Source organism: Magallana gigas, chromosome 3 (assembly GCF_963853765.1).
Source record: "Magallana gigas chromosome 3, xbMagGiga1.1, whole genome shotgun sequence".
NCBI classification, from domain to species: Eukaryota; Metazoa; Mollusca; class Bivalvia; order Ostreida; family Ostreidae; genus Magallana; species Magallana gigas.
Genome location: NC_088855.1, coordinates 48,909,405 through 49,197,762, shown reverse-complemented (window position 1 = coordinate 49,197,762; position 288,358 = coordinate 48,909,405). Strand labels below are relative to the sequence as shown.

The window sequence follows — 288,358 nt, the reverse complement described above, 5'->3', positions numbered from 1 at the left end:
AATATAACCCTTTGACCCTTACCATGTAACAATTATAGAGTTATTGCCCCTATTGTACAAAATGCTTGTTATCGCTACTCCTAATTAACCGTTGGAGATAGAGACTTTAAACTTTTACTAATGTATTCAGTATATTGAGACGCTTCTTCAATCTATTCTTACCGACAGGGTCCAAAGTCCCTTTCTAGCAGTTATTGCCCTTGAAAGTTTCGAACATTCAATAAAAACACAAAAAACTTTTGAATCGATAATCATAGATACATAGGACCACTTGGTATTGAAGCGACTACCTTGTCCGATAAAAAATGACATAAAGGTCAAAGGTCAAGGTTAAGCAATAAAAAATTGCAAACTTAATCATTTGACACCTTTTTTATGAAGTAACACAGAAAAAATAATTTATTCTATTGAGGCAATCTTATTTCAAACATAAAAAACAATGAGGTGGAAAGACCTCTAATTGTTCGAGAACAATTAGTCTACTAGTTATAATGTAGTTTACTTCATAGGCTAGATGATTGTACCTATTTTTAGAATATATTGATCCTTCAGGCTCTGTATAACGATAAATGTATAGGAATGTACAAATTTCTTCTTAAGGTAGCTCACTACACCTTGAAATATTTTCTCAAATCGGCAGAAAATTACGCGATTATGATAGATATCATATTGGATAAGAAGTATTTGTGTCAAATAGGCAAAAAATGTGCAATTTTGGATGAAAAATTACATTTTCGAAAATTTAAATCGGTAAACATGAACAAAAGCTCCAAGTGGATTCAAACTCATGATCTGCAGTTCAAAAGCCTTAGCCACTGAGCTTACGATGCTATACAACCGAATCAAAGGATATAAACAGTTGAACAAAATATTTAAATTGCCATCATGTGACGTAGCGTCTTAAAAAGTACAAGTCTGGGTGTAGTGAGGTACCTTAAGACGACTGACCCAATTCACTTCTACAATAGTGCTTTTCATGAAAATTTTAGGAGTTATACCGATAGTTACTAAAGATATGATTTTCATGAAAATTTTATGAGTTATAGTATAAAAGATATATAAAAATCAATCAAAAAAATAACATAAAATCAAATTAGATTTTTAGTAGTGACCATTTCAAAAAAAGATTGTTACATCTCTTTTTCAATTGAACACGATGGGAAAAAGCGTTCTTGTGAGAGAATAATTATTAAAAAATTCTGCAATAGATTTTCGATCCAAATTAAAATGACACTTGTATGATGATTTTGAATTAATATTTAAAAAACGACAGTCATCAACTTCATTTTGATGGGGGCACATGCCCATGTGCGGTTTGTCGTTATTTCATTCAATTTTTCATGACAAGTACTGGGCAAACTCTAAGCATTTGTGTATGATAAAATACTTCCAAAACTTATGCAGACATTTAGAGGTTTTACTCTATTTTCAATACAAGGGTTCACAACTTTAGTAAGAGCATAGATCTTTCTTATTTAAATGCTTTTGCCAAACTACTGGTCCTCTTATGCATACTAAAAAACTTAAACTTGTGTGAAATTTATTTGTAAATAATCACAAAATAACTGGCAGCTATATGAATCTTGAAAGAACTACCCCAATATTCTAGTAACAGGAAAGAATTTATTGCAAAAACAGTTTTACTTATGTGTATGGTTCAAGAAGAAAATTGATACTTAAGCACATTACATGGGTTTTCTGAAAATCATTCTTAAATTGATAGAAATTTAATACCATCACAAAAAAGCTATTCTGCCTATGAATTAAAAATAATACAGGTATAAGACTATTCATTGTTGAATAACAAATTGTAGTATGCAATACTGTCCCCAATGATACATTTTAAATAGCAGTAAATTACAAAATAATAAAGAATAACAAAACTAAATAGCACTTGGATGTATTCATGGCTAGATACTCACACATGTACACAAATAAAGAAATGTTTATCAACATTAGTCAAAATTACAACCCCAATATATACACTTCAAATGTATCTTTAAAATCTTAATTAGGGTCAAATAAATGATTAAAACCTAAATACATTTATTTTCTATACAATTTTTATCTTGCTTGAAGTCATGTCTCTGAAACACAGAAGCTCTTGAATCCTTGATCAACTTCTCAAATTCAGCAGAGGAAACACCAATATATTTTCAGAAGTTTCTCCAAGAACAGAAGCATAGATGTTAATAAGGGCAACTCCTCCTCTCCCCCTGTAATCTCCACCAGTTCTCTAATCATTATGGGGTTTGATGGTACCTAGCCATTACTGATGACAAATTTTAAATAAATTTCTTTTGTTTTAAAGTTCTTGTGTTAGCTATTTCTTTGAATATCTGAAATGGAAAAAAAAATATTTGTTAACTCAACAGAGATGAAAGAAAAAATCTGATATTACTTTCTTTTAGCTACAACTTCTAATTTTCTCTACTCCCTAACCACATTTATGTACAAAATTTACCTGGGAGTAGATTTTCAGTTTTAAGAGTTTCCTTTGTAGAAAGGCTACCATGATGACTATTACATTTAGACAAGGCAATTTATCTAATTACAAAATGGTTTTCTGGCATAATAACATTACATGAACAAGTATTAAAATAGAGCATCAAATCATGGCAATTCGGCTAAGATTGAGATAGGTCTGCAACCAATTAACTTAAGTATTTGTTGTTCAAGTTTTAAATCAGTTTCTAAAAGAAGGAAAATGTGATAAGTCAATAAACAAGAGGGGCAAAACTCTAAAGACTCTATTTTGACAAGTAAGGACTACAAATTGCAGCACTTACCCTTCTTAGGACAGGTTTTTAACACCAGTGATTTGTTCCTCACCCATGGAATTTAAAACAGTCACCTGTAACAAGAACGTTAGGTAACAAACACATAATAACATTGATCTCAACTTAATTTTCAACAATGACGATGATTTCTTAAATAAAAAGTTTCAGCTTACAGCGATGGTTTCTCCTTTTTCAAATCGGTCCTTGATATCCTTGCCCAAATCTCCAGGGGGGAGGTTCAAATCCTCTCTGGTATCACCGTTGTCATCCATGACAGAGATGGTACCATCATCCAGAACATCAATAAGCTGAAGAAGAAACGGTAATTTTCCTAGTACTTAAAAAAAAAGTTTCAGCAATACAAAAGGACTAAACAAACTATCATTTAGATAAGATATAGCGGGTGAAAAAACTTAAATAACCATTGCCTTATAAATCAAAAGTACCAAGAAGACATGAAAATAGTTATCTGGAATGCAATAGCAATTGTTAATATATGTAAATACTATACCTGGAAATCTCTACGGTCAACAAGAGGAACATTCATGTTATGGGTGGAGGGGCATATATCTTCATACTTCTTACCAGTGAAAATATCAATTCCAACCAAGTGGACCTGAAAAATTGAAACATCATGCAAATACATTATATCCTATTGTTTCATTTAGTCTACCATTAACATTACAATGATTATAAAGTCATACAATAATATATCCTATTGTCATGTTTTGGTGTTTTTTTTAAATGATTATGTAATTTTATATTGAAATATTATGTATAATGCTCAAATTAAAAAAAACAACAGAAAACGCTTCTTTAAAATTCTACATTTCTTTAATCATTCACATAAACCAATCGTGCTGATTCATGCAACAATAACTCCGTTTTTAAAATAACAACCAAATGTATTGGAAAGGACACATAAAATTTGCAAAAAATATGGGGCAGGTGGATTTTAATTATGATTTTTTTTTTAATTTTTTACCGTTTATGTTTGAAAAATAACAACTGCTGAATTCTATTAAATTGTAAATGCTTATATGAGTACACAAGCCCCCATTAAATCTTTAAATTCCATTTTGTTTCAACTGTTGAAAATGTATGAAGACATTTGTTTCATTATGATAACAAACATTAAAATGTTTTGAATTTTTTGAATACTGAGACTAGTTTTTTTCCACACAATTTTCTTTTAAAAAGAAAATAAAATGCATCGTTGAGGGCCACTTTCAGAGGACGGGGGATGAGAATCTAAAAATTAATTTTATGGGGCCTAACAATGACTTTCTCTTTTATTTTTACCTCTTCTTACACAATGTTCTATGACAAGTCAAAGACAACAAAAAGAATATATACCTTGGCATGACCGTGCTTTCCAGTCTTGGATGTTGACATTTCAACAATTTTGCATGGGCGGCTTTTAATGCAGACATATCCATTTTTGCGAAGACTTGAGCACTGACAAGGTATAGTTTTGGATGCACCAGCATCAACACTCGCAAAATCATCATCTAAATGGTCCGTATCTGCCATCTTTAAATTCCTATAAGACAATATGTTATACATAAATTGAATAAATATATTACTTAGTTCTTACTTATTATCTTGGACATAATTCAATAAAGTTTAATGGGTAAAACATATCAGCTGCTTATCACAAGTGGTTGTTCATATTGCATGACTCAAATAAGAAATTATAGGCCATATGTTTATATTTGTATATCATTAATTCTATAAAACATGTGGTAGGGTATACGTATATTAAACTCCACAGGTAAGACAATTGCTAATTCCGCTTGAAATATTGGTGCATCTAATCTTAAAATGTATTGTAATCTAATCAAACCACAGTTGTAATTTCCGTATTCATTGATCTGACATGTACATGCTGATTTGTGAGTCAAGTTACTTGGGGGGAAACATTACATATGTACAAAAGTTTTCATGGTTAATATTAGTGGACTTTTAATAAAAACGAGTTTCTAATTTCTAATGATAATTAAATAATTTCAAAAGCAGTTTTAAAGAAATCTTTATGTTTTACAGGTTCAAAATAAAGACAAGAGATAAACAGTTCTTTGGTATTTCTTGTGTCCACGGTTTACCGGCCGTTCGCACATGAGATCATACAAGATGGCGGTGCTATTTCTCGACAAGCAATGCGTGCCAACCACGTCCGTTCATTTCTGTATCTAGTTTCACAGAATAATTGTACGCGTTTATAATAACAAATCCCATGTTTTCTGTTCAACTTATCATTTCTTGAATTAAGTTATGTTCTCTAACACATATATGTAATGAGTGAATTCTTTTTACCTACTTGTCACGTGTTGACTGTTCGTCGGTAACCCCAAAAAGAGAGATTATCTTACGCATGCGCTCCACGTCGAAATTAAGAAATACGGTAACATGTTGTTTTGTCATACTAAGAGATTTCGCCCCAAATGGTTATAATGTGTGTCATGAATAAAAGGAACTCGTTCTTTATTATAAAGAAATTGAAATTATTATTCAAAGTATCCGAAATCGCATGGTCAAAAAAATGAAATCGGAGTAAACATGGTAAAATGTGAAACATGCAATATGACAACTATGCGCTTCTTTTTCCCAGGTCAATTTTCAGTTTCTGTATAAATCACAAGCAAAAAATATTTTTAAAAATGCGTTTCAAGCTAATCCCCGATGATAAATTAATTTGTTATAAAATGTTTGAAATTGTAATTACGTTTTTGTAATTGTGATATTGTGTCCATCTATTCGGGACAAGATACATATAAAAAAATGCTATTTGGGACACATGCATGTTTTAGTCAGAATGTTGATGACAAGAGGTTATTGGAACAATTTCTTTAATCAAGTTAAAACGTTATACCAGTAGAAACGCAATTGTAAATAAATCTACTCTCTATGAAAAAAAGATACCATGCCACGCATAACTTTTTTTCAGCTGTACTAATAATCACTATATAGTTTTCAGTTTACGTTTAAAAATTTAATTAACTTAGTTCGAGTGGAGTATTTAGCACAATTGAAAATAAAATGAAAAAAAAAACAGTTGTCTTCCATTTTCCCACTTGGGTAGGGGTGTTTGAGTTTTTTTGTCTTTCAAGTTTTTTAGTTTTTTTTTTTTGGTTTTTTTTTGGGGGGGGGGTTGTTTTTTGGGGGTTTTTTTTTGGTTTCTTTTTTTGAGTTGATGAAGTAAGAAATGAAACAAACAGTATTTTTAAAAAAATTGCACCAAGCAGTTCATGCAGAATTTTGCGATTACGATGTGAGATTGATGTATTGAGAAAATTTGCGTGAACTGGTGGTGTGAATAAAAAAAAGCACCGATAATTATCACGCATTGGGCAATTTATGGGGAGAAAAATTGAAAGACAGTCAGATTTACACGTACTTACATAACTTGTGGATTCTCTCTGCGCAAGAATTTAGACCTCGTCATTCTGAGATCCCTGGTGAACGTATTAAAAACCTAGAGAGTTGTCCGGGTGTATTGCATCACCACCTGGCAAGCACGAACTTTAAACCCGGGGATTCAAACCCGAGAGGTATTTCACCACAACAGTGAAAAAGTCGTAGCTTGACAAATACGGTCTTTGTTTATCATATTAGATTTTTTGGCATTTTTTCAGAAAATGGAAAAGTTGGCTCAAAGTCAAGACATGCATGATAAAAATTATCATAGATATATGATTTAATCAAGGCAGTCAAATTTATTGACTTTCCGATTCCTTAAGTTATTAATGATAAATTAACGCTTTCAGTTTGTTTTTTGTTTAGGTATTGTTTTTGTTTTTTAGTCTTTGTTTTTTGTTTTGTTACGGGTTTTTTTTGGGGGGGGGGGCGGGGGCGGTGTTTAATGGGTTTAATTTTTTTTTTGTTTGGTTGTTTTTATCTCTTTGGATTTTTTTCTCGGGGGAAGGGATTTTATAGGGGGGTGTTTGGAGATTTTTTTAAAAAGAAAAAAACTCAGGGACTCGTTTCCCAAAGCATAATTAGAACTAAGTTTAATCGTAGGAAAGAACTTTTTCCTAAGTTCATTGCTTATCCGTTCCACAAATCTCCTCTTACTTGTATTGTAGGAAATTTCTTAGGTTATGTCTAAACTATAAGACAAGTGAACCAATGTCTTAGGAACAAACTTATCATGCTGACTTTTTTGTTACATGTACATTTAAAATGTACATTTCAATTTAGATCTCGTCATTCTGAGATCCCTGTTGAAACTTGGCTATGGTCATATTTCTTCACAATCTTTGAATTTTATGAAAAATATTTACGAAAAAAATAAGTTTGAGTCACCATGTCTCTTTAAGAGCTAGAGAGTTGTCGTGGTGTATTTCATCACCACCTCGCAAGCACGGACTGAACACGGGGGGGGGGGGGGGGGGGGCAGCCAGCCCAAGAGGTATTGCACCACAACAATTAAATAGTCGTAGCTTGGTCTTTGTTTATCATATTCATATAAATATTTAGGCATTTTTTTTTAAAATAGTAAAGTTGGCTTTTAATCAAAGCATGATAACAGTTTCTGATGTATATCTAATTATGGATTGATTATATGTAAAGGAGAGGTAGGTGTAAAGACATTCTGATTAAGCTGTTCGTTTTGTTTTGTTTGTATATTCTTATCTAAATATTATCATTACTTTGCTTTGTTTTATTTTTTATATTTCATTTTTTTTTGGGGGGGGGGGGGCATTGCATATTTCTATTGGTGGCTGAATAGAGACTTATTATTTTTAAAAAGCAGCTATGATCATTTTTCCTATAATATATATAACACAAATTTCTTGTTTAAAATGAGAATGGCCATTTTAATCTATGATATGATATGGTAGTATTCAATAAACTATTTCTGAGGAATGCTTTGGAGTCTATTGCGATGTCAATATGAAATATAAGGGTATTGGTGAAATTAGTATCAAAAACATACATATAAACGATTCGTATATATGTGAGCATGAAGTGAAATCGGTTTAAATCCGCTTGATCTACAGATGAAATATTTTAAAATTAGAAACAAGAGGCCCATGGGCCACATCGCTCACCTAAGGAACAATAGGTATGATAAAATCAGCTTAATGGGTCATAATACAAACTATTTGGACAATGTACAATAACACATGTAGATCCTGTATAAATAAAATCCATTTCCCCCTGGATATTCTTATGTTTATAATCATTAGTCCCTTTTCAGGCTAACAGGATGATTTTATAGTCATATCACATGTTGAGTATTGTAGTTCTCAAAAAGATCCTTAACAATTGTCTATATATGGGATATAAACCTACAACAAACTCTGAACCTTCTTGTGAGGCCGAAGAATTGTCCTGGGGCCAAAGTCTTAACAATTATAAAGAATCATCTGGCTGATAAGTTTCTGAGAAGAAGATTTTTAAAGATTTACTCTACATATTCCTATGTAAAACTTTGACCCCCCCCCCCATGGTGGCCCAGCCCTAATCCCAGGGATGTCATTATTTTCACAACTTTGAATCTACACTACCTGAGGATGCTTCCAAACAAGTTTCAGCTTTCCTGGCTGATTAGTTTCTGAGAAGAAGATTTTGAAAGATTTACTCTAGATATATTCCAATGTAAAACTTCGACCCTCCACTGTGCCCCTCCCTACCCCCAAGGATCATGATTTTCACAACTTTGAATCTACACTACCTGAGGATGCTTCCACACAAGTTTCAGCTTTCTTGGCTAAATGGTTCTTGAGAAGAAGATTTTTGAAAATTTCTCAAAATTTTTCATTAATTTCTAATTATTTCCCTTGAAAAAGGGTGTGGCCCTTAATTTTTACAACTTTGAATCCCCTTTTCCTAAGATTGATTTGTGTAAAGTCTTGTCCTTAAACAAAGCGTGCTTACACTAAGGTAGAGTTCCGGTTGATTGCTTTCACAAGTAAAGTATATACTTTTTCCAACCTTAATTCATACAGCAATGTGCATTTTAAGAATAATATAGAAAACAAACACTAGTGTTCCAAATGCACAATCCTGCATTAAAAAATGAAATAAAACGGGGTTTATGAATGCAGATTATTTTAAAATAGAAAAGGTATGCCAAAAAATGGAATCGAACCAGGGAACAAAAAACACCATGTGTGACATAGCCAGCGGTTTTACCTACTTATCTATCCAGAATTTACACTTTATGATGTAAATAATGTAAATATAGACAACTATGATAAAAATCACTTTCCGAACTTTTTGTCGTTTTTTTTGGCAAAATTCGACCCCAGGGCCGGGGTGCCCTTAAAAAATTCAATCTTGCATTGTTTCTTTGAACAAAACCTATCAAAATATGTAAGATTTTTTAAGGAGCAGGCCGGTCCTGAAGGATATGTAGGCCAAACAAAAACCATGCAGAAATGCACCTTTTTACTGAGAAAATGCTGTTTTAGCCAACTTCGGAGATTGATACTATAACTGCAAGAGCGATATGATGGGTTAACAATGCAAATTCAAAACTTTAGAAATATGTACAATAGAAAAAAAATTGATTTTCAGAGGTGATTTTTTTTCTCGGAAAATTCATCTCCCCTTTAGGTCAATTCTTTTGTTATTTACAATAGATCCATTACTAATAGATAAATTTAACTAAAAAATGATAACAAAATAGACGCTCGTTGCGAGCAACGAAAGGTCTTTCGTTTGAGTGAACCATAAAATTGACTTTAGGGATAGTTGTTCTTTTCTATCATTTCTAAAGACGTCATCAAATTCCATTTAACCCGCTATAATAGTTTCAATAGACATATTACTATACTTAAATTATACTTTAAAAAGTTGCTATTAAAGTTGCTATCATTGTGAAAATTTAAATCTATCATTTAAAAGATAAAATCATTAATCTTAACACAATTAACATTGAGAAAAATTATTCGGCTCACGGGGACTGAACCCAGGTCGCCTGAGCACAAGTCAACCACTCTAACGACTGAACTACGTTAAAGAACAAATCAAAGTACTTAAGTACTGACTGGAGTTGATTTTATCGATTATTATTTATCTTAAAGTAAACGATATGTTATTTTGCTTGGCAAGTAGTTTATAATCTCTATTTGAATTACGCACATTTTTATAATATGGATTCTCGGACTTTTCCGAATTTCGAGAAAACCTCTTATGAGTCATGTTGTGTAATATTTAAAAATAGAATTGATTTCATCAAACTATGTATCGTTATTCGAAATATTTCAAAAAGTGTATGGATCCAACCAATAATGAACTCGAGTCTCGTTCAACCAGATTCTCGGCTGTTTCCGTTAATCTCCGACAAGTAAGAGTTACCAGGTCACGTGATAGCTTGATGATGCGACCTCTAAATACCAGGTATAGACTGACTCTCTGCTTGTCGGAGATGTACGGAGACAGCCGATGGTTGAACGAGAGTATATTGAGCTCTCACTGGCGTAGGAATACATTCGACTGCAAAAAACGTCTAAATTGTTCGTACTATTTAATATCTGACTATTTCTTAGGTATTTATAAATAAGTTTCCTTTAAAAAAAATGCTTCAGCGTACATTACATCGAATTTATCGATTATTTTCAAGAATTAACTCTTGTTAGCGGTGATGATTTGTGCTTAGGTCCAAACACTGTTTCAGTTTCGGTTTGCCAGCGTAACTGCATAGGAGAGTTGATTAAAATCAACTCCAAAAATTAATAATAATAGGGGAAAAGAAACAAAGCAATAACAATAAGGTCAAAGGTCTTCCGTTGGAAACGGAAAACCTTAACAATTGCAAGCACATAAAAAAATCTGCAAGAAGGTCGCCTCGTATCTATGGTTTTCAAAAAAAAAAGTAAAGGGGGCGGGGGGCTCACCCCTTTTGCTACTAAGCTTCTTTACGTGTGGTATGCAATTTTTCTGCAGAGGCTGGTGTGTTTTTAGACGACGAGATTCAAAAATAAGCATTCAATGCATTGCATCTAAAAATTTATTTAAAGTAATTTAAGGAATGCATATGATAGTTGTTTCACTTGATCGCAAGGTTTCAGCTTTGTCAGTTCCTGTATGAATTACAATAAAGAAATAGAGGGGAAATACTTAGTGGGTGTAAATATTTAAGCAATAAAAATCGTTATTTGGTGATTTCTGTGATCAGGTATGAAGGTAGTGACATTGAAGAAAAAATACCTTACCCGCATAAACATTTTACTGCCGCCCAATAAATTTACAATATGATAGTGCTTAAGATAAAAGAAAAAGGTCGTCTAGTATTAAAATATGATAGGTCCGTGATTTTTCTTAGATTGCTGAAGGTTTTGACCGACCGATAAACTGATTAGAAGTCGATCGTGTACATTTCAGCCATGTCGGTTTCAACATAACCATGAATCATAATTGGTTTTCTTTTAAGAAATAAAGGAGAATGCAAATATACATGTATAACATATATTAAAGGCAATATACTTAACAGTATCAACAACGTCCACTATACACCTGTCCAATCGCAAAGTTTGAATTAATTGGGTGTGTATTTTATTGTAAATTTTGTATTTACACCCTCCACGTAAATTCAAAATTTACAGAATGACAGAACAATAAGACTAGTGTATTAGAATAAAAATGAACAAACATATTATCCATAAACTTTAAACAAATACAAGAGTATAAGTGTTTTTAACTAGATTTTATCAGGTTAAAATAAATCATAATGAAAATCAGTAAACGACAGAAGTTAATTTTGAACCGATGACGTTTGTACATAAAAGTGTGATAAGAAATTTGTTGTTCGCCTACAGTTACTTACCTCAGGTAAAACGATTATGCGGAAGAGAACGATAAAAAAGCGTTTATTCCAGCAGTTTTTGGTCTGGTCGGGGTGATAAGTAATATGATATCAGTATTCCAAGCGTTTTTAAATCAGATTTGTTTTCACTGTTGTCACATTGAAATGAAAATTTGCGTATATAATCATATTTTTATTTAGATAATTAAAAAATCAAAGGTGTCTGTAATTGTTTCTGATTTCTGATAAAATTCATTTTATATACCCTCGTAAGAATCAGATTTCATTTTTAATTGAAAAATAATATATGATCTATTTATTTTTAACATTAATTGACGTAACAAAAACGTTCACAAGCGGTTGCCACTCAAACAATAACATAAATTCCTTAAAGGTACGAAGGCTGAACATTTAATAAATGACATGCAAACGCAAAAAAGGTAGGGTAACTCCTTTCCAAAACACAATGAAATCCGAATATAATTTTCAATACCGGGTTTTTTTTACTCCGCCCAGTTCGAAGTCAATGAGTATTTCATGATATAAATACTATTACACATCGGTTCTTTTTATAACATGTATTTGATACTTTGAGAAAGAAAATGGTAAGTTTCCATTGATATATATAAATATATTTGATCTGTGCTCTCTTTACACATACAAAAGACACACTATGGTTAACCCTTTTTTATATTTGCAGATTTTATTGTTCATTTTTATTTTGCCACTTTGTGCTTACGGTTTTGACTCGACTTCAAGTACTAAATGGCCGACTGTCACAGATTTTGATGAAGCATTTCGTTTGACCTCATGGATCAGCAACGAAACTGTAAACTTTATCCTTACAGAGTACCTTATCTTATGTCCAGAACAGGACATGTGTCTGGGGCCGATGTTTAAACGAAACTACACTTTCACGCAACAGCCTGCCTGTACACCTTGTGAGTGCGACGATTCCTGCGTTAGACGATCCACCTGCTGTCCCTCCAAGTTCTACAGACAGACGGACACTCCAGACTTCATTGAATATCAACAGAATGTATTTGATTCAGAAGAAGAAACACCGTTGTCTTGCAAGGAGCCTTTGTGGAATCCGACAGGAGTTAGGTCTGGAAATTACGGCTACTGGATGGTGGATACGTGTCCCGATAAGCTTAATTGCATTGCACCACCCTCGAAAAACATATCACGGAATACTCCTGTGACGTCATTGGTTACCAGTCAAACCTATTTTAACATATACTGCGCTCTCTGTAATCAAGAAGAAATGCATCATCTATTGACTTGGGAAGAGAAAAAGATTTGCATTCAACGGTCGGCTCTTCTCTTCATCGAAGATATGGAGGCTCTTTATCAGTCTGTCTTTTCCGCGTTTCCGATTTGCAACATTGGTTTCCATCCACCCACATTAATTCAGAACGTAGTCCAGTCATGTATTGCATATACGCACGATGTTAACTGCAACGTACCCGTAATGCGGAATAATGCAATGACTTCTTACCTAACTAAAGCTTGTAAAGAGTACCATTTGCCATTCTACTCCTATGAGAAACTTTACAAAAACATATATTGTGCCCTGTGTGAACTTGGGATTAATGATCTTACCATACAGAATGGAGGGGGAGGAGTTTTTGGTGATTCCGTCATTACTCCTTTTACAGCGCTCATGAATTTTCAACAGGTTGAAGACTCACCAATCACGAAAAACAGACGATGTACTAAGGAAAACCAGATTTTCGATAAAAGAATGGTAAGTATGATAAGTATAATGCTTAATGACCAAAGGTTAGACATTTTGAATACAGGTATAACTTGAGTTCCACTAACTTTCAAAACACTCGTGAATATTTTCGCCGATTAGATTAAGTAATAAATGTTAAAAATCGTCAATGATGTTCGATTCGCAGCAATGTTCGATAACTTATAATTATATTAGAATTATTTTATAATATTGAAGATGTAAAATTTGAAGTACTAATTTAATGGTGTTTAGTCGTAAGTATTTTAAATGTATTTTGCTCTGTCGAATTAATGAAGACGTCAAAACTTCATGTCTGAATATAATGTAGATTCGACTCTCAAAATTGCGTATCAAAATTGTTAAACAAAACAGTTATCTCAGTATTTTTGGGAATTGTACATTATATTTCATCTGGATAAATGTGATCTAACTTTACAAAAGATATAAACATAATACAAGTATATCTTTTAAATCGATATGTACTAGTACATAATGTATACAGAACAGACAAATCATTGCGATAAAAGCAATATTTTCAAATGCAATTCAATGTTGCTATGCTCCTGCCACTTATAAATGTCTTACGCAATTTTTTTAAATAATTAAATCCTACAAATAATACTTTACATGTGACCTATCTGTTTCAGTGGCTGAAATTTAGCCGACTTAGGATCGAAGAACCTTAAAATTATAAGTTAAAAGTTTAATATCATCTTCGCTAGCCAAGGGTTTTCGGTCCACTCTTCTCTTGGGGGGGGGGGGGCAGGGTGGACCGAAAACCCTTGGCTTTCAAAGATGGTTAAATATTAGCCTTTTAACGTTCAGTTTAATTATTACATTTTTTACTTGGATTTGAATTCAGGTGCAATGAATTTAGTTAACTGTTTCGTTCGAAAGAAAATTTACTAAATATTAAAAAAAAACCCCGTAATTGTTGATATTGAACAATGACGATTCTTGTTTTCAGAATAAATGCCTTGATATTCAATGTGAAGCGGAATACATTTATCAAAACTCTTCCTGCAGCCTCATCCATAAAATGTTAGAAGAAATGAACTATGAGGTAAATCTCGTTGTTACTTCTGCTGATGACATCTCGATGGAAATCTATTCACCAAGTGTCATGGAGTCTTTGCAGAGCGTATTACAGCTGTACAATTTCACCGACCATTTATGTAGAATGTCAGCATTGCTTCCATCTAATTCAGATGATAATTTTCTAGCTGTAGTGATAGAACTTTCCATAAAACATCTTCACGATATAGATCAGACGATCCAGTATATCTTAGATATTTTCAACAGCCACCGGAAGTTGGCAGTTCTTGCTGATCCACATAGAGGCGAAAATTATGTTTCTTTGGCATTAGTTGGACAGAGCTTTCATGGCCATGGTGGTACCTTGTTTGAGAAAAACTTATGGGATCGATTCTATGTAAATCCGATGAGTGGGATAGAGATGAGATTATATCAAAGTCTCAATGTGGTGGATTACGCAAATGTTCAACAGAGGTCGAATTGTTTTAGGGGTGATATGATGTCTGTAGTCGCTGACTGGTATCGTTGTCCAAAGGTGAAGATAACAACGGCCGATGCAAGGCTTAATGTATCAAACTTCTCAGTATGTTTAGTGGATTACGATGTATGCTTTGCCTCGACGTATTTCAAGGAGTCCTTAGACAAACGCAGTGTTGCGATATGCTTAGACCAGTACCTTCAAACTATCGAGGCTAGCAATAGTAATTTCAGGTCATCTGACAACTTAATGGCAACTCTTTCTCTGGTCTTTCCTTCCCTCTCATCACTAGGTTCACTAGCAACGTTATTTACTTTTCTTGTCAGTGGATCATATAGTCGGATTGCGGATGTTAATATCATAATTCTAGCGCTGTTCATATGTTTGGCTAATACAGCACACACCATATCTTCTCTTTTTGTCTGGAGTCACGCCTTATGCATTGGGATTGGTATGTTGGTGCATTTTTGCTGGCTTTCTGTCGTCAGCTGGATGAGTTTATCTTCTTTTCAAACCTTTCAGACATTTACATCTTTCAGCATTGCTAATGTAAAAGTAACGCCCAGGGTTCTATACTGTTTGGGGGTGAATCTGATTATATGTTCATCATTAGTAGCTATCAACGTAACCTTAAGTTATGTAACAAGTAATGGAGACAACTTGGGCTATTCTATTCACACCTGTTATATCGCTAAATCTGATATGATTCTGTTCACCTTTACTCTACCTGTGGGATTGCTAATTAGCATTAATATTTTCATGTTTGCAGTCACAGTGTTAAGAATTTCCAGCAGAACAGAAATTCGAAAGTCAAAGGACAAAACAAAGATTGTAGCATACTTCCGGCTTTCTACCATTACTGGAGCGACATGGTTGTTTGGATTGTTGGCTCAACTCACTGGACTTCAAATCTTTGATATCCTGCACATTGTTATAAATGGCGGACAAGGCGTTTTTCTGTACCTGGCATTTGGAATTTCCATTTCAAAAATAAAGTTCACAGATGTCAGAATCTACAAAAGTCGTAGAACTTAAATAGAAAAAGTACAAGTAGCTGAGAGTCCTGAAGACACCATACTCAATTAACGATCCCGTTATATTACACGATGATTTTGTGTGTGTTAGAGAGAGAGAGAGAGAGAGAGAGAGAGAGAGAGAGAGAGAGAGAGAGGCGAAAGTGCTTTGAATTAAATTTGAGAGAAATGTATGGCACGCCAAATTCACAAAAATGAGCTAATCATAGTTTCACAGTCGATAAAGTAGGTTTAACGGTTGTGAACTGTAGTTAAGGGCAAAAAACTATAGTTTACGCCGTTAATCTATATTTCACATCTGTAAACCATAGCTAACGCGATCATCTATGTTTCAGAAGTGTAAAACAATAATTTACACTGAAAACAACCATTTCCGACTGTAAAACATAGTTTATCTGATAAACATAGATTAACAACTCTTAACCGTAATTAACGAATGTAAACTATAGTTTACAGACATGAATCTATATTTATCAGCAAAATATATCGTTAACGTTAATTGCAGACAGATAAACTGTCATTCGTTAACTATAGTTTACATCCTTTAAATCTATTGTTTACAGATGAAAAATCGTTAGAGTTATTTGCAGACAGATAAACCTAGACTGTCATTCGTTAACTATAGTTTACAACCGTTAAATATAGTTTTACAGATGAAAACTATAGCTCATGAATCGTTAACAATAGTTACCACTCGATAAACCTTTTCATCAAATGTGAAACTATGTTTAGCACATTTTTGTGAATTTGGAATATTGTGTTATCGTCTGCTAAAACCTACTTAAAGCTATATGTAGTTAGTATGTCTGTTAGTCTGTCGATCGTAAACTTGTTATCATTTTTAGTTTCTTTTCCTAAACAATTAGGGATATTTCGATCATGTCTGTTTGACATTTGTAGAGGAAGAGGAACTTTGGGAGCCATTAAAGATCTTTGGGCCAATTGTGTAAAAATGATGTAAACTTTGAAATAATCTTCTCAATACCCAGGCATTTAGCAAACATGGTTATAAAGAAGTACAACGAAGACTCTACAAAAGTTGTAAAATTCCTTGTTCCATGCCCTGGTGTTCTTGTTTTAGCATGGCAGTCATTTGAGCATTAAATCAATGTTGTTATTTATCTCTGTTGATCAGCGTCTAGTAGACCAAAATCTAACCTTAGGCACGAATATGTGCATTTCTTGAAAATTGTAAAATTTTCTTCAAACCCATTATTAAGCATTTGATTTGTTTGTTACATTAACCATTTTTATTCAAATACCTGTAATGAATATCAAGCAAATTGTCTTATCTTTTACTTAATATGAAGTTTAATACGCGGAGATTATTTTCTGATTGATTCAAAACTTGGATATCGTAAAAGCCCGGTCTTCAAGTAGCGTTGATTGCAGAAAATATTATACATTACCAGTGGAATTTTGGATACCTTTATAATCTCATGAACCATCAAGGATTTTTACAAGCGTTGAGATATACCCTGCGTTTTGCGTCATAATAGGCCTTGGAAAGAAAAGAATCAATCCTATCGCACGACGTTAGTCTCGCGCCTTTCATATGTCTATGCTTATGAAGCAGTGAAAAATATCACTTCAGCTGTCACTGCATTTTTGCATTCTACAAACCTGGCATACTGCCGATCAAGCTAAGGGCCAATTTCAGGCGGCAAATAAATGTAAGCCAGGGCTTGTAGAAAAAGTGAAGTGCAGATATCTGACTCTACTACTCATATCCTTAGTAATATATTAACGATGCTGATAGATTTTTTTTTCTTTACAATTGGGGACATGGACTTTGACTTTAATAATGTTTATATCGCATTTAAGATTTTCGCAAATATCCTCAACAACATCAATGTTTTTCAGTACTTTCAGTACTTTGATTATTTTTATCCAGTTGAAAAAGAACTATAAAATATTGAAGTATTAAGAGCAAAAAGATAAATATAAGACAAGCATCGAATTATAAACTAATATATAAACAGTGCCTGTTTGGGAAAGCAAAGCATCGGTAGACAATCATGGTTTTCTCGGAAGTGTCAATTTCAACTGCTACCCTTCCAAACAGGCACTATTTATTTAATTATACTGAATGTTTCAATTTTAAAGAAAACTTTACTGCTGACGTGAGTTCTACGGCGAATCGTACGCGCATAATATTTACGCGCATTCAACGATAACTATAGTTAAGAGTTGTTTTCATAGTTTAACTGGTCTTGCGTGAATAAAGAATTGAATTGAGCTATCGTGAAACTATATTTATTAGATACACTATGTTTGGCAATTGCGAATAGTTGTTTTTAGAGTTAATTATAGTGTACTTCTGAATAATGGATTATGCTTTACAGATCTGAAATATAATAACTATTGTTTACAGTTCGTAAACTATAGCTAACAATTATAGATAACTTATGGTTCGTAAACAATTGTTAACAGTCGATAAACCTAGCTAGTTTATCAACTGTTAAACTATAGATTGTTTACGCAATTAACTTTATTTCTCTTATGTTCTTATTCGATAACGCTCAAACGAGCATAAATGATTTATAGAATAAATAACAACACGTATATAGATGCAGAAGCGCTCTCAGAAGTGCAGTTTAATAATTACATGTATACAAATCACATAAATCAATTTTCTTGTGTTCTTTTTATCTACAAAAACAAAACAACACATATTAGCAAAATATATATATTTTTCCTAAAACTAAACATTTATGACTATTTTTGAGGGCGGGTGGGTGGGGAAACGTCTGATTGCACTGAGAGAGAGCCTTCGAATGACTTAAAACTCAAGTCTTTACCAAATCGTGCGTACCTTACGAGAATACCTGTAGAACTGTAGCCCTTTTCACAAAAAATCTTACGAGTTGCGTAAGATTTATAGTTAAGAATCTCGTAAGATTTTTCGTGAAAATGAACAAAAACTTAAGTTTTCACTTACGATAAAAATTAATCGTAAGATTTTTTGTGAAAAGGGCTACAGGTTTTCTATAAATATAATAACCAATCAAATTGGTTAGTCTTCATAACAAACTCCAGGTAAATACGTGTTCGATCGAAACACGTGTTGTAATACCTTCAATAAATACATTTATGTTCTTATTCGTTAACACTCAAACGAACATAAATAATTTATAAAATAAATAACAACACGTATATAGATGCAGAAGCGCTCTCAGATGTGCAGTTCGACGATAAAGAAAGAAAAGACATTTGAATTATAACCCCAGTTGTTTGGTAACAGACAGTTTAACTTGTGCACATAACCATCTTTGGCATTTTCAGATTTCCAACGCCCGTGTTTTTTAAAAAGACGATCGCTGACACCTGCTGCGGCTGCAGCAGTTGCCCCACCCGACCTCAAACTATGAACACCATATTTCTTTGAATCTAAGCCTAGACTGTCCAATGTAGACAACACTAATTCTCGTACTCTTGTATATGACAAATGTTGTTTATTATTTCTAAGCTTGTATGACTTATTTTTCTTGCAAAATGTAACTTGCCTAAAAATAAAGTCTTCCGACTTTTCATCAATGTCTGATAAAAGTAAATATCGGAGAAGCATAGATACAGGACAAGAAGAAGAATTCGTTCTGGATATACATAGAGAAGAACCTTGTTTGTAAACATCTGTTTTGCTTTTTGCAATAAACAATGTTAGAGGAGAGTCGCTAAAAACTGTGACCTTCTCATGTTTACAATTTCGGAAAAACGCAAAAAAACTGCATAACTTAAAAAAAAAATACAACAGGTTCGAAGGTAATATAATGTTGCATCACTCTTCCCAAACTTTTCAACAACAGCAGACAATATATCTGATGAAATCGGTTCTTTCTTAACGACAGGGTGACTATGTACGAAAGCCCATTGAGCTCATTTTCGTAGGTAAAAAAAATATTTTTTTCGCAAATAAACGCGAAACTTTCGCGAATAAACGCGAAACTTTCGCGATATAACGCGTTAGTTTCGCGAATAAACGCGAAACTTTCGCGATTTAACGCGTTAGTCATTTCATACAGAACCTTTATGAAGAAAAACGATTGAAAACAAACACATTTTAAGTTTTATATCATAAAATACTTATTATTCATTATTATTATGATATCCGTGTTAGGTTGATTTATGAAGACAAAATTATCTTTTTTGCATATAGATATTGATAAATCTGATTAAACTTTATAACATTTTTATATGTTATATGTCCAAAGTAGATAATAAGTTTGGGCATCGTATTACGATTTTCAGTTGTTCGCCGACCCTGTGTTCGAACAGGCATTCATTGATGATCTTTTTCTTATAAAACTGATATAAATTCAACTGTCGGAAACCTTTAAAATCTTAGTATTAATTTTCAAATGACATATGTGATAAATTTGGAGGACGAATTTACGTCATCTAGATTTGAACAAAAGCTTGAAAATTTCAATTCACAGCTTGACTTATCTTTCTGATATTAAACTAGACGTTAAGTTATGTCGCAGCGATATAACATATATTATAACGTTTTAAACAATGATATCCTTTAAATTCTAAAATGATACTTAATAAAACGTTTAATTCGAATTGAAATTGTTATAATTAAATATGTTGCTGCCTCATTTTCAATAATACAGCGCCCATAAGAATGTGAGAAGCGCGATGCATTATGTCCTCTGAAAATCAGTACTAAGATTTTAAAGATTTCCTACGTTTGAATTTATGTTAATTTGTATAAGGTTAAATCTAATTCATTTACATCTTTATATAATATTATTTTGTTTTATTTAAGTTGATATATTTGTTTTCAGTAATTATTCTTCATAGGGGGTTCTTCTATGAAATAACAATATTTATATTTAAGTTTTGCGTTAAATCGCGAAAGTTTCGCGTTTATTCGCGAAAGTTTCGCGTTTATTCGCGAAAGTTTCGCGTTCATTCGCGAAAGTAACGCGTTATATCGCGAAAGTTTCGCGTTTAATCGCGAAAGTTACGCGTTTATTCGCGAAAGTTTCGCCGAAAAAAATATTTTTTTTACCTACGAAAATGAGCTCAATGGGCTTTCGTAACTATGTTCTCTGATACAACCTTCTATCATAAACTTAACAAAGGTGGATTCACAAGGATTAGGGAATCCAGCCATGTCATGAGCCCATGCGATTGCATGAGTAGCTTCTTCTATATTCGAAGAGGAATCAAAAGTGTTTGCGAGATAAGCTAAATATAATGCGACATGTACATCGGAGGCTGGTAAATGATCGATAGTTGGTTTAAATGTTTTACACCACTTAGAAAAGTTTATGAATGCGTACCTATATTTCTTTACTGTATTTTCGGCTTTTGATTTTAGGCAGTAATTCGGTAAGGTCTCTGCAAGCTTCAAAAGAGATGGATCCTGAGCGCTGTCAAATAAAGACGTCCACCTGCCGACCGAAAATAATTCTGCAAAATGTACAAGACAGATATCCGATGAAAAGAAATTGTTCAATCAAAATATCTTGAATATCAAGGTAATTCTAATTAATGCACATTAACTAAACAACTGCAATACAATTATGTACCTGAATCTTAAATAAAATAAAACAAACATCTGCAGTACAATTATGTACCAGGACCTTAAATTATAATATATCAAATATCTGCAGTACAAATATGTACCAGGGCCTTAAATTAGAATATATCAAACATCTGCAATACAAATATGTACCAGGGCCTAAAATTAGAATATATCAAACATCTGCAGTACAAATATGTACCAGGGCCTCAAACTATATATTTACATCAACGTCTGCAGTACATTCTCAGAGTACTAGGTCCTGCTGTATATATACACATGTCCTATGATATATGTATCATTATATCACAAAAACCTTGCATCAAGTCTTAAAGCCAATACTGGAGATACAAATCGGTTAGAACCAAAAACCGTGGATTTGTTCTGACCTTGCTCGTAAATTCCTGATGCGTCACTGAACTCTAAGATATCTGTGATAATATTTATCTTTATAAATGTAATGCCGAAAAGAAGCAGATCTCCATTTTGGTACTATCAAGGTTCCCACCGCTTTGCTATTAATGAGATATTTAATGGTTTTTGTCACTAAAGAAATCGGCGGAACTAACCAATTGTTTTCTGTTCTCCAGTCTTGAGTAAATGAATTTACAGCTTCCGTAGCCGGATTCCAAAACAACGAATTAAATCTAGGCAACTTTTTGTTTTTTGAATTAGCAAATCTGTCAACGGAATGTGGACCATATAAAGAATCACTGAAACTGAAAAAATCTTGAGACACCCCCCAGTCTTCATAATCAACAAGTTTGCTTAAATAATCAGCTTTCTGATTTTTGTCTCTGGGGATCCACTGAATGTCGACTGAAATGTTGTGCTCCCTGCAAAATAAGAATATATTAAATGCTATTTCTTGTAAATCTGCTTTCATGCTGCCCGACTGCAAAATATTCACCCAGCTCTGGTTATCTGTAAACCATTTGACGCATTTGTTAAATAACAATTCGTTAAATGATATCAAAGCCAATTCTATGGCTTTCATTTCTCGCCTTGTCGAACTTTTGCTCATTTCATTTTCATTCCACATTTGATGAGAACACTTTTCATCCACACCCACAGTAAATGCCCCAGCGCCTACAGCGCTAGCATCTGAATAAACTATTGCATTTTCTCTTTCCGTTATTGTTAGTTTTTTTGTTATTGTATTTTTGAACATGTATTAATCAGAACTTTAATTCGTTTATTGATTTGATAGCAAATTTGAAATTCAGTGTATTATCCCATGACACTCTGAAAACTATTTCTATATGGCAGTATCTTGTCATTAGTCTACAAATATTACCAAAGACAGGTTGCAATGAAATTATTTTCCCAGCAACTCTGGCCAGCGCCCTAGCTGAAACTTTTGGTAAATCTGAAAGAAACTTAACATTAGTAGACTCAACGTCTTGAATTCTTCTTTCTGGAATGGAAATGCTAAATCTTACTAAATTCCATCTGATCCCTAACCATTCAATATCTTGAACTGGACTGAAAATAGATTTTTCTTGATTAATTAATAATCCAGCATCCTCTAGTGATGATTTGATAAAACTGGAAATTCTCTGACATTCCTCAAATGATTCTGCCATAGCTAGCCCGTCATCTAAATGCAGAACAATTTTTATATTGTTAAATCTCCAATACTTGACCATAGCTCTTAAACACTTAGTAAATATATAAGTGGCTGTAGACAAACCAAATGGAAGTACTGTAAAGCAATAGTATTCCCCTTTCCACTCAAAACCAAGGAATGTTTGACATTCCTTACAAATATCTATATGGTGATAACCAGATTTAAGATCAAATTTAATATACAGAAAATTTTTTTCTCAAAATATTGTAAAGCCAGTTTGTGATCCTCAAACTTTATCTTTTCTTTTTTCAGAAAACCATTTAACATACTCAAATCTAAAATCAAACGCTTCTTTTCTCTGTTTTCTGTGACGCTCAATGGACTTACAACAAATGGTCTGAAAGGAACTTGTATGACGCAACCCGATTTTACTAAGTCTCCAATGCTTTCTATAACAAAAGAAAAGTTCTGTAAAGCTGACTTATTATTTTTCAAATAAATCCTCGGTGGGTTAACTGCAAAAGGAATGTTATAGCCAGTTTTGATCAATTTCAAGATATCTTCAAATGCGCCTATCTTTCTCCAAAATTCATAATGATTTTGTAAACTATTTTTTACACCTGTGCATAATTGATTTGATTCTATGATAGATAATAACTTGCAATGCTCATTCATTATCTCATTATCTGTTATTCGTTCGAACATATCTACAGATAATAAATACTTATCATCAAGATCACTTGGAATTTGAACTTGCGGAGATGTTGAGTGGACATCTGGTCTTCCAATGCCCAGTCTGGAAGCACCTGTAGCAGACATCGCTGGGTGTGGGGTACGTCTACTACCTGATCGAAAGGGCTGGTTGAACGAGTTCGAGGCACCAGCATTGGTCTGCAGAGTGTTGGTCTGTTGTAGAGCAAGGGCAGACAACTGAGCAGCAGAACCGGCAGCAGCAGAGGGTATGGGTTTTAAGTACGGTTGGAAGCGTGACTTTTTCTGTTTACTGTTCCTGAGAGCTCTGTTCTCGGCGCTCCTGATCTTTTTCTCGTCGTCCGAGTTGTCAGCGATATCATTGCTTTGGTATTCCTGTACTGTTTTCCACCCTGCAGGGCATCCGTCTGCCATCCTTATTCCCTTCGTACTTCAGTTTTCCAGCTATATTTTCTTTGAGTTTCTTAAAAAGTTGCTGTGCTGAGAATTTGTTATCTTCTTGTAACTTCTCCGTTAATTGTTGAAACTGTGTAGAAATAGTCGTAGAAAGCAGCTTAACTGCGTCGGTCAAAGCGAATGCGTTAGCCGTATTCTGTTCTGGAGGCCTCTGTGCAGTATCTTAATTCTTCCATTAATATATCGTCCTCGTGGTCTGAATTAGCCATAGGTAAATGCTAAGAAACGTCTGATTGCACTGAGAGAAGGCCTTCGAATGACTTAAAACTCAATTCTTTACCAAATCGTGCGTACCTTACGAGAATACCTGTAGAACAGGTTTTCTATGAATATAATAATTAATCAAATTGGTTAGTCTTCATAACAAACACCAGGTAAACACGTGTTTGATCGAAACACGTGTTGTAATACCTTCAATGAATACATATCTTTTATCCATAGTTAATTAACGCCATCATCTACAGTATGTTTCAAAAGTGTTAACTAATTTACGAATCGTTAACTGTATTTTGAGGTTCGTAAATCGTATATATAGTTATCAGTCGATAAACCTAGTTTGATATCCGAACTGTGAAACTACGTCAATTAAGTTCATTTTTTGTGAATATGGCGTGCCATAGCTAAAAAAAAAAAAAGAAGTTTTAAGATAACTTGGGAATCATAGTTTCATAAATCGTGAAACCGTACATTTATCAAGTTGTTAACCGTCGTTAAAAAATCTTGAAACAGCATAGTATAGTTATCAGAAAAAAATTATACTGTATAGGTTGTAAATTTAATTTTGTGTTCAACTGATAGGATCGATTGTTTTCCTTAGTGTGTGCGTGCCTGCATTGATATTTTATATATATTTCTTACTAAAGTATTTTTTTACTTTTTAATAGAAATAAACTCTGTTATGTCACGGCGGAGGCTGGGAAGGGGGGTGTCGGTATGGAGGTCAACGTTGAGGTAAACTCGATCTAGAGCGATCCTTGACTTATATGTAATGACCAATGAAATTACGAGAAAATGAAATTCAGCCAATCAAAAAGCTCGAATGCGGCATTATGGTTCGCCTTGGGGGCGGCCATCTTTGCAGAGAGCGAACAAAGGGATAGAGTGGAAGTCCATATACCACCGGACGATAAATAACATCTTTTTACCATCAGAGGCCATGTCCGACTCCGAAAACCAACCGGAGAAAGAGGCCGAGGTTGAAAAGAAGGTCATAGGTAGTGCTCTTTTTCAATATTAAGGCTGAAATATATTTTTTAAATATTTTTTTCGGAAACGACGCTTTCGTCCTATTTTTCAGGTCACCTCGTGTACCACTAATAAGCGAACTTTGCTTATAATGATATTATTCTAAGATATTCCAGTACTTTATATTATTTGCATAAATATATCGTTAAATGTATTTATTAGTACCCGAGTAGCTGGGATTTTTTAAAATGATAAACGCCTCTTTTTTCCTGGAACAACGAACGCACTACACGTGGTGCGCCCGACTTCCTTTTCATATAGCGAAATTGTTAATTGAATTTAAATTGATTTTTAGCAAACAAAATAACGGGGACGGTGAAGTGGTTTAACGTTAAAAGCGGATATGGCTTCATAAACAGGTATGCTCTTCTCATTTTGATCAAATCAAAAGATCAGTTTGCAACACGTGCGTCCGGTGCAAGCAAAGACTTGCAGGCATGCCTCAGTGACAAAGGTTGTGCATGCCCCGATAGTTGTCCAAGTTTTTTCCACTACACAATAATAATGTTCACAATGATGAATCCTGTACACCTTTCACACATAACAACCTTTCAATATTTGGGAACAAAGAATTTATTTTTTGAAAATAATTATTTAACTTTAGCTAAAATTTACACGGGCTAAGGCACACTTGTTTCTCATAAGTTACAATAGCCAGGAGTGTGGCTTCAAAATAATATCAGGAGAATTTTTTGTGCTGCTTCTGTGCAGCATTTACACATCACTTAATCAAGTTTTTCATACCTCTCTGATGAAATTGCACCAGCAATGTGTACAAAAATATAAACTATGTTTTGAGCGATCTTTCTCAGATTTTTCAACCTTTGAGTTTTGAACCTCCTTTTACCAAACTTTTGCAGAGAATTAATTATCTATACCACATGCACATTGCAGTTCTACATATCAGACTTGCCATTGAATACAAATGCCCTCACATGTAGACATATACATCAGAGAACTTTCTGTTTAAAAGTAGTACTGTAGTTCAGCTTTTAAATTGTTCTGATATACAGTTCTTCAGTGTCATAGTCTTTTAAACAGGAAAATGTTTTTGATAATTGCTTTAACATGTTCATACACAAAATTTTGAATGCAGATTTCTACCCTCTCAATTGTAGAGATGACACAAAGGAAGATGTCTTTGTCCATCAGGTATGATTCATGGATATTCTTGTATTAAAAATTTAAAAAGTGATTAGATCTGAAATGCAAAAACCAAATTTAAAAATGGTTATGGGAGTGAAATTAGCTTTTATGTGGAAGTCAGATGCTTTGTGTGCAATCAGTAAACCAAAAGGTCATGAAAGGTCATTAAAGAGCTTACCTCGCTGCTTATTACTGTCTTTAATTATGTTGATTGTTTTTTTTTTTCCAGACTGCCATCATCAAGAACAATCCTAAGAAGTACTTGAGAAGTGTTGGGGATGGAGAAGCCGTAGAATTTGATGTAGTTGAGGGGGAAAAGGTCGGTTAATACTAAAAGTAAATTTCAAAAAGAAGCTGTGTTTTAAAATGAGTTTGAGCTGCTAGTAACTTCTCAATTTGAAATATTAGGGAAATGAAGCAGCCAATGTCACCGGACCTGAAGGGGCCCATGTCCAAGGCAGTAAGTACGCCGCTGACCGCAGGCGCTACCGTCGGTACTTCCCCAGGAGGCGTGGGGGTGGACCAGGCCGTCCAAGAAGCGAGGTGAGACTTGTTTGAACAAGTATTTCAGTTGCAATCAACAGCTTTATAAGGTTTATACAGCATATATTTTTCACTGCCAGAAACTACTACCAAGCATTCAAAATATTTTATACAACATTAGGAAGATTGAAGTGAATGATGATCTTCGGAAGGTTCTTGAATGCAAAATAAACTATAATCCATCTCGCAACATTGATTGAATATTGGATCTCATAATATAATGATTATTGAAAAAAAATGTTGAAATGGCTATGAATAAACAACTATGATGTTTATTTAACTTCAAAACTTCAAATTGACTATGTTTTGTTAAAACAAGATTTTAACAAACCATTTTTTTTTTTTCAAAGGGAGAAGAAATCGATGAAGAAGAGGAAACAGATGAAGGAAAGAGACCCCCTCCTCGTCGCCCATACTACAGGGGAGGCGGAGGAAGAGGCTTCTACAGGGGCTTCTACCAGGGTGGGCCTCGAAGACCTCCTCGCTACCAGAATGCCATCATGGACGGACCAGGACGTCAACCTCAGTTCCGTAGGCCATACTGGAGGAGAGGCTACCGAAGATATTATGCCCAGGTAGGGAATAACTTATTTGTTATCACCCTGTGCAATTCATTGCAGAGTATGAATTATTGTGTGGAAACATATTGTTTTAGAGCTTGTCTAACTTTTATGGCCCCGGTGCCTGTTTACGGTGAAGAGATGAAAAACTTTGCATATTTTTCCACAATTACTCTGCAATATGATTAACTGATGTTATAAATGGTCACAACTCTTTTAATTTTCATCATAACATTGTAAAACTTTTAAATATGTGCCAAGGCAAACTTTTAAAGTAAGTACTGTAGTTAAGGCGACAAAGTTCAAAGCTCTCATTTCATACCCAAGGAGGGTTCTCAGGTGGCCTTTAATCACTTGGATAATGATAAAAAGATATGGTATCATGAAAATCAACATGTGGGTACCATTCAGTAAACCAACCCATATTTTAAGAGTCAAAAAAGACTTATGAAAAAGATTCAAATATAAAAATAATATTTTTTCTATGGGCTTTCATTCATTTATTAATTTATTATATATGCTTTAAAACTAATCAATCACCCAGCTTTAAAAAGTGCTTGTATGCCCCTGATTCAAGTTTCAAACATATTAAGATTTTTGGACCACAATGGCTCCTAAAATGACTATCTATCACAAAAACAAACATGTTTAAAAAGAAAAGAGATAGAATTTCTGTAGACTTCCACGCAAAGCGGTAGGGTTAATATGCAAGAGTCAAATAAATAGTGACATGTATGATGCCAATATAGAGTGTTGTTGTGTTTCAGGGTGAAGGCTATGAAGGTCCCCCACAATATGGATACCGTGGGGGGCGTGGGCGAGGCCGAGGGAGGGGCAGAGGTCGCGGACGTGGCAGAGGATACTTCAGAAGGAGGGTAAGCTGCTCTAGTCACACATGCCTGGATTAGTTTTCAGTTCAGCGACCAAACCTTGCTTTCTCTTAAGTAATTGTGTTGGTGAAAATGTGAGATATTATAGGAATTGAGATATTGAGGTTAAAGTTGGTGAAGGAAAAGGACTATGTGCGGTATAGTCAAATATCTGCCCCCGATTTCAACCAATTTTTAAATAGTATCGTATAAAAATCAAATCTTCATAATTCATTGTACAGAATATGCCTATCATTTTAATCTTGATTTTAGTCATCATTCCTCGTTTGCTGTTTATCTATGACGTCACCTAAATGACTTATTTCCCGCAAATTCGCAAACAACTGAAAAATACTCTCATTTTTGCTTTATATTTTGCATTCGGAAGTATAGAGCACAGGTCTGCTCAAGTACGATTTTAACATGTTTTTCTTCAGATAGTTTTTACACATTATATTTAAAAAATGGTACTTGAGCAAGCCTGCGCTTGATGTTTCCCAGTCAAAAAATCATTGTTTGAAAAGACCCATATTTTGCTACCAAACATCAATTTATCAAAATAAGGCAATCTTCATGATATCATTTCTACATAATGACGTCACTGTGGTGATAACCTTTTACACCCTTATTTTCAATATGATTTTAACTATCTTTGTCCTTATTTTTAAAGCTCTTTATAAAACTTTGATTTTGGGGGCAAAAAATGCATAATACCGCACATAATCCTTTGTTGAAACTTCCAGCATGGTTACATTTACCCATGGAAGTATAAATATTGGAGAAGTCAAAGGTCAAGTTTTATTTTTGTTTTCTGTTTTAGGAGGATGGAGAGAGAGGCAGAGAAAATGAGAGTGGTGAATCTCCTGAACCAACACAGGAAGGCAATGAGGACAGAAACGAGCAACAGGAATAGTCGTAACGCGTGTCAACACCTGGTTTGTTTTAACAACAGCCAACTTTTGTGTATTACCAACCAGTTATTAATGCATTTATGTAGTCCTTTTCTTTCTTGATAAGAGCTTTAGATTGTACCAGCACATGCTATTGAAAAAGTTGTGGTCCTACTACCAGTTGAAGTGAAGATTTTTCCTGACAAATGACGGACAATAGACAAACACTTGAAAAAAAAAAATGAAAAAGAGAAAAAAAAGAAAACCTCGGTAAAAGTAAATTGTTTGTATGAAAGCTTACAATTTTTTATACAAGATCTATGCAAAACCTTACTTGTTACAATTTTTTGTGAGACAAAGGTTTTAGTGCTACTATTAAAGTCTGAACAAATTTTTTTCACATTTTGTACTTTATATTGAGATGTTTAGGCGGTGAAAGCTCTCTTTCTCTCCAAGAGTGGACTGAGGGTGTTTCCCTTTTTAATAAATTAAATGAATTATTTAAACATCTTGATTACAACTTTTTTGCTATGTAATTTTTAATTGTACCTTTTTTGTATATTTGAACTAGCATGAAATGAAACAAATGACATGTGACATCAATATTTGCATAAATAAAACAGCAAGTGCATTCAACAAGTGTTTATATGGGTTGTTTGTTGTGCCAATGTCACCACTTTATTGCTGTCTACATGATTTAAAGTATTCAGCTACAACAGGGCATGCTCAGTTTCAGTTTTCTGTTTTGGTTACCATTTGCTTGCAATGTAGTTTCAAATTGTTCAGGGAAAGGGAAATATTGCACATTTGTGCAAGTTGCACATTAAGGGGGCTGGGGGGTGGCTGCCATTTTGGACAATATTGATCTCCTTTAGATATAAAGATAATGGAAAACGATCAAATTTTGTATTAAAATATATGAAATTTTTCTTTACCAGATAGTAGTTGATAGCTTCAGAAATCGCATATAAAATTTTCAATGGTTTTATATTATATTTTGACCCCCCCAGCCTCCTTAACAGAACATTACAATTTTCAATATTTTACGCTATCAATTGATTATTGAGAAATATAGTAATTCAGGCAATAAGCCAACACCTGTATACATGTTCTTTACTTGTTTTGTTTAAAGCTGAAAACAAAGGCATTGTCTGGGATGTTTTTACTTCTTTGCCACTGTTCCTTCCACCCCTCTACAAGCCGTAGACCTATTATAAACTGTTTATTTATTTCACTGTACAGGTCTCGCCCATGGGGACATAAAAGTACATTGCCATGTTGCTTGCAGTAAAATCAATTTTACAGATTAATTCCAAGCAAGGAGAAATTAACATCAAATATATACAAGTCAATGCATTATATACAAAAAGATGTTTAGCACAAAGTGCTAAATCTAAGAAAACTTATGGAATATAACGCATCTGACATGAGTTTCAGATGTGAAATTTTGGAAAAAAGGATTTTTTCTTACCTGTGTGTGTGCCAATTATAAGTCGTACTTTACGGTATATTGAAAATGGATGACTGGTATTTTTAAACACTTTACCTATCTGTTAAAATACAGTGAGAAATATGTGCCTGTTCAACTTATAACTTAGATGTGCATTTGCATTCACGAATCCAGGAGGGGTGGGGAGTCTGAGGGATAATTTTCTTTTCTGGGGGAGGGGATGGGGGGGGGGGGTTATTAGGGCCCCACTCTGCGACACTCATCCTAATCAGTCTGTCTGCCAGAGTTCATTGTCCGGATCATCTCTTCTCTGCCCTTGGCCCAATCTCGCTCATACTTCGGCCCCAGAGTGCCTTTGGGGAAAAGGTGTGCAGTGACCTTGAACCATGTTTCTAGGTCTAAGGTTAAGGTTATAGCAGAATTGTATATAAATTCCTTGTCGGGGGCATACATGTGTCTCCCTTCCCCATGGTCCAATTGGCTCATACTTCACTCACAGTCACAGGGTGTCTATGGTCAAAGGGTGTGCAGTGAGCCAGTGATCTTGAATATAGTTTGCAGATCAATGGTCAATGTTATGTCGGACCACACAAAAATCATTTTCTCAGATCATATATACTTTCCACTTTACCCTATTTGGTTCATACTTCACATAAACAGAGCTATTGAGTAAAAAGTGTGCAGTGACCTTGAACCAATTTTCAAAGTCAAATATGAAGGTCATAGCAGATTTCTATAGAAAATCCTTGTCCGGAGCTTATCTTTTCGCCCTTTACTCCAATCTGGCTCATACTTCCATCAACATGGTGCCTCAATGGGTATGCAGTGACTTTGAATAATGTTTGTAGGTCAAGTGTCAAGGTAATATCAGATCACACAAAAAATCTTATATAGCTACTCTCCTCTTAGCCCTATTTGGCTAATACTTTACTTAAACAGAAATTTTTGGTTAATAGCGTGAAGTGGCCTTAATCCAGGTCCATGTGAAGGCTATAGTGCATCTCTGTAATCAATTTTAGACCACAGATTTATTCCCATTTGCTTAATCTTACTCAGATTGAACAAAAGTGCCCACATGTAAGGAGTAATGAGATTGAATTACCAGGTAGAAGTTCAATGCCAGCTGGAAAATTTCGAAGTTATTGGTCAAAGTCAAAGCAAAATTTTCAGAAATTCTTTTCATATTATTGTCCATTATTTTAGCGGGGCCTTTTGAGATTGTCACTATCTCAATGTTGTCTAGTTTTAGTTTGATTTGAAATATATCATTTTCAATTCAATATCAAGCTTTCAAAAATTCTGCAGCAGGTATACCTACCAGTATTTTTTCAGCTCGGTAATTGATTATTATGGGGGAATGTGCGCTTACTAAGCGCACATTCCCCCTTAATAATCATTAAACCTCTTTGAAAATGATATGGATGATTAGAATCTAAATAATAAACTTAATTTGATTACATTTTTGTTTAAATCTGTTAAAAATTTGGATGTGAAACACCTTGTTTTAGTTCACTTTTCAATCAGCATCAAAATTTATTTGGTTAAAGAATATTTCTTTTTGAAGAATTAGAACACATTTTCATTTTTTCAGTTATTTAAAACTATTTATTATAGTATAAAACATGACAGCTTATGTAAGGAGAATTAATCATGTTTTAATTAATGTACATAAAATATTTGTGATTATATCTACTATGTATCAATATTTGAAATTATATAAAATAATATTATTCTCTATAAAATTGTAAATTTTTATGCAAGATTTACTTCAATGCCAGACCGGCTGGATCAAGGAAAGGAGAATATAAATTGGACAGGATTTATCACAGTGAAAACAAAACTGGACGGAATTAACATACATGTAGCATAAATAAAAACTCTGTGAATACAAAAATGGGCAGATATACCAGTTAATCACAGCTTTATATGCATCTTTAATTTAAAGTTGAATATTCCAATGTACTGAGTATGTGTCATTTAATTACGCATATATATACTACTAGATGCACAGAAGGGAATAATTGAGAAATTCGTAATAAATGTTCAGTTTAGTATAAAATAGATGAGTTTACAAGATAGGACTGGTATTTTCTTGTTCACTTCCCAGACGTCTAAATGTGCCACATACAGGAGCAGCACTTGACTGGTTCATAACACACCCCCTCTCTGGTCCGCATGTCCAGTACACTACCCCGCTTCATGGCATTGATCACCCAGAAAGGGACCATCAGGAAAATGAAAACTGAAACAAACAAATCAGATGTGTGGTAAATAACATTATAACAGAGTTTATATCAAACATCAAGAAATGTCAAAGTAATACTGTAGATTCCTAATCAAACCAAAGGAAATAATGTCCATCATGAGAAGCAACCTTCACAGATTTTAATTTCTGAGAGTTGAGAACTTCAACAAATAAGGATAAAAGTTCCACGTTTGTGATTTTATATTTTCACTATTTGATACAAAAAAGCAGGTTTGGAATTAAGCATTTGCATAATACAAGAAGTTTACAATAGAATGAAAGTTTGAAACTTGTGATGTCCATCCCATCAAGGTTTATATGTGCTCTATTTTTTATGAATGCACTAAAATTCTTATCCCATGTAGAACCAAAATCTTGGGAAAAAAATCTAAAAAGTTATGCAGGAAGTAATCCAGATAAACTACATGCAATCTATTATGGAATGAAAACCTAACTTACCGAGACTAGCAGCTCCAATCCATGTGAATGCGTAGGAAATGTAATAAAGTGCAACAGTGGACGATTTCTAGATAAATGAGAATCAATAAGGTTACAATATTTATTTTTTTAAAAAGCATAAGAGGGAAACTTATGACTTGGACAGGTACTCATAAAAGACTGAAATTGTGACATTTCTAAGCATTTTGCACAATTATTTTAAGTATTAATTGAGTAATGCAATGTAATAACAAAGTACTGTAGCAAAGCATTTATCCAAAACTATGTACATTGTTTAGTTAAGTTTATATATCAAATATGATTTTGTAAATATTAACTGAAATTAAGGATGGAGAAAAAAATATACATTTTAACCCTAGCTCATCTGGAGACATTGGATAATTTTATCATAAATCACTTACACAGTCTTCTTTTGCAGCATTGCTGGTGGCATATCCAATGTGAACTAGTGTCTCCACAAAGCAAACGATACCAAAAATGTGAAATGCTACCTTGACAGGTCTTGGAACAGGATTCATAATCATGAACAGGAAACAAAATCCTAACAAAAAAACAAAATAAATGTCTGTTGTATATATCGCATTTAAACAATCAAAACTTACAAGTATTTTATTGCATAAAAGCAGATTCTGATTCTTCTATGCTTGAAGTTTGAGAGTTTACACAATTACATGGATCTGTAATTATAAGTAAAAGATTGTACCTAGACAGATGAAAGTGAATACGATCGAAACAATGAGCAGTTCAAACAGATGTGCAGGACACCATCTAGTGGAGTGTTTGTGAGCCAAGACGATAAACTGGGGCACCAGAAGTCCAATGGTGAAAATGGCCAGCACTATGTTTCTGAAAAAGAGCCGCAAATTCAAAATGCTATTACCCGATTCCCCCGTTTTAAATAAAATAAGACTTGTAACCGCTCTTCTATGCTACACTATACTTGTATAGCATATTGTTGAAGAACTGTTTTACATGGTAAAAATAGATTGCTGATTCGCCACCCCTATATAATTTATAAACATGAATTAAGAAATACATTTTAATATGTAAATTTCATGCTATAAGGATAGTCAAAAAAGTTTCTCAGAGTTCTGAATGCTATTTTCGTAAATGAACGAGCATGTATCTTTTTTATTTCTAAATTTTCTTCCATATTTTTGCATCAGATTATATAACACTGTATCATGTAACTCTTGAGCAACGCTAACCACATTTCATCAAAACAATCATCCAACAGCTTATAGCAGATTAGTGTAATATTTACATCTTCTTCCTGTTGTCCCTTGGAAACCATCTCACAAGGTGATAACTGAAATGTGCCCACCAGTAATGCCACATTATCAAATCGGGATTCTCTCAGAGTTTTGGGCTGTATTAATCCATTTTGTTCAATTGTATTGTTGACAAGTTGTTTGTTGATATGGTAGGACTAATGACAGTACAGTACACAGATTGGTCTGAGTTTATCGAATCCCAATCCCGATGTGATATTAATTTTACTACCTAGAACCAGGGGGTAAGCGGTAGAGAGGATCCGCTAGACCGCCTTACGTCATTCTATTAAATATTCATGAACAATAAGTAACAACAAAAATAATAATTGTTTTATAGATATGTCAAAGAATGGTAAAATATTGGTTAAGTTCATTTAAAAAATGAACATGAAATAGATATGGCACGCCAAATTCACAAAAATGATCTAAACATGGTTTCACATTTAATAAATTAGGTTTATCCACTGGTAACTATAGTTTACTAACCGCAAACTATAGTTAACGATTCGTTAACTATAGTTTACATCTAATGGTTGTAAACTATAGTTAACGAATGATAATCAATGTTTATCTGTCTGCAAATACCGTTAACGATTTTGCTGATTAATATAGATTCACACCTGTAAACTATAATTTTTATTCGTTAACTATAATTTAGAGTTGTTAATCATAGTTTCACAATCGTGAAACTATATCTATCAGATAAATTATGTTTTGCAATCGCAAATGGTTGTTTTCAGTGTTGATTATAGTTTTACACTTCTGAAACACAGATGATCGCGTTAACTATGGTTTACAGATGTGAAATATAGATTTACGGCGTTAACTATAGTTTTCTGTCCGTAAACTATAAATTACAACCGTTAAACCTAGTTTATCGGCTGTGAAACTATGAATATCTCATTTCTGTGAATTTGGCTTGCCATAAATAGATGGATATACATATTTCAAAGAATTTCATAGTATTTGACTATTATATTGATTTATCAAATCTTTGATATTTTAGAGATAAATATGATTAATTATAAAAAGTACAAGCAACTTCATTCACGTATGTGCTATCATGGATATGTAACAGAGACAAATATGCATCAAATTATTGTATCGCCTGTCAGTGCTGGGGTTTGAACCATCTGGCACATCCAGCTTTACCGATCGAGCTAAAGGGTTACTAGCCAGGGCTATTAGAAATGCCATTGACCTGACTACCATCACATTATCCCCTCCGACGAGGAAAGTCTCGTCCTCGACCCTTCCAGAGTGTCATATACTCGTACATGTACATACGTACAACCATTTTAATGTCATTTCAACGTTGAGGAGCAACACCGTATCATTGGTGAAAGAAAGTTGTAATGCCTACTGGACATGTATATAATAAAGTGTTGTCAAATACATGCATGAATGTATGCATGAATAATTATATATAGCAGTCTTAAACCCGTGTTGACAATAAGCATAAGAATAAGAATAAATCCATTCACTAGACCAAACAACATGTAACAATCGTTTTTAACTGAGTCAGTCTTTGTTTTAGATTTTGCCAAAGATACACACAAAAAAACCCACAGAAACAAACAAACAAAAACAAAGAAAGAAAAACAAATTTATGTTTGTAGATATTTTCCGGGTACCAAGATTTAATATCGAGATAATAAGCCCTTTTTCTTTTTTTTCTTTTTAAATCAAAATATGACCTTTATAGCTATCTTAATATTCAAGTTTGTTTTGCCTCGGCCTAGAATGTCGCGACGTCATTGGATGAAACGCGTCACGTGGCTTCCTTACAAATTTCTTTAAAAGGCAAGCGTCAAAATTTATAGCGCAACATGGCGGTCGTAACGTTATTTGAACTGATTTTCTACACAAACGTTTGTTTACATTACAAACTTTAGGTCCTCGACAAAACACTGATGCAAAAATCAATGCATGGTCAAAATTCCGAAAGAATTTCTCAGATTACAACTGACTGTAGGATCACCCTATTTTCTAATGATATTAAAATACTTACCTCTTTGATTTTTTAATTCTTTTTTTTGGGGGGGGGGGTGAAGTGGGTTGTTTCTATAAATACTTGTAACACACTTATCCTCCCCGTGTCCCAGGAGACGCATGAGGCCGTGCAACAAAAAGCGGCACTTACGATGGTCGCTGGCAACATCCTGCACCTCCCTCCAACTGTGCCACCCAAACTCTCTCTCTCTCTCTCTCTCTCTCTCTCTCTCTCTCTCTCTCTGTATGCCTTCAGGTTCTCTTTCGTTTTCCTCCAAGAGTCAGAGGAGTCTGTTGTCCCCTCAGAGAATATGGCCTATCCATTTCCAATACCTCCCTTGAATTTTTTTATTAATAGTGGCGTCGTTGTTGTACTTTTATATAACTTCTGTATTCGTGTGCTTGTAACATGTACAACAGCTAGCAGTGATAAAGTTTCTGTTTCTCAACAACACCAAATCGTCATTAGATTTGAATTCTACGAAAGGTCATTTGTCCACATGTCCCAAAGGCAAATGGAAGTGAGTAGTGTTCAAAATCAGACATTGCCCATTTGAATACCATTTTCAAGATGTGATCCTTTTCAAGTAGATTTGTCTATTGATTCAATGGGTAAGAAAATTTACGTTAAACAGAAACTGTTCAAATATTTGCCTTCGAATTATTTATGTACAAATAAAAGATTGTAACAAGCGTTTATATATATCTGTTACCGGTATACAATTGTTAAACATTTAGACAATAAACTTTCTGTTGCCGGTATGCAATTGTTAAAATTCAGATATTAAACAAATTTCTGTTACCGGTTTGCAATTGTTAAGTTTCAGATATTAAACGAGTTACAGATTTGCCTGGCTAGTATGACTACGTTCTTCTTTTAGTGAGGCTTGGATTTTTTTCAAATTGGTTATTGGGACTGTTATCGAGACGAGCAAAATTCCTTGTGTGTAAATCATGTAAACAGCCATTTTAAGTGCGGTTTACATGTATGTACTATTTTCTGTCTCAATTAAGTTTTCAGTCCTGGCTGTAGTCTATACAGCTAAGTCGAGTACACGTTCATCATTTCTTTTCTTAGCTTTGCATGTAACATTCAAATAGTGTGTGTGTGTGTGGGGGGGGGGGGTCATTAATTTTGAAATTAAACGTTTCTCTTTTCACATATTTTGGTCTGCATGCATATAGATGCATGCAACTTTAATCTCGTAAAATTTGAAACTCAATTTAAAGGGACTTATACACGATTTTAGCTCAAATTTTAAAATGTATTTTCCATTTTAATTTCATGTATAGAATAGTTAATATGTATATTTTTAATGCTTTGTCAAAATTTGAAATTAAGTCAAATACTAAATCATAGCCAAGATAAAGAGTTTAAAATTCTTTGTTTTGTAAACAAAGCTCGATCCTTGTTATTGTTTATATAAGTGTTTTATTGTATAAGTTTCAATCAAATGTTGCTTTTTTCCGATGATAAGATCATTTATGAACATATTGAATTAGTTTACCCTGTTTGCCATGTCTTGCATTTTGTAAAAAAAATAGTAATTCAAGACAATTTACATTATTTGTAAACAAACTAAGACTCGAGCTTTGTTTACATAAAAATGAATTCTTATTTCTGTATCTTTCTTATTACTTGACTTCTAACATTCAAATTTTGGTCAGTTTTTTAAAATGAGCAAGTGAACTACTTTATACATAACTAATACAAAATAAACTAATTTTGATTTAAAATCGTGTCTAAGTCTCTTTAACAAAAGCAAAACTATTCATAGTAAGTCATATGTCAATAAAAGGAAAGAAATAAAAATGACCACCATCTTCTCCAACCATCATCATACATCTTTCAATAAAGAAATGTCGTAGGTTAACATTCAATATTCAATTCATGATCAAGTTCACTAAAATCTGCCGTGACCACCAGAATATTTCTTTAACCCAAGTCAAACGGTTCACGACAAGAGTCGACAAGGAACCACTGCGAGACATTCAAGGGCGGGCGGTTAGGATTACCGCGATGCAACAGTTGACACAGATTGCATAGGGCGTCCTCATAGGTTCGTGAGTATGGTTCGGAAGTATATGCATCTTTCGCTCTCAGCATCTTAGCATATTTTGATTTATTATTTCCGATTTCCTTGAGGATTTTGGCCAAGTCTTTTGGTGTCTTGAAATCAAGAGTATCGATGTAAGTCCCGTTAGGAATATAAGTTTTACCCGTGAGGGCCCCTCTAACAACAGGTAAGATAGGAAAATCCAACTCATAAATGTAATACAATTTCTCTGAAGTGTAGTCAACACACAACGAGTTTTCAAACGAAAGATAGAACTTATAGTCACGTGATATCCTCTTATGACAGGAGTCGTTTCCAGGAAATCTGTATGGCTCACAAGCTTCACCGCATTTCCCAAATATATCCACCTTGATATGTTTCTTTAACTCTTCCACATACTTTTCTCTCTTACTTTGTGTTCTACAGTTACTTACGATCCAAGCCACTTCTCCCTTTTTCTCAGAAAACACTAAATCATAATCTCGTACCAGGGGAGTTTTCCGGGGAATAATTAGACCATATCCAAGGAACACGTCTGAATCTCTCCTGTAAGACATGGACCAATCGAACACGTGTCTCCATTTAGGCATTAGCACCGGCCGCCTTGTGTAATATGGACTTTCCGATGACGTAAATATCCAGACCTGTTTAGGGTTTTTTATCGGCGGTGCTACAGGCAGAGATTTATGCTGGAAGATGACAGCTTCGCAATCCATCATCCGGGACCTCTCGGTCGTCACTGAACAATCCGTGTAAGGACACTTCTTGAAATTCACGACGTCGTTCCCACTCTTCCATTCCGCGGGTTGGTTATAGTAAAGAATGGTATAAGTAACGCTCCTGTTAAGATATTCCAAATCTCTTTTTTCCTTTTGGTTTTCTTTCATGTTTTGCCCACTTGGTTCACTCGCGCTTATAACTTGTTCCTGAAGCACACGGAAGTGAGAATAAAATATCTTGTATGCCAAAAAAATTGAAAGGAATAAACACGTGAAAAACAGACAACTTTTGATGCGACGAGTGGAAGATATAAACATGGCGAAATAGCGATGTTACTGATTTCGTTTCTAAATTAAGCATAACCTGCTTAAATTAAGCATTACCTGCTTAAGATCGAGGTGTTTTAAACACATATCGGTATTCATTTAAATGTGTATCATTTGCCTTCCTTTCATGAAACAGTACAGTGTTCAATCAAGCTCTGGTTCAAACAATGTGAAATTGACAGACATTCATTAAAAACTCAAATCAGTTGGTTCTTTGCACTGATCTGTAAAGTACCATTCTTTCATGTCATACGCCTCTGACGTACTATTATCAAAATGAAGTCTCTCACATAAATTACAAAGTGCTGATTGAAAAATTTCAGACATACTCCTGGATACATATTCATCCTTTTTCTTCAGTAATTTAATGTACTCTTCACTACTGTCTCCCACTTCTTTGAGATACTTTGCAAGAAGCTGTGGCGACTTAAAGTCGTTGGTGTCAATAAATGTTCCTCGGGGAAGTTTTATCTTACCATTTAGAGCTCCGCGTACCACCGGAATAACGGGCATATCGTAGAGGAAAATAAAATAGAATTTTTCAGACGTGTAGTCTTCACACAAGGAATTTTCAAACGCCAGATAGAACTTGAAATTATGCGAGACAACATGGAGACAAGGGTCATTCTCATCGTCCGTCTTTGGACCACAATACCTGTTTCCACATTTGCCAAAAACAGTGACTGGAATGTACTTCATCAATTCTCTCACATACACTTCTCGCTGACTGTGAGATTTGCAATTGCTTACTGCCCAAGACACGTCTAATTTTTTATGAGAAAATATGTCGGAATAATTTTTATTGATGGAATGTTCCCGCTGCACGAGATCTCCATATCCGTCATAGAAGTCCCCATCCTTCCGGTAGGACATTATCCAATCAAATTTTTTGTTCCATTCATGTAACAAACTGGTGTTGTGCGTGTAAACTGGACTCTCTTTGGATGTGAAGATCCACTTCTGGTCTTTTGGTTTGGGAGGAGGGTAATCCGGCATCCGGGTATGGTGGAATATAACTGCTTTGCTTGTGTTCAGCTCTCTTCTTTTGGTTGTAAATCGGCAATGAGGAATACGACATGTTGAAAATCTCCATTGTTGGGGATCAACATGAGAAGGGGGGTTAAAGTACAGGACTGAGTGAACAATAGGGTTTTCTGGTTTACTTCGTGGTGTCCCAACAATTACAATCTTAAGAAGGAAACACTGAAACAAAATAACAACTAATCCAATACATACAAGACTTGCGAAGTATGTCCTTTGGTTTTTCACAGACACTGTGTGTATCTGAAGCATATTAATAGCTTGTCTTCGCGTGTTATTAGATTTGAGTTGGTGATCAAGTCATCATGTTGCAATATACGTGGGTCTTTAAGGAGAATAATTACCGACTGACGAAAATATCGGACAATATACCGGTACAACATTTTAGAACACAGACAACCAAGTCCCCTCACAATCTGGGTATTTAAAAAAGTATCATTTAATCAACAAAGAACTATGCTTGCATGTTGTATTGATCATTAGAATGTATGCATTGAAGTGCAGTGAAGACCATTCCATAAGTTATTGGTAGCCTTGTAAATAATCATAAACAAATGAAACAAAAAATAAAACAAACACAAAAAGACTTGAAGAAATCACTCTGCAATGATTAACACGTCAAAGCAGAAGATTAAAAAATGAACAAAAGTTTGACAGAAGGAACTTCAAGATGAATATATCTTTGCAATAAATAAAAAACTATTCATCATAAGTTGATCAATGCTTAGTTAATGTATCAGAAACGCTCCATTATGCAAGTAAAGTTAGGTTACATGGTTAACAGATTTAGTTAGGTTTCCATCGCTTTATTTTATCAACTATACATGTATGTTAAAATTATTTTTTTAAATTTAACCAATATCCAAATAAGACTGAGTATGCTGTTTCGGTACCACACATGCAATCATCACAGTTGCTACATGTATTTACAGTTGTCACACTTTGTTTAAGTACTTCTGGGCTTCTTTCATGTTGATGCTGTTTCTGGTAACCGGTTTATGTATTTGTTTAGGAGAACGACAATGATCCTGGCCATAGAACCAGTCTGCTATATCCAGATCTGATCGTCCTGGTTTGTCGAGACTCAAATACTCGCACATCTTGCACATGGCAGTCTGAAAGGTCTGCGGCGATGTCAGTGCACTAAATCTATCCTTCTTTCGCAGAAGATCTATATAAGCCTCTTTATCGTTTCCCAATGAAAGCAAACGCCTAGTAAGGTGAAGAGGTGTGCGATACTTGTTGACGTCTATATAAACGGCTCCATGTGAGTAGTTTTCCAAAGTAAAGGATCCCAAAACTACGGGGATTATAGGATGATCGAAGGCGTACACGTTATAAAACTTTTCGCTGGTGTAGTCTCTGCAAAGCGAGTTTTCAAACGCTAAATAGAATTTGTAATGTTTTCCAACAAAATCATGACAGGAGTCATTTTCGGACCCTGTGTATTTTTCACACTTCAGATTTCCACAAATTCCAAACACATCCACTTTCTCTATCTTCGACATCTCATGGACGTATTGCTCTCGCTTACTCTGCGTGTCACAATGACTCGCTATCCAAGCTACGAGTTTCTTTTTCTGTTCAAAGATTTTCTCATAATTTTTCTCTATGAAACGAGTTTTCGGAACAATATCTCCATATCCAAAGAAGAATTCCGAGTCACGCCTGAACGACATGACCCAGTCAAACTTGTGGCGCCATTGAGGTTCAGAACTTGTTTTCTTTCCGTAATAGGGACTCTCCGAACACGTGAATATCCATTTCTGGTTCGGGGTCTTAATTGGTGGGACCGATGGAAGTTGGTTATGATTAAATATAACAGCATCACTTTCCGGGAGATAACTCATGTTCGTGGATATAACACAGCTCGAATATCTACAATGGCCGAAATCGAAATCGCTGAACCAGGACGGTGGGTTATAGTAAAGTATTCGTTTTGTCCGCATGTTGTCAACAGATAACTGCGCTTCCTCGTTAGCTTTCAAGAAATTGTCGAAAAACTTCAAAACAACGTACACAACTCCAATACCTCCGATGATGAAAACCACATTCTTGTTGAGTTTCCTTGTAAGGAGGAACATTCTGAAGTTTGGAGATCTGGAGAGAGAAAAATTATTTGTAAGTAGCCCGGTTTTTAAAGTATAGATCATTAGTTCAGTTTTTTCACATACCAGATAATTTGGTACAAGAGGAACATATATACACAGAACAAACATAGATACAAATTGTCAGAAGTATATATACATAGTCATGCAGGGAAAGAATGGTAAAAATTGATGTATGACAGAAATACAAATTTACATATCACACTTTGATAGAAAGGATTACAACACGAAAACAACTAAGGGGAACAGACAGCACTGAAAATAATTAAAATAAATACACACAGTGTTCATGCATTTTTGAGAACGATTGTCGCTTAAAGGGTGACTGCACTTAAGGGCTTTGAAAAATGCGACAAAATTGACTTAATATTTAACATATTTCTTTTAATTGTAGGAATTCCCAAAGTCTTAACTGCAGTGGTATGTAATTACATTAATATAATCCAAAATCCCAAAGAAGGGGGGTCTGAGGGATGATTTTTTCTGGAGGGGTAGAGGTGGGTTACTCTGGCTTGGGTAATTTTACAATGTAAATTTATAAAGTTTGAACCCCCTCCCCTTAGATCCGCGCATGTGTCAAAGTTGTACAAATGCATACGAAATCATCAATCAAACCATGCATGTCCAGGTGATATGAAGATTTATTTCCCATTTCCTAAATCATATTTTAAAATATTTTTATTTGCTTTGGCAATAAATGTTCACATTTCCATTACCATCATGCAGTTATGTATTGCATTTAATGCTATCCAAGAGTGAGCAATCGCCCCAGTGAACTTAGATATGTAAGTTTCATACATGTATTTTCACGCCGATTGCTATTTGATTTAAAGAGAGAAATGAAACTTATTTAAAATGGCACTAGAGTGCGAACAGCTTCACACGTTTGCCGTTAACACATCACTTTTATCAACTAGTTGAATGATATGAAAAAAAAGTTACCTCATAGTCCGGCGTTATTTTGAAGCAAAGCTGATGAGAAAAGCGGTCAGTGAACAGCTGTAGAGATCAATCGATATAGCCGTTCATGAATTTCAGTGTCAACAAAGGCGCACTGCTGACTCCACCTCAGGTTCAATATACCCCATGCTCAATAAGTGTATACATGTGGAACAAGTTCACAAAACGAAAGTTAACTTTCTGGAACGGACCAGTGCCTCTTAAACGATACGCTATATAATTTTAATAAAATTGCCCCTTCTCTCGTCTATTTAAACATGTTAAAAATGTTAAAAACATTGTCTGTGGGCATCTGTGATGTTTCTGTGTATACATTTATGGAAGCGATATCAATGTGACGGATATATTTTATATACCAGCACAATATCTTTAAAGACAAATTTTAATGCATGTAGTAATAGTTAATTTTTTTTTCAAACACAGTTTATATGAAACCTAATTTTCGTCTATTCCATCTGATCAAATTTGATATCCGTGGGTTCCTATTGCATATACATGTGATCTAATTTTTTAAAATCTGATAATTTTTCAAAATATTTTTGAAAACAGTGTAAATTTAACATCGATTTGTAACACTTAAATACGTTTGATGCTTAGAGTACATGGAGTAGGTTAAATTAAACCTTCAATAGTGTCATTTTTTTATATACCTGCAAAGCCTCTTTTTTGTAGAGTGGGTCTGTGCTCCATATTTTTGTCATAGTCTAAATATAAGGTCTAATGAAAAACAAAACGATTTTAATCAAGAAAATCGTGGAGAGATGACCCACTACATATTAAAAACATTATTTTGTATCCCAACAATTAAACGTTTTAGAAAAATAATACAAGTCAGTAAATTCGTAGCAAAAGTCGCATATAGCATTTAATTACCGTTGTTGTGACCGAAATGGCTCAGTGATTAGAGCACCAGGAACTAAGTACCGTTATATATTTAGGCTTTGAAGTTGTGGGTCATCTTCGCTAGCCAAGTGTCCGATTCTTTTTTTCTCAATAACGAATCAGACACTTGGCTAGCTGAGGTGGTTGTGGGTTCGATACTACCAAAAACTTTATGCATTATTTTCTTATCGTTTGTTAAAATATATATCTGAATTTATTTAGAAAGACTCCACTAGCAAACTTATATTGTAACATTACCAAATAGATTTGATAGGATGAAAAATTAAATTTGCCCTTGTTACAACCAAACCAAATGGGCTTCTGCGCCATCTTTAAATAATTACCTCAAATTCTTTTCAGGAATATAAATTCTGCTTTCCAAAATATGCATGTATATGGAACACTGACAGCTTATTTGTATATAATATCTAAATATATTTGTAATTTTATTTACATATAAGATAATATCGAAGAAAAAAATAAACCTCTTGGTTTATTGTCAATTTAACAAGAGGCCCAGAGGCCGTATTGCTCACCAGAGCAATGTATCAAATTCAAAATATCTAAACAATAAAGTAGGTCTAACACAAAAAGTTCAAAATTCTGTCGATTTTTATCCACTTACCAAACACCTTTTGTTATTATAAATTTTTCTTATCCTTTTTTTAAAACCCCTTCCTCCTTTGTGGTGCCACTTTTCTCCAGAGAATCATGATCAAACTTCAATCTGCACAAGCTGTGCTTTCACACAAGATTCATTTTTTTTTTGCTTTTTTTTCTTTTCTTTTTTTTTTTTTGCTAAATGCTTTTCCAGAGGGTTTTTAAATTTTTTTTTAGATTTAAACAGACTTGAATCTAAACTACATTATGATGCTTCCAAACAAATTTGAGCTTTTCTGGCCTGATGGTTTTTGAGAAGTTTTTAAAAGATTTTCCATACATATTCCAATGTAAAAATTCATTTCCCACTGTGGCCAAACCCTCCCTCTTTTGACCATAATTTGAAAAAAACTTTAATCTAAATTATCTGAGGATGCTTCTACACAAAGGTTTTTAGAAGATGTTAAAGTTTTTTTATATATATTCCTATGTAAAACTTGATCCCCAACCGTGGTCCAAACCTACCGCTGGGGATCATGATTTGAATAAACTTGAATCTACACTAATTTGGGCATTTCTGGACAAATTATTCTTGAGTATTTTTTAAAAATACCAAAAAATTTAATAATTCTATATTATAACCCTTTTAAGAGGGCACTGGCCCTTCATTTGAAGAAACTTGAATCCCATCCATCCTGTGATGCTTTGTGCCAAGTTTGGTTGATATCGGCCAAGTCGTGCTGGAAAAGAAAATGAAAAAGTAAAAAATTTACAACGACAACAACGTCAGACAACGGGCAAATCTTGTTCAGAAATTTTTTTAGATGTTTCTATCGATGATAATTATTACGAGAGTCAAGTCCCCATGTATGATTTGACATGATTTAAGTGTTTCAGATATATTACAGTCTGTCCCAAGATATTTATACGGAACATTTGAACGATTTTTAATAAAAATACACATACATGTGAAAGAAATGCAATTGAAATCGATAAAAGGGAAAATCATTCACGCATTATTATTTTTCTCTAGGAAAATTTTCACGGGAACGAAAACTGATATCTTACGGAGATTTATAATGGGGAATATTTACATCTTTTCGCCATTCGGAAGTCACTCGGAATACCTTGCTAAGTTTTTCAACGTTATCACCCGGGTCTGTTGTGTTACAAATTCCCATAGACATCATCAATTTTTTTAGCCTTGTATTGAAAGCTAATAAGCTGGAGGGGTGTTTCAAAGGAGAAATCTTGGAAAGGATGACTGCACTGAAGGACATTTTAAAATTGCTACAAAATGAATGTTTAAAATGGGCATATTACTTTTAATTATAGGAATAAGTAATGTCTTAACTGCAACTTTATGTAATTACATAAATATAAAGATCATATTTACAAAGAACAAACAAATATATAAATGAAATATATATATATGCTTATGTTAAAAAGAGATCATTAAACAAACATGCGCTCATGGTTAAACAGAAAAAACTCCGTTTAGTTTTTAGTTTAAACAATATTTATTTAGTGAATTTCATCATTCATATTATAATAACAGTACACAGAAGATTGAGAAACAAGCCAAAAGGCTTATGTTAATCTCGCTCCGTTTCTTCTTGTGTTCGTTCTCTATGTTATAAACGGTATACTTTGACATGTTTACTATCATAAGTCACCTCGTGATTTCTAACCCCAAGTAACGTTGTGAATGCCCTTTATGTGACGTGTGTAAGGTATCTCGCGTTCTGTTAAGTGGTATTTTTTGTCCATACTTATTTCAATTCATTCCAATCGAGTGATATGTGTGTAACTGGTTAATCTACTCGTTAATTCTTTTCGAACACGTAAATAATTGAAATCAGTTACAACAGTTTACGGTCATCAATGGCTACTTGTGCTGGCCAAATTTATTAATATCTTTTTTTTTTCAAAAATGGTAAGAGAGAGAGAGAGAGAGAGAGAGAGAGAGAGAGTATGTTAAACTATAGTGCCGCTATTCTAATTTTAGACTTCTCATTACAAATTGCAATTTACAATATTAGATCAACCCTCCATCAAAGAAAGTCAACAGGCAATCTTCCTGATTGTAAACAGTATGGCATCGATCGTTCTATTTGGCAACGTATAGTTTTAATGATATTTTATTTTCATCTTTCTTTCACAACCATGTCAACACCATTTATTTGTTCTAATCGCATTTCTAAAGATTACAACACTATTTACTTAATTATAATTTAATAAGAAAAGAAAATTTGAGACAAAATTCTTATGAACATACCGTAGTGGAGACAAATTAATTCATAAAGGGCGAAAGAAGTACCACAATTTGATATTTTCTGCTTAAGAATAGCGATCACATTTCTTTGCTCGTGACGATACAGGTACTTGCAAATACCGAGGACATATCTTCGTGTTGTATCCGTGCGAGTTTTATCAATAATCTTATGTATGGCGGCGTCTTAGGAGTTTCGTCAGGTGATTCATTATAGCAAATAAATGAATTTTCTCTCTATCAATAAATATTACGCAATATTTTATCACATTAAACACTATTAAAATGGTCATAGACATCAGAGAAAGCTTATGGCAAAAACGCACGGAAGCATCGCAGAGTAAGAGGGGCGTACGTCTCCGTTAGAGAAATGGTGAGTAGGTTGGTATTGCTTGTATATCTCAGCTCTTGTGCATTGTTTGCGGTATTTTTTTTTCTAATTAATAAAATCAAATCTTAGTTAGTAGAAACGTGACACAAATAACAAAATTCAAGTTACAGTAACTGTCGCCGAAGCCCCAAAAAATCATAACGCTCCTAGAGTTGTGTCCCTTTTGATTTCTTTGCGTATCAGTCCGATATTGATGAAAAAAATAATACATTTAAATATAAAGTTATACGAAGATATAGAACTGTTATTATTAAATAAGTTAATAATATATTTATATATAATTAATTACACGTTTAACCAATTGCCTAATTTGGAACAAATTCGTACATTAACGGATCATTGGCCTCCAAGAATATTAAAATTTTCATATGGAAAACGTTTTGTCCATAGGGAAAACTGATTTATCATGCCAACCATTAACTTCTGTAACCATAACATGTCTGTAACTAAACCACCATTTGGTGAAGAAAAATGACGCAATGAAAACTTTCAATAATCTAAATATACCTTTTCAGCATAAAGATATATTCCGTAAGAAAATGAAATGACAACATGATATTCAAATTAGGGTTACAAAGTTAAATTACAGTTGTTCTACACAAAATGATAATTCATGGCCTAAAAATATTATGCACATCAAAAAATTTAAGATGTTATGGTCATCATCTAATTTGTTCGAACAACATCAGATTATTGTGTTGGTAAGAAAAATATCAGTATATATTTACATCTATCAAGCATAATTTCCTCTATTTCTTACGGAAAGTTATAGTTAATTAATAGCTGAATAGAAACAGCCAGACTGAAATCTACACGCCCCATTTATCGATTGGTCGAAATCTACAGCGGCTGAAAGTGACAGGACTGAAATTGACACGCCCTGTTTATCGATTGGTCTGAAGCTATATACAGCGACCTAAGTAAAATCACGGACTGCACGAAATAATGTTGATGATGCCAGACTCAAAGTCTCAGAGGTATGGTGGCATAGATCTGCCACCACTTGTCAGATAATTATGTTGACTTGTCAGATCTTGATGTCAACTTGTCAGATAAATATGTGGACTTGTCAGTTCTTTAAGTCGACTTGTCACTTATCCACGTGTTTAAAAATTTAACACTACAATCTTTCTACGCCCAATTTGTGCCATCAAGTTGAAATAATATTTTCTGACAAGTCGACATAACGATCTGACAAGTCGACATAAGCATCTTTTAAGTCGACATAATTATTTGACAATTCGACATAATTATCTGACAAGTCGACATAATTATTTGACAATACGACATAACATCTGATAAGTCAACATCATTATCTGACAAGTCGACTTATAATATGAGAGATAATTTTCTTTAAACTAGTGGCCATAATATTTTTTCTGTCAGATAATTATGTTAACTTGTTAGATCTTTATGTCGACTTGTCAAATAATTATGTTAACTTGTCAGATCTTTATGTCGACCTGTCAGATATAATGATGCCAAGTAAATGGCAGTTAGTGGCACTAACAAGCTTTAACATCAAAATATTGAGTTTCTAGTCAATATGGTTATTTTCTGACATGTCAACATAAAGATCTGAGAAGTTGACATAAATATCTGACAAGTCGACATAATTATCTGACATGTCGACATAATCATCTGACAAGTCGACATAATTATCTGACAAGTGGTGGCAGATCTATGCCACCATACAGAGGAGACAATTTGGCTGTTTCTATTAGCTAACGTACTTATGTACATTAACAGTAATTTAGTGAATTTTACTAACTTTTCATAATCAATTTATTAATTAGTTAAAGAAAGATGTAAATATAAACAATAAAATGCTTTCTTTTATGATTCATATGGGTTATGAAGGACTTAGGTAGCTATCATTGCAGAAAAAATTTACATAACACGCTGACGCTGGTTATGTATTTTTCCTGCAATGTCGCTACCTTCATATCCCGAATGAATCACAAAAGAAAGCATTTTATTGTTTAAATAACCATAGCTGTACAACGTTACCATATATGAAATTGTACAACAGTAATATACAGCAACACCGGTAAATTTCATGAAAGCTTACGATCACATTGAATTAAAACTTCAAAATGAATGGGTTAATTTCACTGTGATGAAATAAATGGTAAGAAGACTTACACGTCTGATTGATGAAAAGTTACACATAGTCCTGAAACTAAAACGATTTTTAAAAATATACTACCGAGAATTTTTAATTGCGTTGTTGTATAAATGAACTGTGTGATCTTTTTTCAGATTTCTAACGGCTGGATTTCGGCATTGCTGATATATCTCCAACTGATAAATGCGTGCTTTAGCACAAAGCCATCTGAAGCCGAGCGTGCTTTTGTGAACAATATGACGCGCTGGATTCAGAACGACAACATCAAAGTTCAAGTCTCCGCGTACATGCTCTTCTGTCCCGTCCAGGATCTGTGTTTTGGAGACCAATTCCGACGGAACTACAGCTATACACAGGAAGAGTCGGGCCACAGTTGTTCTTACTGTAGCTGCAGCGAAGGTTGTCAACGGAAGAAAAATTGTTGTCCGTGGAGATCGTATATGCAAAGTCAAAACAGCACTCCCGAATTTGTGAGCTACACCAATCAAGGAGTCTCGAAGCCTTCACGTTTCCATAACGTAACGCTTGATTGTAGAAAGCCGATTATTCACCCTTTCGAAGGCGCCATACAGCGATACTTCATGGTGACTTCATGTCCAGAATATTTCAACGATGTGGACATTATTGAAAAGTGTGAAAGGTCTGAATATGTCAATGACTACGAGGGATACCGGCCCGTGACCTCTTTAAGCACCAATGAAACCTACAAAAATGCAGACTGTGCTCTCTGTAACGCTGAACCAATGAATTCGCTAAAACCATGGGACATCAACTTTCATTGTAAGACATTAGAGGAAATTAACCAAATAGATTCCCCAGATAAACTGCAACAGCGGCTATTTGGTCCATCGCGCACCTGTAACATTCTGTTTGTACCCCCCTCGGACATATTTCAGAAGAGCATGAAGTGTTTCCTGGAAAAAGACACGAAACGACAATGCAACGTCACCGGCATGTGGAAAAACTACGACGCAGACATAGAAAACGGATGCAATTCGGACTTCCTTGACAAGTACATGTTTTGTGAATCGAGATTAAGAATCTTGCTCTTCAAAAATATATTTTGTGCCATGTGTAACGTAGGGAACTGGACTACAGATCTGATGATAGAATGTGAAAAACAGATTTACTTAGGAGGTGGTGACCTGGTATCATTCTCCGCTTTGCTAGATGTAAGAGGCATACACTCGAAAGAAAAAAAACAACTAAAGAAATGTCCAGGACAACAAGTTTATGACGTATTATTGGTAAGTAGATACGTGTGTTGTAGATAACATACGTTGTCGACGTCTTTAGATATCGAGCAATATTTCTTGTAACAATAGTGCTTAATAGTTTCTGGCATTCAAACAATCAACTGCCTCCCTTTTCTTGAAATACAGCATAGCAACTGTTAGGTTTTAATTTGAATGCATTTATAAGAAGTAACAGTTTACTAAAACAATATCCCTCGATCATGAATTGTTATATGTTTCTACGAAATGGTATTCCACATTTCATTGATGCCAGGTGTGGTATTTTAAGAATATTCAGGTGTATAATCTATAAAATACTGAATGTGTGCATTTTATTTTTAACAGAATAAGTGCCATCCGATAGTTTGTGAGTCGGGCATGAGATATGAAAATTCAGAATGCGTTCCAATCCACAAAGTAGTCGGACAATATATCTACGAAGTCAACATTTTAATCAAACCCTTGACTGAAATTTTTGAGGCGGTGGATAGAATACATGAAATTATATATGCATTAAAGACAAATCCAGTAATTTCGAAGAACCTGTGCTTTTTTGCAGCAATGACGAGTGATGAACTCCATTTCACTTCAGAACATTCATCAGGAGGTGACATTGCTCTCTACGCTTTACTGTCCATCAGCGAGCTACATAGTCGGGTGGAAGTTACTGATCAACTAATTGATCTATTCAAACTTAAATTTTTCAATTTATCCATGAGGTACGAAGTAGTGTTCAGCGGTAATTCGTTTAGATCGTTGTACTATCCGGGTTTAAATCAAGAACCGGAAATTATGTATCAGAACTCAGGGTATGATGAAGACTGGTTCCTAATTCTGCGTCATACCTCTCTGGCCAATATTGGCAAGTGCATGCATACACCACTGGGAACTTATCCTTGGTCAATTGTTGCCCCCGTGACGATATGTACTAAAGTCGTCATTCATAAAAATGAGACCCGAATCGTTGTTTCTAACTATACTCTATGTTTTGTCGAGTTCGACTTTTGTGTCGAGTCTGAATATTTCAGAGAATCTCGAGATAAAAAACGAGTGGAAGTTTGTTTGGATCAGTATATGGGCGGGGTGAGGGCTGCTTACTCTGGTCTACTCGTGTCTTTTACTGATGAGAAAATTCTTTCGGCAGTCTCTTTGTCCCTATCATCCCTTGGCTGTATCGGTTCTGTTGTTATATTTCTAATTTTTGACGAGGGTAGGTATCTCCGTGGACTAAATATCATAGCTACGACGATAACATTGCTCATAGCCAATATCTTGCACTTCCTCTCTGGAGTACTTTCTTTTATGCCATGGTTCTGTCGCACAGTTGGGGTTCTGTCTCACTTTTTCTGGTTGGCAGTGGTCATGTGGTTAACTGTTTCCTGTTTTTCCATCTTTCGCACTTTCACTTCCATGCGATTCACCAAAGAAGACAGTCTTAATAGTAAAAAGCGGTTCCTGTGGAACTCGTTTTACAGCTTCCTGGTCCCATGTCTACTGGTGCTCACGAATGCCTTGATCAGCACTTTTGTGCTCCAAGACGATCAGTACGGTTATTCGGCCCTCACATGCTACATCTCCGAGTCAAAGATGGTTCTTTACACCTTTGTCATTCCTCTAGCGGTGATGGTGGTCCTCAACGTTTTCATGGTGATCATCACAGCCCGGGAAATCAACATGAAAAATTCATATCGCAAGAACTCGGACAACGACGCCCACATGGTTCCCGTGGTCTGTAAGCTAGCAACACTGACCGGAGCAGGCTGGTTCCTCGGATTCTTCCATCAGATTTTCCAGATTCAGCTGTTTTCCTATCTGCAGATACTTATCACGGGTTCTCAGGGTTTATTCATTTTCTTTGCCTTTGCACTCCAGTTGATCACCAAGAGGCTGGGAAAGAGAGAATCTGAGAGGGACAAGGGAACTAAGTCTATAACATTCTAAGGTCTGTATTGGAGTACGGTTTAGGAAATTGTTATAAGGAGTTCCTATCACATATGTATCTAGTGAGTTGGTCCATTGGTTTTGCTAGTCTGCACGTGTATGTTCTCACATTATTTTGCACACTACAGTACATGTATCAGGATATAAAATTGTGAAACGGAACATCTTTTTACATGTAATACATTTGAATATTCTCTCTCTCTCTCTCTCTCTCTCTCTCTCTCTCTCTCTCTCTCTCTCTGAAGAACTACTTTGTCATTAGTTTCGACTGATCGTTGTGCTTGCATGTTGCTGTTGTTGTTTAGAATTGTTTTTAATGATTTCAATCATGTACAGTTGTTCAAGTCATGTAAGTTTAATATTAAATCGTACCATTCCTGAAGATAATGTAGATAAAACGAATACTAGTAAGAGGAATCGTTCTTTGAATATTATGAGGTGATAATAACGGTTATTAGCGTCATCAAATCTATCATAAAGCCGTTTTGGCTATATTGGGTTTGGTCACGCCCTGATCAAAAATATCAAATCATAATATTAAAAGAATGATTCCTTATACCTAAAAGCATTTGCATTTATAAGTAGCAAAACATTCCAACAACATGAAAGTAGTTGTTGATATCTTAAATACGTCAGCATATGCATGATAATCTACTTTTTGATAGGAAGTTAAAGACAATGATTGCGACATATAAGGAAAAAGGAATCATTCTTTGAGTATTATGAGGTGATAATTTTGGTTGGGGCGTGATCAAATCCAATAAAGCCCGAAGGGCTTTATGATAGATTTGATCACGCCCCGACCGAAATTATCACCTCATAATATTCAAAGAATGATTCCTTATTATTTACATTTATATAATTTTTTGCCATCGCACGATTAAACATTTAGATATAAATGAGCAAACCCCGCTGGCGCCTCAATTTGGCGTCATTTGTAGTATGGGTTATATAGTTCAAAATCGATACGTAGTGTTATCACAGGCAAAGACAATGGAAAATGTAAATATATCGTGAAAACAATTATTTAAAATACAACCTCCCAAACAATGTGTCAAACTTATATTTAAAGGGACATGGTGACGCACAAACACATGATTCAGCAAATAAATTTTTACACGACTTCCACATATTTTATGTGACCGAGTAAATAATAAAGACACGGTTCTGTGTTCAGGATGTTTTATATGTACAAAAAGGTGATTCTGTAAATAAATATAAACACATATAAATATATATATACAATTTATACACAATAATTCGTTACGGTTTAAATAAACCTTTAAACTTTATCATAATCTTAGTTTACTTTATGTAGATACTAAGAAAAGTTATGTCATATAAATTAATACAATAAATACCTTGTGCGAGGTGTTGGTGTACAAAATCGCCGGACCCACAGTGAAACAAAATCAAAAGTAACCGGGATTTATAATAGAAATGATCTGATTCGATAATACTAGCCAATGGGAACAACGGCCAATAGAGAAGTAAAGAAAGTGTTCACCAACTCAATCCACCTGCGCACAAGAACAAGCGTAACTTGGTAAATGATTAGATATTGTAAATTTTAAATCTGCCCACATACTCCCCTGCTTTGAATTTTATCGTCTCGATAAAAATCAAAATTCAAACACACACTAATCAACATAATATCATATATAAATCAAATGTTCAATATACGTATCACATTCACAGTCTATGATTCTTAATCCCACATACTCTTCTGTTTATCGCGTAATCGCTTACTCCGACAACGAGATAAGGATGGCTTAACGTCACGTGCAGGGCAATTGTCACTGCTTATATATTTCGGCGGTACGCGTTTGATATCACGTCTATTAAGGGTACGTTGCTGTCCAGTGTCTGAAACAACTGTATACACACTGTCTTTGGCTGTTTGAACACGGTATCTTGTTGTACTCCAAAGGTCTTGAAGTTTGTGTCTTCCTGTAAAACCTCTGTTTCTTATGAAAACTTCGTCACCCACACCAATCGGATGATCCACCATTTTTGCGTCGAAGCGATCTTTCCTCTGTGATGCATTTTTTTCCAGGTTTCTTTTAGCATGCTGGAATAATTCACTAGCATTATTTCTGTGCTCTTGAATGAATTCATCGTAATTCACATCATTATCCGAGACAGAATCCGACACTGTTGACGACACAATAAAATCGACTGGAATTTTAGGTTTACGACCGAAAAATAAATAGAAAGGACTGTAACCAGTACTGGAATTTGGAGACACATTGTACGCAAAAGTTACATCAGATAAATGATCTGGCCAGAGTTTCTTCTTCTGTGGTGGTAGAGTTCTGAGTAAATCGTGAAGTGTACGGTTAAAACGTTCTGTCTGTCCATTGCCTTCGGGATGGTAAGCTGTTGTTCTTGACTTTTGTATGTCGTAGATTTTGCAGAGTTGTTTAATAATATCCGACTCGAAGTTTCTTCCCTGATCGCTATGAATTCTATCCGGTACACCATAGTGATGAAACCACTGTTGAATCAAACACAACGCAACGGTAGAAGCTTTCTGATCACGGGTGGCCACTGCTTGTGTGAATTTGGTAAAAACATCTGTCATCACAATCACGATTCTTATACCATATGAAAAGATAAACTTTCGAAAAATTACGGTGTTCATAAGTAAATAAATCTTGTAGGTATATTATGTATATAAACTGACTGTCATCATTTTGACCCAGTAACCGGTTAGTAATTGGCATCAATGATTTATAGTAATATAATCTGTATTTATGTATCAGATGCACATGTCATTTTAATAAATGATTGACTTAATGCCTGTTACTGCATCCAATGCCTATTCTTTGATATTTCAATTTTTAAAGGTCAGACATGACTTATCTTCCATTATTTTCTATTATTTGGATATAAAGTTTCAATTCAAAATATATATTATGACTTTATAAATAAGCAATCAATTGATTGCATTTTGTATGCAATTTAAAAAAGAAAAATTCAAAATATTGTAACTCCGAAATAGCCTGGTAATGCACCCTGATTTTTGGGCATTTACAGGTTTAGATGTTTAAATGCAAATAAAGAAAACCTAATCAATCGAGGAAAATTATCTTAAATACTGAGGAATTTCATGTGTGTTCTTAGATAGCATCACAAGTTTGTTTGAAGAAAAAAATAGTTAAGTGAATAAAATTACAAAATGAAATGTTTATTTCAAACACAGGGATTAATGCGTTTGACACAATAAAATTGATTATAATGAATAAACATCAACTTATAAACTCTGAACCAGAAGTTAAATGACCTTGTACACATTGCATGAGTATTTAAACAGAACCACAATCGTTCAATAAAATCATTTGTTCAACTCTTTTGCACATGAAGACATGTAAAGCATACACATGTACCCAAATCAAAGAAAATTGATTTCTTGTTTACTGTATATTCCTTCTTTTTAACCGAGTACTTAATACCGCGATTCAACAGTTTTCCATCAAATCGCGATTGCCGAAATTTTATCATAGTTTCATGTAGTTAACATATGTCTGTAAATTAAAAGCGAGATTTTAAAATTCGCGAGACAAACTTCTCGCGATTCTACGCGGATATTAATTCCGCGCGTTTAACTAGGAATTTACAGTACTGTAGATTCCTTCTTTTTACCCGAGTACTTAATACCGCGATTCAACAGTTTTCCATCAAATCGCGATTGCCGAAATTTTATCATAGTTTCATGTTGTTAACATATGTCTGTAAATTAAAAGCGAGATTTTAAAATTCGCTAGACAAACTTCTCGCGATTTTACGCGGATATGAATTCCGCGCGTTTAATTAGGAATTTACAGTACTCTGAGCATTAAGTTTGCTTTGATGGCCACATAGCTGGTACTTTAGACGCACTTAGACGCACTTATAACCTCTGCCATATATCAAGATAAAAAAACAAAAGAAACCGCACAAATAATGCTAAATAAAATATTAGGATTTCAAAATGCATGTTTTAACAAACAAAATGCTTTCAGGATGTAGCAAAAAACTTAATATACCTGATTAGATTGTGTTCTAAACTATTAACTAGATGGACAAACACACTGTTACCATGGATATATGGTGACCCAACCAAAGAATCAGTCAATAAAATACTTCTTTGATGTCTTCTTTAAGTTGTTTTATAACATTGCAGATAAACCTAATATCTGCACAAAACCATCAAAACATCATCCACAAACTAGCTATCATACATGTACATGTACCAGGTGCACCTTTCACAAAATCTCATTTACATACAATACATCTTCTCAGCTTTAGCGCTTAGGTTGCTTGCAGCTACAATAACAAAAGCTTAAATCTTAACACAAACAGATAATATTAATTCCTTTTCTGACAATGGTAATCTTATTAGGTTGTCACAGGTTCCAGAATTTACAGTCAATGTTATGGATTTGTTTGAGCAAAAACCACGTACTGTATACAATATCATGCAAGAGCTAGATTTAGTTCATGAAAAATGGCTCAAACAAAATAATTCTGCTCTAGTGTGTGTGTGTGAGCTTCTCTAAAGAAAAATTGGTATCAATTTATTGCTAAAAGAAAAATATTATTTGAAAATGTTCAATTGTGTTTTAGAAAATATAAACTTGAAAAAGTCTAGATTTTAAAATTACCCTCAAAAGGGAAAAACTAATTGGGGGGGATTGTGAAAAAGGGTTCAAAGCCTTGACAACCATTTTTAAACATAAGTTATAGTATTTGAGTAAAGTCAATGAGTTCTGTTAAAGAAATGCAAAAAGTAAAGCTCAATCTTGGAAAACTTGAACTCAAATTTAGTACAAAATTGGTGTATCCCATTCTCCCTAATATAAAGAAGTTCAGGAAGGAAAAACCACTTTGGAATGCATTGAACATTTGGAAAGAGAAAGGAGTTATCCATCTTTGCGATTGGTCAAAGAGGAGAAATCACATAGGTAGAAGATGGTCATCCTTGTCCTCCTCTCCCTCTAGCTGATCATCTCCGATACCTTTGTATGATCGGGATCCAGAGGATGTCTTGGATCGACACACCAAGTCACAGCCATCCTGTTGAGAGAAATCAGAGTGCTTATAGGGTTAAACTGTTGTGTAGAATGGATAACTAATTACCAGTCAGAGGTTCAGACTTGATAAACAGGTTAACAAGATGAATGTCAACTTACAGCTTGAAGATTTCCAAAGTCTTGCCAGAATGAATAGTTTGGACATTGTTCTTTTCCTTTAGCATGAAGAACAAATCGCATGTAGGCACACCCCAGAATAAGATATAAGGACAGCACACACACAAACCTGTCAGAACACCAGAGTCAAAGAGTTCAAATAAGAAAGTTATCTATTTATGCTTTCCTCAATTTAATGGTGGACATTAAAAAGTACTGATATACTGTATGTATATTGTTCTTGCATAATCCTACTGTTAAATACATTTGTACGTTAAGAAATCATGTATTTTTGGATATACGTATTTACATCAACCAAGTATTATTATCGCTATTTCTTACGGAAATTTATAGTCAATTCATAGTTCTATAGAAACAGCCAGACTGAAATCTACATGGCCTGTTTATATTAGTCGAAATCTACAACGGCTGCCACTGAAAAAATATTGACAGGACTGAAACTGACACGCTCTGTTTTTCAATTGGTCGAAACCTACAGCGACTTTAGAAAAATCAAGAACTGAACAAAATAATCATGACAATGTCAGACTCAAAAGTCTCACACGAGACGATTTGGTTGTTACTTTTAGCTAACATAATTATGTACATTAGCAGTAATTTTGTGAATTTTTTTTTATTTTGAATTTTTCTGCAATGTCGCTACCTTTATATCCCAAATGAATCACTAAAGAAAGCATTTTATTTTTTAAGGATCCTCAACACCCTGTGACTTCTACTTTTTATGACAGTACATCACAACATGGCGATTTTAGCACATTGTGAAACAGTTTATACCACCTTCCATTGTTGTCTATCTCTGGCACAGTGGGTGTTCCTTCAGTCTAGAAACTTGCAGGCCCGAGTTCGAATACTGCAGGGGTTTTTATTTTCATGAACAGCAGTAAAATTTAAAGAGTTGATTTTTTTCCCAAAAATAGAGATTTTTTTTTTTTTATCATTTCAAGTCGAACACATGCTAAAAATCCATATCTTTAAGTAATTGAGAAGAATGGGCTTGTAGGCAAAACTTTTCCCAGGTGTGTGGAGGACCCTGAAATGGATGCTTACACAATGACAAGAATGGACCCAATACTGAGGCCTGGTGTTGATGATGATGTGGGACATACTACACTGGTCTTCATTTCAAACAGGTAAAAACATTCTTGAGTTTTGTTGTTTTCTTCTTCATATATCACTAGCTGTTCATCCTGAAAAATAATGTGGACATATACAGACTGGGATATCACATCCACATTGTACAAACTTACATACCTCAATCTTGTACTAATTAACATACCTCCACATTGAACATACTGTTATACTCCCAGTGACATACCTCTACATTGTACATACTGACATACCTCCACATTGTCCATACTGACATACCTCCACATTGTCCATACTGACATACCTCCACATTGTACATTCTGACATACCTCCACATGGTACATACTGACATACCTCCACATTCTACATTCTGACATACCTCCACATTGTACATTCTGACAAACCTCTACAATGTTCATACTGACATACATCCACATTGTACATTCTGACATACCTCCACAATGTTCATACTGACATACATCCACATTGTACATTCTGACATACCTCCACAATGTTCATACTGACATACCTCCACATTCTCCATACTGACATATCTCCACAATGTTCATACTGACATGCCTCCACATTGTTCATACTGACATACCTCCACATTGTCCATACTGATATACCTCCACATTGTCCATACTGACATACCTCCACAATGTTCATACTGACATACCTCCACAATGTTCATACTGACATACCTCCATATTGTCCATACTGACATACCTCCACATTGTCCATACTGACATACCTCCACATTGTCCATACTGACATACCTCCACATTCTACATTCTGACATACCTCCACATTGAACATTCTGACAAACCTCTACAATGTTCATACTGACATGCCTCCACATTGTTTATTCTGACATACCTCCACAATGTTCATACTGACATACCTCCACATTGTGTATACTGATATACCTCCACAATGTTCATACTAAAATACTTCCACATTGTGTACACTGAAATACCTCCATATTGTACATAATGTCCTCCTCCACACATATATATTCTTAGATTGTACACACTGACATAGCTACACATTAAACATAGTGACATTCATTGTACATACTGATATACCTCCACATTGTGTATACTTATATACCTCCACATTGTACATACTGATATACCTTCACATTGTACATACTGATAAACCACCACATTGTACATACTGATATACCACCCATTGTACATACTGACATACCTCCATATCGTACATATTGATATACCTCCACATTGTACTTACTGATATACCACCACATTGTACATACTGATATACCACCAAATTGTTCATACTGACATACCTCCATATCATACATATTGATATACCTCCACATTGTACATACTGATATACCACCACATTGTACATACTGATATACCACCACATTGTGTATACTGACATACCTCCATATTGTACATACTGATATACCACCACATTGTACATACTGATATACCACCACATTGTACATACTGATATACCACCACATTGTACATACTGATATACCTCCATATTGAACATACTGATATACCACCACATTGTGTGTATACTGACATACCTCCATATTGTACATACTGATATACCACCACATTGTACATACTGACGTACCTAAATACTATACTATTAATTATTAGGTTTGTTACTGACTCACTACAGAAATATATGGGGTTGATCAATCTCATAGATGGCGAGGCGAAGCCGAGCCGTCTATGAGATTGATCAACCCCATATATTTCTGTAGTGAGTCAGTAACAAACCTAATAAGTGTTTTGTTTTCCCGAGGACTATCAAGTGACACATTTATTCTTAAAAGCTATGATCTACGCAAACCCATGTATACAAGTTCCCCAACATCTCGTCCAATTTAACTCTTTTAAACTCTTTAAAATATTAACCTCACCTTTTAAATACTCTTTGAAAATCTCCGCTTCACTAATGTTTTCTTACAATGTTTTGTTGCTATTCAATTTTAAAGGTTTTTTCCCTTTCCTCTGCAGAGATTTGAGCAAATCTCGATGCTGCCATATTGTTCTGCTCCATACACAACAATGTGACGTCAATATTCAAAGGGCAACTACTCATATTTTAAAGAATTTCAAAGGGCAACTACTCTAAATATTTTAAGAACTTACGGAACACGGTTTCTGTGTTAAATAATATGAAATGTCGAAATGAGTTGGCAAAGCAGCGGCCAATGACAGCCATATTGCCTAATATTAATCCTCATCGAACCTACATAGAGATATATGAGGCAATCACGTGCTATGTTTAAACCAATGAAAGTGTGGCATTTCAGTCCAAGGGAAAACAAAGACCGATATATCTCCACAATGTACATACATGTATTGCCATACTTAAACATTGTGCATACTGACATACTCCCACATTATACAGACTGACATACCTCCACATTGTACATACTGACTTACCTCCACATTATCCATACTGACATACCTCCACATTGTCCATACTGACATACCTCCACATTGTACATACTGACATACCTCCACATTGTCCAAACTGACATACCTCCACATTGTACATTCTGACATACCTCCACATTGTCCAAACTGACAAACCTCCACAATGTTCATACTGACATACCTCCACATTGTACATTCTGACATACCTCTACAATGTTCATACTGACATACCTCCACATTGTCCATACTGACATACCTCCACAATGTTCATACTGACATGCCTCCACATTGTTCATACTGACAACCTCCACATTATACAGACTGACATACCTCCACATTGTACATACTGACTTACCTATATACTATACAGACTGATATACCTCCACACTGTACATATTGCCATACCTCTACATTGTGCATACTGACATACTCCCACATTATAGAGACTGACATACCTCCACATGGTAATGCATTCTTAACAAGGCCTTGGACTTTCAGTTAGACGTAACTATTTATTTATTGCGTCAAAACAAGTTAAAAATGACGCTGACTTTAGGTGAAATATACACCGATTGAGTAGTATTAGCTCAAAAACCAGACAAATCGTGTTGATTTCAAAGAGCAATGGCTGAGTGGCCTACAATGAAATAGACAGGCCTACATCACATTGCAGTTTGACATTAACTACCCAAAGTCCAAGCTCTTGTTAAAATGGTTTTATATGAAAAAGTTCCTTCACTTGCATGAAGCTTCTGCATCTATTGTAATATTCAAGCTCATTCTTTAACTGTACTTACTCCTATTGCAACACTACTATCACAATTAAACATCACTCTTGCTCTCCTTGGCTCTGAACCACAATGACTGCCATATGGTTGCCCATCTAGGTATTCCAGTATTACCCAATCTCCTGGTAAAACAAAATATTTATCACTTAGCAACAATATTAATGGCATTATTCACTTGTTTTCATGCATAACAAAATTTGCAAGACAATGGTAAAATATTATGTATTATCCCATTTAATTTGTGTCAGTTATTTTTGTTATATAGAAGCTTTTCATAGCAAACAATACCATATATAATATTTGCATGACTATTGTATTTTTGGGAATTTACAAGCGATCATTAAAAAAATTGATTTATGGATAAAATATTCAATACATGTATTAATAACACTTTTTGGGTTTTAACATACATTTTACAATATTTTGACTTTTTCGTTATTCTGAATTAATATCAATAATGATGTAAATATTGATATTCAAAGCCAAAATCCCATTTCTTTAAATATTTATCTTCTCTCTGCCATTATATCACCAGATAGGTTGAGTCTTTAAAAAATAAATGCAAAAACATAATTGCCATTTGGTATTACGGTAAAGGGGTTTACTCCCTTTGAGATTTTTCAACATTTATAGTATTTCTCTGAGGAAATACCTACTTCCTTGAATTATTGTAGAGTTTGTGTATTGTCCTATTCCATAAAACTTTTTGGTTTCATCATTCTGTGTTTCTTGCACCATTCCATAAGGCATATTTAGCGCTTTAATCCTGTCCAAGTTTGAAGCTAATGTACACACACCAAAGAAGTATTTGTAGGAATTAGTTCGATCTGTACCAAAATATCTGAAATATAAATTAATAGATGATAAATTATTGTACATGAATTACTATGCAATGTATGTATTTAATATTTTCAAGGACTATCAGGTTCATCCATGTTTCGATTTATATTACTTCACAGCATAAAGGAAATCTCACGTTTTTCCCACAAGAGGTTGAATCCTCCTCTGAAGATCTTTATCGCTAACTTTAGGACCATGTCTGGGGAATTTACAGTCAGACTGAGATACATCCACCAGATACATCAAAAGAACAAGAAATGCCCAAAAAATATCAACATAATTCATTTTCTTGTGTCTCTTTCCTTGTTTCCTACAGAGAAAGAAAATAGTGATATGACGGGTTAATATGTGCAAAGAATTCATAAAATCATAAGCATTTCTACAGCTAATTTCAACTCAAGCTACAGTAATCTGATGCCCAATTTACATGGAGAGTTAAATTTAAAATAAAAAATAAAATCACAAGCATTCAAAACAATGTAAATAAATTTGGAAAACGAAATTAATTTAACAGACATCATTGCATTTTCTTTGCATTTGATATCTGCATTGCAAGGTGAATCATATCCCAACATAGCTGCAGGTCTGTAGCTCCAGGTCTGAAAAATTCGGATGTACGACCTGGGAGCTACAGGGCCACCCATTGAAAAACTGTATATTTATTGCGCAGAAAAACATGCACTAGTTTTCGACTAATTTACCTTATTTATACGCAAATTCTGTGAAAACAATTAGTACCATTAAATTCTTCATGCAATTTACTACTGATATCGTCTCTTCACTTGCCTCGGATAGTCTTTTAAACACCATCACCAGTCCCGTAAATTCATGTGGTGCACTTTGTTTACATGTAAAAATGGCGACTCTCGATCTCGCTGTAAATTCAACATTCTTGATTTTCCGAGGTCGGTAGCGTGATTCGGAGAAAGTCTGAGGCAAATAAAGAGGTGATATCAGAAGTAAATTGCATGAAGAATTCAATGGGTGGCCCTGTAGCTCCCAGGTCCTCCATCCGAATTTTTTCAGACCGGGAGCTACAGACCTGCAGCTAATCCCAAAAAAATTGGACTTCAATGTAGACCACCTAAATCAATTGGTAAACTTGATATAATTCAATTCTGGTTGTAACGCGCTGTCTGATTGGCTTAAAAATTATTTTATATTGTATAAAGAATGTTGCCTACGTCATAGTAAGACTAACGTCAAAAACATATCAATACGCCTGACATTACGTTTGAATTTTGTATAATTTTACGTAATTTTAAAGGTCAAATGACCATTTTTATCTACAATGAAGAGTAAAAAAATTAAATTATAAGCAATGAATTCAATATTTATTAGTTGTATACGATATAAAATGGTTTGAAACCGCTTATAAAGCGTAAACTGCCCCAACCAATTATATATCATATAAAACAAATAAATACTGAATTCATTCCTTAAATCTAATATCAATAAGTTTACATCAAAGTGTAGCATGAACACAATTCAATTTTCATTTCCGTAAGCATAAATAAATTCACTTCATATATCAATTCATGATAAATTATCTGCTCATTTATGGAAACAATTTCTATACATTAAAAGAGGTAAAAAATTTAATTGCATCTAGATCTGCTTTGCAATTTTTAACATGCCTATAAAAAGAATGAATAATATATATGCGTTATATCACTGTTCACAGAAGTTTTTCAGATATAACAAAAATCAAATGCGTCATTTCGAAAATAATAAATTAATGGCAACAGTTCCGAATCATATTAAGTTGCATCTCTAACCTTCAAAGCTGCTTGGTCTGATTTTTTTGTTATTACAGTATCAAATTTTTTTCCATACAAATCATTTATCTCAAAAAGTTATTGACTTTCTCCTTTTTACACCAGCAGAATCAGTCTCCTTTCAAAGTTAGAAATATTCAAAGTAAATAGAAATAATTTCTTTTGGGCAAACGAAAAAACAAACCAAAATGCATCACGGGAATGTTTAGAAAAGGAAACCACTTGGTTTGGCCCCCCAAATGATTGGGGTTATTCAACCTGCATGCTATGCATCGATTGTAAAGAAAGCAGACTTCAGAAATACTAACAAACAAAACGTACACATGTTTATTTGTAATTTGTCTGATCATTTCGACCCTTATTTAAAGCGATGTCAAAGTCGTATATACAATCATACCCGCCTCGTCATCAGAGGTGTAATTTAACCTGAGGCGAAATAACGCGGTACCTTTTAATGTCGTTTGTTTTGTTAGCAAATTTTGTACGTATTTTTTCTTCATTGAAATTTGGCATAATTGACTGGAAAAACTACTGCAGTGTCTATTATTATACATATACTAAGCATAGCCATTGTTTAAAAGCATGCATAAAATTTGATATAAAATCGGACCAAGCAGCTTTAAGATTATAAACCTAGTATACACAGGGAAGTTATTATTCATATCAACAGCACGCACAAAAACGATTTCTAGGCATGTTCTTTACAAGACGAATGTCTTGATTTGAATTTTAAACACTTTCTCATTCCACAATGCAAATTTACATTGTCAAAAATTATAATACATTCATAATGTTGGAAAGAACACTGTCTGCAATCAGTTTCTTACATCAAATAATGAATCAATCTTTTCAAGTGTGTAAAAATCTTGTGACACGCCGAACAGGAAGTGTATACAACACGTCCAGAAACAACGATCCCGATAAAAATACATACATTTGGTTGATTTTTGACATTTCATTTTCAATTTTACCTTAATTATCACAAATATTGGTCTTTAAATTAGATATATACTTAATATGCCGAAGACATGTAATATATGAATAAGGAAAGTTGGACTGAAATTTAAGTTATATACTACGCCACCCCCCCCCCTCCACGGAATGTTTTAATTTCCTGTTTTTTTGCTTGTCAAGATTTTTTGGATGAGTCTGCCCCCCTCCCCCCCTCCAACTTTCAAAAACAATGCTACGTGCCTGGCTGCGTTTTACAAACCCTGGACATTAATCGATCAACTATTACTTCGATGTGTATTCCTCTGAACACCAAACGAGACTTTTTCTTGATTAATAATTAAAGACACACGTGTATAAATTTCACCCTTCATTGCTGAATTTGATTCAGTTTATATAAGGAATAACCAAAAAGGGGAGGGGTACTAAATTAGGAAACTATAAAAGGGTGTTCCTCCACAGATATACTGGTACAGGTATTGAAATTTAAATATTGACTTCAAGAGGGAAATCTTTTCGAAAAGATTGGAAAATTCTAATGTATCAAATATAATTTTCTACAATACACTACAATTTTGCACCACAGTATCACGATGATAATGCTAGCATCTCCAGAGAAGACTGGCTCAAGTTATAATAATAAGTACTCGTTTAATATGAGGACTTTCATATACTTTATAGAGTTAAAAATGATATTTTAAAAAATAATAATATTTGTTCTAGCAGAAACATAAATAATTTATGTCTCTGGTTCTAGATGCTATAAGCAAATGGTACTATCATTCACTAGCAACGGATGCAACGAAATCAAAATCCATTTATTAATTTCAAAGAAGCATTAATTAGGTGCCTATATGTTCTACTACTGCCAGTGCTAAAAAGTTCCAAAATATTTCCTTCACAGCGTATTTCGTTCCCTAGGCGACGCTTCCCTAACCCTATTTTTAGAACTACTGCATAGTGAAGTACCATCATATAATGAAGTATCAGCATGTAATGTTAAAGTATCAGCATGTAATGTTGAAGTATCAGCATGTAATGTTAAAGTACCATCATGTAATGTTAAAGTATCAGCATGTAATGTTGAAGTATCAGCACGTAATGTTAAAGTACCATCATGTAATGTTAAAGTATCAGCATGTAATGTTGAAGTATCAGGATGTAATGTTAAAGTACCATCATGTAATGTTAAAGTATCAGGATGTAATGTTGAAGTATCAGCACGTAATGTTACAGTATCATCATGTAATGTTAAAGTATCAGCATGTAATGTTGAAGTATCATCATATTATGAAGATTATCTACATAAGGCAGTTGAGGCGTTCCATACTTCAGGGTTTACTTCCAAAGTGAGGTGTGAAACCCTCATTGTATTACTAGAGGATCTCTTCATTATCTTCTCCTAATAAGCACCTATCTAGAGAGGGAGCAGGATACGGTGGGGGTGTTGTTTTAACAATTTAATTCATGTCATACACAAAGTAAATGAAAGTCTTTACCATTTCTTTGATCTGCATTTAGAAAATTAAATATAGAAAATAATATGATGTGACAAAATAATATGATATTTAAAAAATAACAAATTATGCATAAGATGCAGATTATACTTCTTTATAATTTTTAAAGTAAATGAAGTTTTAAATAATAAAATGTAAATTATAATTAACTTAGACAAATGTATGCTGGTGCCTAAACCATTATTCATTTAAAAAATAAAATTAAAATTCTAATCAACTTAGAAAAATGTAGGCTGGTGCCTAAACATCTTGGGGCCTAAACATGTTGGGGCCTAAGCGTCTTATCAATGAAGGGCCTAAACATCTTGGGGCCTAAAAGTCTTGCTACCATACTAACATAGTTAGATTATAAAACTGACGCTAAAATTTTCTCTGTTATGCAAATATATATATATATTGGCTCAATAAAGAAGATGGGGCTATATAAGATAGCGCAAATGCCCATTCGGTTTATATTAGTCGTGAAAAACAATTTTGAATTTTTTTTTCAATGACTGTGAATTTATTCAAATATTATATTATTATACAAGTTTGCAAAAGCACAATTTCCATATATATTCAAATTTTAATATCTTAAAGCTGCTTGGTCCGATTTTATATCAAATTTCATGCACGCTTTTAAATGATGGCTATGCTTAGTATATGTATAATAATAGACATTGCAGTAGTTTTACCCATCAATTATGCCAAATTTCAATGAAGAAAATACGTACAAAATTTGCTAACAAAACAAACGACATTAAAAGGTACCGCGTTATTTCGCCTCATGTTAAATTTCACCCCTGACGACGAGACGGGTATAGTTGTATTACGACTTTTGATACTGTAAATAATTACAAAAAAATCGGACCAAGCAGCTTTAACAAAAGCGGATATGATAGAAAAAAATATTTGGCCTAATGTTTTGGTGGTATCGAACCCACAACATAAAAAGCCTTGAGGTATAAGGAGCCCTCATGTCTGGAGCTTTTTTTTTTATCTTTTATTTCATGGCTGGAGCTTTAACCACGGAGCCATTTCGGTCACAACAAATTGAGCTATTTAAATGCTACATATACGACTTTAGCCACGAATTTACGGACTTGTATTATTTTTCTAAAACTTTCAATTTTTGGAATACAAAATGATGTGTTTAATGTATAGTGGATCATCTCTCCACTCTTTTATTGATTGCAATTGGTTTGATTTCCATAATACCTTATTTTGACTATGGGAAAACTATGCAGCACAGACTCACTCTATAAAAGAAAAGGCATCGAAGTTCTCAATTTGGAGGTTTTAATACATATATACGCCAGTTTTACATATCTTGAGTACTGAACATATTAAAGGGTTGCAAATTGATGAAAGGTTAAATATATATTGTTTTTAAAGATATTTTGAAAATTTATCAGATTAGTTGATATTTTTATTTTTCAGTATCTTGTCCGTTCTTCAAGGTGCAGTGAGCATTTTACACGCCTTATCCACCCATCTAATATCTTTTTTATATCATTTTTAATCATTGCTCAGTGAGGATGAGAAAAATAAATAGTTCTCAAATCTTCATTATTTCACAGAATCTGTGAAACAATGAAGATAATATTTAACATGGGTTTTTTTTCACACGCAGAGAGAGAGAGAGAGAGAGAGAGAGAGAGAGAGAGAGAGAGAGAGAGAGAGAGAGAGAGAGAGAGAGAGAGAGAGAGAGGAGAGAGAGAGAGAGAATATCGAACCCGATATTTAATATGAAATATTTTTTATTTTTCTTTAAATGCCAATTTATTATTCATGTAAAAATTGTACAGTTATACATATGAGAAATACGAGCAAAACAATACTGAAAGAATTGAACAGAATTCCCTCTAATATATTTTTTTACTTTATTATTAAATTCGATATCTGAATAGGATTCGTTCTTGTTTTTAGGGTAACCATTTTAGCAATTTTCTGTTGGTTATTAAAAACTGTCTGATGACCACAAAAATCTGGACCATTGAAGTTGTTTTAGTCGATGTCGTAAGTGCATTGTTATTTTTTGTAAATAAGGATTTTTATTTTGATTTAAAAATCTTATAAACCTATTTTCATCAAGTCGGATCCAGACCTGCCATTGTGGGGTACTGCCTACAGAATGGCACTGGTGGTTCGCCGACTGGTGGCCTCTATATTATAAACGTACCGACTTTTGATGTGTATACCCATATCATTTACAGAGGGGAAGATGAATTGATATCATTAAACATGTTAAACAAACTCTAATACGAATTGAACGTTGAATAATATGATAGACGTGGCCAAGTGTGTTTATATTGAAGTCCTGGCAGGTTTTAGGCTAGCCTGTAAACTTTACACGGTTTAGCGCTATATAAAGCATACGTATTTTGAAGATACACAGAACAGTTTAATTAAGTCATTCACAACCAATTTTACAATAAACATTTATAAAAAAAAAAGTTGCATGTAGATGACAGATTTAACCAGGCTGGGACCAATCTCCGAAATGGGATATAATAGCCCATTTGGGATATAATAGCCCAAATGGGATATAAATTTAAAATGCAAAAAATAGAAATTTTTGATTTTGAAATTTTTTATATAAATCCTTATTAGAGTAGATGAAATATAACAACTTTTGGTAAACAACTTTTTCTGTAGCTGTACTATTACTGAGATTGATCCCTCAGTATATCCAAAACTTCTTGGGGATCAATCTTACAAACTATAGACATATAGAAAAACTTCTTTACCAAAAGTTGATGCATTTGATTCACATTAATGCAGATTTATATCAAAATTTTTTATTTTTTGCACTTTAAATTTATATCCCATTTGGGCTATTATATCCCAAACGGGCTATTATATCCCATATGGGAGATTGGTCCCAACCTGTTAACAGGTAGGTCCAGCACAATCTCTTGATAGAGCTATATAGCTTGAAAAGGCTATACTGGCTTGCGACCAGTTCTCGCCAAGTACCATTTCTCGCTAGTACATTGTGAAGTCATTTTATCAACACATAAAATTTTATATACGAAAAATGACATCACAATGTACTGGCGAGAAATGGTACTTGGCAAGAACTGGTCGCACGCCAGTATAGTATAAAATAGCTCGTAAAAATAGCTTGTTTTAGCTATTCTGTCATACATTTTTCTTAAATGTGCATTTTTTTCAGCATGTTACCAATATCGCACGTTTATGAGTGAAGTGATAGTTTTCAACTTAATTACTTTGAACTGTTCTGTAAACAATGCATATACATTGTAATATATTAAAGATTATACTCATCAATTTGTGTCTCTTTCAGAGACTTTGCACTTACTAAAGTTCTAAAAGTTTTGGGAAAATTGATTCGTGACCACACAGGTACTTCTTGAAATGAAATATAAAGGAGGCCCTTTATGGTAAACAAGATAATTGATCGACAATAATTTAGCACAAAGTAAAGAAATCATACTTATACATGCCACAGTGCACACAAGGCGGTGGACCCAAACCATGGAAATATTTTTTTTTGCTTAAAAATGTACAAAAGCAACAGTTTTAAAACTGATTTTAATTAGGGTTGCTTTTTGAATGGTCCATGGCACAGGGGCCAAGCCCGCTTTAACATTAATTTCAATGTAACCATAAATGGTTACATTGAAATTAATGTTAAAACAGGCTTGGCCCCTGTGGTCCATGGTATGAATATGAGTTGTTATTACATGTAACTTGCAATTTTTTTTGTATTTCTGAAAATTAACATTTTTGTGAAAAACTACATTTTGATAGTTTTATCAAGCTATTTTGAATAGCTTTATTAAGTTATATTAATATAGCTTTTTCATAGGTAAATCAAGATATTGCTTGGACCTGATTGATATATTTTATTATTTACTATAAATGTCGAAATGTTACTGTACTAAATGTACTGTAGAAGGTAATCAAGGCGAAGATCATTTAGGGGGAGATATGTCTGGGTCTATATGTTCTGGACAAGTTCTCTTTCTCCCTCAACAACCCCCCCCCCCCCCCCCCCCCCCCACCTCCTGATCCATCATTGTCTTACATTGAAAACTACTGTGATAAGTAATCAAGGTATCCCGACCATTTAAAAAGAGAGATAAATCTCAACATCACATGTTGCTAAATTTTGTGCTCTTCAAGAATGCCTTCTTTCAGAAAATCATTATAATGATCACCAAAGCAATATTATATTGGAGTACAAAGGGATAATGAGTCTTAATAACTGTTGTTTCTGTTTAGAAAGCTGTGAGATTGTTGACTTAGATGCGTGAGCGGATGACATCATGTCCTCCACAGAGGTACACAGTAGTCAGATGCACACACAGACCAATATTACATCGATGCTCTCCAAAGAAGGCAAGTTGTTTACAATAACCATGAATAGACCACCAACATTAATAATGTCATGGAATGAACAGTTAAACAGAGAAAAAAACAAGGGGTAAAAATATATATTGCTTGCTTGCAAGGGTAACAATGAAGTTGTACCCCTCTAAAACCATTGTTCATCTCGGCTTAACCACTTTTACCAATTATTTTTCCGGGTGACAACTTCTAATGCTATCAATGCTAGAATGATGTATTTATGTGATACCTGATACTTTTATTTAATTCTGGTTGCAAGATGCTAAATATCATCGAAATTGCAATGTTATCAATTCATTACACATTGATTCTAATTTTTGTTGCTGACTCAGTCTTAATTTGGTCACCCTAGGTACTATTGTGTGGTTATTAAACTTATTCCTTAATGATACATATTAATGTTCATTTTGATCTTTGGTTTAGTGAGTGTGGAAGAAGCCTCACCCAGCAAACAAAGGCGCCTTTCTACAGAAAAATATGGGCTTCCTGTGTGTAAAGATTGTGACAAGATGTTTAAGGTACATGTATTAACAATTCTCTTTAAAGTAGATATTGTTTTTTCTCGTAAGAATAAGTTAAATAAATGTTTAATAGTGGAAAATTAGGATAAAATTTTGCAATTCTGTGAACATTTCAAATGAACAATAATTTCCACTAAAAATGTGAAGAAAAAAGACATGATTTGTTGATTGCTTGGTTTGACAGAACAGTTCCCAGCTGGGTCAGCATATGCTGGTACACAGTAACGTCCGTAAACACAAGTGTAGTTACTGTGACAAGACCTTCAAACAGCTGAGTCATCTACAGCAGCATGTCAGGATGCACACTGGTACGTCCGTCCGCTGAGTTTGTGTCCAACTAAAGATGAAATTTATGTCTCAAGATCATCTTCACAATATGTCCATTTATTTCTGTTATTAATTTTTTTTCAATGACGGGAGCATATTGTAATGGATTAATAATGATAATATAACTATAAAAATATATAAAATTAATATATATTAGGGATGTCAATTTTACTCGGTTTGCTTAGTCGATTAATTGGAGCCTTTGGTCGAGCGTAGTCGAGTACTTGTTGATTAATCTGAAACAGTATCTCCTTTTCAAATCAAATATTTAAGTCACATACCCTTTAACTTACCGGTAAATTTATTAGTTTTAAAGAATTATGATAATATGCACTAGATACATTAGATTTGAAATTAAATTATTAAGTATGTTATCTAAATATCCATTTGCCAGCGTATTAGCTTTTCTTTTTTCTTGTGATGCTTACACATAATTGAGCTCCATATCATCTTGGGCAAATTAAATGTTACCTGTTTCATTTTAGTTATTGTCCTGTGGAAATCAACAATTAAATTTAATTATTATTGAAACAAATGCCTCGTGAGGATTACTGATATGATTAAATTTTTGATGAATACAAACATCTAATTCAATAAATAACTGATTAGAAGAACCACAAATTGATCTCATGACAAGTACAAATTTGCTTAAGTTCTTCTATTCAAAACCAAAAAATTGATCTACAAAATCAAAAGAGATCAATTTTAGCTGCTTAAAAATATACATGTACCAGGAAATGAGTGGAACATGATAAAAAAATATTGACAAAAGAATACTGTTTTTTTCATTTGAAAATTTTCTGAGTTTAGAAAAAAAATTGTTTTTAACCGGGTTTTCCAACGGAAAAATCCGGTTATTAAAATGGTGAAAATGGCGGGCGGGCGGGCGGCTGCCAAAAGGGTACCCTCATTGTACGGATAACTCCTCCTACAGTTTTCAAGATAGGAAGTTGTTCTTTTGCAGATCAATTGTACATATATCAGAGGTGTGCATATTGCAAGGATTTTGATTTCCGATAATTTATCGAAAAAATACCAGGTTTTGAACTTAGTCATTTTTTGGCAAAATTTTGCATATAGGGTACCCTCATTGTACGGATAACTCCTCCTACAGTTTTTAAGATAGGAAGTTGTTCTTTTGCAGATCAATTGAACATATATCAGAGGTGTGCATATTGCTAGGATTTTGATTTCTGATAATTTATGAAAAAAATACGAGCTTTTGAACTTAGTCATTTTTTGGCAAAATATTGCATAGAGGGTACCCTCATTGTACGGATAACTCCTCCTACAGTTCTCAAGATAGGAAGTTGTTCTTTTGCAGATCAATTGTTCATATATCAGAGGTGTGCATATTGCTAGGATTTTGATTTCTGATAATTTATGAAAAAAATACCAGCTTTTGAACTTAGTCATTATTTGGCAAAATGTTGCATATAGGGTACCCTCATTGTACGGATAACTCCTCCTACAGTTTTTAAGATAGGAAGTTGTTCTTTTGCAGATCAATTGTTCATATATAAGAGGTGTGCATATTGCTAGGATTTAGATTTCTGATAATTTTTGAAAAAAATACCAGCTTTTGAACTTAGTCATTTTTTGGCAAAATATTGCATATAGGGTACCCTCATTGTACGGATAACTCCTCCTACAGTTTTTAAGATAGGAAGTTGTTCTTTTGCAGATCAATTGTTCATATATCAGAGGTGTGCATATTGCTAGGATTTTGATTTCTGATAATTTATGAAAAAAATACCAGCTTTTGAACTTAGTCATTTTTTGGCAAAATGTTGCATATAGGGTACTCCATTTCACTGGATACGTGTTGATAGGATTATGGATACAGTTCACATAAAAGAAAACCCGGTTTGCTGTCACATTGACAGCTTTTCTCTTGTTATTTTTTTTCTCAATTTATAACGAGTAATTAACTTAAAAAATTCCTTTCAATTATCTGCGTGATCAAGCTTTGAATCTCTTCTATATATAGATAAACTAATATGTGTATTTCCAGAATGAATTTATACGTAATTTTTCAAAACGTTTTAATGTAAGTAACATACTGTTGTCCCTTCAAGTTCGACTGACTCACCCATCACTGATAATGGTCAAGATACTTCTGTACTGGCGTGTTCTTTGGACGTACAAAGCTTTGAAAGGGTGCTGTTCAATAAATTAAAATGGGACAAATCCACTTTATAGCAGGTTAAACTTGGTATATTTGATGATTTCAGGAGAGAAACCCTATGCCTGTAAGTTGGAGGGGTGTGATAAAGCTTTCGCACAAATGGCCAACCTCCAGCACCACATGCGCATGCACAACAAAGATGGAACAAAACCACATGACCCAAGTGAGAAGCCGTATAAATGTGATGAGTGCTTCCAAGAGTTTCACACCCAAAGGGGAGTGAACTGTCACAAACAAAAGGTACCGGTTTTTGACTTTATATAATATAAAGACTTTTTCTCAATTAATGAAAAACAAGTGTTGACAAAATTGTTTTTTGATTGCATTTTATCTGTGTATTCATGCATATTTTAAAACACCAACATGTTTTAAATTTTTCACTGCTCTCAATGTCTGACTTTAGGCTCACACTGTTTATGTGTACGGATCCACAAAGGTAAAGAAGGCCCCCAAAAACCAAACACAGGCAAACCAGTTAAATGTTGTCACCTCCAGTACACCCCAGCAAGAGTACCCACAGGACTACACAACTCAACAGCCTAGAAAGGACCAGCATATCATGATGTCCATGTTCAAGGGGAGTAACTCACCTCCCAGAAATCAAGAGCCAAGACAAGATTTGCCTCCCCTGTCACTGATCATGAAAAGTGAACCCCAACAAAAGGTCATATCCCACATTGTTACATCAGCCAACCTGCAACTGCCAAATCTCCCGGCCAGTGATGTGTATTCAGCCTTCCATCACTAGGGAGTTTCTTACCTGGAAATCAATGACCTATTCCCCCTTTTCACCCCTCCCCTTTTCCTAATTACCCACCATATTCTTCACAGTGACAGCACTATAACTGCTCATAATGTTGTATACTTTTATAGATCTGATTTGTTAGGAGGTATGTATCACATACTGGACAGTTTGTCTGCTTTTTAGACTTGCTTGCATATTTTGCCATTTATACTGAACAACTATTCAAGTACTGGTGGAGTATGACTTGTATATGAACCCTGCCCTCCACCCCTGATTCACTGATTATCAAATCATTGACATATTATACATACAAGTAATGGTTTGCTGTTTTGAATTCAATCTGCAATCTTTGAGAAATAAGATTTTGGTCAATCTTTTCTTATGTTCTGCATGTTTTTAAAAAAAAAAAAATACAGAACATGTAAATTATATGCTGTTATGATTTTTTATGTAATTTTTTTTTTAGAAAAACTTTCTTAAACCTGATTTCATTATGTTTGAGGTTTGCAAGTTTTATGCATTTATTTTCTTTTACACTTCTGCTTGTATAATATAAATGAATCAGTTTGCTGGAATATATGTACAATGTAATATGTGTCAAACCAAATAAGAAATGAAGAAGCCGAAAGCTTACTTGATTAGATTTTATTGTTGTTGTTCTAACAAAACTATGGTGTGCATAGTTTTAGCATTGATGTTATATTCTCTTTTCCTTTTGATTGCCACTAATATATATATTTGAATACTAGCAGGCTTTTTATTAACTTAAAAAACATGTATTTTTAGACAACTGGTGCTTTGAGTGTGTTGTCATATTTAGAAATTTGATACATTTTTAAAATGTCATCAAAAAGCTAAAATGTATCTGTTTGGTTGTATTATAGATATTTTGATTCATACATTTATTTGTTATATATCCATATGTCGAGAGTATTATGAGATGTCTATTTCATAAAAATGCTTACTGTACTCCTTAGCTGCTATGTTTATCTTTGACTTTGAATAACATAATTTGCTATCAGTTCAAGTTTCAAAACATGTTTTCACATTATGTTTTCACAGTATGTTTCACCTGTGCCGAAGTAAGCCTTTCTAATCTCATTTTGTCCATCTGTTCATCCTTATTTTTGTACATTTTAAAAAAAAATTGTACTTTTCCTCCAAATCTAAATGACTAATTTTAACCAAACTTGGCACCCTTGATTGAAGAGCTTTCAAGTTTGAAGGAACAGATCCTCTACTATGAGAAGATAATAAGGAAAGGGGGTGAAGTTTTCTAAAAAAAACTCTTCATTAGGACTTATAACTTTTTATATCAAAACTTGAACATAAATGTAGTAGATTCAAAATTGTTAAAAATGTAGGGGGGGGGGGGTCAGGAACAGATAAAAAAGGAAGTTAAAATATAACAAGAAATAACAAAGAAATAAATGGAACATATTCTTAGAATATTTTTTTGCTTATGAAGAACATTAAAACTTTATCTTGTTCAATTACCAATTTAAATTTTTCTGAAGAACACAGGGATAAGATGTGTTTAATTGATATTGAAGCAATGAAATATATAACATTTTCCTTGAACAATAGCAAACTCTCTTCTCCTCTCCTGATTTTTTTCAGATATTCATATGTTGTAAAGCTATTTTATTACTGTATAAAAAAGTTTGTTGATCTGTGAGCGTCTTGGTCTTGTGGCCTCTTGCTTTTTGAGAGGTTAGGGGGCTTAGATGAATAAATTGTAGGCGTGTTTTCTGTGTATTTGTGTAAATGTTGATCACATTACAGGGGAACATCAAAGTTATGATGCATCAGTGATCAAGTAAAGATCAACCTATTTGTGTGAATTTAGATTTATTTTTGTTTTTTATGTTGTTATATTTTTAATACTTAATTTTGACATCTTCAGATTTTTAGTTGAAACATTTGTTAACTATAAACTGATAAAAGTATTTTACTACTGAAAATACAATATAGTACTGCTTCTTATGAAGATCATGTAGAGGTTTTGAGAAAAAAAGTTGTAACTTTGCAAGGCAGTGTATAAAGATTATACTGTATCTACAGACTTTATTTTTATTCAAAATGCTTTTTACAGTAAAACATGTTTACAGCAAAATGCTGGGGATTATCAATTTTGATTTGTTATAAACCTAACATAACTTAATGATAAGGGAATATACAATATGCTTTGCTATAAGCATAAACTCATTATAAATGTTTTGGCTATAACTGTGTTTTACTGTACATTAAATGTGTGACATTCAAGTTTTGAAAAGGTTGTCTGAGAGCAAACTGATGAAATATGTCTGGTTTTTGCTGGCCAATGTAACCGCCACCATCTCTTCATTCCTACAGATCTATCATTTACCTTGTACATATATTGTAGAGGAAGATGTATGTGTACACTGTATATATTTTGTAAACTCAGTAGAATTAAAAATGAAAGCTAATCAGTTAGTTACTTTTTACTTTAAATGAAGGAAAAAAATTGAAATTTGAAATTTGTTATTAAACAGTAAAATTCTTTTTATTTTGGTTCAGAAAGTTATAATGGTTGCAGACATGGTAGAGAAGAATACTTTATATACCGGTATGTAGGATTTCCAACTGTAATGTTTCCAATGAACCAACAAAGTCTATATCTACATTTTTATTCCCTTATTCACAGAGGGTAATATAACAATGAAATGCTTTCTTCTGTGGATAATTTGTGTATGAATGTTGCCGGCATTGCAAAAAATACATAACCCGGCCGCTTCTAGTTTTTTTTATTTAGTTAAATGCAATAAAACTCGGTTGTAGATAATTAAGACTTGGGGTATACTTCGGTTTATCCATAAAAATCAAACCTGTGTATTTCGCTAATCCGTAAATTCAATTACACCACAGAGTGACAGTGAATCACAAAAACAAACAACCAAAAAATAAAACTGCATATTAATGTAAAAAAAAAAACAACAACAAAAAACAAACTACAGTGGTCACAGTGGCAAAAGAATTAAAATATAGAATTCGTGTCTCACGTCTCATTAGTTAACTTGTTCGGTCGAGCATTGAAGTTGCCCAACTCTGAATTAATTTGCACGTCGTTTTTAATTGCCTGACGTCATAGGCATATCTAAGGTTTAAAAGTTGCAATCTCCAAAACAGTGCAGACAATGGGACAAGCAATATCATGAAATTTCACAAAAAAGATTAACCGATGCATGTTTAAGATGTCAGCATTTACATTCACAATTGATGAAAATGTTATATGGCATGTAATAACAACAGCGAGCAAGAGTTTTCAAGTAAAAGGGACGTTCACCAAGCAGTACACGTGTGTAATCCTGATTTAAAAATAGATCAGCATTCCACCATATTTGAACGGTGAAAAAGGGAAGGGGGGGGGGGTCATCGCAACAAGTTGTAACATATTGTCTATTACGGTACAATGTAAGTAATAATTGGTGTTGGATTATCATTATTACAAGAGAGTCACCAGTTTGGATTAAAACAAATATATATTTATACAACTGGAGGAACTTAATCGCCAAAGCGGGGTGTGACCCGATTTTCGTTCAATTGGGAGATTTCATTATCTTGAAAAGGGATCATAACTCGCATGTCTTACTAAACGTACATTACTACATTTAACAATTACTAATCAAATATGTTTCTTAATTCGACAGATTTCTTCCAAAACATCCGAACCAAAGTATAATATACATGTATATAGCTGTTAAAAAACAAATGTCAAAATTTCATCTGACCCCCTCTCCATGGCTCTCGGTAATAGCAGGATTTCGCGCCATTATGTCTCATTCATAGTTTGTGCGCGAGTTATTGGGATCATGCGAATACCCCAGAGCACACCATGTGTTTACATCACAGGCACGTAGCATCGGGAGTTGGGATGAGGGAGGCTGCTTCCCCCTCCCCACTTTTTTGGCAGCTGGCACTTTTCTTAACTTTATAGGATAAATGGAAATATCATGGATTTGCCCCCCCCCCCCTCCACTTTTGTAGGAGCATGCAATAAATGAAACTGCAAATAAGGAATTCTAATTGAATTGAAGTTACAGTTAGGGGTTTTTTTTATGAATTTGAGAATTCACCCTTTTTTAATTGCTTGTCAAGATGATTTTGATTAATCTGCCCACACACATTCAAAATCAAAACGTGTTTGTATACCATTTCATATTTCATATGGTTGGAAATTTTTAAAAATGCCTTTCAGTTTTCGCATCTTAATTAATATAACAAATACATGTACAATTAAAAAAACGACTATTTACTCTCCAGCTTTCAAGCTTACATAAACTTATATGATATGTGTACATTCCTAAAAAAATGAATGAATAAAGTAAATGAATTTCAATTGATATGTTCTAGATCGAGGAAAAGACTGACATTTCGTCCTTAATTTGCACGTTCCGTTTATAAATTTATGATCAGCAGCGAAAATTAAAATTCATTTCTGATAAGATAGCCTAATTGATACATGTATGCTTCTATTGAATAATTTTGTTTAGTCAGGCAAGATTTTTGGAAAGCTATTACTTGTATTACCGAAGAGTGTGTATCCAGAGACAATACATTAACCGGAGCGCCTTTGCGAAACCCCGTTATTATATAATGATATAATGTCATTCTGTCACCGTGAGGTATACGAGAGATAAAGAAGAAATACGATTACCGCAGAATAAAACATCGTTATGCGCTTTCCGTTATTAATGTTATATGACCAGATGGCGTCGCGCTTTTACATGTACACGCGTTGTTGACTGCGATTAAATACCGCTCATTCTAAGCTCCCATTGGCTGACATTGACTAACGTGTGTATTGCAAAAGTACAAACATAAAGAATGTTTTGTCACAACGTCCAAATAAATATTAACTGATGACCAGTGCTCGGTCTCACTCCAGTCTTAGCCAAGCAAGCGAGAGGAGCAAAAGACTGAGGACTTAACGCTGTGCCATGAGTAAGATGTGCTTTGTCGGATTGTTTATTTTGTTTCTAGTCAAATCTACAGAGGGGTATCCTGATGGGGCCCCAGAGCGCGCCTGTTTTTTCATGATACCCAGACACACGCATCCTCAATCAGGCAGACCGATTTTCAAGCAGGCTGGAGGAACTCCATACAACATCACCCTCAGCTCGCTCACCTACACGCCCAACCGTCCACTCAGAGGTGAGGCGTCTTTCAAATCTTAATTTTTATAGAAATAATTTAAAAAAAACATGCAATGATGAACAAAGATATTCTTGTATGGCAAAGAAGTTCTATTTTAAATACTAAATTAAAAATAATGTATTTATTTTTATAAATGATATCTGCAAAATTCTTTCTCCTTTACATGCATTGCAAGATTTAAAGCAACGTATAGTTGTTACTTTTAACAAACATGAAAAACAAGATGTGATTTCTACAAGTTTTGGCAGTTTCCTTTTACTTTTGTATCCCAATGCATTTCCTGTTTCTAGCGCAAGGTGCTTGAAAAATGACCGAAAAGCTTCGAGGGGTCATGCAAGGCGATCCGATTTGACGTTCATTGTTTTGGCCATTTGCTTTAACATGAAGTTAATGCTTTGTGAGCCTACGCACGTCATGTTTCATTCCCCTGTTTATGACCAGCTTATTGAAAGCGTAAAACATTAGGACTGCGGGACGCGCTCTCTCTATTATGGATACGCAGTCACAATATCTATTTTGATTAAATGTCATATAATTCGTCCGAACTGGGATGCAAATTGCTTCATATATGTGAAATTGATGCATAAAACGTGTTTGATATTTTTAAGATCATCTAAAATATTGATGCATATCAAAATCAGTAAACGACAAAACAATCGCGCATTTTTTTTGTACTGACAACTACAAGAAGATGTATTGGTTGTATACTTTGAAATAAGGATAAAATGATACAGAGAGTATTCCAAAGACCCGATCACTAAATGAAATGTTATGTAAGCTTCTTAAAAATTTATTTTAATTATACAGTGACTATTAGCGGCGCACCCTTCAAGGGGTTTTTGATAGTGGCGGGAGAAGAGGGGTCCAAGGATTGGCCCACAGGGCAATGGTACACGGAGAATGATGCTGCCCGGCCCATGTTCTGCTCGGGTAAAAACGATGCCATCACCCACACTAATTCCAGGTGGAAGGACTCCATCACACTTCTGTGGTACGGTCCTACCCACAGCACGGCAGACATGATACAGTTTATGTAAGTCCAACACTCACATTTTGAAGAGAAAAAAAAATATAGTAAAGAATATAATCGCGAATAACTTATATGTGGTATGCTTATCGTCTAGAAAATCATATTATCAAGAACTATTTTTGCTTAATTTGCATCCGATATAAACACGACGTCATCGTGACGTACCAAATTTACATATTATGTGTCATGAAAAATCATAACAAAATACACAGGTATTGATGATTGTTGATTTTCAAGAGCTACTGTAATACAGTAAAACTAATAACATATATTTTTCGATTTGCTGTTTGATTGATGAAATGCATTACACAAACTAGAAATATGAACATTGCAATTTGCTTTTCGTTAATACATTTTTCCAAGTTTTCAAGTTTCATTTAGACGTTTTTGTTTTCCTCAGAGCCACGGTGGTGACAAACAGAACCACGTATTGGACAGAGATTAGGTCCCCCAGAATCACCATGGACAACGCCGCACAGGGTAAGCAGACGTGACGTCATCAATGAGAGAGAGAGATGAGAGAGCATTTTTTTCTTTTAATTCTAGTAAAAATAACGAACTGTAATCAAAGATGATTAAATCCCAAAGAAATCAAGAAAGTGACTACCAGTTTAAGTATGGGCCAACTTAAATGTGACAAACTGTCGACACTCTTGGTTAGACTGATGTATATTTTATACAGATGCAATTGAATTAAACACGACAATCTCTATAAGGTCCTCAGTTGAAACGGAAGACCTTAATCGGTCAGAAAACCAGCAGGCAATTATGCAGATCTAGCATACGATTTATCGGTCATTATTATGACATATGTTTGATCTCTATGTTATCGGCACGAGTCTTCTATTTATATGGTACCCAAAAAATGAATTCCATCATACCATCATATAGCGAGACCATAGATTGACATGATGTCAGGGGATGACGAGCAAATGCAGTAACTCTGTCAATGTAGTCCTCTGTCGTTTATTTCCGCGTACAAACCATTTATATAGTCTACAGAGAAACCAATATATAGAGAAACCAATATATTGAAAAACCAATTGTCGCAACACGAACTGGTCTTCATTAAATACTTATCGTTTTCTTATTTTATGAGATTTTATGTGTGTGTTTCCAGTTGGATTTTAATCACTATTCTTTTCTTTAACAGAGGCACAAGCTGAATTTAACCCTCTAACAGCTGCCATGTCTAGCTTCGGATCCTCGGGACTTGATCCATGGGGTTACCCTACCACTGACGCCTGGGGGTGGGGAGGCGGACTTGGGGGAAAGGGTAGCAGCAGAATGTCTATGAACTCACGATCAGGGGGCTCAGGAGGCGAGGGGGCGGGGGCAGGAGAGGCCGCACCGGCGGGGGAGGGGGTAACGCCCTCCTCACGAAACCCATGGGGAAACGCTAGAATGAACATGTTTAGATCAAACTTTTTTAATCCCTTTTCATTATTCTGGAGGAGGCGGAAATGATCCTGATCATCAGAGTTTTAGAAGTTTGCTTCGTGGGTGTGTAAGGACCAGTGAGGGCGTGTGTCGGGTCTAGCGAGAGGGGCACTACCGCACAGGATCTCCAATACTATTCTCAACTTTCTTCTTTCGTTTTTTATTTTAAAGTATTAGAACAAAAAATCAATTTGAATATTTAATGCTACATTAGAACATCGGTACCTAGTGTGTTATTAAACCATATTTTTGGTTGGAATGTAAAATTGATGACAATGATGTATTAGTAATTATATTGTACAAGTTTCACATTTCACACTGTGTGTGAGATACAATATTTCAGACAAAAGATGGAGAGACCTGTGTCAATATATTATTTGGTCTGATGACCTGTATGTAATTAATTACACTCCGTGTAAAGATGTGTTTATGCTTATGTTTATTTATTACCTGTCATGTTGCATGTAAGATATTATGAATGTCACTGATTTTCTGCAGTACATAAATTGCATGGGCTGTACATTGTACAAGGAAAATTAATTAAACATCAAGATAAAAAAGAAGTATACGTGTTCGACAGTCATTGCAGAGCGTCCGAGCGAAATGAGAAAATCACTGCACATTATACAATTTACCACAGGACATAAACCTTGTATTGAGACATGACTAGAACTAGTACTGCATCGTCATAAACGGTTCTAACTCATTCAGCTCGATCCGTGTAACCAAACGACTGATAAAGTTAGCATTGCTGTCCATAAAAAGACAATAAAACCCCCGAGACGGTCACTCACTCGGGAGAGGAGACCTGTTGCCCCTCTACTGCAGGGATCATTCATCATGCTGGGCCACGCTTTCTGTGTCGTGACAATGTAAACTGATAAATATACACAAACTACAATGTACTTAGTTCACATCCTTACATAAGTTGTATGCTTGTAATGCGGTTAAAGAATCGCCAGGGGTTTTATAGACCCCCCCCCCCCCCTCTCTCTCTTTCACTGCCACGTTAGCTGCAAGAGAAAAACAAGCAAGATTTGAATACATAGCACGACAAGTGAAGAAATCCGCGTGGTATTACACAATTCTTCTTGAACATTTTCATGTAAACCATAATTTGAAGGCAAACAAGATGCTGACTGTGTTGCAAATGAATAGATATTTACCTTGGGCGCAACACCATCCCCCCACCATCCCCTCCATCCACATACACACTTCCCTAACAATGATAAACGGCACGCAGATTAAAAAAAATCCGCACTTTGTGGATAAAAGAACCTGGTCTCAACTTGTATTCTTATTCCATTATTATCCATAGTGTGCAAATTTGCAATACCTAGCATTGTTAAATGCATGGATACTATCAATAAATTTATTTTATTCATTTCCTTTAAAAATCGGAAGGAAAAATAACTTTATTATGAAAAAAAAAACAACGTTGCATCTGAGGGTCAGAGAACCCTAAATTTTGAACTTAATCAAAACACTGAATTTTTTTTCAAATATGTTTTATGTGAATATCAACAATTTCTATAATGAGGACACTTACGTATCAGGTTCTCTGTTTCATATAATATTATCACATCGTTAACTAAACACAATTATTTATCATATCTTAAAGTCTCAAGTATTTCGAACAAACATGCATTTTTTTTTCAAAGTGCTTTAATGTTGAGCATATTAGTACGCTCAATTTTTTTCTTTTTTTTTTCAAACTGCGTAATTTTTTGAAGTGTATTGCAATTTTGTAACTCATCAGCAACAACATCCAACCCTCACAACTGGGAGACCGATTGAAACAAGTTCCTATAAAAAATCTTATAATTTTATTACTTTATTATGTAATAATTTTAAAATATGATTTAAAATGCATATAGCCTTATAAAGAGAAGAACACAAAATCCTATTTTAGAAATTTGAACGATCAACAAAAGTCTACAGTTCCTTTACATTTAAAGAGGCATGGTCATGATTTTGGTCAATTTTTTAAAAAAATTTTAATTGTTTAAAATACATCAGTAATGCATTTCCAATTATCAACCGAAATTTGAGTATCGGTCATAATTATAAGCAAGATAACAAACTCTAAATGTTGTTTTATGTAAACAAGGCTCATGCCTTGGTTTTGTTTACATTTGTTCAATATACTGATAAATTTAAAGTTCTTTTTTTTTTAATCTGATTTTTCTATCTGCTGATTCGATTCGTTTTGATACATGATTAAAAAGTTGCTAGTGTTTTTCACATTTAACATAGAATATTCAAAATGTAAACACGTGACCAGAGCTTTGCGTACATAACAGAGAATTGTGAACTCTGTATCTCGCTTATAACTCGACGACTGACACATTTGGTTTGTCCATTAAAACGCTAAAGCATTGTAAACTTTGAAAACGGAAAATTAATTTTTGACCATGCCCCTTTAAAGGTCACGATTTTCGGCAAAAATTATTTTTCCAATTTTATTTTTTACAATGCTTCAATAATGCATTTTAACAGGCAACCAAAATTTGAGTCATTTGTTGAGTTATAAGCGAGTTACAGAGTTTACAATTCTTTGCAATGTAAACAAAGCTTTTGGTTACATTTTGAGTGTTGAAGTGAAATTCCAATATTAGACTTAAAATGAATGTGTTAAAGGTTAAGAACTGTTTATTTATTCTAAAAAAAATGAATAAAAAGATAGACAAATTAGCTTGAAAACGATATTCTACTGGTATGTTGAAAATATGCAAACAGAAACAAAGCCTTGTTTATATGACAATTGTAAGCTCCTGTATCTTGCTTATAACTTAATGGCTGACTCTCAAATTTCATTTGATAATTAGAAATGCTGATCTTAAGCATTGTAAAAAATATAAAGAGCAAAATAGATTTCGTCCAAAATCGTGATCGCATTAGCCAAAAAAAAAAAATGAACCATTTTTTTCAAGGATCTTCAGACTTTAATACACCTGTACATTTGATGCACAGTTAGTCAATACTGACAATACTTAATTCACTGGCCATGTGTAGATAGTATTTGTATTCAATGACTTATCAAATAAAATGTATTGTCGAAATACAAACAATAAAACAAACATCTTATATCAGCAGGTTTCTGTTATTAATAATATCACTTGACATAACACAATATCACATGAGAACATTGACAACAGTGGACAAAACGAGAATAACACAGCATTGGACCTCTGACACATGACTCTCACAAGGACACAAGACCACCTTAATCAAGGACAAACCCCCCCCCCCCCCCCCCCCCCCAAAAAAAAAAAAAACAACAATTAATGTGAAAAGCAAAGATATTGTAGATATGACACCCCCCCCCCCAAAAAAAAAGTAATGTTCATCTCACTATAACTTTTCATTTTTTAACCATTTTTTAAATCTATTTGAAAAAAAGTTAAATCAAAAGGTTGGGGGGGGGGGGGGGGGGAGGGGGCATATTACTGGGTAAAAATGAGAAAGAAATAAATATAAAAATTTGGAGCATGCTATCTGCGAGTATTTCTTACATATGCATTTAATTATACAGTACATCCTTATTCTGTAGTCATTGCCTAAAGGATAGAAACTACTTCAACCAACAGACTTATGGGCAAAACATGTACTGTCCCGAAGAAAATGTCCACATTTGATTACATACTTGCAGGAATCTGGACACATAGGAAAAGTTTGTATAAAAAAGGTAATAAAAACAAGGTTTAAATGCCATGAGGAAAAAAGATAGTAAAAAATTTAAAAAGCTTGTAAGAATTCATAAAAAATTGTGCTTACATATACCCTACTTAAATTTGACTATGAAAGCATTTGAAAAATCATTTGGATAAAAGATATCAAAGAAATTAAACTAATCATTAATTCAAGCTCTAAAAATCTAGGTAAATTGTGTATGAGTAAATGAAGCTTTACTAATAAATTGTTTGCTTCCCTTTTTCATCTTCAGTTTATCATTAAGTACCGGCAATAAAAATGTTGCTCAGATTTTGATTAATAAAATGACAGCAATCCAAATGACCTCTCTCTCTCTCTCTCTCTCTCTGTGACTAAAAAAATGAAAATCCCAGATGTCTCTTAATTATATCCTGAAGTTAAGCCTTATCCTGCATGATCATTCAGAAAATCCTGTCAATAGTTAATCTTGTCCTTAATAATATCATGAACTTTTAACCTCATCCACAACAGACCTGCAAATAACTTGTCCCTTAAATCCATGATTCCCGCAATACTTCTTCTCACTCCCTTGATTTTCGACCAACTGCCTCAACTCAAGCATCAATCATACACAGGATCTCTGTATTAAACAACCTCTCAGGTGTAGAAAACAACTATAATTCTTAAAATTTATAGCATTCTTGTGGAAAATATAACACTATACAATCATGCTGAAAAATACTGTACAGAAAGTGCATAACCATTAATAATTTCATGCACCAATGTCTAGTATTATTCTGGGTTATGATCGTCTCTTTCCTCTGTTAATAAATTTACAGCATAAAATATCCTGAGAAAATAGACTTGTAATTTGTATATTGCTCTTTCTTCCTGTTCTTGTATAGTACATGCATAATATAAAAATGACATGGTACATAAAATGATGATGCACACTGACTATGTAAAATAGCTTTCATGAAAGGTAATAAATAATATGGCTGACTAATATGTGAAATAAATGTGGCACTAAGTCAAACAGTTGATTCAACTGATTTCCTTCTGTTACGAAAATCGTCCAACAAAACTGAACTAGCCAGTTCAAGATTCCAGTTCAAAGCTTCCAAAAGTCTTTCACAATCTTCTCGTGTTGTGACCCCAAGTCGGAACAGTTGTTCCGTTTTCAAGTACTTCATGGCTTCCTTTTCGTTCCAAGATGTCTGACAAAGGGCAGCATGGCACTCCTCGTCTGTCACTCCTAGCACACTATTCTGGACCAGTAACACTTTTTCCCTGGGGGACGTGGACATAAAATTTGGTTCCACCGACTTAGATGAGTTTGGGACTGAACGAGGTACAGTTCTGTTACAGGGTTTGTTGGATTTGCCAGATAATTCATTGGATATTTTTCCGATGGGTTTTAGCCCTGTCATTCCTGACCAAGACCTTCGGTCCCCATTCTCTAGGTGATCTTTATTGGTTAGCTTATTGTTTGCATACTCCACACCGGTCACATTCTGATACTCAGACATTGTGCGTGGTTGCTGTTTCTTATGATCAAGCTGGTTCCCATCCACAGAAAATGGCCGCACAGCAGCAGTATTTGTACGACTATTATCACAGCCCTTAGGAGGGATCAGAAAGTAATGGGTAGAACTTATTTGTTTGCCATCCTGAAGAACAGGGAAAATTCTAGCTTTTTCGCTTTTCTTCTTCAATGCATCTCTTCTAGAGTCCAAACTGTTTGACAGATAATCTCTTGGTGGTAGCGGTGGTGGCTTTTCAAGGTGGTCAGATTTCACAAGGCGGGCCGTGGCCCCCACATCAACCTGTGGCTCATCTACATCATCATCAAAGTCAGAGTCAAAAGAATCCCAGTCATAATCAGACACTGTACTAGCAGGGACATAAATTTGATTATTGGTTGAAGAAGGAAGTGTAGAGGAGGATATTGGCATTATATTTTTCACATCCCCTTTCTCCACTTCATCTGGTACCTCGTCGTACAGTGGCCTACTACTACTGGTGTTATTGAAACAGTTTTTCACTTTATGTAACCCACCACCAATGGTATTATATTCCTCTTCGTTTGGAACCTCATCATACAAAGGAGTTTGATTGCTGTATATTGAGTTTTTGGCCACACCCATATTACTCATAGCATCATCCAGCCAATCGAAGGCCTTGTCATTAGTTTTAGGTGGGATCGCCTGTGAAGGTTTGCTCTCCTCCACATGTTGAGTGTTGACCACCTGGATTTGACTACCTGTCACATAGGTTCCTACGTTGAGCTCGTTGGTTCTAAACTGATGAAGTGGATTATTGCCTAATTGTTCTTCAATCTGATGCCTCTTACTTTCAAAGGATTCACTTTCTGGCCTGAGAGAGGATGAATGAAACTTTTCGGGTAACTGAAGAGGGACAGTAGGACGAGAAATCACATGATTATTCTGATTCACAGTTTCAGTAGTCATTGATTTCACAGTTTGATTTGCACTTTTCTGAACTGTTGGGGGTGGTTTAATACTGTAGATGGACCCCAGAGAAATCCTTGTGTCAAAGGGGTCAACTGGTGTGTCTGCATCCTGAATCAAAGGCTTGTCTAGACGATCGCAATGATCAGACGACGTCAGAGTGTCAAACAAGCTCAGCGTGCTAGTTGCTGGCTTTTGTAGATCGGTACACAGTTCTGAATCATCACTGAAGTCAATGAGGAGCCCTTCCTCTTTCTGGCCATTTCTTTGCGATTTCTCCATGGCCCTGGGGTTGGGAGTGGCCCCCACTGTGGCGACAGACTTGGGTAAGGTTGACGGATACTTCCTGTCTTGGAAGTCACTGTCCACCTCGTTGACAAACTTTGAGTAACTAAACTGTTGTCTAGCACTCAACGATTGAGTCAGCTGATCTGGAGACGATAAAAGAGACATTAATAGATTCTATTCTATTAGAATTTGATTTGCTTAAAACTCTTCTTATTGTACCTACAACTTTTTAAAATCAAAATTCCATTACATATTTATTTATTTTCAACAAATCAACTTCAACATAATACCGTATAACGAGTATTTTTAACGTGCTGCTAATTTTTACTTATTTTTACGAGTTTTATAAATCCGTAAAAATTAAACGCGTAAATTTTCACAGAAGTAAAAAAAAAAACGCACGTAAATTTTCTACATCATACGTATGAGAGTAATGTTCATGACCTTCAGCTCAGTCCCTGATGGCTGTACATGTAGGTATATTTGAGCATTTGTGGTCATGTGGTGATAACAGTTCAGATCTTTCTATTCAGTCTTGAGTATTTTTTAAAACTACATATAATTCCACGTTAGTAGCTAGCTGTCTTTTTTGGTTGGGAGAGAAAGATCAAAGTACTGAAGTTCTGACGGGAGTTGATTTTATCGATTATCATTTATTTTAAAATCAACTTATCTTGCGTGGTAATTATTTTCTAGTCTGTATTTAAATTACGCACTTTTTTATAATATGAATATTAATTATACTTTTCCGACAAGAAATTAGAGAAACCCCATATGAATCATGTTGTGTAATATTTAAAGATAGATTTCAAACTATGTATTAGTAATCGAAACAATTCTAAAAATTGTATGGATCCAAGCACTATTGATATTGAACTCAAATCTCGTTCAACCAGACGCTCAGCTGTCTCCGTTAATCTCCGACAAGCAAGAGAACCTCTCTGTCGGAGATTTACGGAGACAGTCGAGCTTTTGGTTGAACGAGACTATATTAAACTCTGGCGTAGGAATACACATGAGACTAAATAAATATCTAAATTGTTCGTATTATATAAAATCTTACTATTTTCAAAGTGTTTATGGATAAGTTTCCTTGAAAAACAATGCTTCAGCATACATTACATCGAATTTTTCTATTATATTCAAGAACTAAGACTTGTCAGCGGTGATGATTTGTGCTTAGGTCCAAACACTGTTTCACTTTCGATTTGCCAGAGTGACTGCATAGGAGAGTTGATTAAAATCAACTCCCAAAAAAGAGAGAGAAAAAAAATTTGAGATGGAGTTGTCTTTCTTTTTTTCCCGGTAAATCGAACTGAGACGAGCACATGGTGTACATCAATGATGATACCCAGATAAATAGGAATAAGTAAAGTGTATATCACATATGAAATAAAGGTAAATGTATAAACACAATCATAAATATAAGGAATCGTTAACAGAAAAACGATTTTCTAGTTTGTATGTGTGTTAACTGTAACAAAGTCAAGGTGAAATTTTTCCCCCTTTTACTACAGATGATTTTAATTTTTACAGACTTGTCCAATTTGTAAAAAAATTACGCGTAAAAATTCAAATCACCCTATTTAATGACAAATTCGTAAAAAACACAGCTGTAAAAATTACCCGTTATACGGTATGTATATAGCGGTAATACACTAGCATTTTGCTCAAGAAGATACAAGTATATCATAGAGACATAAAACTTTCTACACTAGGTAATTACTCAGAATGCAGAATAATTTGATTTTCAATTCTTACTCTTGATCAACTGTTTAGAAGCCATATCTGGTTTGTGCAAATCTGGGGGTTCCATTGGATTTCGTAAATAAACTCTGAAATACATTAAAAGATCAGAAAAACCTTTGATAAATATAAATATTAAATCATTGGATATGTGATTTTTTTTTTAAACAGATTTACTTGATCAAGAGATAAGGGAAAAGCGTTCTTTTCAGTCACAGTAAAATACAATCCATTTAATAGATATAATAGTAAAATAATTAAGCCCACTTTTGAACTCTTTTTATGTATTACAAACCAACCTTCGAAAGTACTGGTAAGCTAATAGTACATGTCCTGAAGTGCTCTTATGAACATTTTTTTTCTTCTATTCTATAAATCAGATTATCCAACGAAATTTTGACCCTTGAACTTACTCATCAATGGCGCCCGGATCCCCCCAGGATTTACCCCCTGGATCCCCGTGTCCAGTGTGAATGAAGCTGTTCTTCAGAGGTTTGCTGATGTCATTTCCTGTGATAATGTAAAACCAAAGTAAGAATATACAATGTAGATAAGAAGTTTATTCTTCATTTTCAATTTTAATTAGGAGAATATTTTTTGCATAAAACTGCTTTTTTTCTAAAGGAAACATTGAGCATAGAATTAAACATTTACCTACTGAAGATTTGTTTGATGTTTTCAATACAAAAAAATTCTAAATTTTATTTGAATTATTTTGATTGAAGGGCTAAATCAGCATCATCTCTGATCCAACATATATGGCCAGTGTGTGAAACTAATGAGGCAAATAGATTTATATTATCTTATGTTTAACTTAACTCTTTTATAAAATAACAAAACAATTTTAAGTACCTTAAACACTTTTATAAAGCATGATTTATTGGAGCCAAAATTGAATTTATATACATGTATAGTCTTTAAGAAAAATATTCTGTTAGAACAATGGCATTTCAAAATAATTTTTGCACATTAGACTTGTTCTACAAAGAGTATATGTTGGAGTGAGTGTGCACCCCCCCCCCCCCTTTTTGACACTGACCGCCCAGTTTTCGTTGTGGATCAACACAGTGTCTAGGAAATGTCCCGACTTCACTTGTCCTTTTGTTCTGTCCCTTCCACCAGTAACAGTCAGGTCTACACAAACACAAAAATAAAAATGTAATCAGACAAGATCACAAAGACACTGCTTTAGTGCAGCGAAAAATGAAATGTTCTAGACACACAAGGTACCTTCCATCCAGTATTGTGAGCATATCCCCTTCAATGATCTCCAAGTGTTCCTTCTCACAAAAACCTGTTATCACTTTCATGTCTTGGGGTCGCATCTAAAATAATACATCCAGTAATTAATTCCATGTATGACAACTAACTGAAAAATTTCACTGATAAGAAATAAAGTTTTGGTATCTTTTTTTTTCAGAATAAGCAAAACAGCTAAATTTTTGATATTACTATCTTTTGAAAACATGAACACCTGCAAATGTAGATTTATCACCTTATTTATTCTTTCTGGATTACCGGTAAATAATAAGACTTTAAACTTGTCACACTCGAGTACTTTTATCTTTTATTATTTCTCAACTGCATAAATTGATTCCCAAACACGGTCAAAGCTGCACATTGACACTGACCTCACAAAGAAAGTCCTTGAGGGCCTGGAAGGTGGGCCTGTCCTGGGGTTTGAGGGCCCAGCACTGGGACATGAGGGTGTAGATGTCTGCCGGACAGTGATCAGGCTTACTCAGCCTCTCCCCATCCTCAATCTTCTGTAATATCTACAACATTGGGAACTGGGATGTCAATTTGGTAATAAATTTGAAACTTGTGGTAAGAAGCTTAGAAGCATGTGAAAATCATAAATATCGTATAAAAAAATTTTAGAATAGAAAATAACACCATTATAATTATAGCTTTTACTTTGGAGGAAGACTGTATTTTTTATCATTTTTTTTCATTTTTTATTTTACTCCAAATCTCCACTCCAAATTCTAGCAAATTTATGATACTGTAGTACACATACTCCTTGAGGCTCTATTCAAATTTTTATTAATATACAAGTTGAATAGAATGTTTTTCTTGGAACCCACCTGAGAACCATTGAAACCCATCCATGGTTCAGCAGCATATGTGAACATTTCCCACAGAGTCACAGCAAACATCCAGGTGTCGCTAGCGTGTGAAAATTTTCGGATCTTTAGACTCTCCGGTGCACACCTACAAAACACATCGGAAATTTCAAGATGGGGAAGAGGACAAAGTCTGCTTAAATTATACATTAAGTAGCAACTTTGTAAACAATTATTGTTGCAGGACCCTTTTTTAATCAAGTAGATTAATTTAATACAGAATTACAGGTAAGTTATTATATAAAATTTATACACTATGTATAGTAAAACAATAAATACCAAGCAAATGGGACCTTCTTCTGTTCTGACATGGTGTAGTGGTCTTCTTGACTAGACAAAGCTCTCATCAATCCAAAGTCACCAATCTTCACCTAAATGCACAATTTCAATTCAAAAATCTTTCCATTTATGATAATAAAATTTCAGCTTATGAAAAAAAAAATCAGCAATTCATAGAACATCCTTGAAACTTTATATCACTACACATGCCATTTTTAAGATTTTAAGTGTTTACTATACCTTTTGTGGGGAAGCCAGCAGGACATTTCTACAGGCCAAGTCCCTGTGGATGAAGTGTCTGGACTCGAGGTAACTCATTCCATTGGCGATCTGTACAGCATACTCACACAGTGTGGATATTAGGACAGCAGTCTGTTCTCTCCTCAGACACTCCAGTAGAGAACCCCCCGGGGCCAGCTCTGTCACCTACAGACATAAACCAGTAGGCTTTATTGTAAATACTTGTACTTATAATCAAAGGACAGGAATTCATACCTGTGTAAAATCGTGAAAAGAATCTTGAGCGGATTTTAAAATTTCCTTTTCATTTTTCTGAAAGTTGTATGCTATATAAAACTACATCTTGAAAAAAATGTAACTTGTGTTGGCATCTTTCACAAAGTAACCAAGAAAGACAACTCCTTCAGGAAACATTAAGCAGCAATTGGCTTTTAGAGTGTATTCAACTGGGTATGGGCAATTTACTGTAAACTGTTCAAGCCTAGTTTATATGAGCATAAATTGGACAGGTATTGAATTCATTTCTTATGACTCAATTTTCTGATACTGAGGTAGTAAATTTTATAGAATCTAAAGCCATTTTACCTGTAAAATGACATTGAATTGTTTAAAATTCAATGTTACATCAAGAAGTGATGTTAGTCTTATTGTAACAAATGCAACATTCTTAATAATGAGTTAATATGATTATATCTTTCAGTCAATCAAATAGGACATTGCAACCAAAGTTAAATTATATGGCCAAAAATTTTTATTAGGTAACTTTTTTTGTATTTCAACATGAGTATTTAATACACTGATATTTTATTAAACTACCGGTACAAAGAAATTGATACCAAAACATTTCCTGCATATGTTTGCCTCCATATGGATTTTTGCACATCTGTTTCATGAAAAATTATGTTCTTGGTCAATACTTTGATGCAAAGGAATGGTTGTAAGATGACACATACCATCATTAATGGTGAGGATAAAACGATGCCGTACAGATGGATCAGGTTTGGGTGATTCAGACTGTGCATGGCATTCACTTCTTTCACGAAGTCCTCAAAAGCTCCAGGCTGGGCAAGGGCATCCGCTCTCAACACTTTAACAGCAACCTTTTTCTGCAGGCAAAGAAATGACCCTCTTACATTACTCAGATTAACACTTAACTTGTTACAAATACTAGACATGATATCATTGTGCATTTCAAAATCCATTTAGCCACTTCAATTCAAATGTACACTTGAAACTTTGTATATGTACCATTAGATCATATACATATTTATGTATCAAAGTTGTACATCTACTTATATTCTACATGTACATGTACTTATGTTATGTGTGAATGCAATTATGATCAATGCTTATAACAAGTTACAAAACTGAATTACAAAATCTTTCATAAATTGTGAAATCCTTACTTTCAATGTTACAGAAAAGCAAATATGAAATAATAATGCATCAGTTTTTAGGCTGGCATACATCATGTCATGGCCAGCAGAGAAACACCTTTCATTACACTCAGTATATGAGGTCATGGTTTCTGGACCTACCTTGCGGCCGGAAGGGGTGGACCACTCTCCCTCCCGCACCACCCCAAAGGAGCCGTTACCCAGCTTCCCCCACAGCATCAGCTGTCTCTGGTTGATGAGACAGGTCAGTGACTGTTCCCCACTGTGACGGGAGGAGGGGGAAGCCCTCCCTCCATCGTCCGCCATTCTCTTGGCAGTCCCTGAGAGAATCTGCAAGAGATTGACTCCATTAGTTATTCCTCTATGCAACAACTGTAAAACATGCTTATAACAAAGTGCAAGGGATGGGCGATTTTGCTTTGATCATTATAAGCGTTATTCATTATATCCGTCAAGTTTACAACATGTAATAAAATCACGAGGAATGAAAATCGCTTTGCTGTAAGCGTCAAATCATTATAAGCTTGTTCGCTATAGCCGTGTTTTTTACTGTAAATAGTTTAATGTTGTGATTGGGTGATGTGGGTATATTATAAATTGAACAAATCTCAATAAATGAAAGCTGGGAAAAGATGGGCCCATAGTTTGTTGGAGGTGTCAAATTAAAAAATTAATGATGATTTTCTTTTTTTTGTGACATGCATCCTTTGGAAGTACATGTAAATAAGTAAATGTAGTGTAAATACATTTTCTCTACATATTCTTCTTGTCACTGTTAACCTAGAGAAATAGCTCAGTCAGAAAAGTGTCTACTTCTCAATTCAAGGATCAAGAATTCGAGTCCTATAAAGACACTCTAGACTCAAAATGTCTTTTTTATCTACATATATACATATACACATAAAGCAGAGTTTTATGCACATATCTCCTCAAGCAAAATAAAAAGAGAATCAATCTCAGGTAATCAGCGAATGACACACATTCCTAGCTGAAACACATCAATTAACTTATGGCATGAGAAATGCTTTTATTAATATTAACAAAATATTTCAGAATTCTCTCTCTCTCTCTCTCTCTCTCTCTCTCTCTCTCTCTCTCTCTCTCTCTGACCTTACTTTGTCTAGGATCCTTGGCTTTTTACTGGTTCTCCTTTTTTTAACAGCATCAAGCAGACGTCTAATGGCTGGCTTCCCCATGCCAATTTTCTCCAAGTCCTCTGTCTTAACATAATCAAAGTGAGAGGGCCTGAAATTAAATAGTTAGATACGTGAAGTGGGTTGACACTTTCTCCAGCTTGTTACACTCTCACTTCTGTGCGGCACTTAGACATCATGTCTTGGGTCTTTATGGATTATAATCTTTAATCTGTTCATTATAAGCCTGAAGGAAGCTACCAGTCTGAACCTTGAAATTGGACCAGACAAGTGGTGTATCCAGTATCTCCCAATCTTAACCATTAAAAGCAATCAAATTTTCATTTTATGATGCAAGATTAAATGAACTGTAAACATTTATATCAAAGTCTGGTAAGTTTGGCAAAAACACCAGAAGTAGGGTCCGAGCCTTACATAATACCTCACCAATCCTTTCTACTAAGGTCACACACGGGCAAGATTTCCACCTGACTCTTTGGTACATTGCATGACATAATTACCTGATGTTTCAGCAAGGTGTAAATAAAAGGTAACAACAGGATAGCTATCACCCCAGCACCTGTACTCATGCAGAACAATGCAGTAAACTAGCTTCTGAACACCACACACCTGTGTCCAGTCAACTTATCACTGCTCTAAAGTCATTTCACTAATGCTCTTAAGCTATGTTTGGAAATTAAGAAAAATAGGACACTGGTATTTCCAATCACGCCAGTGCTTGGACATTGTTTTTGACATTAATTTTCTGATAACAAAATTTCATTTAATTGCTCATGGAAATTCCAACCCATCTTTTTTTTCATGTCCCACATAAAACCACAGTCCACAATGGTGCAGTGGAGAAATCAGTGCATTTCTTTGTAATCTGAACACAAACATAGGTAATAGGGCTATCCCAGTAATCTCTCCACCCACGCAAGGATTGGCTTCTGTAATTTACGCCTGATTCAACAATTAATTTGGGGGTAATACTAGACCATCATTGCACCGAGTTTTCCCCAGGGGCCAAAGAAATAAAACATGCCACTATCATCTCCAGGACTTGGTTATCCAGGACAAATCTTATCAGATACACATACATGTAATCAAAATGATTTAAATCCCTAATATTAATCTATTTATAGTAAAATTTTATAAATGAAATGATGGATCTGCATAGTTTATTTCCTGTGCAATTTAATAAATCCATGCCCATGCACTCCAACATAATTCTAAACAATTAAACATTAGTCCTTCAATTTCCCTTTTTCCTATTACAGAGCACTTATTCATACAGATAAGCTATGCATTTCATTAGTTTTAAAATAATAAATAATGGCAAAAATTTTCAATGTGATATCACATCAATCTATGACTAAAATTAATATATATCATTATAATTACCAAGGTAATGTAAGAAAATATAAACAATATCAAATTCATGACATGTATAGTCATGGTAGTTCAAACACTGTCATCAGAAGAGATGATACATGATCAACATTTATCAACATGCATTCATCAGTTTTATTGCAATGGAAAACAAAGAATTACAGTGTAATGCCAGTACATTTAAACCACATGATTTTCTGTGAAAATAACAGTGCACATCTAATATCAGAACAAAAATCTAATTGATGACCATCCCTCATTGCATAGGTTGAAGACTCTGAGTTGCAGATTATCCAGTAACTTTAAGAAGAACTGCTTTACTTGTAATTACTGCATTACTTGCAAATTATTCTGTAACTTTGAGAAGAACTGCTCTACTTGTACTTAGTGCGTAACTTGCAAATCCTTCTGTAACTTTGAGAAGAACTGTTCTAGCTGTACTTACTGCATAACTTGCAGATTATCCTGCAACTTTGAGAAGACCCGCTTTACTTGTACTTACTGTGTAACTTGTAAATTATCCCGTAACTTTGAGAAGAACTGCTCCAGCTGTACTTCACTCAGGAGCTCGTAGAGCCATTCCCTATTGTCGTCTTCATCCATGGCTATCTACAGGATCCAAGTTAAATACGAGAGCTGAACGTGTCGGATAGTCCGGTGGTGGATGGTGGGAGAGCCTGGGATGATAATTAGCCCACCTCAACCACTTCCATTTTGCTTTAGTGTATGCAGAAAACACAGGGCTTGACAAAACTTTGTTGTACTTCCTCATGTAAACATTTCCTAACTCCTCTAACTAAGCTCTTCCTGTCCTGATCATGGTTTTCCTGCCATCACACAGCCAAACAGGTTCATAGTGCCTTAAAAAAAGAAAGAATTAAAACAAATTAAAAACTGCATTTCACTATAATATTCGGCCACTCAGTAAAAATACTACGGTATGCAAGTCTGAATCTAACACAAGGACTCCAGATTTGGTTGGAAGTTGTACATGAAATTATGCTGTCCCCATGAGCCATTTGCTTCATGGAAGTACCGGTATCCTATTCATAAGTCTGACCATACTGTACTCATCATTTTGGAATCTTATTTAGAGCAGGTGTAAACAATTTATTTTAAACCTTTCCTAGCTCAAGGTGTGAATGTAATATCTTCAGTATGCGTCCATTTACATGATTATCAAATGCGTTATCAACACTCCACTTCAGTCTTGGTCTAAAACATATCTACAGGGCACTTGTTTGGACCGAACATATTCATGTATAACATTACAGACAGGTTGTTGTGTACCGTAACAAATAAAATTCTCTCAAGGTATCACCTTAAGACACCTTAAACTCTACACCTAGCTTCTACTGTCAGAGTTACAGGTAGTAAAAATGATTCTTTGTTTGAACTAGTTTTATTCTGTAGGTGGTGATTCATGGACATATTATTTTTATTCCATTTTTAGTTTGCCTTGTTATGTACATAAACAATGACACTCTTAGAGACAATTAACCATGCCAATATTCCACTGAATCAAGGAATTCTGTGTAAAATGACAAACATGTTCTATATCTAAATAATAAAACACTTTCTTTGGCGACTCATGCAGAATATGAAAGTGGAGATATTGCAGACAAAAATAAATAACCTGCGTTCTTTGCACAAATTAATAAATTGATCATAAAGAGTGAGTAAAGTTACTAAATTATTGTTAATGTACATCAGTACGTTAGATAAAAAAAAAGCCAAGTTGTTTTATATGGAAATTAGAGTCTAACATCATCATTTCATGCAGTTCATGATTTTTCTAAGGTTGCTGAAGGTTTTGACTGATCAATAAAGTGGATAAAACTGAATCTTGTAGATTTCAGTCCTGTCAGTTTCTACAGAGATGTAAATTACAACTAATTTCTGTAAGAAATAGAGGAAATCATACTTAATGGATGTGAATATATAGTAAGTATTATTCTGGTCAGTTATCTAACCGTGCTAATGATCACTAAACAGAGGGAAAATATCAACCCAGAAAGATTAAATAGGCAAGACAGTTATAAACGCATGAATTACCAAACACTATACATCAATACACAACTGATAAGATTGGTCATGTGTTAATTATTCTAAATGGGTGAACTAATCAACCGTAGATATTCAATACAATAAGTATATGGCTTATGTGTCACTGAGAATTACATCATTGTATTTAATAACAAAATCAATAGCTGATAAAGCATTAAAAAAATTATATAAAATATGTACTTTTGTAAATATTCTTAAAGTAAGGAGCCTTACTGAATAGAGTGTACTGTGGTCATTTTAAGAAAAATGAGATTCAGAATTAAAACCATAATGGATCCGCTGCATGTCAGCTTGTCCACAAACATCACAAACAAACAAGGACAGTATCTATTACATCACAAGAAGGATTCATTGACAAGAGGAAGTCTTGATCTGTTCAGACAAGTTCTAGAGTTTACACTGATTGGATTAGCATACATAGTGTCATCTATTGGGTCAATGATAAACAAAACAACTACATGTAAACATAAACAAGATTAGAGAACAGCAACACTTGATCATTGTTTAGACATATACAGTGCACAAACAGCTTTATTGATACATGTGTTACCAATACTTTATTATGATAAAATTGCTGTTAAATATTTCACCTATGATCATGCATGTGCAATCTACAGGTTAAACATGCATAAAAATTGTAATTCAAAGGAAACTCTAATCTTTGAGTGCCTTGGCTTACATTTTTATAGGATGCTTGTTATCTATACAAGTATGGATATTTCTCAGACCTGTATCTCAAATCAGATGAAATTTCCAAATCAATTTCCTGCTATATCACTCCCTGTTTCATTCAAAATTCAAACAGTTTATAGCCCAAGGATAACATCTAGAGCCCATTAAAACAATAAACCCAGAAAAGCAACAAGACAACATTTACTTGCACTTTAGAACAACCATTGAAAGATGAAGCACGTACCACAAGATCTGTATCATATATCATTAGTGCTCAGAACACTTACATCAAACCAATTTAATGGGCAAAATCCTTTGGGTCTAGCATGGTTTAAATGTCACTGTCAATATTTTTTTCAACTTAAAAATCTTGCTGTTGTAAGAAGTTATAATACTATAATTAAAGCATACAACTCAATTTACCGGTAAAAGGTGATATAATGTTCAAGGATTCTAATAAATTCTCAACAACAAAGTTGGAACTTTAATTGAATGAATTTTCAACAAAACATCATTCTTAAACTTAACAGCATTTAGCTACTTGTAACTCATTATTGGCTGAATCAATATTTAAAAAAGGTGATAGTTTGATTGATACATTTGTATATGCAATTTAATTTATCAATTTTAATAATTCCCAGTCAAAAAAAAAACCTTTCATTTTAGCTATGTCCCTCAATCTTATGAAAATAAAGGGGTTTTAAAAGAATGATTTTGGGGATTTTTTCATCCTACAGAATAATGTTTTGAACAGAAACATACTTAAAATTAACATTGAATTATAACACAAATTGATGTAAAACATCTTGGCTAATTGGATAGAATATTAGTATTGTATACATAATTAAACACAAGGAATAAATATCCACGTAAAATCATGAGAAGTACAGCTCGCATATTTTTATATCTCGCTTTTATATTTTTGGACATATGTAAACTACATGAAACTATGATAAAAATATAACATTCGCAATTTTATGTTCTCGCGATTTGATGGAAAACATTAGAATCACGGAATTAAGCATGCGAGAAAAATATGGAATCTACAGTAACCACTTCCTACAATCAAGTGTGAAACATTTACACATTTGCTGTAACAATCACGGCGAAAGAGGTTGCTGTATATGTTTTTTATTATACATTGCAAGATATAAGTTCGGACTTCTACCCTGTTTGAGACAGGTTACTGTTGTTACTAATGTGACAATCAGACCGGTTCAAATACCAGCGCCAGGTAACTTAGTTGGTAGAACATCTGTCTAGAGATTCAAGGGGCCCAGGTTTGAACCTGGTCGGTTCATCATTATTTCTCCAATCGCATTACAATTGGTGCAGTATCAACATATGGAACTTACAGGTAAACTCCTGCCAGGGGAGGAGCCTTGGGTGATCTTCGAGAGGACCAGCTTAAACACCACTGCCATATTATATACATGTAGTCTTGACTACAACACTTTTCTGTCCCAAGCTCCAAGTTTCTTTCTTATTTTATTTTTTTTTTTTTTACAATTTTTGACAAAAATACATAAATCTATTAGTAAAGTACTACTGAAATTGATATAAATGAAAAAAAAATTATATCTATATAAACTTCTTTATTACTATGATGTTTTTTCTTTTCACAAGAAGATGAACAGCTTTTTTACGGAAACTTATTTCGTTCTCAGAACATCTTGCATAATTATTTTAACATTATCATATGGTTACATTCAATTTGTTTGCAATGCAAAATCTCTAGAACATTCTTTTTTCAAGTTTACACTTTTTTCAACCTGGATGACATGATGGAGGGGGTGTTTCAAGTGAGATTTTCATTGAAGCGAATGAATATTATTTGGATCCTGAAGTGTTGATCATTAATGAATATAAATGTAATATCTGGTAATTTTTTGTTTTTTGATTTATGTTCATGGTTTTAATCTATCTATCTAACGTTATACATTTCCGATCTGTACATTTCCGCATTTATTTTTAAATTTTCGATTATTTTGCAGCGTCTTTTAATATGTTTATACAAAATAGTGAATAATAAACATCAAAACACATTCTAGAATTTTAAAAAAGTTCTTTTCGTACCGTGTGAGAAACACCAGTCATTTTTATATCATGAATCTCAGGCCATAGACTTATATGTAACGTTACGTTCCTTACGTTACAATTTCATGTAAGTGCTATTGTCACACTGGTATGATCTCTTCGGTTATATTCCTGCGGAAACATAATAAACAACAAACTCAAGCAAGCTCTAAAATATGAAAACATAATACACTTACTCTGATTTAGTATCAGGTAAATATTTGTACAACGTACTCCGTCACAATCCGTGTATATTTATTTCATTCATCTATCCATCATAATTTCCGGAAGTGAATGTAAGAGTAAAAATATTTTCCGGATAAAAAACTTTATTTTAAGTGTTTTTATCCATTTTTTTTTATTTTTTTAACCATATATTTCTATGAGTAAATATTTAAATGTGTAAATAAGAGTGTTTAATAATTTTAATGGCTTTTACGTTTCAAAATAAATTCCGGATTTAAAATATTTCCGGTTCTCTTCTCATTTAGTTTTTCTCAGTCGTATTCGATCTATTTCCGGAAACAGTGCAGAATGTGGGTTATTTGGGAGCTGTATTTTGCGATAAAGGGGGTCTGATCTCCACAAATACGACTGAAAATCCTGATCTTTGGTAAGATTAACTTCTCTGAAATCGAGTTGCAGTGATGTTTTCGCCGATCAACAGAATTAGTTTTCGTTTCAAGGTATACCGCGTGGACAATGAAATGCTCGCTAGGCTGAACTGCAGGAATTTTACCGCGCGTCCTTGTCACGCATGAAATGATTTTAGCATTACTTTTGTGTTTTATTATATAATTTTAAGAAATTCTTTGATTAAATATTGCTTTATTATCGATCGCGTCAAGAATATTATAGCTTTTCTCAATAAACGTCCAACTGATCATAATATTATCATTTATTGATGTTTATTTTACCAAAGAACCCCTGCACTATTTTATAGTTAGAAGACTGCTAAGAATTTTTCTGCTTATCTGCAATGATTATGCTGAATGATGGTGCACATACTCATTACATTTGCATTATGTTTATAGCAATACGATAACTTCAGCTTCCAACGGTGTTACAGAAGTTGACGGTTGGAATCCACAATGACAGGAGTTTCCACAGGCAAGATAAAAATCATTGTGTCTACCAACAACCTTTTCAAATGGATTTAACAATTAGTAATAGTATAGAATTAGTAAAACAGTATGACCCATTTGGCTGTTTAAGATATAATGTCCCAAATTTGTAAAGATTTACAGTGTTTAAAGTATGAAATATTTATTTTGCAAAAAGTATATTTCAATCAACATAAAAAAACACATCTTGGTTTGATTTATATACTATATACTCAAAGGGTATAATCTAACCCATTTAGGTAATAGGTCCTGTATATTTCCTGAAATATTAAATGCAAATTTTTATTTAATTGAATTTATTTTCACACACTAGAGATGAACTTTGATGATGTGTCAGTGAAGGTGGAGATGGTGGATGAAGAATATGATTGTAATGGTTCACTCCAGCCCAACTCCAGTGCCATGGCCGAGATTAAAACAGAACCCTTAGAGCTAAACGAGAGCTATGGTGTCCTCACAGAGCCTCAGGTACCAACCAATAGTAACCCGGGGATTCTCCTGGGAAACCCTGTCATCTCATCCCCACCCATCATGAATAGAGCTCAGTTGGACAATTATACCATGAATGCAGCCGATGTTCCTACCAAGAAACAAATTGCAGCCCTTGTTAAAGTAGCTGCTCCCTCAACAGCATGTACTACAATCAAACAAGAGGTGGACAGGGCTGTAAGTACTAGAGTCAGGTTGTTTTGGTCACATAAAGCTTGAAAAATAAAAGTGGCCAGAAGAATTCAACTTTATATTCTTTAAAACTTAATTTTCACGTATTTGATGTTGTTTGTTTTATCACATTGATGCCTTTTTCAGTGTCATAGATTGTCACAAGAAGGGGAGCAGTCCTTATTTCTGTCAGTCAATGTGGAGAAGAAGTTATGTAGCTATGTTGGATCTGACATGGGACGACAGTTTCTGAGCAAGCGGCCAGACATCATGGAGCACTTCTTCCAGTTTTGTCAGGGTAAGTCTATTAATTAGTTCATCATATAACCTTATATTTTGAACCATATTAAATTTTTAGGTCAGACATGCTGAGCTTGACAGATACTTGTTACCAAATGACTAAGTGTTGGTTTTTTTCTTTGTTTAATTTTTTTAAAAATACCTATTTTACAGGCATGGCATTTCAAAACATTTAATTCTACTTCTAATATACAATTTAAGAAAGCACAAATGCATTCAAAGATTTAAGCTATAGCACTTATATATGAAAAAGAAAATCTATTAATAAATGAAACCCAATAATCATATGATATTTTATTAATACATTTAGATCTAACAAACTGCATGATTGCTTAGTGATACTAAAACATTATAATCTTTTTAACATATAATTGCTAAAGACAAACATGCATTATGACATTTAACAGTCACTGTTAAGAACAAGTTGGTTCTATAGTAACCCATATCAAGGATCTACTCACACTTTTTGGTCACAATAAAACTTTATTTTTTTTCTGGATTGTCCCAACCTTTATATCTTATTCTGTACAACATAGAAAATATTGTTTGTGAGTGTTTTGATTCAATTAGAGTGGATCTAAAGCATAAAATATTGATTCATTGATCAGTATTTTACATAGATGGAACAGTCAGTACAAATTTGACACTTCCCCTTATTTTGTGATAGATCTCAAGTCATGCAGCTAGCTTACTGCCCAGTAAGACTGTAGTCATGTAATGCTGCAGTTACATTTGTATGACAACATTTGGATATTCTTATTAAATAAAGGTAAAAATACTCAGTAGATTTTGATATTATTTGATAATGTTTCTATTGAGTATTTTCTCATTTATTGTTTAAGGAAAACCAATTGTTTTCTTTGAGAAAGTAACATTGTGTCTTTTTAGTAAAAAAAAAAAATTGGTATTTTGTTATTTTGTCAGGTATGAATACATGTACATACCTTGAACTAGTTTTTGAATTTTTTTGAAAATGCTATCAAATGTGTTATTTCAGTGCAATGACTATGTATACAATTAAATTTTGCAAGGGAATATCAATTTTGTTTTGTTTTTCTTAAACATATAGATACAAGGCGAGTGCATATGTTTTGTGAACAGTGGTATTTGTTTTCACTTTAATAGGTTGTTTTGTTTTTTAACACATAAACAATAATGGGTAATTTTTGGACCCGTTCCCTATGAAACCATAGTTTTCCATTTTACAGTTACATGTATTACAAAATGTAATTTGCTTATTCATACTAAATAAACGTGTGTTAACAAACCAATGTATTGTGAAATAAATGAATTTCATCTGTGGACTTATTAAAAAAAAAAAAAACAGGTTAAATTAAAAAAAATAATCAGTGAGGAAATTCAGTGTAGTTTAATGATTAAAGTAGTTAAAATATTTTTCCACTTTGATTCTCAGAAGCCTAATATTGATAAGATAAAAATTTAAACCCCCTTTAATATGATAAATAATTCACATTTGAATTATGATGAAATGAATTGTGGTCTCATTAAATTTTGCGGACATCCATTTTCTTAGATATGGGAAAATATGCAAATAGGTTGGCAATGGTAGATCACTTAGCAATATATTTCAATAAAAGGGCTGATCCTAAAGAGTGGGTTTATTTTGAGTAAAAGGAGGGTGATTTTCTATTAATGGATGACCAGACAATTTTCAGTTCGATACTATTGCAGTATTGATTTTGAACATTTAGGCCAGTCAGGCAGGAGTGAAATTGCAGAAGATATTTCAAATAACCTAACAAAGCCTACCATTGCTGACTTCTCCCAACATGAGATGCCTGCACCCCCCTGCTGGAACCCTACAACCCCTTTAAAGAACCTAACACCCCCTCGCTGGATCCTTGAACCTTCTAACCAGAAAGTGGCACCCTCAAACCTGAAAACTGCACCCTCTAAACAGGAAACCACTCCTTCTAACAAGAAAACTGTACCCTGTAAAAAGAGAGTAGAACCGTATCAATTAAAGTATGCATCCCTTAAACCACCACCACCAACCAAAAGATTCAAAGAAACTACAGAGGAAGAGATCCAAAAGTTGTTTGAGGCTCGCCAAACCAATTCAACAAAGAAAAACACCACCTGGGGGTGTAAAATGTTTCAAGGTAAATATATAAATGAATATACAAATATGCAATGCTTAAATTTTTGAAGCAAAATATTGTATCTATACATGTCTCCATTGTGCAAATATCATTTTAAAAGTTTTATTCACATGGCAATTTACCGTCATTGCATTATGTATAAATTATGCAAACTTTATCTATAGATTACAAACTTGTTGAAGGCATTTAAGATAAAAGATGTATTTAAGATATCAAAAATATAAAACAAGTTGACTTTGGATTTTATTTTATTAGATTGGAGCTTTGAGAGAAGGGGTGAACTTATAGATTTTGAAAAAATAACAGCAAAAGAACTGGACGGACTTTTGGAGAAATTCTACTGTGAAGCTAGGCCAGAAAGAACTGGTAAACTTTATCACAAAAATACATTGATCAATCTAAGGGGTGCCATTAATCGCAAACTTGCAGATTTAAGGAGAAATATGGACATTGTTAAAGACACTGACTTCAAACCATCCAATGGAGTTTTGCTTGGCTTGTTAAGAGAGCGTGAAAGAGCACGCACACCAAACGATCGAGTCAAAGATGTAATTACAAAAAGTGACTTTGAGAAACTGAACACTTATTTTGAGAATGCACAAAATGATCCAATCCTTCTTCGACACTGTGTCTACTTTCATCTTACAATTCACTTCATTTCTCGAGGCCAAGAATTTCATGAACAGTTAAAAATGGACTCAATCAACTTCAATACGGACCATACTGGCGAATATGTGACCATTAGTCAAGAGTATGAGGGCAAACATTATGAAAATGGTAAATGCATGTATGCTACAGGTACCCAAACATGTCCTGTTAAATTGCTGAAATTACTTATGGAAAAAACGGACAAATCGGCCACATCTCTCTTCAACAAGTACAAACTTGAAGCTGTGTCCTTACCAAGGTCCACGGCTATATGGTACACCGATGCCCCCCTAAAAAGACGAACTTTTTCAAATTTTATGAAAGACATGAGCAAGGCAGCTGACCTTTCTCGTTTGTACACAGGACATTATCTGAGAGAGACGGCCATTCAACATCTTATGGAGGAAGGTTATGAGGATCAACATATTCTGTTCATGTCAGGTTTTAAACAAATGGGATCGCTGCAGTGCTACAAAAAGAAGGTTTCTACGGCATTCAAAAAAGACATGAGTTTCTCTTTGTCTAAAATGATAGACCCATCTGTTGATGAACAAAGCAGTTCTGAGCCATTAGATTTCTCCAAGCTCCCTGATCTGCCAGTGGTAGTTGAAGAAGATGGTGATGATGATGATGAGAAGTAGTACTACTGCCAGTTTTCACTTTTCATCCCCTGAACTATTGTTTGGTTTCTCCTTAGTTGTGAAATCCATTGTCAACACAAAGCAACAGCCAAACAATACAACTTGCCTTTAACAGTGGGGAATCACCTCATCAGAGTAGCAATTGGCCATGTAGTTCAAGATACTGGTTTGAAATGGAATATATGTTGTCTTGTTTATTATTGTTTAGTGATTTTAACTAGGTACATGTTTGATGAATAAAGGAAAGCTTACTTATGCTTTTTCAAGTTTACTCTTTGTGACCTTTTGTCATAGCATAATCACAAAAATGACATTAGACTTCTAAATATGGAAGCAGTCCTTTATACATTTGTTGGTGTTTCCATCTATGTAACATACTGATCGGTCGTCCAGTATTTTACCTTTGCTCTCATGATACAGATAACAGTAATTTAAAAATGGTGTAAATCTAAGCAGTAATATGCTTTTTGTTGTCTCATATGGATTATATCGATAATCATTAATGATCAGGCCAATTAAAAAAAAATTGTGTGTTTAGGGTAACACTGATGAAAAAGTTAGGCTAGGTAGGTAGGGAATCTTTCTTTTTTTTATCATTTTTTTTCTGCATGAATCCTAAGATTGTTTGTTGGTGCATATTTAATAATGGGTTTTTAATAGATATAGTATGAAAATCACAATTGGATAGAAATAAACATCTTAAAATGGTAGGATCGAGGCATTTTTGTAGGTTAGGTCAGGTTACCCTAAACACACAACTTTTTTTTTAGGTCTCATTCCAAGAAAAGAAATTCATTACATGCAGCAATGGTTTTTTGTTTTTTTTGCAATTTTGCAACTGTTGTATTTCTAATACACAATTATTCACATTTATAGGTCACCTACTTGGCCATCTTTATTTTCAGTTGTCATCTATTGTCTGTGTTTAGTGCATACATTACCCACTGCATAATATATTTAATTTCATAATTGTGCAATATAACATTATAGATTTCTTTATTCTTAGGTGTCTCAGCTCTGTTTTGTAGTTTGTACTTGACTGTCATCCATTGTTTAGTAAACTTCAAACATGTTTAACTTTTTCTCAGCAACTACTGGGTAACTCTTGACTAAGTTTGATGTGTAGCAGTTGATACGAACACGAATGATTAGGCCTTAGAATTAGGGCAAAAACTGTAAACTCTTCTCAACTCCTGGTCAACAAGTAGACTACTGATAGTTTTTTTCCTTTTGGATGTTGAGTTTTGATAGCAATTGGAAAGAATGTTATCTGAATATGAGAGCATCTTCATTGTAAGTCACGTCAAATGCATTATTTTTATAATGCCCTTCTATGGGTTTTCTAAGGGGTTGTGTTATTCCTGGTTGTATGGTGTATTCAGATTTTTCAAGAAAAAAAATATTTTGAACATATTTTTTCTACTTATAAATTGTTAGACCATCAAAGTTAATGTATTTTAATATTATACCAAAAACATCCAGTTAAGAATTGCCTTTCCGAACTAAATGTATACAAATACCAGTTGGACTGTATATTTTCTTACTTTGTCGTCTGCAGAATCTCATCTTAGAACAATGTTAAGCTAAAGTGAACACTATATAACGGTAGTATGGATTGACTTATGGTCTCAAAACTGTGGTAATGCATGTACTATGTTATTCCAAAGTAAAGATTGAGAAATATATTTAAAATTAAAAAAAAAAAAAAAGTCCACAGGCCTTACCTCTGTCTCTTCTTTCTTTTATTTAACAAGTGCTCACATGTCAATTGAAACTAAATATAAAATTTAATTTACAGGTAATAGGGCTCTGTGAGATTGAAATATTTCAATACATAATGGTTTTATCATCTTTTTAAACAAAGGAATAGTTTTCCAATGCAACATTTGTTACATGTCCTTTATTTATTCTTTATTGTTATTTTTTGTTCTGTATGTAGGGTGAAATAAATACAACATACAGGTTTTCTCACCATTTTAAATTTGCTGTTATTCCTTTACATGTTTTGTAGATTTCAAATAAACGTGGTTCTCCAAAAAGAAACTTGTTTGTTGTTTTTATTCCACACTAAGATTCAAAGAGAAAAAAAAATCAACAAACAATATCATGTTATGATGTTGGTTTTTAGATTATCTTCGAAATCAATTTGAGGGCACAAGCACTATACCTGAGACTGCAACTCTACTATACACAAAGAGACACAAACATGATGATGACCCAAATACAGAGCAGCCCAAGAAAAAAAGGAAGAGAGTTAAGAAGGCTAATGAAGAAAGTAAGAAAATTTCTGAGGACAGTGCTACAGACCAGATAAGGTATGCAGAACTAATATTCAGTGATGGCTACGAAGATGATATTGCTACCTCTTGTGAAGTTGTTCAAGACAATATAGAACCAAATGTTGAGGAAACGTATGAAGTTAGGTATAATGAAACTAGTATGAGCAATAGTGAGGTTGAAGCAGGAGATACTTCTGTAGATATGGAGCAGGATAGAACAAATGCACTGCAAGACTTTGTCAGCAACTTGGTTACAATGACACCTAAGGTAAACAAGAAGAGGGGGACCTATAAAGTTTACAGTGCTGACCTGAGGGCCAAGATAGGGAAGCATGCAGCAGAGAATGGGGTCGCTTCGGCGTGTAGAGTGTTTGGGGTCAAAGAGAGCACTGGAAGGAGTCTGAAAAAGGCTTATCTCAAGGCTATAGAAATGGAGCCTTCAAAGTGCATCCTACAGCTACCAAAAAGAGATAAACCTATAGGAGTAGCTGAAAACTCAACAGAAGAGAAGGCAGAGGAGGAAGAGAGTGAAAACACATCTCAAAGTAGACTGAGTGAAAGTGTTAGTGACAGTCAAAATGATTCTATAAGTGAAACTATGATGGAGTCTGACTCGATTAAAGCAGAAATGACCACAGCTTCATGCGACACTGAAGAAGCAGATGCAAAGGAGGATGCTGAAGTACCAAATGAGGATGTGGAGGCACCAGAGGGCCAGTTAGACCCAGCCATTCTTCAGGATTTTGTGAGTAATTTGATAACAATGGCCCCAAAGGAAAACAAACGCGAGAAGAGAGGAAGCTACAAAGTGTACAGTGCAGATCTAAGAGCCAAGATCGGCAAACATGCAGTTGACAATGGGGTCGCCTGCACAGCCAGATTTTTTGACGTTAGAGAAAGTACAGTGAGGAGTCTTAAAAAGGCTTATCTCAAAGCATTAGAAAATGATCCATCTAAGGACATATCAGAGTTGCCAAAGGGAGATAGAGGAAGGCCTTTAGTGCTAGGGAAGTATGATGAAGAAGTTTTAAGACTTGTGAAAAAAATAGAGGCAGATGGGGGAATTGTAAATTCATGGATCATTATGTCTATTTCTAAAGCAGTGTTAATGCACAGACAAAAATCTCTCTTGGCCGAGTTTGGGGGTCCTATTGATATTACCAAGACTTTAGCCAAATCAATATTGAGAAGATTTGGATATTCGAAGACACGAAACACTAAATCCTTTCCAAAACCATTACCATCCAACTTCAGTGAATTGAAGTCATCATTCATGTCAAATGTCTCAGAATATGTTAACGAATATGACATTCCAAATTCTCTGGTGATTTTTGTTGTTGAAACCAGCATTCCAATGGTTCCTGGTGGAAATTGGAGTTTGGAGAAGGAAGGATCGCGACAGCTGACCATTCCCGGGATAGAGGACAAGCGTCAGATGACCATTGCCTTGGCCTGCCCTGTGGATGGATCTCTGATGCAGCCTCAGGTGATATATAAGGGCAAGACCGATGCCTGTTTGCCCAAATACCAGTTTCCTGAGGGTTGGGTTGTCTCGCAGTCATCAGAGTTACCCGTACTGGCCAATGCAGATACCGCTAAGTGGTAAGTCAGTAACTTCATGCTTCAATAAGGTGAAAAATAAGAAACCTAGTTTAACTTAATGTATCAGGTATCCTAGGGAATCATATACATGTACCAAATAATACTTCACATATATTGGAAAGGGATGTTAACTTTCCTCAGTTAACGTAGTTGGATAATCATGAATTACCGGTACTAAGATATTCTAGTTTATTGTTGGTATGGCAAAATAATAATTGAATATACAAATACTTGCTGACATCCTTAATATATTTTTATTAGTCCCAAACATTGAAATGATTAAAACTTGTTTTAATTGATTGCTTTTAGTTTTCTCACCAACACAATCATTCCATACATCAAGTCTAAACTTAGTGAACAAAAACCGGAGCAGAGGACATTGTTAATCTGGGACCTGTCCAACCAGCAGAAGGAGAATGACGACCTTCAAGACCTGCTGAACCGGAACAACATAGAGGTCATCGGCATTCCGGGCAATTGTAGAGAGCACCTGAATCCTCTGGAGGTGTTGGTTAACCAGCACTATGTAGTTCTGCTAGAGAAGGAGTTTCAGTCCTGGTATTCAGATATAGTGTTGGAGCGTCTCAAAGGAGGAGAAACCGATGACAACATGGCGACCATGGTCGACCTGCGACTGTCTCTTCTTAAACCTGTTCATGCCAGCTGGCTCGTTAAATCTCACGAGACTATTGTGAACCAGTCTGAGATAATCTCTCAGAGTATTGAACTCACAGGCATATTAAACACATTGTCCGCAGCACATACGCCATCTTAAAAAAAAATGAATAGTTCTTAATATAAAAGACAAAGGTGTAATATATGATGTACAGGATTTGTTAATGTATTTCTATTCCATTATGATTGTTGTATGTTGAATAATGTGTATAGCAAAAATTTAGATTACTTAAATGCATGTTTTCAGATGACATGATTTTTCCAGTGTATTTTTATCAATGTATCTGTTATACAGATTTGCTGGCAATTTTTATGTATCTAAATATTGTTTTCATTATTTCAATGGACATATACATAGCTATCTTTGCATTTACTATTTAAAAATTGATGTTGAAATCCATAATAAATGTGCAAAATAAAAATGAAAACATTTTTCAAACATTATTACAAATTATTAAATGATTATACATGTTCATGTATTCAATAACGAGTGTCTGAAGCAAAATTCACAGATCTACTACTGAACAACTTTTCAACTTATATTTGACATTCAGTCTGAACAGAAATGGAGGTAGATCCCCAGAAAAAAAAAGATTTTTGTTGACTATTTAGCAAGACTTGTAAAATCCTGTAGTCAGTCCCTAGTTAACCATCTTCGCTAGCCAAGGGTTTTCTGGTGAGCAAAGTGGACCAAAAGCCCTAGTTAACAATTTCGTTGCCTTTTCACGTTTTTAACAAAAAATACACATCTCAAAGAAATACAAGTAAAATTGAAAGGGAAAAAAACCCAGATTTGTTCATTTACATCTCATTTCATGCAGAGAAATTCACATGTATGGAAACAAATTTTTTTTACTGAGATTTATAATGGGAAATGTTGCCATCATTTGTCCATATGAGATCACCTAAAACAGCTCACAATTTTTTTAAAGTTATCCTGGTACTTTCATGTCACTGCAATGCAAAATCCCAAGAGGGGGCATTTTAAAGGAGAAATTTTGTTCAGAAATTCAGAGTTTTTTATGAATATCAAAGGATTTAGGAAAATGTGCTGCAGAAATATCTTGGGACAGAGTATAGAATTTTTTTTTTCTCACTTAATCTGATTGACTTTCATGTTACCTTGTCAGAAGCACAATATCATACATTTATCAATTTCTTGAACATATTATTACCATGGCTGTGCAGGTAAAAATATTGGTACATGACTCAGAACAATTGGAAAGTGATAAGTGACAAACAGGTCATAGATTTTAAGCAGGTAGAAATGAAAGTTTGTAAAACAAGTCCCAAATGTGTGCATGATAATTCACCTGTCAATGTACCAATGTACCAATCTTTAGACACGTCTTGAGAAACCTATCAATTTTGATGGACTGAAAAAGATGGGTAAATCTATCCACCCTTTGATGACAAAAAACAGGTTATTTTTGGTGGCATCAATTTTTATTATTTTATTTAAAAAAAAAAAAAACAGTTTCAAGGATACATAAAGTCATGGACAATGATCCTATCAATAGGAATTGAATTGAGAAACTGCACTTACTGGTAAACAAACAATGAAAAATTTTGTGGATCAAAAACCCAGAATACATTATCATGGAATATTGTTGAAACTTCCACTAGAATGGTCATGCATTCTCCTCAAAATCTGAAGGTTGACAAATTTTTTACTGATACATGTGTTGATGTCGTTATCCTTTCAGTTCTCTACAAAACAGAAACAGAGGCACCCAGCAACAGCACTGCAGCAACTCCACCTGTTAAAAAGAAACCAAAGGCGAATATCAGGAGACCCAACATCTTACAACAGAGACACTCCACACAGAATGCATCGGTGCCGGTGACTGCCCCTGTGAAGGCTCCAGCTGTCGTTATTCCAGCCAGTCAGCGACAGCCCGCGTCCAACTACCTGCCCGTTTTACAGCCCAGGGCTATCCCAGCAGTCACTCAGGCCATGCCCGAAGTGGCCCGCATTCTGAACTCATCCACATTTACAAATATCAAAGGTTTTGTCCCGGTGGCTTTGGAGTCGGGTCAGAAAAGGAAAGATGCAAGTCAAAGAGAAGAGCAGACAGATAAACCAAAGGAGATGGATAACCATATGCCGTTTAGGATGAATATCAAGAAATTGAAAGCCGGAGCCACCAAGTCTACTCTGATGACATTACGAAAATCACTTGTAAGCAAATCCGCAAGTTTAGATACTGCAGGGAACACTGAAGGAGACAAATCCAACGAAAACTCAACAAATAATCCAGCCAGTCAAAATCAGGTAAGCTATGGAGAAGTTTTGAAGAAGGCCATGAAGAATTCCTTGTCTGATAAGTCATCCATACTTGCCGAAAAGTGTGACCTGACTCAGGAGATTACTCCTCAGGAGTATGATTTATCTCTTCTCCAGAAGGAAACATCGAAAGCTGCCCCTGACTGGGACCATAATTTGGAGCCGCCCAGTGAATTGTTCTCCAAGACGATCAAACTCAGTGAGACAGGCACTGATGTCAAGACTGTGTTCCAAACCTTCACAGCTAAAAAATTCAAAAAAGGGGTAAGATACTCTAGCTATACAGGATGATGACTCATAACTTGTGATAAGGATGAATTTATAATACCGGTACAAGTTCAGATTTTATCATAGAAAACTTCACAATCTCATCACATATTAAAGGATTTTTATTTGTCAGATGTCTTTGTCTTTAGAATTGATATTTCTTCCTAGACATTTTTAGATGCACATAATTCTAAAAAGATTTTAAATGTACTGCAAAGAAATTATCCATAAAGTGTTATACAAGATATACTGTACCTGAATTACTGTGGAATCATTAGAATTCGTGGGGCCAATTTTGTGAATTGCTTAAGTTTTAAAGGTATTTTATCTTATACCTACAAAAGGAAATATGGCTTGATAACCCTAATTTAATTATTTGAGGATAATGTTAATTTGTGCATAAGAGGTATCCACGAATTCCATGGAAATTGAGCCACCACAAAATTTAATGATTTCCCATTAGATATTCAGGTAAAGAGCTGTGAAAGTTGTTAAACTAATAGGAAATCATTTTAACAGAGATTATACTCCCCTGGGTTTTTCTTTGTCAAAAGAACTAGGAACAGTTTCTGTCATATTTGCCCTGTTTAAAAGTGGATTTTGAAAAAAAATCAAAAGAAATTGAAATGTAACATTTATTTACACAATATTACCTAAGAATCTATAAATAGTTCCCTGATTTGACTTTCAGAGGGGTATTTGTGACATCATAGACAATGCATTTTCCTGGATTTTCCTTCAAACTGAGCAAAAGACACTTCATCGTCTCAAGCCACAGGTTTTGTGTTCATTTTATTTCCACAAAATGGACGCAAAACTCGTGGCTTGAGACAATGAAGATACCTTTCTTTAAAAGTTTTTATAGAAAACTATGTCAACAGTGACATCACTCATGATTAAATTCACAGTATAACTTTATCATGTGATATCACATAAAATACTGGTACATTAATATTCATGTGAGCTATGGCTGCAAACATATTTCATTTTCAAAAATCTATGAGAAAATGTGCCCTTTTTGATCATTTTTTACAAAATTTGGAAGTCATTATTCTTTTTTGAAAACAGGATGAATGTGTATAACTTGGTGCTTTATACACACAGGTCTTCAAGATGCTCAATGCGTATTTACATGAGATTCAAATAACCTTTTAATTTTATTATATTATTTAATTAAATATATATTTATAAAAGTCTTTACCTTCTTTTTAGATGAAATGAGGAAATTTGGACTGGTAATCTAAAAAAAAATTTTAAAAGTTTGTTTTTATTTGATAATTCAGGATAAAAAGCCGAAAATGAAACCCATTATGTTACGGGAGAGCAGTGCTATACAAGCAGAGGAAAAGACAGAGTCCTCTCGACCTTACAGCTTCAGGCAGCGCACAAAGAAGAAACGATTTGGAGATGACTATGTGGAGGATTTCAAGGAAGAACCCAAGGAAGAGGAGAAGGAGGAGGAAGAAGAAGATAGCGGTCCCATAAAGATAGAGATAAAGAGAGAAATAGAGGAGGAGGAAGTTGATGATGACAATGATGAAGATTTCAAAGTAGTGGACAGTGAAGAGGAAGATGAAGATGATGAGACTGATAAAGTGGATGAAACAGAAAAGATGCAGGAAAATTCAAGTTGTGAAGAGGTTAAGAATGATGAATTGGAATGGAAGTATTTCAATGAAAACAGTTTGGAGCAGCTTTTTAATGACCACCGCTACAGCGCCAAGAAAAACTGGAAAGGGACTTTCCAGTGCACCATATGTCAGACCTCTTTCAGGTGGTCTGTGTCATTCATCCAGCATCTGGTAGAGAAACACGAGTTGTTGCTACAAGACCTGAAGCTGCATCAGTGCATCATTTGTGATAAAAGTTTCCTCGGAATCCGGGACCTGGCCACTCACTACAGAAAAGTTCACAAACAGCTGGACTGCTTCATCTGCCGAAATTGTAATTCAACTTTCAATGCAGCTGTGACCTATGACAAACATGTGGAAAACTGTAGGAAAAGGGCTGAAGGAACAGAAACCAATGAAGAATCATCACAGGGAGAGGAAAAAAAGTTTGTTTGTAATGTATGCCTTAAACCACTAAGAACAGCAGAAGGTTTGGAAAAACACCAACAGATTCACAAAAAAGACTCCTATCTTATGTAAGTGTACACTGTATATCTTTTAAGGGTTATTGACATTACATTGAAAAACTGAATACTTCATGTATTAGAATCCTTTTAATAGGTAAAATTCTCAAAGTTTACTGTGTAACCAATCCATTTTATTCTCACTCTAATTTTTTTTGCCAGGTGTGATGTCTGTGGCATAAGATGTACCACAAAACAGCGACTAAGCTGTCACAAATACAACCGCCATCAGAACAAACTGGGCAACTTTTCCTGCCCACACTGCGACCGCCGCTTCATGTCCATCTGGACCATGTACCGCCACAACCAAGATATCCACGGATGTACCCAGGTGATCTGTCGTGAGTGTGGCCAGTACTTTGACACCCAGGAACAACTGATGACCCACATTACCAACGATCACCCATATATCAGTCACGACGTGTCGCGTTTTTCTTGTGAGGACTGTGGTAAGTGTTGGTAATAATGAAAACAAAATGTTATCATATAAGTAGAATGGGTCTTTGTGGACATTTTCCTCTATTTGAAAAACAAATTTCATCAAGTGTCAATCATTTGGTTGATATATTTTTGATTCATTGGTATTCTTCATACAGTCAAATTCTTTACTTCTTGCTATCTTATTTATTTCATTTTAGTATAGTATGGATATTCATTGACTATAAATTTGTTAATGCCATTTTAAAATTGAAAACAAACTCCAATGCAATTCCGCCACCGTTCCAGGTAAATGGTTTGACCAGGCCCGCTACCTGTATGTACACTACAAGGAAGTCCACAGGAAGCAGAGGTCGGTGTGTGGATTCTGTGGGAAAGGTTTTGAAAGTCGAGAGGAATTCCATGAGCATAAGAAAACTCACGACCTCACCATTCCAAACACCTGTAAGATATGCGCAAAGACCTGCGACTCCCCCGAGGACTTGGAGAAGCACATGCATTATCATATGAGAGGTTTGTTGACAGAACACAGCTACTGTTTTACTTTAATATACTTTATATTTTTAATATACTTTTATAATCTACACGTATGTTAATGTTGAAGACTAGTGGTATGATGATACTTGTATAGTATTTAGTGGTACATGTATTACATACATTAATGATACAGTTTACCGTTAACAGGGAAATATTCACCTCCATTTTATTTTTGCCCCATTCGCCATTGCCACTTGGCAAATTCAACACAATTTTAAAATTGCTGTTTTAATAATAAAAGAGTACCCATCAATAAGTGTGTCTGGGTGAATTCAAGACTGAGCAAAACTGTTTGCAAGTGTAGAGGGGTAAAAGGAAACGTGAGGCCAAAACAACACTGTATACAGTACCGGTATATGTTTTATACAATATTGCACACACTACTTTATTTAATATTTACATTAACACGTACTATTACATGTATTGATGACTTATTGCAGGCATATAGCATCGTTTTTGAAAGTGGGGGGGCCAGACTCACCCAAAAAGTTCCCAAAATCTTCAAAATCCTAATCCGGGGGGGGGGGGGGGGGCTATATCAATTTTTTACTTCCTCCAAAAAAAGTGGGGGGCCAACTCCATGATAATTCAATTTTTTATATGTAAATTTTAAAAAATTTGTTGCTGCGAGAAAAAGTGCCGCCCACCCCCCCCTGGCTCCCCCCTGATGCTACGTGCCTGTATTGATCTTGTCATATTGATCATTGAAGGTAAAACTCTTCACCAGTGTGAAGTGTGTAAAGAAGTGTTGATCCGAAGACAAGACCTCGTTGAACACATGGTGAAACACACCAACAAATTACCCTTTGTAAGTACCCCCTGTCAGCTTTCTTTTTACTCACCAGTTTAAATTTTTCTAAATGCAGAAAATGGTTGATAGGTTTTACATTACGTAAAAGAATATTTAAAATGTTTCCATCATTATTAATTTTCCAAAAGAGTAAGATTCTGTTTTTCTATGTTAACGTGTAATTGACTTTGGCTGGAAGCAATGACATTTTCATTAGAAAAAAAAAAAAAATATCAAATACATAATGGATATTATATCTTTGATAAATTGTATTGTTTAGATTTGTAAGGAATGTGGAAAGGGCTTCAAGAACAAAGGTAAACTGAAAGTTCACATGATTTCCCACGTGTCGCATCGACCCTTCCAGTGTGATATCTGTGGAATGGCATTCAAAATGAAGGCCACCTTAAGTACTCACATCAAGCGGCACAAGGAGCTAAAACCATTCAAGTGTGACTACTGCCCCCTCCGATTCAAATCTGTCGAGGGATCCCGAAATCACATGCTCCACAAGCATATCAAAATGGAGGATCTGAAAAACATCAAATTCAAAGTGTACAAATGTGAATATTGTAACAAGCTTATGGGGCAGAAGCATATGTACATGAGGCATGTTCGACTCCACACTGGTGAGAGGCCCTGTATCTGTGACGAATGTGGGAGATCCTTTACCATGCCCGCCACCCTCAATGTCCACAAGAAAACCCACCTCGCCAGGAAACCGCACCACTGTGACATATGCAACTTTGGATTTATTGATGCCCACAAGCTGGGGAAGCATTACCAGACACTGCGACACAAGCAGATGGTGGAGCAGAAGAAGCGGGTCAAGGAGCTGGCAGAGACGAGGGCAAGAAACATGCAGAAAGCAGTCGAGAGTGCAAAGGTCATTGACAGTGTCAACATCAAGTTGGAACAGGTAGATGACATGGATTTGTATGGTGTGCCTGAGAGAACACAGATCCGCCTGGGGGATGAAATGGTAGTGGTGGAAAAAGCCTCGGAAGATGGTCAGCAGGGAGAGAACAGAGAGCCAGAGGCTGCAAATGAGGTGTATTTTTCCTCGCTCATTTCAGACTCAGTCCAACCAGACACGGAACTTATGACCCAAGTTCTGCAGGGCACAGATTTAGAGAATGAACTCCTGATTCCAAAAACTGAAATTATGGATGAATGAAAAACTATCTTGTTGTAATTTTTTGAATAAGAGGAGAATGAGTCCATTCTTGATAATGTGGAAGTTAGAAAGAAAGAGTTGCTTTGAGTTTGGTTTAACTGAAAAAGTGTACTTGTTTTCAATGGTTTTGATAAAATTTGCATACGTGTTAATTGACGTATGATATGAATGATTAAATTTTTGTACATTAGTAAATATAGAAAAAATATTAAAAACACCATTATATTCATAGCAAACTTGTGAATGATATGCAAAATAATTATTTGTTGTATGTATGTAAATGTGTATTGTAAAGCATTATACATTAATAATATCCACAAAAAAATATCTTTTAATATAAATGGCATGAAATCAGTTTATTATTATGTTGGTGTGCTATAAATTTTTAAGTTGAATGACAACAGATTTGTCACCTTTGATCTTTCAAGGAAAAAATTATGATATTTGTATTTACCTGCAGTGCTGCTCTGTTGGAATTTTATTTTGATTTTGAAAATTATGTACAGTAGAACATATAGTGATAATGCAATTAGAGTATTTTTTTTTCATTTACAGGTACGGAATCCAGAAAATTTGTGTTCATGTATATAATTGTTAAAACCATGTATCCATAAATGCGTTTCTTTTCATCTTGCGCTTGTTTATCATGAAACATATATATATATATCAAATGTAGACTGTTTACTGGGTGTATTTTCATATATAAGATTTTTACACATTTTTAAGTTTGTGTTACATTTTATTTACACTAGCATCATTTTATGTTATGGTTCAATATGACACAGTCACTTTTTGTTATGTCCAGCCACTTCAATTTTAAAAATGTGACACAATATGCATGCATGTAAATAAAACCATTAAGTGTGGTTTTTTTGAATGTTTAAATTCCTATAAAATATTTTCTACTTTATTACTTTTTTAAGTGATTAACTTTTGTTTACTAATTTTTAAACTAGCATTTTCAAGATTGTAGCCGTTTGGATTACAGTAATTTCTTGAACATGCATTTTTTTATTGAAATAATTGGAATTTCATTTTCATCATTTTTTTTTTGTGTGTGTGTCAGATATTCACAACTTAGATATGCTTTGTTCTTCATTTTCAATCATATATTGTCGAGTTATCGCCTCAGTTATGTTCCTAAATGCAATCACTGGTTGAACTTGTTTTGTACAGCTTTTGTCTTCTTTAAAATTATTAAAATGATTTATTTTTTCTACAAAATATTAAAGTTTTGAAAAATTGTATTTTGATTGCTTTCTTTAATCATGTAACATATCTCAGTTGCTGGGCTTTGGCATCTCTAGATTCTTTATTCAAGTTTTCTGTAATGAAAACGTTTGGATGGGCAATGTATAAAAGCTGTAATAGCAACATGAAAATTGTTTGCGGCATTGTAATATGTGCAATTTCTACCCAGAACATTAATAAGGAGAGCAATTTGAACATCAAAAAGCCAGGTCTATCATTTACAAGCGGTAAACATCATTATTGATTCAAAGTTTTGTTGGTCCCTTTGACCATGCTGTTCTCTGGGGCCTCTTGTGAACGCAAAAAATCATCTTGGCCCTGATACAAGTCTAGTAAACCATATGTGCTTACAAATACTTGACACCCAATGTTAATAAGGTTTGGGGTGTATAGGATCCACCCTGGCAGTATAGAAATACTTTAAAGATTTTAAAGGATCTGAATGTGTCATTCTTGAACCAGTCATTCAGGCAATGTCAAGCACAGAAGAGTATAATCTATAAGTATCCTTAAATGAACCAATCAAGAAAGTTTGGTGAATTAATGCAAGATAAACCCAAATAAAGCTGCATGTACAATTGTTTAAACTTGTGGATGGCCAATTTACATGGATTGTCAAGTATATTGATGTTCCTGGGCATCTTATTTTCTGGATTCAATTTACTCTAGCTATATAATCCTGAATATGAGCACCAGCTGGTGTCTACTGGTAAAGTAGACATAAAAGCAACACACGTTATTTAACAAATGGCACTTTATTATAACTTAACAGCTACATATCAACCCACACAGAACAATGTACTGTTTGATTTTCAACTATATGAAAATAAAAATGAATAAAAAGAACATTCTGGCATCAGACTAGCACAAAACAACAGGGACACTCCCCATGTTGGACACATTCTGTAACATTGTGAGATTCCCAATCTATCGTACTCGTGAAAGATTCTTTTCCAATGTAAATTCGGAACTGTTCTTGATTGAAACAGTTTCCTGGCAAGGACTCTGGATCCATTGCTAGTCTCTTATAATGCAAAGTACGGGTACAGCGTAAAATTTCCAAATCAATGAGAATATGATAGGAAGAAAGATCCTTTGTTTACTGTATATCTGTATCACAAATTCAATACTCGCTAATATCAATAAGAGTTTATCTCTGCTAACAAGTAAAGCAAATAAACTAAACAAGAAGAAATAAACTAAACAGGTGTTATCAGCTCCAAAAGCTTCTGTGCCCTATGCTCAATGTATTACAGTATTTAACAATCACATCTCACCCAATTTTGGGATCTTCTTTTAACAATTTACATTACATACGGTGTACATGTAGATAATTATCTAATGCATTCATAAATCAACTTTTCATACAAAAAAATCAATAGATAAGTAATACCGGTATATCCCAAATATTTTCCTAGCTACAGAATATTCATGTATTTTTCAAATAAACTAATATGCATGTATCTACATGTAAATCAAAGATGATAAACTCATTAAAAATATATAAAATAGTTATAAAATAAATATATAATTTCACTAACAACTCTAGGTTGGAGGTTAAAGTTAAGGTAAGGAGGAGCTAATGTGGATACACTGGAAAACATATTGCTAATACATGATTCATGTACAAAAAAAAAAACAATGTACAAACATCATTGGTCATCTTGAACATATCCGAGATCCAATGATATCCCTCTTAATAAAACTAAATCTAAGTACATGCTTGAATAAACGAGTTCTTTAAAAGAAATTGGAGCAGATCGAGGGCCGATTTCCCTTCACAACATATTCAAATACATGTACACGTACATCCATGTTCTTAACTATCATCTATTCCAACAGATCTTACAAATTAATATACTTACATCCCATTTAGCTTAGATTGATAGTATGATAATTTATGGTAATAATTTGATTACATTGATAAAATTAATTACCCAGTATATGACTCAGGTTTGGGAATGACCATGGGGATATAATGTCCGATACAACACTAAATGCAGAACTAAATTGCCTGCCTTATAAACCATGGATTATGAATTTGACAATTTAGGTTAGAGCAAACCTTAACTTTTGTACAAATGGTTTGTCTTAAGAAAGAGATTCATTGAACATCCTACATTTCTTCACCTTCAAAACATGTTTTCATATTTGGAAAAACAACTTCATTCAACGAAACATACTATAGAATTAAGTAAAGCTACAAATTTCAAAGCTAATGGACAACAGAAAACTAGTGACAACTGATTACACACCTGGTAAGTACCACAAATGACTCAAGAAATCTAAAAGCAAGTCAATTTTTCTTAGTTTCAAATGATTTCTTGTAATACTTACAAGCAGCAATAAATATCATTAAGAAGTACTATACATGTATTGAGACAAGATTTGTTCTTGTCAATCTTGGAATCTATGATTTTCTAATGACTTGTTCTTATCTACCGGTATTTACCGGTACTTAATTATGTTCATGTATATTAAGAGTATAGAATGTTATAACTGTGCCTCTCCACTTTTCTTTTCTCCTAAAGTAACCAACTTCTTGAGGAGGAATGTGACACCTTAATTTTGTAACATATTTTCTCCCACAATACCGGTAGACTACAAAATAACTCTGCTTTATATCATTTGTCTTGTTAGCTCCTTAAGTTAAATCAACAGTTTGTGATGTGCAACTTGTAGGATCAGTCAGGTTTTTACTTACATCTACCTGTATATTAACATCCATAGAATTTTATCAATTACCTGATACATGTATTTTAGGTATTTCAGACACTGTCTATGTTTAACTTAGTTTTCATTGATAGATGCACAATTTCCTAAGCATCAAATGTCTCAAGAAAACCAATTTGCCCCAGAACTTTTGAGTCTTTTCCGTCACATAGAATATAAAGATAACTAATATGATTAAAATGGTAGATAAATTAACAATATATTATTTCTGGGTTATTAAGTCTGCATATATTGAGCTTTTATAATACTGAAACTTAAGAAAAAAAGAGGAAAAAAAATGATATAAGACAACTACAGAAAAGAAATGATCTTGGACTTTGCTTTCACTTACACAGTCATATACCATATGTAAGAGGCACAGTCAAGGAACACATTAAAAGGTTGTACAGGACACAAGATATCAAATAATCACATCAGGGCAGATTCAGAGAATATGCATTATTTTGTAAGAACCCCCAGGTCGAATCATGAATTTTAGGAGGTTTATAATACATTTTGAAATGTGGCAGAAAATTAAACGACACTGTCCAATAATACTTTCAAAGCTTAACACGTCACAGGTTGTTCAATATGATTAAATACTGAATGCATGTTCTGTACGACAAAAAATTAGAACTTGATGATTCAGATAAAAGAGATTGCTGAGTGTTAAAATCAATTTTGGACAAAATCCTGAATACAAAGAAAATTCAAAGAGCAATTTCAAAATCCATCTTCACTATTTTCATAATAAAAGTATTTTTCAAGTACTTTTAGGATCATACAACAATGAGTAAAACAATAACAAATAAAAAATGACAATAAAAAATTTCTCACTTTAAAAAAAAAACACCACAATTTAAACCCATTTTTACAAGAACTTCAATCAAACACTTTTTTAACAAGCAATGCACCAGGTTTTCCAAAACAAGCATTGATCGCACTGAAAGTATTGGAAATTCTTTAAGGATTCTTAATAAACCCAGATGAAAATTGAATTCAATAGCATTGTATATTTTTACTCTTGTTGATTTTTTTTCTATTTCTGCATACAAATACATGAACAATGTCTCTTTCATGAATGTACATACTTCAATGATTTACACACACACAGACACACAAACACAGACACACACATGTAAGCAGGTATAATACAGGTTACACATGTAAAACTTTATTTTGCGTCACGTTTGTAAACAACTACTCAAGTACACAGTGCACGGTTTTGCTACGATTGCTCGCAGACCCAGAGAACTGACAGAAGTTGACAGACAGCAGATGATTGACAGATGGACCTTGGTGCCTGGCCTTGTCTGTTAGACTGGAATGGTTTAGATATCACAGACAATTAGTGTTTCCTCTGTTTTCTCCTGTGTTTTTTCTCCTTGTGGAGTTTGGGTGGTTTAAGTGGTTGGAGGTTCTCTAGGAGAAACAAAGAACATGATCAAGTTTTCATCTCTCAATTTTCTGTATTTGTTGTGACCTTGAGGCTTTGGTTCTGTTATAAAAACTCTATTTTATACAGTTGGATTTCGTTCTCTTGACCATCAATATTTTAGAAACCATGGATACATTGATGCGAGTTGGAAGTCCCTATCAATATTTTGAATACAAAGATATTTTTTTGGTCCCATTATAAGTTGGACATTACATCCAACTCCAATCAAAATAAAAGTAGACAAAGGATGAGAATTAATTCACCATAGGAAATCAATCGTCTATTCTTGAAATATGCACATAACCTGACCCACACTTTTCAAGTGAACAAGATATCATTGAGATGGTGACCTTTTCAATTGGCTCTTCTTGTAGCAATTTTAAAGGACAATTAGATGTAAAGAAGTTTTTAATTAGCCTAACTGGACCAAGCAGGGGAAAAATTATCTTGGAGGGGGATTTTACACAATGACTGTCAGTGAGGAAATTTGACCTGACCTAAAATGATTTTTAAAAAATGATCAAGGTCACTGTACATCTTCCTCCCAAGTGCAGTCTATAGATTAAGTTTGAACCAAACTTTACCAAAGAGAGAAATATGAAAGAAATCATTTAGACTCCAAGTGATTCATGTGCCAAGTCACTTAATGGGATCATAATTTCAATTTCAATCAATGTTTATTATCACCTGTATTTCTATATATTTATAAATATGTTTCATAATTTTCAATTTGTTGTTTGAAGCAGAACTAGTTGTTCTTTAAAATTCTGTGCTAAACAAAACATTAAATTTTGTAAATCCACACTTACAGTTGTTCTCAAGCTTCCTACAGAATGATTTATTTTAAAACGAAAGTTCATTTTAATAAAAATGTCAATCAAGTATACATATAAGGCATGCAAAATAAACCACCACATATTAAAAAGCCCTCCACCTACCATTAGTAAACTTAGAGTTGTGGCCCTTTCCCATCATAAACATTATCATCATCATCATTGTAGTCCTGATCTGAAATTAAATCAAACAAATTCACCCCATTACCATTACATTAAAAGTGATCTGTGTACCACTGACAAGAGATGAAGACACAAGTACTGAATTCTGTTCAAGAGCAGGATTTTGTCCCCTGGGTCTGGTGAGATTTTAAAGCCATTGATGATACTGAATAATTCAAATATGGCAATTTTCTCTTTATATGTACTACTTTGCTAATTTTCAATCTCATTATGATTTTTTCAAACAGAATAAAATAACACCCCAGTGCATTTATTCGTGAAATTTGTATCTATAGTTGGATTCAGAGGAATGTCTGGCACTTGTCAGCTGTTTTCTCATGCAGATGCGTTTCCTTGGTTTATAAGTTACAGGTGACTTTTGATGGCCTGAAGTCCATGGGACCAAGGAAAAACTTTTGAGGGATCAAAGGTTTCGAGAGATCAAGAGTTCCAGACATCAAGAGTAAATTTGCTCAATTATATAGGGGGAAAAATCAGGACCCTAGACTCACTTTGAGCGATCAAACATCAAGTTATCAAGAGTAACCTGTAACTCAATGACCAACAGATTGTGTGTAGAAAGTTAGAACTATCCCTGTAAGGAATCTTCAGCCTTGTATACACTACTGAAACCTTAACACATAGGACAAGATGAGCTTACAAATGATACAAAGATCTTAATGGACCAATGGCCATTAAAACTTACAGGTAATTTTTGAATACGGTATCACTTTAGCAAAAGGAATACATGAGACTGAGATCAAAAGTGAGCTCCTCTTAGTTTTCTGGCCCGAGGCCTGGTCCACTACCACTATTTCTAGGGTGTACAAAATCAGTATACCTTTTTCGTCCTTGTCCTCGGCGTTGTCGTCTACTCCGTCTTCAGCAGCTTGAGCAAGTCCTGCATCTTCATGTTGCCCCTGTAGTCAGAGAATCAATCAACGGTAAATCTTCAGAACTTATCCTTTATATGGTTTCACTTACAGCTATTAAGTAACATTGTACCATACCTGTGACTCCTGTGGGTGGTTGTCCATTTTGCCAATGTTCCGGTCATCACTCCTTGGGACCTTATCCTCCTCATCTGGATTGTGAAGCACAGGTTCTAGGATCTGTGGATGATCCATATTCGGGATCTTTGGCACTGCATCAGGGTCCTCTTTCTTCTCTTCCTTTTTCTCTCTCTCCTGGAAATTTATCATTATGTTATGGCTTATTGTAAGACTGAGAAAAAAAGTCTGAACAATAAATTTATGTGTCAAGAAGAAAAATATTTTTTGTGCAATATATTCTACATTTTGGTACATGTATATTCATTTAAAATATAGTAAAAATAGAAAATAAGCCATATGTAATGACATTAAATAATCTTTTAGAATCTTTGAAAGTTGATATAAATATCATGATATTTATATATGGGTTCAAAGGGGAAAATCAGCAAAAAGAGCATGGCTCAAGCAGAAAACTTTTCAAGCATTTATTATCAGCATGTAGTGCAGAGTTTTAACAATTGTTTCCACAAAAACTGTCATGCTCAAGCAAACCCGGCACAATAAGCAATAGGAAAGTTTCTTTCCACGCCTCCACATAACATTACCACAGGTACTAAGGCTCCAAACAACCAACCCTTACCTGAAGCCTGAAACTCAACCTAATGCATTGAAGGTGAATTGGAAGTACATGCTTTCATTCATTTCAATTAAAATCACTCCAACCTACCAACTTTAGGAGCGGAAGTCTGTTAAAAACATAAGCTTTATACTTTACTTGTTATATACCAATAAAGAGGATAAGTATTCGAATGAGATTTTTTTGTTTTCAAGAAATTTGAGTTTTGACATAAGAACAGTGTGCACAGTTAATTCTGCATCTGAATCAGGAGTAAACTTTTCAATAAATGTATTAAAAAACAGATAAAACTGAGAGAAAATTACTCAGCAAGACTTAGATTTTTTTTTACTTCTTCTTATCATGCAAAAATTATCATAAAAACTCTTGACACTCACTCTACAGATATTGTTATCTTAAAAACAATGAGAGTGCATGCCAATGTTGTGAAACAAAATCAAGCCAAAGAATTCTTTTTTAAACTTTAATACCTGTATATCCTAATACAATAAGAACTACAGTTATACAGTCAATATATCAACATAGGACCACAAGAACTTGTTTACAGTGTAATACATGTAAGATACACAGATATGTCATATTGCATAACCATTCAATGTCCCCATTGTAGGCCTTCCAACTGATACTGAATTCTGCTGAGATGTGGTAGATACTATGGCAGAATGCATGAAACGGACTACTATGTGCTTGAAATTTTCAAAAATGAAATATAACATTCTCTTAAGCTGACATGTTTTCAGGACAGATAAATATCTGTTTCCTTCCTGACATAACAATGAACATTTGCAAAACTGACTATATTCAAGAACTTAACAAATCTGACAATTGTTTTACAAGGAAGAAAATGTAACATAGGATTTTTGTTGGGTTTTTTTGGCGTAAATGAAGTTTTGTGCATCTCTTATGATTAGATCTTTTCAACTTAATAAAACAGTACGAGATTTTTATGGGGCCCATTTACTTCAAGCACAAAGTATAGCATAGAAGAACCCTAAAATTACATTTGATGAAAATAAGGAAAGGAGGGGTTTAAGCATAATTAAGATTCAAGAAGAAATTACTCTAGCATCTCTTGAAGAGTTATCGGTTTAATTTTAATTCATGATAATCAAATTTAAACAAATGTGCTTCAGGTTAATAGTGTTAATCACTTTGTACTGTACAAACCTTAGAAAAGTATCTACTAAGCTTAAAACATTGTGCAATCTGTTATGAACAAGTTATTGTTCAAACATTTATTGTTAAAACCCTAGCTGAAGTTGAAAGGCCTACCAAACCATACTGTGATATTCATTCCTATTGGTAATTATTAAGGAATAAAATCCCAAAACAATATTGAGTCCTTAAGATGATAATATATCCACTAAACGATAATAGAAAACAATGCCAATTGTCGGCTATTGTCCCAACACAAACCTACATAAAGTAAATATATAAATATATATATTCTAATGTATAAATATACTCACAAGGATGGAAAGACGAGAACCCCTTCAACAAGGGAAGATTATCAAGAGATCATAATACACACAAATTGGAATGTTGGGCCCATAAGAAACGCTTCATGAGCTTTAAAGTCAGTTTTTTTAATCCCATACACTTTTGAGACATATTCATTTTCAGTTAACATCAAACTTGATTTCTAAATACTTTTTGAGTGCATGCCAACACTCTTTTCCAATTTTCATAGCACATGGTTTATTACATGCATTGCTAGGCATGAAAACAGTGAATTGAGATTAATAATTAAGAGTACTGTAAATTCCTAATTAAAAGCGAGGAATTAATATTCGCGTAAAATAGCGAGAATCACATATCATGGATTTTAAAACCTTGCCTTTATATTTCGAACGCATGTAAACCATAATAAATAATGATAAAAACTCAGTGTTCGCGATTTAATATTCATGCGATTTGATGAAAAACAGTTAGATAGTGGAATTAAGTACTCGCGTAAAATAAGGAATCTACAGTACTGTGGTTTCATTAATATTCGTGGGTATCACTTTTCTTGGATAAAGTGAAAATCACAGTTTCAAGGATGCGTAAATTCGTGGCCAATGACCCGAATAATAATAGAAATTGAAATTAAATTAGAAATTAAAAGAAATTGCAATTCAATGAACATTTAATTTCGTGGATTAACTTAACAATGATATCCAAGAAAATTGGTAAAAAAAAAATTGATGAAACCACAGTATTGGGTATGTATACACTTCTTCACTGGTATCAAATAACTGCCCCCTTCCCTCCCCAAAATAAAATGTTCTTATTTTCTACAATGTATAGCAGTGATATATATTTATGTATGCATAAAATTTTACATAATTAAAATTATATGATAATTTTAAATATAAAGTAAACTATTGCTAATACTTAAGGCAAATTATTGGCTCAACACACTGAAGATACTGTAAATAAAAAAAATATTAGCACTATCAAATAAAACAATTATACAAACTATCAATACAAAAGTCAAACCCCAAAAATATGAACAGATCTATAATAACCTCCATCCATTGTTTTTTTTCTTTATTCAAGCTCACCGCAATAGTCTTTCTCTACAGCTATTTACAGAATGACTAGCATCTCACTGAGAATCAAATTCATAATCAATGTCACATATGGTAATTAACATCTAACAATGATTAAATCTCATTATTAATAATTTCTTTCACAAAAGTATGGAAGACATTTTTTCCTTCGTTTTTGCTTAAAAGTATTTTACTACAGTGTATATAATTATACATATACCGGTAGTATAAGTAGCAAGTACCTGTTACTCAACGGTTCATTAGCTAATTTAATTAACTTACTTAATCAAATTATTACAAATCATTGGAATTCACTTGCAATATATCTGTCAATCACATTCGGGAATACACAGATACTCCAGCATCACCTATTACAATAACAATAAATACCTGGCGATCCACACTTATCAGGATTAACATTCAGGTAAATGCACATTTTATGTGAATGCACTGAATAGATACACCACTATATATAAGTACATAGTTCAAGATAAAAAGATATCCCACAAAAAATGTTAATAGATATTTTTTTAAATCAGATTTTTTTTTCATCACACAACTCTGGGAGGTTGTAAGTTCTGTTCCTTTTTAGAATCCTGAATACCTTTACCATTATCTCCACCTGGAGGCAGAATATTCATATTCTCCTCCACATTCCCTGGCCTTTCCACTTTTTCATTGGGAGGAGCCACTTGTAAAACAGGGTCCCCTAGCTTTGGTTTCACATTTTTACTATCAGATGTTTTTTCATCCTTTTTATGCTCGCCATATTTTACTTCTTCCACATCCAACACTTCAGGTGGTTTAATATTTGGATGCTCCTCTAAATCTTTGCGTTGTTCCACCGCGGCCTGGTTTATTGGACTTCCTGTGCTTTCCTGTACCTTCTCGTGCTAAAGAGGATTTATACAACATACCATGTAACTTCTGCTTAGTAAGTATCCATGCACATAAATACAGCATCAGTAGTTAGTTACAAGCTGTGTTAAGAGGCATTCCAATAAAAAGATATGGATATTTCTGCAATACACAACTCTCAATACACAAAGGCAAAAAATAAGGAGAAAGAGAAACATGCAGAAGTTTACAGATGAAAGTTACCCTGAAGGTACACATTACAACAGGAGATTCTTTTCATTCACTGTATTTCCTTTTAAATGTAGGTATTAAAAAAGAAGACATTTTTTTGTTTATTTAACAGTAGATAATACATTACTTACTAAGAACTGAAATGCAAAATTTGACTTATCAAATTGCAATGTCTAACCCCTTTTCAGTTCATGCAATAAGACCAAATTTGAATACATACTTGCTTTTATGTAAATGCAAAGAAAAAGTGCCACTGCAGAAATAACCACAACAGTGTATAATTGGGTACAGATATCTTGCTAAATATAGATACTTTATTAAGTATAAAATGATTTCAAATATACAAATCATGCAGCAAATAAGTGCAAAAAGTTCCACACAGGCTTTTAAGAAAGATCCTTAAAGTAAACAATCATACATATGATATCTAATCAAACCTACCCATCCCCCTCGTGTCAAGAATACTGAAGGTTGAATTACATTTTCCATACTTAACATATACATGTACTATTGGATTACTTTTAGATTTCTCATATGTTCAATCAGATATACATAAGATGAAAGTCCAAAGCTTTTGAATAAAACTTAAGGAAAAAGGAAGATGCAAAATACATTTATATATTTTATATATAATGACAATACAAAACATTAACTCTCCCCTCTGCTTTGTGTAAGAGAACAGGGAGTCATCATACAAGGCTCTGGATATACAATACTGGTCTGTTACTCTTTGTTCCACTCCCAGTGTGTTAGTCAGAAGGAGTTGAGGGCCTTACCTGTTCTGGGTCCCTCTCCTTGTCGTCCATTTTGGGCGGGGCCATCTGATGTTGCTGCTGGTGGTGCTCCATCAGTTTCTCTTTCTCCGCAGCATTCACTGCAAAACAGGTTGTATTGTTACTGACTTCATTCCTTGTACTGGTTTACATAATCATACCTCATAATTGTAACACAAATCAATAACCAGCGTTTATGTAATTATACAGATCACCACATTTCAAGATGTTTATAAGTCATAACGATGATAAAAGTCCATTACATGACCAACGAAGAAATTTTCTAAATAAGAGAAAAATGACACGAATCCTGAATTTTATCATTTATGTAGAACCCCTCCCTACCCTACCCCAGTCTGTCCTACTTAATACCCAGATTGTCTGTTAAATGCCATGGAGAGTTAAACCAAAGATTTTCAAAGTATTAGTATTTTTCTATCTTTAACCAATAAAGCTTAACTCTAGTACCAGTACCCCTTCACACCAGATTTATGAACTTCCTATTTTTTTTTTATAAATGCCCCTGTTTATCATAACTTTAAGAAGATTTAAATTCCAAAAAGCCCCCCCCCCATCCAAAAAAAAAAAAAATATTAAATAAATAACATACAATACTTTAACAGTAAAGAATATGAAAAGAATAGGAAATGTTAATTGACCCAAATTGACAACTAACATTATGAATATATAATTCGCTTGCATAAGAATTAAAAAACCACTGAAGTTAAACACCTACTTGTATCAACATTGCCTCCTGCCTGCTGTTGGTTGGCATTTATTGGCTGCTGTTGATTGCCCTGCAGAAAAAAAAGCAATTTAGACTATACACATGTATGTAGAAAACCAGATTATCCTCTCACAAGAGGCCCACAGGCCAACTTGCACATTTTTAAATGGGACACCTTATAAATGCAGAATTGCTAACATTTCTTTTAACAACACTTGAAAATTATTTTTAATCTATATGAAAAAGTTTATAGGTAGCAGTAAATTAAGCACACATGTTTAATATAGTTTATCAGACACTATCACACTAATCAGAAAGAAAAAGCTTATGCCAAAGGTAGCTTTATCAACTTATCATTTTTTGCAATCATAATATAGTCATGTAGATACTTCAAATGCCTGAAATTCTTCAATGAATTTTGAAAAATCCATAATTTTAAAGGTTTTAGGCGAATTAATAGAGAAACTCTATGTTGTGGTGTAGGGAAAGCCTGAACTATAATAAATAGTTTTATATTCATCTTAATTTGAAACTTAAAATGCAATGATTCATGATGAAAACTTTTGATTTAATTGCTTTACAGCAAAACATGCATTTTACTTTCACCTATACTTCATGCATCTGATAACATAATATATCTAAATACAATATGTTAAAGAAAAGCATGCAAAAGCTGCTAAACACCTCACTGCGAAAGAGTTGTCTTTTCAATTTAATTTGTAATTGGTCTTTTTTATTACATCAGTGTTAAGACTGGGCATTAAAGCTTAACAATGAACAAAGAATACACACCAAACTCTGCTGGTCTAAAAACTTCAATGCTACATCTCTGTGTTGGTTATTTGGGGGGAGGTTCTGACCAATCTGATTAAAATTCTGGTTCTGTATTACATGGTTTCCTCCAACTCCCTGATTAGCTGAATTAATTGGCTGACCCATTGCATGATTGACTAAATTTTGCTGAGCAACTCCCTGATTGGCTACATTTTGCTGAGCAACTCCCTGATTGGCTACATTTTGCTGTAGGTTGGCCATTTGTTGCTGGTGAACTAGTTGGTTCTGCTGGACAGCTTGCTGTAACTGAATCACTCTTTGTTGTGACTCCTGAAGCTGAGCTTGAAATTGTTGCTGAAAAGTGGTGACAACAGAAAAGGTTGTGCACTCATGTGAACTGAACATTGCACATCAAATCGAACGATGTTAGTATAATAACACCCCCCCCCCCAAAAAAAAAAAAATAATAAAAAAATATAAAAATAAATAAATCTGCCTCCTCATAGTTAAGTAAAGATAAAAGACATTTTTGATGAGTTCAAAATTGGCTTTCAAGAAGTCTTTTACCTGATTGTGTCTAATATATGTAATAGTAGATTATGTTCAGTGGGTATGCACTTAAGAAATGTACATGTTAAATTTTTTGGGGCATCAAATCTTCAAACATTTCAACTAACCACTTTCAAAAATTAATTCAGGATGACTTTTGATTTAATACAAATTAATTTTCAATTTTGGTTACCCCTAGTAGAAAAAAAAAGAAAAAAAGAAGAGTTCAAGTAGACCCTTTGCAGAATAGAAGAAATGAAAAGATCCCAACGAGGGATAACCTGCAGATAAAATGTGTTCTTCTTGCTAGGCATTAGCATCTTAGTAAATTTGATACCTACACATTTTGAAACACAGTTAAAGTACATGTTACAAATTCCCTTGCAAAATCAAATTTCTAAAAGCAAAAATTTGGCAGAGAAAGAGAGTTGTTAGCCAAACACAGATTATTTTGAACTGTAAGAAATGATTAAAGGAGAAAGATAGGATATAAATATTGTTATATGGCTGATTTCATACTAGATACATCACCATTATACCTGGTAATGTTATATTCACAGACATAAAATGGACATGCAAATGTGATATAACTAAGACAATAGTTTTATATCAGGAACTTTTTAATTTTTTTTCCCAACCTTTTTACAATTCTCATAAATACTTAATGATTTCAAAAAAATCATAACTTGCATAAATAGTGAAATGTTTCAATTAACGGTTCATACCTGTCAACAACACCCCCCCCCCCAACAAGGGAGAGGTTAGGGTAGTGATGGTGTGTTTTAAGGGGGATCTTGTTAAGTAGGAGGTTTTTAAAATTGCAAATTACAGCCTTCCAAAACTTGTACAATAATAAAACCTGCAGTCTCCCCTCCCTTCTCCTGTCTTGATTAGGACTAGAAGGGTTGACAGGTATAAGCAGTGAAAAAAAATGAAGCGGGTGAAGAATTTCTTAACATAATACAGTTAATATTTTTGTCCTTTAGTAAACTCATCTGGTTAAATGCAAAATAAAAATTAAAAGGTGGCCCAAACTAACGTCAACATCTACTAAGCAAAAACTCAGCTTCATCAAATTGTACCAATTCAACTTACCTGCGAACTCTGTAGTTGGCTATTCAACCTTTGTATCTGCTCTTCAAGATTTCCTTTCTCTCTTTTCACATTGGCAACTTCATCTGTGAATTATCATTGAAAAGTTATTACTAATAGGGTAATAGGAACACAAATCATCTTTGGCCATGTAATTTGTGCATTATTTTATTTATTATTTATTGTCTTATTATTTTACCTTTCAGATTAGAGATCTCTAATTCTTTTTCCTGCTTAAGCCGCTCATATTCCTGCGTTCGCTGTAAATCTGCAGACTGTCGATCTTCCGCTTCTTTCTCCTTCTCCCTTTGAATTTTTGTCAATTCTGCCTCAAGATCTTGATGCTGGGCCTAAACACAAGAAATATTATTCTTTAATCACTTTTACTACCAGTAATAGCACATTATTACTGTAAAGGCTTGTGTATAACATGCACCTGTGAAGAAACGTATGTATGTCGCATATTGTCATTATCAAGTCATACAAATGGTCAGTGTTTTTAACAGTGACCATGTAAAGCAATAACATTTACATGCATAACTTGGCACAAAGTAAACAAGTTAAATTTAATCATAATAATTGCTAATCTTCCTGACTTAAGGTCGGTAGCGGGTTTAAAATTTTGCGCCCTCTGTGCAGGGTATTGCGCATTACTGTTGTAAAACACAAATCTAAAGTAAAATGTTCAATGATACAGGTTATCATGTAACGTTTTTATTTCAGAAAAATTTACTTATCAAAAAATTATTTTAAGTGAAATGAATCGTTAGAATAATGTCAGAAGTATTTTAATTTTTTTGCCTCTTCTTCAAAATGGACGTAATTGTCGTCGGAGTCAACGTCTAAGGATGACATCAGTTGAGACTCTGACGTAACAATTGACAAAAATTAACGTCGTGCATTTTCTATTACAGCGTCAATAATTAAAATCAAAACTATAATTTGCAAAATAAAAACATATATGCGACCCTTCTACCTTCTGTGTGAGTGGAAATGTATTTTTTCTTCTAATACAAATAGAATTAAATTTGATTCGCAAACATCCTTTTGTTTTATACAATTCTATAATGTAAAATGGCTGGCACGGCACGTTTATAGGATCAAAATATGAGGACGGATAGCCTAAAAACCATCCAGTAAATTTCGTTTTAATTTGGCAAAAAGTTTACTTATACGTTAACCTTCCATCGCTAAAAATTTAAAGAAAATCGTATGTTTGTAATTTTTTAAATATGAAATTAAAAAAGAAAATCCCCATTTCTTGTTTAATCCTATATAAAATGTCGGTGATGAATCGGACATATGACCAAAATTTGAGCGCGACAAACAAATAAACTATCAGGTAAATTTACTTTATATTTTGCACATAGTTTACTCATAAGTTAACATTTCACTGTAAAAAATTTAAAGGAAATCGTATGTTTGAAACATTCTCCCCCGAGACTTCTTAAGAACCCCCAGTGAAGTCACGAGACAGCTGCATGCTTCCGACACCAGAAATTATTAAACAAACATTGACCATGCCCCGAGTCAACAGGTGGCTGGTTACGTAATGGCGAATACACTGGCACTAACTTGTCTGATGCAAGGAATAGTGGTCAGAGTGGATAAATATTTTAATACATGGAAAATAAATAAAGAATAAGGTATTTCTGACAAAATAAGTTCAGTTTACACTCATACAGTATGTATAACACGCGATATCGGCAATCAATCGAGACTTTACAGTACAAATTTGTTTGTGATATGATGAAGCAAGCTAATGGCATTGATAAGTCTGTAAAACTGAATATGGCTCTTCTTTTTAAAGAGATTACAGTTGAAAGAGGATACAAAGTTACATCGTAACAGCTCTCAGAATGCTTTTTTAATCTCATATACATAAGGGCGAGGTTTTTCGTCACACAATGTGTTGTATCATCATCTTTATAGTTTAACTTTACCTGTAACATTTTATGCTGTTGTTGTTGAGACTGAAGTCTTCTGTCATACTCTTTCTACAACACAATATTTAAACAATTAGTGCATTGTTATTGACAGCATACAATTTTTAAATGAATCTAAAATGTGTGTTTGGTAGTTCAATCCATTCGCTATTTTTTGTTTTATATTTAAAATAAGATCCAAGGTCTGCTATCTTTATATTTTTGCTCCAATAGAATTAAAGATGTCAACCTTTTTGCAAGGTGTGTTTTTTGCTACATGTATTTGGACTACTTCAGTGAGTGAAAGGTTTGTCCTCGGGATATGTACTTTCGAGTAAATTTTATGAAAGTAAACCCCTTCTGATGTTTTGTCTAATTATGTAGAAAGAAAACAAACCTTTTCCCTATCACAATTCTGGCGATGGTCTTCTGCCTCGGTGAGTGTATCTACAAAACAAAGTTTACACTTTTTACATTGCAGTGCAGCAGTCACTCAGCAACAATCTTTATCATCAAATGCTTGATTCCATCGAACATTCCTAAAAATTCTGAAGTTTTTAAACTGACTTATCATACTGGCTCAAGAGCCTACTGTTATATGACACAATATGTACCTTAATACCGCTAAGTAACATATTAACTATAAAGTAAAGTTTCCTGTGCAAAGTTTGAAAACACATCAATAAATAAATCAGAGTAAATGTCATTTAACAACCCTTCAATCCTTAACCTCTAACTAATACATTTAATTTATGATCAGATGGTGAGGGATCAGAAGATATGAATAAAGATTCATTCCTCCAAGAAAAATGATGCTTCCTGATCACCCTCACCATCATTAATGAATTGAGTATAATACATGTACTGAACAACATACAATTATTCAAAATTAATTATGCGCAATAGTGTTTCCAACTCTATAAAAACAAAAAAATGTTGTGAATGTTTGTCTTTTTATGTTAATTTCTCTTTTTTATGTGATATAGTGTATATGAGTGATCAACCTAAATGAAAATACAAAACATTCGGACAAATTTGGAAAAAAGATGTGTTGGCATCAGAAGTTGTTTAATCGCCACGTGGGCCCCTGGAATTGGATTTTCAAATCGCCCAAATGAAAACTTAGTCACAAATGGCGAGTGGGCGACTGTTAATTTCAAACCCTGAACAAGACAAATTATTTAATTTCAATCATAACTACTTTATACAGGGAAATTTTTGCCCCATTTTATTTTCGCCCCTTTCGCCTTTGTTGTCAGCAAGCGAGCTTAGGACTGGACAAATTCCAATGTCTCAAATATTTCTCTAAAAACACAACTGTGTCTGGGTGAATTCAAGTTAGGGCGAAACTGTTTGCAAGTGTAGAAGGGCGAAAATAACCCTGTATACAGTATTGGTGATCTTCCTAATCCTGACCTTTTTTTTCTTTTTTAACAAAAAACATATAAGACAAGTGAGCGCTTTACCGAATATTGATACCACTCGACAAGTACTGCAAGGAAATTAAGTCAACAGGTGCTCGATTACTTAATGGGGCATAAACTGGTGAGAATTTCCTGGTCTGAGGAATAAAGATGGATAGTTTGGATTGATTAAAGAATTACCAAGTGTGGCATGAAACTAAATAGGAATCGAAAGTAAAGAGTTCGAGGAATGAGGCCATGTCGTTTTTTAAATAAAATCGATCTTTTTGGAAGCAAAAAAATTTGTTTATATGCAACTTCCGGGATGCATAACATTTCAATCTTTTTCTAAACATCCGTGCAGAAAAATCGACACATAGAATTTTTTAAACGAGTGTATTATTATGAAGAAAACATGTCAGAGTACTAGCCCCGGTGGTAAACATGATGCGCTTTTTCAGAAAATGAGTCCCATTTGTTAGGTAAAACAGGTATACCATTTGGGCATTTAACCACCAAATGGGACTCAAACCACTTAACGGGGGGTTGTGCCCAGCCTGTTTATTATGCATAATGGGAGGCACTATAGCTCTTAGGTTGTCCAATGTCCATCCGAATTTCTTCAGAGCGGGAGCAACAGACCAGCAATTTTTCTCTTTTTTTTAATTACAGACACTGTCTGTTGCACTGATCTTTGTAGATTAATCAAATTAAAAATCATATTTTGAATACAAAACATTTTGTCAGTCCTTTTCAAATATATATAAACTTGCAAACACTGTCCACTCCAGGTGTTTATATCTACGACATTCCCATTTAGCTCTACGCATTTTTCATCCTTCACAATAACGAAGTTACCTTGCAGCTTGCTTGACAACTTCTCTTGTTCTTTGCGTATCCTCTCTCCAACTTGCCTTGAAGTTTGAAGCTTTTCCGAGGTTTCATGGTATTTGTACATCGTGTACAGCCATCCCAGCACAATTAAAGCTATGAAAACTGTTTTAATGGCACCTGTATTTCGTGTCATTGTTCCTTGCATCTGATGCGATTAATTTCACCTAGGACCGCGGTGACACGTTACCTCCTGTATGCATCAAAACAAATATGGCGACGTGTCAAAATATTGAATTGTGGGAAGTTTTTACCTGTTTGCAAGGTAATTTTTTTTAAAAATACACATAAACAGAAGAGAAACAAATGCGCTGTAAAATTTACACGTGTTAAAGAAATTAAATACCTAATTACAATTGCAATACTTTAAATGAGTTGCAGATAACATCAAGAAAACGCAGTAACTCTTACGATGACTTATTCTATTTTTTTTTACTCTAAAGAGTCGTACATTTGTTATTCGCATGTCGACTGTCCGCGCAAAACATTTTCAAGGTTTATGAGGTTGCTAAAACTTTATCGAATGATCTCGAAATATTCTGAACTTTACACAATATATATCCGGTTTTTGTTCATAGACTAGAATATGAGGCGTCGTTTTGATTTTTAAAGGAATTATCTAATATCAAAATATAAATATTTGCTATGGATTCGATTTATTGATATCAAATATTTATTTTTTGATATCAGATATCTCAAAAATATTCAAATTATTGATATCCAATTTCTTTTTAATTTAAAAAAAAATACATCAAAAATATTAAAACGGCATCACGGCGTGATGAATACTTAGTAAACTTTCAGAATTTTATTTATCAAAATGACTTAAAATCATTCAACATCCATCCGTTATACGTTATATTGAATCGTTGCAAACCACTGTATTGAGTCCAAAAGCTCCGGCCCTCAAACGATGATAGAGAGAATCAATGTGAATCATACGTGGGTTACCAACGATGGGGTTTAACAAACTTTATTACAAATTGTCAATATATTTCATCAATATTTAGAATGACCATGAGTTTCCGACGAATTCGCAAGTACACATTTAAGCTCTCTTATTATTTAAAGAAAAAATATTAAAATTAAACACGGCAATCATATCAATAGTTTTAAAGAATACCCTAATAGAGAGATCTGTACCAGAATTAATAGAAGCTGGATTTCCGTGATGAAACCAAAGATGTAAATATTTTATATTACAGACGACAAAGACGGATATCGGGGCAATTTTTGGTTTGAAAACCTCACATTATTTACAAGCTTGAGCCGTTGGTTCAGGTTAACTAAAAACTGACAAAACTTGTCTAAAGCCTTTGCATGCCTCCTTCAAGATTTGTTGTATAAATGCGCCACGTTCTACTAGTAAAAAAAGCACGATTTTATGATAATCAATGTCAAAATGCAATACTGATTGCTTCATACGAATGCACGAGTATGGTAAATTGTCATCTAATTAATCAAATTGCAGATGATACAATCGTGAACTAAAACAAAATAAATATTAGTGTATGCATATTTGTATGATGTAGGCTTTGAAACCGTTGGATTTATAATGTAGTTCAATATAAAATTTAATTTGAAAAAATATCTACTAATAAATTGTAATATCAAACGCGTTTATTTTTTAAATTTATTTTAATCTAAATCATTGCAACATTTTAAATGCATTTCATTAATTTTTATAATATTTAAACATCTTCACAAAAATCATCAATGCACAAGGGCGCAAGTACTTTTAACTCAAAGCTGAATACAACGGTTAATAAAAAAAATATAATACGTAGCCATGCACCGTCGCTGTCTATGATGTATTTTTCATGAAACTCATTACTAACATATTAATTATGCACATTCATTTATTTCATTGATATTGGAAGTTTGATTCCATTTGATGAGAAAGTAGGGTTTTTGCCAAATTTTGAGGCCCACGGGCCACATCGCTCACATGAGCAACACTAAACATAATAAAATCAGCTTTATGGAGTCATATCAAAAATATCGAGACAATGGATGAGTAAAATAGATTCTGTATTTAAAGATTTTCAAAATTTTCTAAAGATGTTTTCATGTTGAGCCCCTTTTTGTAGCTACAGCTGTAGATGATTTCATAGTTATTTCACATACTGAGCATTGCCATTCTCAAGAATATCTTAACTGTGCATATTAATATAGCGGTAAACTTACATCAAACTTTGAACCCCTGTGTGGCCAAAGAATTATTCAGGGCCAAAGTCTAAACAACAAATGTCAATATGCTTGGATATTAGTAATACTATATATTTTTGAGAATAATCAAATTTATATCCTATATGTAAAAATTCCACCACCCCCCCCCCTTACAGTTTCATTTTTCTTATTTGATATTTAAAGATTTCAAGATTTTTGTTAAATAAATATTACACTACCTGAGGATGCTTCCAATCAAGTATCAGCTTTTCTGCTTAATTGATTTTCGAAAAGAAGATATTTCTTTTTACACTCGGAGTATTCCTATACATGTAAAAGTTCACTCCCTGGTGGCCCAGCCATATCCCTGGGGATCAGGGTTTAACAAACTAGAATCCACACTACTATGACGATGCTTCCTCACAAGATACAACTTTTCTATAATTTTATTTTTTTTCTCTATATATTTCAATGTAAAAATTCGCCCCCCCCTCCCGGTGGCCCCAGCCTACCCCAGGGATCATGGTTTGAACAGACTTGAATCTACACTACCCGAGGATGCTTCAACACAAGTTACAGCTTTTCTGTCCCAATGGCTTTTGAGAAAAAAGATTTGTAAAGATTTCCCCCGATATATTCAAACGTAAAATTTCGACTCTCAAGTGACCCCACCGTACCCCTGGAGATCATGACCTGAACAAACCTGAATCTACACTACTTGAGGATGGTTCCATAAAATTACAGGTTTTCCGTGCAATTGATTTTAGAGAAGAATATTTTTTAAAGATACCAACGTATTTTCAATAATGCTCTGCTATATTGTTTCCACTTTTTTAACAATGTTTATGAAAAGTGGGTAGGAGGAAAAATCAAGTTATTTCTCCAAGGTACCCTAATTTTTAACAATGTTTTTTTAGCTCACCTGAGCTGAAAGCTCAAGTGTGCTATTCTGATCACATTTTGTCTGTCGTTAGTCTGTCCGTAAACTTTTCACATTTTCAACATCTTCTCAAGAACTACTGGACCAATTTCAACCAAACTTGGCACAAATCATCCTTAGGCAAAGGGGATTCAAAGGTGTGAAAATTAAGGACCACATCCGTTTCTAAGGGGAGATAATTGATCGGGGGGGGGGGGGTAAGGAGGGGCCACAATGGGGGGTCAAAGTTTTACATAGGAATATTTAGAGTAAATCTTTTAAAATCTTCTTCTCAGAAACTAATGAGCCCGGAAAGCTGAAACTTGTGTGGAAGCATCCTCAGGAAGTGTAGATTTAAAGTTGTGAAAATCATGACCCCGGGGGTAGGGTGGGGCCACAATGGAGGTCAAAGTTTTAAATAGGAATATATAGAGTAAATCTTTTAATATCTTCTTCTCAAAAACTAATCAGCCAGGAAAGCTGAAACTTGTGTGGAAGCATTCTCAGGTAGTGTAGATTCAAAGTTGTGAAAATCATGATCCCTGGGGATAGGGTGGGGCCACATTGGGGGGGGGGGGTGTTAAAGTTTTACATAGGAATATATAGAGTAAATCTTTAAAAATTTCAGAAACTAATCAGCCAGATGAGTCTTTATAATTGTTAAGACTTTGGCTCCAGGACAATTCTTCGGCCTCACAAGAAGGTTCAGAGTTTGATGTAGCTTTATATCCCATATATAAACAATTGTTAAGGTTTTTTTTGAGAACTGCAATACTCAACATGTGATATGACTATAAAATCATCCTGTTAGAAAAGAAACTAATGATTATAAACATAAGAATATCCAGGGGTAAAATGGATTTTATTTCTACAGGATCTACATATATTATTGTACATTGTCCAGATTGTTTGTATTATGACCCCATTAAGCTGATTTTATCATATACCTATTGTTCCTCAGGTGAGCGATGTGGCCCATGGGCCTCTTGTTTTACACAAGCCCCTGTTATTTGTCTTCCTAAACAACAGTTTGCAACCATTGAATTTAGTTCTACAGATGAAAACTACAGTTTACCATGTCACTGATATTTGCATTATATAAAAAAAACACACACACTAATGAAAACCGAAGTAGCCATGTTGAATTTAATTATTGCATACAGACAGTAACTTGTAGCTAGATTGTGGAGACTATTTTCAAAACTTAAAAATACAGAGGATATTGTTACATGTTTAACAGTAACACACACCTCTAAGGAAAATTTACCCAAAGGATTGACTTTCAACTTTCATGTTTAATATAACAACAGTCATTCTCTAGTACAGCAAATTTCTGGAAAGGAAACAATTTACCATAAAGGTATAATAAGCAAGAAGTTATTCTTCATATTAACACATATACCATGTATATGCTACTATATCGTACTATATATTACACATATGGTATCATCTAGAATCGAGCAAGCCACTTGGTATCAGGCTTTGAATGAGTATTTTTGAAGCTACAAAATACATGGGAAAATAAATCAATATAATTACAACATGATAATATTTATGATCACAATTAAAACACTGGCAATGGATGTCATAAACAGGTGTAAACAAAATCACGTAAATATCTATGGTGGAACAATCATCTATAAATGTGTTATAAAACATTTATTTCATTTATGCACATCAATAATCACATTATAAAGTAATTCAAAGCTATTTTAACAAAACAATGGACTTTTACTATGACAGTGGCCTCAAGTGAAATATGATTTAACCAATTACACAGGCAAAGAGTCTGACAAATGTTGTTGATAGGCAATATCAATGAACAGGCCTAAATCAAACTGTCGTTGACACAAACTACCTAAAGTCCATGTCTTGTTAAGAGGTATACAATGTATAGACATCATTTGATCATATATGTGTATCATTTATAAATCATGATTACCCCTTTTAACTTATCATTTATATAATACATATTGAATGATTTGAATGCGGATATTGATGTACACAGATAACACATGTATTTTTATGAAATAAATACTGTGATAATTCTATACATCCATGACATAAATCAAAACATGTAGCATTATAGCAATATAACTATGCAATTAACACCTGTCATACACATAGATATGAAATATAAACAAAGGGCAACTAGGAGTTAAATAATGGTAAATATATTGCACCAATTCATAAGATTCTAAAAGGCTAAAAATGTAATTTTCTTTGGTCTTCAATAAAATAAAATACCAAGTACATCGAACACATTCTCAAAATTGATCCCACACATTAAAATCTTTGAACAACCATTCAATCAGCTATAACCAACATACCAACAATTTGATACAACATGTATTATAGCAAGTTTCTCAACATGCTTTTCCTATGAAAGTTATTCAATGTCAATCAACGTAAGAATTGTGAAATGGAAATTACTTCACTATTTTTTAAATATTTACACTTTTATCTACTTATCATTGAAATTGAGTGAGCTCAAATATACATATGTTCATACTTGTTAAAATATAAAATATTTTTTGCTACAGCAAATATTGTTGCTCATTGAAAGTCAAAAGCAAAGAAAAATGGAAATATAACCCGATAAATTAGAACAAATGTTAAATTAATTAAAAAAAGAAAAGTATTAGAAATGCCAATTACACATCTGTCATTTTATCAAACAGCATCTTAAAATAGAAATCTATTGGCACAGGTTTTACATCCAATCAAAGCTGGTGGATGAAGCGTGAGGTGTGGTGATTGATGCAATGGAATTCTGGGTAAAAAGATTGTCTCCCTTTAAACACTGTGATTGGATGGGGGAGTGTTCTATTTATAGAAGCACCTGTGAGATGTCTCTGCTTCTGTCACCTCCTGCCAAAGTAATGTACATTCCATGGAATGTCTCCTCTTCTGGTGGAGGAAGATGCTGAATAAAGAAAATAACCCAATATTATTGACAGCTTAGTTTTATTCACTCTTAATTTATTAATTGACTTTTTAAAATATATTACTTGGTGCACCATTGATATGTTACCAGATCTAAGAGGCTTTGCACCATGTTTTTATTGCAGGTCATAAAGTTTGTACTAAATAAATGTAATTATCCTGAACTTTGAATGTCACATAAGTTTATTTTAACCCTGTAAATACAGCTCCGTGTAAGCTAAGATCAATGCAAAAGACAGTTCTATAACTACCTACTACCCACTCACTACATCATGACAAAAGCAACAAGTAAATATATTTTGAGGGATAGGAATCTCAACCATATTAAAAATATTTGACCCATTTACATTAATGAAATAAAGAAGGTGATCCTTGGGAGTCCTCAGGCCAACCCACTAAATGTAGCTTTACAATCGCAATATGAAAATAAATGTCTAGCAGTTGCAAATACTACCAGTAATAAACAGTTCATCAAAAAAGAAGCAAATTTTACAATTGTTGTCAATCATAATTGAATTATACAAATATCAAATTATTGTCTTTATCAACCTTTAAAACCATGCATAATAACAAAAGAAAGTTAACTAGAACTATACATTATTAGTAAATTAGTACATTCATGTATATTCATCTATTAATGAAATATACAAGCTGTTAAATTCATTCATAAATTAACAAAATAAACTAGAGGTACTGTGAGCAAGCTCACAATTGATACCCCCCGCTAAGAAAAATCATAACTCATGTATTTGTTCTATTATAGAAAATATTGAATGAATCTTTTTCATCGTCCATTTTCTATAAATAACAACTGCTCTATTTTTTAAAACTGTTAATGCTTATATGAGTACACAAACCAATTTCTATTCTTTAAATTCCATTTTAGTTCAAGTTAACTGTTAATGCATGAGGACATTTGCATCCTTATGTTAACAAACATGACTCGAATCAAACGAAATTCCAATTTTGAATTATTGGTATACTGAGCCCGATTTTTTTTTAACAATGACCTTGAACTTCCTCAATTGACCTTTGGTCAAGGTCATGACATACTCTCAGGTTATAAGCATTCTAGATGTGAATTAAGAACTTCCAAAATTTGTCCATTAGAAAGATATGGACTGGACACAAGTTTTATACTTTTCTGCAAGTGACCTTGGCCTTGCCAAAATCACCTTGGGTCAAGGTCATGACAAACCCTTATCTTATAAGCAATCTTTGTGTGAACTGAGAACTTCCAATGTTTCTCCAGAAGAAAGATATGGACCGGACAAGAATTTTGTTCTTTTTTTCTGCCATTGACCTTGACCTTGTCCAAATGACCTTGGGTCAAGGTCATGACACACCCTTAGGTCATAAGCAATCTTTGTGTGAAGTAAGAACTTCCAATGTTTCTCCATTAAAAAGATATGGACTGGACACGAATTTTGCAATTTTTTCTGTCAGTGACCTTGACCTTACCCGAATGACCTTGGGTTAAGGTCATGACACACCCTTACGTCATTACCAATCTTTGTGTGAAGTTAAAACTTCCAATGTTTCTCCATAAGAAAGATATGGACCGGACACGAATTTTGCACTTTTTCTGTTGGTGACCTTGACCTTGCCCGAATGACTTTGGTTCAAGGTCATGACACACCCTTAGGTCATAAGCATTCTTTGTGTGAAGTAAGTACTTCTAATGTTTCTCCATAAGAAAGATATGGACCGGACACGAATTTTGCACTTTTTCTGCCAGTGACCTTGACCTTGCCCGAATGACCTTGGTTCAAGGTCATGACACACCCTTAGGTCATAAGCAATCTTTGTGTGAAGTAAGAACTTCTAATGTTTCTTCATAAGAAAGATATGGACCGGACACGAATTTTGCACTTTTTCTGCCAGTGACCTTGACCTTGCCCGAATGACCTTGGTTCAAGGTCATGACACACCCTTAGGTCATAAGCAATCTTTGTGTGAAGTAAGAACTTCTAATGTTTCTCCATAAGAAAGATATGGACCGGACACGAATCGAACAGACAGACGGACAGACGGACGGACGGACGGACGGACGGACAGACGGACGGACGGACAAGGTGATTCCTATATACCCCCCCAAACTTCGTTTGCGGGGGGTATAATAATCTTGATTTCATAGAATATACTTTTCCATATGATTAAATCTCAATCCTATCATATTAAATCTACATATATTACATTATGTCTTAAGAGTACATGGAAGTAAATACCCCAGCTTCATATTTTAAAAACAGTATGAAAATAACAAGAGGCCCATGGGCCAAATTGCTTAGATGTATAAAACTTCTTTGGTTCAGATGAGCTAAAAATAAAGGGCTTGAATTCCAAACAAAATCTTTACCTGCAGAAATTATTTTAACACTTCTTGCTAAAGAAAGTAAAGAATGTTTTTTTTCTGGCTTTTAAAATACCAGCCATAACATATCCCTTTATCAATCAGGCTTACTGTGTATGCTAAAAAATTGCTGCCATTTTAAAGTTCAAAATCAATGAAGACTATATTGTTTATAATAGAGATGCAAGTAACTTGACATTATCTTTTAAAATATGCTCCTTCGTTATTCTCTACAGAAGCATATGGATTCATGTGATTTCTGGAATGCACTCTCTTGAAGTAGTAAACTATTTATTTACACTGTTTTATCAGTAAAGCTTCTGTAGATAAATAACTGTTAAACTACAGCAATACATGCATTAAAATAATCATTTTGCATATTTTTTTGTTTCCACATTAAACAATTAATATCAGCAAATAATAAGAAATTAATTAAGCAAAATGACAACAGTTCAAGGCTTTAGAGATATGTTAACAAGCCACAGTCTGTGACCTACCCTCATCTTTACTCATCATCAAGTTCAAGGTCAGATATGTGTGCAACTGAACAATAGAAACATACAAGAAATGGAAAAACATTGAAGATTCAAATCTTTCTTAAGAAGGTTCAATAATACAGACACATAGCAGAGTTACTAATTGTGAGTACCTACCTGAGATGTACTGACACCTGGAGCCAGTGAAGCCTCCCCGACACACACAGGCCCCACTTTCAGGGTCACAGAATCCCTGGTTATCACAGTCACAGAAAAACTCACAGTTAGGACCATACTTTCCTTGCTTGCACACTGAAGAACAAACAAATCTCATGATTTTTTCTAGATTATGTAGTAATAATACTAAAGCTCTCAATATTTCTAAGACCCACTGATATTAAAAGTGATTAATGGCATGACATTTCATAAGAAAAAGATTGATGAGCTATAGAGTACAAAAAAAAGATTGATACAAAATTTTTGCGAATATGATTACAAGAGGAATTTTTTCACAACAGATTCTTACTGTTTGTGCAATTGGCCCCCTTCAGTCCGACAGGGCAGAAGCACTCCCCTGTCACATGATCACAGTGGGAGGAGCCACACTGACACTCCTCTCTACACTTAGATCCATAGAACCCTCGTGAACACACTGAAATTTAAACCATTGATCATTGTTACAAAATCTTCTGGAACATGCACCTAGTATAAGTACTAACAGACAATCAAGCAGTGCTTAGTGGTTTTAAACAGCAGCAAGAGGAACAAGAAACTCACTGTGTTGGCAGTTGTCGCCATGGTAGCCAGGTTTACACCTACACTGGCCATTGATTGGATTACACTTGGCACTGTTTTTACAGCTGCATGTCTCACGGCAGTACAGACCATGAGTTCCCTCAGGACAGCCTACAAACAAAAACATTAATTAACAAGTGAAAAGCTGTCAATGTGACAGCAAACCGGGTTTTCTTTTATGTAAACTGTATCCATGTCAACCCTTATCCAGTGAAATGGAGTACCCTACATGTATATGCAACATTTTGCCAAAAAATGACTAAGTTCAAAAGCTAGTATTTTTTTCAAAAATTATCGGAAATCAAAATCCTAGCAATATGCACACCTCTGATATATGTACAATTGATCTGCAAAAGAACAACTTCCTATCTTGAGAACTGTAGGAGGAGTTATCCGTATAATGAAGGTACCCTATATGCAATATTTTGCCAAAAAATGACTAAGTTCAAAAGCTGGTAGTTTTTTCATAAATTATCGGAAATCAAAATCCTAGCAATATGCACACCTCTGATATATGTACAATTGATCTGCAAAAGAACAACTTCCTATCTTGAGAACTGTAGGAGGAGTTATCCGAACAATGAGGGTACCCTATATGCAATATTTTGCCAAAAAATGACTAAGGTCAAAAGCTGGTATTTTTTCGATAAATTATCAGAAATTAAAATGCTAGCAATATGCACACCTCTGATATATGTACAATTGATCTGCAAAAGAACAACTTCCTATCTTGAGAACTGTAGGAGGAGTTATCCGTACAATGAGGGTACCCTATATGCAACATTTTGCCAAAAAATGACTAAGTTCAAAAGCTGGTAGTTTTTTCATAAATTATCGGAAATCAAAATCCTAGCAATATGCACACCTCTGATATATGTACAATTGATCTGCAAAAGAACAACTTCCTGTCTTGAGAACTGTAGGAGGAGTTATCCGTACAATGAGGGTTCCCTATATGCAATATTTTGCCAAAAAATGACTAAGGTCAAAAGCTGGTAGTTTTTCGATAAATTATCGTAAATCAAAATGCTAGCAATATGCACACCTCTGATATATGTACAATTGATCTGCAAAAGAACAACTTCCTATCTTGAAAACTGTAGGAGGAGTTATCCGTACAATGAGGGTACCCTTTTGGCAGCCGCCCGCCCGCCATTTTCACCATTTTAATAACTGGATTTTTCCGTTGGAAAACCCGGTTAAAAATACATGTACCAGAATTTAGAGAATATACAAAACAACAATTTATCAATCCTCATAAATAAGGCTTTATGGTAGCAATGTGGCGTACTGAATTCACAGCTCTGTCCATAGAACCCTGGCAGGCAGCTGCAACATCCGCTCACTGGGTCACATGACCCATTGTTCTGACACACACAAGAGTGGACACAGGCCGGCCCAAACCTTCCCGAAGGACACAGCTGATCGCACCTGTCCCCCATCCAGCCAAGGTCACAGTGACATTGACCTGTCACCGGGTCACAGCGACCATTTTCAGAACAGTTGCAATTTCCACTGCAGTCCTTGCCAAAACTGTTTTCATCACATTCTGTTTAAAATGAGCAATATGACATGATATAATATACACTCAGCATTTTTTTATGCAATTCTTTTTTACAAATGTTAACAGCCTGATGTAGAATAAGACACTTACTAAATTGGCATCTGTCTCCATGGTAACCAGGTGGACACAGACACCGGCCATTTTCTGGGTCACAGGTTGCCTCATTTCTACACTTACAGACATGTCTACAGCCCTGACCTGTATATCCCCGGGGACAGGGCTCAGAGCAGGTGGGGCCGATATAACCCAAAGGACACATGCATGTCCCTGTGGTAGGGTCACAAGTGGCCCCATTCTCACAGTTACACTTGTTTTCACAGCTTACACCAAACATTCCCTCTTCACAACCTGAACATTAGAGAGAAAAGTCCATGTCTCACTACTGAAAAGACTGTGTTATGGAAATATCAAATTCTTTGCAACTATGTCTTTGCTATTGATGTTCATTTATTTCAATAGTAGGATTTAAAGCAATTTCAAGCTGTATTTATGCACAAAAAAGGGTATAAAGATAAACAGAGACTCTGTTCTAAATGTGTACAGTTGTATATCTTATTTCTGCACAAGCACATTAACAAACTTTTTAAGCACTGGTTAATATAAATCTCAGAAATAATTCCATTGGTATACATGCATGTTAAAAGATATTCAATGAATTGGTTAGGGTATCTTTACATAATTTTACAATTTTAAATGGATTTTTTTGGCCGTACATTACCTCACAATAATACAACAATTTTTCCTTTTCTTTAATAATCACTAATTCTGCACTGATGATAAATTCAACAACTACAAATTAAACTTATTTTTTCCTAATGGAAACAAAATATATAATATCTTGATAGAGATGGTACAATTCTCCAAGATCCACCTCTCCAGAATAATATCGCAATTCCAGACACTGACTTAAATTGTAACTTGTACCAGTCCTTGGACTATTGCAGAAGATTTCACCTATCTGGACAATTTGCAATAAACTGGGTAAATAAAATTTACAGAAGTCTCTAAAAGCATTACAACACAAGACTTTACAACACATTGTTGGGGATTTTTTTTTCTGTTTACAACAGTGAAGATTACCAGTTCTCCAGGATTCTGCATGGAATAAAAAACAATTTTTTTTTTCAAATCTTGATAAAATAGAATATCAGATCACCTTGCACATGCTTGCAAAGTGGCTTCTACATTGATCATCCCTCACCAGACAGAAATCAGACATAACTTAACACCCCATATGGGAGACAGATCTCTCTGTACCTGAGTTGGGCCTCACTTTGGGTTTGTTTTCAAAAGACACGACTGATATTCTCTCATTTCTCTGCTTTCCTCGAGCTTTCCTATTTTTTCTATTCTTTTTCCCTGTTGAAAGGTAAATGTTAGATTAAGCAAAAGGTAATGTTTGATTAAGCAAAGAAGATGTTATATCAAGCATTTCAAAATAAATACATCCCTAAATTAGATGCAAGCTGTTAGAAAAAAAAAACTTATCATGATGCATATAAAGGACACAATTAACGAAGTAATAAGTTACGAGTACATTAAGCAAACAACAGCAAAACATGAATTTGTCAGGATTTGCTATGAATGTCTAACAAATTCCTGTGGTAATAAAAAAAACTTTGAAATTTGTTATATAACCAAGTTTTGCTGTAAGTCATTAAAATTTGAATGCATAAAATAAGTAAAATGGAAGCATTATTTATATGAATATCACTTTCAAAACTAGTTAAAATATTGAAGAACATACAGGTTTTTAATGAACTTGGAGATGCAAACCAAGTGAAAAAGTTAATGCCTCTTTCACACATGAATAGGTTCATTAAGATTGTTAAGATGCGATGCGATCAGTCTACACAGTCGATCAGCAGTCAGCTACAAGCAGTGTGATGTACATGAATCTACCTCTGGAGCAGTTCTTGCCGGAGTAGCCCGGTCTACAGCTGCAGCGCCCAGTAACTGAGTCACAGACCGAGTTCTGGTCACAGTCACAGGTCTCGTTACATCCCTCCCCAAACCGACCCTCAGGACAATCTGTCACAGAAAATCATTCACAGGTGTTGACATGTCACACTGTCACATGATATTATCTTGTTATTTTCTTATCATCCTCATTTATAATTAATCAAATAATGCATACTGTAAAAGTGGTTACTTAAGCTGGTGCTTAAGTATGCGTTTTCTATGGTCAAACAATACACCTGGGTATTAAATACTTGGATGCTTAACGCATTACTAGTGTAAATATCCCCCACGCATGAATAACCACCTTTACAGAACCCATACTTATTATCCTGACTACTGTGATTGTCAAGGATTACCAAAGTTTCTTCGGGTATGACATGATAAATACTGTCATTACAGCCTTGCAGCTATCAAACTGTCCAGTAACAAGAACAAACTGAGGTTATACTTGTTACACTGTCATGTGACAAAATCAGTCCCCACAACTGTCACATGACAAGATCAAACTTTCTGTCCTGACAACTGTCACACTGTCTGGTGACAAGATCACACTTAATGTTCTGACAACTGTCGAATGACAAGAGCATACATTCCTGACAACTGTCACACTGTTAGGTGACAAGTTCATCCTGTCCTTACAACTGTCACATGACAAGATCATACTTACTCTCCTGACAGCTGCTGCCGGTGAACCCTGGTGGACATTCACATTTCCCCGAGACATGGTCACATGGCTTGTCATCCTCACACCGGCACACCTCCATACAGTCTTTGCCATAAAATCCTCTCATGCAGGCTGAAATACAATACAATTATTCAAAACATTATTCCAATCTGTCTAAAACTTTGTCCAAGCTCAAGGAATAAAAGGATTAAATGCAATAGAGAAAATGGACAACTCTTAAACATAGTAATATACTCAATACAGGGGAATATTCGTTCCAATCTTATTTTTGCCCCTTTCGCCCTCATTGTCAGCAGGCAAATTTCAGACTGGGCAAATTCCTATGTCTCATAAATCTCTCTTAAAACACAGCAGTGTCCAAGAAATTTCAAAACAGAGCAAAACTGTTTGCAAATGTAGAAGGGCAAAAATTACATCAGGTGAAAATAACCCTGTACAGTAAAACTCGTTTAGTACGAACACCGATATAACAAATTCTCAGATATAGTGAAGTTTATTTAGTCACCAGTGCAATTTTTAAGAAATCTTTGCAAAATTTTACAGTTATAACGAATTCGGATATAACGAATTTACAGTTATAGTGAATAATAACATAATTTAACACCTTTATAACGAAATTCTTTACAGTTTAAAAAAGTTTGCACTATCATATAACAAAATAGTTTGAATGACTTTATTTTCATGTAATTTTTTCAATTCACAATCCAATTATTAAAGGTATCAAAGTAATGTATTTTTATTTTAAGCCTCAATTAGAAAAATTATTGTCTGGTAAAAGAAAACATGTATCTAGTAAATTCGCTATAGATATTATTGCGAATTCGTTATACGGATATAACGAATTATGGATATAACAAAGAAAATCCATATTTGGTGCAGGACTTTTACAGCAGTCACTCATTGATTTATCAGTACTTACGTCGGTGACACTGCCGGCCTCTCCACCCAGCGGTACACGTACAGGTCCCGGTAACATGGTGACATGACGCCCCATTCTGACACCCACAACCTTCATCACAATCTTCCCCATAGAATCCCTGTGGACACTCTACAAATCGATCACATTTTTTCTTTAAAAATTCCAACAGATGTGTTAAAATGAATGGGAGTATCATATCTTAAGTTTAAAATATCAGAAAGAATATTTTGGCTTAAGTGAAAATTGTGAAATGATATGATATGAATTGTGGATACAATTGAATTCAGGGTAAATGGAATGCAAAGCTTTCGATATAAGTACCTTTGTCACAGAACTCTCCATGGTATCCTGGCAGACATTTACATTTGCCTGTCTCTTTGTCACAGGATTCTCCATGCACACACTTGCACTGATGTACACAGTTGGGGCCATAGAAACCCTCGTAACATGCTGAAGTAAAAATAGAAACCCTCATAACTTGCTGAAGTAAAGGAAAGGCTTCCTTTGATCACTCAACCTTTCAATCAAAAAGACCTTAAAACAAGGCACCAGACTAAAGAAAAAAATAGGCAAAACTCACATTTTTCACAGGCTGTTCCAGTGAAGCCACTTGTACAGTTACATTCTCCCGTGATGCTGTTACATGGGGCATCATTTCGACAAAAGCAGTGGTACAAACAATTGATTCCATAAAATCCACGAGGACACTCTACAAAATTAGAACCCAAACTGTTGATAAAAAATAACACATAAATTCCTTTCTATATATATAGGGTTATAATGAATGGTTACTATTCAATAGTATTCCCTTGCAGCTTACCCTCCTCGCAGTGATTGCCCCTCCATCCCGCCGCACACACACAGGCTCCAGACACAGGATCACAGGTACCCCCGTTACCACAGTGACACTGGTGCTGACACCCCTCCCCAAAGGTCCCCAGGGGACAGGTCTTGGAGCAGTCCATCCCCGTCCAGCCTGCTGAACACTTGCACTCCCCGGTCACATGGTTACACTCTGCGCCATTGTTGCCACAGTTACAGACCCCCCGACAGTCCATGCCAAAAAATCCCTGGGGGCAGGGCTTGTCACAATGCTTCCCCTGCCAGCCTTTGTCACAGGTGCACCCTCCTCCAATATGGTCACATGACGCCCCATTAGCACAGCGACACTTTTCTTTACAGCCTGCTCCATAAGTGCCTGGCTCACACACTACACAATGCACAAAACAGATAAGTAAAGCATCTTTGTATTATACCATTGTACACTTTCAATTGCAATTTCTGCAATGATAACTGAATATAATCAAAGTTTCTCTACTGAAGGGGTCAGTGTGTGCTTACTTTCATCACAGCCTACGCCCTTCCAGCCCGGCCCACAGATACACTCCCCTGTGATGTGGTCACACTCCGCCCCGTTCTTACAGGCACACCTGTAGATACAGTCCGGTCCATACGTCCCCGGGGGGCACACTGCAAAGGTACAAACATTTGCATTACTGGATATACTGTGATTTCATCTCAATTTATCAGGGTCTATTTATTTGGGTTCCCATTTTTTTTTTAGATGTGAAAGAGTATTTGATGTCATAAATTCAATTTTCAAGAATGATAAATAAAGATTATATATTGTTGAGGATCAACATTTGTGCAACACGAATTCAACATAAATTTAGCCACCAACAATAATGAAGATTCAACTGTAGAGAAATGCAATAAAAGCAATGGTCAGTACTCAGTAGCTGGGGGTAGCAGTTCTTACCTTGGTCACAGAAGGTGCCCCTGAACCCCTCCTTACACTTACAGGAGCCATCTGTAGGGTTACACATGGCGTTGTTCTCACACTTACACTGCAGCAAACACTGGAAACCATACCGATTTGGAGGACAGGCTATACCAAACAGAAACATCCATGTTATCAGCTGGATTTAAGTCTCTTGATATCTTTTATGTTTTTTCTCTGTAAAGAGCTGATCAGTGTATCATCACTTTTTCCTCTTTTTCTTATAAATTATAAGGATAAGACTTGAATTTTTGTATTAAAATTGTAAATTCTATAGCATTGACATTACCAGTAATAACTTACCATTTTGGCATTCAAGACCATACCATCCATCAGGACAGATGCATTCCCCTGTGACCTTATCGCACTCTCCTTTCTTGCAGGTGCATTCATACATGCAGTTAACTCCCCATGTTCCATTACGACAAGCTGTAAAATACAGCAATAAAGCTACGAAAAGTGGCAACTAAAAACAACTACAATGTATGAAATAAACTATCAAGTCACTACTCTATTACAATTTCTTGAATATATATACATGTACACTTAAACCTGTTTGGTACAAACAAGGATAAAGCCAAGTTTTTTTGAGTCCCCATTAAAATTCTTGAGAAATCTTTGCAAAATTCTACGGTTATAACGAATTAGGATATAACAAGTTTACGGATATAGCAAATGGATTTTGAGTCCCGTAGAGGAGAATAATAACAAAATTGAACACTTTTATAACGCTTTTGTTTACAGTTTAAAAAGTTTGCACTATCATTTAACATAATGGTTTGAATGAAATTATTTTCGCATAACTTCTTGAACTTATAATCCGAATTTTAAAGGTATCAAAAGAATGTATTTTCATTCTAAGCCTCAATTAGCAAAAACTGTAGTCTGGTTAAAGAAAACATGTATATTGTGAATTCGCTACAGTTATTATTATGAATTCGTTATATGGATATAACGATTACGGATATTACTAAGTAAATCCATTGGTCCATAGGACTTTGCTATAACCGAGTTTTCGTGTAACAGTATCAGTCTTCATCATTGGAGTAGCATTACTTACGCTTATTACAATGTCTTCCCCGCATGCCTGCTCTACAAATACAGCGCCCAGTCTCTGGGCTACACTCACTATTGTGACAATTACATTTCTGTTCACAGTTAAAACCAAAACTTCCACGAGGACAAACTATAACAAAAAATCTACATCAACCAAAAGTACAATGAAAAAAAACCATTCAACTTAAGGAAAACAGAACTTAAATTTTACTTTTAAGAACAGCCAAATAAAAATAAAACCCCCAAAAGGAGTAAATGCTACTAGACAAATATCTAACACAGCAGATACAAAAGCTTTGTCCTTACTTTGATCACAGCTGTCACCCATTCTGCCTTGGGCACATCTGAGGTAGCAGCGGCCATTTTCTGGGTCACATGACTGGTTGTTATTGCAATGACATTTCTCTTCACAGTTTTTCCCATAATGCCCTTGCGAACATCGAAACTCACACTGGTCACCATGGAAACCCTTCTTACATGAGCATTTGCCATTCTAAAACATCACATATCATCATAAACAATAGGTATCATATTAGACACAAAAGATCCAAATGATCATGCAAGAAAAAATTGATACAAGTTAATATTACATAAAACATGAATTACAATATCTTAACTTAGAAATAAAGAAACAACTTTTAGGCAAACAAGGGTATATTTTTTCCACTTTTATTTTGCAAACAATGTTAGCCATTAATTACCTCTGGGTTACAGTAATCTGTTGTGGTCCTGTTACATCGACATGTGTTCACACAGTTTGACCCCCAGTTAAAGGACGGACACCTAGCATTACAGTAGGGTCCCACAAATCCGGGGGGACACTGACAGTACCCAAACTCCCTGAGAAAATAAAGCCATAAAAACATCAATCAAAAGTCACAACAACAATGGCTACCAGCTCATTGTGGAGAGCTGAATTTCTTAAAAGTTTACAGTACTCCTTAACCAAAGTACAACTCAGAGTGGGATGGGAAAAATCCAATTAATGAGAAGAAACTGTCCAGGACAAGTTTTTTCTCAGTAAATCATTCCCTTGAACTATTTTCCTACCTCAAACATCTAAACAGAGAGTAAATGATTTACCTCTCTTACATGATTTATGAATGGTAACAATAAATATCAATTTTCTAACAGTAATTTAGATGTTCAACACTCCAAACTATTTGTTGTCTCATCATAGTAGCAATAATGAAAAAACCTCATCTGGCTTCTTTTATTCATTATAAATACATCAACAATTGTATTAGTTCTTACCTATTGCAATGGCCACTGTGACAAGGTGTAGAACAGATCTTGTCACAGTTTTTACCAAAGAACCCGGCAGGGCAGCCATCCTCACAGGACTCGCCCCTGACCCCTGGGGGACAGGTACACCTCCCGGTCACATGGTCACAAGTACCATCATTCTGACAGGTACAGTTCTTACTGCATCCACTGCCATAGAAACCCTACAGGTAATAAATACATGTTCTTTACTCAATTATCTAAAGTTTCCTTTCAATTCAGAGAAACAATAAGAACTCTTTTCTTGGGGTTTTCAAATTAATTGGTAAATGTTTTTTCTCATGAACTCAAAGACTATATTTCAATGGCATTTTTCAAAAAATGTATTTTAAACATCCCTTTCACTCATGTTTATGCAAGTACAGTTAAACCTTTTTGATCAAAGACAGAATCCTGCTTCAGTCATCAATTGAATAAGATGTTGAAGTACCATAAAAATGGAATCATATTTTTCATAAACAAAATTGCAACCAACATAGGATAATTAAGGTACAAAATCGTATCCAAAAACTAGGTTATAGAGGTGTCCATAAAGCAGGTACAAGCTATGTAATCAGGTTACCAGTGGGCAGGTCTGGTTACAGAGGAATCCCTGCCACCCCGGGGCACACAGACAGCCCGGGTTGTCATGGTTACAGCTGGCTCCATTCTGGCAGCTGTCGCATGTCCACTCACAGTCTGGGCCAAAACTTCCTCGCACACATTCTACAACGTCATAATCCAATAAATTACCACTCAATCAATGTCTTAGCCCAATAAATAACATTTAAAACGTCTTATTTTCCGCAACAGGAATGACATAATGCCTTTTAATGCGTTATTATCTGTAATATTATATGTGAATGTTGTTTAGACAGTTTACCCTTTCGTGTCCATTAAAAAATCACAATAAATAATAAAAACCAACCTTGATATGTTCCATTACTAGCTGCATGTTAAAATAGAATATTCAAAGTATTAGTAAATGGATGACAGAAAGCAAAATTACCATATTTGATATCAGCATCTATCAGTTCATCTTGGAGTTTGAGACTTTCAGCCAGAGGGAGGGGCCGTATTGACGCCTTGTACTGTAATGGGGAGGGGATGTCCCCTCTGTGGGGACCAGTATCTATCACTACAGAACCAACCAAAACAAAATCAACAGTTGTGTCTAAAACTGGCTGTAAACCAAAATAAAGGAAATTAACAAGTGAAAAAAGTAGTTTAGCACAGACAGAATTTCTATAGATAAACCTATCAAAATTTTATAGGACATAAATTTACTAAAACTATAAAACTGATAAATAACAGAAGAATAGCTTAGAAAATTAATTTCAGAAGCAAATATCAAATTACAGTAAAAAAAATCTTTTGTTAGAAACCCTTACAATGGGAAAAGTTAGTTAAAAAATCTTTTTATAGAATGTTCCTCATTGTTCAATTACCGGTATTATTTATAACTAGATACACAATAAATATTATATCTTTGATAAGAAATCATAAAAATATTGTCCCCATGGCATCCTCATTGTTATTTATTATCTGTAATGCTTTTTAAATAAATATTAAATAAATAATACATCTGTGATAAAATAAACCAAATAATATGGTCCCCATGACATCATTTTTTAAGTTTTACTGTAAAACAATGTATTGAATAGAATCCTGGATATCAAGATGGTATTTCATGAATATATACAGCTTCAATGGGTTAGAATGTGTCCAGTTGTTTGCTGTTGTACTAGTAGTTGGGTACTTGTTGTTTGGGTAAGGTAGCTGGGTACTTGTTGTGGTTAGGTGGTACTTACTGTTTGAGTTAGATAGTGGGGTACTTGTTAATTGGGTAGGACGAGGTACTTGTAAATACACCTCCTGTTGTTTGGCATATATGGTGGGGTACATGTTGTTTGAGTTAGGTGGTAGAGCGACTTGTTGGGGTTTGGTGGTGGGGGACTTTCACTGTTATAGGGGTTAGGTGATTTGGTACTTACAGATACACCCCCTATTGTTGGGGGCAAGTCTGTATCCTGGTTTACATACACAGGTGAAGGAACCTTCCTTATTCACACACTCCTGTTCACAACCACCATTATCCGTCAAACACTCATTCACATCTTTAAAAGAATTTAAAGTCATGATGAATAAGTATATCAAAGTCATACAGAAATACCATCAGTATGAATTTAAAGATAAAACAAAAGTATGGCTATGCAAAGCCTCTTTGCACCAACAGCATGCACTCCAATGCACTTAAACTGACTCAGTGTCAAAGAGTTATTCTTGTTTCTGCCAAAGAGCCACTTTACCAGTACTGTTGAGGCCTTCATTCATCAAAACACTCACCATCACACGAGCAGCCATCATTTCGATTCAGAGCAAAGCCACTTCTACAACTGCAGGTGTAGCCCCCTGGATTGTTAGAGCAATGGTGGGCACAGCAAGCCTGCTCCAAGCCACACTCGTCAGCATCTACAAGGGCAGAAAAGACAGATCTTACCTATGTAACACATCATGGTTTAGGTTTTTTTTAACTTTTCTTGATAAAAACACCAGAGACACAAATTAGTTCCCTTTTGTAATTAACATATATAACTTCAATAACATATATAACTACGATAAACCCCAACATCTACAACTACAACAAACCCAAATGTTTATAACTCAACTGAAGACTTCTCGATTTTCAGCAGCTGTTCCTGTTGACTCACCTAGACAGGACTTTTTGTCTATCTGAAGGATGTATCCTTTCCTACAGGAGCAGACGGCTCCTCCATCCTCGTGGCGACAACTGTGGGCACATCCTCCATTGTTGATGGCGCAGCTGTCTACTGGCTCCAGTTCTACCCCTACAGAATCAGGCGTCCATTTAATCACCAATTGATACAATAATATACTTTATACTAACTTTAATTCACAACAACTTCATTTTGCAATTAACCAGTGATAAACATGGACATTTTTGCTATCAAACCTATTGCAATAATACTAAACAATTACAAGTGACAAGAAATGCTTTGTAGCAAGCAATTTTTGCAATAACTATGCTCTCAAGATTCTTTTAAAATTTCCCTGCAAGTTGATAAATGTTGTTTTAAAGTATACTATAGTCAAAATATATATTGATTCAACAACATAAACTGTATATCTAGAAAACACCAACTGGCTCTGAAGATAAAAGATCTCATAATAGGGGAAAACTGATTTTCGGAACTAAAATTGTAATTGTGTCTTTTACGGTTTCTGTCAATACCTGGCACATGAATCGTCCCTGATAGAGTTTTCCGTACCTCTGTTTTGTTAGCATTAAAAAATAATTATAAAGATTAATATACTGGAGTCAAATCAGACTAAAGCAATGCATACTGAACTCATATCCTTGAGAGATGTACTGGATAAATAGCACATACCATAGACACAAGAGGCTGTGAGAGGTTTTGGAATCCGGGCAGCACAAGAAAAGAGATGGGGATCATTGAGTGAGCATGACAAACGCTATATCTACACAATCACTCAGGATGATGTCAGTTTTGAAATATTACACAAAAATGGGAGCACTTAGTTTGACAAAGTGATGAACAAGCAAAACCAGATGTTTGAGATCTCTGTAATACAATACATATGCTGACTTGCACTGCAAGTATACATGCAAAAAAATAATAATTGCCTAGTTTTAAAAAGGGATTTTAAATAAAGTTCTTTTTAGTATTTTCATAAAAATGAGCTCATTTAATTGTTGTTCCTGATTCAAGTCTTCATGCACGACTAACTATAGGTTGAACTGAGCATTAGATGAGAGAGGGACATAATTTGGGTACTGACTGTAGCATGACTTCCTGTTGATGCCCAGCTGGAAACCTGGATGACATCGACACTCGAAAGAACCCTGCGTGTTGGCACACTCCTGACTACAGCCTCCATTGTTGTTCAAGCATTCATTAATATCTTTAAAAAAAGTATTGAAAACATCACTGATAATTTCTCTCATTTACTTAACTTCTCAACTGAGCTCTATCAAGCTGATACCTGACACAGCTGACAATCATGGTACCTCATACTATCAACCAAACTCTACGTACTCTCAGTTCATAACTCACCCTCACAGTGCCTCTGGTCAGCTGACAACTTGTATCCACGGTAACATTCACACACTCTGTTACCATTGTTGTTGATGCATGTATGTTCACAGTCTCCATTTCTGTTTCTGCAGGGATCAGTCACTAAATAACATACACATAGTTTTAATAAAACATACATCGATATAGTCAAACTCCAAAGATTTGTTCAATATTGAATTTTCTGCAACAAAATTATAGAAATTCAGCCCCATGTACAGTGTTTACAAAATCATTTTATCACTTTATGTGGTTACCTTGGTATTTTGTGATTGCTTTTTTTTTAATGCAGTACGACTGTTTCAATGTATTGGCGACACTAGTTCACATAAGGATAGACAACTCTGCTAAACCAAGACACAATATCTATATATTAACTAAGCCATTTTCTCTACTTCAAAGAGAGTTTTCATTCCAACACTATCAAATACCACAGGTTCAGATGTATAACCTTTCAGTAATGCAGTACGACTTAACATGCATACTAAGTGTCAGATCCTAACTCTTGTTCTGGTGTATACTTACATTCACAAGTCCGACTATCACTTTTGAGTTGGTAGCCCTCTCTACAGCCACACCTGTAGTGTCCCCGAACGGAGCCCTCCAGACACACCTGTTCACAGTCCCCATTGTTTACTCGGCAAGCAGATTCCACTGAAAAATCATTTATATCAAAAATTGTTGCAAATTTTTTACTATTGTTTCATCATTTTATCAATCTGTTAATTTGTTAAGACATAGTACAATTTTTTTCCATTAAAAAGAATTAAATACAAAAAATTAAATTCATGATGCCTATTGAAAGTTGAAGTTTTAAATAATCTGAAATATGCAATTCTATAATAGATCATACAAAAATGAAATGATTTTCTTAATATTACTATTTTTTAACACTGAAAATAACTAAAGAAATATCTAATGCTTCCTCAGATTAGAGAGTTCCTAATAACACTAAACTTAATCTAGGATAGTCAAGACAGAGCCATCTGAGCGTTTGGAGTTGCCATCCATAGTTAAAATGTACATGGCATTATTTTACCGTACTCCAACTGAGAGCATTCTGCAAGCTTGCACATTTCTAATTGAATGCCACTTCTTTTGACACGTGCCTCACTGTTTGGAGTTAAGCTAATTATATTTGTAAAATCAAAGAAAGATGAAAGTTAGATGTAGATTTGACTCCTTGTTTTTAATTATTTTTAACTTGAATGTCAGGAGCTCTCCACTTGTTTTCAACATCTGCATTTTTTAGCAGTCACCATTAATCTCCAAAGTGCAGGAATTCCTCTGGGTTTCTCTGATAATGCAACCTAACTAGTTATTCTGATAGAAACCAACATATTGATGTTTGTCATAATTGAAATTTTGTGTATTGTCAATTATGAGGTAACAGATGGTGTGAACTCCTGGAGGTTTAGTTACTCCATAAGCCAATAGAAATATTGCTCGCTTACTGAAAGCATTTAGACTACATTTTTAAGACACTATAATAAGCAAAGGAGACAGCAAGTAACAATGAATACACAACACGTACTAGAACAGTGATTCATAAATATACATAGGGTAATGGCTAGTCAAGCAGGGAATAACTATGTAAAATAGATGTTTTAACAAGCAAATAAATGGAATGATTCATAAAATGTTACCACAACTGCAATTAAAATCATGCATAGATTTTTAAGAGCAAATAGTTGCATGATAACAATTTTTTTTCACCAAATATAGGTACAAAGATGTAAAAGTGTGAATTTAAGAATGTTATCTAAAACTCCCTTCTTTTATCTATTAATTGTATCTAATTAATATTACAATGTATTTACAACATGTGTAACTTGTTAAATTAATAGAAACCAAAGACAGCGACAACAAAACTAAAGACAGCAACAACAAAAAATAAAATAAACATAGAATTCTAATTTTGTCCTGCTATAAATAAGAAAAGAATTCAGTTCAGGAGAACAACAGATAGAGAGATACCCTGGTAATTCAGAAGTCGCCGAGATTTGAAAACAGAAGCCAAATCTGTTAACTCATCTCTCTTCCTAGTTCTCTGTGCCAATTTTTTGTTAAAATGCTCATCATGCGACTTTTTTTCCTGGTTTCGATTTTCCACTCCTTGTTCTAATTTTTGAAAGATATCTCCATTTTTATCAAATTCTCCAACAAAACTGTTAATTGTTTCTAGTTTATTTTTCTCCTTACGCACGTTCCCAGCAGCTTGTAAAGGCAATATAAAAGAAGAATCATTAAATTTCTTCCACCAAATTAGCAATCCCTTGGATTTAATTACACCACCGTATCAAAGTCCACCTCGTTTTCACAGGAGATTTTGTTTGCAGTATAAAGCTGCTAATAATTTGATGAAAAAAAATTTAACAATGCAAGATGTAATTGAAAAAAAACTCTTCTGTTCCTTTTATAATTGCACTTTGGAATTTAAAAAATAGAACTGTTTGACAACATTTTATAACAGTGTTTTTTGTGACCCTAGCTGAGATTTCTTGTCAATAAAACTAAGAAAGTCTCATTAACAAGAAATATCATTCAAGATGGCATAGATTGCTTCATGGTATATTCCTGTACAAAATGCTTCCCTTGGCAATAAAATGTACAGCTGCTGTTATTGTATGTCTTCATAATTGAAATATTTGTTTATGACACATAAAAATCATAATATACAATTGTAAGAAGGCATGTCATATACGCAGGGTAAGCCTATGCTTATCACTGCAATCAAAGCAGTTTGTAGATGAGGGAGATAGTCCAGCTATGTGCCTGGTACAAAGTCTATGGACAGGTACCCCATGACAGGTGCCCCTACATCTATACCCCATACAACACCGTGACGTGATCCTAACATTACCTCCACTTTGTGCTTGTGAGCAATACAGTGTAACTTTATCAGCTGATCTATATGAATATGTCTTTGTTACAACCATATGGACACCAACAAAAAAAGAAAACCTCTCCGATCCGCTAAAATCTAGTTAGTTTAAGTGCTTCCCCTCTACTCCGTGCTCCTTTGAGGATTGGTATCACTATGGATTTCATCCTCCCTATCAATTTTCTTTATGGCTGGGAATGGACAGTTTTCAAACTTAAATTGATGAGATTTGCTTCATCTTTTCATACCTAACATAATGCTGAAACATAAATGGGGGATATTACCATAAACAACTATGGCCCAAAAAGTGTTAGTGTGGAGAAGTAAGAAAGCATGGGACAGTGAGGATACTTGGACGAGAGCGTGATGTGGTGATTAATGGGGTACCACAAGACCATATACAGAGATTATACATCCTTTATCTTATTCCTCCTTCCACACTGCTAACATAAACACAGTATCCCATGATATCCTGAAGTTGATAGTACAGAAGCTAAGAAGAATTTCTTAATGTCCGACTCTTTTTCAATGAAAATATTTTTCATCAAATTGCAAAAAGTCTCTATGTAAATCTCTCAAGTCTTCTGAAGTAGTCTTGTTAATCCTATTTTATTAACAGATTGTTAGTCCTATATGACAATATTAACTGAAATGATTTAAAGTAAACATTGTAACAATTGGTCACAACGCTGGGGTCAGAAATCTTACCCTCACAGCTCCGACCGTCCGCCCTGAGCCGGTAGCCCACCGGACAGAGACACTGGTACCCTCCGTGGGTGTTATGACACTCGTGCTGGCATCCCCCTTTTCCATTGTCACATTCATTAATGTCTACAAAGATTTGCAGGAAAATTTTTAATTCATTTCAATTATGAAATCTGAAACCAATCACTTTTATTTTCAAGATATTTGAAAGAGACATAAATTCATTGTTCAAAATGCTTTGTTAATGTCAGGAAATAACATGATCAATTTAACTTCTACCAGGGGTATTCGAAAGCTGATATCTGTATGAAATTAGTTTAATGAAAGAATAGCTCAGATTTTAACTCTCTCTCAGATAATTCAACACCTCAATGTAAGTTTCATTAACTTGATTATTTTACTGATAGCGTTCCTGACCTTCGAGAGAAATATCTTCTACTTTCATTCATTTTTCACTTAGCCTTGGATTCGTATATATAATCTAATTGTATGTTTATGTAACCATGAAATTAGAGGAATATAAATGGATGAATTACGTAAATTCCTGTTTAATTTGTACAGCTCCTGTGGTCTGTTCAAGAAATGCCTGATCAGCATCATAGTTTCCTCTTAATATTGTTATTACAGTGCAATACAGCATGCAGTTTCAATTTGGCAATTGTTGCAGCCTTTCAGACAGACCTGGTGTTCAAGTATGCTACAGTTGCTGAAAAGTGAACTGTTGAATCACTAAAATTTACAGGGGCCAATTTCTATGGATTGTTAAGGTAATCTGGGACACTTCGATGTTCTGACATATTGTTTATCGAAATAAACAATGAAATGAAGTGTAATTATTCTATATCTTCCTCAAAGTAACATTTAAATTTCCTCTGTAGATTCATTTTAGCAATTCCTACAGTCTTTGCAGTCTGTATTCTGCACATGCTGACAATCAACTCTTACCTTCACAAGTCCTTCCGTCCCTGCCCAGCCTAAAGCCCTGCCTACATTTGCACTGAAAGGACCCCATAGTGTTCAGACAGTCCTGGTCACACCCACTGAGTCCCTTGGTACATTCATTTACATCTGTAACAAGATAAAAACATACAAAGTACATCCCCAATAGACCTAACCTCACCCTGAAATAACTCAGGTTGTTAACATAAACTAGACTTCATAGAGATGGTGACCTGAAAAATTATATCAAGACATCAGAATAAGGAGTACCCATGAGGACAACAAATGCAGTTCATGCTGGACATAATGAATGGGTAAAGCACCATTTCTGACAATATATTTAAACGTTTGGTCTGTGCAACTATTTAACAACCAAAACAAAGACAGCATTAATTGGTAAAATCAAAATAAATAAGAAATTCTGAGATATATGCAAATAAATAATAGTCCCACAGTAGACCTTCATATTTTAAAAAAGTTTATTTGTGAGTTAACCTTGATAGTGTATTGATCATTTATATGATGATCATAGGTTGAAGATCATTAAACACAGCCAAAAATTTGAAACTGCAAAAATTTGAAAGCTGTATACACGTACATTTTATATCTTACATCATTACATTTGATTCTCTGAATATTCCAATGCACAAGTTTCCAAACAACCTTGAGGACATTATAATGTAATTTCATGAGTCTTTGACTTAATAACACACTTAGAAGCCAAATCATTCACAAAAATAATATTGGTAAATCAAAATTATTTCCATATATACATTTATTACCAAAAATATTTTAACAAAATGAATGATAGGGAAATTCTATATAACACCTGCATTCTAGGGTGTGGATGAAATTTTGGATCTTAGTAATACATACAGCATGAAGATGATTGAAATAAATGTTGGTGCAAAAAGCAAACTAGATGAGTAAAAATAAAATATGTCTAAACCTGTGGAGAGATTAAATTCTCTGATAAATTTTTTCATATTATCTGAAATTGGCTCATCAACAACTTTTACAGTGCTATTTCACACGAATGAAATAAAATATCAACCCAATGCCCCAGCAATCCTATTACATAGGAAAACACAATTCAGTCACTTTAACTGCCTGCTAACAATGTCATCTTGTTGTCTGGAGGGGAATCGGAAGAATACTTGAGAATTAGAGAAAATGAAATCAATCTAAGACAGAATGGTCAATCTTGTGACTAAATAAGATGAGATAAATTGCTGTGAGAGAACTCAACAGGTCTTTCTAGCCATCGCTGTAATAATTACAGCCTTTTGATATTCCTCGCGCCTTATACTTAAATCCCAAGCCGATCATTCGATGTTAATCAGGCATGTGCATTGGCTTTCTTTAACCCTCGATTACACCTCTATATACATCATGACTAAATTGACAGCCAAATCTATGGAAACTGCCAATATGTTGCAAAAACTTGATTCAAAAGCTTTGGAGTATAATGGCACATAATTGCCTAAGATTGCCTCCTTAGTCTGAGAAATACTGAGGCATCCTACGACCCTCCACCATTTGTCTAGGTTTCTCAGAAGTAGTCCCAGAAATGCCATTTGTGAGAAACTTACCAGATTTATCAAGTCAACTCAAATTGAATAACGCTAGATCTTTTTGTTCAATTGCTACTGATTAGGTAAAAACAGCAATTTCCAATGACTTATTAGGATTTTGATGGTGTTTGAAAGCTTGATTGGGTAACTTATAAAGATTGCGTCAGATAAAGACTGCAAAGCTGAAACAATCAAATTTAAGAAAACTTTTGAATGTTTTATTAAATGAGGTTACATCTTGACTATTTCATATATTTTTAAATATCTAAAAATTGTTTGATTTACTAAGGGAATGACTGCCAAAAGCTTGTGCATGTATATAACATGTATTCCTCTAGGTCAAGATGAAATATTTTCAAGATGAATTACTGTATAAAGGGTTATTTTCGCCCTGTGTAATTTTTGCCATTCTACACTTGCAAACAGTTTCATCATGTCTTGAATCCGGCCAGACACAGTATGTTTAAAAAGAAATAATTTGAAAACATTGAAATTCGCCCAGTCTTAAACTTGCCCGCTGACATCAAGGGCGAAAGGAGCAAAAATAAAACGGGGGGAATATTTCCCTGCACATACACTATTTTCATTTATCCTGAAACTGCATGTGCAACAATGGTATTAATACATGTACCATAATAAAATTCTTTTTAGACTTTTTCTAGGAAAACTTCATTAATTTTTTCAATGAATTAAATATAGTGTGTTACAAGGTATGGGAGTAATTCTTAAGTTGTATAACATTCAGAGGCTGAGAGAGAATGAACTTATTCAAAATTGATAAAATTTAAAATATCACATTAAAAATTGAGCAGAAAAATTAAATCCATCAAAATCTCTTTTCTTCACCAAATTTCTAGCATACCTCTTACAATAAAAATGTTTTGATCTGTCCTTTTATTCTGGAAAGCTTGATTATTTCATTTGAATATGAGTTAAGTATGGATGTATCCCCATTATCATGACCAATCCATTATATTTGGACACCCTCTCCTGATAACAAAGCTAAAAATCATTTGTTGTAAAATTGATGAACTTTTGAACTTCAAATCTTTTTAAAAACATCAGATTCTAGATGTTTGCAGATCATCATGGATTTTAATGGATTAGGTGAAATTTAAAAATCATTGAAAAAATGTGAACAATAATCTCTTCCATGCTGTAAATGGCATACACTATGTAAATTATTAATAATGTATTTATAGGAGTACACTATAACCATAATCATTAAGGGAAAGATCTAAAACAAATCATATCCTTTAGTGTACTTAAATAATATGTAAAAGTTTTGCTACTTTTTGCTCCTTGGTTTCAAGGAAACTTGTGGCAAGCTTTATTGAAATTGGCTGGGTGGTTCTTAATGTCAAAAATGTGAAATAAGAATGTAATAAGTAAGATGGCAGATGGACAGACAGCCAACATGGTGATCGAAAAAAAAAGCTCACTTGAAACTTAATATGGTTCAAAGGTTCAAAACAACTAATAAGAGTCTTATTGTTATTTTCAAAATAATATACAGTTAAAATTAAGTTTCTTTCATGGAGTATTATACATATATACAATAAGTTGAGGACCCAATAATTGAAATTTAGTGTCCAGCCGTGATTCCATGGGTTTGAAAAAACAGTACATTTTGCATACTGCCAGTACATATATCACATGTACACCATCCATGAAAATACAGTTGAACTTCGATATTTCATACACTGATATCTTGAAAACAATGGATATGTCGCTGTGATTTGTAAGTCCAAACCACTTATTTTTTAAATATTTTACCTTACACGGATATCTCGAAGTTCTTAAACAGTCCCATCTAGTTTGAGATAATGAAGTTTGACTGTACACGTATATGCTCACTACCATATAATACACAAAGAACTGTATGTAAAATCAAGTTACAGTTTCATCATATACCGCTTTTACCAGTGTCTAGAGTAGTGGCCTTTAATTAACTATAGAGGAAATTATTGAAGTGTGTATAACACACTTTAAGTATCACTCTCATTTCTATCAGATTGAATCTAATGTTGTCCAGTATGTATGACAACAGGCCAGCAGTAAATCAGACTCATTGATTTAGTCCATTTATAGAACACTTATTGACATTTTCTAGTCTACATTCCTTTTTCTTACTAATTAGAGTACAAAACATTGACCCTTGATTTTTCTTGGAAACTTGGAAAGATTCACAGATCTTTTATTCATAGAAAAACTATGATGATTTACACTAAACTAAAAATTATTGTTATTTTGAATTTGTTTTGTTGTTATTACATTATTATGAACAACACAATACATACTGGTACATGTAATAAACATTAAGATTCATTTCAGATCACTGCAAGTTTAAGAGCACACTAGAATAATTATCTAATATGTTAGGTCAATAAGACATATTTATTGTTAAGGGTGTGGGATAGGCACTTAAAATGATAAGAATTTCTTTTCAGTCAATTAAAAAAGTATAGTACACCAACATTTGTGATTTAATGTATTCTTTCAATTCAAACAATAAGACCAATCTTTACCACATTTTCGTCTTTCTCACTCCTGTTTCTAATAACACATTGTTTCACTTGTTAAAAGAATGTGATTTTAAGACAGCATGGCTTTGATTGGTTTTAACTATTTTCAACTTTTTGAGCATTTTTGAAATAGAATATGTATGATAAACTACTGATTATATCTAAAATATCATTTACTTTTAACCACATCAATTTAATCATTTCAAAGGCTCTAAGTTTACATTAATACCTGTATTCATTTATGTCCAATAACAATACAAGTAAATAAATAGTATATATACATTTTTGGCTGTTGAAATAATTCTTCATCTTGACCTAAAATACATCCCAAAAATATATTAATGAATGCCAACAAAACACCTGTTTGTTTGCTAGCAAGCTGGCACTAAAAGATGATACAGGTCGCAGCTAATGAGCTGACACCTGAAGAGGTGTGAATTCCTCATCTATAGAGGGTGGGGTCAGGACAGCTTCCAGGTATAATAAGGTATCCGCTACTAATCTTTCTTAACTCTGTCTTAAGTATGGTAGAATATCCTCAAGGGGACAGTCCTACTGTCTAAACACTTAACCCCTTTATATTTACAATGAGTATTCTTTTAATACTGACGCATATAACATTTCTTGACATTTCTAATAATATCAGGCCTAATTTGGCAGTAATATAATAAAGCTGGGGCTAAACAATCGTAGAGTTATCTGATCTTTATCAAGTCACATCCTTTAAATGACCAGTGTATTCACTAAGAATCTTCCAGACAGTTTAAACATGATCTGGTCATGAATTATCTTGGCGAGATTCGGGTGGAAATCTCTTCTGTCACAGACCAATGTCTCGAGATAAAGCCTGCCTCCCACGGCACTGACAGTGCAGAAGCAGAAACCTCATCCCCCCAATCAATATCCCCGCCAGTGATAAATAGCCCCAACACTGTTTCTGTGCAATTACCTAACAAAATAAATTGAAGGAATTCCATAAAAGGTATCAATACTCCATCTATAGAATAGGAATTCCCAATGGAATTGAAGCCCAAAATGCAACGATTTAACTCAAGTAATAGCCTAAAACCACAATGCAAGCACCAAAAAATCTTTAATATAAGACCTTTTGAAAACAAAAAAATCAAACTCTTATGCATTATTAAAAATTATAATTATCAATAAAACATAAACAGCTGCATCTTAGCAAAATGTTAGTTTGCCCTGAAATTTCCATTTGCAGAGACTTTAGCGTAAAAATATCATGATTCAGAATTGTTTATGTTCATATATATAGCAATAAAAAAAACACCATTTGTTCTTCTTTCCCAGAAATCAAAAATAACCCTAGAAACTAGAGAGTGAATTGACGAAGTCAAGAATAAATCAAACAAGAGATAAGTTTGTGTGCTGTGACTAGATATACTACTGCTTGTGGTTGAGCAAGTCTTTGATCAGGGTCTCTGAATTGAGTTACTATGGTGACAGCTTGACATAATACTGAGATGACTTAACCTTTAATGACCTTTACATACATAAGAGGTCCATTTTGCGGGCATGACTGTTACAATACAGACATAGAGCTACAGATCAGTGGTACTCATGCATCTACACATTGACCACAGAGGAATGAAACAGATCTTAAAGTATGCTGCTCTCAAATCTTTCTATTTACATGTCCGACATGGCTTCTGAGAAGTAACCAAACAACAGACATTTTCTGTACAGATGTATAAAACCAAACTTTTCAAAATCTTTTGCTCATGTTGATCACATGTGTGTGTAAGTTAAGGCTTCAAAGTTTTTCTCTTACAATGTCTGTAAGCAACGTACTATACTATTCACAGGGCTGAACCATTGAAATATACAAGTATCTTAGGCAGGGAATGCTTGGATTCTCTTGCAAATACGTGTCAAGATCACTTTACTAACTATTGTAGGAAATCATTGTCTGTTTAAATGAATGAACATTTTCCAAGATTGTATCTTTAAAGATATCTATCATACTGAACTTGAGCTAGAACACAAATTTTCCCTGTTGTCTGTTTTAAACAAAGAGTAGTAAACTACACAATCCCTTTGCCAGATCAGTTTATTCTCATCCAAAACAGACCTCAACTGCCTCTTTTCTTTTTCTTGACAGTTGTTTAAGGTAAAGCTTTGAGCACAAAAAATTTGAGAGGTTCAAGGAGTCATTTAATATGCAACAGAATGCATGCAATCACAGCTGTTTTAGGGACAATTATAAATTCATATCAACCAGTGCACTATTCAAACTTAACAATGCAATGCAGTTTAATCATCTCTAAATGTTGGTAAACTAGAAGACAATTTACATATTACGATACCGCAAAACAAAACTGTCATGATTTAAATTCCATTGTGTTGTTCCTTAGACCAACATGAACAGAGTTTTCATCACCTAAATGACACTATGTCTGCAATGATGTAAGCAAAATGCACGTACCAAACCTCAATTCCAAGGTCTGTTAATTCTAAATTCAAACAGGTTTCGTTCATGTAGATATCTTTTGAAACCACAGAACCCATACAAAATTGATCGCGCCAATTTTATACCATTTTTTAAAACAGTAAATGCATACAGAAGAGCATCTACAGAAAGAATAAATTGCTTTATTAACATTTTCAAGAAAACTCTTTTTACAATCCTGTAAATTGTAGAGTCAGAGGGACTAAACGTAATTTCTAATGATAATCTTTCAAATGGAAAACATAACGACTCTTGTAAACCACTTTGAAGCCATGCATCTATAATAACATCTCGATCCAGAGATTTTGTCATGTTGTAGCATCTTAATATATAAATCACTTTTTGAAAGTAACATTTACTATAAAAAAAATTTATCAAATAGTTTTATATAGATTGCAATTTCACATCATTAAATTCTTCCAAATGGTGTAGGTATAATCATGAGTAACCATGAATTGATGGCAATATAAATGGATGGTTTGACTGTCTTCACTCACCATACTGATATCATTTATCTTAAAAATTTATTAAATGGTCTGATATATATAAGATTGCAAATGCAATATCATAAACTCTTCTATCTGGTATTGGTAAATGTGAATAGATAGTAATACAAATGGAATGTTTGACCCGCTTGGACATGTGGGTTCTTTCCTGGTACTCTGGCTTCTTCCCACAACAATGACCCCCTCATGCTAACATCCGTGCCAATGAGAGATACTCATATAAGTTGTAGAACTTGTTTATCATTCGTTGTAAAATAAAGTTCAGTTAAGTTTTTTAGTTTTTTTTTAAAGTGTTTGCCTGTCTTCACTCACCATACTGACAGCGCGACCCCTGGAACCCAGATGGACAGACACATCTCTGGGTGTTTCCATCCACACACCGGCCCCCATTCAAACAGGCTGTCTGGCTGCATTGTCCTGGCAAAGAGAAATAGCACCATTAACGCACATATATATTTTTCATAAAAATTATATACTGAGGAAATTTGGATGACATGTACAAGGTTACTATGAAACTGAAAGATAGGCTTGTAATAGACTAAATTAACATATTGAACACATAAATTCACATCTACTACAAAAAATATATCATGGCATTTATCATAATATTTCAGTGTTATTTTTTATTCAGTTCATTAATATTTTTATGAAAATACTTTTACCACACAACAATGAATGCTCATTTATGTTTTAAAAAATTGGACAAATAACCTGAAGTATACTTAAAGTGTTCCTGGTACTTGTACTTTCATTGTTAATTATAACCTTAACAGTAATTCAATGTAAGCAATGTATGATTTCTTCCTCACACAAATCAAAAGACCCTCAGATTTTGCATGAATCATCCCTTCTTAAAAGTGAGCTCGCAGTAACTGATGAAGGGTTTCTCTGATTCACTTATAACCCTATCTGCACCAAAGGTCTCCAATTCTCACTGGAAGCCAGAAGAAAACCAATTTCTCCTGTCCAGAATCTTTTAATATCTACATTATGATGAATTTCATGCCATGTTGCATAATTTTACTTGAGAGACTTCACCCATCAATGCTAGCTTGCAACCCCAGTCTCCATATATCATTCCCAATGCATCAAACACAAAGAGGAATCTGACCCTGCCTACTGATATCTCTGTAATGTAATGGAGACTTACAATTAATGAACACAGACCATGTCATTCTTTGATTGTTCAGTACAAAGCTTCAACATTCCATTATTAAGACCAAATACTACTCTCTCTCTCTCTCTCTCTCTCTCTCTCTCTCTCTCTCTCTCTCTCTCTCTCTCTCTCTCTCTCTCTCTCTCTCTAACCAAAACTAATGCTTTCCTATTACAGGTTTTGATTTGTATAGGCCTCATAAATTTCTACCTGATTTATATGCTCTGTAGTATTAATAAATCATACCAGTAACGGTATTACATATAGGTGCTGTGAATTTTTTTTTTCAGTTTGGGGGATAAAATACCCAATATATAAAAAATAAGATTATAATGAATTGATCCCTCAAAGCTAAAAATTCAACAATGGCATAAAAAGTTCTTAAGTTTCATCATTTGTTGCCTGAGTACTTCAACAAAAACAGACCACAACTTGTCCATAGGAAAGCTAAATCATACGACATAAAATATCTGATGGTATCAATGTGCCGCTTACTGGGGACCATCATTATGGTAATCCTCAACCTAACCCTCGACCTTCAGAAGAGTATCATATGTTCCAGTACAAGAGAAAAATTTGTAGACCATTCAGCTTAGGTGAATTCCAGGAGGTGACTTTTCACTGATAAAGAGTGATTTTTTAAAATTCAACACCTCTTAAGATACCAAAACAAAAGTCAAGAAAGGGTGTAAATCGATCCATTAACGCATGACCATCCAAGGAACGGAGAATGATATTTAGTAAATGTAATGAACTGTCCAGATGTCTGAAAGCTTTGTCTGTTGTTACAGGGATGAGCAGATCATGAGAAATAGATACCACACCCTCATAGGTCTCTATAAAAGTTATTTACCCCTAAAATACTTGTACTAAATATAAATCCATATTCACAAGACAATTTTTAACATAAACTTTGACAGCTTCAAACAGAATTTCTGCCTCATGAAATACTGGAAATAAAAGCTATAATTATTTGAATAAAATATATGTTCTTAAAATAAGTACTGAATAATAAAGAAAATTCTGTAAAGGCAGTGCAGTCCCCAAAGAGTCTGCAGCAATGACAGAACTTTGGAATAGTTTCCTGGATGTTCACGTTCTCTGGCATATGATGAAGACAATATAATGTATATCTCCATACGATGTCACTAGTGTCAGTATATATGTAAATGTAAGGAATTTGTCATGGGGGATTATATTTACATATATTGTTTCACATGTCTTCTCAGTTGATTATCAACATTAATATAAACAGTGTAAGTGAAAATGTTGAAATTCTGTAAACCATCAGGTATCTTGTGCATCTGAAAGCATAAAACTCATTGTCATCTTGTAACAGTAGAATTAAGACCACCACTAAATCATACTAAAGTGTGACATTAATTTTTGTAAGCATCAACTTTAAAGGAAATGGAGAGAGGTTTATGGCCAGTAAAAATATAAAATAAAGTAGTAAACATTAGCTATACTCAGACCTGTATCCTGGACTGGTTCATCTATTACTTCTTTAAACCCTTAAGAGATGGTTACTTTCAAAGTTTTCAATATTTACCTTCAAACACCCCATAAAACATTTGATAAAATTCTATGGCAACCGTAAAAATAGCTCATATACCCACATAAATTATCAACTTGTAAAAAATCATTAAATAAGCAAAGGACCACACATCATTAAATTTTATATTTCAATTTAATTTGCATATGAACTGTAAATAAAAGAAAAAAGATGAACCCCTGTATGCAGAGTAAAGTGTTATTTCCCAGGTTCTTTAAAACCCAAAAAGTGTGTTTTGTGGGGCACCTGCCAGAAAGTGAGAGTAACACAAGCTCTTAGGATTCTCTCAAGACTGGAGTCAGTTTACCAAAGAGTAAGCAATCAGGGAGAGTTTTTAGTGAGGAAACAATAGCTAGGACAGTGAGGGGGGGTTGCTGTCACCAGGGTCAGGGACCCTGTCATGTTGCTGTCTTAACCCTGCTAATGTCTCTCCTTCCATATGACCAACTTTCAATCCCTTTCATATTGAATTTCTTGTTCCTTAAAACAAGAGAGAAAGCACCTGTTTTTACTAAATGCGTTTTGATTACACAAGCAAACAACAAATGTTTGGTATTCTACACATTTCCCTACAGCCGTCTTTCGATTTCAAAGGAAGTTTAGGTAAATAAATGTTTTAAAGACTTAAATGGTTTTCCGCTATAAATCAAACTTTAAAAATCTTAAAACTTTTTCATTCAGAACAAATGGTAGAGAAAATATACTGCATTCTAGATTTAAAAATAATATTCATTACATATCAGTAAAAGAATTTAAACAAACATACAATTTGAATGCTCTTAAAATAAAAGAATTTTCATACATTAAATTAGCATATTTTTACTTGAGTGGAGGTCACTAGCAATGTTAAGAATTAGAACCAAAGAAGACAAATATCAAATGTTCAGACTTCAATCAAAAGAGCAACATTTGAATCTACTGAAGTTTCATTCATGAAATTATTTTTTTTTAATTTAAGGTTAAATTGTTAGGTGAACTAACTTCAAGCAATTACAGACATGAAAGAATATAGTATGTATTTGGACAAAGACAAGTGTTGGTGCGCTGAAAGAGGCATTTATGACGGGTTTGTTTTGCAGATATTCCGAGTTTCTCTTACAACCTAGCTCTTCCAATCCTCTCTGGCATTATCCCTGCTTCTTGAATTGACATCCAAAAACCTACCGTAGTAGCCTTAATGAGCACCTTACTGATCTGGATACAAGAATAAACAACATTTCTATTTAATCCATTGTATAAAGAGTGGGGGTTTTTTTCATTATCATTATGCTAGTAACTCCATGAAAAGATCTGAATCTGTATTCAATTTTATAATGAGAGCATATATAAATCCAGATTTATAAAAGGGTACATATTATCCTATAAATCAAAGATAATGTGTAATTTCCAGATTGAATTCTATTGAACAAAAGATGCTGAGTTGATCCCTGTAAAAGAAGCTAGCCTAGTGCCCTATAGACAATTCCTCGTGACCCTTGCAGGGTTAGCCCCTGTACTTTTGCAGCACTTGACAGGTGGGAAACAATGGACCTCCACAGAAAGAAGATTCGACCTGTCAACTTGATCTCTTTATAATGCATACATGTCTATCAATTTGGCCCAGGTAAAGGCCAAGAGACTAATCTGATCATTTGTCAATAACTCAATGAGGAAAGCAGAAACCCAAACAGGAGGCAGTCCAGGGACCACACATGCTTACATCATAAAAAGTTCCATCTTGATTGCTTTGATATACATCTATCATTGTAATCAGGGTCGGCCACTGATCATCTCTAAATGGGCAACATGCAGAGTCAATATTTGATTTTTGAGGACAGATAATGAACCCAGGAGTTAGAAATACAAATCACATGTATGTATTTTTGTAGAAGTTATTGAAGATTGGAATAAACCAACTTCATTAAGCCACCATTTACTAGCGCTGCTGATTTTATGTTAGATCAAATGAATCCAAAACGGAATGTTTACCAAGCACCTTTACATTTGTTAAAGAAATACAGATGCTATTTTAAGCTAATTTGTTATGTCCATGCAGATAGAAAAAAAATCCATTCCACCTTAGAATCCTGGTAATGATCAATAATGACTTAATATGTATCAATTTAGAAACATCATAATAATTAGGGCTCAATTGATTTAAAAATGAAAATATGGCAGCTGTCAACAGCAACACATGCAAAGGTTACTCAAGAAGCCTTCAAACCAAGTTCAAAGCAACGAAGTATTTGATGCAGAGGTAGCCTTCCTGAACTTTGACAATCAATTCTCTTCAGGAATTCAAACACCTTGCCTTATCTGATGATCTTGACGCAGACAGCTTAATTTTTGGCCTTTTTGTAGCTGTCACAGACAGACATATTGACCAGACTTAAACAACTAACTCTACAAATGTTTGTGACAGATTACTATTAATTGCTTTTAATATTGATTATAGTACCCTTCTAAAGTTTCAAAAAAATGTTCTATAGTTGGAGACACTGTAGGGCCATAAGGGTATAACTAGTTTAACATCTAAATTAGCCCATGTAATATCCCCCTAATCAGTTTAACTGATTGATCTATCAATGTGATTAGGTTTCTTGTAAGACGGCTTGTTGAAGACATACTGCTTATTACATTGAAGAAAAAAATGTAACCTTTTTTTAATCTTAATGAGGTGGTAAATATGTGAAGGCCACATTTTTTTCCCTAAGCTCTGAGCGATGGCACCTTGTGATAAATGACGTACAATAATTAGAGGACATCTGATATGTCTTCTGAGCAATTTAAGAGCCCGCTGCACATACTTTGTCAGATTAAAACAATGTGCATGAGAGGGAGGTTATGGCACCTGCTCCAATCTCTGACCATTGTTAATGAAGCATGTGTCTACTAGCAATCAGGTTACATAAAGATATATCAACAGCTCTAATATACCAGTATATAATATTGCAAGAATACTGTGTAGAGCCATGTATCAAAAAAGGTTGTCCCTAACCCCAACGGGAATGGAAGTATATACATGTATATCACTGTAAGAAAAAAAAGACAAAAATTCACTGAACAAATAAAGCAGTTTCTTAGTCAATTCATAATCTTGTGTGTTCATATATAAGCCAAAAAATATCCTTGCAGATTGATTACAGGAAACTCGTTATTTAATGATTTTCTTACACTTAATGACCCTTTAATTTTTCTATTTTGAATCTGAATTTGTTCACACATTCAATACCCTTACTTGTTTTTAGTGTCTTTTCTCAGCAATTTTGACACTATTTTCTTTCTATAAAACAAACTGGTTTTACAAAACAGTGCTTTAACAAGCTGCTAAAATATAACAAAGTACAGAGAATGTGAATTAAATCTAATAACTTCAAATGGTCCAAAAATGCTATGAAATATTCATTAATGTCAAACTCCTTTGAAGTTTAGGGCCCATAAATCCATGGCTAATCTTCGAACATTAAGGCAGTTACACTGGATTCAGGTAGAAGTTACACCTATGCAGGTGGCCGTTAGACTAAAAACAGCCCAAAGCTCAGTTTTACTTAAAAAGAGAGAGAGAGAGAGAGAGAGAGAGAGAGAGAGAGTATATTGAAAATAAATATGTATCTATCATTTTTTATTCATACATCCATTTTTTGTAATTACCTAGAATCTACATTGTTTCAGTTTTTGAACTTCATGCAAATAAATTTAGAATTAATTGTCAAAAATGCAATACATGTAATACATATACATAGAGAATTTAAGGTCTATATAATATATATAAAAACTTTTCCTTTCCATATTTCTTCTATTATGTATAGACTTCATTTTGAAACTTTTAAATTTTCATTTACCACTTAAAACATATGAAATTACCTAACAGAAGGATAATTGTCCACCAAATTCCCATGCTTCCTAAACCTCTTCAAATTAATTGTAAGAAAAGAAACAACTACTAGAAATCATAAAGAGATATTGATTGTCTTAAAATATTGAAAACACAGAGAAAATATTGATAGATGACAGCTGAAACTAGCTGATAAATCCATTTCTCTAATCAATAAACACACAGAAATGTAACCACTCTGAAAAATCTGAAAGAAGTTGCCAACACTTTGTTTGTATCTTAAACATTGGAATTATCAGCTCTAACCAATCCCGTAATAAAATGAAGTCTACTAATTAAAACTTTTCTGCTTTGAATCTAGATGTCACTTGGCTCCCTATCAAACAGAGGAATAAATGAGGCCAACCGGCAAATATTACCATTACATGCTTTCTTCAAACAAAGCTTACTAATCGTTGGATAACAGAAGCCATTAATATTTCTTAACAACAAACTTTGTTTCATAATATTGGCCATCCTTTCTTTGCTTGAAATGTACAAGAGGTGTGAATCTAATCAACTTTTAAGTTAATGATTTTTTAAAGTTTTATAGAATCACATACTGAATTTGTGAATATGTTGAAGAAATATACTGGGAATCAATTACAAAAAAATTCATAAACATACTGTGTTTTCGAAAATTGCACAACATATTTGCACCTGTTTTTTGTTTTTGTTTGTTTTTTTTTTTACTAAAAACCATTTAGGAGTTCGTAACATTTTCTTTTAAATGGATACAGGAAGTTAATGAGTGTTTGTAGACCGGGGACCAATAGTTCGTCCGAGGTGAGGGAATGAGTATTCATTTCCATTGTCTTGTAAGACACTCACAGGAAATATCAAATAATTTGGTGGAGATTCCTTGTGGTAAGACTACAGTAAAAGAATCAATTAAAGGCAGTTATCATTGATCAGTGATCAATTAACACTTCCTATCACCAAGTACAATACAACACTATTTGGTGGGCTGAAACAAGGAGTTTAAAAATCATTCAATGATCAAACAAAACAATAACATTTTCTTATCAATTGATGTTTTACAAAGAAACGCGTCTCGATGGAGTGTATATATTGATCTCACAGGAACATGGGATCCTAGTTCTATATAATCCAGGTCAAAGGATTCCATTACACTAAAGAATGTTCACAAACAACTCACTTACTCATAACTGATAAAGCAGATGTATCCTCCCCCCCCCATCCTACAATCCTCACTCCCCGAAAAGAGGCCTGTCTCTGACCTCTAGAGTTACACTATTACATGTATCAAAATAAAAACAACTCATAACTGATATATCAGATGCATTGTTACATGGTAAGGATTATCATTAACTGGTAAATGTACTGGGTAAAGGATTAACATTGAAACTGTTTTTGAATTTCATTGAAGAACTTTAACTAATAGAGATATAGAGCACAATACATAGTCTTCCTCGTATTATCTATAAAAGTGGATTTTTTTATATTGAAGAAATTATGATAAAAGAGGTTATAAAGTTAAATCAACCATGCAAGTTTGAATAAGTAAGTACTATTATTTACATAAACATGTGTCCTGTTCCAAAAACCTTGACCTCTTCCTGAATCTGAAACCTGTGGCTCGATCAGATCTAGCATCAAAGCATCAGTGTCACAAGATGCATGTCATCCATGCAAGTGTAGTGAAGATAGGAAAAGTAATAACTTAGGCATGGCCATCAAAGGGCACTTGCTCCAAAAACTTTAACCTGCTCCAAAACCATTCACCTTCTACAGCATCTGAAACCTATGCCTTAGTTTCAGCATTCAAGCCTGTCAGTTGTATCATATAATGCACCAGCCATGAACATTTTGTGATGATAGGGCCAGTCATAACTGAGATATGACCATCAAAGGGCACCTGCTCCAAAATCCTTCACCTCCTCCATCATCAGAAGTTTATGGCCCAAATTCAGCATTCCAGCCTGTTAAGTCCATGCATAGGTTTAGATGCTTGATCCATGCAAGTTTGGTACTTAGATACAGGACCTGCTCCAAAAACTTAAATCAGGTCTGGACACTAGGGGTATAGCATAAGCTCCCCCGAATTCATCTCAGTGAGCTAAAATGCCAATGATATGGCCGTTATTTGAAAAGTAAGGAATCAAAATCATCTTGAAAACATTTTATTTCAGCACTGATGTTAGTGATGCAAGAACCTGCTGACCACCTGACTGTCTTTAATATTAACCTGCTCCCTCTCTAAACAGAAGTAACTGAACACATTTTGATTTCATAATAAAATTATTGATCATGGAAAAATTTAAAGCTTAGTGACTGAATTCAACCTCACATATTAAAATATATGAAACATATTCCATCTGTTGAACATTTTTTTATTACAGATATCCATCTCTGCTAAAAATTGAATTTATCTCAATCAGTATAAATTAATTAAAAGCTTATGTCATTTCAATTTGTCATCATTAAATTTTAGTATACCGTTATCCGATGACTTGGTGAATCCACTGAGGACATAAAAACCAAAGCATGCAATAAGTGGGTTACATGGTATGCATGCATACATCTTTGTACTTAATCTTACTATACAATATTAAACTGTCATTCAGACATTGTATATTAATTCATGCATGCAAATACCTGTTCTTCTGTATAATAACTGGCATTGTATGTACATGCATAAACCTATGTACTTACTGTACATGCAGCCAGCCTGTGAGTGCAGTTGCTGCCAGCCATGACAACACTGGTATTTGGTGACAACAAATCTCCTGTAATCTTGCTTATAGGTGGTGAAGTACTGAGTTCTGTAATATCAAAAACTATTTCTTATATACAAGTACATGTATAATACAAGTATAACAGTTGAAACTTGTTACTGCAATTAGATGTATCATAATATGAAGTCCACGAACACTGACGAAGACGTCTTATACTGTTCATGGTTATAATGCATCAATGTGACGCTAATTTTAAACCAACTACATATTTTTTATTTGGGGAAAATCGCATAACCTGATTTAAATGATTGAATACATTATAAAGCAATTATAAAATACATCACTTACACATCTCAATCATACTTCATAGTTAAAGAAACAACACATTTTGTATCTTCTTCCGCTCTTTTCCCGCCAAATTGTCAATAGAAAAATAAAAGAGAAAACCTGTGTGGGATAATTTCCGGGGGGAAAGGACGCTTACGAATGCAAAGGATATCATATAAATAATTATATTCCTATTTAATGTGTATTTTTCTGATTCCCCATTATAATTCATTATAGACTTTCCATATGTATATATATATACCAAAAAATTGATAACACATGTAAAATTTTAGTATTCAACGATGAGAATACCAGTTACCCCGGAGAGTACCAGCATTCAGAATTGATCAACAATTTATTATTGATTTGATACATGCACCAAAAATAGGAAGTTAATTTTTTTTAACCACATGTGACCTTTGTAGCGATTTGTTTCTCAGCGGGTACATTACGTTTCCACTGGCACGCGTGCACGTTCTCTCGATAACTAATTGGAGTACGATAAATTCTGTATCTGACTTTATAGACATTGCTAGTTCGTAACTTATTTATTATTGAAACAAAGAAATGAAATCAAACGACAGTGATTAGCTGGAAATCACGCCAATTCCCCGCGTTTTCGTCAGAGAGAAGCGATACTTAATCTTTTTGGAAGTCGTTACTTATTGGATGGGGTCCTTAATTTCTGCTTTTCTTGTTATAAGTAATTGGATCGATGCTTTGGTTAAATCTAAATTGCTCCCTTTGTTTTCTGTATCGTCTCGTTATAGATTTTTTTTTCTTCTTGAAACTGGATCTGTAATCACATACCGAGCCCCATCATTAGATACCTTAAAATATGGGACCTTAAATAGGCCAAACCCCGCACTCCCTATTTAGATAACTGAAATATAGAACCTTAATTAGGTCAAACCGCGCACATCTCAGACATTTGGGATAAAAAAAAAGTTACTTTCTTACTTACAAAACATGGAATCTTTAATTAAGCCGAACACCTCTTTCTCTTTCGGGAGCTAAATATAGATATAGACATGAAGAAAGTTCGAACTGAAGATCTGTCATTTCAGCGTTTTGATAAACTAATGTTCAGTAGCTGGAGTTAGATATCGCATGATATGTAAAATACAAACTTGGTCAACCCAGCATTAATATTGCCAAAAATATGAATTCATAAATATAATGTATCTTACAAGTTAATTCATTTCCCCACATACTAGTACATTGAGTTCGTTATCCACCCATTAATAATGAGTTGGACATCCACCCAATAACAATAAGTCGGACATCCACCCAATAACAATAAGTCGGACATCCACCCAATAACAATAAGTCGGACATCCACCCAATAACAATAAGTCGGACATCCACCCAATAACAATAAGTCGGACATCCACCCAATAACAATAAGTCGGACATTCACCCAATAACAATAAGTCGGACATCCACCCAATAACAATAAGTCGGACATCCACCCAATAACAATAAGTCGGACATCCACCCAATAACAATAAGTCGGACATCCACCCAATAAAAATAAGTCGGACATTCACCCAATAACAACGAGTAAGACATCCACAAATTAAACCAATTAACAGTGAGTTCTATATCCATCTTCGCACTGTTAATAGGTTTGATATCTACCTACTCAAATTGAATTCGATATCCACCCACTTATAGTCGGTTTGATATCCCTCTATTAACAACTAGTTTGATATCTACAAATTGATATATCGTCGGAAATCAAGGAACTGTCTGTCATACTTAGCATAGCGTATCTGCTTACATCATAAAAAGCGATATGATTCGTTGGTATATGTTGATGCCACCGACATTATCTTAGATATCTACTCTGTGTCACCGAGTATGATATCCATTAACTGAATATACAAATCAAAAGTCCAACATTCTTAGTTTATATGTATGTATCTGAATTACCAATCGCAACTTCTTGAGTCTTTCTACCAGAAAGGCAAAGGAAGTTGCGATTGTCTGGAATACAGGTATATAACTAAGAAGGCAAATACTCGATTGATAAAAAGGACAGTTAGAAATCTTCTCTTAAAGTTTTGGATGATGAATTTGGACATAAAATCATGCTTCCATGTGCCTACCAACTGATAAACATTTGCACATCAATTTCCAGTATTCGTGTTTTGAACCATGTGCATGTCAAAGAGAGAGGATGTTGGCTTGATTCCCTATGGACCCCCCTCCCTGTAGTGTACCTTCGTTCGTGCCCAATGCACCAGTGTCCGGATTTTCCACAGTCAGGTTTCCACACCTTGGCTATCCTGGTAAATGCTTGTCTGCACGGAACTTGGACCAGCCTTGTCTCCACGTCTTGGAACGGACAGACATTCGGCCTGCGAACAAAACAAAAAATTGTAGTATATGTACAAAACAAGGATGTTCTGGTCTATGAACAAAACAAAGATGTTCTGGTCTGATGTTCTGGTCTATGAACAAAACAAACTTGTTCGGTATATGAACAGAACAAAGATCTGCATGGTTAATTAGGTCCATATATAATTTTATATGTAAGAATAGTGGTACAATGTAATACAATCAAAATTTTAGTTTTTATCTCTTTGCATGTGAGTGAGGATGTACACGTTTTATAACCACGTGTGATTACTTCTTTACTTGTTTGATTGTTGTCTCTATTTACAACTGCAATGACAGTAAAGGTTTGGAGAAATCTTGATGATCAATTTATGTGACAATCTGCACTTGGAAACACCGTACACCAGAATTAGAACATTCCACATAATTAATTTGAATATTAAAAAGGTGCAGAAATATTTCGACATTCTTATACCGAGTTCTTTTTTACGTTCAGAAAAGGAAGATTTGGCGTATTATATTTTAATAGATTACAGCACGCGACGTGACTGACAGAATATCTAGTGGGCCATCGGTTGACTTGTAAAGGGGGCCGCGAACGGCCGAGGGAACAAAACAAACTTCTGACGGAGGGTCACGCCCTAGTATGCACAGTTATAAATATTTGTCAAGATGATGCGACACTTTTTTCTGGCTGTGTCATTAGAGAGAGAGAGAGAGAGAGAGAGAGAGAGAGAGAGAGAGAGAATCGGGCTTTGAGTGAAGTCATATCAATGTCGTTATAAATGAAAGAAATTCCGCATATATTTAACATTTTGACTTCTGTTGGTTAAGAATGAGCGATTTTAAGGCGTGTTTGTAAAATTCTACGCTCTTGTTTGCATGGTTTGATTTTAAATTATTCTGCACACAAGAAAAACGGCAGGTGTATTTATTGCATAGTCTTCTGTCAGCACATTTTAAAATTGCCGTGCACAAGATCCGTTGTCGCGAGATCTGATAAATTTATTTTGACATGATATCTTTTATAGATTATAATGGTTTTCTATTACGACTTGCTCGCCTCTTTCTACACGTTAAGTAGTAATAAACTTTACTCTACATACAAAGGTACGTGCCTGTTTACTAATCAACAACACCGGAATCTAAATGTGGGAAAAACGTCTTTATATAACGTTTGAAGCATTGAAGTTAACTGGTCTATTGTGAGGGTTGACAAACAATATGGTAATATATTACAGGTGTGGACAACAACTACCGGATGATATAAGAACAAACTACCCCAAAGTGTGGAACAGTGTTTTGTGTGTCGAATCCCGGTGTTTATTACAAACTGGTGTTTATACAAATAAAAATTGTCAAAATGAATAGATTCAAAGCAGATTTTTAACTGTCCTAATGGTCAGTTTCCTTGCCCACCAACGATTTGTACTATAATATACAATCATGCAATTCGTCTGAGAACATTTTACTTTTTAGTGATGTAATTTTTATGGTCTTCGTTATAGTACGTTTTGATGTGAGGAACTATTGGTGAATTATTTTCTCTCACGAAATTAAAGAACATTTAAAGTATTTTCAAAGGCGATTTCAAGACCGATTTCTATATGTTTGTTGTTGTCCGTGTATTTATATAAGTATTCTTTAATTAATAGGCTGATTTGTGATTTTTGTTTTGTGCATAAACACTACACTAGCAAAACTATTTTTAACCGTATGTAATTTAATTAAAATAACCCTAGTATATTTGCGGAGTTTCAAAGTTAAAAAAAAATGACAATTTTTCAATATTTTGTCCTCCTAGTTTTTAAATGAACGGTTAATTAGAATCACTTTTAAATTGACTTACATTCCGGCTCTAAGATTGTATGTTCCTTTTGATGGCGTAATTCCAATCACAAAAACTAACAGAAACAACTCACAGAAATGAAGATCCATTGTGCACTCTTAGAATATAAGAAATTCTTTTACTGTTTTTTCACCTATTTCATGGAATTTTCTCACCCTTCATTTCACTGTATAGGAAATAAATCCGTCAAAGATTGATGCATGTGGTTTCAACACTTACACTGAAAATGAAACAAGAATCTAAAGAAAAAAGACCCACGCATCAAAGTTTTTTTTAAAACCTCTGATCAGTTCAATTGTTCTGGATGTATGGTCAGATTGACGCAAAGTAGCTAGAGACGGATAGAAACTCCGCAATCCGCACGGATCGACACGCTTAAATAATTTGGTACTCGCTCATCCCCCAGATATTAACGATGTTTTAAAAAGTTTAAATTCCAATTTAAACCAATGAACAAAGTCTTATTACATAGTCCGATTCAAGCCTTTTGCCTTGTTATATTTTCATCGAGAGAAAAAGCCTGATTATGTTTTCTGCTTTTTCGACTCATTACTCGGTCGTCTCCGGATTATAGGATATAATAGGAAATCCAAATAGAATATGGCAGTCACATAATTTAATACACAATTATCCATACAGGTCTAGATGGGACGATCATCCGCTGAATGCTTAATTAGCGGACAGGCTTTGATAAAAACGCCTCTTGTGTGAGAACGTCGGTAGGTAAACGGTTTAAGTGTCGTCCCGGCGAGTCCCAGCTCTTACATATAATCACTGGTTCTATTCTTGACGGAATTCTTCCTCTTGCAAAAATTATGTAAGAAGCACTTCGTTTGTAAGATTTATTATGCCGGTTGATTACTTTGTATCAAAGTGTGCGGAAAGTGACAAGCTTGCAAAAAATAATACTGGAACAGATAATGGCAATATTTACGTGCAGTATTGAACACAAATCAAACATGGAATTTGAAATGTAGGAGAGAGAGAGAGAGAGAGAGAGAGAGAGAGAGAGAGAGAGAGAGAGAGAGAGAGAGATGGTTTTTCTTTTTCTCAGGTTTGCTGGGGTAAACTTCACCTTGGGAGCACTAGATTTTCAACATTCATTTTCGTGAGTGCAATTCTAAGTGATATGATCCACCTCACCCATGTAGACATACTCCTAGTAAGACCTATATGATTCATATACAGATATAGCGCAAAAAAATGAGTTCCCCCCAGCTTCCTCGTTCATTCACTAACTTCTTTCCAGCATAGGCGTCGGAACGGGGGGGGGGGGGGGGGGGCTAGAGGGGGGCTTAGCCCCCCCCCCCCACTTTTTTGCAAAGGTAGACCTAACCATTTGGAATATAGCATCATGGAGGGTTCAGTCCCCCCCCCCCCCCCACCCCCACGGATTAGGAAATTCATGATTGGGGGGGGGGGGGGGGGTTGGCAGGTAAGATTGGAGTTAAAGGTTTAAAGGTATACCCCCCCCCCCCCTCCTCCAAGGATTAGGATTTTCATGATTTTGGGAATTCTTGTCAAGATTTCTGATGATTAGTCTAGCCCCCCCCCCCCACTTTCAATTTGCTTCCGACGCCACTGATACATGTGTGTCCTCCTGGCGGATTCCGTCAACCACCAACAGAATTGACAGTTCTAGGTTTGAAAATAGAGTATGACTACCATTTCACCTTCTCTAATGCTTGATACACTGCTCCTAGATAATTTATTTAAGAAGGCAAAGTGGTCAACATATTACCCATCAGATCAGCTTTAAACTTTTAAAATATGATTTTTTTTACCACAAACTATTGTTAATTTAAAAAAGATCCGAATAATTTAGCTTTAAAATTTGAGCATTTTTCTATATCTTGACCTAGCCTAAAACTGACTCGAACATCCAGCCCTATTTTACACTTGGTAGACACTCCTGTTTTGCTATGGGAGATGACTCCATTAAAGGGACTTAGACACGATTTGACTTAAAATTTTCAAATTTTATTTTTCCATTTTCAATGTTTATGCTGATAAATATAGAAGTTTTTAATGCTATGTCAAATTTTTAAAGTCAAATATCAAGTTATTAGCAAGATACAGAGTTCATAACTCTTTGTTATGTAAACAAAGCTTGAATAATATCATTTTTTACATATGTTGTATTGGTGTAAGTTTCAATCAAATGTATCTTTCTTTTGTTGATACTAGTATTTATGAAGATATTGAGTTAGTTTAAATTGTTTTTTACATGTCATATTGTCTAAGAAATGATAATTCTTTATATTACATTTTTGTAAACAACTATAAGACTCGAGCTTTGTTTATATAACAACCAATTCTTACCTCTGAATCTCGCTTGTAACTTGACTTTAACATTCAATATTTTGGTCAATCATTTAAAATGCACCAGTAAACCATTTTATACATAAGAAATGAAAATATAATTTTTGATCTCAAATCGTGTCCAAGTCCCTTTAATTGATATAACACAGGGAAAAAATATTTCGAAATGCACACTGGTTGATAAAGAGAACTATTTGCTTTCCCTTTCCACGTACATTCTTTATCATTTCTTTTTTAACACTAAAAGTGTATGCGTGTATCGTGCGCGGATCAAGTAGGTGGGTGGGTGCGTGGGTTGAGTTTTCCCGATCCACAGTTACAGACACTTTACCAGGAGGAATACATTATTGACCTCCACCTCCTTGAGAAACACACGGACAATTTTAACAAGTAAATAACAAGAGAAAATATAAATATACACGTATAAATGAAATTCAGTGTTTTCCTCCCCCTTCCCATCGTCAATTATTTATTTCGTTTCTTTTGGGGAGTTTAGTCGGATTTTCCCCTGACAATTTTATTGACAGGTGTAGGGATAGATTAATTGTGGATAAAGATATCGTCGGATACCCGCGAATGATCGCGTCTTTTACTTATCAAGACGTGAACACCCATGGGTATCCGACGATGGGATGTGGATGGACCCCCGATATCTGAAAAAATCCTGGATCCGCACCTGTATTTACGGAGACTTTAATGCATACCTAGTGACCTATAGATACATGTATATATTTGATAGATTACATGTATATTGATATAAATAGTTAAATTATGAAAACGACGAAGAACTCTTCTTCAGACGTAGAGTTATAATTCGAGTATTTTAAGGGTGAACCCCCGATCGCACTTTTGTTTCTGGGTTTCATTCCGATGAAGATATGTTATTAAAAAAAAGAGTCAGAAATACGCGTAAAATTTAATAATCTATCATATAATATAACCTCAGTCCTGTTTATATATGACCGTAAAAAAAGATATTTCCATTTATCCTTTATGTGTTCAGTAACTAGGATATTCCTTTTGAATTAATAATACATGTATGTTTGCATCACCAAGTGCCCTACCCATCCAAAGAAATATGTCACCGAACACTGAAATTACTCTCATTTTTTAGGGGGGGGGGCGGAAAAAAATTATCGTATTGTTTGCATCACCAAGTGCCCTACCCATCCAAAGAAATATGTCACCGAACACTGAAATTACTCTCATTTTTTAGGGGGGGGGGGCGGAAAAAATTATCGTATTCGACTCGGTTTTTAGAATTAAGTACTCTCTAGAGAAGAAGGTAAATACAGTTGTCACATCAACAACCCAAACAAATCCGCAAAACGTGCCACATCTATTTGTAAATACACCTCACAGTCGCGTATAGTATGCATGTCTTGGACTAAATATGTCACTCATACAATGTAATTACAAAACACAAATCAGTGGTTGGCCATAGGATTTTCATATATGAAGTTTCGCAGGTGATAAGTTGATGAGTCTTAGACTACTGTATGCCTGATAGGCCTATAGATATACATAATTAACTGTCCTAGCTGTCGTTTGTTGTTATTCCTCTTGATGTGGTGGCAGTGCCATTAAACAACAGGTATTAATAGATTTTTAAAAGATAGTTTCTGTGCAATAACTGTGACAATTGCAAGCAAGACCATACGCATCTTTAAAAATTCAAATTAAGTTTTCTTACATGAAAATAAACAATATTTTTACCAGAATAATAGCAAAGATATTAAAGAGATTTGGTTGCAATTTGATTTATTAATAAGTATTGAAGCACTTGTGGGAAAGACTTCAGTGAATCTCTGGTCAGGTGCTGTACCGACTGATCCATCTGTCGCCAGTATTCAAACCAGTCTGACCGTCATGTTATTTTCTCTCAAATGATCTCCATCCTTGAAGACTAACCAGGCTCTTTCCCCTTGCAGGAGTTAACTTGTCAGTTCTAGGGCTTGGCACGACACTAAATGTAACGGGATGGAAATAAGGACAACCCAGACTGAGATTCAAACCCGGTCCCCCTGAATCTGTAGTCAGGTGCTCTACCAACTGAGCTAACTAGTGCCAGTATTCAAACCAGTCTGACCATCTCATAATAATGGACCAAACTGGAATTCTAAAATCAGCACCAGTTAGCTCAGTTTGTTGCTATCACCTAACTAGAGACTCAGGGGGCCAAGGTCTTGTCCATCATAGTTTCTCCCACCAAATTACAAAATGTACCTAATATCAAGAAGATGCATGATTCATATTGTGATGTTATATGATGTAGATGAATTTGTTTATTCTATCAAATAAGATGTTATAACCAAAATTGAATTATGAAGAGGTAAATATCTGACTAATAGTATAATAAATAAGAGTTGGTTAATTCCAGATTGACATACTGATAGATTTATGATATTAATATCAAATTATGAATACAAATGGTTATTATTTTCAGGACACAATGTCAAGCAAATTAAAAGACAGTATTCTGAAAGGATGTATGGATCATCTTCCCACCTTAAACTCAAGAGTAGTCAGGATATTTATCTGTTCTACATTTACAGGTAGATTCTGAATAAAGAAATAACAGGATTTTGTTCCATTTTCTGAAACTTTCTTCAAATCTGTTACATACTTCTGTATGGCAATTAATTGGTAGTATTGTCATAATGTCATTTAGATACAAGAGAAGAAAGAAATATTCTGATTGAAGAAGTTTATCCAAAACTACAGTCTTACTGTAAGCAGAACTATGGATTAGAATTTCAGGTAATTTATCCACACATTCAATTATGATTAAAACGTCATGTAGTATACGGTAGGCAAAGAAAATAAAATTGAATAGAATTTTATCTAATAAAAAACAAATAATACAAAACAAACCTAGTACATGTAATTCCTTATACATGAATGTGATATCGTTTATTTTGTGCACAGATAGTACCAATGTACAAAAGATATTACCATAAGATACAGGTTTAAGCATACTTGTCTAACTGATTCGTTTGTGTGTGACAGGTGGTAGACATGAGGTGGGGGGTCCCTGAGGAAGCCTCTGATGATCATTCCACATCCTCACTCTGTCTGGCCGAGGTCCTCAACTGCCAAAAGTTGTCTACTGGACCAAATTTTGTGGTAATATCATTGGATACAGAACTGTTAAATAAATCCTGTTTCACTTAAAAAAGACATTTATTGAACATGTTGAAAAGACTAGTTAATAAAATTGGAAAGTCATTCATCAAAATTATGGTCACACAGGTCATTACAGTTGGATTAGTTACTACTAACTTATGACTTACTAATTGTGTTTTACAAACACATAGTTAATTGTATATCTATAAGGTATTGTAAGCACTATTGTAAAATACTGTTTCTTTTTAGCATTTTTATTATGTACAATAATAAATGTGAATATTTCAGACATTTTTGAACCAGCGGCATGGATACAGAGCCCTTCAGCAAACTATTCCACAAAAAGAATTTAACCAGATGATGGAGATGCTGAGATCTTTGGGGGAGGATCTAGCAGTATTTGATGCCTGGTACAAAGAAGACATCAATGCTGTTCCCCCAGTTTTTGTCCTTCAGCAAATAAGCAGTATCATACCCAGTTACAAATCAAAGGTAGTGCATTTTTAAAATTGATATTTACAAGACTGTTTGTGTACTGTAGATTCCTTATTTTATGTGAGTACTTAATTTTGCGATTCATATCGCGAGAACATAAAATCGTGAATATTGAATTTTTATCATAGTTTCATGTAGTTAACATATGTCCAAAAAATAAAAGGGACATTTATTAATTTGCAAGATGTGCATCTCGCGATTTTATGGTGATATCAATTCCTTGCGTTTAATTAAGATATGAAGTCAATGTCTACCCAAGTTATACTAGTATAACCTGGGTTGAGGCAATTTACGCTTTATAATCCGCAAAGCATAACTTGGGTAGATATTGAGTTCATTCCCTATAATTTAATTTTCTGTAATTTGCTGTACAAATTTAGTCTGTTTTACTTTTAAAAATGATATTAATCTGTTCAAAATTTAAACGTAACGTCAAGCAGATTAGTACGTTTTTGAAGTTGGTGCAATGTGACGTGTCTTGTGACGTGCAAACCAGGTTATACAAATTTAACTAAATTTTTCTATCCAATCAAATGCAGCCTTACAACCAGAATTAAATTATTTAGGAATCTACAGTAGCTGTACACTATAGTTTTTATTTTTTTACATGAATTAAATTTCTGCTTCACTGTAAGTTACTGCATGATGCATATATCTTTACTTCTAGAGACGTATACTCTCTGAAAATTTCAAGCGCTGTGATTATTCAGTGACAGAATATCATATATCAATGGATATTGAATATAACTAGGACTCAGTATTTTGTTAGCACATCTCTAGGGGATTGCGGAATGAGAGATAATTTGATTTTGAAAGTTTTTCCAAGACATTTTCAACAACATTGCATCCTAGCTAGCTCATGAAATAATTAATTTTCCAGGAAAATTTGTCTCCATAATTTGAAAACAGACCATTTTTCTTGAAAGACATCTCTCATATCAAAAACAATTTAATTTTCTTATGAAAACAAAGCAAACTTTCATTCTGTTTATTTTATTGTCCTTCAGAAAGCGATCAATAAATGACATTTTTACATGACAAAAAGGATATTGATTATTTTCTTGTACCATATGTTGTTAGAAATCAATCATTGATTTGAAAAGAAGTATTTCACTATGGTTCTTTGATGATTGTTTAGATAATTTTTACAAATGTATGGTTGGAAGTTTTATTTGAAAATAAAAATAATTACAAAATTATGGAAAATTTTAAGACTTTAATGCTTCATTCAAAATTTAATGAGTTTTCCTTTTTATCAATTTCTAAGAGACGGATGAGGACATGGTCATTTAGGGTCAGCCTTATTTTTAAACAGTAAAAGTCAAAGATTTTTGTTTACACTTATTGTCCAGATAATTGACCCCTTGATACTAGCCAGTAATTCAGCATGGGTAACAGATGGTTCAGCATTATATTAAAAATAATTCATCTAGACTGATTTTGGAAGCATGAACAAAGTTTTCCAAAGAATATATTTCCTGTTATTTATTGAATAAAGTGGAAAAGTGACTTAGTTCTAATGATATTATATTAGGATGCAGATGCAATTAAGAAGTGGGAGAAGATTGCCGAGGAAATGCGATCCAAATTAAAACTAGCCAGTCAAAAGTGTTTTGATGAAGGGAAAATGACTGAAGAAGAAAAACACAAGTACTTTATGTCAGGTAAATTTGATTCACAGCTTTGTGTATTGTTGTACATGTACAGTTGAATAATAAAAAATACTAAAAAAAAAGCTCAATCTTTTATATGACCTTGATAATAACTGTATTCTTTCAGTGACAGAGGAGGAAATTGAACAGGGTATTTTAAAATCTCCAGGAAATCCATTGGACCATTGTTTATGTTTTGTCAGGATAATTGAGGATATTCATAACAATCTCGGTCATTCAAAGGTTTGGCGATACATTGACATGACAGGCAATGAAATTAACCAGGAATCACAGACACTACTGAACCAGCTCAGGGAGAACCGAATTCCCAAAATCATCAGTAAAGATAAAATACAAACGTAAGAGATTGCAAATCTAAAGGTATCTATGGTTAACAAGGCAATGTTGTTGGTGAAAATAATCAAGGCAATAGAATGTAAAAAAAAAAAAAGCAGAGAGAGTAGTGCTGAATCTGTTCAGGGATGACAAAATATCATGATTTTATGTTCAAATATGGTACATGTATACAGCTGTGTGGATTTTACTGAACCTAATTGGGAGAACTAAAATTCTCATCTATATTAAAAGTATAAGAAATGTGCATATGTAAAAAAAATCTGCATACCGGTAGACACTGCCATTGTATGTGCATCAGCATTTTAGATTACGGTATACTGTGCCTGTAAACTTTGAACAGGAGTTCCAAGGTTGCATCAAAGACCAATCTACTACTTTGTTACAATTTTGTTAAAACTTGAAATGAGTTTCAACAGTATTCACTATAGATTTACTGGACCACTTGGAGAGAAGCATATTTTAAAGCTGTTCCTCATGACAGAACTTTGATTACACTTAAGAAATATGGTAAAGCACTGCGGAATCACTTTTTTAGTGGGGTTCAATGTTCGTAAGTAGCCAAAATTTTCCTGGTTCATGGGGACATGATTTTATTGGTAGTGTATAATCAGGATAATTCTAATCAATATTTAAACAAATGATTGTGTATAGGTTTGTGGGGATATATTTCTTGGACAGGAGTTACCCATTAAAGCCACGAACATTGGTCACCCACAAACGATGATTCCAAAGTAAATGATACATTTATGATTTTATGACCAAGAGACAAATGCAAATTGAAATGGAGTGAGTCAGCTAGCCAGTTAATTTTACTCCAAGATGTTCACACACTTGATATAAGTTGAATATGTAAGACTCCAAAATCCGATGGTCACTCCAAAGCCCGATGGACATGCCAAAGTCCATCGACCTGTGCAAAGTCCAATAGTATTTTGCCGATATGGACACCAAAGTTCGATGGTAACAGAAAAACATTGTGACGTCTCATTATGGTGATGTCACAGGTAATGTCATACTAGCAATTCAAAAGCAGCAAGATGGCAGCATCTGTCTAGATGATCAACAGAAAAGTTTTTGACAAAGAGTGGAACAAAGAGAGACTAACGATGTCAGCCCGGAGCATATTTTGTCTGTTTGAAATGATATGCAAAAATTCTAAATAGTGTTTTCAGTTAAAGGCTGTGATAACAAAAACGAAAAGTATCGTGTCAAAATATCTGTACATGTTGCCCTTTTAAAATGTGCTTTAAATGAGTTGATGACAATCTACATGTAAGACGTATGCGGGGAAACTTGTGGCAGGGGTTGATAAATAAATAGTTTTCACCATAAGGTAAGTTTTTTTTAAAAACTATCCTCATTTCATTTCACTTTCATATGTATTTTATTTTATTGACCTTCTAGTTTATTGTGACACATACAGAGAGACCATATGCATAACATTTGTGCTTTATGAGTCTAACTATAGAACCATTGGACTTTGGCATGTCACATCATCGGACTTTGGGGACTGCACACGAACCATCGAGCTTTGGCATGTCACACCCTCGAGGTTTTGCTCAGACCATCAGACTTTGGCATGGCCATTGGATTTTAGAGTCCCATCGCACTTTGGAGTCCTACATATATTTTCAAGTACTAACATGTATTGTAGTGAAGATGACTGTATTAAAACAACAAATATTGTTGTAGGTCTCTGGTGAAGTGGAGTGACAAAGAAGGAATTAACAGGGAAGATCACAAGAGTTACTTAGAGCGCTTTGCTAAGCAGTTCTACGAAGGAGTCAGAAGTCTGCTGGATAAATCCGTCTCCCTGGAGACTGAGCTCTCTAAGGATAATCTATACATAGAGGTATGTTAAGAGAATAATAGCAATGTTGAAAAACAATTTGCAATAGCACAGAAAGCTTTATGAATTGATTACTAAAATGATATATTCAATTAAATCATAGTCATGATTAAATATTTGTGTATATTAAATATCTTTTATGGTACTTTAATTACCGCTCAATGGCAAAATGATCCTTTCAGATGTTCACTTTATCAGAGGGAGAACCTTTTATTAAATCCCAAATTTAGAATTGTATGTTGTAGATAAAAAAGAGAGGTAATTTTCATGGTTTTTCAGACATTACAACATCTCACCATGGCTAAAGAGCGATGTTCCATGTTTCATGGTAGACAAGATATTTTGGAAAAAATTGCCTCCTACTTGAGGGAGGGAGAACCTGAGCCCTTCACCATCTATGGCCCATCAGGGAGTGGCAAAACCTCCATCATGGCAGAGGCTGCTAGAAAGGTACCAATATCTTATCATGACAATACCGACAAATTTAAAAAAGAATTTGAATAAAATTTGTTTTGACTCCAATTGTAACTTGCTATTTGATTGGTTAGAAGATTGGATTCTAATGCACCAGGCGTAAGTACAATATGGCTTGCTTTTGATGCCAATATATTTATGAAAAGAGTAGCTAGTACAAGGGCAATAATGATATTTGATAAAATGCTTTGGGATTTTTAAAAAAAATGTATCTGCCTTTACAACCTAAACACACCCTATACCCTTATATGTAGGTTGCTTTCAAATTCCATATAGGCCATAAATATTGATAAATTACATTTTTGAAATGGAGTGGAGATACATTTATCACATCAATATTACAGTCAAGCTTTTCACTGATAGCTAGAAAATTTATCATTTTCTGGACGTATTGGTATGAAGTGTGCTTGAGCTCGAGCCTGGGAAGATACAATGATATAAATATAACTATAATATTGTTGGATTTCAATATCTAGTATTTATCACAAAATTTTCCTAACTTACTATCTCTTCCACTGTTTTTGTTTGGTTTGATATATTTTTCATAATTTAATTCAACTGTAAGAAAGTAAGAATAATTATTCATGTATTAATATGCAATAGAGTAAAAAGCATTCAAAATTTTGATTGGGAATAATACGTAATGTAAGCCTTAATCAACAGGTAAAGGATCATTTTCTATGATACCTCCCTAAAATACATATAACCAAATCAATAACCCCTTCAATCATTAAAACATGCATAAAGAAATAAAATTTAATTTTGCTCAAAATGCAGTGACTTTCATATCTGAGTAAAAAGAAGAAACATTCTTACACCAAACATTTTTGCTTACAGGTGCCCTTTGTGTACCACAAAGACGCAGTGGTGATTCTGCGGTTCCTGGGTACATCACCTGACAGCAGCAACCTTCGCCGACTGCTTCGAAGCATTTGCAGCCAAATCTTGTACAACACAGTTGGAAAGGCTGATGATATTCCAGAAGAGTTCGATGAGTTAGTCATTCTGTTTCAAGGTCTTTTAGAGGAGTACAAGTCAAAGAAACCTCTGGTCATTATCCTGGACTCACTCGACCAGCTCAACCAAGACCATTCATCCTACAAACTAAGATGGCTGCCTAGAAAATTGAAACCCAATGTACGGATTTTATTGTCTACCTACATTGAGACTTTAGAGATTGTGACGAATTTGAAAGCATTTTTTAGCCCTAAAAGTTTCATTGTTGTACCCAATTTAGGAGAGGAACTGGGTTTTCAGATTTTGAAGGTCTGGTTAGAAGGAAGTAACAGAACCTTGACTTCTGAACAATTTGACATAGTTCAGAAAGCTTTCCATGCATGCAGCCTTCCTCTGTATGTAAAACTGGTTTTTGAAAATATCCTCATGTGGAGATCATACACCCCAGTAGATAGATGTGTCCTGCAAACTACGCTGCAAGAAAGTATCTCCACATTGCTTGGGCAACTGGAGAATAAGCATGGGAAGATGTTTGTGGAGCGATCTTTTGCATACCTCACTGCCTCTGCATCAGGTCTCAGTGAACTGGAATTTGAAGATGTGATGTCAATTGATGATTCTCTTCTGACAGAAGTCTTCAAATTCCAGCTGCCACCAGTGCGGAGAATTCCCTCCCTATTGTGGGTGAGGTTGAAGTATGATGTACAGAAATACATTGTGGATAAAGAAATAGATGAGACTCGTGTAACATTCTGGTACCACCGGCAGTTCATTGAAGCTAGCCAGGAACGCTATCTTAAAGATGAAAAATTTGCTGCAGAAATTCATTCAAATCTTGCTGATTATTTTCTTGGAAAATGGTTCAATGTTTCTAAACCATTTAGGTATACACCAGAACAAGCAAAGAAGTATGGAATGTCCACACTGGACTCCTCAGCAGACAGGAAAGTTGCTGAGCAACCAATAAAATTCATTTACAGAAATAAAGATGGGAATCCCCAGATCAGATTTAACAAAAGAAAGCTGAACAAGTTGCCATACCATTTAGCACAGGCAAATAGAGAGGATGAGCTCAATTCTGTTTGTCTGTACAACTATCATTTTATTATTGCTAAGATCAAAGCTACATCTGTAATACAGGTTATCAGTGATTTTTATTACACAAAAAAGGGAAAATTCAACAAGCCCGGTGTTTTAGAGAAAGTTCTAAAGTCTTGTCAGACCACACTCCAACAATACCCAGATTCCTTGGCATTTGAGATTTGTGGACATATGTTGTCTTATCTGACGGACAAGAAACCTAGTTCAGAGAAAACCCTGGTGTCAGAGTGTCTAAAGGTGTCAGATGAGACGAAGAAACCTACCCCTTACATGACATGCTACAGTGTTCCCAGTGAAGCTTTGCTGTATAAGCTTCAAAATCATAAGCTGCCTTATGGGTGTATGAATGTAGCAACTTCCAAGGATGGGAAGCATCTTGTAGCTCTGGCAGAAAATAATTTGGTGTTTTTCTGGGATTTGACTGTTGGAGAACTGGAATGTGAATTTCAAGCTCTAAACCCAGAGGATAGCAAGCTGAATATTATGGGCTCTGAAAGTAGTAAAGATTTGGTGTACTTTTCATCAACCTATCAAAAAACGATGCATCCTTTCATCATTGTGAACATTGTGACATCAGAGATTAAGAGATCATTGAATCTTGGGAAGAGTTACCCTGCAGTAGGAATGGCAGATTCTCTTAAACATGGATTGACAGAACAAAGGATATTTTGCCTACACAAAGGACATTCTGCTGATGTTTTCAGCATGGAGACTGGTCAACATGAACACAGTTTTAGTATTTCTGCAGATGACATGGTCATATCCCCAGAAAAAAAGCTGGCAGTATTTCATCTGAAGTCAACAACAACTTACACCATGTACAGTGCAACCAGTTTGTCCGAGCTTCACCGCTTTGATGTGGATGGTCCCTCTCTGTCACTGATCTTTTCTCCCACGACCCATGAAGCATTTGTTTTATTGAAAGACTCTGGCCAAGTCCACATGGTAAACACTAACAAAGACGATGGAACTGTTGGGCAGGTTCTGAGCAAAATCAGTGCATCCGACGGACAAACTATCCAAGAGGCAAAAATGTCCACCAGCGGTAATTACCTGATCTTGAGGACAGAAGAGGGATTCTTGTTATGGAATTACAAGTCAAACAAAGTTTTTAAACAGTTTAAAATTCCAAACTATATCAAACCTGAGCACAGGGTGTTGGACATGTTCAGCAGTCTCCAGATGGATGACAAGACTTTTGTTGTGGGGTATGAAGGTTATCTTGTAGTATGGGATGTGGCTAAAGGAATTCTCAAAGCATGCTTAGAAGCCAGCAAGTCAAAAATTAATTTCTTAGACATCAACAATGCTAGAAATCTGGCAATTACTACATCTAAAAGAAACAATGCCATTCAGATTTGGAATTTGGGAGCCATGGAAAAAACAGATTCCAGATTTCAGCCACTGATGATGAAGACAAGTCCAAGGTACTTTGATGTTTCCAAGACTGGTGAAACAGCAGTTGTAAGAGGAACTGTAGCCAATGACGTGGTGGTCTTGGACTTGATAAATGGAAGGATTAAGGTTAACATATCGGAGGCCTATGAGACGATGCGACCAGTAATATCACCAGATGGAGCTTATGCTGTGCTACGAGAATATGATGGACAGAATGTTATTAAGATTTGGAGTACAGAGACTGGAAAGTTGATAAATTCACTTCCACTGAGCAGTCTGATGGTTAAACACTACACATGTTCAAATTCTAGAGTATTAGTCAAAAGTGATACAGAAGGAGGCAGTACCTTTAGTTTTTGGAATATCAAAACAGGGGAAAACCTGCACCACTTTCATATTAATCATTTAAATATAGGGGAAGTTATTCTGGAAATGACACATTTGGATGATGAAATTTTGATTTCCAAAAACCAGAAAGGTGATGATGTCGGCAATTGTGATCTTTTGTTGGTGAATATACGATCAGGTGAGGAGCTTTACTCATTGGCTGGCATTAATCCTGCTAGAATACAGCCCATTGGAGAGAGCGGATACTTGTTTTTAGCAGAACAAACAGAAGATCAAGAACATTACCTTGTCATCATCAATACAAAAGCAAGAAAAATCACCAAACGAGAGAAAACAAGCCCCATGCCTAATTCTTTTATTAGCTTGGACAAAGATGGGAATTACGGAATTGACAGGGTACTGAATTTGTATGATTTGAATTCCTTGAAACATGTACATCAGTTTGATGCTGAAGAGAGTGAAGTAATGCTGAGAAATATCAAAATCAGAGCCACAGCCCCTAAAATGATGCCAAATGGTGAATTCGCTGTGTGGCTGAATATTCGTGAAGGTTTAGTGAAAGTGGGAAATGTTAAAGAGAAAGTTGTGCAGAGTGTGTTTCCAGTGCATAGCATTCCCATTAGTGTGAGCGTGTCTACCAGGGGGCTGATCATTGTCGGGTGTGAAGATGGAAGGATTATGCTACTGCAGGTGCCGGATTATTCTATGGACACTAAGGACAGACTTGCTCTGTTAGCAAACAATATTACAGACAGATTGGTAAATTTCTCTAAAGATGTTTACAAAAATTCCGGACTTAACAAAACCATCAAAAGACCAAACAAGGAGTCCAAAGTTTGTACCATTACCTAGGTAGGAGATTCATTTTGTGGAAGGGCCTTTTTCCATTTTCAACACATTGAATACTATGTAGAAAAATAATCTTACATTAACTCTGTTTGAAATTGTTGGGATCTTGGGTATCTGTCTTTCATCAAACTGAGTGTAAAACAGATTTATGATTCAACATTTATAAATTTATTTAGTGTAAATTTCATCAGAGTGTATATAACATGAAATCCACATCATCAGCTACCCACATATATGTATCTAGCCACACTTCCATTTCCATAGAACTGATAACTGATGCACAATGACTATGAAAGAATCACCACTTTTGTTGACTGTTACTATGAAGAAATGAAAGTACTGAAGAACTGACGGGAGTTGATTTTTTCGATGTTTATTTATTTTAAAATCAATGATATGTTATTTTGCATGACAAGTACATGTAGTTTTAAAGGACTATGTGCGGTTTTATGCAATTTTTGCCCCCCAAAATCAAAGTTTTAGAAAGAGCTTTAAAATAAGGTGAAAGATAGTTAAAATCATATTGGAAATAAAGGTGTAAAAGGTTATCACCACAGTGACGTCATAATGTAGAAATGACGTCATGAATATTCCAATATTTTGATAAATTGATGTTTTGTAGCAAAATATGGGTGTTTTCCGATGGTTTTTCAACTGGGAAACATCGAGCGCAGGCTTGCTCAAGTACCATATTTTAGTATAATGTGTATAACTATCTGAAGAAAAGCATATGTTAAAATCGCACTTGAGCAGACCTGCGCTCTATACTTCCGAATGCAAAATATAGAGCAAAAATGAGAATATTTTCATTTGTTTGCAAATTTGCGGGAATTGGGCCATTTAGGTGACGTCATAGATACACAGCAAATGAGTAATGATGACTAAAATCAGTATTAAAGTTATAGGTATCATCTATACAATGATTTGTGAAGATTTTATTTTTATACGATACTATTTAAAAATTGGTTGAAATCGGGGGCAGATATTTGACCATACCGCACATAGTCCTTTGAATTACGCACATTTTTATAAAATGAATTTTTGGACTTTTTAGACAATAATGTCGAGAAACCCCCATATGAATAATGTTAAATAATATTTAAAGATAAAATTAATTCAATCAAACTATGTATCAGTGATAGAAATATTTCTCAAAAAATTGTATGGATCCAAGCAATATTAAACTCTAGTCTCGTTCGACCAAACGCCCGCCTGACACCGTAAATCTCCGGCAAGGATTTACGGAGACAACCGAGCGTCGAGTTGAACGAGACTATATTGAACTCTGGCGTAGGAATACATACAGCTACAAAAAAATATTTAAATTGTTCGTAACATTTAAAATCTAACTATTTTCAAGGTATTTATAAATAAGTTTCCTTGAAAAACAATGCTTTAGCATACATTACCTCGAATTCATCAATTATTTTCAAGAACTAAGTCTTGTCAGCAGCAATGATTTGTGCTGAGGTCCAAACACTGAGTAACTGCATAGTAGAGTTGATTAAAATCAACTCCCAAAAATGTTTAATTATCAAACTGGTATTCATTGTTCAGATAGCTTCCATAGTAAAATCTTTGGTATGTGAGACTAGATTAATAAAGAGGAGGAATATGGAAATACCCCTTGTCTAATTATTTATATAAATGTATGTATTTTCAAAATAACTTCCATTTTACAAGTTCCCTTCTAAGTGTCTACAAGGTACAGTAAAACATAGTTATAGGGAACACGCTTATAATGAATTGACACTTACAGTGAAGTGATCTGCATTCCCCATGACTTTATTACATGTTGTAAACTTGACAAATATTACGAATTACGCTTATAACGAAATAAAATTGCCCATCCCTGGGACTTCGTTATAAGTGTGTTTTACTGTACATGCATGTAAATGATGACAAATAAACCAGAGGTACCTCCTGGTTAGTTGTAGAGAATATATGGAAATTAATGAGTAATATTGTCACTAGAATAAGGAATTTTTATGAATCATAAAATCACACAAATTTTGATGAGTACTTATTTCAGACCTCTTGCATATGTATTATATAACAAATTTTTGAAAAATATGTTCTTTGATTATTTATATGACTTGGTAACATTAATAAAACTCATACCTATTTTCTAGATTTCTTAAGATTTCTATGTAATATATAAAATGATTTATTGATGTCTGTGACAAATATTTTTTTGATTTTTTGATACTCATGCACATTGGAAACATGTACGGTACCTCTTGAGTGCACGGGATTGAGCGAATATGTTCATGTGGTGTATTTGTTACAAAGAATTATTATAAATACCCTGTTGTGTACTCAGAACCTTTCTGTCCAAATTTTCTGTTTCCACCCCTTGTGCTTAATATTTTATAATTATATAGTTTACAACTTCATGCCCAAAGTACATTCATTCACTATAGAATAAAAAAAGGCCAGTTTTTCTGTTTTGAAATGCTCGACTGGTTGCTTAATTTAGCTAGTTTTAATACAAGCAAAAAATAACAGGGTTCTTGCATTGCAAACTACATGAAAAAATATAAGTACCCAGATGATAATGTTGATAAATAGTGCAAGTAAGGAGTCCTTAGAATTTCTGAATTGGTAAAAAATGTCAGATTTTACTGTTTAATTTAAACCCTAGGAATAAATATTCCTGTTTATGTGAATAAAATTTCTAGTCAGGCTTAACATGCTTAACAGGGGAAGGCGTAAAAGAGGAAATTTCATGAATTTTGGTAATTTATAGATCTTTTTTTCTCACTGATATATTTTATGTACTACGAAAAAGGGATGGAAATAGTAACCTTGGATATCTGTAATAGAGTGATATTTACTTTACTTAGTAAATTCATCTTCTAAATTGTATAACATTTAACCAAACTGCTAACCATGCAGTTTTTTTGCACTCACATATTTATATTTATGGTTGATTGATATTTTATTTACATTTTTTGTACTTATTAAAAAGTGATTCACAGCAAAAAATCATAATCTATTTGATTTTCGATCATAAATTTAGTAACTAGTCATTTATACACAAAGTTTATATACATGTATTCATTTACATCATAGGAACCCATAATTTTGTGATAAAACATATTTTTAATTAAAAGAATACCTATTTGAATATATAAAGACTAATGAATATATACATACAAATAAGTTTTAGTTGCATGTAGATTTGCTAATAATGCTACTCTAGCTGCAATGTTTCACTAACTGCAAGCCGTTATATCTGTGATAAATTTTATATTGTTAATACTGTTTGTATATCTGTTGGTACTCATTTTTGACAGCATGCAACTCTATAGTTAATATCTTACCATATTTCTGTATTATTCTATTTATTTAATATTTTTCTCTCGTCTGGTCTAAGCTACTGATCATGATATAAATAAATATTAAATTGTTTTATTCTTTTTTATATTACGAAACTTTAAGAATTGTAGAGGAGTTATTCCCCTTCTAGCAGAATGAATTTCCCGCGCTTGTTAAGAGAGTTATCTTCTCTTCATTACAATGTTTGTCGGTAGAGAAACTTCCGGATGACTACTGCAAGACAGGTGCAGGTACATGTATCTGGTAGGTCTTTAAAAATTAATATCTTTAGACGGTTAATAGCAAATCCTTGGTGCTCGTTAAAACTATTTAAAATTATTTTATGTCAATGTAATTTAAAACGTAAAAAGCTGTATTGTTTATACCCTATGTACCGTACGATATCGACCATCATGGGTCATGCTTTCCATCTTCATCCAGGGGCATGGTTGTTTAGTGAGACTGACTGGTACTGGTATTATATGATAGTTGTGAGTTTGATAGTGTCTATAATATGGAGGGCGATAAAAAAAAATACGAGTACGTAAATTAATGTGCATCGTATATATCTTTTAAGAAAAAATTAATACATATTTGTACCTCAGTACTTTATGGACTGTTAAAGAAAAAATAAGCTGTCATATGATAATGAACAAAAACCTGTTGTCAATATAACAACCCTTTTTCTGTAGTTAAATACATGTTGATTTGAATTGAACAAATTTCCTATTTATTAATTCTTCTGTTTAAAAGGACTTGTTTTCTACTGATATGTATGGGTACTAAAACTTACATCTTTGGAATTTTTAAACACTCAATTGTCACATGAACAGAGATGATATCAGTGGATATGAACAAATGAATGTTTTAAATAAGTAATATTGCTTTTTTTTCATTAACAACAACTTAATGTATCATAGTATGGATACGATTTTTGTACTTTAACTATAAGCTATAATCTGATAATGTGACAGCAGTCAGCTGTTAACCAGAAACACTTTATTTGAATTTCATATTTGTCCGTTTAATGAAGAAAAATCAGGAAATCATTGATCACCCCATATTGGCAATGCTTCTGGCAGACATTTTATAGTAGAGGTTGACTCACTCTTCATATTGATTTTATTCAGAGACCTGTTCTGCATATGCACCCGGCATGCCACTTGTGTGCACAGTTAACAAATGGCATATCTTGTCATATGTGCTCAAAGAATTGCAGTGAAATGTTATTTTTACACATAGTTCATCAAGTGTTATTATTTATGGAAGTTTTTTGTAAGGCAATTTAATGTTCGAGCAAGCTTATTTGGCTATTAGCTACTATCCTCTCTCAGTAAACTGGAATCTTACAACGTCAAGTGGAATAAATTTATATCAAACGATTCACAGTATTATTTTCTTTAATTTTGATTGTAGAATTTGCTCAGTAATGCATAATTAAAATGTTTGAAATTCAGGTGAAAAATGTGACATTGTTAAAAATTCCATTGGTATTTTGTTGGTATTACATGCTCTATAATCTTTGAGTGTGTATTTATTCTATGCATAGCCTATGTCAAGTAGACCATGAATTGTATTTCTGTGTATAGTAAATTAGGATGGCTAGACCCCAATACACAATGAGATCTGACATTAAAGGGGCAGGTATTCTCTCCAGTATAATAGAGTCTTCTGTCAAGAGGTTCTACGTTACAGTGTCGGGGTCTCATCCTAGATGACAGGTAAGCTACAAATCTTTAATCTAGGACAAGAATTTAATCATCAAATGGGATATCTGGACTCTAACTTTGTGGTCCAAGCTTATTACTATGGGTATCCTTGAAGATGTTAAAATTAACTGGGATATATATAAAGAGAAAAATTTGGCTCAAATCCAAAATTGTTGTTAATAGTTTATTAATAAGTACAGACATCTGTCTGAATTGGACTTTATGAAAAGTATGCAGCATCTTGATATGAAGTAAATTTAAAAAGGATTCATGCTATTTGTACATGTATTAATAATGTTTGATAAGTAAAAATTAAAATTGGATATGAATTTCACTGATGCCAGGTGATATATACCGGTAATTGTTTGCATTGATGTATACACATGACTTGGGAGGTTTACCCAATGAACTTGTCTGGATTTGTAAGTCAACAGTGAAATTGTGATGTTGACTAAGAATTGAGGTAATTGGAATCTTTTCTCTGATTAAATCACTGTTGTACCTAGCTGAACAGGTGTGTCAGGCCAAGGCGACACAGAGGAGGGCTAGAGTGAAATAGAGACTTGATTTGTTTACATGTGGTGCATTTTGAGTTGTTACGAACCGGATTAACTCTGATGATTAAATGGCATAGTGCTGGATAAAAGGCCGATATTATCTAATGGTATGGAAATGCTGTATTAAAGAACACTAACAAGTTCTTCATTCTAATGCTGTTTAAAGCAGTGAAATGCCCACTCAGGTACTTGTTATTTAATAAGTATTAGACATGGCTCCAGGCGACTTCTGATTAAAATATTTTAAGTGTGTTAAGCTGGTGTAATTAATTGGTATGTAGCAGTTCTTTAAAAAAGGATACACAGTGTTGTTGTATTTTGATTGGTGCTTAATGGAAGTGTGTGAATGAACTACACCTGAGTGATGTAGATGTAAAATTTCACCTGGTCAGTGACAGGGTCAGATGTAAGTATATTCAGATGTATAATGAGATCTATTTTTGGCTCTCACTGCGACATTGATTTACCTATAAGTTATCTGAGTTTATATATTACACAATTTCTCTCAAGTCTGTTTGATAGCAGAATGTTCTTTTTCTGTTTCAAGGTGAACTTGAGATAAAAAGTATTAAGAAAGTGTAGGGACACAATTCTGTTTTTAAAAAAGTATAATAGTATATGTATATAGTGACCGGAAATACTTTTTTAAGTACCTACTAATTGTATCTATGTATAGGCGTTAAACATGCATCTAGTCATGGTTGAAAGTTATTTTACTTGTATGGATCAATATCTAATCTTTGAGTGACAATATTGCTATATTTATGGACACCAGAAGGAAAAACAAGATTAAGAGAGATTTCTGTATAGTGAAAACAGAGTACAGACTCCTGTGTCTACTGAATGGACAGTGCTGATCCTTTATGTAAATATTGTGGTTATACGACTGAGTCATGTTTGGAAATTGCATTAGGTTGTTGGATAGAAGGGACCTGTCTTGGTCAGTTCAATCTTGCTGGAGATGCCCATGATCAGAATTCTGAAAAGATTGCTAAGTGAATTGTTGACAATAACAGGTACACATCTTTTTGTGTCAAAGGACAGAGAGAAAAAAGAATTGCACTACAAAGTGGAAAACTGTGTAAGAAAAAGAAAGTAATCAAATCGGGCCAATGTGTTTGTATTTTTTCCTTATTTGTTTTACCTAAGTCATTGTACATAGATCGAATAGGTATAACTGACAATACAGGCCTATAGGGGATGGAGTTATGACAGCAAAATGACAAGGCCCCCGATAAACAACTCTATATAAGTTTCTCTTTTTATGTTCAAACTTAAGATTTTCACGGTAGATAGGTAGTTTGATGTGTTAATGGTCCGATATTTGTGATGATAAACAGAGACAATAGGAAAATGTGTGCTGTGCACTGATAAAAAACAACCTCTTGCTGAATTGGTGCAATTAGTTAAATGTTAGTAATTAGGATAAGTAATGTTAATGGTATTTGAGTTGACATCTATGTAATCAGAGTAATTGATACCCTTCATGTGGTAATTTGAATATACATAACTTGTAGTTGCCTGTATATAGTTAAATAAAGAAAAAAAAATTTGTTGACATTTGATGTTTAACATTGAGATGAACATGTACATAAACATTTGGGTTGATTTTCTATTTTTCATTATTTTAGGTACATGAAGTAGTAACACAGTAATTTTTCAGGATTGTGAACTACGTACTTTTCCTAGGTGACTAATGGATAACATTTGAATACTTAACTACACAAATAAATGGATTTAATTTTCTTGAGCTAAGTTAGACATGCTGAAAATGTTTATTGATTTTTGTTTCAGGGTTAATTAACCCTCAAAATCTACCCCCATGGCAAGTAGGCTCTAAAGGCAAATTGTCAAACTAGGTCGTTTGCAGTTGAAGGAAAGCCAGAAATATGTACAGCAAATATGTTAGACATTTGATTGCAGACCAAGCACCTGCTAGATCTTGGCTCTGCCTGATATAACAAGCAAGAATATTCTTTTGATGTGTTTGCCTCAAATATACAATTCTAACCGTTGAATCTAGAACACTGCCCAAAGGGAGGAAGTTCTCTATTCAACAGAATGCAAGCAGTCTCTTATGGTGCAGCAGCAATCTCTTGCACACTTCATTCTCGAGCGTATGTGTGAATTCGTCAGTACTTGAAGCTCCAGCTTTAGCATGCTGCTGAGCACCCCTAGGACTCCCTCCTGCAATCCTCCATCAAATGTGTTATCATCAGGGCCAGGGGGTGGAATGCATGATCATTATTAATTATTGATCTCTGTTCTAATAATACTCAATAGATTACTCATTTAGAATGACATTGTAGTCCAGTCATACCCTTTATATTAAAGTCCACTAGTTAAGATACAGAAAAATGAGGACAAGTGATTAATTCAGGTCTCTATTTTAATGAGTCTTACATCATTCTGTTTTAATGATGTGATGAACTAGGCATAAATTTATCAATTTCCCTTCCTGGGACCCCACCTTGATAAGAGGGAGGAAGCAGGGAAGGATTGGGTTACATGGTAGATGCTGGGGCAAAATAGAGTATACAAGCTTCAGAGAAGGATATTAAACTTAGCAGAGCTCTAATCTTTTTTTCTTGTTTCATATGTTGCAGAATATTGAGAACTGTGCCATTTCTTAAGGATTTATTTCTGAAATTGTGATACAGGATACATTATTTCTGTGATTGAGGCATTTGTGTGGACAAAGTAAGTATTAAATTGCGCATCAGTGTCAGTCCTCTCAATAAATGGAAGTTCTACGCTGCTTGTATTTATTTTAGCAACAATGAGATTAAATTTCCTTAAATGATGCACAAAGTTTGTATGATTGATTACTGCAAATGTATTAGATTTTTTTTAGGAAGCTTATAATGATTTAGATCTTGCAAGAACTTTCATGAGTATTAATTTCTTGAAAATCTGAAGAGTGAGACTGGGCCATCTGAATCAATACTTGAGCAGACAAATTAATTATTGCTTTATTTAACAATAGTCTTCTCAGATAATACAAATTACTATTGATTGTCCTGAGGAACGTCTGCAATGTTCTTGCTTGCTTGCCCACAGACATAATATGAAGATGCGCCATTATAGCAATGGGTTTGCCATATGTTTACTGTTACAAGGTGTGAACATTTGGCATAGGGGGGTTTTACTACACATGTTAGGGAGTTGGGAGTTTGAAATCTTGAACATGTTCAGTGTAAACATTGTTATCTTCTGATGACAGCATCGAGAGCTGGCCCAGATAGGGACATAACATTCTTCCTGAGAGCAGCAGTTGTACATAGTAATGAGCATCTAGAGCATATGTTGGGAGGGATTTGCATGCCATTGTCTGGTGTATAGTAGAGCAAGAATGTTAATACAAGGCTCAAGTGTATAATGCATGCAGATGATGAAGGAGGCCAGCTGTGTAAGAACATCTTATACCTCCAAGGCAAAGGGTAGGCTTCGTGTATCAAGTTGTTAGGCTAATGCTACAAAGGTCCTCCAAGCTAACAGCACTATTGGAGCTTATATAATAGGTTTAGTACAGTACTTTGACCTCCTCATTAACACTGATAGGATTTGGGTTTTTTTTTTTTATCACACCACTTAAGATTTGCAAGATGCTGTGTGTTTCTGCACCTGTCTCTGAATCAGCTTGGCACTTTACTGAATGATTCCCTGGTCTGAAATTAATGGAAAAGAAAATCTTGTTGCTTTGGCACACTTTCCCAGTATCAGCCCATATTTGCTTTAAGATTGCGTTTCTGGAGTAAGTCTTGAGTTTGTCTTGTACATCGATCAGCTAGGGTAAGATATAATGTCACAAAGCCATGGTGAATGTCAGAGGTACATGAAAGTTAATCATTTCAATCAAAGATGATCTATCTCCACCCCTCCTAATCAGTCTATAATGCTGTTCAATGATCACTAATTCCCCCAATCCTATTCTAAACTCATTAAATTTCACGATGTAATGGGATAGGCTTGAGGGGGCAATGTACTTATATCTGACAGTACTGTTATAGATATTCTGGTCAGTGAACCCATTCATCCCTCCATTGTACTAAGCTTGCTATCATAGGATCAATTTCTTTTAATTGATATGGGAGATAAGTTGACTTGTAATTGGGATTATCTGATATACAGTAAGAAATGGAGTGTTTTATTACTAAACCATTTCATAATGTTCAGATAAAGAAGGGTTAAAAATTGGGAAAATATCATTAAGTCAGGGAAATAAACTTAACTGTAAAAATTAAAGCAAAGAATATTTAGACTGAATTTTCCTGTTTTCTGACACTATAAACTGTTCAGATGTTCATTGAACAGATAAATCCCTGAGCATTTCCTTGATCCTTTGATGAGGGTCAAAAGCATGACCAGAGCGCCATTATAATGGAGGGTTTACTGGAACATCCAGCCAGCTGGCTCAATATGGCCAAGACCAGGTGTAAACAACTTACTGAAATGCTTTTTCTATACCCTAATAAAAATGTCAGGTGTATCTTGATTTTGTATAAGACGATATTGTGATATTAATTTCATAGAAGTGTTCCCAAACCTTTAGCCTATCAAGCACATATAATTTTTTATTTTTTTTTGGTTGGGGGGGGGGGGGGGGGGGGTACAACAGTTCGAGAACACTGAGCATGTATATGCATTGGAAATCAGTGCAACATACTAAATGTTTTGTGGCATTGTTGGGGGGTAATTGCAGTGGACATTGGCACTATGGCAGTGTGTGAAAAAATTGAATAAATCGATTTCAAAATTTTTAATGCAAGTGTCAACTGAAGAGGTGCTGTAGACATTTTGAGGTATTGTGTTTGAAAGTGTGAAATGTGAACTATTTCAAAGTTCAATACAAATTAAAGAGGGTAAATGCTACTGTGGCTTTTTACACTATGAAAGGAGCCTCAGTGCTATTAAATTTAGTTGATGGAACCCCTTTTAAAGATAGGACACAGTTTAATGTCATAGCGAGGAATTTTGCCATCACTATGTCAACAATACTAAGTAATATATGTTCTCAGTTATTAAAGGGCCCTGACTACCTTGAAATGATAATGGAGGGTTGATAAGGTCAAGGACTTGAGGTGGATGGGTATATGTATTTGGGACAACTGGTTTATCATAATGTCTGTGGTATGCAGCCCATTTTATGTTTACTTATTTGCTTTTTTATAACATGCATAGTTTGAGGCTGTATTTAAGATACACATAAATGAGTTGATCCTAGTGTTTAGATAGTATTAGTTGTGTTGCTCAAGTATAACTTGATATCTTGGAGATTAAAGCCTTGAGTGATTGTGGTCAGACAGACTGTGTGTAACTTGTGTTAGTACCTGGACATTACACCTGGCCACTGGCTCATTTTATAAAACCTCAGTCAACATCAGCAAACCACAAACACACAACACTATAATGGACAACTAAAGTAATTCTGATACACAAACAGTAAACACTTGAGCCAGGATCAGATAAGAGAGATTGATCTATAGACTGGGCTATGATTCTATATGGGAGACAGTGGAGGTCAGATTTGGCTTATGTTTTACCAAACAAGACACTTCAGTGCTAATATAATGGACAGGGGGTGAGGTTAACTTATGTGAATATGGTCGTCCTTAAAATCTGTAGGTGATCTGATCTTGGGATTAGCAGCTTTGTTGTGTATACAGACTGTTTACAGTGAAATGTAGGTGTTTATCATTTGTCACCTTCTGTCTTAAGTCTCCCCTAGGGGAAGTAACCACAGCCATTTATATACAGACACCAAAATATGTCATGTAAAGCTTAATGGAGGGAGTGATTCATTGTTTAACTGTTCCTCGTCTAGAGCTAGGGCTTCTCCTTCCTTGACTTCCTTTAATTAGACCAGAAATGTCCTCTACAGTCTATAGCTGATTGAATCAATGTAAGTGTGCAATACCAGTAAGTCTACAACCCCATTACCTTCAGATCTGTTGACAATGTGGATTTTCTGCTCTAATTCAATTTTTAGTGGACAATAAAAGCCATTTGAAAAGACAGTTACTAGTAATTGTTATTGAATGATATTAGATCACTTGTAAAGGAATATTTAAACTTTTCCAATCTACGACCATGGGTTGACTATAACACTTGACCCCAAAATATCAGTGGGATTAACATTTGACTACATGGGCTACCAATAAGGAAATGTATTGGTTATTTGGTAGTAGAACCTATGACATAAAACTGAGTCTGTTCCTCAATCAGACATTGCTGTAGCTAAGTCAGTCCTCAATGAGACACACAGCTTGTGAGACCAATCAGAACTATATCAAACTTTGTTTTTTGTAGAGGCTGATCGCTGTCCCATTATGTACACTGTGTGTTTGTGACATTCTGCTGATTAAGGTAAGTCTCAATCAATCTCAGTGTAATAATTCATAACTTTATGAGGTCAGTATAAGGATGTATGTATAGTATTCATAATCTTTGCACTGTGCTTGACACTTCCAGTTCAGTAAATCTTGTAAAAATCAATGAAATGTCAAGGCTATCGTTAAAGAGATATGTGGATCAAATATTTATTGTCACACCCATGTAACAGATTGTCATTGTAATCAGTAAAGAGTTTGCGGGATCAATACATTTATATCGTTGTTAAACAACCTGCTGGATGTTTTGTTCGGGAGGGATTTCTGACTGGTGGACTAGACAAGGATTGCCATCTTAACCTGTTGTGGTATCGGACACCGGAATGGTTTTTACACTACAAGGTGAAGCAGTGAGGCATCGTCCATCATCCAAGTGTCAACATAACCAAGTTATTTCTCTGTAGATAAAAAAATCATACAGCAAAACACCTCATAAACTGATGCGTGCTTTATGGACCACGCATTGCTTTGTGGGTTGGCTTTTTTCATGTGGATATCCCGCACGGTTTCAAATTCTGCATTTATCTGGATGTTTATGTGGTATGATGTATTTTATCACGTAGAACTAGATAACCTGTATCTATCCAATTCTTTATAAGCTCCGGATTTTTATTCAGTGCTTCTGTTTGATGAAAACATCTTTAAGTGACGAGCAGTGTTTACATTGTTTTCTGGAGGAGTAGTTAGGAGAAGATTTCTGAAGTGTCATGAATTGACAGATGTTGATGTCATGCCAGGCAGGTCTTGGTCCATACTGTAATGAGAGCTTAACCCTTTGTTTAAAAAAATGGGACCAACATACAATTTTCCAACCTGCTGGGCTGAGATATATCCCTTATTCATGCCTGGTCATCTAATATATCTGTTTCTGTGGTTGGTTTGATGTTTTACACTAACAGTTCTCATAATTTATGTCTCTGAAATGCATTGAGGTAATCATGGTAATGTCAAATACTTTTTTACTGTTACATACATTCTGTAAATCTTCTGTGCACTAGAGTTAATTACATTTTACTGTAGAGTTTTTTTAAGGTCCCTTGTAACTCATTAATCATCTGTGCCAACAGGGATTTTCATGACTTGGTACAGATACCTGTTTTCAATCAAAATATTATGCTGGCAAGATACAAATCGAGCAAGACTTTTGTTTTTTGAACTTCCAACCCCACCAGTCTATTTGGCTGTGTTCTCTATATGTTTTGCACGTCAGTGATGGGTCTCATTGCCAGATCTCTAGATACAAACTGTTGAAGATCCAAGAGACGAAAAATTATGATCATAGAATCCAGCTTCAGATAATCCCTCTCTGTTTGGAAGCCACATCCAGAGTTCATCCTGTGGGTGAATCTGATAACAAATGCTTTATTTTCCATGAAATCTGCATTAATTAGGCATTGATCTGCCCCTGAAGTCTGGCAGACCTAATCTCTGCCTGCACTGCCATTGATTTCTGCCATTGACTGGGATAATCTTTACCTGAATCAGAAATCAAAGTCTGTCACTGATTCCTGGCTCTCAGACAATTGATCACCCATTCACAAATTGGCACCGTGTAAAAAAACTAATGCGGAACCAGAAATAAATCGTTTTATGCAGGTGCAATTAGACTCTTACTTGAAAAAATTCTCATCATGCCCCCTATGAAGAAGATATCCAGACATTTGGATTTTGCATTCAAAGGTTAGCTAGAACATGTCTGTCTTTCAGTACTGTAGATTCCTTATTTTACGCGAGTACTTAATACCGAGACCTTTTTATCATTATTTATTATGGTTTACATGCGTCCGAAATATAAAGGCGAGGTTTTAAAATCCGCGAGATGTGATTCTCGCGATTTTACGCGAATATTAATTTCTCGCTTTTAATTAGGAATTAACAGTATACCGTGATCATTTTATGTCAATTAAGTTACATTTGTAGGTTGTCAATTGCCAAACACTGAACAAAACTATTGGGCTATGTTTAGTTAAATGATGGACTTTATATACAGAAGCCATTTTAGTGTTTTGTTTAAATACTAAGTACCATGGTACAGGTTCAGTGAAAGATGCATTAACTACTGTCTGATAGTCCTTGCTGATAGGTAAAATGTAAGTGCTCAATGGATTAAACAGATGTATAGCATCCGGAATACAACAGCACATTGAACAAACAGATATCAATATTTTTATAAGATGTTGGGAGTTCAGTATTAGTTAAAAAATTGAAAACAACAGTTTCCTGTTTGCTATACCACTGTATGATCATTGTATGGGCCCAGAATCACATGTATCAATACAGCTAGATACTTTGGTGTATATCAATAGCAATGGTGTCAAACAAAAATTACCGGTATTTTGTTAAACCTGTTTACTTATCAACCTTCGATGACCTTAATAGACAGTTCATACTCTTGCTTACTTGATTGGTTTATAGGACGACTATTGTGATCTTGGATAAATATACCAGGTTATTACAGCAGAAATTTATTAAAACCAATCAGAGCTCAGATATTATTCAGAAATATTTCCTGAATCTTTTTGAAAAGTGTGTGTGTCTGCCACTTTTCAGAGTTCAGAGAGGGGTTGGTCTCAGAGTCCACATAGACCCAGTAATTTACTTGCATGGGTGGATTGTCTGTTGATAATGATTCAGAAAAACAAACACTATCACCCTGTGATCTGGCATTTCTGATGTTTGAGAAGCTGCAGTTCCACTGGTTAGCCAGGCTTAAGAGAGGCAGTAACAAGGAGTGAAGAGCTACAGCAAAAAGTGCTTGCAGTGTGACAAGGCTTTCTGCATGGTGTTAATGCTGTAAACTGTGTGGATTTGGCCTCAGTTCCCTGTGAATGCTGTGCTTTGTGTGATTGTAGATGGATCCCAGTGATATGAAGTGTTACTCTGTCTGACAAATGCCAGGCTTTACAGTTTTCTTCTCATTTATGACACCAACAAAAAATCTATTCAGGAATAAATTGGCTTCTACTTTCGGTATAATATATGCTATTAAAGTTTAAATGGAGCCCATTAAGTGAAATGAAGTATAATGTTGCCGGATAGGTTAAATAAGAAATATCATTTTCTGGGCTTTGTTAATAGTTTCACTGTTTTAAGTATGGTATTAATTTACATCATAATTGCGTATATAAGGAAGCTTTGAGTACTTCCAGTGTTCTCTCTTCATAGTCTGGTAAAAGAATGTAATCCAAATGCTGGTTGAAATTGCTTTTATGAATTCAAAGACCTTGCCTACCCTTAGGTTATGAAGTTCAATGCTGGTATCAGTGAGCTAAATTGGGCATCATATTTAATGAATGTGGGATGGTTATTTGGTCCATTTACCATGGATTGTTAGATTTGCATGAATTATGGTAAAGTCTTTGTCTAAGTGCATTAAGGAGGATTTGTCCTGGTTGTCATTGTGAGGAAAGGAGGCAGAATACAGTAGTACATGGCTCAAAGTACTCAGTCGTTAGAATGTATGTATTTTAATCATGTTCCTGTTGGGAATGCTAACATAAAGGAATAGATTTAGTCATTGCTGTCATCTAAGCCCTGGGTTTGTACATATGTAAGAATTAAGCTAAGTATCTCTGTCTGCTGGAAGTTTATTTACTCCTGCTGGTAGGAGATGACTCTGGAATGTATTGATTTATTCTGTATACCCCCAGATTGCTGCATGCATTAAAAAAAAACCCAGATCCTACAGCAAATAGCTGTGTGCATCCAGATAAGGAATTCAGTTAATGTAGCACACCAAAGCATCCTCTGTGACAATATTTGTCTAAATTATAGGCAACATTAGATGGGTCCTCATGATAGTCTCTATTATTCTGCCAAAATGTGTAATGATTCTCCTCAGATGTTATCAGTTGATGCCCTAGCTGGCATACACATCTATATCATTGGGGGTGTCATGTGGAATTGTTTTGTTGTTCATTGTTGTATGATGGATGGATGCCTCGGAGTATCACATAGTGCAAACAGAATTTCAGATTCAAAATAAATTTTTATGAATTGGATGCTTGCACCTTTTTATGACAAGCCACATTCACTGCTGAATAAAACATTTTATGTAAAGATGACACACTTGTGTTAAAAGAAAATAATGTAACATGATCATGCATGTGCAGCATGTAAAAAACAGAAAATTTACAGACCATTTCATGTATAAAATGAACTGCTTCTAGATTTTATCTCCAAAGTATGGCAGATTTCTCAAAAACCAGGGTTTTTTTTTATATAAATATTACTTGATGAAAATCCCAGTTGTATCTCCTCTCTTGTAGTGCCATGATTGGTGAGCTGCAGCAAGTTATTTATAGCTCTCTTTGAGTGCCCTGAGACTCTGAATATCCCACATCTGTCTCCAAACATTCCATCAACAGAGCCAGCCATTTGCACTGAATTCATTGAAAAACTAACAATGTATTTTACTGGACATAGCAATTTGGGTTGTCTTTCAATCGTATAAGAATCACATAATGTACTTTTAAGTGTTTTTGTAGAAGTTTTCTGGGTTGTTTCCATCTTCACATTATGCAAGTTGTCTAAACTGAATCATATCAAATGTGTGGCTTTGGAAAACACATGCACTTTAAATTTGTTGTATTTACTTACATGGGTTGAAAGCCTGTCTAGGTTTCCGTGTCTACAGAGCTAGAGATAGCATTTCAGTTGCATGTTTTATTTATTCTAGGTCGTTTTTTTTTACTGAATTAATTTAAAAGAAAGTGTCATAGGTGTCAGCCGATAAAGCCTTTTGCTTACATTAAGGCATAACATTGAGGGCTGCAGTGGTTCAGTAACGTGTACCTATGTAGTAGCAAAGGTATATAGTTTCCATTCATGCTTGAGAGTGAATTGTTTTACAAAGGCTTCCAAGCACCTGGCTAAAGAGATGTGTACTGGGTACTAATGTATACAATCTGTTTTGTGTGCTAAATGTGGACTACTGAGTTTGTAGAGAGTTTTCATTCTAATCTTGGAGCAATTTCACAGTGTGGGAATGGAAAATTCATGGAATGTACAGGATGTGTATTATCTGATAATCTTCTTCTGACAGATGATTCACATCCCCTGCTGAAGCTTCTCTGGGGTGTAAAACTGTTTCCATTGAAGTTTTTTATAAATTTGATATAAGCTCGGCCTACTTAAGTCTAATGAGATCTTTGACTTGCATATTTCAATGAGCGCATGATAGAATGTTATCAATTCATGCTAATTTCTGTGAAAAAAATGTATTCATTTTGGCAATTGCATATTGAAGTGACATTGTACTTTCAGGTCAAGCTAGGTGACTGTGACCATGGGAACAGTTCGTGATTTACACGATTTCTTGGAGGAGGCGGAACTTCTCCACTATTACAGCGCCCTCTGTAACCAGCTGCGCATCTCCACAGTACCTCAGCTAAAGTATGTGGAAGAGGAGGACCTCGCAGGAATTGGCATGTCCAAGCCGGAAATGAGGCGCCTCAAGAAGTTATACAAAAAAGAGTGTCCACATGGAGCACTAGGAAAAATCAAAAAGGTAAAAGGAAGCACCAAGCAGGATTTGTTTACAATGCTATATGTGCAATGAGAAGAGTGAATTATCCCCAGTTCATTAAAAACACACTAGAGAACAAAGTACTGAGTTATATGGTAAGAGAAACAGCAGCTAACTGATGTAATCAGGTGACATTTTGATATCATGTAGGAAATAAGTCTAGGGGCTTGTGCTATTTCATGGAGAGTCTCAGCAAGCACACTGCCTCAAATTTAAAGTATTTTGACCCTATTCTTACGTAAGATGGATAAATTTTGTTTTAAAAGTTAGTTTTTTTTCTTTTCAAGATGAGTCATTTACACTTACTTGATCAATAGCAAGAATAATCATTGACATTTCAATCTTTTATTTTCTTAAAAGGATTGATTAAACATAACGAAGAACATATAATTATTAAAGAGCCCTTCTTTCTGTTTTGGGTGTGTATCTAACATATGATCATTTACTTCAGTTCATTCAGATCTGTAGCTGTTTGTTTTAATCAACACAAAAACTTTACATGTCTGGTCTGTCAAGATAAGCATCTTTTTAAAAAAAGCATCAAACTGAGTATTTAACACAAATGTTCAAGAGAAATCCTGTGGTGTTATATTCAGTTTTGAAGTTTTCTAAAAATAAGTTTGCAATTTTGAGAATTATAAAATCATGAAAGATGGCTTTTTATCAGCATATGAAAATATGACACAAACACTTTGCTTTATTCTGTTTACTCACAATGAGCTGACACAGAATTCACGGTAGTTATTAATTTAATGGCTTTTAAAAGTGCATATCCTTATTAGGATATTATGTTAATATACTTTACAAGTCCAATGAAGGAGCTATGTCTGGACATCAGCCAGAACTAATTACTAATGCCTTTACTTCTGGTAACAAAGGCTTGTAGGAATTAATTCATAAATAAACTTGTCAAAACCCAGAGTAAGCCAGCATGAAAATGCCTAGCACACAGCTCACAGAACATCAAGCGTTCCTGTAAAACATCTGAAAGTCATCACATCAAGTCATAACTCCATGTAAAAGTTTTGTGATTTATGAATTTCCTTGGTAGTGATTTAGAAGTTGAATTGTTTTATCAGGCCAGAGATGCTGTACGGCGAGCATCCTTACGGTTTACAGGAGGAAGTTCTTTAGATTTATCAAAGGACACAGAGGTATCCCTAATGTAGCCGCTAATCTCCCCTTCTACTTAAGCAGGGCATGACTTGAATGACTGATAACTTTACTCCTCCCATTAATTTCAGGACACACTTGCTCTTGTGAACACTCTTAATTCAAAAGTTACTTCTAAAGTGGTAAGAATTGACATGTAACGATAGGAAATCCTTATTGATAATCCTTACTGTTGCTCTAAAACGTATAAACATTCATATGAAGGGCGAAAAAATGTTTGTTCTACTTAAAAATTTCCTGTGCAGAAAATTAATGATTTGAGTTCCTTCAAAAAAGGAAGTCATTTTGAATAACTTGTTTTAGCAAACTCTTTTCTATACATCAATCATTTTCAGTATATAGCATAACAGTAATAAGGATTTCCAATAAACAGGACTAGATTTATTCCATTTTTATATGTATTACTATAGGACCCACAGTTTTTATCTTTTGTTTGGCTGCACATCAAATGATTGTTTACGTAGGTGAGCAATGTTTGGTGGAGCAGCCCCAATTTTTCCCTTAAGACAGGAAATTGTTTGTACTGCAGATTAGTACTTTTGTTTTCATAGGTACATGTATTCTTACATGTGAATATAAAGCAGTTTTTGCTCGACATTAGTATTAATTGATATAGTTGGTACTAACTGTACAAAATTAGTGAGGTCAATAGCATACTTTGATTGCATGCTGTCTACACCATTTGATCTGTAAGAGTTCCTTCCCCTTCTTTTGTTAAGAAGCAGGTAAAGGAAGCGAGCTCTTAAACCACTTGAATGCTCTTGACTTCTAAAGGCATGATATGTAGATGTACATGCTAGCTTTTCATCAATTACATTCAGAACTGTGTCATATATGCTACTGCGATTGTAAACATGTTATTATATTCACCGTGTATGACTAACCTTGCATCAGTATTTATCACCCATTGCCATTATTGAAAACTGATTTATCATATGCATAATCATCTTATAAAGAGAATAAAAGAGTAATTGTAAATATTGTTACAAAAGATTTGTATCAGATTAAGATAAGCAGCCTGTAACAATTAGAAGATTTTATGCTGTTATTACTGCAGAGGAAAACTTACATACATAAGACCACCACATGCATATTTGTGGCTTTATGATTTGAGAAGAGCCTGGTCTCTGTTTTCACACAGGCTCAAAAATGTGAGGTCATCACTTCACACCCCTTCTCTGTTTTATATTGTGACAAGTATACATCGAGTTATACAACAATAAAGATGGAGGTACAGAGAAAGATGGTGACTATCTTGATATTCTGTAGGGATTTATCTTATTTCAGCTAACACTGATATCCTATATTTTCTAGGCTATCCTCACTCGGTCAGATGGACCTGGCCGCACCCTCAGCCCCTCTCCTCCAGAACAGAGGTCACGACCCACATCATACATTGTGTCACCGGGACGGCAAATCATCCCAGCAGAGGCCATCCACATCAACAAATCCCTGGGGGAGGGAGAGTTTGGGGTGGTACAGCAGGGGGTATGGACCACAGAGCGAGGGGAAAAGGTACTTCAAATCAATAGAATTTTGAAGGATTTACGTACCCCGGTAGATATTTTATTGGTTATATATGACATATTTAGTATGCATGATACAGTTTTTAATTGGTTTGGCTAATTTTGCTTTGTAGGTGCAAGTGGCATTGAAGTGTCTTAGTAAAGAGAGAATGGAAAACGGAACTCAAGAGTTTCTGAAAGAGGCAGCCATCATGCAGACCATTGATCATGATAACATTTGTGCAATGTTTGGGGTAGTCATTGATAAAGATGATACTTTAATTTTGGTAAGTATATAGATTTTACATCTATAGTATTGATAGAACATGAATTTCTACAGAGAATGGTCAAAATCAACAAACTTGATATGCTTTTAATTCTTCAAGAAGGAATATGGTCATTTGTCTGAATACCTGCATTGTTTTTACAGGTGACAGAGTTAGCTCCCATGAGATCCCTGCTGGAGTGTTTAAAAGAACCAACACTAAGATTAGACTTTCCTCTTTCAAGATTGTGTGACTTTGCTCAACAGATTTGTGATGGAATGAGTTACTTAGAAAGCAAGCGCCTTATTCATAGGGATTTAGCAGCTAGAAATATTCTTGTGTTTAGTAAACACAAAGTAAGTGACACCATTTCCATTAATGATGAAATTAAGTGATACACATATGATTAAGACAATATTTCTACAACTTTATATACGGTATATGATTTATACTCTTTAGGTAAAAATTAGTGATTTTGGATTATCCCGGGCCCTGGGTGTGGGGAAGGATTACTACCAAAGCAAATACAGTATTAATCTCAAATTGCCCATTGCATGGTAAGTGTATGTAAACATCCACTCTTCAAGGTGTGGTTTTGTGATATGACAGATATAAACCTTGCACCTTTTCTGTGAAGTGATGTGGTCTTGTATTTTTTATTGATAAGGTGTGCTCCAGAATGTATAAATTATCTTAAGTTCACATCAGCCAGTGATGTGTGGGCGTATGGAGTCACACTCTGGGAAATGTTCACTTACGGCTTCCAACCATGGGCTGGTCTCAATGGACAGGAGGTTAGTGTTCTCAGTAATCTATTTAGAATTTAAACTAATTCACAAACTTATGAAATATAACTGTTCATTCATTGAAGACAATTGGTTCGGCTTTTAAACAGACATTATAATCTTTAAGCATGCTTATTAACATACAGTTGTTTTCCTTTGTCAGAATGATGTCGGTTGTTGGAAGTGTAATGTTTATTCTTTATAGTAATGTTTATTCTTTATAGATCCTTGAAGCAATAGACACGCCAAACTCCCAGCGCTTGGAGTGCCCAGACCTTTGTCCCAAGGACTATTATGATCTCATGCTGAAGTGTTGGTACCACGACCCCCAGAAACGACCCACATTTAGTGAAATCAGCATCCTGCTTCCCCAGGTATGTCACTGTACAGGTAGTAATCAGAGAGGTCACCAGGTGTACACAGGTGACAATCTACAGGGTCATCACTGCACACTGCAGAAAATAAACCTTCAAATTTCAATTGAAACATTTAAAATTGATTTAAAGATAGATAACAGAGGCACTCGTTTAATCACTTAACAGTGCCGATAGCTGATGAATTGATTTAAAGAGGAGATTGTTTCACTTAAACCACTGTCAAACCTACATCTAGGTGGAAAAATGAAGTCTGGGCTTGTCAGTGAAATGTTAAATCAGATAAGACCATGATTCATGTTCAAAATATGTGTGTAACTGCACATCTCATCACTTCAATGCATTAAATGCTCTCCTATATCTTAACCTGTTTTCCTTAGAATGCATGTGAAGGGGTAAGTGTGCAGAGTGTTGTGATTTATGTACATGGTGTATGTGTAATGTTGTGAGATGCTGAACAGAGATTCAGGAACAGGAACACTTAACAGAGGAATAAATTGTCAGATTGCTTCGTTACCTCTTGTTTATCAGGATTTCATGTTCAAAAAGTTTGCCTGTATATTTTGATTCAGAGACGGAATTATCTTTTTTGCTTTAATTTGTTGAAGGAAGTGAATGTATTGCAATTCTGCTAGCAGTTATTTTTTGTCTCAACTTGAATGTGAGTTATCATGAGGCCTCTCCAGTTTCACTGAATTCAAACATTTTGTCAAGATAAAAAGAATATAAACTTTCATAATATGTGGTGAGAAGCTTCTCTTTATTGCAGTAGATAGGTTTTGTACGAGATATGTTGCCTCTCTGTGGATTAGTTTTTGTATCTATGTGTTTCAGATGCGACCCATCACGATGAAGGCCTCGAGGGAATTCCCAGAAGTCACTGTGCCAAAAGATTATCTCTACTATAAAGCTAATGATGTTGTCCATGTCATTGACAAAAAGTAAGAAATGGGCAGTTGTTTTTATATGTTATTTCACTTAGCTGTCAAAAGCATCCTTTGTCTACTGATAATTACATACATTACATAAAAGCCAAAAAAAAAAAACTTTTCATAATAAAAGAAAATTTAAATGCCAGTCATAAAATTTTTTATTGTGGTTAAGATGATAAAAATGTCAGGATTTTAATTGAAGACTGTTGAAAACATGCCATGTATATTAACCGATTAAATTTGAGTTCATTTGACTTTCAGCACATCTAACAGTCCTGCCCCTGGGCTGTGGAAAGGCATTTTAAGCAATGGAAAATCAGGTTATTTTGATCCAGCCAATTTTGTTCCCTTCATAGAAACCCGTGCTAGTCCCACCAGTCCTGCCTCTAGAGCACTAACACGCAAAGGTACTGGGGTCCTCTGGATAGGGGAGAGAACTCAATCCAAAGTCCTTAGAGTAGTATTAATTGGTTAAAACCATTATGCTCAATATCTTTAAGTATTCAAGATTTATTTGGAAAATATGAATGATTTTGTCTCAATGGTAAAACATAAGGATACCATATAAAAATCTTTTATTTCAATTTATAAATGTATGCCGTAAAGAAAAGCAGATAACATTCTTTGGATCATGAAAATTTTATGAAATTTAGTAACTGAGAATCAGAGAATCTTTTAAAGTACAAGTATTTTAATGTCCCATAAATGAATCTTTATTACTACAATAAATATATTCCAGGTATGATTAATTTTCAAAACTTTTTCACAAAATTTTTTAGTCATGGTGATTAGCAGTAGTTGGTATTGGTAGTAAACAAATGCACAATTCAATTGATAACAAAGGTGTGGTAGAATATGGTCTTTTGGATAAGTAGCTTGTGACATAATTTACCAGTAGATCATTTGTTTATTGTTTGAAGGTAGGACTACATGTTGATTTAATTGAAGTTAGCACAAAAAATGATTTGAGTTCTTTTAAACGAACGGAAATGTTACAAAGGAAATCATTATTCTGGTGTATGGGTTGATTGTCTTTAAAAATGCATGTCATTAGGCCTAGTAGAACATTTATAAATATTATAGAATCCAAGAGACACTCCAAGGCCAAGTTGCTGAGTGCTGCTATGATCAGTGGGCCACAGAATGACCTGAGACACACGGGACACATAGGTTATGATGGGGCAGTGTTTGGGGACGTGTCCTTCATCGGTGATAACTATGACAAACTGCCGGTCAAGGTCTCTAGCACTGGTAAGCACCCGCTAGATTTATCCGTCAAAAGATTTTCAAATCAAACTTCAGAAGAATGACCAATGTTGATACCTTTCCTGAAACTAATAAGGATTGAAACTTTGTTTTAGTGGTTTTTTTAAAAGGTGTAAAATTGTTTTTCTGTGTATTTTCTATCATTTTTGTAATATTTTCTATTTATTTATTTAGGTAAAATAAATGAGATTCACAGAATCAGCCCTGATAAGGATGGATTTTCAATGAATGGCCATCTTGGATCTGGGCATTCATGGTAAGACAAATTACCATGTTACAAATGTTGCTATAATTACAGAGTGTAGAGATCGATACATTTTTGGTCAGGTGATGTACAGATGTATTCTTTTCCATGTTAACTTGCTCTTATATCTCTATAGGATGATATACTATCTGTTGTAAAATGTAGTCACTTTCTTTGTAAACAGCAGTGAAAAGGATGACAAGTAAGGTGGCTTTAAGTTTTCTAACCAGCTAATATTTTGTTTGATGATTGAGGAGGGTTATACATGGATTGAATTTTATATGTTGATCCATAAAATCAGAGTTTGTGAAGTGGCCCATATTTAGGATGTTTTGTTTAAAGTTTAGAAGTTTAAATGGTCCATGATTATAAACTACAGAATCTGGATAAATTCACTCTAAAGATTGTTATCAGTTCAAATCAAGAATGAAATATGCATGTGATGGTGTCAAGACATTTTCGATCCTTACCAAATTGTCTGCACAATGAAGCTGTTACATAAATAAGTTGCTGATGTGAAAATATTTTGTATCACTTTAATATTGGTACACATAAGCATTTGTCGAAAAATGAAATGTCCACATTATTGACATCTGGAGGCACTCCATTGTATATACATGTAGTCTTTATTTTGAGTTTTTAACAGTCTTTTATACATCAAACTTTTATGTTTAATCTAGCTGTTAAAAAGACATGTATAGCCTTCCTTGATCCTGCTTCACAGAATATGCAGTGGTGGGGAATTAAGAACACCTGCTTCTTGTCATAAACATTGTCCCATTTATCCATATTCCAAGCCAATATCCAGATTACCATTACATGTATTATAATTTTTTGGCTTAACCACATCTATGTATGATAACCATCAATATTTCACCCAGGCATCCAATACCAAATATAAATTGCTTCTTAATTCCTATTTAATGATTTTATATAGAGGTACTTTAGTCAAGTTAAGTGTCTGATACATGCAACATCTGTTTGATATTTACGATTGTTTCCTTGAAATTTCCATTGCTTCATGGAAAAGTCCTCAAGAGTTGAACAGGTACGAGTATCCCTCGTTGTCATCAGCTGTTGACTATATTTAGATGTTGTCAGTTTTACAATGAAATTTTATTACAATACAATATATCTTCATAGTCTAGATTTGATTGATTTATCTCCAGTCTTTAATTTTTCATTTGGCTTGAAATATAACTATGACTTTTTTGTTTACACTGCACCTTCACTGCTGAGTGAACTGATTTTTTTGTTGGACATAAAATTGTGTAATTACTTTGTTAAAATCACCAAGTTGACTTCACCAGTTTGTTTTAACAGAAGTGGAAAACTATATCTTTAAAACAATAAGAAGACTACAAAAGTTAGATTCCTACAAAAATTGTGAAAAATAAGAAGTGAACCCTTCAAAAGTATATTATTTAATAAGCAGCACAGCTTTAAGAATGGACAAGACAACTGTAAATGTTTAAAAGTTTGACAAATACATGTACTTCATATTTATTTAATTTTTGTTTACATTTATTGAGGTACGGTAATTAAAATCAATATGCAAAATTATTGGACATCATTTTTAAGGCTTGAACATTTAAATAAACCTTGTCTATTTAGGTTTTATTTTTGATTTTTCAAATATGTTACATTTACTGTAAGAGAGAAATGTTTATTATTGAAAAGCTATAATTGGAATTGAGTTTAAAGTGTTTAGAGTGACCGAATACTTGGGTGATACATGTAGTTTAGACAGGCTTCACAGGATAAGAAAGATATCATGGAGCTTAAAAATGCTTTGCAAGGGAAATAACTGGTATTGTTGCATTACAAAGAGATGGTGTTGGTTTTCTTTATTAAAGTATCTGGCTTAATGAAAAGAATTTTATAATGAATATTCTCGTTGAACATCTAGAGAGAGAAGGAAACCTTTATAACTACACATGAATATTGAAAAAAGTTTGGTACTGAATTCCTTTCGGGCAGTGGTCTCTTTATAAACCTTTGTTCTGATTTACTTGTAGGATAAGCCAGGAATCAATTGACAGTACGTTTGCACTGAAAAGTGATGAAAATCCCCACAAGAGCATGGAGTACACGGATATTGATGATGATTCCATTTTTGCAGATTTCAAGATGCCTGATATATCTGTGAGTACCGTAACTGATGAAAGAAATTAATTACAAGTAAAAAATGTACATGCAAATGAATGTAGGGATCATATAGATTTGTGATGTGATTTACCAATGATGATTCGAGTTTCTATGAATATACACTGCATAGATGTTTTTAAATTAAAAGGTAAAGGTTGTATTATTTAACACTTTTACTATCATAGCTGATCTCTCTTTCTCTTTTAGAGTTCTTTTGACCTTGGTCCTTCATTCATGGACGAAGTTCTTAGAGCTTTGAATGAAAAGGAGTCTAAGCTGGAATCTCCAGAAAAAGAGACCACCCCATTACAAGAAGACACCAAGTTCAGCTGGGAGGAAACGCAGGAAAAGAAACAGAGTCCTCCCCCCTTGCCGGCTCAGCCCCCCAGGATGGTAGGGTGATGCTTCTGTAGTTTGGTCAGAGTGATTTATGAAGTTGCTCTTGTAACCCTAACCGAGTTCTGTAGCACCTCACCATAACATTGCAGCGTATATTCAGTGGCTCTATGTGTAACCAGACTTGTAACAGATTTGCACAGTTTAGCTGCTGGTGTTGGGATTTTTTTTTCATGTTTCGTATTCATGTTGGGGAGAACATTCATTGGAATGATTGTATAATCACCTAAATCTATACTGCAATACAAGGGGAGATGAAACAGGGTTTTTTCGTTAGAGGGTCAAGAGCAAATTCATATATCGCAAGATAAAAAAAATGTGAAATCTACAAATACATATATGTATATTAGTTTCAACTCATCTTAACTGTAAAATCTCTTAATATTAAGTAATAATCTGAATGACTTTGGCATGAACTTAAATGATTTCTTTTCAAAAAAATTCTATCTGAAATATTTGATGATATATAATTTTTCAATTCTCTAAAGGCATGATCAATGAATGAAAGATTTATAAATTGCTTTTCATATACATATTTCTTGAATGATTTGTATATCAACATTCTCTGCATACTGCTTTTCCATTTCTTCGAAGGAAACAAAACGCGAGACCCCAAAGCCTGAGCCTCGAAAACAAGCTAAGGTCAAACCAATGTCATCCTCAGATGAGAAACGCATGGAAAGTGCCATTGCAATGGCCAATGAATTTGCTGCACACAGCACCAAAAGTCATATGATTGATGCTCAAAGCCCTCCCACTTCTCCTATCAGTGATAAAAACATTTTCGACTCTGAAAACTCTGAATCTCCAAAATTGATGAAAAAACTAAAGAACTCAATAAAAAAGAGTCCAAAAGCTGAAAAGAAAAGAACATTTTCTGAAGAATTTTCAAATAAGGCTGACCTGGAGGAGGATGTACCTCCTGCAGCTCAGGAAGCCTATAACATGCTAGTTGTGAGAGGTTCCATCAAGGATACATCAAAGTCAGAGGAGAAGTCCTTTGATAGAGAGTTTCGATTAGATAGGGGAAGTGAACGGGAGAGCCGTGTGAAACAGGACAGTTACGGGTTACAGAGGTCAAGCCCAGCCAGACAGGACAGTATAAACAGTTACTCTTCCAGCACCTCCGGACAGGAGAGCTGGAGATCACCACCTGAAACTGTATCCAGGCAGGATAGCTGGAGTAACAGGGATATTCCAGCTCATCAGGAGAGCTGGGGCTATAAGAGAGAAAGTCCTGCAAGACAAGACAGCTGGAATATGAAGAGGGAGAGTCCAGCCAGGCAGGACAGCTGGAGGAGCAAGAGTGAGAGGACTGCAGTTCCTCTAGCTAACACTGCAGAGGTGTTCCTGGATTCTCAACTGGAGGAACCGGTCAGACCAACACCAAAACCCAGGGCTGATCGGTCAGAAATCCCTGTTCCAGCTCCTAAACCAAGAGCAGAAATTGTTCAGAGGGTAGAGCCTGTTCAGCGTCCTCAGAGACCGCCACCCTCAATTCCCAAATCCATGGATTATGATCTGAAAGTGGATTTGCCGGAAGAGAAAGTGAACGGTGTTAATAAGCGATTTAGCACAACTAGTGACCACAATTCTACAGCAAGTTCAGAAAGTGAGGACAGTAAAAACCAGATTGATGTCTTGCGTATCGATTTACCAGATTCTTATGATGTGAGAAAGGGAAATAGCTCTGACACATCATCCAAAGATTCACAGCAAGATGAATATTCAAGAAATGAACCATCTCGCAAAGATTCATTTAAAAATGATTTATTGTGGAGTGAAGACTTCAGTGAACCATCGCCTCGTGAAATAATGTCAAAGTTGGCAAGAGAAAGCAGAATACGTAGATCCCTTGATCATCAGCGCGGGGCTCTAGGTGATGGGCTGGACTCTGGACCATCAAGAAATATTAGAGAACCACAAGGAATACCAGGCAAAGGAATCAGTGCAGCAAATGATGATGAAGAGGTGGATACTAATCCCTTGCGCATGTTAAGAGGTGGTGCTATCCCCACAGTCCGCGGAGGGCGTGTCGGACAAGGTACGGTTTCTAATGTCTCTTCTGTTCCTCCTAAATTACGGGTAAAACTCCCCGCCCTGCACCATTCGCTGAGTGTTGACTCTGGGACTAATCGTGTTGAGCATGTGAATGAGGGTGACAAATCCAGTTGTGGAATTGATAATAACCATAACAAACGGTCCTTAAACAAACCCCCTGCTGTTCCACCGCGATCCTACAGCATCAGTGATGCTGGTTCCCATAGGAACCCAGTTCCACTGCCTCCACGAAAGCCTCTTAGAAAATCAACGTTAAACGCACCACCTCGGGAGCGAAAGTACCCTCTGTTGCCTAACGATGACCCAGGTCACACTACTAGCTGTTCATCGAATGTTGCACGGTCGTCCACCCAAAATACCCAGACCAAGCATGACTGTGATGTAGATTCCTCTGCTCCCCCACCACTCTTACCGAGATCTAAAAGTGTCTGTAATGACAAGGACCTTAGTGAGGAGGAGGATGACAATGACAGTGTATTCATCGTCGATGACGACGCCCCCCAGTCCAATTTCGAACCTCATTCTAATCTAAATCAAAATGTTTCAATGCATCCTCCTCCATTAGGACTAAAGAAAGGTCCTAATTCTTTGGATTTAGATAAATACTCACCAGTTAAACTGCAAAATGGCTCTAGTACCAACAAAGCAGCCACTTTCCCTCGAGGCAAATATCGACTTCAGAATGTTAACTGTAATTTAGAACAGTTAGGATTTTATAACCGTCCTGATCCTTTCTGGGATAAATCTCTTGTGGTGGCAGGTCGTAATTATTCTGACCCTCTTGGGAGTTCTGAGGAAATCTCGCCACTAATGCTTGCAAACTACAAAACGAGTGACGGTGTTAGTTACGAAGACTTGCTTGATTTTGCATTAGATAGGTATGGCATTTTTTATATGTCTCTTCCTGTGTATTATATTCATCTAAACTCTTCACCATATATGTTTTGTATACGTATATATCTTTGCCACCGCTCTTATAACATGGAAGCAGGTTTGGTGTGTATACAATGCTTGAAAGGAAAAGAGCATTTATATTCCAAATCTGCTCAAACCCATCTTTCATGTGGAGACCATTGCACGGGGAATTTCTGTTGACTCGGAAAACTAGAGAAGTGTCCCATGATAGCAAAAAAAGTAACATACACTCCCAGTTAACACAATAAGATCCCCCCCCCCCCTCAGTTTTAGAGATTGCTGCTCTATGTGATTAAACAGTCTCATCTTATGACAAAATCCAATTGGTTTGGTTTTTTTGTGATTAACAAGACAAATCTAAAGTTTTCTTGTCGTAAATTGGCAAATTGCATGCTAACATGACATCAGAAATGACCCAGAATGCTCTGCCTGTTATCAATATTTCTCCTTGTGTTTTGTTTCAGTATTTTATTTGGATCTTTAAGTGTGGCCATTATGCTTTCTTCCTAAGGTAGAGCTTTCATCTCACTAGCTATTTGATGTTGTGTCTCTAATTTCTATTAACCAACTGCACCTGACTGTCTGTAGAGTAGTGTTTGGTAACATCATTTTATTTGGTTATAGGATATTTCTTTTGGTGATCAATGTTCATTTTTGCATGATTTTCCCCTGTATTATTTGCTAGTACCAGTAGTGTGTTGTAAAAGGATAATGCCATTCGTATCTATGTGTAGCCACATTTCATCAATGGGGCTTATCAAAAGTGAAGAAAATTTGGGGGCTTGGTCACAAAACGTACCGGGTAAATGCATACAAATTGAAAATAACTGAAATGCATGAGTTTGGAGATGATCAATTCCAAGATATTTAAATTAACAAAGCAAGCAAGAAATTCAGTGCCTAACAGCATGTCAAACAAGTCACTGGGGTGGGCTGTATTTTCATATAGACATTTTTCATTGGGCAGTGGGGGTAAGTAACATTTTCTGTTTGGTCAAGAATGAAATTCTTACTGAAATTTTGTTGACCCAATTTTCGTACACTTAAGACCAGTTTGATTTTTTTTCACTTTAGGGAGAAGAACAGCCCGGAGATAGAGACAATGCTTAAAGTATTCTGTAATGAAGTAAGTATCATTCAGGGCTGTTAACAATGCTAGAAAATTTTATATCATTAAACAAGAAAAAATAAAACCACATTTGTCTTGCAGTTATCTAAGCAGTTCAATGTTTTTTTTCCTTTCATATAAAATATTTTGGCTTTTATATAATGAAAAAGTAATGCTAAGGGGAGAAACTTGTGTTTTTGTGTGTAGGTGAGTGTCCAGGACTGTAAGGCAGCCCTTGAAGATACGGGGAGGGACGTACTAATGGCCATCAAATATCTGAAGCTCAAACAGCTGCTGAGTCTGGACCTGGGGGACATCAACCACTGTAAGGAGGCCCTGGTCTCTTGTGACTGGGACGTCCCCCAGGCCGTCGATTACGTCTTCTCCCAGGGCCCACCCAGTCCCGAGTGTGTGGACGTTTAGGTGACGCTCGGGGCTCGACAAGGGCTCTTATATAGCCCGATATCCTGACACTACTTGCTTGTTAACAGAGCTGTGTAAAACAATACTCATTTACTGAATGTGATGTTTATGTACATGTACTTTCTGACTATTGACCTTGGAACAGTATCGCACCTTATTCTGCTGATTCAGTGTCATAATGCGGCATTCTTCACAGCTGTTCACTGCTGCCATTGGTTGTGCGCTTATTATACTTAAATATTATTTATTTTTATTAACATTTCAACAAAAACCAATGTTTTTGAGATAAAACATTTGTAGCAACTTTTATTTTATTTTGTAAGTTGCTTTATATGAATGCATGTTTATGTAAAAAATTGTATTGCATCAACTAAGGAGTCTGCTACTATTACCTACATTTATGTGCTTGTAGAATAATTGTTTCTCACACCGGTACACATTGCTCAACTCACTAAAGAGTTTAGGCAATGGAGGTTACCATTTTTAAAGGTAAAAACAGAAAATGATTTCATTGCTGAATTGACTTAGAGTCTTTCCATTTACTTGCCAGTTATTTCACAATACCAATACCCATGTACCTGTATTCAGTACAATGCAATGGAACCTATGTTATAATAAGTAGCATAATAACCGAGATAGACTGTATCTACTCTAATAACCAATCCTCTTGTAAAATGTATTACAATATCTACAGTATTACATATAATAAAAGAAATGCTATTTGTATTTTATGAAAATATCTACAGTATATATGTTTTGGTAAAATTAGCATCATGATTGCAAAGGAAAACGAACAAAACCGACCCGCTAGTGCTGTCAACCTGCTGAAAAATGGAACCTATTTGAAGATTTCTATGTATATACTTTGTACATACTAAGTGTAAGTCTATATATAACAACGTGCAATAATTTGAGCTAGTTCATTCTGTGTCCTCCGTGGGTCTGTGTGTTTGTGAGCAGGGATATGGTGCCTCTCCGCTATATGCAATCATCGTCCTGTCGTGCCATATTACGCTCCATAGTGTCACCCCCCTTGTATCTCCTCATTGTCATGTTTTTGCATTGTTCTTGTTCAGAATTGTGTTAGTTCTTAGAAGTTTGTCAAATGAAGGACTAATTAATGATTAAAAAATACAATTACATGTAAAATCATCTTTTGTGTTTTTTGTTAACTTTGTATTGCATATAATACACATGTACTGGTACGCAATTTATGTGTGGTGTGGTTGGGGATGAAGATTGAAAAGAATCTGAGTGGCCTTGAGTGACATAGTCTTCCTCTGTTCTCGTGCTTCATGTATTAAAGTGGATTTTATCAAATACTGGGACAGTGTACTGTAGTAACGTCATTAAGGTCTTCCGTTTCCAACGGAAGACCTTGTACTGATTCTGTTGGAAATTCTTCATTATTATTTTTCTTCTTCTTTTTCTTCTAGACGTTTCTTTAAACTGTAATATCTCGCTTGTTTGTCGTTAGATTTTATTGAAATTTTCAGGGTTTATTGGAAATGACAATAGCTTACTATAGCACAAAAAATTGTGAAATCGCTACTTCCGGTTTTGAGTTATTCCCCTTTGAATATTTTTTTAGTGGGTCTCGTGTACCTGCAAAGGCTCCGAGTTGATCCGTAGCAAGTAGTTTTAATTTACAAATCTTTAATGTAGACATCTTGAACGTTGTCCTCCTAGTTTTACATGTTTGATTAACCCACGTTTACTTCTTAAAAAATTAGATCGAAATTTATGTTTCAAAAAATGTTAAATTTTGCTTATATCTTTGCTCAATAACGTTTTAGTTGTAATTTTTTTCTAGTCACATATAGAACAAAAGTTGTGCAGAATATTAAGAGCTTTCATTTGATACCATAAAAAAGGGGCTAGCCCCTAAAATGAGGGGTCTAGATCCCTTAAAAGTATTTGCCTCATAACTCTAAAACGGTAAATTTTTCGATATGGGCGTCGCTGCAAAAAATGTTGTTTGTGACTTTATTGATCTCATAAAACTGTTTTTGTGTTCGGATATTGCATAATATGAGGGTAAAAAGTAATACGTGCTGACCAGTACCCGCGGCAATTTGGCCAAGTTAACGAAACTCTCCCTCGCCCGCGGCCGAGAAAATCGGTAACCATGGTCGCGGCTGGGCTACCTAGCTAGCGGTCAGCGGTTATTTAATACACGAGAGTTGCGTCTCTCAAATATGAGTTTATTTAGCCGCAAACTCAAGAATTGTTTTAGTTTTGATTACACATAAAAGCTTATGGACTAAACGATTAGGTGTCATTTCAGAAATCGTTCAGTTAATTAATAAAAGCTATGTCATTTTCAATCTAAAGCAATATCAGACATAGATCAATTGTGGGTTTCAAGTTTAAAATAAAGAACTTCTATTTGATAGAATATGGTCATTATACTGCAAATTTTCAAATCTTCCTGGGTTCTGAGCTGTGCGTGTCTGTGCGTTGTAACTTTACGTAAACTATCCTTCATCCACGGTCGAGGAGATCAGCCACGGCTGCACTACCTAGCGGTTAGCGGTTATCTAATACACAAGTTTCGCACACCGCGACGCACACTTAGATGAATATGAACGTGTTAGAGTTTATATAGCCGTAAATACAAGAACTGTTTTAAATTTATGTTATAAAAGTTTGTCCATCCAGTATTTATCTTATTAAAAATTTGAGTGTAAGTGAATATTAATGAACGATATTACTCCAAATCGGAAACATCGTCAGACATAAATTAATGGTTGGTTTGTATATCTAAAAAAAATTAACCCCCCCCCCCCCCCCAAATATTAAATGATGATCATCCCTCGCACATGGCCGAGGAGATCCAGCGCGAGTGCACAAGTGATCCGCGGTCGGCTCGTGTTCTTCTATACGTACCTTATCACGCGTTCATGTTTCATATTTTACACGGACAGAACTATATTTTATTGTGTTTTCAACTATATATAAATTTATTTTACTTGTACAGTTGATTAAGCATTGATTTAATTATACGATAGCGTACAAGGTAGTTTAAAAATCAAATCAAATTATAATCAAAGTTCCATGTTACATGTTTGCGGTAGGTGCTAGCACGATAAAATAATGTCCTGAATTGTCCAGAATTGAGGCATTTGATGATTATTTTAAGAATATTCACATGAGTTTTAAACAACTTAAGATTAGGTTCTATCGGTCACATATTAATCGCTCTGTAGTCTTTTCTACATGGTTGTTCGTTTCAGTGTGGAAGCGAACTCATTGCTGCGTCCCCCCTCCTCCCGCCCCGCTGACAAGTGCTCGCGCTGGATTTTTTTTTAAATTGCCGAAAAGATCCCCAGAACTGTCGAAAAAACATTTTTGGTGACTTTTTCTTATGTGTAACATTTTCTCCTCAACGTGTTTCATTTTCCCACCCGTTTGTTAATTCGGTCAGTCTGTGTTAATTCAATCCCCACGTGCGACCGAAGATTCTCAGAACATATGTAATTGAGTAACAGTTGGAAGGGTGCTTTTATAAACAAAAAGACTATTATTCGAAGTCAATCATCTTCACATTGAAGATGTAAAATCGTAACCTGAGAATGTGGCTAATAAATTAACCTGTTAAACACGCTAAACTTCTATAGTTATGAACAGAATAATTCATCATGTATTATAATCAAAAGTTTGAAGTCAAAGGAAATTTTGTTCTTGGGAAGTACGACTACATTATGCAATGCAGTCGATCGCCATAGAAATCATCAAAGTACTGCAAGTGTCGACAGATTTCTTATTTCTTTTAAAGACCATGATAATTCACTTGACTTGCAGACTATAATATAGCGACATATCTGCCTCCCAGATATATATGCGCTTCTCAAAGTTACACTTAAGTGAGATAGATGTGAGTTATTGGGGATTTTATTTATTGCTAATTGTATGAAAATTGATTTAAAAAAAAACAACTTTTAATTGAAGTTGTGTATTATGAGGTTGTAATGCAACTTAACTTACTTACAAGGTTAGCTACAGCCAGTGGAATACTAATTTTAGCTGAACAATGAATACCCAATATATTAAAATACAAGATAAATAGTTTCCAGAACTATAATACTATGCATGTGTATATGAAGGTTGCACCCTCATTTGTATGGCTGAAGTTGGGGAGGTAAAGGTGTATCGATGTACATACAATGTATGACTGCATATACAGATTCCGGACCGCGGGTACAGACGATACCCATGATAGTCCTTTAATACATCAATGCGCAGTTTGATCTAGAAACTGACCAGTTTCATAACTTCTTCGAATTTCTCTTACACGGACTGTCTAATTCCTTCCCAGAATTCCAATTTACGCAAGCGCAATTGAAGTTTTTTTTTCAATTTATTTAGTCAACCCACTGACATAGAAATAAAGATTTTGCATATTATTACATTGTCGAGAAAAGTAATATTCATTTCTGTTAATAAGGTTATTTAATTCACGTTACATAGCGGTGTCTCTATGAAACAGCACCATCTGGTGTAAAATTTAGATGCTCGCTTTTGCATAAATTCTCCCGCTGATCTTTTTCTTTAGCTGATTATATATTATTTTGAATGTCCAAGTCTACTCGTATCTTTAAATAATATCGGACGACACACATTTCCCTGTAGAAAAGTTCAGGGAAGCCATCAATCTTGACTAATTACTAAATTTTGTCAGCACGTTATAATTCTACAACTTGCACATAGTCTTCAAAAATTTAGAAAGATTTAAATAAAGAAGTTATCCAATAGAAAAGGTTACGTGTTTTGTAGGCAGGTTCGGTTTAAAAAAATACAATTCCTGATATGAATCATGAGTACATACTGTTTATAACAATGCTTGCTACCCTTTGAAAATTTAACTCGCCATTAAACATCTCATTTTTTAAAAAAACTTTTGAAACGATTACACAAACTGTGTTGGACAAATAGTTTTCCTAAAACATTTTCTTCCTTTCTTTTTCAAAACACGTCTTATATACAGGCTTTCAATCACAACACATTTTTATAACAAAAGCAGAACTGAAAGTTTAGTCATTATAATCGTTTGACACCATATCACACATATTTTCAACCCGCAGCAACAACGGAAGACCTACTCGTGGCTTTGCCACGAGCTCTGCTCTAGTTTTATATATATTCATAAAATACAGGAAAGAAAGGATGGCTTGATTAGCACTGTAAGACAAATGAAAAATCCCCACACATGTACATGTGCAACAAGTTTCACAAAATAGAGATTGTAATGAGTAGCTGGAATTTGAGCGTTAAATGGACATGGTTATGATTTTGGTCCAAGTTTATTTTTCCTTATTTTATGATTACAATGCTTAAGTAAAGAATTGCGAGCCCTGTATCTTGCTTATAACTCTACAACTTGCACTGAAATGCTGGTTGGTCATTCAAGTTCTTTAAGACAATCGTCTGGTACATTAAAGCATTGTCAACAATATATTTACATCCACCAAGTATTATTCCCTCTATTTCTTACGGAAACTTGCAGTTAATTCATAGCTCTATAGAAACAGCCATACTGAAATCTACACGCCCCGTTTATCGATTGGTCGAAATCTACAGCGGCTGAAACTGACAGGATTGAATTTGACACGCCCTGTTTATCGATTGGTCGAGACCTACAACTACCTAAGAAAAATCACGGACTGCACGAACTAACCATGATGATGTCAGACTCAAAGTCTCACTGGAGACGATTTGGCTGTTTCTTTTAGCTAACGTACTTATGTACATTAACAGTAATTTAGTGAATTTTACTTACTTTTTACGCTCAATTTATTAATTACTTAAAATAAAGATGTTAATATAAACAATAAAATGCTCACTTTTGGTGATTCATGTGGGTTATGAAGGTAGCGATCATTGCAGAAAAAATTTACATAACCCGCGTTAGCGGGTTATGTATTTTTTCTGCAATGTCGCTACCTTCATATCCCAAATGAATCACCAAAGTGAACATTTTATTGTTTAAATAAAGACAACTAAAATTTTACCCAAAACCTGACCTTCCAGAATTAAATTGTACTTATACTCTGTGACACAAGTAACGGGTATACACAGGCTGTTTTAACAAAATAAGCATCTCATAAATTGTTCTCTATTTATCGTAAAATCTACACACGCGGTATTAAATTTAGTTACACTCAAAATGATCCTCCCTCGTGACCAAAGCAATCTCCAATCGAACAATTTACATTGTAATTAGGTAAGTATGTGCTGTTACATCAAAATGATATTCAGTGACAAGTAATACCGGCACATTACTTGCATTCTTTAAGTGAAGACAGTATGGTCTGTCGTCCGTTTTTTGTTTTTTTAAGTTTAGGGAAGGTTTGGGGTGGGGCTACAGTTATCTTTCAAAAATACCAAAGTTGCACTTGCATTTGATTTGTATATACGAGCTATATTTTTTTGTCATTAACTATCCAAATAAAATTTGACATACCGTGGACGTAGTCCGTGCAAAGACTTTTTCATTATGTCAACCCCCCCCCCCCCAAAAAAAACACCTCCCAAAACATTAAAAAATAAATAAATTAGCGTACAGGTGTGTCATATCCCCGCCGAAAATATTGATCAATTAAATATCAAAAAACACAAACTCATTTACTTTCTGTGAGAGAGACGCGTAAATATATATTTTACTTTGTGCACAAATGCGACTGGGCATAAGTACCGAGGGCAATATGCATTTTGTATATTTCTACATGTAGGTCATAACCATGCGCGAATATAGAGGGGATCGGAGGGTGGTATGCCTCCCAGGAACCTTCAAACTTCTTAGATCACATACTAAAGTTACATAATGTTCAAAGACCTCGCCCCCCTTTCCACTCACGAAAATTATCAGTTGGACCCCGGCCGGGGAATTTTTCTGGATCCGCGCATGATAATTATTAACACATTATTGATCAAATTTTTATCTGATACACGGCTCCCTCGCTATTATGAGTAAAAAGATTAAGATTTTTATCCGAACGCCGGGTTTGTCACGTGTTTCATAAGTGCATAGTTTTTCGAAAAATATTTTTTTTCACGATCCACGAAAAATATTTTTAATGGTTATATGAATTAATTAAGAAATGAATAAGAATTAGAATTAGTATTCTTATTTATTTGGGACTGAAAGGATTCTGATTTTGAAATTGAACAAAAAAAACGTTCATTTCTGCGTACTCTTTTTAAGAGGTTGTTCTGATTTGGAACAATTAAAATGATTTGTATTCAGAAAATAAATTGAATTCAGTTCGAATTAAATAAGTTGGAAGGAAACGTAAATATTTTTTTTTAATGAATGTTTTACAGACATTAACTTTGTAAAAGCATAGGCTATATATCATTTTTATTATAATACATTGTTTACAATAAAATTGCAGATCGACTTTTTACGCTACATTACTTAATTCTTTAGGTAGGGGTTGAACAAAATCTTTTACTTGTATAGAAAGTAATGTTGCTTTCGCTCACAAAACAAGTGTTTGAGTTTATAAATAATTCATTACTGATTGAACTTGTGGGGATTGACAATCGGGTACGGCATTCATTTATAAACAAGGGAAATAACTCTCCTAGGAGATCGTAAACACATTCAAAATGGCGACGAACACCGAGACGCATAACCAGGTTCTTTCAGATGAGGAACAGAAAACATTTTCAGGGGCAACGCTCCAAATCGACGGCGTTGACAATCAAACGGGACACGAGCCCGGTGTAGACTTTGTCGGGTCAGGTACAAATTTCAACAGGAATCGCCCCGGAAGTGTATATGGACGGCAGAGTATTCGGAGTACGACCAGTCGAACCTCTGTCCGGCCGGGGTTCATCAAGAGTGACGTGGAGTCAGACACTTTCTTCAGCTACAAGGTATATCAATTTATTGAGTGTGACTAAAATGAGTAGCAATACCCTGGCCGGGATTTTCTACAATAATAACTGTGTTTTTTGCTGATTAATGCTGGAAAAATACTTACTGCATTATTTGTTATGCATGTAAACTTCAGAAATACATTATTACATCATATCATGTCTTTTCTGAAAGTTTTGTTATCAAACAATGCGTTTTTCAAAAATAATATTACCAATTGTGATACTTTTTACTGATCAATATTATTTCACTATTGGATCAAACAACTAATCAACCACATAAATCGAAAAGGGTATAGAATGGAATCAAAGGAATTTAAGTTGAATGTCAACATGGTTGTGAATCAATAAACTGAATTGATCGAAATAATTTCTCAACAGGAAGAGAACTTCAACAGAGCCCTTGAGACATGTAAGAAGACACTGAAGGCTGACATTGATGGTGACTTCGTCGGAGCCTGGTTGCTGACCTGGTAAATAAGAAGAAACTTTTTTAATATAGGATATGAGGATACATAATAATATAGATATCATGTATGATGAGTATTGATTAAAGTATCACGTAACTTGATGCATGTCATCAGCATATGACAGTCATATTGCAATTACTAATGCCGTTACCCCAATAAAATGTTAGAAGAAATTATCTAAGCATAACCAGGCTACACTTTCAGTATAGCAGCTACAAAGCATATCCTCTTCTACATGATTATAAGGTTCAAGATGATACCATTATATTCTTTCCCTGTAACCCGATCTGGCTCAAACTTCAACCACAAAGTAGTTTGAAAAAGATATGCTGTGGCCTTGAATCACATCTATAAGTCCAAAGGTCAAGGTCATAACAGACCTCTGTGTAAAATCCTTATCTGTACCCCATTGCCTTTCCTTTTGGTTCTATTTACCTTATACTGCTCAAGTAAAGTTCTTGTCGGATAAAGGATGTCAGAGTTAAAGTCAAAGCAAAGTTTAATATGCTTTTCATCCTATAGTAACTATTTTTTAAAGCTTGGTCCTTTGGGATGGTCACAATCACTAATTGATCTATAACAGGTTCAAGATTAAATTACATTAGTATAGCATCGACCTTGCAACTACTTAACAAGGATTACTTTACTGTGAACTAGCACAATGTCCCAAAATGATATTGTATTGTGTTTTCATTGTCTATACTTTTAGCATTGACCACTGGGACAATGAGAGGGAAAGATTACTCATCCTGACCAAAAACTGCATGCTTATCTATAAGTATGATTTTATTATCCACAAGATGGAGGACTTTAAACGGGTCATGCTACACTTGATTGACACGATTTGTGTTGGAGACTTTGTGTACCCACCCAAGAGTCTGATGCCGTAAGTTAAAATCTTAGTGAATAATATGAACAACAGTTTGGTTGTTTTTTTGGTCTTTTTCTTCCAGATCTAAATGCAAATGGAATTTATTTGAACTTAGATAGAATGACCAAAAAATGTACAATCAACTATTGAATTACAGAATACATTAAAATTTCTTTGTTACATATCAAATGGCTATAGTGCCCTTAAAAGTTTTTAGATGCATAACAGACAACTGCATTTTTGTTTACAGGGTTCTAATAAATAAATGACTTTTAGGTCAAGGAGTTATGCAGAGGTTAGCGAGTTAAATAAGATTAATTTATGAAAAAGTTGTTGGTAGGTTGTCCTTTTACAGACCTGACATTCTCACATTATCTAAGACCTCATGACCCACACGTAGGCTCAGACTCCTGACCCTGTGAGGATCACTGCAGAATCTGTTATAGAGATATCTCCATGAATTTTTAGCAATGGTTTATTTACTTTTTCCAGACCAAGGCAACATGGTGGAATTCAGGTCAGATGGAACAAAGGAGAACAGCCGACTTGGGCCCAGGTGTGGAACCCCTGGTGTGCCAGCATACCGTGGATCAACCTGTCCCATCATCCTCTGCTGTACAACCCCAAGGAATACGAGACCGCCATTTATAACGTTGACGAGTTCTATGAGTCCCTGATACAAGCCATAAGTAACAGCTACAAAGAGAAGCGACCTGATGCAAAGATCACTATAGTGGAGGGGCCAATCTTGATTGAGAGCTACGCAAGTTTGTCATCCATGATTTACAACCAGAGTGGGCTTGGATTTAACAGAGACAGGAAAGGCATAAGCTTTTGAGCTCTACATTGTACAGTTCTTGAAAAACACTGTAAGCAAGCAAGCATAATGTTTCCATTTTTGTATGTTACAAAGAAATCCATTTTTACCAAAATAATTCTACATAAAAAATTGAAAGAAGATTTCCTACTATTCAGAAAGCAAATATATAAGACATAGATTTCAACATAAAGGTTCGATAGAAAAGATTCATTTGAAACTAAAAACTTTGATAAAACTGATACATTTCTTGATATTGTATTAACTATTACATTTATTTCAAATTCTTTTGTAACTGTAACTTCTGCTACGTCTATATTTTAAACTGCTGTGTTAATAAGGTCACGAAAAGGTATGTTTGAAATGACCACTACTCTGTTATTATGATACTATCAATAGTATTATTATTGCTCCTTCTTATAAGAGTGCATGCATTATAGATGTGATTATTTTATTGAAATAGTATGCATTGACTTTTCAAAAGTTATTAGATTAAAATATGAAACATGTACATTACAATAATATATGACTTTGTTTTTTTAGGAAATTACTAGTATACTGTGCCCAGTGCTTAAAATTTTTTGTTTGTTTGTTCATGCTTGTTTATATTTATTTATTCATCTGCAATTATCAGTGCTGTTTGAAGGTGAATTGAACATTGATTAATATATTTGCCCACCTTGTAATTAGAATTAGACTAGTTTTGTGTATCTGTTGACATCCATTCCAGATGAAGTGATATTCATTACGTGTTATACCCATTACATTTAGATTGTATTTTGTTTATGTTACCCTTACTTGCCACTGCAAGAACCTTGTTATTTGATAGCAATGATTTTCTGATGAAAATTGGTCTTTGCACACTTCATCATGCCATAGAAGTTTTCATCTATAGCTGGTTGGATTTTATTAAGAAATACAATTTATTGTATTTGTATATTTGAGAGTGTGAGTGTCTCTAAATAGAAAAAATCCTAACAAGATAAACCTCTTTAAGGATTCGCCCCCTCCCTACCTTATTTCCTGTTTGGTGATGAATTTTTCACTTGTGCATTATATAATTGACCTTTGTTGTTTATTCATGGATCATGACAAAGTAATATTTGTTTTGTTGTTGAAAAGAATTGCCTCTGAATTTATAAATCTTGAGTTAATCTTGGCTGACGTAGTTTTTATCCATGACAGTTTACAAATCACAAGATAGATACAGCATGTTTCAATCAGAATTTTGGAATGGGGTTTTAATTGTGATCCAAGTTTTCCTGTGGTAAATTAAAACAAGAATTTAGGTGATGGGAGATGGTTTACAGATAAATTCCCTTACTGAGTTTTGTAAAAAAAATTTAATTACTGTCTCAGATTTCTAGTCTCTCATCTGATACATATATTTGATCTAGTACTTACCAATTGGTTTAGTACATTTCTGTTCTAGTACACACATATAATCCAGGGTTCATATTACTAAAGAACTTACGGCAAAGTTGTTAATATTTTCAGTCTCCTGGAATCACTTTAAACAAACTGAATTAACATGAAAACATTTATTTACAACTTATTTTCATGTCTGAAATTATATTTTACAGGCATTAGATTAAAACATTATTTTGTGATTAATTAGCATTAATTAATTTGATTAATGAATTAATTTGTCCTAAGTTCTCTTTATAAAATGCAGTCTAGTTCTGTGGTGGTTTAGTACAATGGATCTGATGTATCACATGTGATCATAAGGTCTTTGACAATTGCCTATTTGGTCAAGTACTCCTATGCTTATCAGAATACATAGCGTTTGTTTGTGAGCGAGTTGAATAATTGCAGTTGAGGGCTATTGCAATTTTTTTAGATGCCATACTCTATACGAAATGCTTCATTTACCGACAAAATCTCTGTAACCAAGTTATCATTATGATTCTTTGTTTAATATATATGAGATAGAGGTATGTTGAATTTAAAAAAAAGAGCAAGGAAGTATATTATCTTACCTTTTAATTGAAATGGACACAGTTTTTATATGAAAAGGACAACAAGTTGTTTAGGAGAAAGTCTAAAGCATTAACCAATTATATCTGAATGTGGGAAAAAAAACATTTCAGGATAAAGTTATTAAATTTATTACCCAGCCTTTTGTTAGAGAACGGCTATGAAATTAGCTTTCTATGCAGGATCATACTATTTCACAATGCATATGCTCTATATCAAAGTTTGGGTTATTCTTCTTCAGCTTAAAAATAGTCATCATTCATATTACAGTTTGACTGATATCTCAAACAATGATATCTCGAATACAAAAGATGTGTCAAAGTGATTTGTAAGTCCCAACCACTTACTTTTTAAGTGTTTTTCCCTAAATATCTCGAATTTTATAAACATAAACAGTCCCATCTAGTTTGAGATAACGAAGTTTGACTGTTATATGTCATATTTCATTTATCATTTTTTGATATAGAGTATTTTGGCATGGAAACTACTGAAAGGCCACACTCAGAAGTCTTTAATTAAGAGTATTTGTTGTTAAGACTGTTACTACTGCATTGTATGTATTTGTTGTTTTTCGTATTGTTTTATTTATTTTACATGTTTTCACATATCTATTATGTACAGGGAGATTTTTTGCATTTGTAGACTTCTATACTGGACATTTACAGAAACTACATTTGAGATCTTTCCTTTCATAAGATATAGTTAATTGCACAATCAACAATCAAATTTGTTCATTATGATAAATATAAAGCAAATATTATTTAAATACGAAAGGCCCCTGCTTGCAAAAATTAACTGTTGCATACCTATTACTTGAAGTGTGATATACAGGTAATACATAGAATGACTAGTACCTGCTCACAGAGAAGTTTATATAGAAGACAGCTCTTGTACAGGGGCACAGTATATATCTATAATTACTGTAATGCTTGTAAACACTGTGGAAGATTTAAACTTATGTATATGTAAACTTTACAGCAAACAAATAGGTTATTGCTCACCCTTGGAGAACCTATGCATTATTTTGTTCATTTCAAGTTTGTATTTATTTTCCTGATTTTTTACATATCATTTTCCAAGATGTTTTCATTAAGTAAAATCTATGTATACTCTGCCTCATTTTCACTTGTGAATTATCTATATTTAGCCGTTTTTAATTTTTGATTTTCATAAGGATATTTTCTTTTATTTTTGTGATTTGAAGTTTAGCCATCTTTCCTTATTGGCAGATAAACATCAATAGACTTTACTTTCTTGTATAATATGGCAATTTTAGATGTTTGTGTTCTATATCGAATGTATTAAAAAAAAGCACTGGTAGAGAAAAGTGTTGGAATGTTTTAACCCCCCCCCCCCCCCCCCCACCTCTTGTTCACTGATTGATAAAGTCGCAGATTAAGAAATGGACAACTGAAGCACCAAAGAACGTTGGGTATTACGGTTTGGGAGGGTAATAGTTGAAATTGACACCCAGAGAAAACCATTGTCAACCTCCGCTTCGCGTCGGTTGACAATGGTTTTCTCGGGGTGTCAATTTCAACTGTTATTCTCCCAAACAGGCACTATTTATTTTGTTATACTGAATGTCTTAATTTTAAAGAAAATTTTACTGCTTTTATATAGGAATAACGTGAATTCTACAGCGAACCGTACGCGCATAATTTTCGCGCATGTAACAATTTTTAATGTTACCCGTTGCTAAGTGCGTTGCTTACGCTGAGGGTAATAGAAAGTATTATGAACTGCGCCTTAACCAATCAGATTTCAGTATTTAACATGAAAGTATAACAAAAAGTAATGTTAAAACACACGCGCACACACACACACACACTCTTTCTCTCTCACTGCAGATTAAAAGATCGTCTCATCGAAAGCGTTTTTTATCATAAAATTTGGCAAAGGTATTATCATTTGACCATCCTACATGCAGGCACGTAGCATCGGGGGGGGGGGGGGGGGGGGGGGGGCCAGGGGGGGGGGGCCTGGCCCCCCCACTTTTTCTCGCAGCAACAAATTTTTTAAAATTTACATATAAAAAAATGAACTATAATGGAGTTGGGCCCCCCCCCCCCCCCACTTTTTTGGAAGTTAGTAAAAAATTGAGATGAAAATAAGGAAATGAGTAGTCAAATTGAATAACCCCCCCCCCCACGGATTAGGAATTTCATGATTTGGAGGGAAGAATTTTGTTTTTTGAAGTATAGTTGAGTCCCCCCCCCCACGGATTAGGATTTTGAAGATTTTTGGAAACTTTAAATTCCCTTTTTTTTTTTTTTTTTTTTTTTTGCTTGTCAAGATTTTTTGGATGGGTCTGGCCCCCCCACTTTCAAAAACGATGCTACGTGCCTGACATGTGCTATGATATTGTCCTTTTTTAGCTCACCGAGACGAAGTCAGGGGGAGCTTATGCTATACCCTCGGCGTCGGCGTCCGGACCTGGTTAAAGTTTTTGTTGCAGGTCCTGTATCTAAGCTATTACTTGTCCTATCTTCACCAAACTTGCATGGATGATGCATCTGGACCTACTTATGGACTTGAAAGACTTGGATGCTGAATCTGAGTCCTAAATTTCAGATGCTGGAGGAGGTTAAGATTGTTAGACCAGGTTAAAGTTTTTGTTGCAGGTGCCCTTTGATAGCAATATCTAAGTTACTGCAGGTCTGTACTTCACCAAACTTGCATGGATGGTGTGTCTTATGATACTGATGCACCAGACAGGCTTGAGTGCTGAATCTTAGCTATAGGTTGCGGATGCTGGAGGAGGTTAAGGTTTTTGGAGCTGGTTAAAGTTTTTGTTGCAGGTGCCCTTTGATAGCAATATCTAAGTTACTGCTGGTCCGTACTTCACCAAACTTGCATGGATGGTGTGTCTTATGATACTGATGCACCAGGCAGGCTTGAATGCTGAATCTGAGCTATAGGTTTCGGATGCTGGACAAGGTTAAGGTTTATAGAGCTGGTTAAAGTTTTTGTTGCAGGTGCCCTCTGATGATTATATCTTAGTTACTACTTGTCCTAACTTCACCAGACTTGCATGGATGGCGCGTCTTATGATACTGATGCACCAGACAGGCTTAAATGCTGAATCTGAGCCATAGGTTTCGGATGCTGAAGGAGGTTAAGGTTTTTAGAGCTGGTTAAAGTTTTTTAAACAGGTGCCCTCTGATGATTATATCTTAGTTATTACTTGTCCTAACTTCACCAGACTTCCATGGATGGTGCGTCTTATGATACTGATGCACCTGACAGGTTTGAATGCTGAGTCTGAGCAATAGGTTTCAGATGCTGGATATGGTTAAGTTTTTTGGAACAGGTCACATGTTTAATAGATAATAGTACTTTTTCAAACTTGCATAGTTGATTAAACTGTAGTATGAATGAATCACAGAGGAAGGTTCAGATGCAGAGCTTGATCTCCATTATCAAGGATGCTATAAAATATATCTTAGTTATTACAGGTCCTAACTTCACCAAACTTGAATGGGTGGTGTGTCTTATGATACAGATACACCTGACAGGCATGGATGTTGAATCTGAGCCAAAGGTTGCAGATGCTGGAGCAGGTTAAGGTTTTAATTGCTAGTGCCCTCTGATGATGATATCTTAGTTATTACTGGTCTGAACTTCACCAAACTTGCATGGAGATGCGTCTTATGTATACTGATGCACCTGACAGGCTTGAATGCTGAATCTGAGCCATAGGTTTCGGATGCTGAATGAGGTTTAATTTTTTTGGAACATGTCACATGTTTTATAGATGATAGCTTGCATAGTTGATTTAACTATATTATAAATGAAACGCAGAGGTTGCTTCAGATGCAGAGCCTGATCTCCATTATCAAGGATGCTAAAGAAATCTCCTACCTCACTCAAACCTGCCCGATAGATAGATGTGTTTGTTGATAAATGATATAACATGATTCCTATGATATAGTTTTGTATGGTATGAAACAATATTGTTTAATATGATACAATATAATATCATATGTAATATAAAAAGTTATATGATACGATATGATATTGTATAAATTTTTTTGATATGTTATGATATTGTATCATGATATCGTTATGTATAGTATTGTATATTATGATACAATATTGTATAATATTATATTGTATTATTAATTTACTATTTAATCACATGATACTATTACATAAGATATTGCAAATATAATATTGTATCCTATGATACTATATTGTATTTTCTATAATATTGTATCATACGATTTTGTATAATATGATATTAGTTTCTGAAATATAGAATTATATCACATGAAATTGTATAATATGATACTGTTATATTATATAATATCGTATCATACGATATTGTATAATATGATATTGGTTTAAAATATGATTTATTATCACATCTGATTCACATGAAATTGTATTGTATGATATTGTTAAATATATTATTGTATCATATGATATAATATGTATAATATAATATTGTATTATATAATATTTTACTTTATCACATAATATTGTATCATTTGATATGATACAATGTTGTATCAAATAACATTGTATAATATGATACAATATCATATTATGTAACAAAAATGATACAGTATCATACAATATCATACTATATTATACAATATAATATCATATGTTTCAATGTTATGATGTATTATGTAATATGATATTGTAATATAATACTATATTGTTTATTATATTATGATATTGTATTATTTGATCAAATACAATAACGTATAACACAATACAATGTCATATCATACGTTAACAATATCATATCTCATCATTGTTTATTATGGTATTTTATTGTATTATATGATATATGTTGTAAATATGATAGGATGCAATATCTAATTTTAAATTATTGTATTGATTAACATATGAACATATGATTATCATACAATTTTTTAACAGATGATATACGATATTGTGTCAAAACAGAATCCATGAATATCCAAGATCATAAAGTATGATTTTCATTTAATATGATAAAGGTGGTCTCATAAAGGTGAAGTCTCATAAGGGTGATGCCTCGTCTCGCTGAGCTTTGTAATCTGTGATTACCTATGTTTGATATTTATAATAGTCATGTAAAGTTAATTTGTTAAAAATAAATTAAATCAGAAAGGAAGATATTGTCAACTTATAAACCCGTATAACGCGAAAATGCACTTGCTGCAGCGCTATGGCCAGAAAACTTGCTAGTTTTAATGCCAGCTTTAGATGATAAAGGTAATATAATCCAACGCGAAATACTATCCCTTGATGCCTCTCGATGTGGGTTGTCAAAAGTAGTTTTCTATTTTCGATACTTCTAGATTGTTTCGCTTTGACACAACGCATACCATCACTAAAGACTAGAACTTCACACAAACATCTTACCATAAAGGACCCAGTGCTGTATCAGTTTGGCTTCACTTGTCTGGAGCAGCATATAAATTTTCCTTTTCCCAATCTGGATCCTACTTCAACCACAGAGTGCCTTTTAATGAAGAAACACTGAATCAAGTTTCTAGATCAAAGGTTAAGGTCGTAGTACAGTGCAAAATAATTGTTGGGCCATATCTCTCACCTTGACCCAGTGTGGATTATAGTTCACTTAGAGATTGTCTTTGTATTAGGGTGTGTAATGCCATTGAATTTGTTTTAGAAAAAAGATCAAAACACATTTGAAATCAAGTTTTTGACTAAAATTTATTTATCTTAACCTAATACATGTATTGCTTGAACATTACCAAGGACTGCTTGTAGATAAGCTTGAATACAGCTTCTAGGTACAAGGTAATAGAGATATCTGAGAAAAATCCCTGTCGAACAATATTTTCTCTCCATGGACCACACTTTACCAAATGATTGCCTGCAGTGACCCTGTACCAAGTTTCTTCGTCAATGTCAAGGTCATAACATACTGCGTATAATCCTTGTCTGGACCTTATGTTTTCCCATTTGCCATACCGAGGCAAAGGGTGTGCGATGATCTCGAATTTAATTATAAACATATTCTATAAATATATTCTAACTGGTATATTACCGTAAATTCGGATGTAACGTAAAGTTGAAATATTGCTTCTGCAAAATTTTCCAACACTACGTTTAATAGGTCACTAAAAAGAAGTTTAAAAAATGAAGAAGATCATTATGATCATAACTACCTACGTTATTGATTCAGGTGTAGATACCAAAATAATGAAAATTTGACTGCGAATTTAAATTAAGCTTTAAAGATTATGTATTCTACATAAGTGAAATTAATAAAAATCCTAAAAAAACTCATAATATACGACTGTTGACCTTTTCACGTGACTTTGAAATTCGATGTACAAAACGTCCGAAAACTTGTGCCGATTATGTTCAAATTTCAGTCCCTTTCCTAAAAAACCCCACAAGTTATATTTTCTTAATGATCGATAAACTAAATTGCTCAAAGGTCGAAGAAACACTGTTGAAATTTACGGGTTCTGAAAGGATCAAAATTTGCGATACCCAGGTTTTCCTGCTTTGAGTAAATTAAAGGAAAGATTTACATTTTTGAAAAAGGAATAAAATTAAATTTTACAAAGAATTGATTAACTTGTATATTGAAGCCGTAGAAGTCAATTCCGACTAGTGTCTTCGACTTCTGGGAGACTACCACTGTATCTGGTCTTAGGTTAGTTTCTACGAAGTTAGAGAAAGCTAACTTTTTATTTAGATCCACTCTGAGTCCCTGTCATTTCCTCTGTCCAGCAATGATGTACGGTTATGCCACTTGTGTCAGCTGTAGATTCACCGTCTCCCAAATTGTACCTGTCTTTGCTTCGAGTCTGATGGTCGTTACCGTTTCCTCTCCACTTCCAGCATATCAACCAACTCCCGCAGGAGTTTATCATATCGCCATCTATATCTCCCCTGAGTCAGACTACTTGGCACCCTGATAGAACATGCGCCATGGTCCTTCTCTTTCCACACAGCTTACAGTTTGAGTCTTCACTTAGTCCCCACTGTTGCAAGTTTACCGAAGATTTTAGTGCGTCATATACTGACCACACGAGGAACGATATCCTGAACTGGTCTTTCCTCCACAGTTCCGCCCGGGTTAACTCCCGCTCTCACATGTTCCACTTTATCCAGACCCCTTGTTTTCCAAGTTCAATAGCTCATGCTTTCCTTTGATCATCCTCTGTGCGCCTTACTTCTGCCTGATCCATAGTGCGCCTCTCTGCTGCTGATATTTTAGACCACTGCTGGAAATGTGACAGTCCCAAGCCTCGTCTTGCAAGTCTTGTGTTTCCGATGATATATCGTAAGTGACGCATAATCTCTGCTTGGTCCACTGATGTTTTTGCTGACCACTTTCCTCCTGTCCTTGTCTGGATCCCTGCTCAAGCAGCCCTGTCATTTGCCGAGTCTCTTAAACCATTACCAAATGGACATTTGTAACCTTGAACTCCTCCACCACTGTGGATACTGGTATGCCTCATTTGGTTGAGATGCCGTAAATTCCAATCGATGATGGGAATCAAAGCCATTTCCTCAGATACCCACTCGCTTTCCTTTCCATGGCCTCAACTGTAGCAGTATGGTTACTTAATATATAAGGAGCAGCCACATAAGTCTTGGCAAGATTCCATGCTGGTATACCCACGCCTAATACTTTCCTGGTAACCAACTGCCGTCAACTATTTTCAGCCATGTTTTTAACCTCTTCTTTGTGTCTTCCCAAGCATTTAATTGGATTTCCTTTCCTTGATCTTGCATATTGACAGGTCTGTTGAAACAGCCCTTCCTTAATACATTTAGATTTCTTTGGCTTGAACTTCAAACGTACTTACGGAACGCTACCTCCCAAAGCTGACAGAATACACCCTGCTTGTATATGAGTTATATACGACTATATAAGTTGTTGTTGTGAGGTTATCCATGAAGGTCCTTATTGGTGGTTGATAGATCCCTGACTTAATCCTTGGCCCTCTTGTCTCCCTTTTGGTAGATCTGGTCAGTATCCACATTCCCATTACAAACAGGATATTGGAGAACTGGAGGTTGTACACCCTGTGGTGACAATCTCTTTTTCTATTCTCTGCCTGGATGGGGTGAAATCGTCAACAGTGACCCGGATCTGTATTCATCCGAAATAACTCTTGACAATCTCCTGCACATCTCCAGGTACATGGTATAGCTCTATTGCTGACTCGGTCAGCATGTTGGGGACACATCTTTAGGCGTTGACTAGGTCCATTCTTACTGCTGCAAAATTCTTTTCTCCATAATGAGCTGGATTTCAACACTTGTGTGTTCCATGCATCCGGAGAACACTGCTATGTCAGCCTTCTGTATTTATCAGCTTTGCTAGTACTGTCCTGAATATTCTTTTAACACATTTAGCAAAGTTGTATTAGATATCGTTGATTGTCTAGAGTTCTAACACCTCTCTGCCTATGACACGCCAAATTCACAAAAATGAGCTAAACGAAGTTTCACATTTGATTATTCAGGTTTACCGACTGTTAACTATAGTTTACGAACCGCAAACTATAGTTAACAATTCGTTAACTATAGGTTTCATCTATCTATAAAACTATGTTTCACGGTTGTAAACTAGTTTACGTACGATAATCTAAGATGATATGTCTGCAAAGAACATTAACGATAAATTTTGCTGATATACTGTTATATAGAGTCCCATCTGAAAATTATTATTTACCTTCGTTAACTATAGTTAAGAGTTGTTAATCATGAACTTATATTTATTAGATAAACTATGTCTTTCAATCGCAAATTGTTGTTTTCAGTGTTAATTATAGTTTTACATTTCTGAAACAGATGATCGCGTTAACTGTGGTATACGGATGTAAAGTATAGATCATCGTCGTTAACCATAGTTTTTCTGTTCGAAAACTATAGTTTACAACCATTAAACTTAGTTTATCGACTGTGAAACTTCGATTAGCCCACTTTTGTGAATTTGGCGTGCCATATCTGCCTCTCTCCAGCATGCTGGTATTGTTTCTTTTCTCCAGATCACTCGGAAAAGTTCCCACAATTTCCCAAATAACGTTTGACACATCTTATAATTGCTCCTCTTTCATCGGGTCAGAGTGTGTTTCATGTAGATACTCCTCAACTTCTTCCTTTGAACAGTAAAGTGTTCCTGACCTTTCTTTTCGTAGGAGCTCCTTGGTAAATTTGAATAGGTTCTTGACAAATCTTGCAGAGCTCTTCTCTCTTTTCCTTTTCTTCTGCCTCAGTAGCTTTGCTCTTCGTAGTCTTGATAGCTCTGATCTGATATCATTTGTCATCAATGCTTTCACAGTAGTTCCCAGTCGCTCTTCTAAACAGTTTGTTCAACGCTTTAGGTTCTTGGCGACATTCTCTGATCTCACGTTTATTTGGGGTCTGCTCTTTACGCTCGCTCCTCTGGTTTCCTTTTGTCACAAATCTCTTTTTCCCTATGTTGTACACAATGTTGGTAATTTTTAAAAATCTTCCTCAAAACAGTCCCTTGCAATGTTAACTCAGGGATCTTGCTGTCATCGTGATCGAAGTACCTCTACACTGCTACATCTTCTCCTTCCGGCCATGCTATCCTTAGTCTCTTAACTAACCACGCCGTCCGTCGTCTGTTCTTGCAATCTTGGGTTGGCCTACCTTCTCTAGCCAAAGGTTTACGATCACACGGCTAGCAAGAAAGAGTTGGGCCATCTTCCTGTTGTTGTTAATTATTTTATATATCTTCTTTACTAAAATATTATCACGACCTGAAGATGTATTACATATATGACCTTAACCCATCCTTATCGAGTCTTGATGGTCGAAATCAATTTAAAGTATAGTTTTACCCCCGGTTAGAAAATATGATCAGGGTATGTTAATCAGAATACACGAAAAAGGGGAAAGGCACAATATACACGGTATTATCAATTTTTATTGAATAACATAAAAATAAAAACGTATGTATACACATGTTTACGATGTAGAATAGACGTAGGTTTGCCATTGAAGGAAGACATGTCTATTATTAAAACAACATGATGATTTTATGAAAATAACGTGACGTATGCTCATTTGTCCTAAAAGAAAAGTTAAAATGTAAGTAACAATATGCATAAAAGTGTTTAAAATTGTATATGAAGCAATAAAAAATAATATTGCACGTGTTCAGGTGATAAACAATTCGATTTTTGTTCATCTTTACATTTTGATAACTACATGTTACGTTTGGGGTGGTCAGTTACCTTCAAGCTTCCTTCAAGTTACTTTCTTTTAATTTCTTCAGTGTCTTAATGTTGGAAAATTTGTAATTAAACAGTCATTATTATTAAATGTTTATACAACACAATTTGTTTTTTTTTTTCAAATGCATATAGTTACTATATCTACTTAAGAATTAAGTTACGCTAGTTCTTGTGTGCATATGGATGAGGTTGGTGAACAATTTCCTTTACTCTCTCATTGGCCGTTATTCCCATTGGTTAGTTTTATCGAATCAGATCATTCCTATTAAAAACACAAAGTAAACTAAGATTATAGTAAAGTTTAAAGGTTTACATAGACCGTAATGATTTTCTGTGTATAAATTGGATATAAATTTACATGTGTTTAATATTTAACAAAAAATGAAGAACAATGTCCATTCTGTCCATCGCAATGAAGACACTTGGTTTTTATATCGTTTTCTAAGCAGATTTTAAGTCCCTATTCTGGAAGCCAAGAACGATGCGAGTAGAAGCCAGCAGAGTACTTCCGGGACTGTAGAGCCGCTGGTGCTTCTCTCCTCTCTATCACAATTCTCTCTGTAGTCCCCGATACAGGCCGCATACTGGATCACGTGCGCTATGTAGTGTTGTTCGTGGACGCCATGAAACAGGTGCGACATGGGACCCTGAGAAAATATCCCGACATCCTCCGCGCTGTGCGTTTCGTATTCTAAAGGAACTGCCGACTGTTGTATGTAGTTGTCAGCAGCTTAAAATAGAATCAATATGCATTTATGTGAGCATGGCAAATCATTTTCGATAGAATTTTTTCTGCAAGAGGTTTTACAAGAAGACCTTTACCAGTGTCTACGCCCGTCAAATTTTCTCTATCGGCTTTATATCCAGGACCATTGCCATACACAAGGGCCGTATATGGTTTCTTGTCTAAAGGAGGTTCAATTCTGGCAGATTCTTCATCAACCAAGCCTACAGAATAAAATACACTCATAAATATGTTACCGAACATGTCTTTAGTTTTGAAACAATTGCACTTCTTGCGTCTAAGAATTGATAATGTTATACAAGATCAATAAACATATTTGCATTCATCTCCAGTCGATTCTTATATCAACTTATAAAAAAGGTTTTCAAACCCAAAACAGGATTTCCGCGCTTAGTGTAACCAGCCAATGAAAATGGATGCGAGTGATCTGCAGTTACAATCAGAAGAGTATCTTCTTGATTGGTCATTGATGCAGCTACTTTCACAGCCTCCTCAAACTGTAAAGTTTCTTCTAGTGCTTTCTTAGCGAGGCTGTCATGGTGAGCTATATCTATCAATCCGCCTTTCATTAAAAGAAGAAAATAAAATATAATTATGCGGTCGATTATTAGAAAAAGCTATATTATATAGCATACTATCGGACGCTTGCATACTGCAATATTTGACTATAATCATTACCTTCAACTAGTAAGAAGAATCCTTTATCTTTGTTTCTTTTAAGAATGTTTATTGCTTTTGACGTCATTTCCGATAATGAAGGTTCTCCATTTCCGGTCTTGTCGCGCTCTATTTCATACGCCATGTGTGACGGACTAAATAGTCCTAGAAAATATATAGATGAAAATTTAAAAGAAAGTTTCCACTCTTTATTGGTATACTAAGACTAGATTTCAATGGACACACAATACATAATGAACTAATTGTGTTTCGCCTAAGATCCTAAACGTATTTTTCGCTACTGGTTTTCCTCCGATTCCACATCATTCGCTCACCTAGGACATAATCGACGTTGTTTACGTCAATGTTATCAAAGTCGTCTTTTTTCCACACAAACTTGTGCTTCCTGTTCTTTTCTCTCTGTATATTTAGCCAGTCTTCTACAAGATTATAGGTATCGTTTCTTTTATTTACGTCCGTTCTTCCTGTTTCCGGGTCAGAATAGTTGGTTGGATAGAAGGCTCTCCTCCCCCCACCTAAAAGTACCTAACAGGTGAAAATAAATAAAAATAACAAAACAGAAATTGGTTGTTTCAACATTATCACCTTTGGTAAAACAAAGGGATTACTTATTAGAAACCACTTTTAACAATAAACATACAGTTGTTTCAAACGTATTCTTTAAGGACTGATTGGAGGAACTCTATCGATATTTGGAAAATCTAGTTGAAACAAGCACCTTAAGAACTTCAATGACAAGAAACAAACCATATACAGTACACTATATGCAAGCATACGCTGTTCTGAATTTCGAAATGATTATCAAAGCAATGATAGAGGAAATGTCCGTTTTTAAACCCCTCATACCGTGATAGATGATAGATCATCACGAAGTGTCATATTGTAAATTACATTATCATGTTTACTTTTATACCAGTGAGAATGCAGAGTTAGTTCGATCAGTGCTGTAAATGACAGCAAAATAACGATGATCGCATTGCCAATATGTGACTAATGAAACCAGCTCATATTTCTTAAGTTCAATATACATGTATATAGATGTGAAACTTCGCGTGAATATGTATACTTGTTATATAAGAATAAATTCTTGTCAGAATTACGAACAATTCAAATAAAGTTTGAAAGGCGTAGTTGCATTTGTTTTCCATATATATATGCACAGTAAAAATGTTTATTTTATACTGAGTTAAGATCGTCTTTCCGTTTTGTAAGTGGTGACACTGTAATTGATTCCAGCACGATACAGTCCTTTGTACCATAGCTTGGCGAGTTTTCTATTGTTAAAAGTGTGGGTTATTTGTGCAAACCCCACACTTTTTTAAAACTCCGCCCACTATCTCGAGTAAAAACAACATCAACAAGGTTGTTTTAGCGCGTCCATAGTATACAACAGTAAGAGTTTCCTCCAGATCAAAATTGCCAAAACTCAACACGGATAAATGACTCGACTAACTGAGTTCGTCGAATAAATCTCATTTTTAGCTCGAGACAAAACAATATCGGCAATGGCTTTGTCAGAAAGACTCTATTTTAATATTCCTCTCCATGTGTGCGGACAAGTAGAGAAACGTGTGTTAAATGAAATAGGGGTATCCTGTTTAAAGGTGTTATAGAAAGTCAATCACGTGATAGGAAAGCGTTTGAATAGAAAACTTGTTTTGTGGACAGAGTGAATAGCTGTAGCCAATCGAAATTGACATTAACCATTCACGGTTTCGCGACATGCATTTCTCAAATAAATTTTTTTTTGCTTAAATTGATTGATTTTGTTCAAAATATATATGTACATATTTTTTCAGCCACTTTTAAAAAACATAATTTGATACAGAGTATCAAATAAGATTTAAAAAAAATAATTACCTTCATCAATTTAGATTTAATTTCAATTGTTTAAACAGAAGCATTGCACAATTTAGGGTTCGTACATTTGAAATTGTGTTAATACGTTTAATTCTTTGAAGCAAATATCGATACTATAAGTCGGAAAATGAATGAATATGAAATAAAATCAAAACAATGAGAAGTCGATCTATGCATTAGGGCTATGATTTAAAAAAAAGGAAGAATAATTAATCTTTGTCGGGGATAGAAAGTCATTTGGGAAATTCACAAAGTACAATTACATATATAAAGACCAACGCATTGGCACCGTATTGTTTAGAGGCAGGTGCACTCCCGATATTACCATGATAATAAGATATAATGAATAATTGTAAACTATGGTACAAGTAACTTACCCCATATGATATTGTTGTTTATGTGCAGATACCCGATGGGCGTGGTCATAACGACACTCGGGAGCTACGCTCCCTCGTGTCATTATGACCACGCCCATCGGGTATCTGCACATAACCAACAATATTATATGGGGTAACTACTACAAATACTGTCCTTTTGAATTTTTATAAGGCGTAAATACAACAACAAACGCTATAAAAAGAAACAATCCTTAACGTACTTGGATGTCGCTGTTGTTGTGGATCAGCTGGTAGGCGATATCGCGACACTTCCCGCGTGCCTCATCAATGACGTCAACATCCGACTCCCAGTTCCTGTGAGCTGAGTGGGCGTAGGTGGCGGCCGGAGTCGCGTGAGTCAGCCTCGTAGAGGTGACCACTCCAGTGGACTTACCTTCATATGTCAAACCATTATCAGCGATGGCAATAATTGATAGAAAAAGCTGCATGTTTCTGTTCGTGTATCATCGAAAGAATATGTTAACTCACCTTCACTGAGGGCTTTCCTGAGAACAGATACCACTTTCCCTGCTTCTCCGAGTTCTAACAGTTTATCACAGCCTTCACCCGGGACAGCGTCCGTGACCCCAACAGTTTTGTAATTGACCTTGACCCCGCCTAGAATGGCGGTCGCCGTTTGCGCCGAATCGGGAATCTGTTTGTCCGCACCATAAATCTAAACAAATAAAACATAAGCATTTGTCTTACGTGCCATATGCAGTGTTACTTATCTTTACTCTTTGCTTTTATTACAGTTTTCAGATACTTGTAACAAATATTATGTATCATACAATTAATAGTCCTTTTTACTGTAAAACTCAATATTAAGGACATAAGTTGAAACTGAAATGAAACAACTTCATTATGTAACTTGGTAGAATCTCTTCTTTAAAAGCCTCACTTTGGAGAAAGCGGCATAAGGAAACTTTTCCCACTCTAGCACAGTTTCTTCTCCAGTCTTGTTGTTTTTCTGTCCCCGGTATATCCTTGCAGCATTGAGCGTGGATACCCCCAGTCCATCTCCGATGAAGAGGATGACGTTTTTTGCCACTCCGGTGTTTGGTTTCATCTTGATTGCAGAAGTGAGCGTCTCTTTGGCCATCCTGTTCCAATCCTCAGAACAAAGCCCTGCATTTTTAAACAATTTGTTACGTGTTTTTGTTATTTCAATGCTGTACATGTACTGTATGTATACCTTATTTAAAAGAGCATCAAAGTAAAATGATACAACTTGTATATAAAGACCCAACTCACACCCAAACTATAAGTAAACAAAAAAGATACTCAGATTTATTGAAGGGTCAATTTTTTTTTTATCTTTACCTGTTCTTTGCTGATTCAAAAATGATTTTGAAACTACTTTAGATGATTTATATGACTTCATACCATACTCAACCATATAAAATGCATAAAAATAATGATATAAATTATGTGTTACCTGTACATTAAAAGTTTAAAAATTAACAATTTAAATTTTTACTTACAATTTAACAATTTAAGTTATAAGTAAGTGTCATATATAACATGAATCAACAATTCATGAGTTTTCAGTGTTTGATTAATTGACAAATATTATTTGAAACAGAAATTTATATGTTTATGACTTATAATTATGTATCAAAATTAAGAATGTCATTCATTTATTTGATGAATTATCAATAATGTATGTATCGCACTTAAAGTCGTGGCAAATGTACAATAATGTAGGTATTGCAGTTAAAGTCCTAGCAGATGTACATGTAGGTATTACAGTTAAAGTCCTAGCAGATGTACATATAGGTATTACAGTTAAAGTCCTAGCAGATGTACATGTAGGTATTACAGTTAAAGTCCTAGCAGATGTACATATAGGTATTACAGTTAAAGTCCTAGCAGATGTACATGTAGGTATAACAGTTAAAGTCCTAGCAGATGTACATGTAGGTATAACAGTTAAAGTCCTAGCAGATGTACATATAGGTATTACAGTTAAAGTCCTAGCAGATGTACATGTAGGTATAACAGTTAAAGTCCTAGCAGATGTACATGTAGGTATTACAGTTAAAGTCCTAGCAGATGTACATGTAGGTATAACAGTTAAAGTCCTAGCAGATGTACATATAGGTATTACAGTTAAAGTCCTAGCAGATGTACATGTAGGTATAACAGTTAAAGTCCTAGCAGATGTACATGTAGGTATAACAGTTAAAGTCCTAGCAGATGTACATGTAGGTATAACAGTTAAAGTCCTAGCAGATGTACATGTAGGTATAACAGTTAAAGTCCTAGCAGATGTACATGTAGGTATTACAGTTAAAGTCCTAGCAGATGTACATGTAGGTATTACAGTTAAAGTCCTAGCAGATGTACATGTAGGTATAACAGTTAAAGTCCTAGCAGATGTACATGTAGGTATAACAGTTAAAGTCCTAGCAGATGTACATGTAGGTATAACAGTTAAAGTCCTAGCAGATGTACATGTAGGTATTACAGTTAAAGTCCTAGCAGATGTACATATAGGTATTACAGTTAAAGTCCTAGCAGATGTACATGTAGGTATAACAGTTAAAGTCCTAGCAGATGTACATGTAGGTATAACAGTTAAAGTCCTAGCAGATGTACATGTAGGTATAACAGTTAAAGTCCTAGCAGATGTACATGTAGGTATAACAGTTAAAGTCCTAGCAGATGTACATGTAGGTATTACAGTTAAAGTCCTAGCAGATGTACATATAGGTATTACAGTTAAAGTCCTAGCAGATGTACATGTAGGTATTACAGTTAAAGTCCTAGCAGATGTACATATAGGTATTACAGTTAAAGTCCTAGCAGATGTACATGTAGGTATTACAGTTAAAGTCCTAGCAGATGTACATATAGGTATTACAGTTAAAGTCCTAGCAGATGTACATATAGGTATTACAGTTAAAGTCCTAGCAGATGTACATATAGGTATTACAGTTAAAGTCCTAACAGATGTACATATAGGTATTACAGTTAAAGTCCTAGCAGATGTACAATACTGTAGGTTTTACAGTTGAAGTCCTAGCAGATGTAGGTATTACAGTTTCCATCTTAATCCGTTTCACTGCGTATCTTTATCAATGGCTCAACAAATATTAACAATATCTCACATAGGCCTTATTGAAAGCTTTTGGACAATAAGAGCAGAGGCAGAGAAAAGTCATCTAAACAAACGGACCACAGAGAGATGACCCCGTCGTTATTGATGTAGAAGTAGGTCATACAGTATTTTCAGTCAATCTGTCATAGTAATTTTTAATTTGATTTTATAATAACATTTAAAATATGAAATTTTCACGGCTTTATCTTATGTAAATCTCAACAATATTGACATTAATGAATTTATTATTATTGTAAGAACTAACTCATACATTATTTTTTTCTAAATAGTATGGTTTTATTTTTTTTTTTACATCAAAATACATATGTTTAAAATTCCCACAATATGAATATTCATTACACCAAAATATCACTGAGTAAAAATAGGCAGCAATGCAACAAACACCCCTTACGTATGCGGCCATCAAACCAAAGGTTCATTTTTCTTGATTTTTTAAAATGATTGAAAGCTAGAGGTTTACTGTGCCATAAAGTCTTTTGCGTGGAACACAACATATTTTTTGACATATTTGACAACTCTTGTGAATCAATGCTGAACATTGCACTTATGGATTCTGTATATTAATATTTTTTTAGGAATATAAAAATCAGCATAATCAGGCGCGGATCCAGACATTTTTCCCAGGGGGGGGGGGGGGGTCCGATAGAGCCTACCAACATATTGATGCATTGTAAAAGATACAACCTTATTTCAAGGAAATGTGGATGTCAGCCGCTAATTAAATATAAGTGTTTCCAGTTCTAGCCCCGTGGAGGCCTCCACAATAGGACATTTCTATTTTTTCTATTATATTTATTTTTTTAATTTTTTTTTTTTTTATTTAGTACATGTTTGATTGACAGTACTGAAATATGCCACTCTGCCAGGGCCCCCAGAGCACCGGCTTAAGCGGCATTCTGTTTTCAAAATCATTGAATTTCAACAGACTTATGATCTCGAAAGACCAGAAAGTAAGTATAACTGTTAAGAGTGAAGTAAGGGGGTAATTTTATGGCCGCCACACAAGCACTTACATGTAACGCCTGCTACAGTGGATATAAATATTTTTTTACGGTGGATATAAGTTCTTTGTGGCCAGTGTGGATGAACATGCAACTGCATGCAAGTTACTGTAGAACAGTAGTGAAAATCTTTCAAACCGACTTATCAGGTCTAGTAGTTCAAGATGCAGGACTTGAACATTCTTCTTTTGTTTTGCATCACAAATTTTTGGAATGACAAGCCTAATAGGCATCTTGTCAGATCTATACTGGATAGTGGTGGTTTTTCAATTTTGTTTATACAATCGAATCTGATAACCCCTTTTTGGGCAAAATTCGAGGGGGGGGGGGGGGGGTCCGGACCCCCGGACCCCCCCCCCCCCCCTCTGGATCCGTGCATGATAATGGAGTATATTTAGCTACCTCATTTTTTGTGCAGGATGGCATTAATGTAACTTTACTTCAATTTCAGTCTTTTTATGGCTTTTCTCAGGAAACAATTCACAATACAAGTTTTTCAACCATACTTGTAATTGCTTTGTCACTGAAATGGTAAATTTCAATTTTCAAATAAAAAATGCAAATAGAAATTGCAGCTCATATGCAGAATATGACACGTTGGGATAAGGGACTCTCCTTTAAATTTTTTCAGGGATTAAAACTTGCTCAAGAAATATTTAAATTAAAAGTTACAAGAACCCATTACAATCTTTTAAGACAATATGCATATACATTAAAGTGGCTAGCGTTTCATATATTTCCAATACCATTTAAAAACACCCAAAAAGTGTCTCTGGATTATATAATGTTTGGTATTTTGCATAATTTGCATAATTTTGCATTATAACAAAAAATATTTAAAAAACGATCGTTACTATTAATGTTATATCATGTTTAATAAGAATGTTTTAGAAGAATTTATTTTTATTATGCTAAATAAAATGTATTTCTAATCTGATTATCGTTCCAAAAGACAAGAATATTTCGACCTTTCCAGTAGACGAGAATGATAAGAACGTGTTTTACTTGACACCGTCACGCTCTGCATGTCAATCACAACAAATTTTATTCTAAAGGTACATTTTAACGTGCACTACTTGTTTTTAACCCTTTAAAATAATGTTTGTTTGTATATGGCGATAATAAGACTAAATTGCTCCAGTAAAAAGCACTTAATATGAACTTATGCCGGCAGGATGAATTTTGAAAATCCAAAAACTGCACCCAAACAAGCCAAAGCTTAATTCTTGACCGATGACAAGGGTGTATACCACAATATAAATAAGACTGAAAACAGAAATTTGCACTATAAGCATAAACTGACATAAGACACGGTGAAAAATTCTATTTAAGAGAGTCAAGTACATCAACTCCACGGAGTAAAAGTTCATTTAAGACGATTAAGAAAGTATGCCTTACATTAACAAATGTTTTTGAACTGATATTTTCCAAGATAAATATTATATAAACATAAAGTAAATTGAGAACAAATCAAAGAATGTAATATTGAAGATTCATTAAAAAAATGTCATTGGTAGTAGTTTATCGAAATTTCACCCCATAATACTTTAGTGGTGTAAATTTAGAAAGAAGCAGCTAAGCATACAATGAATTGAATTGCAGGCTTATAGTTTTGGAGTTACGACATGTTATTAAATTATTAAAGCGTCTACATGTATAACTTTGGCATAACATTGGTTTGTATTTTTTTTTCTCTCTCTCTCCTTAATTCATCACCCAAACACAATTTAATTACATGTATGCATAACTAAGAATGGATTTTTTTTTCTTCAAAATGATGATTACTAGCATATGATTTTTTTTACGACTCGTATGTATTCCTAAGCCAGAGTTCAAAATGGTCTCGTTCAACTCGACGCTCGGCTGTCTCCGTAAATCCTTGTCGGAGTTTTACGGTGTCAGTCGAGCGTTTGGTTGAACGAGACTAGAGTTCAATATTGCTTGGATCCATGCAATTTTCGAGAAATATTTCTATTACTGATACATAGTTTGATTGAATTAATTTTATCTTTAAATATTATTTAACATGATTCATATGGGGGTTTCTCGACACTCTTGTCGAAAAAGTACAAAAATTCAATTATAAAAATGTGCGTAATTCAAATTAGAAACTACATGTACTTGTCATGCAAAATAACATATTAGTGATTTTAAAATAAATAAACATCGACAAAATCAGCTCCCATCAGTTCTTCAGTACTTTGATTTGACTTTGTACACTTTGAATGTGTGTGTGAGTGAATGAGTGTATGTTTGTGTGTTTGTCTTTGTCTCTTATGTTTTGTTCAGTAATCAGTAAAAAAAAAAATTCGCTTTGTTTGTATATCTGTGAAAATTGTTACAATGTAATGCAATCATTTCAACTCAACATTTTAAGGCATACGTATTTTATAAAAGGGAAACAAATGAATTGTGGACATTCTTTTGACGCTTGTGTAAATCTAGTTTGCTTTAGATCAGAAAACTATCTTTATACAAATTAACGTGCAGTATTAATAGTGATCAATATCCATAATGTTTGGTTGTCTAGACTACGAATATGCTTCCATACCTTGATTTTATGTAAATACATCTACAATCAAAGTACTGAGGTACTGAAGGGAGTTGATTTATCGATTATTATTTCTTTTAAATCAACGATATGTTATTCTGCATAACAAGTAGTTTCTTTTATGTATTTGAAATACGCACATTTTTTATATGAATTCTCGGACTTTTCCGATAAGAACTTCGAGAAAACTGCATAGGAAGCATGTAGTTAAAGAAAGAAATGTCTGCATTTTCCGTTAAGCTACAAAAGTTATAAACTTTGTGCAAATTATACAGTTTAAATCAAACGCATTAACAGTGTGATAACTTGTAAACAGCAATGGAAATATGATTAACCATCTTTGAAAACGGAGAGAGGACAACCAAGATAAAGTTCAATCATCAGTACGTAATTCAAATTGATCACTGAAAGAATCCCTCACCCCCATCTTTACCTCCTAAACATCTTGTATTCAGCAAACAAATTTAAGTATATGTTAAAAACTGGAAAAGGGATAAACTTTGCTGTAAATAAAGATGATTTTGAAAAAAAGAGTTGACCAAACGATGGTATTAGGCGTAGTTTTAGTATTTATTATCATTTAGTGATATCATTTATTGAAATAGGTGATATCACTAATCATCTATTTGAACAGGTGATATAACCTAGATCTGAAGAGTATGGTGGGTTTGGCAAGACGGAAACCGTCTCCGACTACAAAAATAGCTTCACAATGTCAAATGTATATGATGGGGTATTATCATTATTTATCATGACTTCTGTCACGTTTTCTCTATATACACACTGCTCCTCTATTTGTATGATATACAGAAGATTTATACAGCATAACCATACTATGTCGAGATAGAACACGGCGGATGTTTTAAGGAAAATCTAAATGCACCACCAGCGGGTATCGGACTCTCGGCCCTAAAGTCAAGACAACGACAAGAGACTTGTGAACATAGCCATATGCACCCCAAGCCACGGCACCTTACAGTCAGTTTGGTTCTATATACACAAAAAGTAGTTACATATACATCTGACAACAAACAATATCAAGAATAATAATTTTACAAAAGCGCTTTATTGACTGTACTTTAAAAGAAAACAAATCTAATAAACTTTTAAACAAATTGATTTTACATTTTTAAAAGTAATTGTTACATGGAAATCCTAATAACGAATGACAAGTTTATATATTGAACTAAACAAGGTTAAACAATTATTTATTGTACATGTAAGTAAAAGTATTACTAAACTATCCACGATATATAATGCACTTTGAAATGAAATTATTATTTTTTTTCAAAATGGGCTGACTTGGGCTCAAAATTAACATACTTTGAAAGAAAAATTCAATTGCGTAGTTTTTCAAACTGCGTTGTACACTATGAGTGCATTGAACACTGCATGCCCATTTTATTACAACTTTAAAACTCGTTATAAAAAAGTCGTGCCAACATTGACATCGTCTACTTTTTAAAGTTCATATTCATTGGGGTTTTTTTGTTTGCACTATAGAAGCAGGTTTAAATGTATGCTATTTAGATTGGAAATGTAAATTCTATCGGCCCAGACACTAGATGTCCTGCTCATACACCCATCATTTAATCCGTATAAAGCGCATGCCTAGGCATGAAAACACACAAATTTTATGCTATTTAACAAACATTGATGTTGAATTGAGAAACAGGTAATAGGTGAACGATCCTGATAGAGCAACTCTAAATGAAAGGTTCTAAAAGAACAATAATCAGAGATTCAACTTATGATCGTTACAGTCCTGGCAAATGTACAAGAACGTAGGTATTACAGCTTCCATCTACTATGCTGCTCAACCAATGCATTTACAATCTCTTGCAAATGCCTGGCTTGAAAATCGTCGGGACAACCCTAGAACAATGCCTATATGCATATTGCATATGTTTTCTTTAAGTTCATAAATTACATGTTCCTAACATTCCCGAAATATAGTTTTCATTACATAAAAAAATAACTTACCGAAAATAGGCAGCAACACAACAAACACCCTTCGCCACATTTTGCTTACTACGGCGGTCCACAAACCAAATGTATTTAAATGGTTTAAACGAACACACGGAGCAGAATTCAAAACGTTCTCCGTACTATAAGTTCATTTGCTTGGAACACCATGAATTTCTTAACATCTTCAATAGCCAAGGTTAATATCCGCTCACTTCCTCTCGTAGTCTTTAATGCGGATCATCGCCCATGGCTATGTATACAATGAAGATGGGTTCTATGGGTAGCGATAATGTCTAAATGCGTCCAGCCAAAAATTTTAGAAAATGGCATATATATACTAGTATATACAAGGGTCGATTTTTTTCGAAATCCAGCTTCTTATGAATTTGTAACAGATATTTGGTATAGACAGTATTTTATTTCTTTGTTTTATGAATGTATATATACATGTACGTACGCACCATTGATAACCCCCCCCCCCCCCCCCCGAATGAATTTCTGTTTGATTTTACGGAATACTCAATGATATCTAAAGTCAACATAGTTAATAACCCGTTTTGAAAACTGAATACTAGTAAAAGGCATCACCGGTGTGCTATTCAAACTGTACCACAGACTTAAATATTTATTTCTAATGTCTGATTTTACCACAATGAGTACATCATTCTGCGAGTAGGTGTTGAGGATTTACCATCTTGTCATGAGAAACCAGTTTACTTCAATATATGCAAGAAAAAGCCACACTCTAAAAATCAAACAAGTCTTTTTTATTTGAAAATCCTTAAATATTATTGAGTGTTTTGTCTGCTTATTCGGTTGTGTCTGACATGGTCGTAAAATCCCAAAAGAAATTATGATAGAACATAATTCACATTGCAAATTCGTTTAACTTTCCGCTAATTCATATTTCAATCTCAACCCGGTTTTATAAGAACATTATTCTTTATATCTGAAATAAGCTATATATTAGATTCAACATTTTACTTCAACTTTTTAATATTCTGGCGATTATTCTGAGGCAACGGAACTAGTATCTCTTCACATAAAATATATACTCCTGCTGTGACAATGACAACAATTTATATGTACATTATTTGACATTGTGATGACTGATATTGAACACGAAAGTCGAATAACGCCATAAAAAATTACTTTTAATTAACTACGAAAAATATCTCATTATTACGGCATAACCATCTTGTCTCTACTTGAATATTGTTAAAAATAAAATCAGTTTGAGAAAATTAAATGAATGAAAATGAAAAATAACTTTAAATTACATATTGGGGGGGGGGGGGTAAAGTCATATTGAGCTAATAAAAAAATCGAAACAGTGTTTTAATTTCATTAATGTGTTTCATTTACTATCTTGAATTTCATAACAAAGATCATCGAACCAAATTGTCTTGTATAGACATAAACCTATTTTGTAAGAACCAACCGGAAATACACGAAGATATCTCATCAAAACAGAAATAAATCTAGTAAGCGATTGTTTATGCATGTCGCGAATGCTTCTAACAATAACATTCAATTGACCGCCGGAAGCTTCAGTAAATAAGGACTTATCACGAGGTCGGTATTCTTTGGATTGAGGTATACGGTTGGTTTGTCAAAATAAATACACGTTCCCTTGGATATACCGGTATAACTTGCCGGAACCGGAAAATGTAACAGAACAAAAGATGAAAAGCGAAATCATTTACAAAGTATATAATGTAAAGCTAGAAAATAAAAAAAAAATGAAAAAAATTGAACAAAGTCAACAAATGTTATAATATGAATTAAATGAATTTTGGCTTTACCGGATGTCATAATTAGCCGAATGAAATTTACAAATTTGCAAATCCTAATAGAAAATTAATCACTGTTTCTCGGATTTCTGGAGACTTTCCAGCGAATCGTTTAATTAAAAATTGTGTTTGACACGAGAGAACATTTCATTGTCTACGAGAATCAAATGTAGTAATTTTTGTTCATTTACAAAACCAGAAGTTACTTATTTAGGACACATTATATCTCATAACGGAATAAAATTAAAGGAATCCATAGAAAAATAATTCAAACGCTGCAATATTTATCACGTTAGCTATATGAATAACGACATTTCTCAGTTTCTGTGGCTCGAAAACTTATAAAGGATTATTCTAGAGAGATACATCAGCTCGACATGCGCCAATGCATCCATTAACAGTACAAGGTTCTTTTTAAAGATACCATATGGCCAGTTTGGCATGGGTGCCAAACCAAAGGAAGATTACCAATATATAATATTGGTTACAGATTCAGTATCGTATAATGGTCAGGAGTCTTACCAATGCAATGAAAATACAAAGATCAACTAAAGCGTATTGCATGTTGTTATAAGATGATAGTTTACCCATAATGTAATGCAGCTTGTGAAGGCATGTTGTCTACACTTGCGGATGTTGCCAAATGAATCAAGAAAAATATGATGCAATTTTACCAAGCCTGGTATGAGCCCATCAACGAGATTTCCACGGTATCTTATTTCTATGTGTATATGTTATACAGACAGTTTTTAAACATGCCCTTTGGATTTGAGGATGTTCTGTAAAGTTGCGTTAAAAAAATCAAATTACATGTATAAAAGTTTTTTTAAATGATTCATCATAAAGCAATGCAACACTGCAATATTAATACCCCAAACTCTTGATTACCGACTGGTATAAAAGCAGGAGACACTTGATAATAGGGGGAAATTGAAAACTGTCAAAAGTAAAAAAAAAAAAAAAAACGAATCCTGCACCCCCCCCCCTCTCTGTCCGAATTTAAATAACGAAGTTTTATCTAGATTTCAATTTTAGCATGAGATTTCAAACTTTGCATGCTTATATTTTTTGCATAAGTTTCGTTATAGTAATTGATCATAAAGTTATTTTTTTAAATCATGGTTAAGTTAGAAAATTTCTCTATCCTCACACGTTTCATAACCTTTGATTATCACCATGAGTATAATCAAACTTCGTGATCTCCCGACATAATTTTCTTATCTTTGTTTCACAACAATACAGTACACTGCATTGACCAACATGGCTCTTTTGATATTTCTGGCTCCAGTTCTACTAATTTCAGGTTTGTAACTTTTAAAAAACCTATCGAATGTACATTTTCAATATGAGGTTATGCAACAAACTAGTATATATATTATGGAATTTATTTACAGTGGCGAGTGCCCAGTTCTTTAATTTCAACACGTGTGCCAGTATTCTTAAAGAGGATTGTTATCAATATGGCAGTAACCCTGAGTGTGGCTCAAATGGCGTCACCTACAGGAACAGGTCAATAATAAAATATCCCATCAATATTTACACGTATTTCATTTTGATAGTAAAACAATTTATGTTACACTGTGTATGGGAATAGACGATTTTAAAAAAAAGAGTTTCCGAACGTAGATCAAGAATTTATTTTTTTCAAAGGGGGGTTTGTGTTTTAGTTTAGTTTTGTTTGCTAGAGGGGTGGAGGAGTCAGGCGTTCAAGGCCTTTAAGTAACTTTTTGCAGCGAAAAAGTGTGAAATTCCCGGGGGAATTAATGCATTTGTCTTGTTATTGCAACAAATCTCAATTCTGGTTTTCATATTTAAAATTTCTCCCAAAAAACATAATGAATTTAATCTTTTTTCAATCAAGGTGTGATTTTTCCAAGGCTCACTGTGATGACAAATCTATCCACGTAGCATCGCACTCAGCTTGTCCAACGACCACCGTCCCACCGCCTACCACCGCGCCACCTGGCGGTGTTGTGACGAGCCACCCTCTTCCGAGCACTCTTGCCCCTATCTTGCACGGAAGCGAGGCTGTGCTGGACTTTTTCTGTTTTAATCTTGCCTTTAAAGCATGTGATGCTGCATCAAACCCCGTATGTGGCAATGATACGATAACCTACACTAATCCGTAAGTATTAAATATATCATGGTATACATGTACCTTATTACATGTACAAATACTTTGATTGAGCGGATAAAAATTATATCTACAGAAATCTCTCTGATTCTTTCCTCGAATACCATATATTTACATTTTCAACTGTCTCTGTCAGTGATAACATTACGAATTAATGTTGAACCCTAAAATCCGATAACTTCTTAAAACATGAGTGCCACAAAATGGGCGTGTCTTATAGCATAACCGAAAACGGTATTGGCTGCACCGCGTAGTACATGTAATACATAGCATGTGCTACATAAAAAAGTGGTTTTTAAATAATGTTGTTTTAAAGTGTTAAAATTGGAAATAGTAATAAAGAAATCATTCTTTGAATATTATGAGATGATCAAAGACAATCTGGGTGATAAAATCTAATGCTTTTCGATAGATTTGATAATTCCCGACTGTATTTGATCACCCCATAATACTGAATGAATGATTCCGTCTTCCAAAAATAGAGAGTATCAGAATGCTACGATAATGTAGTTATCAGTCGAACAAAAGTCGTCCAAATCTAACGGTCGCACTTTATCAACGTTTCTTATTCTTTTCTTTTTTGACATGATTATAATGTTATTCATGATTATAACTTTTTTTTTCAGTTTTACATGTACCATCTTATTGAGAAAAAAAATGTAATTTGTAAAATGTGTTAAATTTACAGGTGCGAGTTTGAGAAAGCCCGGTGTACGCACCGCTCCATACATATTGTTCACTATGGTAACTGCAGTGGAAACCCCTTCCACCCATGAATAAAGTGACTTTTCAATTTGTGTTCTTTTTTCATTCATATAAAATGTATATACATGTGTATGGCTTATTTAGGCTAAAATGTTTATATAAATTTGAATGCAAGAACATATTATATACTAGCATATCAAAATTAAACTTTTTTAGAAAGCAGCCTCTATATATGCCGATAAAAAGTTTTGCTGGTCAACATATGTTTTTGTTATACTTTTATGTTAAATACTGAAATCTGATTGGTTTAGACGCAGTTCATAATCTGTTCTATTACCCTCAGCGTTAGCAACGCACTTAGCAACGGGTAACATAAAAAATTGTTACATGCGCGAAAATTATGCGCATACGGTTCGCCGTAGAATTCACGTTATTCCTATGTAAAAGCAGTTAAGTTTTCTTTAAAATTAAGACATTCAGTATAACAAAATAAATAGTGCATGTTTGGTAGGATAACAGTTGAAATTAACACCCCTCGAAAACCATTGTCAACCTCCGCTTCGCGCTTACCCTCCCAAACAGGCACTATTTATATATTATCAAAACGAATTCCTTGATTCAAATTACTATAGTAACATGATATAATAGTATGAAATTAAAAACAATTCGTTATTTAATAACGGTGTATGCATTCCATGGCCAATCGTCAGATAACTCTATGGGTTTGAAATCTGAAGGATATACACGTACTCTATTATCATTCAGAAATTTTAAGTAAATACTTGTAGTAAACTTTATTTGATAATGTTTCTAAACATTATCCTTTTTGCCATTCAGTACAAAATACTATCGAAGTTATGGAAGTTGGATGGTAAAAAAATAAGGCATCAGATCAATGCTAAATTTTCAGATATTATGTTTTAAGCTGTTAACTATTATTTAGTTAAGAAAAAATTAATAGATTTTAGCTTAATAAATTTGATATTTTTCAAACTTAGAAATACGATTCACTAAGTGACCACTCACTGGTTTGAGAAAAAAGGGTTTTTTGGGGGTTATATTCCAGTTAGCTGCGACAAAAAGAATTAAGGTCACGTACGTGTATAATTATATCATCCATTTCAGTTTAGATTGTTCGCTCCTCTAAGTATCCGGCCATGCAGTTCGCTTTTTATTTCAATTTTAAGTTAAGAAAATTTTCGGATACAGTATATACAAAAATGAAAAATATATGGTCCAGCATATTAAGCATTGTATCATATTATTGTGTAAAGTGTTAATTCCCGGGATATCATCTAGTAATGTTTAAATCAAGTGATAAATTCTATAGGTAAAACCTCTGAATAAAATTGAGTCACTCTTCATTTAAAAATTGAAACTTGAAAGATGAAAGAAAGTTTGGTGTTTCAAATTCATTCATACAATAACGATCACGAGTGGTTAAAAACGTGTAACATAAAGTACCGGGTTTAAATCTTACATTTGTTGAAGTTCTGTTCATGAATATTAGATTGCATGATTTGTACATGGAATGTAAAAGTTAGCTTGTAGTAAAGGGTTACAATAAGGGTTTTAGATCTGCAAGATATCAAGAGAAGTAGACCTTACTGCACACCAGATTAACTTAAATGCATTGTGGAACTCTGTTTATTGCATAAAATTTACATAAATCTGCTGTTGAAAACTTTTTTGAAAATCAATGACAGTACAGTCCTCATTACTAGTATCATGAATTTTTTAAACCTCTGGGTTTCCGTGAATAACGCTTCTCAATGTTCCAGATTTCTTGCGACAATTTTTGGCATACTCTCCAATACAAGCAGCGTACTGAATCACGTGGGCGACGTAATGCTGCTCGTGGACGCCATGAAACAGATGCGACATGGGACCCAGCGCGTATATCCCGACATCCTCTCCGCTGTGTGTGTCGAATTCAAGTGGTACGGCAGACTGCTGTATGAAGTCTGTTGTTTCTAAAATCACAATATGTGAAATGTTAAAGAAAGCCATGTGCATGAGCGAGATGATGACAGTCTGAGTGACAGATGTAGAACCAGAGGGGGGGGGGGGGGTGAATTACCTGTATCTACTCCAGTTAGATCCTGACGTGGAGATGTGTAACCAGGACCATTGCCGTACAGAAGTGAGGTGTATGGCAAACCATCTAAGGTGGGCTCAATATTAATCCCCAATGGATCAACCAAACCTACAAAAAGTTCGATTTTATCTCTCTCTCCATATATATATATATATATATATATATATATATATATATATATATATATATATATATATATATATATATATATATATATATATATATATATATATATATATATTTGAGGTTTGCTATATGATAATAATATAAAAGTTATGTTTACCAAGAATAGGGTTTCCCCTGTTTGTGTACCCAGTCAAGGAGAAGGGATGAGAGTGGTCTGCCGTCACGACTACCAGAGTGTCCTTCTGATCTATTAATGACATCGCCATTTTGATTGCCTCCTCAAATTGTACCGCCTCTTCTAAAGATTTCTTCGCCTTGTTTTCATGGTGGGCATGGTCTATTCTACCACCTACAACAAAGCAAGACATTTTGTTTTGTTAGTTTTATATGGTATAGAATGTTTTAATGGCTTTTGTCTATATCATTGTACTGTGGTTTCATCAAATATATTCCGAGTACTGCACCAAGTATCGTGCAGTTCCTTGGGCGGAGTTTGGAAATCACACTCTAACTGAATTAGGAAATAAAGCAAAAAAAAAATGTGGTGGTGGGATTAACAAAATTTCATATTTGATATTTCGTTGATTTGATGGTTTACAATATTAAAGGAAGTGGATGATGTCCATGAATAGTGATAAAACCACAGGTTATTCTTAATCAGATTTTAAATCCCTTTTCAATACTTCCTAATGGTTGTATTTTATGTGCACGTTTGGTTGGTTATCATGGTTATTGCGTTTATCAAAAATAAAATGGCGGTAATGGTACTTACTGTTCTCTCTGTACTGCTGTTCATAATGATTTATAAGTTATCTTAAGAAGATTATAATTTCTTGGGATTTATGAGTTTAATACGTTAATCGTATATCGTGCTGTGGTTTTTTGTTACGTATTGATTGACTTTCATACACGTTCCTTTCGAGATTGAGATGTATCGGTTTAAAGATAAAAGATATTCCCACCTTTAACATGTTGGGTGGTTGTAGAGCAGATATATAAATTACAAACGAACCGTCTTTAATCAAAATATAAGATACACAACTTATTACCTTCCACCATAAGTGCGAATCCGTTTTTGTTGCGCCTCAGTATCTTGATGGCCTTGTCTGTCATCTCCGCCAAAGAAGGTTCCCCGTCGCCGCTGGTGTCTCGCTCCAGTTCATATTGCATGTGCGATGGACTAAATAGTCCTGTGAAGAAAACCGTATAGTCCCTTAAAAATGTCACAATGATAATTAATCATTGTAACCCCCCCCCCCTAAAAAAAAAAGAAAAAGAAAAAAGAAAAGAAATGAACATGGTCAATAGAACAATTTAATAAAAGTTCATGAGTCCCTCCTACCCAATAGAAAATCTACTTCATCAGGGTCTACATCGTCAAAGTCTTGCTTCTTCCAGACATATCTGTAATTATTGTTTTTCCCTTGTTGTATTGACTCCCAATCATCCACTAGATTTCGACCATCCATCCGCTTGTTAACGCCTGGGGCATTTGTTTCAGGATCGGGTTCGGAAACTGGTAGAAAGGCACGGCGACCCCCTCCAAGCAAAACCTTGATGTAATAGAAAGAAGATGGGGGAATAAGATGGCGCAAATGCCCATTCGGTTTAGTAGTGAAATACAATTTTGAATTTATTTTTCCCCAATTAAATCTATTCAAATATATTATAGTAAAACTTTGCAAAAGCAAAATTTTTAACTATAGTCAGTTTTTAATGTATTTAACAAAAAATAAGAAAAAAAATATTGTCTGAAATTTTGGTGGTATCGAACCCGTAACATAAAACCCTAGATATTTAAGGTTAGCTTATGCGAGGTGCTCTAACCACTGAGCCATTTCAGGCACAACAAAGTGGGCTTTTTAAATATTATGTGTGACTAAGGCCACGAACTACCGGACTTGTATTATTTTTTCAAAACGTTCAATTGTTGGGATACAAAACGATATTTTTAATGTATAGTGGGTCATCTCTCCACATTTTTGTTGATTGAAATCGGTTTGTTTTCCAACAGACTTTAATTAGACTATGAGAAAAATATGGAGCACAGACCCACTCTATAAAAGAAAATGCCCTGAAAATCTAAAAAATGACAGTATTTGCAGGTTTTGATACGTACACGCCTGTTTGAGTCAACATATTCCAAGTATTGAACATACCTACAGGTTACAAATCAATGATTCGTTAAATATATATTGTTTTCAATGATTTAAAAAAAACCCATCAGATTTATTAAAATTTTAATTTTTCAGTAGCCTGTCCGACCGCGTATGGGCATTTTACACGCCTTATCCATCCATCTTCTTTATTTTAGCTTTTCAAAATTTCCTACGCCACTAAATTACTCTCCTCTATCCAGAGAACGGACAGCCATTAGTTTAATTATCCCACTTCACTACCTGTATATCATGGTTATTGTCAATAAGCTGCTGTGCAATGTCTTTGCAGGCTCCGTTTGCCGGACCAATGTCGGCGTCCGATTCCCAGTTCCTATCTGGCGAGTGGGCGTATGTAGCGGCGGGAGTGGCGTGGGTGAGCCTAGCAGTCGTCACAACTCCCGCAGATTTACCTGTTAAACAACGCTAATTTCAGTTAAAACAATCAATTAAAACTCTCTTCCAATCCCTTTAAAAGAAAAAAAACCAATTATTACCTTGTTCTATGGCTTGTCTTATGATTGAGTCGATTTCCGCTTCCTCTCCTTGACTTATATAAGCGCTGCAGTCCGAGGTCCCGACAGAGTCCTTTAACCCTAAGAGATTGAAATTTGTCTTTTCACCACATAACAATGCTGTGGCTGTCTGCGCAGACTCGGGTACCTGTTTGTCTGTTCCGTACACCTGTAGTGATGTTATAAGTTGTTATTTTATATCAAATATAATTGCAAATCTTCTTCATACCAAAACAAGGATGTACAAGCATCGATTGCGTAGGACTCCAAACAAACAACTGTGTTTTGCGTAAGTTAATACCTCTGTTGTAAATCAAACTATTTTTGAAAATTTTTGAAAAAATGCGCCACTAAATACAAGCTCTTTCTTCTCATGTCGAATAAAAATGATTTTTATTTCATGCTTTTTCTGGTAAATTTTGACTATATTAGAATTCTCAGGTCAGGTGAGCTAAAATGATAATTGAAAATGTGATCTTACTTTAGCTAAGGCCACGTTGGGGAATGTTTCGTACTCCAGTGTGGTTTCCTCGCCTGTGTTACCCAGCTTTTGTCCTTTGTAGATTCTAGCAGCATTAATGGTAGACAAGCCCATTCCGTCACCGATAAAAATGATGACGTTTTTAGCGATCCTGTTGTTGGGTTTTATTTTGAGGGCTTCGTTAAGAGTATCTTTCGCTATTTTGTTCCAATTAGTGGAGTTAACATCTACAATTGAGTTCATACATTGTGTTGAAACCGAAATAGTTGCAACTAAGGAGACACTTTCTTTCTGATGATAACTGAAAAGCCATGTGCGGTTCCAAAAATTTTATCGATTGGGGGGTGAGGGAGATATCCAACGAATATTTATGTTTACCAGGGAGGCTATTTTCGGTAATTCTAATGTGCAAATTTAAGAAATTTAAAATTTCCGGAGGGGTTGGGGATTCCAGGCTCTTCGTCCCCTCTTGAAAACATTTTGGAATGGATATCGCTGGTCAATGTTCGATTTTTTAATTAATTTTGCTGTTTTTACATTTTGCTACGTTTTTACATTTACACAAATATGTTTACGGCGCTTTAAATAGACAATACAATGTTTTTTTACCAAGACTTTATTTAAGCTTTGGTCGACCTTTAATGATAATAATTTAATATAAAAACAACGGAGACTTACCTTTGATGACACAGATACCGATAACGAACCACAGCATCAGTGTTGCCATTCCAACTTTGGGGGGCATGGATGTGTATTAGAAAATGCAAGCCTATTATTATATAATATTTACAAGTATTATTAAATGATATCTATATGGATACACAATGATAAACAAGGCCAAGAATGACGAGATTAAGAAATCTATTATATTTTACTCATTAAATAGTATAAAGAAACAAAAATTACTGGATCAAACTTACTGAAGGTTAATACCAAACTGCAAACGGAAACTGGTATTAATAAATCGATGTCTGTGTTATTATACACCAGGCTTGGGATCACGTGCAAAGTGAAAACTCCCAACAACTTTGAAGTAGATTATGGATGCTATGTAAATTTTTGATTGGATGTCATAATATTTCAGGTGTCAATTTGAAATACATTGTGGTTTTATATAAGTCACGTGGTATTTTTACACCTGTAAATGATCCTAGATAGAGCTGATGGAATCAGCCTGGTATTTCAGGCTCCTCCCCATCGAATTCAAAATATTTTAGTCCCTTCTTTCTGCAAACCTTAAGCATTTAACATTATTTTTCCAAAATATTTACTTTATAACAAATAAAATTTAAAATAATTTAAAATCAAAAATAAAATTTAAATAAAAAGCAGTCGTGGTACACAAGCATAGAATTATATATGTATATATAAAGTGTAGTTCACACCAATTAAAGCTTGGCCACGTTAGAGGGCTTTTGTTTGGAACAGACACATCTTAATCTCCCTACTAAACCCTTATCTTCAAAAAGTTGTACAATTTCTAAAATTCATAGTCTGTACGTATAGTTTTTACATTGTCATTGCACAAATAATACAGGTTATAAAACTTATTTAATATTGATTTTAATAATGTAAAATACATACAAGTGTCACATTTTTCAAAATGTGAAAAGATATTGATCGTCTCAATCATTGCACTGTGTTTGAGTGAGTTCCGGGAAAATGGTATGTAGGTCAACTCTCAAATTTATAAACATTTACATTTTCAAGCGCAAATTAGTAAAAAAAAATCTTGTTGAAGCGATCAATTTTGTTTTAATATGCAGAGAACCACACATACTGCACAATATCAATACAATTTTTCTTTGAAATTTTTGTAATTGTTTGTTACGTTTTATATAACTAGCTGACACATCATTCTAATATTCAAAGGATCAAACATTCAAATTTTTAGATTTCAAAAGGAGCTGATGTTAACATATCGATCTCATTGCTTATATACATCAGCCATAGGATCGCGTGCAAGTAGATTATGAATATACAGGCACGTAGCACAAAATGAATAATGATGGAGTTGGCCCCCCCACTTTTTTGGAAGTTAGTAAAAAATTGGTATGAAAATTAGGAAATGAGTAGTCAAATTTTGGTAGAGAGAATTTTTTTTTTGAAAGTATAGTTGAGTCTACACCCCCCCCCCCCCCACGGATTAGGATTTTTAAGATTTTTGGAAAACTTTAAATTTCCCTTTTTTTGCATGTCAAGATTTTTTGGATGGGTCTGGCCCCCCCACTTTCAAAATTTTCAAAAATGTAAAATTCATTAAAAAAAGCTCGGTAGTACAAATTTCGCTTTAGTTATGAGGAGGTGATTGAATTGGTGACTAGATTTTGATTTCCTGCTTTATTATGTATCAAATGTGCTTATAGAGAACCTAATCTGTCTGTCTGTCTGTCTGTCCGTCCGTCTGTCCGTCTGGCCTTTTGTTTGTATGTGAAAATATGTTTGTCATATTTAGGTAGAGGGTTACTTAAGGAGGTTGGATCCTGCTTTTAAAAGTCTTTAAGTGTTTTCTGAAGTATTTGAAAGATATTTACACTCACAGCTAAACCAAATTAAAATTCAAAACAAAAATCAAGGGTCTATATGCTTCTCTCCGTGCTACGGTGCATTTAACATGACCTTTCTGAACCGAAAGTTCAATTTACAGAAAAATCTCTTTTCCTTCTATCATTTTTTATCGGAATGAACAATGGCATCAAAACATATTTATTTGATTTAAAATGAATAGAATTAAAACAATTATAAAGAAAATATTCCCAATTTCATCACCTCATTAATATTTTGGCTTTTTTGCACTAAAAATCGCTGTTGTCAGTTTTAACAATTCAACAGGCAAATAAATTTTTAAAAGTCTCAAAATATTGGAACAATCTTATAAATTCAGAAAATAAAACCAAAAGTATTGGTCTATTATGTAAATTTTTAGATTTGGCATGAAACAAGCTAATTTTAGGCAAAGAGTAGAGCTTATGTTTTCTAGACCTTTAATAAATAATATGTTTTACGGTGCTACCGTTCTGGCGAGCGCAGCAAGAATTACACATACTGTACCTTGCATCGTTTTATTTAGGTATCAAAGAACGTCAAAGAATTTTTGAGAGAGTATTGCACTACAATAAGTATGCCAAAGGTACTAATTTTAATGGTTATGATATATACATACAGCGCAACCCCCTACCCAGAGAGAGAGAGAGAGAGAGAGAGAGAGAGAGAGAGAGAGAGAGAGAGAGAGAGAGAGAGAGAGAGAGAGAGAGAGAGAGCCCGGTACCTGTTTGTAGGTGTGTAATTTCCCACTTTTAAATTTAATGGTCTGACTATATGCAATATCTACATATTTTTTTTTACCTGTTTATGTTTTCATTTTATTCCTTTTAATTCAGTTCAAAATGTCCTATTGTTTATTTCCTCCCTATTCATATACTTACCTGCCTACTGTACATGCATGCACAATTACCTTAAAAATGAATCGATATGACAGTAAAGTATGGCTCTTGCTAGTATATATATATAAAATCTCTATATTAAAAAAAGATTAAAAACAAATCATATGTCAATGAGGCAGGTATCGCAGTCTATACTGAAATAGCCAGTACACTCATTACAGATGTTTAATCCACCTCTAAATTTATCGCGGGAAATATAATAGCGCGAGTGCACTGTGACGTCATCCATGACTTTGTTCGTCTTTGTTTACGTTTCTCGAAGGTATGGAAGCATGTAACACATCTTTTGAGTCTCGCCAAAGCATATGCGGTACTCAAAACGTGTCTTCAAACTTTAAGTCACCGTAAATTACGAGTTAAAAGTCGGCCATTTTTGGCATAGCACCACGGGTGAAAACATTAGAGAGCATTATGGGACGTAGACAAAAAATTTTGTCTGATGAACTGTAGGTTTAGCTCGTTCTTTTTCCCGCGCACACTGGTTCTTAGAGCTCGCTTCGCTAGCCGGCGCTGCGCGCCGGCGAGCTGCGCTCGCTATAAGTTAATATGCCAATATTTGTTAATGTTTAACATGTTTAAGAAATTGTTCAAGTAGTTTTTTTTTATTTCAGAATAAGATGAATGAATGAAGTTTGGTCTCTTTTGAAAATTAGGAAGCTAAAGTTACAGTAATCTTTAACGATTGAGTTATGAAAAAATGTTCATTTTCTACTTGAAAACCTTCCGCCACAAAATATAGTTCCTTACTAAACTTTGTAAAATTCAATATGGTTTATTTGGCATTGTAAAAAAATAAATACACGAGTAGAATTAATATACATGTATGATGCAGAATTTTCAGACTAGAGGTGATCCAATATGGCTACCTAAAAACAGGGGAACGAACCTATTTAAGTTATTTAAGTTATTGCGTGGATCCACGCAGAAAATATGTAAGCGAGGTTTAACCGGATGCTATGGGGAAAATTCAGCCTGCGCATGAGCTAGCCTGGTTTCTGGTTTAGCTCGGGGAACCAGGCAAGCACAGGTTTATCTGAATTGGGATCGGGATTCCATGCCATATGCACATATAAGGCCACAGACAACAATTATTTTTCCTTCTTATTCCTTTATACAACAAAGTTGTCGGTAAACATTACAGAAACAAAGTATTCCTTTTAAAGAAATGATCGGCATGTGATATAAACTATCAGTATTGTGAAATAAGGTAATATTATGCCGAAACTACAGCATGCATCAAATAGCATAATTTATAATGTTTTGTTGTTTTGTAGCTGTCACTGCATTGCGTAGTTAACAAAGTAGTGTGAAGCGTAATGTGTGCACAAATAGTACAATTCGCCGAAGGCCTGATACTATACATGCAATCTTCATTAATATAGATCATAATTATTTTAGAAGTTGAAACCTTTTAAATTCTGAGATTAAAAGTCAACTATACATATATATACGTAATACAACGTACAAATTTAGTGGTTAAAAGCAGGGGGCTAGAGTCGGTGGAATCTGTGATAATTTTAAGGCTTCCACGTTTTCGTTGGAAATACATGCAAATGGTCCACGTATTGCAGTCCTTTTTTAAAGGACAGCAACTTGTATAGAACTTGTGTTTAATTCTACGAAATGTCACATGCAATGTATTTCCATATGTAAGAAAAATTTCACCATAAGCTCACGGGACCATTGGACCGCAAAAAGGCGGTATCTGATGAAACAATTTAATCCCATGGATGAAGGCTTTTCGAAGAAATGTAGATTTTATATTTACATGTTCTTTGAAAATTGATTACACGTGCTGGTTATCAGCAGGCATGTTCACGAAGCTGTCTTAGGACTATGGTGTGCCCTAAGTACATCTTAGGATACGTCTTAGTCTTAAGTCTGTTTCTCGAACTTTCCTAAATTTAGGAACCGCCATAACTTTGTCCTAACTTTAGGACATCACCTACCTTGTCCTAAGACCATCATAAAACTATAAAATCACGTTTTTGGGAATATTGGGATGTTGTGAAGCCTTCTCTTAAGACCGGTTGAATAGAGCAATATTTTCCACAGTTCGAGCATTTTAGACAAACATCAAATTCCTAATCCGGGAGGAGGGGGGGGGGGGGCATAGTCATTTAATCTATCATGTATGTTTATTTTAACAAAATGATGTTGAGGGGGACCCCGAACTCTCACCACTCCCACGTTGCTATATGCCTGTCTTGGAGCTGACAAATTTAAGAATTTTTTTTTCGCAAATACTATCTCTGTTTGACATATGAAAATTATTCACTTTTTTTTATCTACACTCTACACTAAATGAGCTACATTCATGGTTTTGATTATAATAATTTTTGATAACAATTATTTAAATGTCCTTTGCTAAAAAGTAAATTTACATCGTGTTATGTTAGCCATGCGTGATCATTTCTAATTTTTTATCCCTAAATTTATTCTGAAAAAATAATCTTTAAAAAATTTGTAATGTTTAATGAACTGTATTTATATATTTTCGAGATAAATTACAACTCATTTCTTATTTAACATGTTCGTGTATTCTATACATTGCAGATTAGAGGGAAATTGGTTGTATTTGTACGAGTACATGTGTTTCCTCATGTAACGTTAACGTTTCAAATTCTATGTAAATCGTATTACATATGTACTTGAATGACAAGATTCTCAAATGTTAATTATCAAATGACAATACACACGTGTTGTTTACATAATTATCTGCTTGTAAGCCAATTCTGTCCTAAAACATATTTTCTTTTTTAAAAAAGAACAGATATTTGAATTGTTGGGGGGGGGGGGGGGGGGGGGCGTGTGATATTTTTTATTTTAATTTTGGGGGGGGGGGGGTGTTTTATTAAAAAAAACAAAAACTGAATTGTTATTGATCACTGATATATATTTAGGTAAATGTAAAAATTTTAAAATGTATACATTAAAACTACTGGTTTTAGGCTTATTGTGTTAACTACCGAGACGTAAAATTTTCTCTGGCAAAATGTTTAATGATTCATCCCTACGCAAGTCTCTCAAATTCAATCTGAATGAATAAATGTGAAAAATAAAAATGGTTGTATAAGGTTAGGATATCCTAACTTAAGATATTCCTAAGTAACCGTCGAGCTACATCTTAAGACGTGTCCTAAGTTGATCTTAGGATGTTCCTAACTTTTTTCCTAAGTGATATCTTAGGAACACACTTAGGGCATATCTTAGGAAAGTTTCGTGAGCATGCCTGCTGATGTGTGAGACGCACACAAATGGACATTTTTTGTGAAAACAAATAGTTTCTTTTTATTTTCTATAGTTATCATATTTTATATCTTTTAAACCGATATTGATTTAAAAAGAAATGGGACTGACTCACTTAACTTGAACTATAAAAATGTGTAATTATTCAATATAAAACAGCTCTTGTTCATTTATATATATACTGTACATGCAGTTATTGTAAACATACAAGGGTTGATCCAAAAGCAATGTCACAGATGCGATAAAATCGTGAAAAATCCGTGTAAAGTGACAAAAACTTGTGCTTTAAGATATCTACCTAATTCAATTCAGATCTGAAAATTTTAATGTATTATGATAAATATTTCTAAAGATAATATATTTCGTAGAGCGTGAAGCTAGGATAGTCGCCGCACGCTAGCGACGTAATTTCTAGATCTTTGGCGTTCTGGTAGAATTTCGTAATTTAGTAGTAAAACATGATAGTTTTTTTAAAAATACGTCTTAAATCATAAGAAAAAAAAGTGAATGTCTCAATAATTTCCGAACATCCCTCGTATGTTCTCCCACTGTAACCAGTAACAGCCAAACAAGTTTGGCAGTTAAAAGACAGTCTAGACAAATAATCAGTCAAGGGTGTGGATTGTACATGAGAATGCACTTTGCTTAAACATAGTGTTACTTGTATATTTTTATGTGAAGATAATTGCATTGAAGTAATTAAAATAATAGTTAAGTTCAAGATATTTTCGCAGTTTAATTTTATCCTTAATTTTCAATTTTTTATACATTTTATCAATGCTAAGGGGAAATAACTCTTTTTCTGACTTTTCTTTAGTAGTATGTCTAAATGCATTTATTTTTCTTATCCCAACAATTCATTTTAAAACATGTTTGTAGTTTTAGTTTTTTAACACAGTTGACAGTAAAATTAAACAAGATAAACAAGTCTCTGACTACAACGATTCTACTTTTAACAAAAAAGTACGGTTTTCTGATGCTAAAATATGCTTAAGTTTATGTATACAGTATATATGACATCTCAAAAAGTGTGACATGTATATTTTTTTCATAAATGATAAAATTTAAGTCTATTAAGTCTAAATCCGTTCTTTTTTTCAACTTTCATCACAGAATTTTACGAGTATGGAGTTACCTTAATATCGACAGCTGTCCCATACTACCTACGGTAGCTTTTGACGTAAATCAGAGGAGATTGAAGAAGGAATCAAAATATAGAGTTACTAGTATTTGGAATATTTCAGATAAAATACTAATTATTTTAAATCTTATATATGAAGTTTACTCGTGATGGAGTACATACAAGAACGATTTGATTTTAATTTGCTGATAGGCTTATGAAAATCATTGTTGGTTTTTATTTTGAATATCAATGCAATCTATTCACGTTAAGAATAGCTTTGATCATCTATGAATGTATTAAACATGTCCACAAAAAGAGATGAATTACTTTTGGAAAGATACGATAAAATCAACAAAAGTCGGCGTATAGCAACTACTTTTTCCCAATCAGATTTGACAAGATAGGGGCATGAAACATGTTGTAGCAATTAGAACGTAAAATGTTGGTTATCATGACGTTATATTTTGTTTTTTGAGGATTTGTTTACGATTCCTTGAAGCGTCACAATCTAATAGATAAAATGTTCTGTTCCAAAAAGGTTTCATATCTATAAGAATATCATATCAATAATAAACAAACTGCATACGTTTACTTGTTACATATTTTGTCTTAAACTTCTTTGACTGTGTTGTATGATATTTGTCGAGATGGATTAAAATGTTATGTCACAGAGGAGATAAAATCTTGAAATATCGATTAAACGAGACATCCTAAATTGAACATAGTAGTTTAACTTTTGAAATCGGTCAACGGTGTATAAGTATGGATTTAATTTAAAAGCCCCAACTTAATTTCGTTGTCATTTCG

The 288,358-nt window shown here is 34.4% G+C and overlaps 21 protein-coding genes, 1 long non-coding RNA gene and 1 other non-coding gene across 66 annotated transcripts; 9 read left to right on the top strand and 14 right to left on the bottom strand.

Annotated features, from left to right (window-relative positions):
• Positions 1 to 1,884: 1,884 nt before the first annotated feature.
• On the bottom strand, positions 1,885 to 6,240 carry LOC105318039 (eukaryotic translation initiation factor 5A-1). Of its 3 annotated transcripts, none has more exons than XM_011414903.4 (6): positions 6,182 to 6,240; positions 4,137 to 4,323; positions 3,292 to 3,396; positions 2,954 to 3,088; positions 2,790 to 2,854; positions 1,885 to 2,339 (listed from the first exon to the last, which is right to left on the bottom strand). In XM_011414903.4, the coding sequence occupies exons 1-5, from the start codon at positions 6,223 to 6,225 to the stop codon at positions 2,795 to 2,797; spliced, it is 531 nt and encodes a 176-aa protein (XP_011413205.3). In that variant the 5' UTR covers positions 6,226 to 6,240; the 3' UTR covers positions 1,885 to 2,339; positions 2,790 to 2,794. The 3 variants fall into 3 exon arrangements, with proteins under 3 accessions (XP_011413205.3, XP_011413204.1, XP_011413206.1); XM_011414902.4 differs by lacking the exon at positions 6,182 to 6,240 and adding an exon at positions 5,101 to 5,247; XM_011414904.4 differs by lacking the exon at positions 6,182 to 6,240 and adding an exon at positions 5,097 to 5,172.
• A 12,150-nt stretch (positions 6,241 to 18,390) lies between these two features.
• LOC117693070 (uncharacterized) lies at positions 18,391 to 24,348 on the bottom strand. Of its 2 annotated transcripts, XM_066080146.1 has the most exons (3): positions 23,655 to 24,348; positions 21,115 to 21,253; positions 18,391 to 18,475 (listed from the first exon to the last, which is right to left on the bottom strand). In XM_066080146.1, exons 1-3 carry the CDS (start codon positions 24,049 to 24,051, stop codon positions 18,472 to 18,474), a joined length of 540 nt encoding a protein of 179 aa, XP_065936218.1. In that variant the 5' UTR covers positions 24,052 to 24,348; the 3' UTR covers positions 18,391 to 18,471. The 2 variants fall into 2 exon arrangements, 1 of the variants encoding a protein (XP_065936218.1); XR_010712338.1 differs by having other exon boundaries at positions 21,115 to 24,348.
• On the bottom strand, positions 18,849 to 20,945 carry LOC117685189 (uncharacterized). The gene is made up of 2 exons (XR_010711476.1): positions 20,845 to 20,945; positions 18,849 to 19,676 (listed from the first exon to the last, which is right to left on the bottom strand). It is a non-coding gene; the product is annotated as an uncharacterized protein (transcript).
• A 769-nt stretch (positions 24,349 to 25,117) lies between the features above and the next one.
• Positions 25,118 to 29,985, top strand: LOC105318040 (Y-box factor homolog). The gene is made up of 8 exons (XM_011414905.4): positions 25,118 to 25,307; positions 25,634 to 25,697; positions 26,457 to 26,490; positions 26,714 to 26,803; positions 26,893 to 27,027; positions 27,378 to 27,602; positions 28,355 to 28,462; positions 29,277 to 29,985. Exons 1-8 carry the CDS (start codon positions 25,133 to 25,135, stop codon positions 29,367 to 29,369), a joined length of 924 nt encoding a protein of 307 aa, XP_011413207.3. The 5' UTR covers positions 25,118 to 25,132; the 3' UTR covers positions 29,370 to 29,985.
• Positions 29,986 to 32,376: 2,391 nt separating this feature from the next.
• LOC105318041 (uncharacterized) lies at positions 32,377 to 34,950 on the bottom strand. The gene is made up of 5 exons (XM_011414907.4): positions 34,765 to 34,950; positions 34,204 to 34,346; positions 33,902 to 34,041; positions 33,501 to 33,567; positions 32,377 to 33,038 (listed from the first exon to the last, which is right to left on the bottom strand). Exons 1-5 carry the CDS (start codon positions 34,836 to 34,838, stop codon positions 32,908 to 32,910), a joined length of 555 nt encoding a protein of 184 aa, XP_011413209.1. The 5' UTR covers positions 34,839 to 34,950; the 3' UTR covers positions 32,377 to 32,907.
• Positions 34,951 to 38,490: 3,540 nt separating this feature from the next.
• Positions 38,491 to 40,063, bottom strand: LOC105318042 (alpha-(1,3)-fucosyltransferase fut-1). Its single transcript, XM_011414908.4, has one exon. It carries the CDS (start codon positions 39,858 to 39,860, stop codon positions 38,703 to 38,705), a length of 1,158 nt encoding a protein of 385 aa, XP_011413210.4. The 5' UTR covers positions 39,861 to 40,063; the 3' UTR covers positions 38,491 to 38,702.
• On the bottom strand, positions 40,059 to 40,865 carry LOC105318043 (glycoprotein 3-alpha-L-fucosyltransferase A-like). Its single transcript, XM_066077891.1, has one exon. It carries the CDS (start codon positions 40,863 to 40,865, stop codon positions 40,059 to 40,061), a length of 807 nt encoding a protein of 268 aa, XP_065933963.1.
• Positions 40,866 to 41,547: 682 nt separating this feature from the next.
• On the bottom strand, positions 41,548 to 44,373 carry LOC105318044 (glycoprotein 3-alpha-L-fucosyltransferase A). The gene is made up of 2 exons (XM_011414910.4): positions 43,961 to 44,373; positions 41,548 to 43,010 (listed from the first exon to the last, which is right to left on the bottom strand). The coding sequence occupies exons 1-2, from the start codon at positions 43,963 to 43,965 to the stop codon at positions 41,846 to 41,848; spliced, it is 1,170 nt and encodes a 389-aa protein (XP_011413212.3). The 5' UTR covers positions 43,966 to 44,373; the 3' UTR covers positions 41,548 to 41,845.
• Positions 44,374 to 48,013: 3,640 nt separating this feature from the next.
• LOC105318045 (uncharacterized) lies at positions 48,014 to 56,047 on the top strand. The gene is made up of 3 exons (XM_020063117.3): positions 48,014 to 48,105; positions 50,386 to 51,498; positions 51,832 to 56,047. Exons 1-3 carry the CDS (start codon positions 48,103 to 48,105, stop codon positions 53,425 to 53,427), a joined length of 2,712 nt encoding a protein of 903 aa, XP_019918676.3. The 5' UTR covers positions 48,014 to 48,102; the 3' UTR covers positions 53,428 to 56,047.
• Positions 56,048 to 56,596: 549 nt separating this feature from the next.
• LOC105318065 (cation-dependent mannose-6-phosphate receptor) lies at positions 56,597 to 66,515 on the bottom strand. Of its 2 annotated transcripts, none has more exons than XM_034483130.2 (7): positions 66,368 to 66,515; positions 63,899 to 64,072; positions 63,579 to 63,763; positions 62,932 to 63,044; positions 59,667 to 59,806; positions 58,602 to 58,728; positions 56,597 to 58,485 (listed from the first exon to the last, which is right to left on the bottom strand). In XM_034483130.2, coding segments are annotated over exons 1-7 (861 nt in total). In that variant the 5' UTR covers positions 66,370 to 66,515; the 3' UTR covers positions 56,597 to 58,365. The 2 variants fall into 2 exon arrangements, with proteins under 2 accessions (XP_034339021.1, XP_065936217.1); XM_066080145.1 differs by lacking the exon at positions 66,368 to 66,515 and adding an exon at positions 64,549 to 64,683.
• Positions 66,516 to 69,891: 3,376 nt separating this feature from the next.
• LOC105318047 (zinc finger protein 384) lies at positions 69,892 to 78,595 on the top strand. Its single transcript, XM_011414912.3, has 6 exons — positions 69,892 to 70,006; positions 72,239 to 72,355; positions 72,788 to 72,882; positions 73,070 to 73,193; positions 75,447 to 75,640; positions 75,804 to 78,595. The coding sequence occupies exons 2-6, from the start codon at positions 72,283 to 72,285 to the stop codon at positions 76,146 to 76,148; spliced, it is 831 nt and encodes a 276-aa protein (XP_011413214.1). The 5' UTR covers positions 69,892 to 70,006; positions 72,239 to 72,282; the 3' UTR covers positions 76,149 to 78,595.
• A 2,428-nt stretch (positions 78,596 to 81,023) lies between these two features.
• LOC105318067 (putative defense protein 3) lies at positions 81,024 to 84,356 on the top strand. The gene is made up of 4 exons (XM_011414964.4): positions 81,024 to 81,320; positions 82,131 to 82,356; positions 82,754 to 82,833; positions 83,507 to 84,356. Exons 1-4 carry the CDS (start codon positions 81,107 to 81,109, stop codon positions 83,818 to 83,820), a joined length of 834 nt encoding a protein of 277 aa, XP_011413266.2. The 5' UTR covers positions 81,024 to 81,106; the 3' UTR covers positions 83,821 to 84,356.
• Positions 84,357 to 86,715: 2,359 nt separating this feature from the next.
• On the bottom strand, positions 86,716 to 103,624 carry LOC105318068 (activated CDC42 kinase 1). Of its 4 annotated transcripts, none has more exons than XM_034483124.2 (14): positions 103,532 to 103,624; positions 99,022 to 99,379; positions 97,110 to 97,239; positions 96,136 to 96,324; positions 95,551 to 95,703; positions 94,598 to 94,783; positions 94,358 to 94,449; positions 94,040 to 94,166; positions 93,584 to 93,727; positions 93,183 to 93,277; positions 92,992 to 93,086; positions 92,366 to 92,462; positions 91,968 to 92,041; positions 86,716 to 90,349 (listed from the first exon to the last, which is right to left on the bottom strand). In XM_034483124.2, the coding sequence occupies exons 2-14, from the start codon at positions 99,120 to 99,122 to the stop codon at positions 88,479 to 88,481; spliced, it is 3,354 nt and encodes a 1,117-aa protein (XP_034339015.2). In that variant the 5' UTR covers positions 99,123 to 99,379; positions 103,532 to 103,624; the 3' UTR covers positions 86,716 to 88,478. The 4 variants fall into 4 exon arrangements, with proteins under 4 accessions (XP_034339015.2, XP_034339017.2, XP_034339016.2 ...); XM_034483126.2 differs by lacking the exon at positions 103,532 to 103,624 and adding an exon at positions 100,800 to 100,914; XM_034483125.2 differs by lacking the exon at positions 103,532 to 103,624 and adding an exon at positions 99,479 to 99,496.
• Positions 103,625 to 103,806: 182 nt separating this feature from the next.
• Positions 103,807 to 122,263, top strand: LOC105318049 (uncharacterized). 3 transcript variants are annotated; one of them, XM_011414915.4, is made up of 11 exons: positions 103,807 to 103,947; positions 104,369 to 104,444; positions 104,772 to 105,124; positions 105,266 to 105,416; positions 115,093 to 115,661; positions 115,791 to 115,937; positions 117,224 to 118,086; positions 118,237 to 118,523; positions 118,801 to 119,025; positions 119,760 to 119,857; positions 120,120 to 122,263. In XM_011414915.4, exons 2-11 carry the CDS (start codon positions 104,426 to 104,428, stop codon positions 121,014 to 121,016), a joined length of 3,609 nt encoding a protein of 1,202 aa, XP_011413217.3. In that variant the 5' UTR covers positions 103,807 to 103,947; positions 104,369 to 104,425; the 3' UTR covers positions 121,017 to 122,263. The 3 variants fall into 3 exon arrangements, with proteins under 3 accessions (XP_011413217.3, XP_011413216.3, XP_065936215.1); XM_011414914.4 differs by having other exon boundaries at positions 115,093 to 115,937; XM_066080143.1 differs by lacking the exon at positions 103,807 to 103,947 and adding an exon at positions 104,002 to 104,020 and having other exon boundaries at positions 115,093 to 115,937.
• Positions 122,264 to 123,003: 740 nt separating this feature from the next.
• Positions 123,004 to 141,270, bottom strand: LOC105318050 (Golgi integral membrane protein 4). 5 transcript variants are annotated; one of them, XM_011414919.4, is made up of 12 exons: positions 140,766 to 141,132; positions 138,902 to 138,951; positions 138,523 to 138,576; positions 136,779 to 136,929; positions 136,583 to 136,665; positions 134,957 to 135,292; positions 134,174 to 134,234; positions 133,441 to 133,538; positions 128,423 to 128,599; positions 128,254 to 128,332; positions 127,356 to 127,425; positions 123,004 to 126,401 (listed from the first exon to the last, which is right to left on the bottom strand). In XM_011414919.4, the coding sequence occupies exons 1-11, from the start codon at positions 140,944 to 140,946 to the stop codon at positions 127,367 to 127,369; spliced, it is 1,329 nt and encodes a 442-aa protein (XP_011413221.3). In that variant the 5' UTR covers positions 140,947 to 141,132; the 3' UTR covers positions 123,004 to 126,401; positions 127,356 to 127,366. The 5 variants fall into 5 exon arrangements, with proteins under 5 accessions (XP_011413221.3, XP_011413220.3, XP_011413219.3 ...); XM_011414918.4 differs by lacking the exon at positions 127,356 to 127,425 and having other exon boundaries at positions 140,766 to 141,133; XM_011414917.4 differs by lacking the exons at positions 123,004 to 126,401; positions 127,356 to 127,425; positions 128,254 to 128,332; positions 128,423 to 128,599 and adding exons at positions 129,491 to 132,468; positions 141,145 to 141,270 and having other exon boundaries at positions 140,766 to 140,991.
• Positions 141,271 to 145,011: 3,741 nt separating this feature from the next.
• Positions 145,012 to 189,979, bottom strand: LOC105318051 (multiple epidermal growth factor-like domains protein 6). Of its 11 annotated transcripts, XM_011414923.4 has the most exons (39): positions 189,186 to 189,978; positions 187,219 to 187,356; positions 184,644 to 184,753; positions 175,716 to 175,820; positions 168,335 to 168,457; positions 167,393 to 167,515; positions 165,778 to 166,017; positions 164,326 to 164,454; positions 163,783 to 163,905; positions 163,508 to 163,630; positions 163,096 to 163,110; positions 162,939 to 162,977; positions 162,397 to 162,534; positions 162,032 to 162,157; positions 161,680 to 161,802; positions 160,695 to 160,823; positions 160,269 to 160,411; positions 159,677 to 159,870; positions 159,124 to 159,262; positions 158,729 to 158,915; positions 158,427 to 158,552; positions 157,670 to 157,795; positions 157,346 to 157,474; positions 156,928 to 157,056; positions 156,407 to 156,796; positions 156,167 to 156,295; positions 155,908 to 156,036; positions 155,587 to 155,715; positions 154,650 to 154,778; positions 153,923 to 154,051; positions 153,278 to 153,379; positions 153,101 to 153,115; positions 152,111 to 152,368; positions 151,748 to 152,005; positions 150,439 to 150,567; positions 150,188 to 150,313; positions 149,839 to 149,973; positions 149,683 to 149,728; positions 145,012 to 146,812 (listed from the first exon to the last, which is right to left on the bottom strand). In XM_011414923.4, exons 1-38 carry the CDS (start codon positions 189,272 to 189,274, stop codon positions 149,691 to 149,693), a joined length of 5,142 nt encoding a protein of 1,713 aa, XP_011413225.3. In that variant the 5' UTR covers positions 189,275 to 189,978; the 3' UTR covers positions 145,012 to 146,812; positions 149,683 to 149,690. The 11 variants fall into 11 exon arrangements, with proteins under 11 accessions (XP_011413225.3, XP_011413223.3, XP_011413227.3 ...); XM_011414921.4 differs by lacking the exon at positions 149,683 to 149,728 and having other exon boundaries at positions 189,186 to 189,979; XM_011414925.4 differs by lacking the exons at positions 149,683 to 149,728; positions 160,695 to 160,823 and adding an exon at positions 160,614 to 160,634.
• Positions 189,980 to 192,797: 2,818 nt separating this feature from the next.
• On the top strand, positions 192,798 to 206,222 carry LOC105318053 (NACHT and WD repeat domain-containing protein 2). The gene is made up of 10 exons (XM_011414934.4): positions 192,798 to 193,101; positions 193,954 to 194,062; positions 194,179 to 194,267; positions 194,517 to 194,633; positions 194,922 to 195,125; positions 196,663 to 196,792; positions 196,908 to 197,139; positions 198,830 to 198,989; positions 199,266 to 199,436; positions 200,298 to 206,222. Exons 2-10 carry the CDS (start codon positions 193,960 to 193,962, stop codon positions 204,114 to 204,116), a joined length of 5,025 nt encoding a protein of 1,674 aa, XP_011413236.3. The 5' UTR covers positions 192,798 to 193,101; positions 193,954 to 193,959; the 3' UTR covers positions 204,117 to 206,222.
• On the bottom strand, positions 193,291 to 199,421 carry LOC136274056 (uncharacterized). The gene is made up of 3 exons (XR_010712335.1): positions 199,283 to 199,421; positions 194,487 to 194,654; positions 193,291 to 193,473 (listed from the first exon to the last, which is right to left on the bottom strand). It is a non-coding gene; the product is annotated as an uncharacterized lncRNA (long non-coding RNA).
• A 1,347-nt stretch (positions 206,223 to 207,569) lies between the features above and the next one.
• LOC105318054 (activated Cdc42 kinase-like) lies at positions 207,570 to 236,365 on the top strand. Of its 19 annotated transcripts, none has more exons than XM_034483098.2 (23): positions 207,570 to 207,698; positions 212,307 to 212,400; positions 216,010 to 216,066; positions 221,355 to 221,598; positions 222,696 to 222,770; positions 224,104 to 224,304; positions 224,429 to 224,581; positions 224,725 to 224,916; positions 225,020 to 225,117; positions 225,228 to 225,354; positions 225,570 to 225,719; positions 226,100 to 226,114; positions 226,554 to 226,660; positions 226,913 to 227,058; positions 227,735 to 227,902; positions 228,092 to 228,173; positions 228,346 to 228,363; positions 229,192 to 229,209; positions 230,180 to 230,306; positions 230,517 to 230,702; positions 231,300 to 233,644; positions 234,756 to 234,807; positions 234,997 to 236,365. In XM_034483098.2, the coding sequence occupies exons 4-23, from the start codon at positions 221,377 to 221,379 to the stop codon at positions 235,210 to 235,212; spliced, it is 4,698 nt and encodes a 1,565-aa protein (XP_034338989.2). In that variant the 5' UTR covers positions 207,570 to 207,698; positions 212,307 to 212,400; positions 216,010 to 216,066; positions 221,355 to 221,376; the 3' UTR covers positions 235,213 to 236,365. The 19 variants fall into 19 exon arrangements, 18 of the variants coding, with proteins under 18 accessions (XP_034338989.2, XP_034339005.2, XP_065936209.1 ...); XR_010712334.1 differs by lacking the exon at positions 212,307 to 212,400 and adding an exon at positions 234,146 to 234,192 and having other exon boundaries at positions 207,622 to 207,698; positions 234,997 to 235,083; XM_034483114.2 differs by lacking the exon at positions 222,696 to 222,770 and having other exon boundaries at positions 207,571 to 207,698.
• Positions 236,366 to 242,793: 6,428 nt separating this feature from the next.
• On the top strand, positions 242,794 to 245,956 carry LOC105318057 (tumor protein p63-regulated gene 1-like protein). Its single transcript, XM_011414951.4, has 4 exons — positions 242,794 to 243,093; positions 243,475 to 243,566; positions 244,273 to 244,449; positions 244,927 to 245,956. The coding sequence occupies exons 1-4, from the start codon at positions 242,824 to 242,826 to the stop codon at positions 245,270 to 245,272; spliced, it is 885 nt and encodes a 294-aa protein (XP_011413253.1). The 5' UTR covers positions 242,794 to 242,823; the 3' UTR covers positions 245,273 to 245,956.
• An 11,140-nt stretch (positions 245,957 to 257,096) lies between these two features.
• LOC105318059 (alkaline phosphatase, tissue-nonspecific isozyme) lies at positions 257,097 to 269,986 on the bottom strand. The gene is made up of 9 exons (XM_011414952.4): positions 269,744 to 269,986; positions 261,986 to 262,212; positions 261,574 to 261,760; positions 261,306 to 261,478; positions 259,162 to 259,372; positions 258,848 to 258,991; positions 258,540 to 258,731; positions 258,247 to 258,372; positions 257,097 to 258,154 (listed from the first exon to the last, which is right to left on the bottom strand). The coding sequence occupies exons 1-9, from the start codon at positions 269,781 to 269,783 to the stop codon at positions 257,877 to 257,879; spliced, it is 1,578 nt and encodes a 525-aa protein (XP_011413254.3). The 5' UTR covers positions 269,784 to 269,986; the 3' UTR covers positions 257,097 to 257,876.
• Positions 269,987 to 272,689: 2,703 nt separating this feature from the next.
• Positions 272,690 to 274,452, top strand: LOC105318060 (follistatin-related protein 3). The gene is made up of 4 exons (XM_011414953.4): positions 272,690 to 272,824; positions 272,916 to 273,030; positions 273,383 to 273,646; positions 274,344 to 274,452. The coding sequence occupies exons 1-4, from the start codon at positions 272,782 to 272,784 to the stop codon at positions 274,429 to 274,431; spliced, it is 510 nt and encodes a 169-aa protein (XP_011413255.3). The 5' UTR covers positions 272,690 to 272,781; the 3' UTR covers positions 274,432 to 274,452.
• A 1,521-nt stretch (positions 274,453 to 275,973) lies between these two features.
• LOC105318064 (alkaline phosphatase) lies at positions 275,974 to 281,297 on the bottom strand. 3 transcript variants are annotated; one of them, XM_066080130.1, is made up of 11 exons: positions 280,875 to 281,290; positions 280,657 to 280,762; positions 280,415 to 280,505; positions 279,737 to 279,963; positions 279,238 to 279,424; positions 278,984 to 279,153; positions 277,927 to 278,137; positions 277,634 to 277,774; positions 276,742 to 276,933; positions 276,441 to 276,566; positions 275,975 to 276,333 (listed from the first exon to the last, which is right to left on the bottom strand). In XM_066080130.1, the coding sequence occupies exons 3-11, from the start codon at positions 280,479 to 280,481 to the stop codon at positions 276,098 to 276,100; spliced, it is 1,557 nt and encodes a 518-aa protein (XP_065936202.1). In that variant the 5' UTR covers positions 280,482 to 280,505; positions 280,657 to 280,762; positions 280,875 to 281,290; the 3' UTR covers positions 275,975 to 276,097. The 3 variants fall into 3 exon arrangements, with proteins under 3 accessions (XP_065936203.1, XP_065936202.1, XP_065936201.1); XM_066080129.1 differs by having other exon boundaries at positions 280,657 to 281,290; XM_066080131.1 differs by lacking the exon at positions 277,634 to 277,774 and having other exon boundaries at positions 275,974 to 276,333; positions 280,657 to 281,297.
• Positions 281,298 to 288,358: the final 7,061 nt, after the last annotated feature.

Bases quoted from the DNA above. Each gene is read 5' to 3' on its own strand.
- LOC105318045 (XM_020063117.3), top strand. The intron at 51,499-51,831 runs GTAAGTAGATAC...TATTTTTAACAG, and splicing joins AAGTTTATGACGTATTATTG to AATAAGTGCCATCCGATAGT.
- LOC105318060 (XM_011414953.4), top strand. From the start codon at position 272,782: ATGGCTCTTTTGATATTTCTGGCTCCAGTTCTACTAATTTCAG. The intron at 272,825-272,915 runs GTTTGTAACTTT...ATTTATTTACAG, and splicing joins TCCAGTTCTACTAATTTCAG to TGGCGAGTGCCCAGTTCTTT. The intron at 273,647-274,343 runs GTAAGTATTAAA...TTAAATTTACAG, and splicing joins ACGATAACCTACACTAATCC to GTGCGAGTTTGAGAAAGCCC.
- LOC105318068 (XM_034483124.2), bottom strand. From the start codon at position 99,122: ATGGATGAAGACGACAATAGGGAATGGCTCTACGAGCTCCTGAGTGAA. The intron at 94,784-95,550 runs GTATGTGTCATC...TTATGTCTGTAG, and splicing joins TATCCTCACCATTAATGATG to GTGACAGAGCTGGCCCCGGG. The intron at 94,167-94,357 runs GTATTTATTGTT...TGTGTTTTGTAG, and splicing joins AAGAAGGTCCCATTTGCTTG to GTGTGCACCGGAGAGTCTAA.
- LOC105318064 (XM_066080129.1), bottom strand. From the start codon at position 280,481: ATGCCCCCCAAAGTTGGAATGGCAACACTGATGCTGTGGTTCGTTATC. The intron at 278,138-278,983 runs GTAGTGAAGTGG...TATTACATCAAG, and splicing joins ACAATAACCATGATATACAG to GTTTTGCTTGGAGGGGGTCG. The intron at 276,934-277,633 runs GTAATAAGTTGT...GCTTTGTTGTAG, and splicing joins ATTCGCACTTATGGTGGAAG to GTGGTAGAATAGACCATGCC.
- LOC105318065 (XM_034483130.2), bottom strand. The intron at 63,764-63,898 runs GTGAGATTTCCT...TTTATATTTCAG, and splicing joins CAACCTCTTGTGGGAAAAAC to ATATTTTGGTACAGATCGAA. The intron at 58,729-59,666 runs GTAAGCATCCAT...GTGTTCTGACAG, and splicing joins GGGTCCATTCTTGTCATTGT to GTTTGTGTGTGTGCTGTCCT.
- LOC105318049 (XM_011414914.4), top strand. The intron at 115,938-117,223 runs GTAAGATACTCT...TTGATAATTCAG, and splicing joins CTAAAAAATTCAAAAAAGGG to GATAAAAAGCCGAAAATGAA. The intron at 119,858-120,119 runs GTAAGTACCCCC...TGTATTGTTTAG, and splicing joins ACACCAACAAATTACCCTTT to ATTTGTAAGGAATGTGGAAA.
- LOC105318051 (XM_011414921.4), bottom strand. From the start codon at position 189,274: ATGGATCTTCATTTCTGTGAGTTGTTTCTGTTAGTTTTTGTGATTGGA. The intron at 158,553-158,728 runs GTAAGGACAAAG...TTTTTGTTATAG, and splicing joins GGGTGACAGCTGTGATCAAA to TTTGTCCTCGTGGAAGTTTT. The intron at 149,974-150,187 runs GTAAGAATCTGT...TTTGTTCTTCAG, and splicing joins GGGGGCCAATTGCACAAACA to TGTGCAAGCAAGGAAAGTAT.
- LOC105318059 (XM_011414952.4), bottom strand. From the start codon at position 269,783: ATGTGGCGAAGGGTGTTTGTTGTGTTGCTGCCTATTTTCG. The intron at 262,213-269,743 runs GTAAGTTATTTT...TTAAAAATGCAG, and splicing joins TGTGTTGCTGCCTATTTTCG to GGCTTTGTTCTGAGGATTGG. The intron at 259,373-261,305 runs GTACGTTAAGGA...TTCACCTGTTAG, and splicing joins ACAACAACAGCGACATCCAA to GTACTTTTAGGTGGGGGGAG.
- LOC105318054 (XM_034483098.2), top strand. From the start codon at position 221,377: ATGGGAACAGTTCGTGATTTACACGATTTCTTGGAGGAGGCGGAACTT. The intron at 224,582-224,724 runs GTAAGTATATAG...TTGTTTTTACAG, and splicing joins AAGATGATACTTTAATTTTG to GTGACAGAGTTAGCTCCCAT. The intron at 224,917-225,019 runs GTAAGTGACACC...TATACTCTTTAG, and splicing joins TTGTGTTTAGTAAACACAAA to GTAAAAATTAGTGATTTTGG.
- LOC105318042 (XM_011414908.4), bottom strand. From the start codon at position 39,860: ATGTTTATATCTTCCACTCGTCGCATCAAAAGTTGTCTGTTTTTCACG.
- LOC105318053 (XM_011414934.4), top strand. From the start codon at position 193,960: ATGTCAAGCAAATTAAAAGACAGTATTCTGAAAGGATGTATGGATCAT. The intron at 197,140-198,829 runs GTAAGAGATTGC...ATATTGTTGTAG, and splicing joins AGTAAAGATAAAATACAAAC to GTCTCTGGTGAAGTGGAGTG. The intron at 198,990-199,265 runs GTATGTTAAGAG...ATGGTTTTTCAG, and splicing joins AGGATAATCTATACATAGAG to ACATTACAACATCTCACCAT.
- LOC105318039 (XM_011414902.4), bottom strand. From the start codon at position 5,204: ATGACAAAACAACATGTTACCGTATTTCTTAATTTCGACGTGGAGCGC. The intron at 4,324-5,100 runs GTAGGTAAAAAG...ATTGTCTTATAG, and splicing joins GAACAGTCAACACGTGACAA to GAATTTAAAGATGGCAGATA. The intron at 3,397-4,136 runs GTATATATTCTT...TCAATTTTTCAG, and splicing joins GAAAGCACGGTCATGCCAAG to GTCCACTTGGTTGGAATTGA.
- LOC105318050 (XM_011414917.4), bottom strand. From the start codon at position 140,946: ATGCAAGGAACAATGACACGAAATACAGGTGCCATTAAAACAGTTTTC. The intron at 138,952-140,765 runs GTAACTTCGTTA...TTTGTTTTGTAG, and splicing joins GTTGTCAAGCAAGCTGCAAG to ATACACTCACCGAGGCAGAA. The intron at 136,666-136,778 runs GTAAAATAATAA...GATAATTCACAG, and splicing joins AGAGATCTCTAATCTGAAAG to ATGAAGTTGCCAATGTGAAA.
- LOC105318040 (XM_011414905.4), top strand. From the start codon at position 25,133: ATGCGGCATTATGGTTCGCCTTGGGGGCGGCCATCTTTGCAGAGAGCG. The intron at 27,028-27,377 runs GTGAGACTTGTT...TTTTTTTCAAAG, and splicing joins CAGGCCGTCCAAGAAGCGAG to GGAGAAGAAATCGATGAAGA. The intron at 27,603-28,354 runs GTAGGGAATAAC...GTTGTGTTTCAG, and splicing joins ACCGAAGATATTATGCCCAG to GGTGAAGGCTATGAAGGTCC.
- LOC117693070 (XM_066080146.1), bottom strand. From the start codon at position 24,051: ATGGCAGACGGATGCCCTGCAGGGTGGAAAACAGTACAGGAATACCAA. The intron at 21,254-23,654 runs ATAAGTATTTAT...TCTGTCTTGTAC, and splicing joins AATTCCAAGTGATCTTGATG to ATTTTGCAGAATTATTTTCG.
- LOC105318043 (XM_066077891.1), bottom strand. From the start codon at position 40,865: ATGCCGGATTACCCTCCTCCCAAACCAAAAGACCAGAAGTGGATCTTC.
- LOC105318047 (XM_011414912.3), top strand. From the start codon at position 72,283: ATGTCCTCCACAGAGGTACACAGTAGTCAGATGCACACACAGACCAAT. The intron at 72,883-73,069 runs GTACATGTATTA...TTGGTTTGACAG, and splicing joins ATTGTGACAAGATGTTTAAG to AACAGTTCCCAGCTGGGTCA. The intron at 75,641-75,803 runs GTACCGGTTTTT...GTCTGACTTTAG, and splicing joins TGAACTGTCACAAACAAAAG to GCTCACACTGTTTATGTGTA.
- LOC105318041 (XM_011414907.4), bottom strand. From the start codon at position 34,838: ATGTGGCATTACTGGTGGGCACATTTCAGTTATCACCTTGTGAGATGG. The intron at 34,347-34,764 runs GTAAATATTACA...GCTCTTTTTCAG, and splicing joins AGGGACAACAGGAAGAAGAT to AAACATAGTGCTGGCCATTT. The intron at 33,039-33,500 runs GTAAGTTAGGTT...TGTTTGTTTCAG, and splicing joins GATTGGAGCTGCTAGTCTCG to TTTTCATTTTCCTGATGGTC.
- LOC105318057 (XM_011414951.4), top strand. From the start codon at position 242,824: ATGGCGACGAACACCGAGACGCATAACCAGGTTCTTTCAGATGAGGAA. The intron at 243,567-244,272 runs GTAAATAAGAAG...CTATACTTTTAG, and splicing joins GGAGCCTGGTTGCTGACCTG to CATTGACCACTGGGACAATG. The intron at 244,450-244,926 runs GTAAGTTAAAAT...TACTTTTTCCAG, and splicing joins CCACCCAAGAGTCTGATGCC to ACCAAGGCAACATGGTGGAA.
- LOC105318067 (XM_011414964.4), top strand. From the start codon at position 81,107: ATGAGTAAGATGTGCTTTGTCGGATTGTTTATTTTGTTTCTAGTCAAA. The intron at 81,321-82,130 runs GTGAGGCGTCTT...TTAATTATACAG, and splicing joins GCCCAACCGTCCACTCAGAG to TGACTATTAGCGGCGCACCC. The intron at 82,357-82,753 runs GTAAGTCCAACA...TGTTTTCCTCAG, and splicing joins GCAGACATGATACAGTTTAT to AGCCACGGTGGTGACAAACA.